This window comes from Pomacea canaliculata, linkage group LG1, assembly GCF_003073045.1.
Source record: "Pomacea canaliculata isolate SZHN2017 linkage group LG1, ASM307304v1, whole genome shotgun sequence".
Lineage (NCBI taxonomy): Eukaryota > Metazoa > Mollusca > Gastropoda > Architaenioglossa > Ampullariidae > Pomacea > Pomacea canaliculata.
The window spans coordinates 11045180-11333537 of NC_037590.1; the positions used below are offsets into that span (position 1 = coordinate 11045180).

Sequence of the window (288358 nt, forward strand, 5' to 3'; positions counted from 1 at the left end):
ACAGTTCTAACGCATATGAAATGGGCTGGACAGCCACATATCAGTATTTTCACAAAGTACATGCGCATGGGAAACTTGTGCTCTGCTTGCCGAATTGGGACGGTGAATCCAGGCATTCAGAAACAAGTGACTAATCAAATACACACACGGGAAACTATCTTAGAATCGTCGACTATGACACATCCAGCATACCTAATACTAAACGCTTTTCGAAAACAGCAATACCCCCACAACACACGACTGCCATGTTTACGCCAATCGCACGCGCCGAAAATCATTATTTATAACGCAGGTAATAATGAAAATATCCTAGAACTTGTTATGAAACTAATAAAACACTTTGAAAGGGAATTAAAACTCATATAATGCATTTTCTCAAAATGTTATGAAGTAGCTACAAAAATATACAAAATAAAACAGATTTTGCTTGCTGAGAACTAAGAATCCTCCCGTTGACGTCAATCATGACATAATTTATACACTGTCTCTGCCTACGCTACGCTTTCATTCACAGCTGTATTAGTTCAAAGGTGGGATCGCTTGGCATCGTCTAGGCAGCAAAAATAATTTTCTCTCTGCGATCTCAAAATAGCTGTTAACAAGAATGCGAGACCATCATAGAATTATGTTTCAGTCAGTGATAGGCTTGTTCTTTGTAGCTTTGGTTAGTTTAACAGAAGGAGCTGTCGAGAAGGACGATTTCAACTATGTCCACCACGACTATGATTCAACAATCCGACTGCTTCAAGAAGTCAACTCGAAATGTCCCGAAATCACCAGACTCTACAACCTTTCAGAGCCTTCAGTCCAAAATCGTTCTCTCATTGTAATCGAGATCACAGAACATCCAGGCACCCACGTCGTTGGTAAGTTATTTTGATCATTTTCACCATTTTGCTAAAACGTCCGTAGCATTAACAGTTTTTACAGCTCTAAATGCAATCTCTGTGGGCATATTCATCATAAACTTTATAGTCATAGCAGTGGGACTAAGTTCTGCCGATCTTCTCTTCAAATGTTTGCGACGCCTGGGGAGAAGCTGGGCAGGGGAACGACTGATGTTTGCAATAGCAAGTATATAAACAGATGCCATGTGCAGGAAAAAGAACAGCGTGTCAGACAAGACCTAAATCCAGGAAAGCTAATGCATGGTACTTATTAATGACAGGCGCTAACCACTGCGCCACAGGACTAAGGAAAGTAATTATTTGCCCAACATCATGCATACTATGACCCACAATTTATCATTGGAATCTACATTATTCTGTTTTCTTATTTGGTTAGTCACTGATACATTTGATATAGAACAAAAATTGAAGACAAACTTGTCAAGAATGTTTCAGTTCTGCTTCAGTCTTATTTTATTTGAAGGACTGGAGATAAATGAGGCTTTTTGAACTTGCTTGGGGACACTTTCAGATAGATCAGCAGATAACACACACGTCTGTTTTCATTCATTGGGTCTATAATAATTGTCATAATAATAGTCTTCATAATAGACTGAGAAATTGTTGATTCACTTGTACAGAAAATAAACACACGGTGAAAATTCTACATCCCTTCCTTATTTTGACGTTCAGATTATTTCCCTTTAGGTATGTCAGGTTACTTGTTATTCTGCACCTTTTCAGTTTTTATTACAGTTGCTTCTTTTTCACCCTTAATATTTATATTAGTCTTATATTATTATTGTGTTATGTTTTGTAAATTTTATCATTTAGTTGCTCAGTTAAACATTTTCAAGTTATTTTTAGATTGACATTTTGAATCCGGTCTTGTTTTTTCTGGTTTTTAGATCAAACCCAAACCAGGCATTCAGTAATTATACTGTGTTTGGTTTCCAGGAAAACCTGAGTTCAAGTATGTGGGTAATATGCATGGAAATGAGGTAGTGGGCAAGGAACTTCTGCTGCGGCTTGTGGTTTACCTCTGCGATGAATATCTGAAGAATAATGAGCTAATCAGGTTTTTGCTTCAAAACACCCGTCTGCACATTATCCCAACCATGAACCCTGATGGCTGGGAAAGGGCCTCTGAGGATTTCAAGGTTTTTTGATATATTTGTGTTAATTTTTTCTTTTGCTGACTAAGAATTCACCTCTGAGCAACATCTTGATAATTATCATTTCTATCTTTGGTGACATTTGATTTTTAACTTTGGGCCAGAAAGGTATTGTTTCATGGCATTTTCATATGTAATATGGCAAACTCGCTGAACATTGATTTATTGATGTTTTTTATGCTTATTACTCTGACATTAAATGCATTATTCTGTTGTGTCAAGAACTGATCACATGCTCCTTTATACAGAATTCTGTACTATAAGTTGCATATTAATTAATTCTATTTCTATTAATTATTTATATTCTGTAACAATTTGAAGGTGTATTGGAATTATTATTTGTTCGATTGGTGCTTTTTACAGACAAATGGGACTGTTGGATGGCTGACTGGTCGATCAAACTACAATAATGTAGACCTCAACCGTAATTTCCCAGACTTGAACAAGGTGATATATGAACATGAGCGCACAGGAAAAGGTCCAAACAATCACCTTTCGAAGCTTCAGAAAGCCCTGGAACTTGACAAAGATGTGAGCCTCTTTCTGTTTTGGATTAAGACTTGACATTGTTCATAGGCGTTGGGAAAAAAGTTACAAAAATGTTCAGTTAGTTCAAGTGTAATTTACTTTAAAATTTGTACTTGTTACATTTTATTTTCTCATTTTGTAAAAGATGTGCACTTGAACATACATCAATTAATAAGATCACTAATGAAAGATGAGCATTTAGCATCGCTATATAGCTGATTGAAATCCTTAGGTTTAATCAGGGTTTCCGCATCCATAAAATGCAAAGATTTCTTTGAAACATTAACTAAAATTGCTGGGAGTTTTAGAACCTTCACCCTAATAATAAATCTTAGGTCTTATCAATCATTAGCAGAAAACACTACACTGCAGTGTTCACTTGTTGATATAATCTTGGTTTTTATATATGTTGTCACATTATTACAAACTTAAAAGTTTTAACTTATGTTTGATAACAATAATGAAAGATCACTTTTTATGTGTAGTTAAAAAAAGATGTTTTTAACAATGAGACCACCAATCTAAACTCTTATACCCTTTAGATTTCCAGTACCAAATCATTTGCATCTTCAGACCTCCTTGCAAAATTTTTGTACAAGATAAATAGTTAAGCATATTACTACATGATGGGAAACCCCATTTTTAATCTAGAAGATTTTGTAGCCTGCTTTGTTTTAGTCCACAAATATCACTGAGATTGGTATAAGCAATTCCATTGATGAATAAAGAGCCAGTTTTTAGTCAGTGTATATTTCATTGAGAAAAATTGAAATTGTTCTAAAAAGATCAGTATAAGATGATTAGTGCACAATCACCAGCTTGCAACATCTTACTTGTGATGCTTGGTGAGACTTGTGGTTCACTTTCATTTCAACTATTTTTGACAGCTTCAGCCTGAGACCCGTGCTGTGATGAAATGGTTGTCAGACATTGGCTTTGTCTTGTCTGCAAATCTTCATGGAGGTGACCTTGTAGCTAACTATCCTTATGATGAAACACGCACTGGTGATTCAAAGAGATATACAGCCTGCCCTGATGATGGTACCTTTCAGTAAGTAGACATACAAAAATGAAAAAAAGGAAAAATTTACCTCTCACTAGATTTTGAAACTACCTGACAAGTGGTAGCTATTATTTCCAACTCTTTCTCCTATTGCACAGAGAAAACTCTTGTGCTATATTTTTAAAGAAGGATTGTTAAATGCTATAAAATGTTAGCATGTTATCTAGTACTAAATGGTTACTAATTACTTTATAACTGGAGATGAATCACGAATCCTTTTTTTTTCAGGTACTTAGCTGAGTCTTATTCCTTCTTACACAAAAAAATGGCTGATCCTAATCGCAAGCCTTGTGACAGAATGGGAGGTGATAACTTTGGCAAGCAGGATGGTATTACAAATGGGGGTGCCTGGTATTCAGTTGGCCGAGGTAGGCGAATGTTTATCTGTTTATATTAGGTGTCTGATCACAAGCTGTCTCTCTTTGCACAGCTATGAAAGCTCTTCCCCATTGTAGAAGAAATTGCTTATAAAATATATACATAAAACAGTGACTTAATCACAAAATCAAACATAAAATAAACACATCATAGCTTTAGTTTAAGCCATAAGTTTGACAAAAAAATAATGTCAGTAATTTAAAAACAATGAGAAGTTCAAACCATTGTTAGGAATCACTCAGTTGTAAAAAATTGTATGGATGCTCTTTTTCATTATACTAATTTGCCTGTTGTTAACCACCCTGCTAAAACTGTACAGTAACATTTAGATGGGAGGGTATGCTTTTGTTTAGGAGTGAAAATTTTTTACTTTTTTAACCTTATTGGTCTGCAAATGATGTGGGACTGCATTTTGACTAATGAATGATGTAAGCCCAAAACAAATCTGTAAAAGTTTTTTTCATCCTGAAAATTGGGTTGTTCAAAACTAAATCTCTCCAATTAAATCTTATAGGCATGCAAGACTACAACTACCTGGAGACCAACTGTTTTGAGATTACTCTGGAGCTTGGCTGTGACAAGTTCCCTCCAGCTGATCAGCTGAAAAGCTTGTGGGAGGACAACATGGAGCATTGCTAAACTTTATGCTTCAGGTATCTATAACTATACATGTTCTGTCCATGCACTGGCTGACCTGCTGTCCTCTCTGACACAAACAGGGAGCTGCTGGATTTTTAAAATCTGGTATTTGTAAAGAAATATGGTTGATGTAATGATATATTATTCATAATCAGATTGATATATATACAGTGGTACCTCGACATGCGAGTGCCCTAACATACGAGTGTTTTGAGATACGAGCTGCCGAGCGAGCGATATTTTGCTTCGAGATGAGAGCAAGATTTGAGATACGAGGACTCGCACACTACACCGCTGCACACAACCCCAGCATGCGGAGCGGATGTTGGGGTCGTGTGCAGCGTCCAACAGTTTCTCCCACCTCAGACTAGACCTTAGTCTGTGTGCTTGTTTCCCTCGTTTTCGAAGCATTTTTGATAAGTTGGGTTCGCGTTTTTTGCTTTTTGTACATTTACAAAAGATTAACACATTTATTGTTATAACCATGGGTCCGAAGAAGAAGATGATGTCTATTGAATTAAACCGTGAAATCATAGAAAAACATGAGCAATGTGTGCAAGTAATTGACTTGGCGAGGATGTACGGGCGTAACACATCAGTGATATGTACTGTGCTTAAACAGAAGGAGTTGATAAAGGGTATAACGCCAGCTAGGGCGTTACAATAATTTCTAAGCTCCGGACCTCTCTCCATGAAAAGATGGACAGTTTTTTTAAACGATCTGCAGGTGAAAATGAGCAAAGAGTGACGAAAAAAGCGAAGACCAGTGACGAAAATTAAGCGCTCCGTAAACACTTCACTTTAATTTTCTTTTATTATGTTTTTATAGAATATGTATTTGTTATTTATAAATAAATGTTTCTTCTTGTAAATACATTTTTTTTATTCAAAAGCACTTAACAAAAACAACTGAGGTGGTGTTTTGGGAGCTGGAATGAATTAGTGGCATTTCAATTAATTTCAATGGGGAAAATTGCTTTGAGATACGAGCAATTTGACATACGAGCAAGGTTACGGAACGAATTAAACTCGTATGTCGAGGTACCACTGTATATATATATAAGGACTGAGAATTTAAATATTTACAGATTTTGTGGTCATGTGTTTATTAACTGAACAGACCCATATTGGAATTAAAGGAGTTGTGACAGACACATCTAACAAGGTGATCTCAGGTGCTGAAATCAAAGTAACAGATCTGCAGACTGGAAAGCCTATTGATCATGACATACTCTCTTGTAAGTACTGCCTCAGTAAGAATGATCACAACATTCTTTTATTGTAATTGCAGTATCTCTTGGTAAAATACCATGCATATTTTCATTTGTCTTAAAAAATTAGTAATTTATGTGCTTGCACACACACATATATACCTCTTCTCTCTTTCTCTTATATATTTGTTGTGCATGTTTCTTTTTTATAGTAGCTGTCAAGTTCATGCCCATTTTTTGAGTGTGCTAGTGAAATGCAAAACTATTGTACTATACTGCTGTGCAGGGATACATGGTGCACACATGCAGAGCTCATGCATACCAAATTTTTGTCTTAGTCTTATTGTTTGAGAATTTGATATGTGTTCTGTTGAGTACATTCATGTGTCATGTTAAATAATTTTTAAAATTATTTTTAAGGTTGTCAAGTACCATAGTTTTAGTCCAGATCAAAAGATGAGTCAATTTTTGTTTCATGCTGACAGTGACAGATGGAGACTACTACCGTTTGTTGAAGAATGGTGACTACATGGTGACTGTAAAAGCCACTGGATACCACCCAGCCATAAAATGTGTGACTGTGAAAAATGTCATGTTTGTTGGCTCTGGCATTCTGAAAGAGGCTCAAAAGCTAGATTTCCAGCTTACTCCTAGCAGTGAACCCAATCCAGAAGATATTACTGCTGTGTCTTACTGCCGCAATCTTGCCAGCAAGCAGAAAACGGTATGGACAGAATATGCTGCCTAAAAGGCTTCTTGCAGCCAAGAATGTAACATAACAAAATTCAACCAAGTAATATTTTGCTGGATACCTGTGGTCTAACATAAACTGTTTTTTTTTTTTTTTTAAGTGGTTGGAGAGGGTCTTTTCAGGTTCTGGTTCACATGGTGTAAGTTTCTTTTTTGGAAAAATAAATTAGAGTAGCATGAGAATGCAGATTATGATTTGTCTTCCTTTAAAGTAATGTTTAGCTGTTTAATCCCCTCCTCCGACTTCACCCAGACATAGATACAAGCTGACTGTATGCCATGTCATTGATTAACAAAACCTAGGTCTAGGACAATCACGATTCATGGTAAATAAAGGTATTTTTTCAAATATGAAACATTTCTTAAAAATTTGACATTCACTTCATTTTATTGCAAAAGATTGATATGAATACTGATATGATTGATATGAATATGATATGAACACTGGTGCTGAAGAGTTGGAAAAAACTGAGATACAGAACAATCAATAAAAGTATAGTAATATTTCATTACAGTTGATATGTGTATCTTCAATATATTTAAGGTCAGGCTATTCCTATTAATTTTTGTCTTTGCAGTAGCAAAACATGGTGATTAAGCTTGTCATTTTTGCTTTGTATTGTGAAGGTCTGTAAATAAGTCTCAAATCAAGAAAAACTTCTCCAAGGGTTTGCAGCACAGGCTGCAATGCATTCCCCTCTCCCCCTTTATTTTAAACCAACTAATCCCAAATTTAATTCAAAGGGAGATAATGTATCAAAAAGTCTTAAAATGGTTAGGTATCATTATCTTTCTTTAACTGTTAATTTCAATCTGTGCAATTGCACAAATAGTGCTATATTTTCAAACTCTCTAGTGAGTCTAGTCTAATGTAGTCTTTCAATTCTAAAAATTGAGAAGCTTTAAAGTTTATTTAAAATTCATGACTGGTCAGCTTGTAAGCTTTGCCTTCTCTCCCCACCATAGAAGGGAGGGGTAGATTTAGATTACATGTGACATTTTATCTTATTATGACCAGATTGAGTTTCACATTTCTCAATTATTAAAAAAAACCCTCTTTTATTCTCAACAGGAGCAGGAGGAGGAAGAGGAATTGCAGGATGTTGCAGAGGATAGTCGAGAGAGAGAGATTCTGCTGGAGCTGCTTATGTACCTGGACAGCCGAGTGGACTGGCTTCACCTTGGTCATCTGTTTTCAACTGCTGACCTTTACAGTGCACTTACCCTTGAGCTGGACCAGCTGGAGCCAAAAGAGAGGAGTGTCCTCATGCAGCAAATACAAGCAGCACTGAAAAAGGATACAAAAGTTTAAAGGGAACATGTGTCCTGTGATTATATTGTCACCTAGAAATTACATGGTTTCTGACTCTGTTATCTTAAAACAAGGAGGAGGAAAGCAAATGATAAGGGGAGGGGGGTAAAATGAAAAATGATGGAGAGTGACATTTATGGATTAAATGGTTGTAAAGAATGAATAAAACGTGAATAATGGGCATGAGAATAATAATATAAAAAAGGAAGTTAAAGAATCAAGCTGGAAAAGAAGCAGTAACTAGGAATGACAAAACAGCATAAAAACATGTCCTTGAATAAGCCTGTCAACACCAAATCTAGCATAAATTAAAAAATGTTTTAAATGTAGATTTGTTTCAGATTTTTTATTTTCTGTACAAGAAACTATATCTTCATTTCTTTTCAAAGAGAAATTTGTGCTTAAAGAACAAATTTACATGTGGGTATAGGAGTACTTGAAGTAAGCATTCGGTAACACTCTTAGAACAAAAAATCAGGGATGTAAAAGATGAGGAGAAAATATTTTTGAAAATTCCATGGGCCATGTATTTATCCTGCTGTGTTAAAATTTAGTCTCTCATTATTATGAATTGTGGATGGAGTTTATCTAGTCTGTGTTTGTTTGTAGCAGTCTTATATATTTATGTAAAGATTAAAAGGAAGCAGTTTTCATCTTTACTGGCTTGGGCAAAAGATTGGGAAAGCATTGGTATAGTGGAAGAATTGACCAAGCTGAGATAGACAATCCAGGACAGATTGAAATTTATGTTTTTGTAGAATGCATTTTCATTAAAAAGAAAGTTACTTTCTTTTATGAAGATTTATAATTATATTTAATAACCATACAATTTTAAGAATATATTTTAGACAATTTTATCAATAAAAACTTCAGTTGAAAGGAATTTTGACTATGATCATGGGAAAGTAACATTTATTAGAAATCAGATAAATAAAATAAAATCTTTATTCCAGATACAGAAGACAATGTTGGAAAAAATGTGATAATATCTTGGTTCTAGATTAGTCATAGAAAGCATGACATTTAGAATTTTAAAAAGCCAAAGACTATAAAATACATGCTCACTATTCATTTGTAAGTGTAATTTTACTTTTGTACTTCAAGCTTGCACAGAATTCCTGCATAGTTGGTGGACATTTTTTTCTTTCTTGCATTCCATAATGAAGGGCCTTCTGAGCTAACTAGTAATACTAGCCTTAATATTTTGCAGTATTGAATCTATTGCCAACAGTATTTACTTTTTTCTGTTAGTGGTATAAAACCATTTTGCTTTAGCTTGATGCTTGTAGTTTTTCAAAAGTCACATTCCAAATACAACTCAAATGTAATTTAAGGTAGAATGCAGTGCAGATGTTTTCCTGTTACTTTAGAGTTGGAGAAGAGTTGCTTTTTTTGTTGTTCTTTTTTAAATCTGTTAAGACTTTTCATATTTGTTTCAAGTAATCAAATACTGAAACTCCACTTGCATGTTTGCATGTGTTTGAGTTCATGCTACGAATGTGTGTGCATGCATATGTTGGGGATAAGCCATATCCACTCAAACACACATATTTAATTTACTTTAAAAAGACAGCAGAATGTTTCTATATTTTTTAAAGGAAAAATAGAAATCAGGGATTGTTTGCTTATCATTCTTGATCTTGTTAAATATTAAGAAAAATAATATTTAGTTTTCATTATTCTCATTATTCTTTTTTTTATGCAGACAATTGAGATATTTTAGATTTTTACACTTTGTAGCTTTTTCTCAAGGCCTTCTGCTAGGCAGTGTCTTATTCGAAAGTTTTTTAATTATTCCAAACTGTTATATACATTCCCTGGAATCAGTCTAGTGTTGTGTCCAAACTTTTAACCTTTATTTAAAAATATATATATATATGAAATGGTCCTCAATCACATTCCTATTACTGTTTTTTCCTATTTATTGATAGGGTATTTGTGTACAAAATCACCTTGGATGTTGACAGTACATCAGGTAGTCCCCGATCTTGCCTGTACATTTCTCTGTTTTTATTTTTTTTCTGTTAATATCAATTTTATTCTATGCTAATGTGTCTGTCAAACAAATCAATGTCCCTACAGACACCATCATTCCTTTCTTGTTTGCTGCACTGGTGTCAAAAAAATATTTTTTCTTTTTTAGTATGAGAATATGTTACATGATATACTGATCTTCACAAAATTCGCTATACAGAGATTAATACTTTCAAATGTTATGTTGCAGCAATATTGGCAAATCCTGATTGTCTCAGGTGAACTTGGATGGTTTCAGAATCCAAATCCAAAAATTGTACAGTTTTAATTATTAAATGAACTTACATTATTTCTTTTGTTGATATCAGATTACTAAATAATTTAAAAGTACAATCTGATGAACATGATTATAACAATCTATTGTTTAAAAAGAAACATTTACCCAGTTGGTTGCAAAAAACAAAAACATAGCTGTTCTGGGAAAATACATTTATACATTCAAATATTTAAGGGCTGGTTTGGGGGGGATCAGGAAATTAATAAGTGCAATATTAAGTTGAGAAATCCACAATCTTTATTTTTGTGTATTATGTGCTACATTTGTTATTATATATTGGGTTGCCGGAAAAGACATGACATATTTTTCTATATTTTTTTTATAGGGACATTTATTTATGTAAAGAACAATGATTAATTAATGATATATTGCCCGTTTTGTTCAATACCTTTTTGCCATCTTTCAGTGAGCTTAATAATTCCTTAGAGTATAAGGACCTGTCTTGATCGACAGAAAACTGAACAAGGTGTTGATTTACAGCCTTATCTGAATTGAACGTTATACCACACAAGGAATTTTGAAGAGAGCGAAACAAGTCGAAGTCTGACGGCACAAAGTCAGGCGGGTTTGGTGGGTGTGGCAACATCCCATCTAACTTTTGACTTGTGTGTGGTCTTACGAGCATCACTCCTTTACGATTTCTGGATGATGGAGTCGTTCGAACTGTCCAATTGCTGACAGTACATATTTGAATTGATTGTTTGGTTCCCTCATAGGAGCTCGAAAAAACTGTGCACCATATTCCACCGCAGAGATATTCCATATTCCACCTTTCTCGGAGGAGTGTCTGCTTTCGATATCGTTTGAGGCGAATCATCTTGTCGGGACCAAGACCGTTTGTGCACCACTTTGTTGTAAACAATCCACTTCTCATCACCAGTTATCAGTCTCTTCAAAAAAGAGCAAAATTTTTTACGTTTATTGAGAATATCGCAGATGTTTACACGCGCCGTGAAATGAGCGTCTTTCAGTTCACGAGGAACCCATATATCGAGCTTGTTTACGTATCCCAGCTTATTCAGGTGGTCGTAAACGTTTGAATAATAAATGCCTTTACCATGACTTCATCATCCTCGCTGCACCTCATTGTTTCATTTAGAATGAAGCTAGAACAGTCAGCTGTCACATGACATACAATAACTTATAGATGTGAATAACCCTGGTACTTCCAAAAATGAACTAGCGCCATCTATTGCAAAAATACGTCATGACTTTTCCGAAAACTCGGCATATACAAATTTTATTTATTACAAATGTTGAAGTGTAAGTGTTAAAAAAATGACCTGATATTCCATGTTGTAAGTTTTGTGCAAATTCTTAAGTACCTTTGTGCATATGTCTTTAAAATTATTGTTGTTGTTTTGTTTTGTTTACGCAACGGTTAGCGCCTGTCACCAATGCAGTGAAGATTGGCTGTTCAGGGTTCAGCTCTTGTCTCAGGCACGCTGTTCTTTCTCTGCATGTGACATCTATTTACTGGCAGACTTGCCGTGATATAACTTTAGTTACTGTCTTGGAGTAAAAAAAAAATACCCTCTCCCCCTTGCTTAAAAACATGCAGTATACAAAGTTTTATTCTTCGTTAAGACATAGGTTTTGACTGGCTTTGCTCCAGTGGCTGTTGAGGTATCCACTGAAAATCAATATCAAAATCAAAAGTGATAATTTAGACAGCTTTTGGATTAATCATGTCAGCTATGAAGTCAATCTTTTTGAGGCAGCAAGGAATTGAAAATAAACCAAGTAAAGATTACATTTCATTAAGAATTGTTAGACAATCATGGAATTAATACTGGAATTCCATTTAGCATCCACTTATGATCACAGCTGAACTATACATTGTCAGATCAAATGTTATTTGCTTTTTAGCATTACTGTGATCACAGATTGTTTGTGTATGCATCCATTGTGCTAAAGTACACAGGATAGATGAGAAAGGTAATGAAGGCAGGCTCCCAAAGACATAGCAGCTTATATTATGTTTGTATCCTGTGTACTTTGCACTATATGATATCTTGTTAGATGGCATGTAGCCTCTGTATAAAAATACCTGTACAATCAAGTAGTAGATTGTGACTATTTTGATACATTTTGTTTTATTTTGACAGAATTTTCCATTTAAAACAGGAAGTAGGTGTAGACAGTGAAGGCCTTGGATTTTCTGCAGGATTGTGAATATGATTGTCAAGTATATGAGGAACAAAAATCTCAATGGCGTTAGGATCTCACTTGTTTTCTTGTTCTTGTTCTTTTGATAGACCTGTATTATAATATGAACTAATGTAAACCTTTGAGCTTCTTATTGACATCTTTCTATTAAAGTAAAACATTTTTGCCATGTCCATCTGTCCACAGGAAAATGTTTGTAAACACTTTGAAAGGGAAACGAACAGGTATGTTGTTCTGGAAAGATGGTACATGTATAGCACATTCCAGTCACAATACAATGCCCCCTGACCACTGTTGTTTTGTGAAATAAAATAATCTTTGAGAACCTTTTGTATTTCTTTTGACAGTTTATCACCAACGCTTCCACACTGCAAGTGAAAGCTTATTTGAACGTAAAAAGCCATTCAGTGTTATCTGACAACAGATTTTTTAAAAAGCAAATGTTTCTTATACTGTATACTTAATGCCTGATGTTAGAATTCACCAGGACAGGCGGCGAGGATGCCTGCCAACACCTGAGGCCGAGGGAAGAAGCTTTTGGAGACACACATTTCCTTTTCATCAGAGAAGAATGGATATCTATATGTAGCCCTTACGTGAGCAGAAAGAAAAAAAGTGAAAATTAACCATCATTTGACAGTAGAGACATAACGTCTTAATCTTCATTGCTGTCATCATCGTCATCTAGTTAAAATTGCCATTGAAATAAGGTAAACTTCGTTGATTTTGTTCTGATGGACTAGTTTCACAACTGTTTCCTCCAAATGCCCTTTTGCTGACTCAGATGTTTGGAGAAGATATTTACTCTTTCAGTAACTCGAGATAATTTTCGTGTCCTGCTCTCCAACATAGTCACCAGGAAGCTGTAGTTGATGTATGGCAGTTTTCTACTTGTTGAGGAAATGGATATGTTACAGCTGTCAACAGGCAGAGCTTAAGACAGTGTACTTGTTACCTGGTTTTCAACACGCCTCACGGACACGATATACACCTACAGTCTGGCTGTCTTCACCTGTTGTTTGACCTAGATGCCTTCTCACCTTCACATCTCCCGCTGAGTGGTCGTAATCGACAAGAATATTGAGAGTGTGTGTGCCTGCCCACCCTGCTTCCTACTTCCCACAAAAGGGAGAAAGGGCATTAGTACGTGTTTCTAAACTAGATAATTTTTATTTTAGAACAGCACACAATATACCTTTATATTTCAGCGGAAACACCAAAATATGACTAATAAAATTAGTGGGGTCAGCCTCAAATACTCAATCATGTTATTAAAGGTCGCTATGTCAAATTTTGGATGGCAGTCAAGAAAAGTCATAATGATATGATAAAAGTAATTTGTGTGTAAAAAGAAAATCCTTAAGGACTAGTGAGGTGCAATATATTTTTTGAATGGGTAAAGCTCAATGATACTAAAGTGGAACCTCGATTGTCCGGGCTAATGACCGACACCCGCCGTCCGAATGTTAAAAAAAAATCACAGATAATCAAAAATATTTTTTTAAAATTTGATATATGTTGCTGTAGGCACTGAACAATGAAGTTCGTATTTTTGGGGTTGTTGTTTAAAGAGTTTTCTTGAAAAAAAAAAACCCCGACAGGTACGCTGGCATGCGTTGTTTCAGCTTCTTCAATTTTATTGACATGCAAAATTTGCGCAGTAAATGACTGTCCCCAATAAATTTTGAATCCATTTAAGTCCAACGTATACTTCTTTTCACGTTTGGCTGTCACTTGAGAGATTTGTCAACCAGTTACAGATACGCTTCCAACTCTGCCTTTTTTTTGCAAATTCTCAGACACCAATCAAAGGTTAAACAAAAATAAACCAAAAAAAAAAAAAAAAACAAAACAAAAAAAAACAACAACAACAAAAAAAAAAAAACCCAACAAAAAACAACAAAAAGAAACAAAACAAAAACAAACCCCAACCCCCTCAAACTAAGACACACATGTACATTCCTGTCTTCCGAGTTCTTTGCGGCTCTGTCGATAAATACCACAGTCCGCGAACATGAAACTCCTTCTTTCTTTTGCTAAAGACCCCGATGAAGCATGGCAGTGTAAAACAGCGTTTTCTTTCTTTCTTTTTTTTTTTTTGGCTTTCCCGTTGTTTTGTTTTGCTTTTTTTTTTTTTGTGGGGTGGGTGGGAGGGAGGAAAATAGGAATAAGAGAACCTACAAGTGTGAACCCAAGAGAAGTGAACCGCTCGAGCAATGCAAGCAACAGGTTGTCTAAACAAGAACGACGAGCAAACCAGCGAAAACAACAAAGGTATGCAATCCCATGAGACAGAATGAGAGACGACGCAGGGCATGGCCATCAAAAATCGCCCCCCCCCCCCTCAAAAAAAAAACAACAACAAACAAACAAAAACAAACAACTGAACACGAGAGAAATATGATCTCTAACACTCCCTCTCCAAACCCATCACCTAACCAGATACGACCTACAAAAAAAGTCAGGGATACTATCTTTACCTTTTCACCTTAAATAAATCGAAGTAAATTGCTCTGAGGTTACAAATAGTTTGGAGACCGACCCACACTTGACCTTTGCGGGATAAGACACGCGCTCGAGGCACGTCAACAACTGTGTGCTGCTGACGTCCACGATTCAACTGCTGCAGCATGGCTTACACCTTTGATCCTCAGTCGCTTACATAGCCAATGACCCCCTACCCTAACTTCCAGGGTCTGACAATCTCGCAGACACATGCATGCTTGCATACAACTCTCTCCCTACTCACCCACCCCTCCACACACACACCCCCCTACACAAACAAAGAAAATGGAGGCGTGCACACATACTGCCAAACACTTTCTTTTCACCTGAATAAGGTAAAACATTCAAAGCCAAAAAGATGCATTTATGCAGGTACAAAAATGTATAACGTGCCCACAAAGGAGCAACAAATCAAAACAAAGAATGAGGTGCGCGGTGCAGCAAGAAGCCGTTGCAGACGCAGTCGGTGTTTTTGTCGCAGAGTTCTGGCCAACGAGACAAAAGAAGGCGAAGACGAAAATCACTGAATCCATCCTATGCGACCAGACTCCCGACTTTTGGGATGCCAGCTAGGAAACATCAACAAGTTGGCTGTCCCTTGCTGAAGTGGGATATGTCAGGGTGGTCTACATGGCAGCGCGACCTCGCGCGTGACGTCAAGACCTTGCACGAGATGTACTCACCCGACAGAAAGGTTGCTCAGGTTATTTATCATTTTACTCCACATTTTAAAGTCATAGTGTCTGTCGGCTAGAAGCAGCACCTGGATCTCGTGTCTGGCACTGATAATGATAATAAAGACTAAAACTAGATAAACGTGAAAAAAAGGTGAGAACGGAGGTATTGACCTCTTTCTCATAGACATCTGAGTGTTATGCGATGTTATGACTAAAAATATTCCCCCGGCTTATAGATAATAAAATAAATGAAAATGAAATGAGAATTCAAAGTGTTGAAAGGGTTGTCTTCTACTTGGTAGAGCCTGTCTTGGTGTGGGGTTTGTACTCCCCAGTGACCCCAGATGAATTAAGCTGATTAAGTTCTCATGGTAGGATCATCCATGTCAGACAGGGCCACGAAAAATAATAAAAAGGTCTTCCAACCAAAGAGGTTGAGCTCATAGGTAACAACCTGATTTGTAAAGGCTGTGTTACGGAAACAGCAATAAAGAATTCTCTCGTGAAATGTGTGCAGAGACAACCGAATAGATCAACCCGTAAAGGAAATCTCAAACAGACAATATCTTTATCTTCCGTAACATTAAAGAACAGTCCACACAATGCCACAACAATTTGTATATCAACTTTGTTGTCTTCGAAAATGGCTTTCAATGGCATCTTTAAAAGTAGCGTTAGGTGTTTCTTGGGGGATTATGACATTTTAGTAATGGTGCAAATTAAGTTTATTTGCCAACATTAATGTATATCTGCAGGATACAGTGAGCTCTGAGACACGTTTGGGCTTCGGCAGGGCTGTGTGGCGTAGGAAATGTTCTTTAATACAACCATCGTGTGTGTGTGTTTGGGGTATATATGTGTGTGTGTGTGTAATGTGTATGTGTGTGTTTGTTTTACTGAAGCAGACTACCCCCATATAAATCCCAAGATGCATGACATCTGACATCAACATACATCAACCTGGAGTTGCGTAGACGATCTTGTGTTGCTGTTTTATACCCTACACCATACACAGGGAGGACAAAGCAACAAATCATCTGGGAATAATGCCAGTCAAGCAGAGCTCACAGTCATTAAAATAAAATGAAAAACCCAAAGTTTCAAAGAAGTTAAAAAGATGGGCATGGATTATCATATATATATATCTTAGCAGGGGGCTGTCTAGGCAGAGTTTTATTTTAAAATTTTCGTTAAAAGCTGTCTACACTTCTCAGTTACTTTACATACTTTAAATAAACAATATTTGAGTAAGAATTTGGGTCCAAAGAAAGCTCTGTGGGGCTTAACTGGAGAACACTGAGTCATTCGTCCTGAAGGTTGGCATGGAAGTGTAGTACAGCAATCGCAAAAAAAGAATAAAAGAATAAGAATAATGGATGCAGCTTAACCTTGTCTCAGCTCATATACACTCACATCCGCGAGCACAAGAAATATTTCTCACATGTGAGTGTGCGTGAGGCCCTCAGGTTACAGATAAATGCACGCCTCGTGTAGACTTTGTCAAGTTTGCATTTACACAAATATGATTTCTGGATTTCATACCGCGAACGATCCGGTGTGTATAAAAAGAAACAGGCGCAGAAAGGGGGAATGAACAAACATGCGAGAGCAGATTTCATTGTCGAGATGACGAGCTGGGGATGTTGCCGGTACACCCACGGACACCCTCTTCCTCCCGTCTTTTGGCTGACCTTGCCGATGTCAGAACATACAGCGCTAAACAAACAATTTTTTCCCTCGTATTCTTTCCACAAGATAGCGATCTCCCTTCTTTCTTGCCTCGCTTTTCTAACTCACATTTTCACTCACACGTAGCTAGCAAAAAAAAAAAAAAAAAACCTCTTCCTGTCTGTATAAATTCAGAATGATGTCACCATGAACAGATGAGCGGCTCACTAACGTTCTAGACCAGGGGTGGGCACATTTTTTTTTTGGGCCGGTCTCAAAATTGTAAGCTATATACCCCAAACCCACGCCACATGACTATACAACAAACCTAGTGGAAATGGGATGAAAACATGTTCACATTATCATTCGCAGGTCGGAACATCATCCCCATTAATTTCTCTGTCAAATTCTTTTAAGTTCGGAAACGTGTTCTTACTTAGCGATTTGAAGACGTAGACAAAGTTTTGTGGATTAAAAGAATCCTTCACCACTATGTTGCACTGTAAATCAGTCAGCTCCAGTTGCAGACTTTCTGGCGCACATTCCACATCCACGGTAAACGGATTTGACAATATGTTCAACTAATGGCATCGAGCAGACAAGCACTGTTATATCTGTGCATGATGCGCATTTGTCTTTCGCAAAGCATTTGACTTCGAGATCCATTTCCATGAATATTGCCTATTCTTCATCTCCTGCCTTCAGTTGTAAATGCATAATGAATACCAGTCAAACTGCTTACACTTATCTATCAGACGTTCCAGCAAATCATGTTCCATGTGCTCTAATCGTTGTTCTTCTGGATAAGCTAATATTCTCAAACTCTTTGTTGTCTGCATACACGATTTCCACCACATCAAGCATGCACTTCTTGAGGAACTCGCTGTCTGTGAACATCCTGTTCTTTTGCACCCATTATTACACGCCGCAATAAAACTCGCTTTTGTTGCCGCCTGCTGGGGTTTGCTCTGTTTGATAAAAATATTTTGTTGCTTCTTCATCTGTTCAGCCAATTGGTCTGATTTTTTCTGCTCATGCTTCTTCGGAAAGTTCACTGCAATACCCTGAATGTTTTGTGCTAAGATGGCTTTTCAGATTGTGCTCTTTGAAAACTGCGATGCCTTCTCGGCAAATTAAGCTCACAGATTTATCTCCAACCGGAAAGCATGTAGGGCAACGGTTCTCAACCTTTTACTTGTGACGCCCCCTGACGAACAAAGGTAGGTCCACGCCCCCCCCCCTTAGCCAGCAATGTAAGCTAAATTTACTAATACCGGTTTAAGAAACTTTAAAAAAAATTCACCACCTTCGCACCCCCGTTGTAAGCAAGTCGCGGCCCCCCAGGGGGGCGCGCCCCACCGTTTGAGAACCGCGGATGTAGGATCTCCGATGTACGGAGACACAGAGGAGGGCATCGGTGAGGGCAGAGCGAAGTCACCTGCCATGCTGGTAGGACAACACAAGACAGATTGGAGCGAGACCATGAACAACATGATAGCAAAGTACGGCCATCTTGATTTCTGACAGTATACCTACGACTTCATGACATGCTGAGTGTCGGTCTGGTGTGCAAGGTGTTCATTTGCAATATTGGAGAAGTACACTGAGGGAATGCTAGAACCCTTTTGTCTGACTGAAGCTTGGTATTTGTGACACGTTAGTAAGCAGATATTAGAAAACAGTCTCAATACTCACTCACTTGTAATTAACAAAACAACTCGCATTGCTAACCCCGCTTCTCACCCAAAACCTTTTTATGGAGGAGTAAAAAGAGCATCCTAGAAATGGTATGAACTTTTTTTTGAAAGGAAAACACGATAGATCATTTTGACCGAGTGAGTCTATGTTTAGATATCTGAACACCCACACCAGGCCCTTTGCCAGGATTCAGAATGAGTAGACTTGAAACTATGAAAACCTCTCAAAATAAAATAAAATAAAATAAAATAAAATAGCCAGGCACAATGACGACCCACAAGACTTTAATTCTGAAGACATTACACCCTTATATTTAAAAAAAAATTTCCGAAACCCCTGCTACTGCAATAGGTATTCGTTTCAACCTAGAAACACTCCCACACGATCCTGACAGCAAGGTTGTGAGCAGGTGAAGGTGGAGGAGGAGAAAGCTTTATCTCTCCCACTTTTGGATTTCGTCACAGTGACCGTTTTTAAAGGCACATGATTACTAAAAAACTTCACGAGGCAAACTTTAAAACAAGGGGCCACGATGGATTCAGTGAAGGTTTTGGGCGTTTGATGAAGTGTGGGCTGGCTGTTTTGGTAGACTTCATTTTTGTTTGTCAGTTAACAGCAAAATATGCGTCTCAGAGGAAGATGTACTCTTAATGTGTGTTATGTGTATAGGTCTCCTCTTGACCTTTCCCTCAGCCTCCTCTTTCGTCTTCTTCCTCTTGCTGTAGTTGTTGCTGATGGCACAATCATGACATCCGACAGCATCCACAGCATTCCCTGCTGAGTGACATGGCAGAACACCCGGTTCTAAAGTGCTCTTTATAGACATGAACATCCTATCCTATATTCAGACAAAAATAATTGCAACTGAGTTAAATAACAAATATTGAGACAATTTTACCACGTGATTTTTTTCTCGAACTACGCTTTCTGTTAGAGTATGTGCCTAAGATTTGCTACTGAACTGTCCCTAGTCAAGAGACGATGGAGATTTTGCTTTTATCTTGTCTAGAAATTTCTACAAAATTGGATAAAGGTCTCCCGAAAGACAATGCGAATTTGTTTTGTCTGCACTCGACTGTAAGGTTGTTTAGTAAAATATAGAGGTCGTAGTCAGTCGTTTCCCCAGGGTGAAAATGGGGAACTCAAGAAGAATCTTCTTGTTTCCGATGTATAAAACAATGTCGAGACCTCGCGAGCACTGCCTCATGTTTCTGGACCCAGGGCACCTTTACCACCACTTTATAACTACGGCTCCAGAGGTAAAACAACATCTGCGGAATCTGGACACCGCTTTATAACATCGGAAACCAGCCGCTAAGCCTTCAATTCTCCACATTTCCCCATGGCAAACATTTACCCACACTTCATAACTATGGCCCCTGGAGAGTGCAAACGGAGACAGAAGACTTGCGCATTGCACCCGGTGATAGCATCCTCGACCCACGACATTTCTATGAAGACTTCTGTACACTTGGTTTCTACTGTAAAATCCAGTCGGGTACAGCTTCTGTTTCTCTTGAGTCGAATGGTTTAAGGGCAAAACCATACACAAACTGATAAACGGTGTGTGTGTGTGTGTGAACACTTATAATAATGTAAACACTTCAGTCTGGTATCGTCGAGCCTCTCGTAAATGTCGACCCCCGACCCCACTCTCCTACAGACTAGAACTCTAGAAGAAGACTGGAGCCCGAGAAGTGTTCCATGCGACTACTAATTATTTCTTGGACTCAGCACAGAAAAAAATCACATCTTTGCCGGTCCTTGACGAATCCATGCTACCCACAGTCAAAACTGTTCTCTCAAGGTACAGTCAGGAACCAGGCCACAATTTCTGTCCTTAAAGGCACACTGGGAAGGAAACATAAAAAGGAGAATAAACGAAGACGATGGTCTGAAGAAAGGAAAGATCTACATACACAAGAGATGGTAGATAGAATTAAAAAATAATTGATGTAAATATTGGTCACCAGGTTTGCAGTTTTTACGTGCCTGCCATTTCTTTTCCGCCATGTGTGTTCAGTCTACAAGTGCATGTTGTGTATGTTGTGTATGGCTCTGACCAATGAGAACAAGTAGCTGCTGCCGGCGTTTAGCAGACTAGGAACAGAGTAAACAGAGCCATGCTAACATTCTCTTCAATACACATTATGTTTGCATGGCACCCAGGGGCCAGGACCGCTAATTCTCCTTCTCGCCTGTGGTGTTCAGAAAGGTGCAGAGTTACCGTTCTTTACTCCCTGTTCTTCAGAGCATGCAACCATTGCTTACCTCCCCCGTCTACATCGCTTCAGCTTCACACAGACGAGTAGTCAAGAAGATGAAAAGAGTGATACGAAACTATCGAAGAATTGTGACAGTCTAATACTACCTGATCTCCCTGAATGCCAGAAACGTAAGAAATGTTGATGCACGATATCTTGGCAGTTGGCTGCCAGACTTCCTTGAGCATTCCGACAATCGTCACTTCCGCTGGCAGCAGATAAAAACGTTTACAGAAGGAATGCCGAAAGGAAAATTTCATTCCTAAAATTTGAAAAAGTACCCTCATTATCCTGCGTCCTATATACTGAAGCTGAAACGATTCAGAAAGCTGGGAGAAAGAATTTATGAAGACCTGTGTAGAAAGATATATATATATAGCTTCCGCCTGCCATGCAGTGATTAGCGAATACTTAAGTGTCAAAAGACAACAGTAAACGTCTGGTTTAGAGTTCTGGGGATGAGTGTGGCTTCTAATTGTTGTTGCCGTGAAAAATGTCAGGTACGAGTGGTAGTGATAGGAAACTGAACTTGCGTGGAAACACAGCCAAGAGTTTTACTGCTTTGTTTAATATTTTTTTTTAAAAAAGCAACCTTGTCGTGATTGCTTGTTGGTATGAAGGTGTGTTTGTGTGTGAGTGAGCAGTCAGTGGGTGTGTGAGAGCATGGGATTAAATATTTTTTGAAAGGCAGTGGAGGCGCAACAGGCCGCTGACCGCATGAGACAGTAATGGCAACTGCGCGCAACTCAACATTGTCGAGCATGAAACACATTCTGAGCATCGAGATATATAGCCATTCACAGCACAGCATCGGTCGAGTCGTTCAATGGAGGGTCGTCAGCCTGCTCGCACTTAAGAAATGTTCTAGTCATTCACTTGGTTCCAGAGAGTATTTTTTTCTTTAGGAACAATCGTCTTCTCGGCCTGTCTATCTCCTGAAATATGGACCCCATGGAAGCCTCTTGTCTAGTTTGATGCCGAGGTAGGCGGGTGTTCCTTCCTGAGGTAACCATTAAGTTTCGTATTTGTGAGGCAGAAGAGGGTGGAAGCTGTGTTCAAGCTGTTGATAGTGACACAACAGTCCATCGCCCATCTGGAAGATTTGTTGTGCCTCCTGTATTTTGATTGAAATATCAGTGGATTCAGAGGCATCCTCACACGCAAAATCGTCTTCCTGAAGCGAAACATCCAGCACCTGATCACTCTTTCAGTTCATAAAGGTGCGCGTCCAGTCAATCCTTACACACTTCAGCCTGCTAGGAAACGAAAGGGAAGACAGACTTGTCAGGTCTAACAGACGTCTGAGCAGCTAAACCAGGCAGTGTCCTTAGTGAAGCCAAAGCCCTACTCAAGCGTCACTTCAAAAGTCGGTGGGTAAACAAACATACCGGCCATCAGGGAGCCACACTGGCAGAGAAACTCTGAGGCATCAAAGTAAACATGGAAAAGACCGCTTCATAATTATAACAAAACTAAAAGTCTGAAGTTCATTTCTCTTGGAATGGAGAAGTTCTAGTAAACATCGGAGAAGTAAAGGGGAGAGTTTATTCTTCTTGGGCTCTTGTACAACACCTGCATGATTCGGATCGGGCTCTATGTATAATCTTCTTATGAGATGCCGCAGTCATTCACTTTAAAGACTCTATCAAATGCCTTCTTAAAGTCAGAAAACTTTTTGGAGAGGGGAAGGGTTGGTGTTTTATGGCGGAGCCAAGAACTAAGGTTATGCGCACGGCAAGGCAGCCAGCCCTGTAAACAGATGCCACATGCAGAGAAAGAACAGCGTGCCTGAGACGAGAGCTGAGCCCAGGATAGCCAACCCTCACTGTGTTGGTGACAGGTGCTAACCGTTGCGCCACCGGGCCGCCCAAGTTTTGGAAGAGATCCTGATGGAGGTTATAGGTCATGGCGGAATCTCTCTAAGTGCGTTGTAACGGTCGCGGCTGTACTTTTGTTTCTGTAAAGCAGGTGGAGCTGACCAAAGAATGAACCTTGACCTGACCTACACTAGAAATGTCTTGTGGCCTAAAAATTTCTTCTTTTTCCATGAAACTCAAATAGACAAGCACAGGACAAAAGGTCTTTATTTTGCCTTCCTCCATAAATGATACAGCTCAGAATGATATGCAGAAAACCGCCGCAGCCCAGGCACGCCATCGCACGATACACCAGCCACACAAAAGGGTCTTTTTAACGGATTATTTAGGGATGCTATTTTCTTTCATGCATTTTTGGCAAATATGATTTCCTCGGTGACTTTTATACGGTCTCCATGCCATAACTTTTTTTTTTTTTTGGTACAGAAAAGTTTCTGTGACGATGCCAAAGAATGAAAAACCCTCTCAGAAAACGGCTAGAATGTTGATGCAAGACACAATACCCCCACAAAACCTCTGTGCGACCCCTCTTTCCTTCTTACAAAAGGAACTGGCCATGCATGTGTCTGAAAGCCTGCCTGGAAAGCGCATCCCTGTGCCAGCCATCCTCTCTCGCCAAAATGCGCTTGTCAAGAGGTAATTGCGTCTATGTCTCCATATTAACAGTCCGCGGCGAGAATAACTAGCGACCCACCCATTCACCGAGGGCGCGTGCTTTTGTAAATCACGTGACCAACTCTATGCAATATCATACACGCCAAGTGATGCTTTCTTGTACCTTAAATACCTCGGGGTATTTAAATGTTATCTTATAAAACAACATAAAAAGGGAGAGCAAATAGCAGGTGTTAACATCTCATGCAAGGCAAAGTGACTGTTATCTGACAGCATCTCGCACAATTTGAAGTAAGCACGTGTTAACGACTCACGCAAACAGAGGTAAATGTTATCTGATAGGTTATCATGCAATCATAATTAAATGGTATCTGACAGCATCTCATGTAAAGCGAGGTAAACAACATGTAATATGCCATACCAACAGAGGTTAATGATAACAAGAGGGAGAGTGTGTCAACTTTGATATCTCGCATGAACAGACAGAATTCTTTCTTCAACGAACGTTTCTCGCACGCAAGGATATCGAGACAGCTGGCAGGATCACCCGTAGACAGATCATCTCTACTCACAGTGGACTACATGGTCCAGCAGGTGCCTACTCCATGGAAGTGACCACCGACACAAGATGTACAACCAAACCGCAGCCACGCGCCTGCTAGTCATTGTGAGTGTGTTTGTAGGTGTGTTCGGGAAAGGTTAGCCCCCCTCCCCCAATTAACTTGCTAGGTACAGAGACAAATGTCCCTACCCGCTTGCATAAACAAGGGCAAGATAGAGGAGTGGAAGAGATGACGATCCAGTGAATGAGGTCCACGTAGGACAGAGCCCAACATAAGAGAACATAACAGCCTGAAGATAGCGGGCTCACACGGTGTATGGCGATGCTACAGCCACCAACGGAAAATTTCCAGGGTTTTGCAGACAGACTTACAGCTTTGATAAATGTACCTTCGTCTGGCTTCTCGAATGTCCGACCAACAGCTTTCCTCCTGAGTCGACATTTTTATGCAGCGGGGGTTGAGAGATCTTTGTTTGAATAAAAAATATGTCGTCATCAAAGCTGCTCGTTTAGTAAACATTTGATCGTGAGACGGAGCGAAAACCTTGTAAAAAGATTATTTCTTACCGTGTTAAAGCAATTTTCTAGACACATCAAGAAATTCACCGAGAGTTACGGAGAGTCGTAAGCAGACTCAACCCTGGGAGCCCTTCCTGGCGTCGGAACTCAGGGAAAAACTAAGTCTATATATCATTATTAAGTTTGAAAAATATCTCTTGATTTTTTTACTGTGTGTGTGGGTGAGACGATGTTTGCCTGTGAGCGTTTACGAGACGCAAAAGTTTGTAAAAGAAAGAGAATGGTGCATAGAACCACTCCACGAACTGAGCAAGTGAGTTTTTAACATGTGTCATGTGCCAAGTGCGTGGAAAAGTTTATTGTGCGTGGTTTATTGTTTCAGTTTTGAACCTTCACCAGTGTCCAGTGTACCTACATGGATAGTCCTTGGTCACACACCATCCCATAGGGTCCAGCCTGCGCAGCTCTCCAGTCTCCAGTGGACTGAGTTAGACCAAATACCTGTAGCACCTGCGATGATGAAATGCACTTCTTCAGGGGAGAGCCGTCCTTCCCTCTCATAAATAACTAGTCCTTAAAGGAGGCGACTTCGCAGGCTTATATTTTACACCGTGACCATCATGATCGCCAACATGTCCTCTTTGCCTTTACCTGACAAAGAGCAGGGATTTAAAAAATATTGAGGTTTTGTGTGTAACTTTCTAATTAGCTTGGTGGTCTCGGATGTTTTATTTCTACGAACTCCATAATGTCCGGGAGCCGCATTCCCCACCAGGGATTATGAAGATGTGGTTTGGTGAGAAATAATGATCGCCTGCTCAGAGGACGGTTTCCTTGTCTTTCTTTCTTCACCACCTCTTGACGGCTCGCAGTCTGGCGTTGAGATTTTGTGTATTTTTAAAGTTCCCATTGGCAATAATCACAATTTGGATAAGACAAATTTGGTGAGACACTGAGCAGACACTGTCGATGCCAAGAAGCGATTAGAGTTAAGTTATTCATCCAATGTTACTGCATGAGGCACCTGGCACTAAGTCTAATGGCATAGATAATAACAAAATAAGCACGGTGTCAGTGCTGAACCCTGACTAGAAAGCTTTATCACCCTCTCTCTCTCTCACTGACATACAGTTTGTCCAAGATATAAAGAGAGGGAGATAAAAAGAGGACTGCTATTCCCCACGTTACTGCTTCTTTTTATTTTCTGAGTTGAAAAGCACTGTACTTTTGAAGCAAGGTTATCCTTCCTTCGTGCAACCATGGCTTCTTGCCACGCAACCACCAGATGGTCGTTCGTGCGACAGGAATCCGAAAACTTTTGCTTAGTTTGCGTTTGTTTGTCAGTCTGTTTTTTTGCTTTTTTTCCTTTGACGTGTAAAAATAGGCTTCTGTACAAAGAGCTTAATCCCAGCAGCAGTCCCACACGAATCGCATTCACAGAGGAAAAAAGAAAATAGAACGTCAGCCCTCGGATGTTTATGTAAGTCTGTGACGAGTGCGTTAGCAGGTAACCGCGCATCCCTGATGCTTTGGTGAGGAGCCGCGACGGACAGTCCATGACTAATGTACTACTCATGCAGAGAAATGCTTTCAATAGTCACGAGCGACATCGGTAGCAAGCATTAATATACATCATCAAAGTCAAAACATAGGAAACCCGGTCGGGGTCACGTGATAGTCTCGCGGGCATGCGCACTGTTGATCTTGATAAAGTCGGCTCTGGCACGATGGCTTCACCTCTGATCCTGTACTTTATGATGAAATAAATCAAATGCAGCCTCTCTTTTTGGACTGAAGCCCTTGAAAGCAGCCTAGTGTGAAATGCTTTCTGCGTGCATTGCCTGGCATCTGGCAGAAGAGATCGACTTCGCTCGCAGAGTGGCCGCCCTTGCATTCCGTAAAAGTTTATCAACTTTATTTTTACCTCGCTCTTTCCCCGAAGAATTCCGTGTTAGATGCGAGAAGAACTTATGGGAAGTTTCCGTACTGCAACTGTTATAAGAGGAAAAGATGTCGGAGAGCTTCAATCCAGGTAATAATTACAGGTAGGTAAGAATGGTTTGGGAAATTATTCTCCTTTCTCTCTCTTAGTGTCTCTGTCTCTGTCTCTCTCATCAGCCGAAGCTCACAACCGAACAAAGAAAGTAAACTTGGATGTAAACCTGAGTTCCCAGCTTTGCTTCTAAACTTTGAGAAGTAAAGCCAGGTAGCCTCCACTCTCACAACATACAGATAAAGCTTTCCTTTTATTGCCTGACATTTTTTGACCGGGCTTTCTTTTGTAGATTTTACCGACCATCTTTGACTGCTTTGTGCCGACTATTTTCTATTTTTTGCTGCTGACCTGTTTACTTCTGACTATTTACCACTAACTGGCGCTGATATTTAAATGACAACGAGTGACATACGGACTAAGTCCAGGATTCGCCGTCCACTCATCACCACTAGGAGAAACATGTCTGAAGGAATGTTTCGACCGAACTTTGAACTTTTCTGTGCAGGTAGACAGCTCGACTTGCTCTCAAACTCCATGACGCTTATTGGAATTGCCTAAAGCTGGATTTAGACTGAGGCAGGATGCTGCTTGGTCAATTAACCCTCTTCCCTTTTAATTATTTTCTTCAATCTAAGGAGAAAATAATCATCTTCCGTTTAAAAGACACAATTCTTAAAATATCTCCAAGCGTAGAAGTCAGATCATGACACCACTGTGGTGCTTAGATAGGAACAGGTCATCGTGTACAGCCAACGGGCTAGCTGCAACGTTATTCCGCAAGTTGATAGTTGGATGAAGCGGCGAGAATTTCTGATGGAGCAGAGGTCGAGAAATCTTGGCAATAAGCACAAGTGAATAAAAGCAACGAGACCCTCATCACCGCCATCAAAATCACGTGACAGAACAACCTCTGGTAGTGACCCTGCATCGTAATACACACAACACAGCGGTCCTTACACTAGACTGCTCGTACCCGTCTAGAGATACTCTTTATCTTCACTTCTGATATTCCCCTCACCTTTAAAGGTCAGGACAATGGAGAAGAAATAACAGCTTCGTAGAGGATGAAGAGGACTACGGTGCTAAGGTTCTGTGTCATCCGGGGAGAAAGGTTGTTGAAAATGGACTGTGACAACTGAATGGGGCATGAAAATGAAAACTTGAAGACTTCACTACAGTATTTTAAGGAGGTGAAGATACGGTTCGACATTTTGTGGATTACCATAGAGGGGAAAATGGCAGTCTGACGCCACAGACCACTTCACCTGTCGAGTTGGAAGGCCGGCTGGATGGTCACAAATACCTGCGGTACAGGATGTCTTTTCTCAAAACATCTGCACCCTGGAAGCTCTCAACAAACACCTGCACTATAAAAAAAAAAAGAAACTCTGCAAGCAATTATACTTCACGATATCTTTGCTACAAACACTTCTAATACAAAATATCTTCATATTATCTACAGGAAATCTCTACAAAATCCTGCGCAGTTAGGATGTCCTTGGCACAAATTTCTGCTTTACGGAATCTTCCTATCAAACACCTTCAACTTTTTACAGAACATGATCGTACAAATGCCTGCACTTAGTAATTTATAAAAGCAACTGTATTACATGATATAATCAATGTAAACACCATGTCAATCCCCCATTGACGAAACTCAGTTATTTCACTCACGTCCTCACTCACTTCCTCACGCATATGCAAACACACAATGTTGCAGAGCGAAAGAGGAGAAGCGCCCCCAGCAGTGTTTACCACTCAGACTGCAATTAAAATGTTTCTCGTCAACGTCCAAGTCGTACAGACGCGCCAGTCTACAAGGCGGGCGGCCCGGATGCCGCACAGGTAGCGAAGGAAGCCGGGTATACCCCTGGCAATGAAAGGATAACATGCTGTCCATTTACCCACCCCTCTTCCACCCCCTCCTCCATCAACTGATTGAGCCTTCAGATAAAGCAGCGGTTTCAAAACCGTTCATCATACTTTGTGGCCGACAACGTTGATCTGATGAAAGCAAAAATTATCTATTTCACTCTGAATTCGATGTATCTGAAGGACCTGCATACCAAGTGTGTTATCGAGGGTAGCTGTGGCTTAAGGCCCTTCTTAACTGGGCAAAGTGCTGAGCGTTGAATCTCCGAAGAAAATATTAATTCATTTCTTGACAGGCACTAACTGAAGAACGGCCATGCTAGTCCTCCGGAACTGGTCGTCGGGGTGAAGAGCTGGACAGATGCTTTGGGGCAGTGGACGTTTTCAGATGAAGTTCTTCTTCTTCACCTCGATCCCAAGAGTGTCCTTGCCAACAAAAGCGTTCTTGATTGGTGTCGGTGAACCATAGTTTCTGTCCATGATGTTCTTCCAAGAAGATGATGAGACAAGTGACAGTCTGTACTGGTAGCAAGGAGACAAAGCGATGAACACAAATTTGTCTGAAAAAAATCTCCAGTTCGTTGTTAAGTATTGCGCTCATTAATATTCACCTCCAATGCCTTGGCCTCTTCAAATGCCTTTTTAATTGATGAAGTTGTGAAGAGGTCGTGCTGATGTAGCTGTCTTTCTATCAGAATGCAACAGACAGGTGAAAATATGCTGAACTGGCCTGAAGCCAGCCTGCTCTTCTGCTAACAGCTCCTTACTGGTGTTGATGGGATCCTGGATTACTTTCTGCATCACTTTGCTTGGATGGCTGATTAAGCTTATGGTTCTGTAGTTTTGGCACTGTTAAAGCTTCCTTTCTTTGGAAGGCGTGTGATTAGTGCTTGCGTTCATTCTTTGAACCATTAACTGCTTTCCCAGATTCTTTGGCTCAATGCAATAAGAACCTGTATATTTTTTCTTTTCCACGCTGCTTCAGCAGCTTAGCTAGAATATTACAATACCAGGTGACTTTCCTCACTTCTGACTGCACTCACTGCATGCACCTCTCTCGACTTCCTCCCGTAGTACTGGTAGGTCATGGCTGTCTGGTTGTAGCATGTTTGCTGTGGAGGAATTCGGCGTCTGTCCTCAACTGGAAGTTGTACAGGTCGTTGCAACATTCAGGCCATCGGCTTAGTACAGCAGTTTTTTTCTGTTTTCATTGCTGTCTTCGATGACTGAAGTCTTCTGTTGGTCTGTCTTGGTAACGGTCTTTTTTCTGTCCCCTTTTGCCATTCTCCCTTCTATTATCGGCACTGGTTCTCGATCCAGTTCTCCTTTCCTGATGTTGCACTTACTTTATACTTGAAAACTGCTGCGGGCTGTTCCTTTGTTTCTTTATAGCCTTCTTTGGTCACAGCCACCTGAGATACTATTTGTGACCCAGGGTTGTTTCTTCTTTTTCTTCCCCTCCACGTCTTTGGCTCCTGAAAGTAGTGCTCTGTAGGACCTGATATTTTCGTTGATGTGATATACATCGCAGTACATAGGTTAAGGGCAAAAAAATTAGCCTTCTCCAAGGCAAAGAAAGCGAATTTGGAGGTTGGTTGAGCTTTTTCTTGAGGCTTGTTTAGACCAGGTCATGTTGTTGATTATGTAGACTCCCGGATATGACTTTGTTTTGGTCTTGTTGATGCCGGATTTGAAACGCCTTGGCAGCAGGATGAAGTACATTTGGTCATGGACCAAACCTCCAGCTAGTGCCAAGATATTATCCTCCAATACTTGCAGGCGTGGAGGATATTGGCTGTGGTTTGTTTAAGGCTCTGCGCAAGTCTCAGACGTCTTAGGCCCATGTCCTTGGTTTCATATAGCATGATTTATTTACCTATCATTCCTGCTCGTTGTTAGTAAGAATCTTGGTCGATCTTGGATTCCAATCACCGTGCGGATACGATGTCCTTCAGTTTCATTACCCTTTCCAGCGGATCCAACTCCTCTACTTCGTCGCATTCGTGTGTGGAAGTCAGATCATAAACTTGGACAATTGTAACAGAGGCCTCCCAGAGGTGCGAATAAAGATCAGGTTACCGGAAGTAGGTGTACAGCTGATGACAGAGTGCCTCAAAGTGTCATTGTGATGGAAAATGGATTGAGAAACATAATAATAAAAGCTGCAGCATTCCAAACAGCCACGTTTTGCAAGGGTGAGAAACAGAAACACCCACACACACATTATAACACTTTTGTAAGAAATAATCACACCTGTAGTGTTATCAGTGATGCCTTGAGAATGACAATCACGACTTGCTTACTTTACTGCCAGCACCCGCTAAGTTTCTATGATATCCCTCAAAAATAAACAATTTCTACAGAGTGTTTCATCTGAACTACCAGGCGTGGTTTTATGTGGTGTATATCTGAGATAAGCAAGAATTACTGAGAAATGTGATGTTTTTACTTGCCTGGACCTTTTATTACAGTGTGCTACAGGATAGGCTGCTTGTAATGAACAAACATTTTTATTGTGATATCACATCCTGCATGGAGACAAAAACACGAGCGTGCAGTCACATAGACTTTGCGAGTTTTTGTGAATTCAATGAAAGGTTCCAGGTACCATAGGGCATGTGGCGAGAAGACAAATTGTAAATGACATTTTTATCACCGTGCAGCTTGAACTGTTCTTTCGCTTGAGACCCGACCATCTGTACACCTGTACACAACAACTAGTACACTAAAGCTGTTTAGTGTGTGGATTCCATGATGTCTGGAACAGACGTTAGCGGGCTGGTGTAGTAAGTATGGTGTATGAACAACACCGGACTCGAAAAATATGTCTGTTTACCAGACTGAGTTATAGCAATAATCCAAAATCCATGTGTAGGTATAACAACAATATTCTCGGTTTCTTTCATTGGCACACACACACACACATGCATACTCGCACAGCCACGCACACACCGTCACCGCCTGCTCTTTAAATAAAGAATTACTTTTTCGACGGCATCTGCTGTCTCGCTTTTTTTTCTTTTTTTTTAAAGAAAGAAAGAAAGACAAAAAAGAAGAGGAAAACAGAAACTGGGAGGCAGGCCAAGCGATGTTGGTTTGGTGTGTTGGCAGACACCTGACATCAGGTAGCCACAGGTAACACGTCATGGAGGCTCGCCCAGCCAGAGAAAACAAAGTCTCGGCAACTAACGAGCACTCAGTTTGTGAGAGTTAGTTGATTTTCTCTGAAAAATTAGTTTTGAACTCTCTGAGCATCTGTTTAAAGTTTGTATAAAAATTCTTCAAACGATTTTTGCGTGTGCTACATAGATGAATGATCATTTCTCGGTGATGGTGATGGTTGCGGTGACTGACATGAGCTATATACAAGTGAAATAGGTTTTAGTTTGTCTTGTTTTCAGACTTTTTAAATTTTATTTTTTAAGTTATTAATATTATTTATTTATTGCAAGTTATTTATCATTACTATAAAAATTAACTGTACCTCGTATATACAGTTAACGAAGAAAAAAAACGGTCAATTAGATATTTGTTATTGTGACAGGAATAATTACATGTAAGAAATTGAATACAATAGCAAACAGCTGTGTAAAAAGCAGTAAACAAAACTATTAGGACATAAGAAAAACTACGGTATAACTACAATTACACAGTCATTTTTAATGTAAATCTTTTCATTAGAGCAAAATAGAGCAGGAATTTATACAAGAGTTAGCTTAAATGTTTTCCTATAAAAAGCTCGATTGTTGGATTAGATCACATGACATAACTAAAGTTTCAGATCGGGTAAACCAATCAGGTACAAAGCCAGGCTGACCGAGGCTTCTTTATTTCAACATCCCGCCCCTTCCTTACCCACCACGTGGGCTGGAAAACCAAACCCAGGTAGTCATGAAGTTTGTAGCCTGCGTACACAGGGTGACGGGGGATCGCCAAGGCACGTGACCATATGTACCATCACGTGGCCATCGTGTCCACTGCAGCATTAGAAGGGGTCATGACATCAGGTCCACACTCCACCTATCTGTATTCCACATTGTGACATCTGTTCACAGGAATGTCATTTCCCTCTATACTCTAGTTTCTTTTTGATCCACCATCCCTTCTCCCTGTAGTAACAGAATCTTTAGATGGAGGAACTTCCACCCCTGTAACAGAGCCAACCATCTTTCATCCAGCATCCAACACTCCGACTTTTTGAGTTGTTTCCCTTTAGACGCTCTCCGCCTCGCGCTGTCTCCACTCAGGAGTAGTTGTGATGATAGAAGGACATTTCCACCTGCACTGAATTCTCAGCATGTTAAGGAGATAAACTATGTCTGTAATGATGCTATCGAGCCTGAACTATTTTTGGACATAATTGAAAGTAGCCATGACTACTTCAACACTGAGATGTCTGAGAGGCTGCCAATGGATTGACTGATTAAAACACTAAATGAAACAAGACTTGGAAATGATAATGTAAAAACTGAATTTTTTTAAATTCTCACCATCAAAGACTGAATCTTTTCCCAACTTCTCTTTAACCTCATTTTAGCAAAAGGTCATATCATATTTACATATATATCCAGTGAATTATATATGATTTGACCGAAAATACCTGAATATAGACAGACAGAAAGAAAGAAAGAATAAAGGGTGAATGTATTAATATGAATTACTCGGTGGATGTGTGTGCGTGCATACACATACAGATATATAAGTATGTTTGTGTATATATACACAATATCATAGAAATTAGGATGTGCGTATTATTTAATATAGGTTTAACATTGTTATGCGGATGATTGACTTTTGAACGTCTGAATACTGCTGAGAGTGGGAAAGAATAAAGTATCTCGCATCAACCTACTTTTCCCTCTTTCTGCCCTCGTTCATTAGATCCCAGGAGTCCGACTGGAGCTGGCATCTACTCAGAGCTGCAAGGTGAAGAAAAACAGCTCACTGTAATTCAAACAAGGGGGGAATTCTTTCTATCTCATCTGTTTACAGTCAGGGGGCAGGACATCAGAGAAACTAGTATATCGCATTACACTTCGGTACAATCGTAAAAAATCAGCGAATAATATCTTTGTAAGATGGTTAATTAAAAGAGCATAAACTTGAGAGAGGTTGGAGAGAGATGTCGAGAGTGCAGACTGAAGTATGGGACGAGGAGAGAGAGAGCGGGAGAGAGAGAAAATGAGAAACAGTGAGCGAGGTTTTACACCTCCACCTGGTTTCCTTTACCACAGATTGCAGACGTTAACCGTCCTCCTTTCTCCGACTTCAGAGCTGGATGTGCAGGCATCAGAGCAATTGACAGATTATTGTCTGTGGTAACCTGATCCAGGATGCTGCTCTCGTCTGTGGCAAAACAACGGAGGCCAGAGTGCAGTGAATGTTCTTGTGCCAACCGACTCCTCCACGAAAATCCACAAAGCCGCAGAAATCCGCAGAATCTCGGAAGAACTGGGTTTAGGGGTAGCTCGTTCGTTCATGCGGGTGCGCATGTGAGAGAGAGAGAGAGAGAAAGAAAGAAAGAAAGAAACAAACAAAAAAAAAAAAAGAAAGAAAGAAAGAAAGAGGAACCATTCTATAACCCTATTTACTTCTTAACGTTTTTCATAAACGTTTCCACTCCAGTTTATGTGTTTTTTAAGATTCTTCATTTAACTGTCTTGTTAAGATGACTTATCTTTCAAGGAGCGTACCTCTCTCTTCACAAAATTCCGCTTTGTGATGGCTCGCATGTCTCTACCCAGAAGCTACAAAAATTAAACATTTTGAGGGTGCGAACAAGTTAATTTGTTTGACAGTAGTATGTCTCCATCGAGAGGAAATAAATGTCAGTGAATTATTCTCTTCCCTACTTCAGTTTTTTCCACAATCATGGTTTTCTGCTTTATCAAAGACAAAGGACAACTCACAGAAACCAAGGGCGAGGATCTAGAATAGAGACAGTGTGACGGCAAGGTGTGCTAGACACAGGTACACAGGTAAAAATGTTGTACTTTGTGTTACTCTGTTTTCTGTTTCAAAAGCCACACAAAAGGGAAATTGATAGTCACACGCGCCCGTGTGAGAGAGAGAGACCACAAGACAAAAAGAAAAGCACACAAAATAGCATACTTACATAATAAACAGATATACAGACAGACAAGCCAATTCTTGTAATTGGATTTGAAACTAATAGAACTAAAAAATGTAAGTTAACAATCAAGGAAGGAAGCTTTTAAAGAAGCTGTAAACAGATTTTTTAAAACCTTTTTTGGGGGGTAATATGTGTTCTTTGCCGCTTTGGCACATATTTCAAACAGAAATTTAGCAAGAGGTTTGGTGGTTACACTTTGAAAGGTTTTTGGCAAACGTTTCTAACAAATTTTAGCCATGCGGAGGTTGCAAAGATAATGTAGAAAACATCAAATAAAGAATGGGCAACAAAAATCACTCACCAAAGCCAGAGCACGAGCAGCTGCTAGAAATATTAGAAAATGCGCGGCTGTAGGTTAATTATGAAAGTTTTATGATTTTTTCGGTTTTTGTTGCGTGGGCTACCCCAGAGCTGGGTGAGTCTGTTAGTCACACAGACATACCCGTCCACGACCGACAGACTCGGGTGGTGTCCCTGGCAGATGACCGCGCATCAGGTAGACGGTTAAAGTACTTGGCAGGTCAGATGTGTGTGAACATGGCCTCTGAGCAGGCACTTTCTAGAGTGAACACTAGACTGTAGTTAATGAACTATAAGGACAGTGTCATGGCCTCCAGTTATAAAAGCTGGAGATGCTCGAGAGTTTATCTCATTACCATACATGAAACTGTTCATACATTTTCAGAAGGTAACGGTGCGCTAGGACCACCTCTTTAGACCAAGAAAAACGAAGGTTCATGCAACCAAGTCGAAACTCGTTGGCGTAAAATACTGTTTTTTGGGGGGAGGATGAAGAAAACTGCACGATGATGCTGAAGAAGCTCAACTTCAGTTTCTTAGAGAACGGCGAGACTGCGGTAAAGGTGTAATGAGGGTGGAACAGTTTAGAGAAAACGCGGCTGGGTTTCCAAACACATCCCCTTCCTCCTTAAATAGTGCGACCCGTAACTTGTCGACTTTTCAGTTCAGTACACCCAGCGTTTCGAAATTTCCAGAAAGCAGGTCAGACGCGCCATGACTTTTTGCTTCCGGGATTACACGTGAGCTTGGCTGCGTGCTGCTGATGCCAAGACTTTGTTTTCGGAGGAAATAAGCTTTTGCGCCGGCGAGACTCAATCACCTAAAAGCTGCAACCTTTGATATTTTATTGGCCTTTCATTTGAATGCAGGTACCCGTATCCATGTCCATTTGCTGACGTCAGCGTTGTATTAAACGGCAGACAGTTCGTCGGACCGTCCGTCCATTCAGTCAAAATCACTCTGGCGCCAGTCACAGACACTTGCAGGTCTCTGACTCTATCCTGCTGTTTTGTTTGAGACTGAAGGAAATTCATAACCTCGATTGCCTCGAACAACTTGCACCAATATATATAGAAAACGGTTATGTATGGCTACAGATGCTTATCAGACTACGTAAAGAGTTTTTATTTTAAAAAGAAGTGGGTGGCGCAGACCGACTCTGCTAGTGTTATTTTGGGTGTCTGCTCTCTAGAGACGCATTCCACTACAGGTGGCCATTTACCTGATGAATGCCGATAGTGCAAAAGCATCCGAAAATAGAGATTTTGGTTAAGGTCAGAAATGAGAAATAACACAATTCAGAGAAGACTTCTGGAAGCTGCATCCAGCAGCAGCCAGCATGCAACTCTGCTATTAGCTGAGAAAAGAAAGATAATTAAATTTTTTTCATATGAAATTTTGAATACATATGGTGGTTGAGTTGGTTGATCTCTGTGTGTGCATGTGCCGACACTGTACTCAGTTGGTGGGTCCGTCAGTGTGGTAGCGAGCACAAGAAACACAAAACATGAAAGACAGACTCCGCCATTTAGATGCATATCACAATTGCATCCGAAAACTATGCTGACAAAAGTCTGCCTTAAACAATTTTATCTTATTTGAAAAAAGTTTAATGAAAAAAGTTACAAAACTGTGTTGTGTACTGTGTTTCTATAAAAACTGATTACCTAAGCAGACTTCCAACCTAAAAGGGTTTAAAATTAGAAATGTGTTGTGCAACTAGCCACTTGATACTTCTTCTGTTAAAAAGTTTTTGCTTCCAGTTCGTTGCCCTCGTGTCCTCCTTTTTTTTTTTTTTTGTTACAGCAGGCTCGCCTTTGAAATCGCTTATCCAGGTAAAACGCCTCAGTGTATCAGGGTCGTACCTCACCTTTTAGCAGGAGGTGGCAGGTTGTGTATTTAGTTTTGCCGCTTGTCTCCAGTCCAGTCATAACACCAACATTGTTAAAGTAATATAGGACAGGAGTAATTAGCTATAACTATCTAACGCCCATTATATACAGGCGTTACTGATTAAGACTTGACATTAAAGGTGTTGTCATCTTATTACAAGTGTTTACCTGCACAGCCTCTAAGTGAAACACCTGGCGGCGGCATGGGTGCGTGAGTAAAGTGCCTCAGGTGAGCATGGTGGCTGTGAGGATTCAGCTCCAGTCCCTCTGGCACTGATTCGGTTTCCGGTCTCTAATGACACGCGGGTCCTGCCTCCGTAAGCTCATCACAAATCTTCTCGCCTCGGTCCTTGAAGTCTTCGGTAGTTTTCTGTAGAGGGTTTCTTGATTATTTCAGACTAGTTCTTTCTTTTTTGAAGATGGCGCTAAGGGGATCCAAAACTTGGCTTCGTTGTCTACATCTGACAAAGGGTTGATAAATATTTGTTTGCCCACAATCTTGTCTACTGTTAAGAGACTCTTTCTGTGTGCGTGTCTATGTGCATCACGAGGCCCAGCGTGTAAATCAACACATTTTCATTTTCTTTCCTTTTTTTAATGTGGAAAAAGAAAACTTGATAGCGAAATGAAAAAATGCTTGGGTGATAGAATCCGAAATAGTAAGACTTCAGTAGCAACTCGTTTTTATTATGCATTGATGTTCAAAAACCAAATAAAAAGCCCAACTTTTTTTTTTTAGGAAAGAAGCAACTCGATACCGTCAGAAAACGGGTTAAACAGCGCCAACATCGACAGTTTATTTCGTCTGAAGATGAAATTGCGGCGATAGCAATGATGAAACAGTGAGTCACGGTGTTGTGAAGCAGGCTCGTCTTACCTCTTCTTGTGAGGACTCTTATCGACAAACCAAGACTTATTTCGGGAACGAAACCGTTTGAAGGAAATAATGAAATAAGGTCTGAAGCAAGTGTAGCTAAACACAAATATTTTTCTGTAAACATCTTCTTGCTTGGTTTCGTAACTTTTGAAGAATGTTGACCACCATAGACAGAAAAACTTACACGTGAAGATGGCAAAAGTTGATTCGAAAACATAAAGTTCATATTGCGTTCACTTTGGTGCTCCTGCAGGCGGCGCTGTTTACCTTACTCGAGTGAGCCAGCGTTCACATTCGCTAGCGTATTCGTATACGTAATGAGGTTACGTGGTGACGCCGGTCAATCGTCAGAGGTCAGAGGTCAACGGTTTTTACTGAAAATAGTTTTACATGTATTTGGACATCACAATAAGTGATAAAAGTGAACAGTGATGGAAATTTGTACTCATGCAGCCATCTGACTCAATAATATTCTTGGTTTCTTTTTTTTTTGTTTTCCTAGAATCCTTTTCCAACTTTTAAAAATGTGCATTTACAACACTAGAAGGCGCCACATGTGAGTGAAATTACAAGCCTGCACATGAAAGTTTATTGAAGTCTCTTTCTTGGTATTTCTGTGTATTTCTTTCCTTCTTCTTTAACTCTGGTTGTGTATTTTCTTCATTTGTTTGCTTGCTTGTGTGTGTGTGTGCGCGCTTGTTTACATGACAAACGTAAGAGGGGGTCAGGTGGGTGGACATTCTTTCTCATCAAAGATGACATAAATCAAGCTGAAACATCCTACACACGGCAGAAGAATTTAAAGGCCCCTTTTAGTCCACCACATTCGTTTTTTTTTTAAATCTGGCATTTGTTGGCTATCAACATCGAGTTTGTTTTGATATCTGAGTTCGTTCGTTATGGCAGTTTCTGTGTTTGTTGGCCGTGCTTTTTGGCTATCTGTGCATCTGTGTCTGTTGCGGGTATCGGCGTTTCCTGGCTATCTCTGTGAATCTGCGTCTGCTGGCTATCTGTCTGGCGATCGGCCTTGAGAGCTCGGAGACCTGCTGGCACTACCGGAACCAAACTGATGTTACTAGACTACACCTCTAGCCCGAGTGTTGAATCCTGTTTTGAACGTGCCTGATGTCAAGAGAGCGCTTGAACCTGGAGGGTAGCATGGCAAGGGGTGGGTGGGTTGGAGGTTAAGAATTTAGAAGCTTGTTCCTTTTAGTTTTCGGAGTACAAGTAGGTTCACTGTTTTTGAAAACGTCCTGCTTGTTGTTCTTGTCATGAAATTAGTTCGAGATACTCCCTGCTTTTGAGTGCGCGCAAGCCCGTGATTGGAATCATGGAATGGTTTGTGTGTGTATACGTGTGTGTGTGTTCGCGTGTGTTGTTCACACAAACTATGCTGGTCACCGTGGAGAGTATCCGAGTTCGTCTGCACGGCAGCAACGGCGTGGGGAGCACGGAGCTCAGTTGTTGCGCGCGCTGGCAAGGCGCCCCGCCATCTCCATAGTCATGACGCCACCACGACTGCAGCCATTATCTCCCCTGCCTCGCGCGCTCTCTCAAGCAGAGAGCATAAAAAACCCAGCGCGTGCCGCCAACGCATCACAGATGGTTACCACCAACAATCCTCGCGTTCGTTAGCTGCCAGCGTCCGGGAACCTGTCTGCTCTTCCTTCCTTCGGCCCTTTGGCCGCCTCTGACAAGTGAACAAGGGTGGCGGGTGGAAGCTTGGTGAAGGGGTGTAGGTGGGAGTGGGGCACTGGGGATGAACAGCAAAACACGACGCAGACGTTGCAGCAGATGACACTTAGAACCGAGGTCGAGGCTATTCCTGTCCGTTCTGGGTCAAAGCGAGAGGTTTAATTAAGCACGAGAGCTTCGCAAGTTAGAAAGTTATTGTCAAGAATTTGTACAGTTTAAAAAATACCCGGATAGTTGTTTTTTTTTTAAAAATGTAGTAATGATGACAAATCTTTGCACTTTTATGAAAACAAGCCTAGGTAAAATAAACACAGTAGCTCGTGCTGGGTCACAGCAACTTGGTGCAACTGAAATGGGTCAATTATCGTAAAACTTTAATCACCTTCTAATCATCGCCCTGATTGGCTGTAGGGGCACCAACTACAAGGAACTGCTGTTGGGCACTGCTACAGGGCACAGTTAGGGGCACTGCTACAGGGCACAGTTAGGGGCACTGCTACCTGGCAGAAGGCAGCGTTGAGAAGCACTTTGTGACCGGGGCTGTAGCAGGGCACGAGGCCAGACAAACGACTAAAATGGCCGCCTGAGGATTCGAGCTTCGGTGTTGGTTTGTATGTTCTTCCTGCACCCTCCGGAAACCCTTGTCACGGTTGTACTTCAGATACCAGAAAAGCCACGGAAGTTAGCACGAAGAGCCCAGGTATAAAATACTTGTTCAGATCGTTCTCAAGTGGGCCCGGTCTCTGTTCTCTAGACGTGTAAACGCATGATGCAAGCGTTTGATCCTCCCTTCGCGTAAATTGTGGCTCTAGAAAAAGAAGGTAGAATTTTTTTTAAAGAAAAAGTGAGATTAGAAGGTGAAGTGTGGAAAGGATATCGAGGTTTTACAGTGGCTGCATGAGTGGAGTATACACGGAAATGCGTGGGATGAAACCCCGACTGAACAGCCAAGACTAACCCCACAGCTCTTTGCAAAAATGCCGGAAGGATTTCCCTTATTTTTAAACTGATTTGTTTACTTGCTTAGCCTGCAAACTATTTTTGATTCCCAACGAACTTCACGTCATTTGTCGAGACGCTCTCGAGTGTCAAAGCAAGCAGTAAATCAAATGTCTTTGAATGTATCTCAGTCTCAGGCCAAAGGAATTCCGCACCTGACTCAGTATGGTTATTTTAATCCCCAAAGGAATGGTGGCGCATTCTCCCAAAGCAATCGGGCAACGGATGAGGGAGACGAATCTCCTGGCAATAATTTATCTGTGTTTACCGATCCTTCGGAAAATGGCAGTGTGCGAGCTTGTGGGAGAACAGTCGGAATAAACACGCTTCTCAGAAGTTTTTTTTAAACACAGCACTTCTTAGCCAATTAATTTCCCTAAGAATTAGAATCATACAACTTTGAAAGTTAACACTTACCAGTTTGTCATTCCAAGATATTAATTGTTTGTTCAATAAAATATAAATCTTTCTGCCACTGGTTGGCAAGGAATGGGCCACTGGAGGGACGCGATTCTCTGCTCGTCGCCGACTCCTTTTGTTTTCAGTAGGTAATAAGAACTGGATGACTGTTTAGTCTGATATCAATGATTGTTTTTGTGGATGAACGGAACTTAGAATCACTGTGTGTATATGCTTTCCTTTCATTTATTCCTGTCACATTCTTCCGGAACTGACAACTTGCTGCGCCTCCTTTCTTCCAGTATTTGATTTTGAAAACTTTACACCACTCTCTGTATCACGAACACTTTGGAAGCAAGAGAAAGATTCTGTTGCTGTTTTATTTGACAATATTGCCATTGGCTGTTGATTTTGATGTGGAATACATACAAGGTGGTGGGATAAACATTGCCCTTTGCCAATATCAGATCACTAGCCCAACATTTGAGGACTACCCCCGACTTTGTCATTGTCTAGTTGCACACAGGCTTTCTCTACATCTCTCTTTCTCACACACTCTCTACCTCTCTCTCACTCTACCTTCTGTCTCTCTCACAAACACACACACACAACAAGTGGTACACTAGTAAAACAAACACGTTAATTTATCCTTTGCTGGGAGAAGCCCCTCTCAATGTGGTCTTGTATTTTTATATATTATTTTTTTAGTGTACACATGTTATTTACCTTCCCGAGCTGCATCTGATGAGTTCTGTCTAATTGCTCTGCCTGTTTATCCATGTTTCTCATAAGAAACGCTGAGCAGGACACTTAAGATCTCTGGGTGTACGCTAATGTGCTGATCAAACCTCAGGAAATAATGTCATAACCATCAGGAAATAATGTTGTAAACAGTAAATCATGTCATCAACAGTGCTGCAACACGAGACCCAGCCATGCATGTTGTTCTTCAAAGACATTTTTGTTTTGACCAGTAAAACCTCCTGAACTAGTGGGTTGCAATTTATTCTTCTATTTCTTGTGCATAACTCAATGTAAGATACCATTTGCCGAAATCTGTGTGAATTCACCGCTTTCATTCACGAGAATTACAATGTATACAAGAGTTTAAAATCGTGACCTCACATTTCTATCCAGATGTTCCTAATTAGCATATGGTCTCACGTTTTCCACTGGCTAAAGTCTTGACAAAGTAAACACATCCATCAACAACGGTTTCGTGCGCATGCGTGTATATACGAGCGTCTTCGAGGAGCCTGTCTACGTCAGCGTTGTACCAGCATGACGTAACGCTCCTTGCTGTCCTCAAGATCGAGTGTCTAAAGTATTGAGACGATGTTCGCAGGAGGACAGATGAAGACCCTGTTCACTTGTCTCTCACTACTGAACACTTTCTTACCTCCTGTCCCCACCCTACCCGCTTCAAGTTTCTGTACCCGTGTCGCTGACGGAAACTACGCAACCAGCAGTTTATTGCCAGCTCGCGAGTGCTCACCGCGTGTCATGACTTCTCTGCACGGACGAGTGTTTATGTGACGTCACAACGAGACGGTTTACGTGACGTCTTGACATTGCAGCTACTCGCTACTTTTATAAGAAACCCTGGGAGGTCGGGTAAAGATGTTTACTAAACAGAAGTAGAAATGGCAGTCATATCCGTGGGCACAGTTTAGAAGGAAGTAGATGTCATAGAACAGGGTCACACACACACACACGAATGTTTAACAGCGATGTCGCACGCACGCCTTTTGAATGATGTAAAGAAAAATGATTCGTCCCTACCTTAAACAAATAAACAGATCGAAGATATTCAGACATTAATTTGCGATCAATGCCCATCTCACAAGCTTCAAAAGTGAAGGAAAATGCACATACACGCATTCACAACTCAAAGTAGACAAGAACAGGGAGACAGGGGAGGAAAGCCATCACCGGCAATACAAGTGCAAGTGCTCACCCCAGCACTGGGATCCCCCCGAAATACACTTCGAAGACGAAAGATGCATTGGAACAGGAGACTAGGTATCAACGTGCAGGGGTTGGGAGGGAGGTAGAGGGGGAGAGGGAAGACAGAGAGAGGTGTAGGCTTCAGAAAAATAAGCAAAGTGCGGAGGCTGCAGTTGTCTACCAGTGACTGTATGTCTTACACCCACTGGCATCGTCCCCCTCCCCCATACAGGTTGTCTTGCCAAAATACCTTGACAATTAGGTAGCAGCCATGACCACAATTCTTTCCTTTGTTCTGCACACGAAAGTACAGACGAGCTACCGCTTCACCACTGGGCCGCGCGGTTCTGCCGCCTGCGGAGCATGACGAATGAACGGAAACACAAGATTTTGCCGCGCGGTATTGCCGCCTGTGGAGCTTAATTAGTTGATGGGAGCGCGAGACTATCACCTCAGAACTTGTTAGCGATAAAGTTGAAGCATCACCTGCACACAATCCGTTTGGTTTTTATCAAACAGCGGGTAACCAGATGATCACGAATTACTGTGTACTATACTTCTTATCTTTGTGAGTTACTTTTGACCCCTTGCCTCTAGCCCTGACAACCAGACTTTGGTGTAGTATTGTTGTGTTTGTTTTGTTGTTCTTTCTTTATTTAAAAAATTAAATAATTTAACGAGTCTCTCAAAACGTCTGCCATCAGATACCATGCCGTTGAGAAGATGTGCTACACTCGTCGTTTATTTATTCTAAGGATACTAAATATTGAAATCACGGGCCGGCAGAACAAACTGTCATATGTAGCCATGTCTTTACTCATAACAAAGTGCCAGGGGTGGCACTTGAGTGTCTAGGCGCTTTGAATAACTACGCGGTTGTTCAACGCTGCCAGCATTATTCTCTCTGCTGATTGATCATCAGCTGCAGGTTTGTTTGTTTGTTTTTGCTTTTTGTTTTTTGGCAGAACACATCTCGGTTGTTGCAACGCATCAGACGCTGGAAGGTGAATGTAACTGTCGAGGAACCCGCCGATGCAGAAAGGAGAAGCTGGTGACATGACAGAGGAGAATACTCGTGTGATTTGTTTACGACACCTGACCTCAAACCCGCGTGCAGGAGGTACTCGACCTCCCATTGGAGAGGACAGTGATGCCTACCTACGAGGTGCTCACTGCTATACTTACTGTCCTCGACGCCTGCTGCTTTTCCAGTGACTTTGCTGTCAATGTGCAACGCAGTTTCTATTCTTTATATCCTCTCCCGAATACTTTCCGAATGATGGTGGTTTTCTTTTCTGTTCCTCACCGAGCAATATTTCAAGGATCTCCGCAGCACAGGTGAGCAGCTGCCTCGTTTAGTCCCGGAAAGTGGGTCAGAGCACCTGGACCAACCTACATCTGCGATCAGGTGTTAGTTGAGAACAAAGCCTGTTGGTGAGAGTGAGGCTTGCACCAGGCCACGGCGGGGTGGGGTGTGGGGTATGGGGGTTGGGGGAGGAAAGCCTGGCGTTCGCTGGAATCTGCAGACATCTTGGCCGGTATTTGTGCTGCTGTTGCAAAATTCTCCATAGGATTGACTGTCTTTGTGTTTCCTGTGGGCCAAAAACTGAATGAGCACCGCTCACTTGTCAGAGGTTGCTAAGCTTATCCGCCGCATGGCTTACATGACAGGCACAACTCGCTGAAAGCCAAATCATAGAAGCAATTCTTTCGGTGCGTCTGTCTGTCTGTCTGTCTGTCTGTCTGTCTGTCTGCCATTTTCTCTGTACGCATGTTTGTACAGAAGTTTCGGGCAAATAGCTTGGCACCTTCTCTAACAAAATTTACTAGCATTTGTTTGCGGATGTGCAAATCTTCCGGACGTGAACTCGTATTCCAGCAATAAATAGAAACATTTTATTTCAATCAACAACTATTTTCAATTAAAAGTTTGTTGACAAAAGGTTTGTTCATTTTGTCAACGTTTATTCTCCATCACAAACAACGGTACTTATTATGTCTGGCCGTGCAATAGACCTCTGAACAATTTTTGAAAGGAAGAGGTATAGAGGAAGACGAACGGGTGAGTTATCTATTCATATTTGACTAATATACGAAAGCAACATAAATCTTAATTTTTGTTTGATGCGTATCGCCTTGGTAGTAGCTGAGAATAAGACTTCCTACCTACTGAAAGAATGAGCATGCAAAAACATCTCTCAGCAACCATATTGGCAAGTGACTAAAAGGACATCACACAAGAGACATTGTGAGAGAAGAAAGGTTACACAGATATGGAAAGTCTTTTGTGTTTTGAGTACACTTTTAATTCGGGGAGATGGTAAAGAAATGTTGGTATTTTGTGCTTTAATCAAATAAACAATAATTTCTATTCTGAGGCTGAAAATAAACTCAAAATCTGCTGGTGTTGAATGTCAAAATTCAGATATCCATGGAGTACTACAAAATCAGTCTACACAGACACCAGATGCAGCAGTGCATAACCAGCTTTTAACTGACCGGCTCGTGCTTGTCATCGAGCAATACACTGACTAATACAAGTCACACTAGGTGACTATGTCCCTCTGGTAGGATGTCTGTGCTGTCGTTCATCATGGACAGATACTGTTTGTGTGCGTCGGTGCACGTGCATGTCTGATTACATCCATGTGCGTGCATGCCTGCGTGTACAAAAAAATGTAGGCGTGCGCACTCGCAAATCAGCATACATACTCTCACTGGCATGTATGTTAGCATAAAAGATGCAAAGTCAGGCTCACAAAAATGACACACACACACACACAACAAACGCATACTTTCTTACTCTCTCTCTCTCCTTCTCGTTCAGTTCTCACAGCTCTGGCTACTCAGGTGAGTGGCTAGGCCAGCACGTGCTGGGTTATCACCACACAGCGGGCGCACACTACAACACTTCGCTAAAAATGCCGACGGTTATCCTGTCTTGACATCACCATGCAGAGTTTGCAGCTAACGGGTGAGCGGGTGGAACTTGCAGATTATCCATCATGCGAGGTGTGCCACTTGAGTACACACCAGCAACCCACAAAACTCGACATCCAGGTCATTCAGCTGTGTCTGCCTGTCTGGTATTCGCTTCTCCGTTTGTCTCTCTATCCGTCTGCTATTTCCGAGGAAGCTTAGAAAGTACAGTTTCTAACGGCAGTCTCTAGAGGACACTGATACTTGTTGTGATTGAAAACACAGCCATTCTCAAAGGATCAGGAATTGGAATTGGGTGAAACCGAGGAAATAAAGATAATAAAAAAAGGGTAAAAAAAAAAGGCTTGCAGATCTTTTTAAGCAAAAACAAGACTAGCCTTTTTTCTTTTTTTTTTTTAGAAAAAACATATTGGAATGCTGAGTTTTTCCTTAAATTCATCAGAATGGCAGTTTCCTGAAGTAGTGACACAAGTACATCCTGCCCGTCACGGTTGGTTGAGGACTTAGAGCCGTTACATCACGTCTGAAGCCTTAAATAGTAACCTAGCTACGTCACCTCAGACGGAAACAGTTTGAATCTTTTCTGAACGGAATGACTTCATATCTCCCAACGGACGGACAAACAAACAACAAACAAACAAACAAACAAACAAACAAACAAACAAACAAACAAACAAACAAACAAACAACAATAAATGAAGGTGTGCATGGGAAAACCGTGCCAAAGTCACCAGACGACGCGGAAATTTGGACTTCAGTCAGCTCCACACTATGGCCGCTCTCAGAAGACATCAGCTTTTGCCATCGAGTGAAGGCAAGAAGAATTACCAAGGCTATCATTGAAGCTAAGCCTAAATCTTTATTCGAAGACTGTCATGTTGTCCACCAATATATTTCCCTCTGATATCTCCACCCCACGCCCTAAAACTTTGAATACACTGTTAAAGCTTTTAAAATGCGACACAGTTTGGAATTTTAAGAATCAAATAAACATACGTGTTCGTTCGTTAGCTAGTTAATTATTTGTTGTATATAGGCTTAGCATTACAGTCTGAAGAGACTGTGGGCATATAATGAAGATATATATTGGCACACGTGCTATTCTCCTACCAGTCCATCACAGGGAGCTGTTGAGTGTCGCACGTGTCAGGAAGTTCTCATTTTTTCCTTGCTGGCATCATCCTTGTACACTCCCCCTCCCAAGCCTTCTACTTCTGTAAAACAGTGATGTGATATATATCAGCCAGTCATTTAATGCAGGAAAATAAAATAACACAAAGACATGGACACACCCTATACAAACCTCATTATTTTTATATTTTTTCCCCTTTGTTTTTTTAGTTAGGGGTTTGTTAGCTGAACAGAAAATCTAGATTCAAAGCCCCCTAACCTTTATCACATAAGTTTATAATAGTTACGTGGACTTATTAGTGCAAATGTTCCCACTTATGAGCAGGTGTCTGCTGACCTGAAAAGTTATCATTTAAATTATGTAAGAAGAACTGTGTTTGTTGACCTACTGTAAGCCTCGCTACCATTAACACGCAGGCTGTGTTTTGCGAGGAGGCCGACACTTTGCCGCCGTTTAACGCCTGTCTGGGGGAGCATTTCATTTAAGATTCCTCTGAAAAGCGACTAGATAATTATCTTGACAAGAGCAACGACTGAAGTCTCTCCCCCTCCCATCCATCACACCACCACCCTCGCCTTCTTTCTTCTTAGGTTGCAGGATCGTTTTCCTACAATCCACTGCAGCTGATGACGTGGCTAGGGAAGAAAAAAATGTCATGATTTTTTTTTCTCATCGTTTATTTTCTTTGAAAAGTTGCTGTCCTATGCTTTGCCTTCCTCTCATCTTCGTTTATGCGTTTTGTGTTGACGAAATTATGCGTCTATGTACGTGTCCGTGTGTGTGTGTGTGTTCGTGTGTGCGCGCGCTGACAATCGAAACTCCTTCATCACACTTTAAGAGACAGGACAAATAGGTGGAGGCTGCAAACGTTCGTTAACGGCATCACAACAGTTTTAAAAAGCAACCGTTGCTCTCGCCCCGCGTGCTGTGCACGTTGTGATGGCGCCAGTGCTTTCTGATCTTCACATTTTATCGTACCCTGCTGCCATTCACCCTGCATCGTCAGGGCCACTCCGTGCAACCTCTGATGTAAACCAGTAAAACTACTTTTATAGCGAAAAGTGCGATTCCTTCTTACTGCCATCATCACCACATACACAGAGCTAGAGACATTGTCTTGTTCCTGAGATTAAGGTTTTTGGAGGAAACAAATACATTTTCTTGAAGTAGCTTGTTATAAAGATCGGCCACGCATTTGCCGATTTTTTCACAATTTGTGACTGCTGATCAAATTTTCGACAAGCTTTGTCAATTCTCTCTCTCCCTCCACCCCATAAATTAAACCCTTTTTTCTTATCTTGTCGCTGGATTGTCCGTTCCTGATAAGTACAACCACTGAAGAAAAGTCAGTTTTTTACTAATGAAATTCAGAAACCACTTTAGTTTGAAAGATTTACCTTTTGCATTACTGGCTGATATGTGGAAGGGGTGGCTGTGTCAGGGTAGATTATAAAGGAATTCCCGTTCATTATGTCTTACAAGCTAGAGTTGCGTGTGTGACATGTGGGGAAGCTGTTGCGCAAAGCGTTTACTCTCTCACACACACAAACACAAATGAAAGCAACACGTGTGTACACGAATGTAAACATACACGCGAGCACACACACATTTATATATATATACACACAAAGACATGCCGAGAGAGAGAGAAGAGTGGGGGAGGGAGAGAGAGAAAGAGTGAAAGAGAGAAAGAATGAGGAATGGCGGAGTTACAGGGGTACATCAACAAACAGCGATTGTCCAGCACTACGTCACACCACTAACGACACGCGTGACGCATGCGGCAGCTGCAGCAGTCTGATAAGCACGCAGCTCCACAAACACAGTTGGTGCCTGCGTCTCCAGACTTCCAGAAGCCCGCGAGACATGTCTTGTTTCTGCTGATGTTGTTTTTGTTTTTTCGCTTGTTTTTTTTTAATTACAAGAGACTAGCTCCTCTTTTCTGTTTCTCTCCACACTGCTGACTATAATATTAAAACAGTCTTCCAAAGAAAAAAAAAGATGAATGAGCCCCACTGACTAGGACCTTAATCGTCATGTTTAAACATTTTCTTGCATCAACATATTTTACTATGACATCAACATTTCAGACATTTTTCTTTGAAAATAACTCCAATCTTCGCATTTACCTTAGACCTATGTATCGTTGAAATATAGTGGAACTGGAGGATATCTTTCATCTTCGTTTTGTCCCTCCTGCCCCTAAAACAAACCTGTGGGTTTCTAACTTCCCTCTCCTTTCCCAAAGGACAACACAGTCCATACACAGAATCGGAACAAAACATATTTAAACTGTCAACTCCTCTTTAACGGTAGTAACTTCATGAAATCAGTTACAACAATAACACATGTGATAATAATTCATAATAAAAAGGTCATCGCGTGGGTTCGAAACCTTCATCGCGCTTCTCAAGGAGCAGAATCCCAATTGCGTGGTGCAAAGAATGACATCGCAGCTCCAGATATCTTGGTGTGCAACAGAAAGTTTCTGCTACGCAATAAATCTGCGAGAAAGAATCAGTTCACGAGTAAATGGTGTCAGAGGTTAAACAAATTATTCTGTGAGATCGCCGAGCACATCGGAGTTTTTCCATATTGAGACGGTGGTAAGGCTGGCCTGCCTGTGGATGTAGTCGCTCTTGCCAAACCCTCACAAACCTCTGACCCCTGCCTCGTGACTTCTAGCCCTGCAGACAATCAGCAGTGGCGCAGTGGTGACGTGGACGACCACAGGCCAGGTGCAGCCAGCTGCAGGTCAACGTGACCTCTCTGCTAGAGGGCGTGCACTGGCCGAGAGGACGGTAACTGCCAGCAGAGGGCGCTTTCACATTCCAAGGGATGCTATGCCAGTTCTTTTTATCCTGCGCTGCCTTCTAGAACATTGAATTTACCTGCAACTTTCTGACTCAAGATTAGAGGGCTTATTCCGTCTATTGTCTGACTTTTTTTCTAAAACATAAAACCACCCAAAAAGTTACATCTTAACATGCAGCTTCTCAGTGAGATAGAAATTCTATATATTTTATCTCAAAATCTATCTTATTAATATTTTTGTCAGTGCATAATATTTCTCTTTAAAATAGACTAAATAATGGAGGAAAAGTTGAAAACGAGAAAGAAATTTTTCTCAGGTTGTTTGATATCCGCCCACCAATGTCCGACAGTGAATTCTGCGTTAGTTCCCTCACCCCTTAGTTACCGCATAGAAAGTAGACTGATAAATACAAACACATGATTATGGAAATTATTGGATACCAGCAAGTCTTGTACCTTTTGCCTTCTCGTCAGTCATTACCGACCAATTTTTGTTGGGTGGCATCTGGAGATGGAGGAGCGGTCCGCCTGCTCTCGCTGCGTCTCGTGTCGTGAGGGAGGCGGCTGCAGAATGTGCACTGTGATATTTTTAGCCATGTTTTCCTATTTATCCCACCAACCCCTCAAATAACCTCTCCTACCCCTTCAAACGCCTGTACAAAGTCCCACCCAGCTATGCAGCAATCATTGCACATAATGTCATAACTAGACCTACCCCCACACATAAATGTATTTTGGTCATCAGCTGAGCCAGGCCCTGGTGTGTGATAGAATCAATTAATCAATCAATCAAAAAAAAAAAAAAACTTCCTTCATCCTCCAGCCGGTAAATTGCTGTTATCGGTCGAGCCAAGGATCTCAGTTTGATCGCCTGTCTGAAGCAGAGAGGATCGTTACTTTGGACTGTACGGCAACATTTCTGGAGGATCCTTCCTCGCTTCTCTCTTTCTCTCCCACCCACACACATATCCTGCCCCCATCTCCAAGCCCTCCCCGTCATCACCACCGAAGTAGAAGCAGCGGCACGGCAGCCTGGCTCACACTGGAGCATTCTCTGAGCCAGCCTATCTCAACGTCCACGTGTATCTCGGGTCCGGGATGGGGTCGGGAAGGTAGGAAGGAGGAGAAAGGTGGGTGAAAGGAACGCGTGGTCTTCGATAAAGAAGACCTAATGAAAGATGACGCAAACACAATGCTCTAGCCCACTTCTGTAAACATCCCCACCATCCCTTTAACTGATGCCATGCACCGTGGCTCCACGCCAGATTCTCTTGAATCTCCAGTCGACGAGCACGAAACCCTTCACTCACCTGGCCACCCCTTTTAGAAGCGGAGAGGAGGGGGTAAGGGAACCATTCACATCTTCCCTCTTCATTAGCATCTATCAAAAGACAGGGGTTCCAGTTGTGGAGAGAGGCGGGTCGGTATTAATTCACGGTTCCCTCCCTGGTGAGAGCACGACCACAGTCACGCCTTGCAGTGGAACAGCACCGGGTGACTGCATGCTGCCATGATGTACCCGTGCATGCCTGGAATACGGGGTTGGCATAGCTCTGTCAGATGTAATCAGAATGCATGCAGGTTGTGTTGTTCTGTCGGCAGTGGCTGGCTTTTTACCACCAGTCGCTGTTTTGTCTTCTGTTCTGTCTGCAGGAGCTTGATTCACCTGTATTGAGCTTGTAGACTGCAGTAAGTACCAGGTGCCAGGGTGGACTGGTAACAGGTAGAGCTGTGGGCGTCCCTGTCATATCTTTAACATTTTGTCCCTTGTGACAGATTTTACTGTTGAGAGGAAGAGGTAGCGGGGTTAGGGGTGTGGTGTGATGTTGAACAGATCGAGAGATGGGAAGAGGGTGGAGTGGCTGGAAGTTTTCTTTTGTTAGAAAAAAAAACAACCCAGAGTGCTTAATTTGATAAGAGCTATTATCTCCACGTAGCTATTTTTATTAACAGAGAAGGCATATTTCTGTCGAGAACTTTTTATCAGGAGTAGGCCTTTTTTAAAGAAAACATCTCCGGTGTACCATGATATTCATTATTTTCATCTCGCACTTTTTGTGAGAGTTGTCCATCATCCATCCATGTCTGGGTACATGGTATTTCCTTGCCGTTCTTGGGCGAGGCGTCAGAGGCCAAAAGGCAGCACAAACATCAAAATACGAAATATATTCGCAAAGGTAGTCAAAGCCAAATCAGTGTGCTCAACACCTCAAAATATATATACCACACGGCGGTCCTGCTCCTCTCCAAAGGGCGCATTGTAGTGCATTGTGTGGCTCGCGGCTGGCGCCTGTGTATACCTGCATGAGGTAAGTCGAGAAAGATGTGCAGTGCAACCGATACCGGGATGGAGATGATGTGGAACAGGTGGAGATGGAAAGACGATGGATTATGTTGGAAAAGTCAAGGGTCATCTTGGGGCCAACGAATTGCATATGCTCTAGTTCAGGCTCGTAATGAAACTAGATGGATGAAATGAAATTAAATGCTGATTGCTTCTGTACAGAATGTCTGTACTTATAAATAAATGCTGGCAGAGGTGTGGAATACCAGTGGACATTCCAAGTGTGAGTGGGATACACACACACAGCCTCACACACGCTCGCTCGCACGTATACAAACATCAAGAACATCTGTGGGTTATTTATCGCATACTCAGATATTTCTCAGTGCACTTTATGAAGTGTAGACTTTGCCAGATTTTTTTATTTTCAAAGAGAAAAAAGCTACAAGTTGCTCAAAGTTATTTTTGAAACTTCGATGGCATGATTTTTTTTGTATAAAGCTTTTTCTTCTGCATCAAATCCCACATTTTAAAGAAAACCTTGATGTTTTTACTTAGGTAAGTAAAAAAAAAAATCTGGTCAAATCTTTAAAGAAGTAGCTTCAGCATTGCTTTGACAGAAAGATTGAATCTGCTCACAACATTCAAACTGAACAGTGAATGGTTAAATAAAGGAGCTAACTGCAATACACTTTTAAATTAAAGATATAAAGTATAACAATATAAACAAAAATATCGGAATTTTAAACTCTTGTACGTGTATCTAGTACAAAGCTAATAGTGAGTCTTGAGAAATATCCTTTCCCTCCTAGTATGACAGAGCACATGCACACACACACTGTCCACAGTCATCATACAGCATCTACTAAAGCAGAACAGTCAACAGGAGCTGTAGATGAACAAAGGTCGTCGGGGTGGTGGGCAAGTCACAGGAAAGTAAGCGAGAAAAATGTCGGAAAACACGAAGGAGAAAAAATATCTCCTTTGTCTGAAGAAAAAAAGGTAAATAAAAAAACCAAACCTGAGTTTCCGAGGTATCTACTGCAACCAGTAGACATAAGGACTTTCCACTTCTTTGAACCCATTCGCAGAATTGTTCAACTTGTTTTTTTTAAATCTTTCCCACCAAACTAACATCCTTTTTCAGTATTTCTCTTTGCATCTCTAGCTCACACCTCAACACACACATGGTTTGTTCAAAAACAAATAATCAAACAAACCAAACTAGGCAAGTGAAGCAAAAAGCTTTCCTATCTCTTTTTCGATGAAGGCAGCTGCATGTCTCTCTCATCCACATAGCAGTTCAATGTAATCTTAAAGTGCTGGGCAAGCACAATATTTTTACGATCAGTTGGCTAAACTCACAGCAGGATAATGTTTCATCAAGTCTGGGTAAATACCCTCTTTCTTTATCGAGATACTTACTTCAAACATCACCATGAATAAAAAGAGATACAGACATGAGGATTGTACATAGACAATAAAAAAAACTGAGAGGATATATCATTGAGACTTACCTGTGTATAAACGTTAGGACACGAGTTTAACATCATTCTGTGCATATATATGTGTGTGTATATATATGTGTGTGTGATTTGCTTTAATCTGGAAATGGAAAAAATTGGACCTCACTACGCCTTTAATGACCTTCACAATGCACCAAACCGCGACAAAAAAAAAAAAAAACCAAATAGAAAATTGATTCCGGGGGCATTGCATTGTTGGGAGGTGTGACGACCAGGCTCTCCACCTGTTTCTTGTGCAAGTGTGTCTTCTTTATTAGTCAGACGCACAGCGCCATCACAGTTGACAGGTGCTCGTTTTTAAGGGCAGACAAACAAACAAATATGCATGACGCGCAGAGTTACGGGAGGCTGAGTCACTGGGTTCAGTCCCGCTGGTAGCTAAGGGAGGTTATTAGACAACCGGGTAGAGGCAAGATGGGAAGTAACTGTAAACACAGACACAGACTGGGCCGGCTCATGCTATCGTGGGCGAAGGGATGTTCTCTGTTATTTATTTTATTATTAGTTTTTTTTTTTAGCTTAACAGGCGGGTGAAAAAGTAAAGCGAGCACAAAGGGGTACAGGGATATAAGCAAGACATATTAGACAGACATACAGGGGACGTATTAGCAAATTTACAGATACATGTCTTGCTGTCCCAAACAAAGGCATTATCACTGTCATCACTATGACTGGAAAAAACGACTTCTTCAAGAAAGAAGTGCTATCTCGGTTCAGGTTCATCGTTCACATGTTTATAAACAAATTACATTCTCATTTCTGCCACTTGCAACAAGTGATGATAGGTAGGCCCACCAGAAGAGAAGTTCTGCAGCCAACCGCTTTCCTTCAGATGTGCATGGCCAACAGCAGCTGGTAAAGTTCTACCCAAATATTATTAACGAGCCTGTACTTCTAATATGCTTGCTTCCCTCCCAAAGGGTAACTTAGTACTCGCTTGACGTGCGATCACGTGGTCGACAGGAACAAACAGTTTCCGAGGACCCAACTGAGATGGTCCGCTCTATAGCTTTAAGCACTAGGTCTGCACTTTGTGGTGTTGATGACAGGTATCCAGGACAGCTTGACAACAAGGAGTTAAGCAATCAAGATTGTCAGCTGCTGCTTCTAGCCAGGTCCTCCGACCAGCATGGAGGTTCAGCTTAACTGGTGATCAGCTGATGATGACGATGATGATGATGATGAAGTCGATACAGTAACAAAGACCATCTGTTTGTTAACTGTGAAATTTGATGTACAGACGGGTGTTAAACTACTCGAGGAGGAACTTGGGGCACAGTTTCCACAACAAAACGCTCTGCCCACCTTGACATTGACAGTTCAGTTTTCCCGTACACAAACAATGGCACAACAGACACACCACACACACTTACACCAGACAGATGCACCGAGCAACAGAAGCACTAATCATATTTGAAAGTACTGCGCATACAAATAAATTACAATGTGAAAAAATATAATTATCCACAAATTCACCAGTTCCGTTGTTAACCAGGCAACGTGCCCCAGAGTCCAATGGCAGACAGGTTAAACTTAGCAACACGCTGACCACAAGTTTCAATGTTTTCATCCTGTACTGATTGGTTTCCTGTGACCTTTACACACAACCTTTCTAGACTTGATGAGACGTTCGATGACATTTGTTGGGTGCTGATTGGCTTCTAGTCTACAACCTGTTTTTCTTACTCTTCGATGTCGCCTTGCTGCATCCCAGAAATAAAAGTTGTACTTGGGTGGTGCAACTAAGAAATCTGTATATGTGGGCACTGGAAACGTACATTGACAGTAGGTGTGACACAGTAAGCACACAAGGTGAGACTTGCTGTTCTACAGACCAAGCTGACTGTTTACCTGACTGGCCAGTCCTCAAGCACAACAGTCTGTAGCTCAAATTTCGCGGTCGACAGATGGTCTTTTAAAAAATTGGTTTTGCCATGGGTAGAGTGCTGGCGTTCGAACTGAGAGGCGAGGTGGTTCGATACTCGATGTGACCTAGCTGGTGGAAATGGTACCTGACTCCACAGAGGGTTGGGAAGGTAAGGAAGTGAGGGAGAAGAAATGGACGCCGCCCTCAAGTACAGTTGGCCCCGAGACAAGTGATGTCTCTAACACCTCTCTCTAAAGATCCTGATAAGGTTAGCGGACGACTTCTGCCTTAAGTGCCATGCAATAAGATTTTAAAAAGCCTGAATTTACATTTTCGTTCAAGTTCTGGTATGAAGTCTACCCTCAGGAGTTCTGGGAAAAAAACTTACAAATATTTCTGCTTTTTTGACCGACCATACTAAAGCAAGAACAAATCTTTAAATAATTAAAGGATAAACTGCCAACCATAATGTGTCGATTGCGCTTTCGTTTGCTGCAAAAATACTGATCAGTTAAAAATAAACAACTAAAAAAGCCTCCATGCCATACCTCACAAAGTGCAAAGTCATAGTACACACACATCGCAGCGCTTGGTTGATTTCGCGAGGTAAACACGATATAAAAAAACTCCTATTGTTTGCTTTGTTTTTTTCTTATTTTATCTGCGCATTATATTCTTCTTGTCTCCACCCCTACACATCCTCCCCCGAAATAAATGCAAGTTTACAATACCTGTTGCCGCAAGCTCATATCTGGAGGGGCGAATCAGAGTTTTACGAGGGCGAAACATCGTTTGTAGAGCGCTATTGTGGTTAAAAAATACTGCCAATAGCTTTTCTGACAAAAATATTGATTCCTGATATCTTTAAAGAGATATGCTATTTTTTTATTGGGATCTTAAATGAAAAAAAACATAGTATGATGGCGGCTTTAAAGTTGAAAGCAATCAGTTCTCGCGGCATTAGTGCACTTGGAGAAAACATTCGCCACAGTTTTTACTGACAAAAGGATTCTTCTGCTTGCAGCTTTGGCAACGAACCCTACAGAATACCTTCATACCTCGCCAATCTCTTATAACAAACAAACAAACAAACAAATAAATAAACAAACAAACAAGCAAATTAAAAACTACGCCATTGAGAGAATTAAAATTGTTACATGGCAGTTCCTTCCTGGGTGTCGAAACACGTTCTTATCTTATTTCATAACGAAGAAAGTTTACAAAACCTGAACTGTTGACCAAACTTCATCAGTTCCTTTATTGGCTGAACTTTACTGCCTTCAATGGGTTGTGTTATAAATGTCAAAAGGATTTCGAAAATCAGTCGTATACATGAGATTCAAGTCATTCTAACATTGCATACATGTATTACATGTAGTAATAAAATGCGAATTACTCTGCGGCATCATGCAGGTCTAGGAATGAGTTATTTGCTTTGTTTCGTTATTATTTTATCTAATTCATAAAGTAGGAATAGGTTTTCTTTCTTTCATTCACCAACCCCTACCATCTGTCCCCTCCCCCTGCATATGCACATTAAAGTTCCTGTAGAAAAATCCCATTTGCGCAGGTGAGAAACGTCTTCATATTTACTGACTCACAGTTGACCCCTGCAGTGTCAGTGTCTCAACTGCTGGTGTACACAGGTAAGAAATACTTGTGCACTTCTCAGTAGATGGATGTTTCTTTAGCAAGCTTGCTACAGCTGTTTGTCTTGGATGTTGCTGGCACAACATAAGTCACGACAATCCACTCGCAAGGCCACCCTTAAGCAGCAATCTGCTAGATAGCAATCTGCGATAGAAATCGGCAAAACGCTCGGTGCAAACTATGGAAGCACCCGTACCCCACTCTCCTTCCCCTCCTCCGCTGGGGGCAAGTGCGTATTATCTCCCTCTTATTGTTTCATCGTTGATGTCATTGCTTCGGCGCGAGTGAGGAGGAGGATCATGGTGGTCCAGATAAACACGGTGTTTATCCAATATTCTTAAATGATTAATATTGTCTGCTGCCTTCCTAACATGCGCAGGACGTGTCAGTGCTGCGGAAAGATAGACAAAAGGGTGTACACTGTCTACAGGAACCTACGCGGATTTTTGTCCCAGTAAATAAAGATTGCATGCACGAATGAATGGCCTACAAATATAGAAGGGATTGTTTGGAACGTGGAATAAGACCAAGCACCATAGCATTTTTTCCTGATGATTTGTTAAGTGTATTTGTGTGGGAGATTGTATGTTGTTCACATAGGAACAACAGAAAGTGAAAACGATGAAAATCGCTATACCAGTCACCGGATTATCATCTGTTAACAAATATTTTCCCCAAAATATCACTGTTTTCCTCCCACACCTGCTTCACCCTGCACTCCCAACTTGCACGGCTGTCTTCTGAATCACTGTAATGAGGTGCACAAAAATATGAAATGGATAATGAGACAACTATTTAGAGTCTGTAATTTAGCTTATTGTAAGAGAGTTCCCAGAGGAAACTGAATACATCGTAACAAAACCTTCTTTTCCTAATGCATAATTTTTTGTTTTCAGTAAAAGAACATTACTATTACTACTATTCATCATCATCCTCATCATCATCATGACTAGAACACACATACTTCCTCCTGATGAAGAAGTTCATAGCATTTACAGTGTCTACACGACACATGCTGCACAAACACACTTGACCAATACACTCATAAGCCCAAACTAATTTTTACAAGCTAAAGTTTTTTTTCATTCGCTTGTACTTTGGAAATCCATCAAAGGATAAGGTTGGAGGTTATAGGCGAACTATATGCTGTTTCACAGCAATGGCGACAATCACTTTGTTATTGTCTGAGACATGGTCGACAAACGCTACACGTACCAACAGCCGACATCAAACCAGAACCGGAACCGGTCTTCCCTTGACTTGGAAAGAAGGTGACAAGCATGCATAATTATCTAAAATCGTCCATATAGGCCGCGGGCATCCGACGAGAAGTATACCTGTCTGTCCCGTAATGAACCTTTCTTACTTGTCCCTCAAAATTTACTTTCTTCTTATAATAATAATATTGATAATAATAATGAAAAATGATGGCCAACGAACTCTCCCTCCCCTCCCCACCATCCCCTTAAACTCTATGTCCCCTCCGAGTCACTCTTGTCACATTCACTCAAGTTTGTTTCCTGTATACAGACTTTCATTTATCAATAGCAATTTCTCTTACAACTTAAAAAATTAAATTAGAGGTGTGCTGCACGTAAACAGCACGTGTAGTTTCAGAAGGCGCTGCATGAAGAGCACACACTTACAGGTGCCACGTGCGTAGATGCACGTTTGGAAACATTTCGACATTTCAGGCTGCTCGCTTTCTTGAGGTCATACAGGCCTTGGAACATGTTCAAATCTCGAAACCCGTCTGGATAATCTTTCCCAGGAAGACAGTTTTAGGAGCAAACATTTCCAGTTAAACGAGAGTTCATCCAATTTGCTGATCTTGCATTCAAAGTTGAGAGAGATAAAACGTAAAGAAAGACAATTACAACTAAACGACAAAGGGACAAATCAGAGGTATACTGGAATGTCATGAAATTTTATTTAATAGTAATGGTAAGAATGTGAGATTTGTTCTGGCTGTTTATTTTCTGCAAAAAGTAGGCTTTGCGTTGGAGGACGTTTGACTCCACCGCAGAGGAGGCGTCCTGAGACATTCTTTGACAGGTGCAGTGTCCTGACACCAGCAGCACTACCTGGCACTGGGGCGATGCAAGGATGAAGGCGATGTTTGCTCTGCCGAGACCGAAACAAACATGTTATGCTCTCATCATCTGGACGCCAAGGCCGTTCTCTGTCACTCTTTGAACAAAAGAAAAGAAAAAAGAAACACAAGAAAAGATTCACGATTGACAGAACGGTATTTCCCACCTCCGTTCGTCCCGAAGGAACAATTGTTTCCAACGCAAAGAACGAGAACCGTTGCCAGTTTTCTGCTTTCGGGATTCTGCGCCTTTAAGTTGCCTCCGAGAAAAGATAAGCCTGTGAAAACTGACTGTTTCTGTCATCATGCTGGGATATTTGCTCCCTAAGAAAAATACTTGGGGCCAGCATCGGGTGCAAGAAAGTCTCCGACAAAAATATTTCATCCCCACCACCTCGATGTTTTTCCACCGTTGGATGTTGTCGATAACTGTCGAACGGACTTATTTCGCCAGGCACAGCAATGTGTTAAGCGAGCCTTTTTCTTGTAAATAACAATTCAATATTAGCAACCATATCTAGTAAGCTCACCATCGATAACCTTATTCTTAAGTTATTCTGATGAAATTTTCTCCTGAAAAATATCGAGCACGCACGCACACGCACTGAGATTCCACACATTCATAGATTCCCAGAGAGTAACATGATGGCAAGGTATTTTTATGTATCTGTGATCTGTGTTTGTATATCCTTGACGGTACAAGGTACAGTATAGAACTTTTTGCGAAGCAAAACAAATTTCTGGCCAATTAACTTCCCCTGAACCAACTGTGTTCCTGCATTCCGTCAACATTTCAACACAGTGCCTACCTGAAACTTCTATTCTTACTAGTAACCATGTTTGTTTCTTTATGACACCTGTCGATGGCACATATCAGAGTTTTATATACATACAGGCAGAACACACGTTTGTAATCTGCATATTTTTGTTTATTTATTACATTCTTTACAGCAAAAAATTTCTAGAGGAAATATAGAGAACCCAATAAAGCTGTCTATAAATCCTACGTCTCGAGAGTATGACAAAAGCTGGACCACAACATCACAGCTTCTTTTAAAAGCTGCGTTTTGGTCAACCCTGATGACAAGGTTTCCCGAGATATAAAAACTGAATCCATCTTCAGAAACAAAGTATTGATGTGATTTTGTACTCGCGTAGCTCTTACCGGCATGGCCTTGAACTTAATGAACAAATGACCTCGACAGGGTCACATGAACCCTACCTTGACAATCCTCACCCTCCTGAATGAACGTCCAGTAACGGTACCAGGCGTTTTCCAGGAACAAATGCACCTCAGTTCGCCAACTGCTTCAAAATATAATTCGTGGCCTTGGCGGCGCGCGTGGTAAAGACATTTCTGCCTTTTTCTTCTTCTTTTTTTTTTTTTTTTGCCAGTGGATTTTTCGCCATGGAGAATGTGGGGTGCTGGAAACTGTGACTTGTGTCAACACGTGGACATGAATACAAATTCTCCATGGAACATAGTAGAAGCAGATTCCGTAACTCACAGACGAAATGCGTTGCAGTCAGCAATGGAGCGTATTAAAGGCTCACCCGAGTCAAAAATGAAACTGCGCTGACAGGTTAATGTGAAGCTAGCTCTATCATTCACCTGTCTCAGCAAAGTGGGATTTATATTTAGTTGGGGTTAAGGGAGTAGACAACAAGTATAACACACCTTTAACGACATTGTAGGCAACTAGAGAGCTTTGATAAACATGTTACAAGCTCCCTAGAGCCTAAAACAAACTTTAAAAATGTTAAAACTAAAACTTAACTTTTTCTATCTTATGAAAGTCTTTATCTCGCGAGCGTTCAAGTCCTGGGGATCGTACCTTGTAATGAACCACAGACAACGACTTGAAAATAATTTAGCTCTCGAATTACCATTAAAGCTCAGTTTGTAACCTTCTAGATTTCATTAAACTCACTTCTTTCATAACTGGAACTCATATTTGCTGAATTAGTCTTTGGGTAAACACACGATTTTCATGAGTCCAGTGGTATGTCATTTACGAATGGCTTATTAAAGCTGTGCCATTGGCATTGCCGTGACAATTGCACGTGAAAACACTATGATGCGCGTTCCTTATCATGGATAATTTATTTTGATAACATGTAAAGCCTCGAAATTATTTTTAAGCATGCACATCGACTTCAACATAGTTTTTTTCAATATTATTTCTGTTTTTTTGTTTTGGTTTTGTGTATTCGTTCAAGAATCTGAAGGAGTTTCTACATTGGTGAAGGAAAGAAACATGAAGCAAATCACTTGGGTTGATGAGTTGCCTCAAGTGTCGTAAAACTGTTGCGAGTACTGCCGCATAATAGCTTTGACTATAAAATAATTGAGCATTAGTCTTTATCCTCCAGTAACTTCCAGCTCCATTATCTCTCCCTACCCACTAAAACCTTCCCTCAGGCAAATGGAGACCACAGACCAACAGTCTGCTGCTGTCAAGTGGAGTTAACTTCAGGCGATACATCAACGACAGTAGGTGGCGACAGCTGTTAGTATGGGAGGACGAAACTTAGAGTTTGGTACTCTCATCTGGCTTACTTTTTACAGAATGTCTATCATACTTTAAAAACAGTCTTTCGGGAATTTTGGGGTTTTCTTTTTTAGTTGTCTACCTTTTCTGAATACTTTCAAAAATATCCTTTGAACTTTGTACATTCGTGTTATGTTACACAGTATATTTTGTATAATTCACAGATATACACTGTGAACACCTTAGACTTGTGTACTACAGAAGACTCACTATGTACAAGGTTTTCTCTGGAATAAAGCCAGAGCAGATTGCTTGTCTCCAGCAAGTACATGGGTGTAGGTGACATATGTGGGCAGTCGCTTGTGTAATTAGATTTTTATAAGCCTTGATGTTTGCCACCCAGGTTAGTCAGAAAGACGAAAGTATTTGTCAGACGCTCTCACGCAGTCGCCTGGAGTCGAGCGTTCTTTTAGTCGTGAACAAAACAACTAAATCTGCCTCTTTGAAGGTCCTGTATACATTTAATTGTATTAAAAATATACTTAATAAAATTATCGCTAACAGTTGAAGAAAAACTAATTCTTAGTACACATTGCGAAAGTTACTAATTAATTCATATCTAATTATCATCTAATCTAAAGAAAGCTTCTTTTTCTTAGTTTGTTAACAGTACTAGAGTTTGTAGTTCGGCACAAGGTCCCTTTTTACCTTTAACATTTGATAATGTTCTTTTACAATACTGTTAATTATAGTCACTGGAGCCTGATGTTGCACTGATTCAAGATATCTATATTCAAATGTCACTGGCCTTACTTTTCAACTAGTTTACAAATGATGTACGAGAATCAATGAACGCCGAATGTTCTTACCACAGCTTTGTGGAGTCAGATTTTACTGCATGAAGATTACTTAGACAAGAGACTCGCTAAATCAGGGAAACCCATTGCTGATGATGTGTTATCATGTAGTATAACCCGCCGAGGAACATTTAAAAAAAAACTGACTGCTTCTCGGATGGCTTATCACCTTGTTTGACATCCCTGTATCATGTTGCCATCCTACGCGAGCTCGAATGTTTTGAAGTGATACATGGTCCTTGTTTCCCAGGATGCTCTTCCTCTCCTTTGTTTTCGGTCCAAATAAACATCCTAGAAAGACGATGCCATCCACACACCCATGGATGGAGCTCACGCCTTACAGGACAACTGCCATCTGGTATCTGCACACAGCACGCTAAACAAGGGCAAATAATTCATTAATAGCTCTTGCCTTTATTATCTCCCTTTTAAGAATACCACTCATCACTTCAAAGGTTTTCATTTTCCGAAGCTGCATGCGAGTTATCTAGGTGCGCCAGTGCTGTGTGCACACAAATTGTTATTAAATCCGACCCCATGTAGAGTATAACTCGTCCTGTTGCCTCAACCACTTCCAGCAGCATTCACTATAGTCAGCAAATTCTGCAGATGACATCTATAAGTTAAACAAGTGCAGACCTCCGGATGTATACAGAAACTAAATCAGAAGAGCTGTAATTATGAAGCACACAGATGACTACCTCCATGCGTGTAAACAGTGAACATCATGAACAGGAAATGGCGGTGAACTGACCTAAAGAGTAACAGCTCGACACTCTACAGACACTTCTGTTGACGAATTGGATGGAGAAGATAAAGGCTACAAATATATTCACATAAAGACATTAATTTTTCAGTTCCTCAGTCGTATAACCAAGACACACACTCACACTTCAGTGGGAATCGAACGGTCAACAATGGACCTGAGATGTACAAACGGATGTTTTCAAACGGAGAAGTTGGCGAACACTGACAGTAAGTGGCACGAAGTCCACACACCAAGAGGATGTTTTATCACCAAAGAGATTCACCCTCATGGGTTGTGGAATGCAGAGACCCTCCGGTATTTACAGATGAAGAAAGGAGAGAAAGATTAGTCAACTCTTTGCTTGGATTTATCAAGCAGTCGTGTTACCTTCATTAGCTTTGATCATATCTCTTTTATTTATAGTCTGTAGAGAGAGCTGTTATCAGTTTTAACCTGAAAATTAGATATCATTGTAGTGGAAGATGTTATTCTTGTCTTCTCCTGTTTCACCCCAACTGCTATTTCTGTTCCCCCTGTTTCTTGTTTGTCTGTTTTTGTTATTTTTTTCTTTGGTGTTCGAAGCTTAAGTCTCTCTCTTTTTGCCTCAGTTTGTCATTCGCTAGCTCGACTGTTAACTGATAGCGATAATCGTCTGTATTTAAAATAACATGTAGCTGATACTCATTTGACAATCAAGGAGTGGACAGGACGCCCGCCAGATGGGAGGCTGCTGAAAGGGGAGGAGAATAGACCCCACTATTGCTGCCTCTCATCATGTACCCTCCTCCCCTCCTACGACTGGTCGCACTTAAGGGACAAGCATGAAATTACACCTGAACAACTAAGTTTGAACCAATATTCACCACAACAAAGTCATCAAGTAATAAATCCTACAAGAAAGGTTCAGCAGTTAAAAACAATGGAAGGCTGTGTAGTCATCAAGGATTGCAAGAATAAAGGGATTAGTTTTTATCTCCCGAGAAAAGTCTTGAGCTGAAGATTCCGATCTGCCGCAGTGTAAGCCCCAGGTAAAGTTTTATTTGTGGATGGTGAGGGCAAACTGGTTACTTTATTTATAGAATGGCTGCACGTTCAGCGCAGGAGCTGGAGAACAGCAGTTGCTGTAGCGACGTTGCAGTCTGGGAATGTTGTTCCGGTTTTCTCCCATCAGCTCAGGAATCAGCAAGACACGGTGGCCAGGTGCTAATGAAATATCCACGCAGAGTATCTGCTAAGTTCGGCGAAACTTGCAAGTCACTTGTGCTATCTTATCTTCGTCAGGGTGCAGCTGCCTGCCGAGCTTCTTGCCGTGGAGGAGCTGCACTGCTGCGCGAGGCGGCAACACGCAAACACCCACCAGCCTCCACGGCCCTGAGATGCAGCAATTTGTTTTTGTTCTCGCGAAAGACTTATGCCACAGGCAAACAAGAAAAAAACATTGCCTACCAGAGACGCAATGACATCGTCTGCTACCGTTTAGCTGGTGGGCGAAGTTTGGAGAAGTTTGTTTAAAAAAACAGCACTCGGTTTGATGGTGGAAAAATTGTTGCATGCGTGAAATAGACACGTAATTTCCCATCCCACCCCTCGTAAAAATTAATTAGCTCGTGCCGGCGAGAGCGAAGGAAGGTGGATGGTGTCACTCTCAGCGCTCTAGACTCTTTAAATTCTAGGAAGACTTGGCGGTTGCACTCGATACTTGCATCAGAATTTTCTGAACAAATTAGGCCGAACATTTGACCAAACTTGGCAAAAATGTGATAGCCCAACAGTCGTGTAAACACTGTACATAACTAGGTCAAACGTTCGACATTTTCTCGATAACTCAGGGGCTTCAAATGAGGGCAATTAACAGGGTTTCTCACAAAAATAAACGCAGTTTGACTTTCCTTCCCTTGCCAAAAGACCCATAAATCAATCCAACCGTCCGACGATTCATGATAGGCAAGTGGTGTTTCTGAGCATTGAAGCCTCGCAAAGGATCAGGCATATCTCAGTGAGTGGCAGATCGCCTGTTGCCAAGGTAACATGGCGGTGAGACAAGGTGAGACCAGGATCTGGCTTTGTCTAGAAGGGGCAGGGACCCTCACTGCAAGTGAGGCATTTAGTCCATTTGCTGGATCATCTTTACTGTAAAGTGTAAATTATTGTGTTTCTTATTCCCACATCGAGCAAATTTTCATTGTTCTAGCACACAATGTTTGTATTTACATAATAAGTCGTTTTCCTTTTCATCGTGAGGACATTGACAGCAACGGAATTCTTTCTTCAGCTATTATAATTTTAAAGACACCATACAAAATATTATTTTTGCTTACATCACTCCCTCCGTTCGGGTCGCGAACATTGACTGGCTTTTCGACAGATGATGACCTTTGACAGATGTTGATGTTGACAGATGTGGCAAGTCGCACAAATGACTGCGTGCTACCTGTTTTCAAAGGACTGAGAGGTGGGGCATTCTGGACCTCCAGGGTGATGTAGTTGCTTGAAGGAGGAGACTTGTACCGAGTGTTTAGGTAACAAACACTAAAACAGAGCGGCGTTGCTGTGATGTCTCACTTTAATGATCTCTAAATCTTCTGTTGATAACAGTAAACAGACAACCAGTCTGCCGTGGCGCCCAGCCTGCGTGACAGAAGAATCGTGCCGAGCTTTGTAGGACAAAGCACCTACAGGTAAGGGTTGTGATGGAACACGATACCAGGGATAAACAAGGAAGACGGTACAAGGCATAACACAAGAAACACGGTACCAGGGATAACAAAAGGAGGACTGGGTGAAAGTTTGTTTTTTCTTGGGGTTTCCAACACGACAGAGAAGAGAATGGGCAGAAATGGTAGGCGACGAGCTGAGAAGCGCTAGAACCTTATCGCGGGCTCAGCACGTGATGCCATGTTCATCAAATACATGGATCATCTGATTAGACCTTGCTGCTCGCCAGACGGCGGCGCATTATCCAGCAGCAAGAAGTGGAAAGAAGGTGTCAAGTTGTTTTCTACGCCTGTGTCAATAATAACTGACCCGAAAATCGCTTACCAAACTGCCCTAATAGCAAGATGGATGGTCAAGAAGACGGAAACGAAGGAAGGCAAGAGCCGGAAGGAGCGAATGACTCCTGAGGAAGAGCAAAAGGCTGAAGATGCTCAAAGCTGCTGACTCGGCACATAATCCGTCAACGTCTGAATGAAACAGTTTTACTTGCGAAGGTTTGTCGATGGGCGACACCGCACCAGCACCACCCGCGGAGGTTTCGCTGCTAAAGTGGTTGGCCAATGAAATTAATGTTCTTCTCGATGGAGGCTTCCTGAATCCAGCGCGCGAGAGGAGGTGGTTTAGGGGGTGAGGTAGGGTGGCAGGTGCAGGTGAAATGTCAACACGGTAATTTTAGACATCCACACCAACAGTCTTCAAACACTCGGCGTTGCCGGAGCTGGTGGGTGGCCATCGCATCCCGAAATGTGTCGGAAATGCCCTCAAATCGCCATTGTTGACGAGTTTTAGGTAACCTCTGAGGCGGTGGCACGACCTTACATTATAAACTGAGGAAGAACTAGGAATTACCACAGTTACTGGACCAACATTTTGGACTTTCTCTTTTGTATTCTTCTCTTTGTCTAATAAATAAATAATAAGGAAGGAATTGAGAAAAGTCACAAAAAACTGACTACAATAGATCACATACTAGTTCATACCACTAAAGTTTTAATATCACATGGAGCAATGAGAGAAAAAGTAAAGACTCGGGAAAGAAGACAAAGAACAAGGCCAACGAAGGCTGGGAGATGGCATTCTTTACAACTCTTATCGTAAAAACGTGTGTAGTTGAAATATGTACTATATCTATCCTCGTCTGTTTATAATGAAGTCTCCAAGCTAAAATACGGTTGCGAAATAGGTTTGAACGGAAGAATGGAGCACAAGTTCTGACTCTTGAGATATTTCAAGAGGGAGCTCCATCAACCGAGTTCTACATCACTTCGGCACCGTTCCACACCGTCAGCCCCACCTACCCTCCTCCCTGCCAGATCGTGTTTATCTTCAACACGCCTGATATCAACAGTTTTCTAGCAATATCAAGTAGCATTCTGCTCGCGACTGAATTTTCTTCCTCTGACAGAAAAGGGGTAATAGTGACAGTTTATCTAAGTAATTATAAATTTAATATTAATCGGAAATATTGAGTACAGTAAACAATTGTATCTATTATTAATCTGTTGTCTCAAATTTAGGGATTGTAGAGTAGAAATAAAGCACGAAGACCTTTCTCGGAACAACCAGCTCAGGCAGCGCCGAGTCTTTGACGAGTGTTCGTGCGGATGTTTACAACTACCGCGTTAAGACTTCTTCCCACCCCTACCCTCACTCAGTCATCGCCCCGAGGTATTCTGGCCAGCAGGATATGCAGAGTATCGGGTGTGGTTGGCCCTCGACGTGGACCATATACGATTATAATTCCGTTCACTTTCACTTACTCAAGGTTTTACCCATCTGAAATATTCTGCTCCCCAACTGGAATGAGCACGGGTTATCACTGCAACGGGTGTGAGATGATGTGATTCTGAACTCAACGAAATGATGACGAGGGCGAGCAGTGTGAACAGTTATCCCCCTTGACGCTATCAGATGCACGGTCAAGACAACTCGCTCTTCAGTTACATAATATTGTTTATGGAAGGCCCTTATCTGTGCCGTAGCTTCTCTTTAACTGTGCGATAAGCGTGAAAATTGTTTCTCTGAAGTCCTTTTGAAATAAACAGCACGATCTGGTTGAAACAGTCTGCTCTGGAAGCAGTCTGGCTGCAGGAAAGGGAGACAGCTACTTCGGGGATTTATTTCGGTGCTAAAAACTCTCAAAGATTTTTAAGTGAGAAGCTTAGAAGTCTTAAAGATGACGATAAGGTTGGGTATTGAATGATAACGGTGTAATCATGTGGATATCATCAGTATGTGTGATACTGCCCACGCTTGCTGCAAAGTTCTGTACAGCTCTGTCACAAATGTTTGTCTCAGTTTTTTTATACCATTTGAAAATTGCTTCTTACTTCGAGCGAAGGTAGTAATCAGGACACAAAACATCAGCAGGAGAAAGAAACATTCTCAGTCATAAAGTCTTCCTCTCTCTGCATGCAGATGATAATTTACTTATGAAACACATCTGGTAGTTATTGCACTTGTATTGTTAAAATATTGTTGGTGACGCAAGCAACTGTGATTGTGTCATGGCAAAGAAGAATAAAGGGATGGCAAAATGTTCGCACATTTTTAACGATTGCACAGGAATTAATTTTTGCTTGACTCGGATCTGAACTTTCCCATAGCGAGAGAGTGAGAGAGAGAGAGTGTGTGAGAGAGAGAGAGTGTGTGTGAGAGAGGAGAGAGCTAGCTGCTAATAAAGTTGCTAATTGTGGACGACATAAAAAAGCACACCGTGTAATTCTAGCTAAGACAAACCTTTAGGATATACCAGCATACGAGTGCGTGAAATTTAATGTTTCATCGCAGATCCTCTTCTTGGCGTCTTCTGATGCCGCCCCGGAGCTTCTCCCCTCTCCCCCCATATTGCCCTAAATACTGCCGAGGCAACGAAGGATGAAATATGCTATGTAATTACCTACCAGCCCCTCCACAAGCAGCAGGTATTTGGATTGACTAGCATGAAGCAGCAGACAGCAGCACAGTCGATTTGTGTAGAACTTTTTGTGGCACGAAGCACTCAGTAGTCAAATGCTTTCGTGGCACCTGATGCTTGACTTTTATCGGCTCCACGTGTGGCATTGCTTTGGCCCGTGTTTTTTCCTCCCTTTGTTTTCCTCTTGCCCTCAATTGTCTCTCGTTGTCAGGTTTGCTATCCATCTGTCTCAGCTCTTCGATTTGCTTCTTCCTATTAGACTTTCACCTGTTTTCGTTATTCGAGCTCGACCACGGTTAAGAGATAATGTTCAGTAGTGGACTAATGAGTGCTGAGTTTCCCAGAGGTTGGTCCTTCACCTTTTAAGTTAAGGTTAAGAATTGGGTGAGAGTGGACCATCTGTCATGTCAGTGTGAGCGTTAGACTCAAGAGCAAGGCATGATGACTATTCAGCAGCGACTTGTCTTCATAGAATCAAGTCCACATGTAGGTTCCAAACACGATTATTTGGGCGAAAAAAAGGCAATTTAACACACGGCTCAGAGTTACAGTACTGTTAAACAGTAATCAGCTTCAAAATTTAGAGCAATACAAAGGTGATGGATCAACTTGTGGCCTACAGAAATAAACGCTCATTTCATGGACTGAAACCTAGTGTAACAGTTAAAGAATTTGTTCTCAGTTAATAGCAATTTAATTAGAAATTCTTTGTACACAAGGTTTGACAAAAACTGGGAAAGAAAAGTCATCCAACAGGTGACAGAGAAGGATATTCCCCAAAAGATGTTGAATAGTACAGGTGCACCCTGGAGTACGCCTCGTATGTCGTGTGAAGGTAAGGTCCTCTCTGGTTGTCCAGCAGTACAACGCCCGTTAAGCAATCATACACCGCTCCTATCACTTGATGGAAGGCTTTTTGATGTTGAGTACAACAGTGCTTCTGTCAAAAACTGGCCATTGCTGTCTCCCATGACTGGTGGCTGTCTTGGATGGCTGAAGTATTGAGACATTTTTTTTCCGGTTAGTGCGTGTGTTCGTCCATTCATCTGTTTCTGCTTGTGTGAAAAAGGGGATGGAGTTTAGAGGGGGAATCTTCTGCGCATCTGCCTCTTCCCCTATTTCCTAATATTGGCTCGCCAGCGAACTTTTCACCTCTTTGTATCGTAGGCGGAGGTAGAGCAACCCATGTCACACACTCCCAGTCTCCTATCTGCTGTACGCACTTCATGTACTTCCTCCACGCCCGGACGCTCACCTCGCTCTGCTCGCCTTCTCAACTCACATCGCTACAGAGTCATCATCTACATTGGCTTACTTTTCACAAACACAAACTTCCTTGCAAAAGCACACACCACATGGGTTTACTTCTTTGTGTCAAAACATTTTTTTGGCGTTCCAGTGCATTCTCTCTCTCATCTTTTAAAAGCAAAATTAATAATAAGAGTTTAAAGGGCAACACGAGTGCAACATTTTCCCGTTATCGGGTTAAGTTCATTTGAAAACAATAATTAACAAAATGAATACACAATTAATGGTTAATTTTCAAGATATAACCCTTTAAACATCGGCATTCTCACCTGCTACTATAAAAGAAGGAGAAAATTACTTTCTTAAGCAGGAGAGTAGTATTTGTAACAGCGAGTGTGACTCTGTTCAACAACTCAAATAGATGCATGTCTTCGAATCAAATAAAGAAACATCTCTTAGGTTGTCATGTTCAAGAAGTGATTTTTTTTTTTTTTTGCCCAGAATATGAAACAACTGATTTGGAATACAGCTCTTCCGATTTTCACTTCATTTACAACCTTTGATTTAAGTCTAAAAAAATTAAAAAGGTCCAAACTGAACTCACTCGACATCCTGGGAAGTATTTTTTTTCCACATCAAAATTTATGAGGCAGCAATCACAGACATCGGCAGTCGACATTGAATTATTATTATTGATTCTATGTAAGAGGGCGCATTTGAGTTAATTTTCCATGTGTATTTTTGTTAATAAAATATAAGCACATTTCAAATGTGCGTTTGTTTCAGATAAACTGCTGTAGACCTGAAAGATGTCGATGTTGCATATCTGGTGCTTGATTGTCGCTGAAACTTTTACCAACAATTGTTGTTGGTTTTAACGGCTGGTGCTTTTGTATAGGTGGCACTGCGTTTGTCAGTGCTCGTGTTGACCTTTAGGTTGGTCACAGTCGGTGCAGTTGTCCTTTGTAATTACAGTAATTACACCTGCAATTACTTGAGCACCGAAAGTCGTGCTGGTTACTAACAATTACATTTGTTTGTACGCGGACTAAAGCACAAGTTTTACAGTGTTTCCCCGTTCTGCATAGTACATTTATTTTGCAGCTGTTATATAATATTATGGCCATGCACCTAGACATCAGATAAACTTAAAAGGCAGACAAATTTATTTAAAATGTGAGATTTATTACTTCGAACTCCAAACTTTTAGAATTTATCACCCTGCACTCAGAAACACCTTTCATAAAATTGAAAGGTAGGGGGAGTCAGAAGGCGGGGTGTAAAACAAGAGAAAATGTGATAAGAAAATTTGTGAAGTGTAGATCGTGGCGCCGCCTCCAGTCTATAAACTATTGGCCTGCACAACTGAAATAGCCGAGTAGTATTTTAATGAGATGATAATCCAGACTGATGCTGCCCGCCTGCGTCTTAGCTCGGGAATCTCTCAATGTTTTCGGCTAACTCCGAGTTACTCTTGAATCCGCAATTTTCTCAGTGATACACTCTCTGAGATGTTTTCTCCGATACATTCTCTGATGTTGTTTTATACTTTCTCTGAGATACACTGTCTGATATACTTTAGGATACTACATCTGAGAGATGCGCTCTGTGAGATACGATTTAAACCCAGCAAGTAGCAGGTCAGTAGTTCAACCCAACAATTTATTTTCTTTTTACCGGTCTTCAGGTAACCATGACAGCGGTACAGGCGAAGACTGCTCAAACGATTCCTGTCGCTCCTAAAGTGCAAAGATCCTCCTCACCTCGTTGGCTGGTAATTGACCCTGTACAGCGGTCTGAGGGAGCAAAACACATGAAAGGCGGAGAAAAGATATCGACCCCGACACTTTAAAGCTGACTTCCAGATACAAAAAGATCAAAATCTCTTCTCTAGAGTTCGTGTGTGTGATGGTTTTTGCTGTCCTAATGGGAAGTAACTTTTGATAAATCATTTCATAATTATTCAAACTAGAATGAGGTGGAGACAAATGTAACTCACTGCATCCAGCAGTGGAGGACTCATTTAACCAATGTCACACTAGACACAAATGACACCAGGAGGGCGGAGTTCTGGAAGTCATGTGACATATAACCTTATTAGTAACTACTGTACATGTACACACAGTCACACTACCCTATCCCGAACACATAGGTGTAACACAGTGCTCATAGTTATACTGTAATTATATATTGTAGTTATGAGTAAACCCTATTTTCTTTTTTTTCAACATGTTTATAATACAGGTAAGATGAAGTTTCAACCTCCGTGTTTTGGCCATCGCCGCATTCTCAGTTCTGTGCCACTGAACTGTTCAAATTTGGCTGCACCGTCTAATATTTTGATAAACAATATCTTTTAATTTGTCTCTATTTCCTCTATCGAAAATGATTACCTGTGTATGTGTTGAAAAGTGTTTCGCGATTCTATCTCAATTGCCAAAAACAGAAGAGCGAAGTTTTGAGTTTTTTCACCCTGTAAAGATAGATACTGTGTATTTTCTGCTTGATAACCCTATTTTTGTACAGTATTAGTTTTTATTAAAAGCACAGCTGCAATGCCGCGAGCACCAAAGCTGAGCGAGTTCAGCGCAAGGTTAGCCATGGCACTAGTGCCAAGTTTATTGCTGTTGCCACGGTGACCCATCAAATACACACGAGAACAGCGATGTTAATATCAAAGTAGTGTTAATACTTAAAAATACACACGTGCAAATGTCAGATAATCCTCAATTGTACCCTCCCTCCCTTTGCCCCTATTTGTCATTGCCATACCAAACAACGCCGATGATCTACCGGGTTTTTTGAATGACCTGCGGGTGTGTGTGTCAAGGACGGGTAGCATGACAGGCAGATGGTGAGAATGAGTCAGCAGAGCGCGGACAGGCCGAGCCGTTCAAGAACATGGGGTACCGGCCATTTTACACGTAGTTTGAATATTGTAGAAAGGCATCGTGGGATCGTATAACAAACCATCAGTGGCCAGCTATTCACTTCCCATCGATACATATACCCAGATACTACGTGTGAGAAGTCGAAGAATGTGCGGTAACTATTTTCCTTCATCCCAGTCTCGTATAGTTCATTCGGAATTTTATCTATGTAGACTCCGTCTAAATCCTTGTTATAAATTATCAATAGGCACAGCAATGAATCCTACAAAAACATATAAACCGAGAATGGTTAGTCAAACAAGCTCTGGCAGCTTCGAAACTGCTGGCCCACCACTGAGAAACGAGCTGGGACTAGACTATCCTCAGTCTGATAGCGGGGCTACCCCAAACCCCAGCGCATCTCCAGGTGGCTGATAGGAGAATGAAGTCCACCTTCAATGACTGTAGGTCCTTTCAACCCATCCTGTGGAGCAAGGAGATGGTAAAGGAGAGCAACTGGCCAACGCACCATCAAAGACAACCCAATACTACCATCATGCACCGGAATGCAGAAGGGGTTTTCAGTAAGAACACGGAACTAGAGCGATATCTGCACCAAAACAGCAGCAGCATTTGCTGCATCCAAGAAATTCATCTGCAAGAGGTAAATCAACAAAGACCAGGCTTTCCGGAGTGATGTATATGGCAGGAGGACAGGTGGAGCGATGACCTTAAATGGAAACAATCCGGATGTCCATGAAAACAGCAGACACATGAGCTACGCAGAATACATCGAAGTCAAGGTAACGATGCAAGCCATAGGGATTTTCTTTATGGTCTCTGTAGGTACTCGTAATTCTGTTGAACCACGATAACCCAGGTACCCGACGAGATAATCCCATGGTTGGATTAGCCCACCCGAATATATCTGAAGGGCGGTCTCGCTGCTATGCTGCGGCTTTTAGGAAATCTGGCACCTCTCCCATCTCAAACATCCAACACCACTTTAAATTTAACAGAACCAAAATACAACTCTCAACGGTGGGTGGCGGAAGAAGAAACAAGAGGTGAAGTTGCTCTTGTTATGACCACACTCTCAAGACACTTTGCGTTGGTTTACAATTTCTAGACACTTGGTGGGGCTGGACATTCTCTAGACAGTTGTCGTGGTTTTACCTTCTGTACTAGACACTTGGTGTGGTAGCCCCAATTCCTCCCCCGTATAGACCTTTATGACATTATAGTCACAACACTTGTGACCGTAAAATTAGATACTTGGGATGGGGTGGGGGACATAACAGCAGACACACACTGAGCCCCACACTAAACAAACTCGATGTGGCCCAACACTAGTCACAGATCTTCGCCCCTCATACCTCTCCCTGTCAAATGCAATTAAAATGGAGGGTTGATCAGTTGCAATGAAATAGCTGGCCAGAGCCTTCGGCTGGCTACTTCTCTTCAATTCCTATTTTAAGCCCATTTTTTTGGCGGTAAAACAAAGAAATGTGATTTGTGAACTGGATAAGCTCACAAGTATGAAAACTATCAATTTACGATAGAAACTGTGTAAAGATGCTGCCAGGTTAGTATGGATTATCTTCATGTCACAAGCTATCAAATGTTTCCATTTTAATGCACCGCACTCAGCAAAGAGCATTGCTCATGCTTGGAATGTCTGGCAGCAGCCTCGTCCTCATCTTAGAGTCAGATTTACCCGAATCCCACAATCAGCTCTTCGAAAACAGCAGGTGGTGAGAGGCAAGGCAGAAACCCACCTCCCTCTGCAAGAAGTTACGGATAGGTGTGCTGATTTCTGCTTCCACATCTCTACAATTATCTCTCTTTCATTTTAGTCTTTCGCGCGCTGCATGGGGGAAGGGAGGATCCTTCTTACGGGAGAAGGGCGTGAATAGGGGGCTCAAGAAACAAGTAAATTAACCGAGGAAAAAAACCACATGGAAAGAATTCTGTGTGAGTTCTATCTTTTGAACAGGCTGCTTGGAATAACGTGCATTCACGCACCAACACACACACATACAGGAGGGAGGGAAAGAAAAAAGAAGAGGAAAAGAAAGCACGTGTGTGTGCGTTATTGGCAGTGTGCGTGAAAAGAAAAATAAACATACTGAGCTAGTTTGAAGATAAGCTCTAAACCGTCTAAGATTGGTATGTCTGTGTGTTTGATATCACTCTTATGTTGTTGACTGTTTGCAGCACAGACAGACAAGAAGGCAGGCAGACACACAGAGAGACAGAGACCCTTTAAACTGTATGATTTATTACTAATTGAAAGCCGGAAACCTTTGAACTATTTAGGGAAGTAAACAGACCAGACAGACTAGCTAGGTGGCCAGCCGGCGCAGTCAGTAATAGAAAAAGTTCTCGAGTGTGAAGCTGGTGCTTCAGTCCCACGCCTGCTCCTGTAACCGCCGTGATGATCGTCTCACCTCGGCAAGCAAAACAACTCTTGCATGGAAACGAGTAAAAAAACAGAATTAGTTTCCATGAGTTTCAACAGACCAGTCTCAACGCTGTAACTATAGACAGTCTCAGTGAGGTTGCTATAGAGTGTCTCAGTGAGGTTGCTATAGAGTACAGACCAATAGCAATAATTCACGCTACGTATCGCAATGCGACATTTAACTCGGTCCTGAAATCACGCCAGAAACATATATTTCAATAATATAACCAGGGTAAATTACTTCTACAATTGAATGCATCAGTTTCTTCCCTAAAACGGTTGACACTCCTGTTAAAAGAAATATAAATTCATCCATTGGTCAGCAGCCAACGATTGCGCCCACTAGCATTGACATTTCAGTACATCAGGATTGAGTTTTGCATGTTTGGCATGAAACAGCTTACAGACATTATGCAAACTATGCTCGAACCTTTTACTAATTTTGGCAACATATGATCGCACAGTTACTTGTTCAGTAGAGTTCGTGACCAGTTGTGCTCTCTAATTGTTTCTGTGTAAACATATACCCTGATGTTTAGACCGAAGCCTATCGTCTACTTGTCTTAGACTGGGACTGCAAACATTCTTTGTGCCATTGAACACAAAAGTAATTTTTGTACAAGTATTTATCGAATTCTATTCGTGTTGACCAATGATTCTTTTACAGGTGGAAATAATTAAGGCGGCGAAGAGGAAAGAATTTAATCATTTACAAAACACTGTTTAATGTAGTAAAATATTAGTGCACGCTGAAGTTGCAGGGTGCAGTTCTAATAATGACAGGAAACTGCAATCATGTGGAAACATATCACTCCAAGAATAAAAATGGCTTCGAGGTGAGAATGAGCTGCTGCCACTCGCCAGTGCAGCTCCACCACTGTCAGCACACCTATAGGTGAAACTGTCGCCTCTGTCAGCTTGCAACACTCCACTGCCTGACTTCTTTGATTTTTATTAAGGAAGAATGAGTTGTTCTTGTCAGTGTTGAGTTAATGCTGACAGTTGAGTGCCTATTCCATCTTTTACTTTCTTCTTTTAGCCCCGAACTCGCTAAAACCTTCAAGAAACTTAATTCCCGTGAGCACCTTAGATGTTTCGTCAAGAATGTTTTGTTACAGGTGGTTTTCTAGGTTCTTCTTGTTTGTATTGTGCGGCTGATAAATACATATGTGTCTCTGTGTGTCTGTGTGTGTGTGTGTTGGTGCGTCCGTGCGCGATTGTGAGAGAGAGTACCTTGAGGAATGTGTGTGCTAGTGAGAGAGAGAGAGGGGGGTGGAGAGGGTGGAAATAGGTTTGTATATGAATTTAGGAATATTTGAACATTTTGTTATGTCCTGAAATATTTCCCTTTAACGGCAATGAAGCCGATGGACTTTAAGAAAAGTAGTGAGGCTTAATAATACAGATCGTCTGTAACAGGACAATTCCCCAAATCAAATGAAAACAAAATCAAAATAAAAAAAAGGAAATAAAAGGAAACCACCAAATCAGAACAAAAAACGCAAATGAGTAGTTTAGTTCAAAAACACAATATTTATAGTTTTTACCTGAAATCGGAGCTGGAATACAGGTGATTTGATATGTTCTCTTACACGACCTGTCAGTAGGTACTGGAACGCCTGGTGCAAGTAGTTTGATAGGTTGCTGTAAATCAGAAATGGCAAGCAGTATATAGTATTTCCATGCAATTGCTGTACAGAATTAATCATCATAAACTGCTTTGGGGTTGTGGTACACGACTAGCAACTCAAGCATAGTCTAACGAACTCCAGTCGAACCTACAACAAACATTCTCGAGCAAAACCCTTTACATCTCCTTAAACCTTTCGACCAGTGTAAAATACTGCATACCCGTCGATTAACACTGGAGTTGTGTGTGTTGTAAGCACATAATTGTTCAGTTCTGCGACCATGGTTAGACTGGCTACTTGACATTTATCCATCATTGTCTCCTAGGAACTGAGCAATCTGAAACCAAAAAAAAAAAAACAAACCCCAAGACAATAAACTTCAAGACGAAAATTGTGAGATACAAACTTCATCGTTAAAAATGATCTTGGTAAAAGTTGACACCAGTGCATTTAATTAAATTACATATTGAGCTCAGTGCAAAATGTGGGCAGATAATTACCTCGTTACGGAAACAAAAGCCTCCAAACTTCACCATACAAGAAGAGGTCCGACTGTAGCACCACACTCCCTAACACATAATCACATTTCTCCCACCGGATGTTGCCTAACAATCTAGACCTATCCATGTTTATTTATGACCAAGTTCTATGGTGCATACTGAGTTTATAATAGAGGGGGAAAGGTTTGTTTACAAAAATTTTAGCTGAGGTAGGTACCATCCCAGATCTTTGAAAAAATAAACAAACATGACATTGTTTAGATGTTTAACCATGAAGATGTCAAGGAGGGAATATATTTTGCAAGAGATGCAAACAGAATCAGTTAAGGTCAAGTATCGTGTGAGATATGGGCCTCCAGCAGTCAGCGGCCACCGGCACGGCGGGTAATGTACAGCACCTGATGACGTTGCTATGGTGTAACGGCTTTACCAGCGCCAGTCTGCCTCTGTATAATGGAGGCTTCAGCTTGTGCTTCTTCTTCCGCGCCCTGGAACGCGGCTAACGTCTGAAGGAGAGACAGAGATAAACGAAAGGATGCGTATAAGAAGGACGGAGAATGCGAAAGGGAAAGCAACGAGAGATTTTGAGAGAAGGAATGAGAGAAAGACTGACAATTGGGAAGCAAAAATGTTGACGCCGCTTTTACTGCCAGTGCAGTTACATAAAAAGCCTGACAATGAAACGAAGTCATAGTTAAAACCAAGCGCGAGACTAATAACGATAACGGGCAGATAGCCCTCCGCCATCAATCACCTGGCGAGAGGAGTTGTGTTCTGCCACGTGGAATCTTCACCTGTCAGTCACAGAGCTCGCTAGGTCCGCAACCTTTCGCAACACTTGTCTGTTATGAGCGCGTGGACCACATTCAAAACTCGTTAATTTTCTCTCTAACCGGCGTGACCGAGATGTTTGGAGCTCCCACAACCACTCACACGAGGAGGAACTCATCTGTTATCGCAAGGTTTGTGGAAAATAAGACCTTGAGAAGGGGGGGGGGACTATAGCTGCAGGCAAATTGTAAAACTCGGGCTCAACTTGATAGAGTTAAAAACAAACTCTTTAAACAAGTTAACGAGAGAAATGTCTGGAAAGATCTTTCCCGTCAACAGCTAATCTACCATCAAAGCTTAAGCTCAGTTCTACTGGCCGCGGAAGGGGGAGGATGGATGAATGTTTTGCTCACTAGCCCCACCCACAGAGGCAGACACTTGCTGCTTCCGTCTCTGGGTGATGGAGCGAACTTCACACAGTTTGAATGGATTTCTGAGTCACTACAGCAGGGGTGGGGAACATTTGATGCTTATGATACCATTCTCAGGTAGTACTAAATTACCTACTTAAAAATTAGCCTGCTCTTTTGGTCAAACTAGTTTCCCCAAAGTATGTTAAAACTTTTGCAATTGCACAATGACAGTCTGCCTGGCTGCTGTCCTGTGAGTCACTACAACCTGTCTATTGGTAATTAGGTGGGCGAAAAACTTTGCTCTGCCACTATGGAAATCATAGTAGAACTATTGTTTAGAATTTGTAAAAATGTTAATGATTAGAAAGTTTCTACGGGAGACAAAGTATAGTCACAAAACTGTTTCCCTAATGCAAATTTTCTATTTTTAGCTGTGCAGTAAAAGTACATCATAATAATGACTAGTTAGTACACAATTATCTATTTATTTACCAACTTAAAGAAAAAGTTACTGGTGAATTGGGAGATTTAAGATTCAAAAAACAAAAAGAAAGAGATGTGGGAAAGAAAGTCAGCACTCGAAGAAGCAGCCAAGGATGAGGTGATGATGGAAGGAAAGAGCAGATGTTGAAAAGATATTTTTCGCGATTTCTCGAAGTCCGTCTGAAGAAGTAATTTTTTCTTGCCAAACTACCTATACGGGGAGATGAGTAGTACTGCGGAAGTAGCGCGCGCCGCTCAGTTTGAAGTATACAAAGGTCGGGTACATAAACATTCAGACACAAGTGCGGAAAGGTCGTGCTGAAGGTGACTCCACCGTCCTTGCAGGTCGGGAGGTCGACTTGGGTCGTTGTACCTGCTGCTGCTGGCGGTGTAAAATGCTGACTTACGATGACGGAAGGAAAACAGCTTGCCTCGCCGGCATCGCGCTGAAAGCAGTTGATGCACACAGCACTTCTTCTGAAGCATCCTAGTCCATATGTGCGTGTGTGTGTGTGCGTGTGTGTGTGGACGGTTTTCGTGGAAGAGTAGAGGGTCGATGAATACAAAGAGAATAGTGAAGAAAAAAGATGAGTGCATTTCTTATTACAATTGTTCGTTTTTTATTCTGCATGAGCGTGTTTCCACACTCGTTCCTTCTGTCATGTATAGTGCGAAACTGCATGTTCTCTCTTAACGAGAACATGTATTAAACCTATATTTATTTTTTTATTAGGTTTATCTATTTGCTTCTCGTCCTCACAGCCTGCTTCTTTCTTTGATTATATGCTGTTGGATCTTTACATTCTAGGAAACAAGAACGTGCAGTCTTATCATTGTACTTAGTGTCATCGTGGACACCTTATCTCATTCTCACGTTTTATTTATCAGCATCGCTGTTATTTTTGCCAGTACTGTTTACATATATACGTCTTTTTTTGTTACCATGTGGCTGTTCCTAGTGTGAGTGTTTTATAGTATCTTCGTTATTTTCCCCTTCAACGGTGATAACCATGACGACTTTCAGCTATATATATTATTATATTTATTATTATTGTTGTTGTCTATGGTTATGCAGAGAACTAAAAGTTACTGGAACTGAGATCTACTGACAGTTCGCACTCACATTCCGCCATGCGCAACTCGCCTTCACCTCGAAATCGACAGACCGCCACAATCGATTTGAAAGAAGACATACACGCTTCTGATTGGATATCGCACAGATCAGCGATTGGATGACTGCCCATGCGGGCCTCAAAGAAGGACGTGTCCATCCGAAAGGTCGCTTTAGTTATTGTATTTTTATCCCGTTGGAGTAATTATATAATTACCAATGTGATCTAAAATTACTCATTCAAATAATTTTCGCTTCCTGCACCTGTGCGCATTATCCAAAAACGACTCGTCACTTCTTTGAAAGAAGATAAAATTGAAGAAAGGTCAAGGAATGTGATTTTTTTTTTTTAAAAAAGCTCGACTCAAAATAATGCGTCTCCAAATCTAAATAAACAACACCTGTCTATACAGGATTCCAAATATCACACCAAGCACACAAGAAGGGCAACACCTGTGAGGTAACAAATGTCCATGGATGCGCCTAATCCAAGCTCTCCCATTGGCTGCACTCTTGAGGGCGTAGACGTATCCTCGTACGTTTCCTACGTCTGTGCGTTTGACCTTTTTCTGTGCATGGTGATCCTTCTAGGTTTTTATCTCAGTGTGAAGGGATATGATTCCCTCCGATTTCGGGAAAGAGTATTTTATACCGAACTCAACCATGTCATTTGAAAATAAAATGCTAACCCATCAGATTTTTAACATAAAACAATCTTTAAATAAAACTCTTTTCTAGGAATAACGTTGTATTCGTATAAAAAAGATGAAATATGTACCTTGAGGTCAAGCCATCTTTTAATGTATCTTCCGATAATGCATCATCATGGTCCTCTGTAACCTATAATAGAAAAGTCCCCGGTACCTTCTATTGCTCAGGTGATATAACTGGTCGTAAAGAGAACAGGTAGTCACCGCTGTGGTTAGGGCAATGCCCTCCATACTTGTATTTTGGAGTAAACAAAGCTTTGTCTGTCGCTCTAAGAGTAATGGCAGTGTGAAAATGTATTCAGCTGATTGCTTTACCACCGGGGACGTAATTCTGGCCTACTGCAGACGGAATTATCCTCCGCTAGAGCAATTCCCAGCTGGCACGTAAGACAAGAACTCACGCGTTATACTGCACTTCGTGCTGTACTTCCTTCACAATCGATCTTCACCTGGGGAGGAGAAGAGGAACTTTCGTGCGCTTGGGTTAGAACTCTGTTAATCAGCAGCTTGATCTTCACGCATCTCTGAAAATATGGATGGTCATAAAAAAGTTACTGTAAATTTCGGGGTAGAAAGTCCATGGCAATGGTTGATATCACGTGCAAATACTTTTTTGAAAGACTGAGAGCAAGACATTTAGTGACTTAGCAGACAGGCCAGCTTCGTGCCTCACTGATGTCATGTGCGTTACGAGTAGTTGGACTTGCACCAATCACCACTCGTCAAACTCACACCTACCTAGGAGTCACTTTCAAAAAAGTCTACAAACGAGACACAGCTCTCTTCTCTCCCTGTAATATCTGTTTTTCCTTCTTTACTTTCGTGCTTGCATTCCTTTTTTATTCTGTTGCAACCTTTCTGGCTTGCATTTCTTTCCGCTTGACTTCTACATGCGCCTTCCAAATGATGCTCTTGATGATTATTATTATTGTTGTTGTTTTTGCTGCTGCTGTTATAGCTGTCCTTGCTGTCACATTAATCTCTTTTCTCAAGTTGATTTCGGAATGCTGTAGGAACCTCAAGGTGTGGGCAAGCCACGCCACCCTCTGTATACAAAACTGCAGGTCGTGAGCCAAGCATTTCTGCATTACTTCTGTTTCAGAAAGTTTTATTCCACTCCAGTGTAACAGGCCGTCATTTTGTCATCGTCTGTGACCGACAGCTTTCTCGAGCTGACACGTGGGCCCAAAGGAACGACTTGAGACCTAGATGTGGGGCTGCAACTTATTTGCGATATCCAAAGTCTTCCTCAGAAGTAAGTTACAGGACCTTCCTATCTGTGCTAAGCCCATTGTGCACACTCTAATCTAGGAGTACCATGGTCTATAACCACGTCCTTGACCCTCAGCCCAGACAGGGCCCTTCTTGCCAACCACCTTCGCCATGACTCGTGTAGGTTGGTGATGCACCCGTCTCACCTCATCTCCATTGGCGACAGAGGAGGGTTGGTGTTTTACGCCGAGCCAGCAACTAAGACTATATCACGGCAAGGCAGCCAGCCTTGTAAACAGATGCCCCATGCAGAGAAAGAACAGAATGCCTGAGACGAGAGCTGAACCCAGGACAGCCAACCCTCACTGTATTGGTGACCGATGGGCCACATGTCCGCCCTCTTTGGCGACGGCCGTGGCACAGAAGCTAATCTAACCCAAACTGCCGGAGGGGTTTCTGGGGGGTATGCAGCGAACCTTGACTGACATCGTCATGTCAGAACACTCGTTATGAGACTTGCCATCGACCACCATGCCAAGTCTGCATACCACAGGTTGCTGTAATCAAGGACCACGTGATTGATCGTAAGAGCCTGGAATTGGAATGAATTACATTATTACTGTGCTGAAGTAAGAAGAGATGTTATTATCATTTCTCCCTAATACTTATTCATAATTTAGTCACGTAACACATTACTAGCAGGCTGAAGTGTCAAGGAAAAAATATCACATCTCAAATACACTATTGTGCCCTTGAGGTTCCTTGGTTAAAAAAAAAATATAATAATGTTAGGCATGCACAGTTGATTGGGTGGAACTTGCTGCTCATTTTCGTGGTTTTGTTTGGAATGCTCTTCTTGACTCACTGTGCATTTACAGATGACTGCAGTCACTAGTTCTTATTGCTATTATTTTGCCTTCGTTTTCGGCCACCTGAGGAGTTTGTCCTCACCCACCGTGGAAGGGAGAAAGAAGGTCGTTGTAGTTAACAGCAATGATGAAATTGCTGACACCAGGCTTACTTGATGTCATCTTAACTTCCAGACGAGAGTCATTTGCAATAATAAATTAAACATTAAGGACCTCACCGACACAATCGCACTCAACTGACTCATTTCATATCACTTATTAATGTCTCGAGCATATTATTCCAAGGAGAAACGAGAGTCGCGGAAAATTAAATACAGACATTTTCTCCCCATTTTAACTCTTCCACAAAAGAGGATGGAAAGGCAGCTGATGAATAAAGCGGAAGAAAACAAAGGTATTTTTAATGTAAGTGGGAAAAACTTTGGTAATCTAGCCCCCCCCCCCAATTTTTGTAAAGTACAGTATGCAGCTCTGCAACAAGTTCTATCTAGAAAATACAAACAGGTAGGCTGGTCGTATGAATACACGTGGGCCGCATGGAATCAGAAATAAAACCAACAGGACTGGCAAGCGGCGCCCTTTAAAAAAAATTCATCCGGTGAACAAAGGTAAGCTGCACTTACTTCCTTGTGTCAGAAAGGCCATCCAGGGGTTCATTTTTACGCAGACTCCAGTTTGACGCATATATACAAGAAAGCACGGCGAAAGTCCAACGTCTATGGTGCATAGAGGTCTTACCTGTGCTTACCTGTGCCAGGTGAGATTACTCATGGTTGTTGACTTAGAAATCTATGTACAGATGGGGCTAAGACAGTTGTTAATTATGCCAGCCAACTGTTTGTAGATGTTGAAAAACAAACAGCAACAATAACAAAAAAACCTTTCCAAAGGGCATGCGCTAAGATACTTCCGAAGTCGTTGTTAAGATGGAAGTTGACATGATTTAATTGCTTTCAGAACATTAACTGGCAAGCGAATGTGCACGACAGTAGGCTCTTTTTTGTTTACAAAAATAGTTGCCTATTCATTGCACATGGCAACTACAATCTGTCACAGTCGCACCTCGAGCACTTAGCTCTTGGGTTCTGCTCCCGACGCCAGTCGTCGTATTAATCGCATGATCAGGTGTCTGGAACTTCCGGTAATCTTGTCCATTAACCTTCCGTTCTCCCATAGCCTTGCACCTGGGCATTTAAATCACTGCCTCTGGGAGTTATTAGTGGATTGATTGCCACGTCAGACAAACATTACGAATCTCATGTGTGAAACAAGAACGGAATGACACGAGAAGTGTTGTGTCTGACGAACAACCACAAACTACGGGTGTGATCACGTGAGTTCTACTTATGGACAGCAACAGGAACACTGGATACCGCCCGCTTTAGTGGGGCACTTCCTGTTAATATATTTATCAATAATATTTATAGCCTAAGTGGTGAGGTTGTGCCACACCCGCACACTAGCCATTGTCATGTTTCGTGCATTAGGCGCTAAAACTGATGAATAAGATGAATGTTTTACATTGACCTTTCATAATTCGAATGAATTCATTTGACAGATAGAGCCTGTTGTTTATATTCCAACTAAAGACAAGACTCCATCTAATCCTTAGACATATTTATTTACACATCATCGGCTTCTTGCACTGGGAAAGATACGATCGTCTCTCTGTGAAATCTCATGTTTCCTGTTATCCTTTAACAGAAGAGTTTGCTTATTGGCTATTAGCCTGGATTTTTACTGGCTGCTGTCATTAAATGGCAAAAAACAATGGGACAAAGTATGCTTTTTCAAACAAGTATTTTTTGAAAGAGTCAACACAAAATTGTTTGGCTGGGATCAAAAATTCTTTGTGCTGAGTGTGCATTTGGAAAATATATAAGGACTTGTGTAAAGTGTCTACTGCATTTATTATTTCACATTCCGCAGAAAATGGCTTAAAAATTTTGGTCGGTTTCTGAGTTGCCCATATTTTTTTCTCTAAATGTTCTTTTTCCTCATAATAAGGTGTTGATGTTTTAGAAGAGGCAGGTGAATGTGTTAATGCATTGCAATTTTGTGCCGGTGAATATTTTTTATCAAATTGCTGTCAATATAAAATTTTTATATTGTATGGATGTCAGTGGATTTTCTTATTTTTCTTTTCTTCGTTCTTTTCCCTTTTTTCTTTAGCTGGAAGGTATATGTTAATGTTGTATAATAATACTCATTATTTTTTTTAATGTTTGTTAATAAAGTTTTGCACATGTGTATAAATGTAATCACATTTGAATTTTTTTACTGTAAATGAAAGGTGTAATAATAATCAGACTCACTGATTAGTGGATAGATGCACATAATTAAAGGATAATGAATACACATGATAAACAAATAAATGAAACTGAACAACAAACAAACTCCGGAGCAAAAGATACAAACCAAAGAAAGCATACGATCTTCCAGTATAATTCTGTCAAATCCTTTTGAGAAGAGGACAAACGTGGATGTTTGAATACTCAACCAGAGCCACACTTTAGAGGCAAGGAGTAGGACAGATGGCTTTTTCATGAATCATGAAGCGGATATTTTATTGAGGCCATTGGACATAACACTACTCGGTCATTCCTGGCAATTAGAGCAAATTAACAACAAAACAAATAAATGGTTTAAAACACAAACAGTATTGCGCCTTTCTAGTGCAGATTTGTTCTTATAATAGAAATCCTCTCACACCTACATATCAGGCATGGTGTCATGCCACTTTAACAGGCATATGGAGTTGTTAAAAAGATTAGAACTGGGATTAAGGAATTGTGTGTGTTAAAGAGAGAGACAGAGTGTGTAAATATGTTCTCATTCAAATTGTTCTTCGTGTATTTCCATCTTTCATTTTCTATTTAGTGCTTTTTTTTCTTTACACCTTTTTAATACTGTGGAATAAGATTAAAAAAGTCAGTGCGACTATCACCTACTGCTGTCATCAAGCAGCCAAATCCGCCATTTGAAGCTTCAGTTTGTTTGGTTCGCCGACAGCAGACATGAGAAAAGAGATTGCTATACATTACTCACCATTACTGAATATTCTCTTGATGGCACAACATATTAAGGCTGCACATTTATTTAGGAATATATTCAGTATCTTCTGGGAGCAAAATATAGCTTATCTGTTCAAAAAATTAAAGTGCCTGCTCTTCTTTTAAATTGACTTGAGCACCAGACAGAAGAATATAACTGGCGAGCTTTCCACTCCCATCCAACACGCCAGTAGGATACCCTCTAGGTTTTTTTCTTTTCTTTTTTTTTTCTTGATAGTTTTTTCGCTCTACCTTCATATTACTGAATCTAAGCGTTTTCTTTATTCTTTCCATCTGATCACCCTTTCTTTCTTTCGCTCTTTTCTTTCTCCCAATGCAGTCTCGTTTTGTCCCAGTCCTAGCATGCATTGTTGCTTTTTTTGTTGTTGGTGGTGCTGTATTTGTGTGTGTGTGTGTTTTAGCACTCGAACAACAGATAACCGCTTCTGGTAATCTGCCAGGTGTAACAAAAAGTTGTTGTGACGAAACAGTAGCAGATATTCCTGTCAGCAACAGAATGACAGGTAAGTAAGAATTTATTCCTTAACACTGGCTGACACACAGGACCACGAGACTTCATTAAGAGGTGCCATTCTTTTGTCGACACCGCAGGGTACACAGGTATGCAGAACGGAGTCTTGATAAGCTTTCTTCTGGAAACTTCTTTCATCCATCTTCCCGCGAAGCGTAACTCTATTCCTCCAAAACAAAAGGTTCATTTACCTTTGCTCCTATTGTACCAGTTACGTAAGTGTAAAGTGTTCAAGGAAAATCGTCGCTATGAAGGTTTCTTAGCCTTCATTTGCAATGCCATCTGCGAGCCTCCCATGTGGAGCGACCTGCAGTTAACACGGCAAAGACAAAGTTTAGGCGAGGCTAGTAAGCGAGTGATCAGCTGACAGTTTCCTTGACCTCGGTAGGTTCACGTGTCTTTGATCCCGAAACTAGTGAAAATAATGCTCTTACGATGACAAGATGACCCGATGGTAAATAAAAGAGCAATAAGTCAAGCACTTCTGCTGTCATTAACCTCACCAGACATCATATCAGTCCTCCCTAGTACCCTAACCTGAATCCTCCATATCCACCCCCTTAAAAAAAGGAAACAGAGAAAAACAAAAGAAGATAATTGCTCCGTGCACCTATCGGGTTGGTACAGGGCAATGAACTGCAACAGAGCATCAAAGTAAACCACCAATGTGAGAACAACGACTTCAGCCCTTGCACTACACATAGTCTTAATGCTATTGTCAACCGAGTTCCTAAGTGCTTATTGTTTACGACTGCATAATATTTCCGCAGTCTATAAATAGGCGTAGCTGCTGAAATTGTATTATGCGAAATCCCTTTTTGAAGTCTGGATTCTTGGGTTTTGAATTTTACCTCGACCTTATACAGGTCTGACTATGCCCGTGTGAACTACCGGAGGAGCAGTTCATTTGGCTGGATGACACTGGTCTTCCACATATTAGACTTCCAACGTTTGGGCGGGTACAGCTCTTTATTTTGTTCACATTCCTTATCCTTTTATCTTCCAGTGTGGCTAGTGTTTCAGGAAGTCAAAGACACATTTCTGTAGATAACTTTCATAACTATTACTTCATTGTCAAACTTAACATAGTCTGTTTTGACTTTTCAGTCATGCCTACTTTGACTGTCCATAAAGAAACCTGAAGCTAATGCTGTCCTCTATGAGTTGCTGTTACTTAGTGATAAGTACACCTGACCCTTGTCTTTGCAGTTATATTCCCTCGCTGGCAGTGCCTTTGACGATAGATCGAGTTTGTATAGCCTCTGAAGTAGGTTGAAGAACACTGGTGTCAGGTCAGACCATTCTGCCCAAACGTAAGCCACCTTCCCTTCTTACCTTCATCTGTTTTCTCTTGGAAGAGCTCACTGCCTGACATTATTTCTCTAAATCTGGGTGCATAATCTTCCCTCCGTGTTGGAAATTGACTCCTACAAACATCATGAAAAGAAAGAGATCGTTACCACAGATATCAGGATAGGTTTAAGCTGTCAAAAGCTACCCATTGGAAGACCTAGGATCATATGTCAATGGGGATTATTAGTATACAAACGTGACGTCACGAGTTTGGTCTCTGTAGAAAAACAATTAGAATGCACACCACTAGACCTTTAAATGCTTTATGGTCTCACCGTCTCAAGAGAATGCATTAAGGGGAGCCACATGAACTAACATAACATCCTTTGAACGACTTCTCCTTCAAATGTTCAACAGTGGAAGAAGCGCAAACTTTTAGATCAACCTTGGGATCGGAAACACTTAAAATGGAGCAAGAGAAAGTGAACAACGCTCCTCTAAGAGCCCAAGGATAATGGAGTTTGTCTAAACAGCGCAGCCAGTGAACAAAGGATGAAAGAGCCTTTATGAAACATTCAATTGCATGTGAGAAACCCCATGAAGCTTTTTCCCCTCGAGACGCCACTGAAGTTTCATCGAACCGTGACAAACAGATGTAGCACTTCCAGCAAACTGCCGGGCTTGGCAGCCAAGAGGCAAGTTCCGAGCCAAGAGATGGGATATACGCGTTTCTCTGCTGTGACTGGACCGATGGCATCACAGCACTTCGCTTGAAGTTAGCTGCTGCATTTGCAAAATGTAGTAAAAGTGGTGCACGGTGGAAGCCGAGACACAGGGCATCCACTGATGCACATTCTTTTATCTTCTATTTCTGTCTGATGTACAAATGTACCCGCTTTCACACATACACCCGCACATTCTGACACCCATGCACGCGTAGACCATAGGGAGGTAAGACACTGTGCTCAACTGTTGAGATTTCAACCGTTTGGGTCACCTTGCTGGATTTTAACTATTTTTTTCAAGTCAATATTTTTTTTTTAGCTTGGACTTTGAGTGCACACAAAACACTTTCTGCCTTCAATCAGTGTTTTACTGAACTCTATCATGAGACTTCTTTGATAAGATTTTCTGTGTTGGGCTAGCTTCTTTGCGTTTAAAGCGATGTTTTATCAACTTCTTTTTTTCGGAGTTATCAATTGAAAGTCGATGTATCAGGTTTCGCACGGGTTGATTTCTGTCTCTGAGTCTTCCAACTATGATGTTATTGTCAATTTTTATTCTGTCGTTTCGTGTGAGCCAAGCTTGTTCAAGCGAGGCTTCAGGATAAGGAAATGGAGTGAAACACTTGTACTCTTGATGCTTCTTCTCTAAGGTGACCAGACGTCCCGCATTTGGCGGGACAGTCCCGCTTTTGACCTCGTGTCCCGCCTGAATATCGGGCGGGACGCCCAATGTCCCGCTTTCTGGCTTTCTGGCAAGTCCATCAAATGTCCCGGTTGTCTTTAAAAATCACTTTTTTCTGCGTTTTTTGACGGTGACGACACCATCATCGGCACGTGTCCCGCTTTCGCACCCGAAACGTCTGGTCACCTTATCTTCTCTAAGTTGACAGGTTGACAGCTAATAATAGCCAGCTGATGCACGACTTTTCGAGTGAAGCCACAACGAGAAGGTGTAGCTCACTCCCTTCCCCTCTGTCGCTCCCTTCTTGTCGTTGACTTTGACATCAGTACTCGGTTAAATGACAACTTTATGCCAATCTTCGACGCACAAATAGACACATCTCAATAATTTTTCTGAGTAACTTTTTTTTAAAATTTGGAGTGGTAAATTCTTAGAACTGAGGAAATATACATGAAAAATAAGCATGATATGGGGAAATATACTCACCCATAGACAAAAGGAACATCCATGCCAGGTTTGATGTGGATGAGAAAAAAAAAGGTGTGGGTTTGACAAGGTTTTAACCGCCGCCTGACAAACATTGCCACTCTCTGCTATATTTTGCCGAGAAACAAGAGCGGCTGATATATTTTATGAATCCTACATATATTTGAATAGTTTGAGGGGAAAAAAGACATCGATGATGTAATGAATTGAAAACAAAATGTATTGTGTGAGGGGAAATGATCAACAGACATTAAAGGGAATGGAAAACCAACATACGTACGATGTTGTGGGGAAAACTTCAAGATAGGGATAGTACAAGACAGTACGCAAAAAAAAAACAACAGCAACAACAACAAAGCAAAAAAAAACAGAACAGCAAATAAATTAATAAATAACCCACCTGAAAATGAGATTGCCAAAAATTCAGAAAGCTTTTACAAATATGAACTGTACAAAATGTGCGCAGCTGAAAGTAGTCCCATGTAGGGGGAATCTGCAAGTAACATTCATAGTTGTTTATTATTAATTTGGAGAGCGAATCTTGTTGTCTGGATGTGGGCTCAATGCACTGCACACAAAAGACTACAAACAAACCGACAGCCAACAATGATGACACCAGAGCATGGATAAAGATGAAGAATTGAGCGGAACAGCACGTTTGAGTATAAAATGCATTTTTTAACTCTGTGTGTTTTCGAGGGTGGACTTCAAAACTTACAACGTAAACATAGTTTGAGTAGAAAAGGACAGAAAATTCAGAACAGTGGAGAAGGAGAAGTGGTGTCTGCCGAATTTCTGAGTGAGGCAGTGAGGCCACACAAGCAGACTAACGGTGCAAATCTTCCGTAGTATTAAAGTATCTTTTTTCCAACTCCTTCAATCATCTTTTCCGCCTATTTTTCACCACATTTGTTGGCAGGTTCTTGAAATGAGTTCACTGGTCTCCCGCAGTCTCCCCCTATAAATATATTTCCCGACTTTTTCTACTGCGTTGTCCCTACTCCTTTGGATCCAGGAGTCGTCTATTCATTTTTTTTTTCTTTTAAACCATTCATCTACAGCATCCTAGTCCGTGCTCCATTCAGCTGCATATCGCGGATGTCTGACTCACAGACGAATGCTACTGTGTCTGACGGGCATGTTGTTAAAAGAGAGCAGGCAGAACAGTGAAAATTATTTTAATTTAAAAAGCAACAGGTTGGCTAGCTGCGCGCCTGCGAAGTAGATGTGGTACAGATACTGGGTGATACAGAGTGCAAGAATGCTGTGTGTTGACAGGCTTGCGAAACGATGAAGATTTATACATATTTATACTTCCTGTTTACTTACTGACAAACTAAATTGAGAATCTGTGATTGCTCCCTGGACGACTAATGACTTTCCGTTAAGCTTTTCTTAGTGGTCGGCTCGTGAGACTGGAGGAAAGATAAGAGCCTCGAAATGCACCATGGAAAAATAGCAAATGATATGATGTATGTTTATGTGTGTGTGTGATGTAGATTGTATGATGTGTATCGCATGCAGCATAATGCATGGTGTAAGCTTTATGATGTATGACACAGGCTACATGATGTTTCAAAATCGTCAATAGAACCTAGGCGTGAAGTAAATAAAAAAAAGAATCATACATAAATTTAAAGCAAAGAAAATAAAGTAAATTGACAGGACATATTCCAGCCACTTTGAGATGGGTGTGGGTAGAAACAACTGCGTGACAGAGGCAGGCGTGATGCTGCAAAATAAGAGATGAGAAACTCTGTAAATGTGCTGTAAAAGTGTTGACAAAAGAAACTGTACTTGCAGCTACCACACCCCATTTCACGCAAGTCGAGAAAAATCCCAACGATTTATTTTTCTGTTTCTAGTTCAAACTGAAACACGCAAATGCTTACCGACAGAAAAAAAACCCCACACTATTATCTTTAACGCACCGGACTTCATCTCAAGGACCCTCCACGCACGTCATTTGAAGCGCTCGTTGCTTTAGTGGAGTGTACAGTAGGCCGAGCTCCACCACAGCCACCACCGTACCACAGGCCACCTTTCGCACCGAGTATATTTCGACGAAAGAGGAGGCAAGCTTCGAGACGATGTTGATGATAAACCCTCACAAAACATACCCAATGCGGTTGCAGAAGCAAACGGAGAAATGTTTGCATTAAAAAAAGGACAAAAAGATGGATTGGTTTGCAGACTCAAGACGTTTGTGCAAATTCGTGAACTGCTTGTGTCCTTTGAACAGAGAAGAGAATACCACGAGGGGAATAACAGGTGTGTGTGAGCTCACACTCACCTCCAGCCACCGTATGCTCCCGCAGACCTATGACGCACAGAACAATTGCGCAACACCCGGTTCGCCGAGCGATTACAAAAATCAAACCCGAGACTAGCGAGGGCCATATGAATCATAGGACTTGCAACTCCAAACACCCTGTTTAGGAGAAGCTTGAGCGGGTATTACAACTGGGTAGATGGTAAATAGTAGATACGATTGAGCCGACGATAAAAGATAACTGATGACGACACAGGTCGACTAGGACAGGTGTGATTTCCGTGGGTGTCGGACGAACTGGTAAACAATTTGAGCAATGGAATCCTCTCTATTCCCGTGGGCTGATGGAAAGGAAGGCTTGAGCTGCATACCGACTTCGGAGAACAATTCGAAAAGGGTGTTTGTCAGGTTAGACGTGACTCAAGCTACAGGTGCTCTTGAGTCAACAAGTCAGATTCCTTGTATTATGGAGCAAGACAGAAAAAGACACAAAAGTGCATATATTTTTTTTTTCTTTGTATTAGGGTAGAACAAATATATATTCAATATATATTTTTTAAAGTTGAGTTCTAGTGAACAGACAGAATAAGAGATAAAGGAGGGGAGAGAGATGTGGAGTCAGCAAAGTAGTTAGGTACCTTAGCGTACTCCTTGTTGTCTTGTTTCAGACCTGATATTTATTTACGAACACTATACATCTACTTATAAGTTTGTTTTTTTTACTAGCCGTGCTTCTTTGGCACTGAATATATCCCACTTGTAAACAGATGCAAACTTGTTTGACAGGTGTATGATGGACGCCTAAATGACAAAAAACTCAATATTTTGCTATCAGCAGGAAAGGTATGGGAGGAAAGAACGGACAAATAATGGTAAAGGGTGATATGAAGAATGAGGTATGACATCTAGGTAATGGAGAAACACAGGTGTGCTGGCTGGTGCGCCTCTAGAATCATCTGAAATCTCCCAGAAGACTGCACGCATCACAAAACGACTTCCCGGCGCCCCTGCTCAGTGCTTATAGTGCTCACAAGCTGCACCGGCCTCCGTTGTAAACAGCTCTCAGTTAAAATAAAAAAAGGAGGGGGGATGGAACATGACACCGTTGTTCGTCCGCTGAGCACCTAAAGCTATCTATCTGTTACAAAATGAGAGATGGATAAAGGGATAAAGAGGAAAAGGAAGGAGGAAACAGTCGTGTGGGAGACGTGGCCCAATTTTTACCAGAGTAAATAAACAGGTGTTAAAAATCCTCTCTCCATGAAACCTTCAGACAGCCTATACAACACTGAGGGAGAGGGGTAGCTGGCGTTTTCGTTGCCAGGATACATCCGGTAGAGCAGGCTGCCTTGTAATCAGGCGCCGCATGCAGAGAAACAACTACCTGCCCGACACGAGATCTGAACCAGAATACCCGGTCTTCACTTAAACATTTTAAGCGTGACGTCACAAAACACAGAGAGAGAGAGACGGTGGGGTGGGGGAGTGTTATGACTAAGGAATCTTGGAAGAACAGCTGCTGCCCACAAACACAACTCCTACTTCCAGTCATGTCCAATATGAGGTGCGTGTCAGCATTGCCTGTAGACGAGGCTGGCGGCCATGACCAAACGAACAACTCGCATCTCAGGTGGTGGTGGAGGAGGAGGAGACGGGGAGGTAAAGCGAACCGAAGCACCGCCAGCTCACCGTCTCCCTCACCCCTCATCGCAACCATCTCTCGACGATCCGGAGGAAAAGCATGAGACTGGGTGCCTCAGAAGAAGCAATCAAAAGCGCCTTGTAATTACACCGTCATCGTCAGCATGCCGATGGCTCTTGCAGGTACAGAAAGAAAATAAACAAGTAAACTGTCTTTACACACGCTTGGCATTGGCGGTGGTACAGACACGAGAAAAACAAAACAGCTCATGTGTACTTACATGTGAATGGTTTCATATAATATAAATAACCATGTACGCATGCAATTCAGTGCACGAGAAGATGAAACATGTTTGCCTTATATAAATGTAAACAAAAATCTGAGTGGTTCAACGTGTCTATCGTAGGGCAAGCGAAGCTCATTTCTCTCCTCTTACCTTCTATGATAAATTAGGTACACTTTCTCCCAGGATGAACAAAGTATTCCTCTCACAGGACATAAATGCATAGAAACTGGTGCGAACAGACAAACGGTTATGCTAGTCCGTAAGTGATGGTTGTCAGGATACAAAGTGTTGAGAAGACAACAAAATCTTTCTTAAAATGTATCCTCCATTGTCTGATGCCAGTTTGTTGAGCATTTGGAATAGACAAAAAAAAAAAAAAAAAAACAAAAAAACAACACAGCTTCGGGAAACTGAAGCTAAAAGCTATTTCGTCGCCTGTAATTAATAAGTATGAAACTATACATTTTTTTATGCGAGTATAAAGAGCCTGCCCCCACCCTATCTCGGCAAGAACGCCGTGGCCGCAGACGAAGTCACGGCCCATTGGCTTTAATTTCTGTGCAGGCTGCCAGTCTTTGATTACAGTGGCGGCACCCTGATGGGTTATAACAGCAAGATAATCACAAGCATTACGAAAGACGGCGAGTGCTGCAGATGACTACATTACACTTTAATCTCTTTGCATGCTCACGAAGGATCTGCTATAAATAACATCTGAAGTGGCGGCCAAAAGGGTGTAGTCCCCCCTCATCATGGTAAGCAGATCCTTGGCGATGACAAATGGAAGTGAAGACACGTAAGGGCAGAAAAGAAAGAAGTCGAGACTACTGCTTCTGGTTAAAGAATCCCCTAAAAGCGGAGTTGGAATGACAACTAACTTGGAAGCTGTAGCAATTGTGAAGACATGTGGCTGTCTGCTACAGGGTTCTTTGACATTGGCTGATACATCAGCTCTCGCTACAGAAACTGCTGAAGCTTGTGACAAACTGTGAAATTCAGGTAATTACAGAGATAACAGAAAACGTGCTCCTCCTTCCTCTCCCTTTAATAAGAGAGAAAGAGAGATAAAGATATGTCATGATATTGTTTTGTTGATGTTAATAAAATGTTCTATTGATGGTCGTTGCGGATTCCAGAATCTATGGTATCAACTGCTCTCAATCAAGTGAGAAAGGCAATCATTGAAATTTAACTTTAACGCTCGAAGCGACTGCGTAGCGAAACAGGTTGAAGACCTAGTGGCGACCAATATCAAGACTTCGCAGTTTTAGTAGCTATAGACAAGTACCATGTCGAAATCGAAATTTTTGCTTAAAAAAAAAAAAAAAACAAAACAAAGGCTATTTGCACTGCAGCCCTCGCGTCTGTTCACACATACATATTTCACCTGTAGCAGCCTTGGCACGTTGTCAAGGACGCAGTGAGCTTGCAGTGGGGGCGTCGTCCTATCTATTATACCCTGGAAATTTATAACTGGTTCAATTTCTCTCGAGAAATCATCTTAAAAGACGAAAAAAGGTAACTGTTAATCTCTTAAAAGCATTCTATTTCTTCATCCCATCATCGCTATCTGCAAGCAGTGAAAAAGGCGGCTGTATACAAAGAACGACAACCCACTTTTGAAAGACTCACACACACACCAAGCAAAGAAAAAAAAAAAAAAAAAGGAAGGAATGGACGGCCATTTCCACAGGATGATACAGGCCCAAACCCTCAAGAATAACAAATTAGGTTTGAACTGTTAACTACAAGATTTGTAATTACACACTGAAAGCATTACTGTTAACTGAAGGCGTAGCCTATCTTTCACTTAAAAACAGAAACAACTTTAGGAATGTCTGGGTGCTTCGCGATTTGTTCTACCAACTTATTGTTGAACTGGGTCCGAACTGCAAACTCAGTAATGCAATGGAAGCACCAGTCCCGAAAATTGTGGCAGTCGAGAATGTAAGATGCTTCAGGAATGCAGACTTTCTCGTTGAAAAAAAAAGTCGCAGAATAGCTCAGTAAAAAAAGTTGAAGGCAAAACTGTTAAAGAAGAACAGAAGCCAGAATAGTTTAGTCGGACGACTGAGGTCTGTATTGCGGTCGATTCAGGCTGGCTTACCTGACGATTGACACAGGCCTTTTTTTCCCCACAGCGACTGATTTTGGGTGGTTTCCAACAGTTATATTACACTTGAATTTTCATGTCAAGCAGCTTTTTCTACACCTTAAAATGCTGCAAAGATGCTCATATCTTTCATCTTTATGGAGCATTTATCTGCTATCTCTAAAGCTACTTTTCAAGCTGGTGAGCGAATGTTACTGAAAGTCGAAGAAAGCTGGTCTCGATTATCACTGTGCAGGAATAACACTCTAACCTGACGCTTATTTTAGAGGTGTAGAAATTTTCATCTCCAAACACACTCAACTGAACAAGTACCGGGTTATCAGGCTGGATTTATGTTGCGCCTTCCAATGGCGCAAACCAGCAAGACAAAAGTAAAGGGAGTCGTACAGGAAGTGGGTAACAGGACAGGAACACCGGAAAGTGCATGCATTTCAAACATCAGCCATTGGAATTTCGACCTGTTGACTCGACAGCATCGCGGTCACCTAGAGCGAGAAACGAACTGTGTTCTCCAAAATTGTGGTACACCGTACAGTGATAGACTGCGTGGCTCGTATCCCTAACTTATTTATACCACTATGGTTATTCATCCTGCTGCATACGGGTATATGTTACCAAATGAACATCATTAATCTCTCAGCATTCATTCATTTATCCGACAACCGGTACCAGCTATCGATACTTTTGTTGTATCTACTTTTTTTTTTTTGCATCCGTTGTGCTTTGTGATGGTCATCTGTGTTATCGACTATACCTTTGTTTTGATGCGACAGGGGCCTTTCAAAACGTATGTGCCGATCTAGCATATTTTATCTGAATTGTAATGATACTTAGAAACAAAGCTATGAAGTACCAATACTGTCATTTTGCCTACTGACGACGGACGCTATATTTATGAGCTTTTCTCACAAACTTTTTCATTGTTTTGAGACACTTGCTCGTCACTCTCATCGACACTGATGTTGCTGCCTTGTCAAATGCTGTTTGCCAACATGAAAATCATGTAAACATAGCAAATAAAAAATACTTTACTTACCAAACAAACAAAATGCAGATTATCTCGGCAGGAGAAAAGCAAAACAATTAAATGTCCTTACATTGTTGAAAATCCGCGCTACGACATTTTGTGCTTTGCGCAGGCGCACGCGAGGATTTCCCAGGGCATTTCCGCCACTATTGGAGTGTCAAGGACGCTTATGCAAATGTCGACGGTTCTCGAGCTGCGCATGACGGCCGGCCTCCTCACGGGAGGTCAAAGGTTTAGCAATGCGTTAATTGCCTGCACGACGATACAACTTTTTGATCCTCAGGGGCAATTCAAGATAGTGCTCGTACTAGCAATATATATATGATAGAAAAGATATACTATAAATGTACGTGTTGAAATAGATCTCTCTCTCACACACAAAAACATTCCCAACAGCAGATACAGTTAGTGACCTCAGGTCAGCTTAGGCTAGTACAAGATGACGGCCAGTAGAGTTTATCAAGTGAATAGCATGTGGAATGAACGAGTTGCGGTGACGATTGGTTCTGCAGACAGGCATCGCGTACGTACAGCCAGACCGCAAGAGTGAGAACTCACAGACCAACACATGATCAGAAATAGAGAGGATGCATGATGCTTTCCTGAGGATTTATTGATGACAAAAGGCTGCCCAATCCCTCTGTCTGGTTCCGGTTATCTTTTAACAGTTAGTAGCAAGAGAGGCAAGGCTGTTGCTGTTCCCTAGGGAGAGGCTGTGGAACCAAGAGATGAAAGAAAAAGTGATGAGACTTTCAAAGAAGGACTGATAGAAACGAGTGAGACAGAGCTGACAGAGAAAGATCTGATTTTCCGTTGGAGGTACAGACGTTGTTGGCTTTTACGGAGGATCATGTCAGTGTTGATGCTCTATTTAATAAGCTTGTCATAAAAGATAGTACCTAGATATTTGTAATAGTCGACCACGTCGATGGCATCATTATGGATAATACTGATGACTGCCTCCGAAAGTCGAAAATCAAGTCTATAAATTCAAACTCTATAAATGCCACATATGGTTTACGGTTAAGAGAGAATTGTTTCGGAATCAACCCCATCAAGGTAAACATGTCATTCACAGTTGAGTATCCTTTCCTAAAACCAGCTTGATATTCCCAAACAATCTGCTTTTCATCCATTTCCTCCTGTAATCTACTGTTAATTATAAAACCACACCCCTTACTTGTCGCATCCCGAAGGGAAATACCTCTACAGTTAGGATTATTCCTATCACCTTTCTTGAATATGGTAATAATTATTGATTCGGTACATTTATCTGGAAATAAAACCTTGTTGAATAATTCATTTAAAAATTGATGAAGTAACTCTACTACAGTGGAAAATGAATGCTTTATTAATTCACCGATTATCATATCTGGACTTGCGGCTTTATTATCCTTAATTCTTCGCATAGCACGCAATACTTCTTCTTTTGAAATTGGTCTGTCAAAAAAGTTATCATAATTCTCAGGTGTATCCTTATTGGGCCCTTCTATAATGTACCTGTATGTGGATCTGAAAAGAGAATAAGGTCGAGGTGTGAGGTTGCATGAAACACTTTTCGTTTTGTAAACGCGTGTCTGTAAGCAGTGAGCCTGGCTTTGGCTGGGGTACACAGCTAGATAAGTTGTCTGATTCTCATTATTATTAGCCCGTCAGGATGGCGACGGTGCTTCTTATATATTCGTTGTTCCTGCTTTATATGTAGGAAACTCGGAGCATTTTCCTTGCGCACTTGGTCTCAAATACCTGGATTAGTATCTGTATTAGCTGAGTCCAGACTACAGCTGGACTAACTGGAGCTATTTCGTTCGAAAAGTATTTCCGAAGTAGTCTGCAACCAAAACATGTTTACTGTTGTCTATATTGGCTCAAACCTTTTGTTCAGCGCACAACTGCGCAACAGTCTCTTTAAGAGAAAAGTTAGCCAACACCTATTGCTGAAATAAATTGAATCTTTGTTGAAGACGGTCAGACCAGCTCTTGATCACCACTTTCATTCAACTTGGTCAAACAGCAAGACTGTCTTTAATCAAAACAAATAAAATGTTCATATCAAGCATTTATTCATTGAATGCTACATTTAAGTTTTCAAAAGCGGACAACTGCTGGGTAGGTGGGGGAATGGGAGAATTCATACAGAACATATTTACATTGTACAAAAAAAGAGACTGAATGGCGTAATGAGATGAAATGATACTGGACTAGGAAAGGTGTTAGTGGACACAAATGATCATGTATCTCTAATGGTACATAAACACACGTGAACCTAACGTGATACCTTCCTAAGACAGAGAGAATCTTGTCATGGAGATAAGATGCAGGAACAGAGTAAACCACCCTCAATCTTTGTCTATTGCGTTGACAACTGATGCAGTGCCTTCAGCACACTTATTTCACCACATCATTAAAGTAATTTACAGTAAGTACACAGAAACGTGCCTGAAGTTCTAGAACTTCAGCCACATACTGATCAGTTATGAAAGACAATTTGTGTCAACTTCAACGGGTTTTCTTCTCTTAACAACACTCTTAACCTTAACATGATTGAACTTTTGGGACAGTGGAACGGACCCATGCTTCAACACAATGTAACAATGCCAAGCTGTAACAGTAGTTACCAAATAATGCACATTTAGGGTAGGAACGCATGAAAAACTCTCCACGTCTCGTTCCTGTAACTCGGCCCTTATATGTACTTTAAGACATCTCTTCCGAGTTCAAATTGAACCCATCCACACCAAGCAAGGTGTAATGGGAGTCAATGGAGGCCAGAACAAAACTTGTGACAGAACATGGGATAACTCGGTGCTCAGCCATCGACATTAAGAACGAACCCTTACCCGCTCCTGATGAAAATAAGTGTTCAACTTTGAAGCACCCCAATAACATGCACCCAGCGTGCCGCGTGATAGATGGCATACAGCTTCTGTTTCAAGCTGATTAAACAAATGTTTGAGTGCAAAAGACAAGTTAGGGATGACTGGATGAGTGGATCAGCTTTAATGCTGTTCTTGCCATGAATATGCGTTTGTGAAAGCGCTCATGGCCCTCTTGTGTACATAAGGGAAAACGTGCTTTCATCAATTTTTAAACTTTAAAAAAATGCACACTACTGATAAGCATTGCGTCACACACACAAAAAAATGTGCGGAACCAAATGAATGTTTTTAAATAGAGAAAGAAATAAGTAAAAACAAATTTTTCTGTTTTGAGATTTGGTGTTGGAGACAGATTAGGAACAGCATCACCTAAGAGTAAAAACTATGCTGACAAGCTTGGGACATTCATTTATAATGGTTTCGTAATTGTGCCTGAAGTAGCTATGTCTATATTATATAATTTCCTACATAGCACTATCAGCATAGTTTTATCAACACAAAAAAAAAAAAAAAAAAATGTTTGTATGTACATCTGCCCAAACAAGGCTCTACTTTATAAACACTTTTTTTGAATAAATTCTGGAAATGGTTGCTGGCGACAAAGTCTATCAACAAAATTCTGAGGAACTAAAAATTTTGCAGAAGCACATTGAGAGAGGTATGCCATCGTAACACAAGTGCTGACTACCCACACACTCTACAGATTCAGAATGTACCCAGAGTACAAAACATAACTACAATCTATTCATAATGCAGAACCACAGATGAAAACAGCATGCATTATTGTTGGGAAAAACCTTATTTCTTAAACTCAATAATGTAATCAGCCTTTAGGCTTTTTTGATTTTTTTTGTTGTTTGTTTTGTTTTAAAGCATGATAACACAGCTTCAATAACTAAATTTTGAGCTTTCAATGTAAAAGGCATTACTCTGGATTTTTGTATTTATGAGGTGCAAAGTAAATCCTCTTTTGGCACATAGTTCTTTACAAACATGATCTCAAGGAATCCAACAACTGCTTCAAGCTCTGTCAAAAGGATGTTACTGTAGGTGTTGAAGATTAAAATATTTTCTCTCATAAAGTACTGCATCATTATGGATTAAGTCTTGGTTTATAAGCATGGAGCTAATGGTATGGAATGTACACAATACACAAACATAATCCAGTGCTGAATCAGGTGCAAGCATTTAGTCCATGTGCTTGCATGCTTGGAATCAAATGCAAACAACCGGCAACCAAACCAGCCACTCAGATAAGATACTGCGATGAGTATTATTTAAGTCTGGTTTTTCAGTAAACTGTTATCTTTTGGCTTCTCTCCTCCAGTCTGTCCTGGCATTATTCTAGGTAGTTATCTAATGAAAATTACTTTAATATATTATTTATCTGCTTTAACATGCAGATTTGTGAAGCTTGCAAAGCTTGTGCTAATGTTCTCTACAATTACAAATTTACACTGATATCAATCTAATGTGAAATGGTTTCTTTTTTATATTTGTCCTCCAGCATTTCCTATCACAACACAAGAATTACCTTGCAAGCCACCATTATAGTCTTGTGTAAAACCCTTGATCTAATGATTTCCTGTGCAGATACCACACAGGACATAGTACTAAAACAGACCAGGGATACTCTACTACAGATATAAAGGCCACTGTACAAGGAAATAAACATGCACGCACACACACACTGATACATAAAAACAGTATAAATAACACTGGTGTATGAAATACTACATCTTGGTGTAAGAGAATAATGGTAAGACACAAGATCAATATACACCTTTTTCTCACAACACAAGGCTAATGGTGGTGCTAATTGATGAACAACTGAAATAAGCATCAACTCAACAAAACCATGGCCAGATCCTATTCGAAGGCAATCTGAAAACCACTCTAATCAACCCAACTTTGAAATACAACAGAAACAAAAGACTGTAGACAATTGGGTAAACACACACCAACAGAAAACTGGTAAACCTATAGCTTGCACCATAGGTTTAAAGATAAAGACTAAAAATCCCAAAGTCAGAACAGTCAAGATGGAAGAAGCAAGAAAACAAGCAAGATGCTGGGTCTCTTAAGATCTGTTTTCTACCAGAAAAAAAAGTAACTTTTCAGGACGAGGAATCACATCTGCAAGACTGTTCCACCGTCCAGCATTCACCCACTGGTTTCGTAGCAGCTTAAAAGCTATAAGGATCCTTTACTTCAAACAACTGTAAATATATTCTCAAAAATGAAACACAGGATTATGACACTACTTCTCTACTGACTTACTTCAATAGGAAAATGGACACAATTGTCACAGCACGCTCACTGAACAACATATATATACTTCATATTCTTAAGATTATGCTCTCATTGAAGCAGTCAGTAATGGTCCACAATCACAATGAAATTCATGAGGCAATGACACAAAGATCCAGAATCAACCAGTTTCTATATCATTTTCAGAACCTTTTGCATGCAGTATGAGTATGCATTTTCGTAATGAATTTGACATTCTCCTTCAAATTTCAAAGGCATTAATTTCATCCATGCGCATGTGGGCTTGCCAGTGAAAAACCCAGAAATATACAGACTGCTGGTAATGTGTGCTAACTCTTTGAGCCTTATTAGAGTTTAGCCTACCTTTGCTCTTTGATGAACACCCCTGAACAAGAAGATGGGCTAGTGATATGTGTGAAATGTGAACACACGGCTAGTGAGAGGTCAGTCACTGAAACACCATGCATCACTGCAAGTCTTCACAGTTAGTTTCATAAATGGGTAAGGCAACACAAGAGGTTCCAAAAAACCCCAGAAAACAACACTTACACACTGCACACACCTACATGATAAATCCAGTGACACAGACTCAATACACTAATAAAAATATAAATAAATGCATGCACAAGCAATGGAAGAATGGTAATATGATTGGCAAGAAACTTTTGTTGGCAATGGGGATGGTTGAAAAACTTTTAAGTATTCACACCCTTTTATGCATTCAAGCAAAATGAAAATGAGCATAATTTTCCTCCTATTTTCATAACATGCATGTGTTTGCAAAGCTGTTTGGTCACAATCTTCTAGGAAGTGTACACAATAGTTGATTCATCTGTAAATGAACAGTACTCAACAGAATAAATAAACTTGACATAGTTACATCTTAAGTCTTGTGGTTCTAAAGTCTGCATAACAAAACCAAACCCCCGAAATGCCTGGTCAGCCATGTCATGCCAGCCTCATATTCTTATTACTGTAATATCAGAGAACAGCTGTAGGCATTGGTAGTTTGAACACAAAGAGATTAAGGGATGAAAAGACGGTGGAAGACAGAAGTCTTTTGTGTATTCCATTACATTTAAAAGGTGAAAGTGGGGAAGGGAGCTGTTGGGAGGGGGGGGGAGATTACAGTTAGAAGAGTGCAGACCTGGGGATGGGGGTGGTGGATACAAACCCACTACATAAATAATTCCTTAAGCTTTGTTTTTTGGCCTAGTTAAGCAAAGACCTTACAACAAAGAAGGAGCAACAGAGGAATGATAATCCATCAGACAGGGAACACAAGCGGAATGCAAAACCAGTTTTAAATTTATTTGCTAGATAAGTAAATGGCAAGAAAAACTTACTCTTATTTATTCCGATTAAGATGCTGAAAAACATGGAATGTTTGTCAGACCACATTGGTCACTCCTGCAGGCAAATGATCCTTAGTTTTCCATTTTTAGAATGCCCTTTTTGCAGAGAAGAATTCTTTCATGACTTTTAGTATATCTTGATAGATGCAGAATGGCTTTTGTCTGCTGTGGTTATGGGTTTAACATGGATAATGCAGGATTTGTGAGTAAACGGCATTAGGAAATGGATTTCATTCATTACATATTGTACACAGTCTTTAAAAATTAGCTGATTTCAATAACTATACTTGATGCTACTTCGCTGCTGATGTAGCTTAGTATGATGGAAAACGCCTGAGGAGACCTCTTTAACTTCTAAGGCCACGCCATCATTAACAACCCCCCTCCTTCCCACAGCCCCGCTACCAAGAAAAAACATCTACACTTTTAAAGAAATAAGTCAAACTTAGAAAAGCAAAAGGGAAGGTCATTTTGTAGCGATAAATTATTTACACATTCTATGGAAAGTACTACTGCACTAAGAAAATGTTGTCTTTGAAGCTGTAATTACCGGCTTCCTTTTTTCTTCCGTTTTTTTCTTTCTCACTATACCTTCAGCTTTATATTCCTTCATTTTTGATCTAGACTGTCAATAAATTTTGCAAAAAGTGCTGCACATTATTTTAACATATTGTGTCTGAACTATGCTCTAACTAGATTCTGCCATATTGCTACCTTTGCTCTTGAGAAATAGGGAGAAGAATTGTAATAATGCATGAATGTGTTTTGGATTTTTAAAAACAATGTCTGTACAAGCTAAACAAAACTTTCACATAACATTTTAATAACATAATGTTGCATTTAACCAATCACTTAAAAAATATATTTTAAACTAAAATTTATACTTTGTCTTCTCTTCATGAAACAAAAATCTTTCTCAAGAATGGATGCCTCATAAACAAAGAAAGTTTGCTCAAGGAAGACAAGGTACTTCAGTCTGTTGCATAAACCCTATTTGGAAAGTCACAGTATGAAACGAAAGTCTTGTTGCAACTTTAATTTTTATGCAGCTACCCATAATTTTATATAGCATGCGTTGTACTTTACCACGTCAAGTATGAAGGTCAAGTTCAAAAATTTATATCACATACTTTTATTAGCAAACTTACTATTCAGACAATCTTTTTCCCTCCAACTTTGTACTTTGTTTTAGGAAAACTAAAAAAGGAAAATGGTGAAGGGGGAAGAGAGTATGCTAGAATGTTTGAAAACCAAAAATTGAGTACCAGCTTACTGCAGTTACTGAAGAATATTGTAATCAGCACATTTCAACACAAGAATCTCTTTTATATTTGTTTCACTTATAGAAGGGTGGAACTGCTTTAACACTTGGTGGATAGCAATAAAAAATTATGATATAATAAAATGCGCAGAAAGGAAATAAACTCAAATCCACATCATCATGTGCCTTTAGTTTAATGTTTAATAAAATTGAACTATTATAGAGACGTTTATTTCCCAAGAAATGTTACTCCACATAGTTTTATCCTATGAACTGCAGAAAGAACACTGGAAATAAGTTGGGGAAAGATAAATGATAAAAGAAAACCCAAGTAACAGTTGTCTTTTTATGATATTTGGAACAATGCTTATGTCATTCTGTAAGAGAAGATATGGAAGACAGAAAATAAATGATGAAACATTTGTGAAGGTATTTGCCATTTACTTTTCTTGAGCATACAGGTGGACATTGAAATAAAAAAAGACCTTAACCTTGTTTATCTTTGGCACCTGGTGTATAAATGATTAATATGAATTCAAAGAAATCTAGCAGGATGAGAAAGAAGAAAAGGAGGAGAGAAATGAAAAGTAAGAGAATGAGCTATGGAAAGTCTTAACCCTCCTGCTGTCATCTTTTTACTTAGTGTCAATCCTCAATTCCTTATTTTTTAAATACCAGCTTGCTTTAATTTGTGAAGCCAGTATCTTTCTAGAAATACTCAAATTTCTAAAAAATGAGGGTATTTTCTTTCACGCAACTTAGATTATGCCAGTATGACTTAAAAAGGACTTTTACATTAACTTTAACATGGAACCACAATAAAAAGAACATGATGCTCTGTGTACAAATGCATGCAGTAATATGAGTAAGATACACTGAATCTCTGAACTATGTTTTGACAGCAAAATTATCAAGCCATTCATTCTTGTCATTTCAATACCATGATCTTGAAGTGAACCTAAAGTGACATAACTAAATTAAATTTAATGAGACTTTCAAAATGATGGAGGGCACCCTATCAAGAAAAACATGACTGATGCTTTTCAATGAAATGTGGTCCTTTGTAGCTGCAGATTTCATGCCAGTTAAAAAAAAAAAAACCAACTAAAACTCAAAAAGTAGGGGAGAGAGACAAATCTCAAACAGAAACTGAAAATTGAAGAGGCACAGTTCACATGCATTACCAATCTGTTAAAATAGCCTGCCAGACTCATGCTCAAGTGAAAACTCTCCACCACTGGTGCACAACAGCAAACAGATTAATATCATCACACCACAACACACTTTGCTATTAAAGAGGTCTTGACTGCCTGGTGACAGCCAGAAGGGCAATGTCCAGTATGGGAGTCGCCATATCTTAGTAACTGAGACTTTTCATGTCGGTATGGCTGGCTCTGTTTCAAAATCTCTAATAAGGAAGGTCAGTATGACTAAGACTTTAGCATACAGTAAAGAAACTCTATAATGGCTAGGATCTACATCAGTAGCAACTGTTACCAAGGCTTTAAGGAATAAGAGGAAAGACACTTCATCAGCTACATTACAGCTGCACAGTCCTTATTTTGCTGATATCATCATTCTTCAGCCATCATCTTTTTTTTTATACTTTGGTGGAAAAGTGCTGCATGTTTACATGACCCCCTTCTACATTTAACACATAAAACGAAGATTTTTGAACCTGAGAACCATTCTAACACTAATGCAACCTTTATGTAAAGTATAATTAAGTTTATAACTTTATTTTCAAACTTTAAGGATATTTGTAATTATTAGCTCTATGCAGTACTGGAAAATCTGCAAGTTATGTTCCAAGAATAGATGACACTTTTGACCCAACAGATTTATTGACCACTATGACCGTTACTTAAAGCATAGTATTAATTTAGCAAAAGTATAGAGAACTATTTTATGATCTATTAGAATGCTTAAGTCCAAAACAAGAAATTACTTGTACTTTTTGCAATTTTGAAAATTTATCTACATTTGGGAAGCACATGAGAGCAGGAATAGGTGTGTCTGCATGAGTGATGTGTGTACTTGCACACATACACACACTAGCTATATTAATACAGTTTTGTTAGTTATCTCTTACATTATATACTACCAAAACAATAGAAGCATTCTGATACTAGTAATAAAGATGGCATATGAGTTCTATGCACTGTGAAATGCCACAAGCAAGGAGGATCCACTTCTAGATCCATCTTTACTAGTCACAGGCTTCACAAAGGTCAGCAGCTGGTAGAACACTGAAGCATTCACCCTTTAAACAAATCTACCAAAAGAAAAATGAAAAAGCAAAATGGAGAATGATAGATGGAGAGAATGGAGGTGAGAAAGGGTGAAAATGGGGATGGGTCAAAAAGACAGGAAACAAATACAGCTGTTGGCAATACTTAGCAACTGATTCTTCCAGTGCAAATTGTTTCCTTAAAGAGTTCACTGTGATGTCTTAATGATAAATTTTGATTTATTTTGTTAATGAGACCATTAAGAAGAATAATATGAGCTTTTGAGGCAGAAAATATTTACTGTGACATTAGGTCTGCTCACTCAAAGCAGAGAAAAAAAAATTTAATCATGCAAATTTATTTTCTAATGTGAAGCTAAACATTTGTGTACTTCTTAAGGATATTTTCCTCTTACCACTTAAGACGCAACTATTTATTTAAAAATTACATAAAATGAGATGAAAATTCTGGATAAGAGGTGAACAATGTGCAAAGTAAATAGCAATGTATCTAAGGCCTGATAGAACAGAAAAACTATGTAGAAGCCAATGGTTTAAACCAGTCCTACAAGAAACAATTTTTGAATACCCATTATTTTAAGCATGTTTTGGAAAGTCTTATAACAGAAATCTAGGCTATAACCCAGTTCAATTAGAACTGCCTGACTGAATATCTCACTTGATTTTACTGGACAACTTAATGTGCTTAGCAGTAGAAAACTGTTTGTGCACAGGAAAAAACCCAACTAAAACATATCTGTGGAAAATAACAATAAACCTCCACAGCTGTTTCTTTCTATCTTGGTCCTCATGATAAACTCTGAACTACATTAAAAAACTCAAATTGGTGTGGCTCTTCTAAGTTAGCTTAGATATTTGCTGCTGCATTATCTTCCACTCACCTCCAGCAGGGAATTAGTAAAGCTGTTAAAATAGGAATGAAGGAAGAAAAAAATTATGATTGCATGATGTCAAAGAAATATTGACAGAGCTACCGAAAGATTGCTGAAAACATGACTACAGATTCACAGAATGCCAACAGAGGAATTTTCTGTGAAAATAATCTGTGGTCCACAAAAAAATGTCCTTCCTAAAACATAACCAGAAAGGAAATGTGCACTGATCAAACCAGACATGTAGCTCTACATGTCTGAGAAATGTTGCTGATTCCTTCTCAACTGCAGTCACATGAACAGAAAGACCTGAAGCTGTTGCTGGTCTAAAGGTCAAGCTTTCAAAAAAGTATTTCATGGGACTGTTTCAAAGTCTTAAAATGGAGGGTAAAATCAGTGGTGGAACATAGCATATATAAGCAATATTGGAAAGATATGGTCCCCAGTAGCATCTGGACTGTCACCAGGCAGTTAGTGTGAAAAGCAAAAATATATGCCAAGCAAACAAGCATTTTTTTTTAAAGACATACATCTTAGTTTTAATGAATTTTTTAATATCTTAGCCAAGACTTGGCTTGGAAGGGACACTGGTCTTAAGAATGACACAAAAAAGAAACAGAGACAGGAAAACTTGGGAGGTGGGCAATGGAGGTCAGTATCAAAACAGCCAACTTGGTGCTGACCACTGTTCATACCATGCTTCTTACTTATGTGAGTGAAATATACTTGTTGGGTTTTTTCTTTACTGTCTTGTTCATCTCTCAAAACAAGAAAAAATATAACAATAAAAAAATATCAAGCTCTGTGTATTGAAACCCTCCAAAACCCTTATCTTATTTAAAAATAAAAGAGGGATGGGGCAAGATGAAACAAGGAGATTTGACCAGTTTCATAAAGTAGCAACTCTAGAAGCATCAGACAACTTAAAAGCCTCTAGGGTTAATAGTCTGCTGCACGTATGCAGTAATTTTCCATATAAAGACTTTTGTTAATTAAATTAATGCATAAAATATGGAATGCATAGTCAGACAAACTAATGGAGACTGAAATCCACAAAGGAGCACAGCAACCCCTTTGTTATGTGGAAAACCAGACCAGTGATGCTGAGGCATAGTAACAAAATATCTTTAAACAGATCAAACCAAGCAAACAATCCGTAAGTATGGACCCAAAAAAGCACAGACCACAATGCTGTGAACAGCTGTCAACTAAGTGGGGTGGGAAATCATGGAGAAGGAACACAAGCTGTTCAATATCACATCCAGAATCAACTACTTAAAACAAAGGCACACACAAATAATATAAATACACAAACTAAAACAAAGGTGTTGAAGTGTGATGCATATCATGTTGAAACAGCATGACTAGTAACCCCCATCATCCTCCCAAAAAATTAAGACAACTTACTAGCTGGGCATCAAGGCCTGCACTTAAATATCCAAATTGTCTGAAGAGCTCCAATCCTGTGGAAAGGCCCCTTTCCTTTCTTCCTGAATCAAAATATTTTGGTGACACCAACATCATGCACTTCTGTACACAGCACAGATCATCTGATTCCTATCAAATCATCTATACACATTTCTAAAAACAAATTTAAGCAAAAGTATCAAATTTAAATTTACAAAAAATGTATTGCCTTTCTAGAAGGTTGATAAAAAGCAAAACAAAGCAACATGAGAAGCTGGAGGAAAACAATACACATTTAATTAAAAAAAAAAAAAATCCTTCATGCACTTACTATTCACACTTTTTTCAAGGTATGATCTTTCTATTATATATCGCAAACACACAGGGGTCACATCTTGATAAGGGAAAAACCTGCAAGGCCAATGTGCAATCAAACAATGATTTATCTCAGCTTGCTAACACTTGTTTCACAGACCAGCAATAGGTTTTATAGGCACTTGGTCCAAAAGGATCACATGACATACAACATCCATTCAAGCACATTCTGGCATCTATATTCTCAAAACAAGACATTAACAAGCAGGATGTGACTGCAAGAACAGTCATATTACCCTGACAGGGCATTCCAAGTAATTATTTCCAGTGCTAGTGAAAAAGCTAGCAGACCGAAATAGGTTATGACATAGAAATGGAGATGCTTAATATAACTCCCCAGTTTTCTTTTTAAATAAGTGCAGTCTCATTTTGATTTCTGCAAGATCATCTGATATCATTTTGTATTTGCCTTCTTTTTCAGCAAAAAAAAAGGTTAAGGAAGAAAGAAAAATTGTACGAATTTTCTGTCAAAGCCTTGAGGCTACACTGCACACCACATCATCAAGGTAGTCATTGCTTAAAAAAAAAAATCATAAAGATGCTTGTGATGAAGGCCCCATTACTTTTAGCACTTGCATGCTGTTGATGAATAATTTATTAAGCTGACACACCCATGCATAACCTGCAGTGTAGGTGTAATTCTTGAAATGTAAATCACGTTCAACTGCACATTTGTGTTAATGTCTGGTCATGTTGCTTCTATTTGGTTGGGTTTTTTTTTTTTGCTCTGTTTTAGCCTACTACCAACCTGTTCACAGTTTTTCACTGATAGGCGATCACAGTCTCTCTAATGTCTAAACAATAGCTCTGTTCCGGTAAGTTGCAAGCTGAAATTAACTGTACTCCTTTTAAGCTATTTTCACTTTGTAACAGAAGATGGTGGAGAATCAACTGCAACACACATCCTCCAAAAGAAGTACAGGATTCTGGAAATGATTCTTATAGCACACATAGATGTAGACTCTTGACTAGCTGGAGCTGGTGCTGGGCTCAGCCAATTTGTCCCACAGAAATGTGCTCCCTGGCTCTGATGGTGTGGTGAACTCTCCATCATCAAAGTTGAACAAGTCCAGAACTTCTTGCTGAGTCTTAGGAGTAAGGATGGGATCAGCAGAAAAGGAAACAGGGGCATTGGTACTCAGTGGGGTTAGCCCTGTGCTTGGCATGATCACATCTAACCAGTCCGACACATCAATCTGCATGCCTGTCCCATCCCCATCCTGGTCACCATCGTTCAAGCCTAGCGATGCCAGGTCTGGTTCTGAGCCATTAGTGCTGCTGCAGCCCCCTAAGCTACCACTGCTGTCCCTCATGCTGCGTTTTTGGCCTGCAACAGGCACAACCAGACTATGCTCTCCAGAACATGTCTGACTTGTATCTGCTAGTCCAAAGCCAACAGTATTGCTGCTACCAAGGTGCATGCTGGCTTCATTAAGATCTAGTCCCACAAAACCAGAATCAGATGTCCACTCCATGGCATTCAAGTCTCCAGACAACATCTCTGTTAGATCCAACAGTTCACTGCTGAGGTTGATGCGCTGATCAGGGACTGATGGCAGCACTGTCACAAGAGGGGAACTAGTGTCTGAGGCAAAGGTTTTGGTGTTGAGCTGGTGGGCACTGTCCACTAGAGTTTCACTGACAGTCATACTAACAGATGTAGGAGAAGATGGGGTAACCTGCAGCTGTTGTGAAATGCTGCCACTACTTGGGCTGCTAACTGGGGCTGAAGGCAGTGAAGATACAGGTACAGAAAATGTACCAGGTGCCAACGACATTGCTACAGACAAAGAAATGGGTGTTCCTTGACTGACTGTAGAAGTTGGTAAAGATGGTAGAGGTTGCGCTTCTGTTGTCTTTGGTGTGGGCAATGGTTCCTCAGCAGCACTTGGGGGAAGGTCTGTTAATGAAAATGGCAATCAAAAACTTTTCAGTTAGGTAAAAACTAAAGCCTACTTGAGATAAGTTTTAGTTTAAGTAATTTTAAATTACATATGAATGTTCATTTAAAAATAAATGGAATATATTTAAAAATCACCTACATTCATAAGATATAACCAGTAAAATTTTAGTAGCAGGATATTAATGCTATCATCACAAGACTATTAGTATTAACCTCCATTGCGTATCAGGATCTCAAGTACGTCATCCATGGCCTGACACTTGAGGCTTGTTAGATGGCTCTGGACTGGTGCAGACCCTGTCACAATGCTGCTACCACTACCATCACTACCTGTGCTGACTGCATTATTCAGAATCACTGGGCTCTGTGTCAAAATAAAAAAAAGTGTTAGAAAAAAAAAAATCTATATAAAAAAAAAGACATGCACATATATCCACAAGTATACCCCCACTTCCCCCACACATAACCATATAAAAAAGAGGCAAAAAACTGCCTGCAAAGCCATTGTTACTTCAGCAACAACTACACATCAGAAAAAAATGCAGCTATTAAACTATCTGAAATTGGTTTTCCTGGTGTTTCAGATCAGAAAGAGTTCCCACCTTTCAATTTATGCAATTTATAAAAGCAGAAATGTGTCTATAAGTACATACAAACTGATCATATGTTGCCTGAATACTTTTTAAACTCACATGCTGCTGCTGCTTGCTTCGGACAGCTTCATCATACTTTGGTGGCTCTTTGAGAGGAATGCTAAAAAATGGGTTTGGAACTGTTCGAGAGACTTGCAGCTTTTGGTCTTCAGATGGTGCTCCAGGCATAGATACTGTCCTACTACAAAGCAAACAAAAAGTGTTCTCTTAATAGTTCAAAGCTATTGATTGCTCTCAATGTAGACATAGCACTGATTAGAGCTAAGACTTCTCATAAAGCCTGCCAAGTTTACCAACCCAATAACATGTAATGGCAAACATGTCACCCATTTAATGATTTGAAATGAAGTAGACTTAATCATTTATACAATGTGTTGTACACTATCATGGAAAAAAATGTCAAATAAACAATTGTTTGAAATTGTTAGTATTCTGAGAGAACACAACTTTTCTATGGTATTCAGATCAGGGACTGGTGAGAAACTACACTTCATCTCGGAAATAAAATGAACTTTAAAAAACAAAACAGAGGAAAAAAAGTGTAATCTGCTACACTTACCCTGGCTGGTTGATACCATTCATTGATGCTGCCAGCTTTGCTGGCCCAGCTGTGAAGATGAAGGGCATGTTGGCATTATTAGCAGTGGCTAGGGATGTAGCAGGGTAAGACAAAGACTTGTGCAGCCCCTGATTCAAAACCTGGTTCTTTAAAAACTCATTCAAACTGGGTTTACCAGTAAGCTTATTTGAGCTCTCACCAATGGCAGAAGTTATAATAACTGGAGAAGTACTCTGCCCTCCTTGTTGTTGATGCTGCTGTTGTTGCTGTTGTGGTGTCTGTTGAAGAAAGTTAGTTGGGATCTGTATCTTCTTCATTGTTGAAGGATTGGACCCCTGTGCCAGGCACACTGAATTGATAACACTTGGTGTAGTCCCTGTTGCAGATGTCAATGTCTGCATTTTGACATCTTTGCTGCCAGTAGCCGGAACATTCAAAGCAGAATTGGCCAAGTTAATCTGCATGGTGTTTAACAATGTTGTTGAAGTTTGGGCTGAAGCTGCCTGTTGCTGTGTGGTCTGCTGTTGCTGCAATGCTGTTGACAGCTCCACCTGTGGCTGTGGTGAGAGTTGTGGCTGTGCTATGATAGGATGACCAGCAGGTGATACCAGTTGTCGCTGTTTTTATGTATTTAAAAAAAAAAAAAAATCAAATATCTATATGTTAATTTAAGGCATGGCAAGAAACATGAAAAAAAAAAACTTGTCCTGAAGCTTCCATTTCATTAAAAAAAAAACAAAACCTACACAAACACACTCACATGCATGCATATGTGTAATTATCTTTAATATAACTTAAAAATAAACAAAAGCATCATATTAAATAATCTGATTAAAACCTTTCATTCAACATCCCCCTTCATTAAAAGCACAAAACAAACAAAAAAGTAAACCAAGGCAAGAGAAGCACTTAAAATACCTGTGCAATTAATGATGGTGGAGAAGACTGAGTTGAAGTCTGAGGCAAATGCACTTGCAGCAATGGTTGCCCTTGAAGCTGCTGCTGTTGCTGCAAAAGATACTGCTGTTGCTGCTGCTGCAGAATGTGCATCTGCAGCTTTATTTGGGATTCCTGCAACTGCCGCTGAAGTTCCTCAATCTGCTTTGCCTGGGCCTTGACCACATCGTCACTCTCAACTGCATGTGGCGTGAAATTCATGGAGCCGCTTGTGCTCATGCCCGAGCTAGTGCCACTGGCAGAAGTACCCAAGTTGATGCCCAGACTCTGAAGAGTTGCTGTGGTCAGCTGAGATTGCAGGGATGGTGCCACTGAAGCCAGGCTAACTGTTGCAGCAGGAATCTGTACCTGAGGCTGTGATATGAGAGACTGGGGCTGAGCTTGTGACTGAGCATGGACCTGCAGCACTTGTGGCTGGCCATTGAGCTGAGCCTGGACTTGCACTGAAAGGGCCTGTGGTTGCTGCTGGACATGAACCTGCTTCTGTGCTTGCTGCATGTGAGCCTGCACCTGTGCTTGTTGCATTTGTAGCTGAGCTTGCAACTGCTGCAGCTGCTCTAATTGTAGAAGAGCTGTAGATGCAGTGATCTATAAATAAAAAAAAAATGTAAGTCAATAACTTGCTATTCCATACGCATATATAGTCTTAAAATGTGATTAACTGCCAAAGGAATGCACCCACAACCACAACAACAAAAAAAATCAAACCACCTCCATTTCTTTCAGGATCTCAAGAATGTCATCTATGGCCTAACACATGATGAGTGTAAGACATCTCTGGATTGGGGCAGACAAATGCATACAAAATAAAAGAAAAAGAAAATCTATTTCAACATTTCAACTTACCTGCTGCTGTTGTTGCTGAGCTGGTGTGAGCTGTGGCTTATGCAAATTGGCATTAAGCTGGGAAATAGGCAAAGCAATGGTTTTGAAGTCAGACAAGCTTGAGCCTAGATCCACAGGCTCCACATCCATGGGTCCTAGGCCTTCCAAGGTATCTGAAGTTCTGGTTGAAGGAGGCCGCGATTGGTCCAAGACCATTGGCTGAGCTGTGGACCCAATGGTAGTGTTGACTGCAGTCATTGTGCTGCTGGCAGTGCATAGCTGGGGACTGCCCAGCAGCGAACTACTAAAGGTGAGTGCTGGGGGCGATGCCATATCATAAATGTCAGGAGACATTGGAGTTGTGCTACTTTCAACCATGGGTGGTGATTCCGGTGGTGAATTTCCACCTGTTGCCATTGGCTCCTCCTTCACAGCTGTCCTTATTAAAGATGCAAAGGATGTACTTATTGCTGGTGGGGAAATAGTGCAGGTCTGCATGGCACACTCGCTACCAGGTTCTTTTTTAATATGCAGCAATGCAGGTGGGGGAGTAGGAGTTGGGGTTGGTACTGGAGGACTTGGAGATGGGTTCTTAGAGCCTGAAGGTGACAGGGCTAGAATGTTCATATTACTATTTGGGGTTCCTCCTGCTGAAACTTCTGTGTAAGGTTTCAGCCGCTCAATCAGCTGTGGCTTTGAACCTGACACTGGCAAGTTGCGCTTCTTCAGTTCTGCCTTTAGATCTGCAACTTTAAGATCTTCAAGGTTGACAGTAATTTTTGGCATGGATAAGGCCGCCACAGACACAGGGTTAGCTTTTGTTCCCTGATTAGGAACAGGACGTAAGGGTGTGGATGTTACTGGTACTGTATTCACAGGTTGTGGCTGCTGTGAAGATGGAAGTGGGGGTGGAGGGGGTGGTGGGGGTGGTGGAGGTGGGGCTGGTAAAGAAACAGAAGAATGCATGACAGTAGGATGAGACTGAATAGACTGTAGGGGTGCAACCAAGGGTTGGGAAGATATGGTCTGAGTAGTGGACATGACTGGTGATGTAACCATCATGGTAGTGGCTGTGCCCACTGAGCCACTCTGTGATGATGCAGCCATGACAACAGCCTGAGTACCAGATGCAGGCTTAGAGTTGCTGGAAGAAACAACAAAGGGCATGTTCTTTTGCTTGAACTCTAGTTGCCACTGTAAAAATAGCTGCTGCTGCTGCAGCAATATGTGGTAAGGAGTTTCTGAGTCTTTGCTACTTTGGCTGCTGGACTGGCTTTTGACAACATTTGGCGGCCCCTTGTACTCATGGAACTTTATCACCTTTGCTTTTGATGTTGGTTTGTGCTTCTGTTTCTTAGGTCTGGTCTTGCTCCCATTGGAGCTGCTGCTGAGACCCAGCACACCAGAACCTTTAGGTGAGCTGACCTGCTGGCCTGATGTTGAAGCACATGTATGATCCTGGCTGGAATTTCCAGGGGACAAGCTAGCCAGGACAGCATGAGGAGGTGACATCAGCTGTAACCCTTTCCCACTAAAAGCTGACATGAAATTAAGTGGACTTTTCTGCAAAGCAGACAAGTCTGGTAACGAAGGCAGTGAGTTTGGGCTGCTGATGTCTGACAGGCTGGAGTCATCCAAAGAAGGAGAGGGAATGCCGTCGCTGCTGGCACTTTCCTCATCAAAAGTAAAGCGACGCATTCTGTTGTTGGGATCCTCACCTTCACAAGTTTTGTTAAACTGCACTTTTCCATCTGTACAGACATATAGTACTGATCTAAATTTTTCTGTAAATGTTTCTAATATGTAAATAAAGTACTTCTTATACTTCTCATAATGAGAGAAAAACCTCACACTCATTATCATATTGTCTAAAGAAAACTAAATAGTCAAAATGCATTTCATTCAAAAATACCTTTGATTGCCTCTGAAAGTTCTTCAGAAGAAAGCAATATATTGCCCTGCACAAGTTCCAGTGGACCTGGCCTATGAGCAAGCTTGTCATTCAACCCATCCACTAAGCGTGCTCGCTTCAAAAGGCGCTGTCTCTCCACAAGTGAGGGATCCAAGGAACCAGTGTCTGATTATTCATAAAAGGATATTTGTATTATCTCATTTTAATTATCTTTGTGGTTGCAATTTAAATTGTTTTGAAAAAAATCTCAAAGGAAAGAAGCACAATATTAACTTGCTCAAGACAATATCAGTCTCTAACATTCATAAGCATAAAAGAAAGTAGGTATTTGTTCAAAATTAGGAGTGAGCTGAAAATGACCTGCTATCCATATTATCAAACTATTAAATGACTAGCAATTATATTTTGAATACAACATGTACCTTCAAGAATGTGCTGCTGCACCAGTTCGCTTCTGTCTGGTCTCTGCTGAATCTTATGTCTAAGAAGGTCTCCTGTCTGCACAAAACAAGCAATACATGACAAGAATTAAACTACTTCATAAATTTTTAACTTCTCTGAGATTCAGCCCAAATCCTGAAGCAATGCTAACACTCAACGAAATGTTATGTTACACGCAATTTTTACCTTTAATTGAATCAAATGGATTTAAATCTCTCAAATATTAATCTCAGAACTAAAAACTCAGACAGAACTATGCAACAGTTCTTCTAACAAAGGCTTCTTGCAACTTTATGCAACATTGCTAAACTGAAGCTTTCAAATTAGAATGAGAGAGTGTATGAGAGAATGTTATTGCAGATGTGTGTATACAAAATTATCAGCCAGATTTTTCACACAGAAAGAAGGATGAAAGCCAATATTTAGAATATCTTTTAAATTGTCAATGATTTGTCAAATGAGACAAAATGTAGTGTTATTGTGGATTGCTGTCTTTAGAACTGATTCACCCAATATAATCAAATGCTTTATGAACACAGCCATTTGCCAAGTTTCCTAAGTTGATAATGTTATCCAATACCAAGATAATGATTTATACTGCTTTAGGAACAATCTCCTTCTCTAGTTTTTTTTATATATAAGGTAACATGAGAGACAAAATGTAGAAAGTAAAGAACAGTCTGGAACACTGAAGAGTCTGTTAAATTAGCATTTATTAGTTACTGCTTCTAGACAGGAAACAAAGATTCTCTTATGTGAGGATCATATGGATGACACAAAATGGGTAAAAAAAATATAAATACTGAAAGACAAGTTTTCAAAACAAAAAGTTTTCAAAATGTACTGTGTATCAAGCCTGTAATCACATTTTCAAATTCAAATACAACAGTATTACTACTAGTAATCCATTCAGGAAGGCATAATTTATATCAGTTATATATTCTAACCTTTGCCCTTTCAAGCTGCTTTTGTTGTCCTGCAAATGCTGGGGGTGTCTTTAAAGCTGGGAAGAAGAAGAAAGAACAGAGTATTACAATTTCAATGACTAGTTCAATACTTCATTTATCATAGAAAGGTTTTAGGAAGCACCTCACAGTTATAACTAATAATAATTAAAAACTGCTGAGCACAAATGCAAGTAATGTTAGCAAGGAAGTGAAATAAGCAACAAAAAAAAAAAAAAACAATATCAGCTGAATGTTTTAATGACCATGCCCTCAATATTTAAAAATCTTAATGACAATGCATTTTGAGAGTAACTGTCAGTTACACTTGATATTTGTATTTGCAATATTTATAGTCAAGTTTATGCATCTGGTGTTTGCTTTCTAGGGTTCCCAAAAATGTTTAAAATAGATCTAATTTACAATAAAATCCATCTTAACTTCAAATAAATGGAGAAGTTATACTTAGAACAACTATTCTGTCACAATTCCCATTCTTCCTCTTATCCAAGTATATCAATTCTAATTGGGATCTGTGCAGCAGACACACAGGATGTACAGAACTGATGGAATCTTAAAAAATGCTTTGTGCCACATATAAGCATACTGCAGCAGCTTGAACACATTACTTCTGTGATCCATGCACTGTTGTTTGATAATGGAAAACACATCTCAACTGTTTATTCCTTCAACACGTAACTGTTGTGATAGGAAGATCCTTCTGGTTCAAGTATATTTTGTTGTTGACAAAATGGGTAAGCTTAAGTTTTGCCTGTTTGTTTCAATTTCTTCTTTCTTCGGAGGCAATCTCAAAAAGAGTCTGTGCACTGCATGACAACTGGACCAGCAAATTCTAGAATAAACTCTAAAGAATTTTAATTACTGGCTGAAGTATTACAAATTCTTATTTGTTTAGGATTTCTCTTTGAGGGGTTGAAGTTGGTGCTGGAAGCAGCTTCCCAATTACAAGCAATGCGAATACAATGCAAGCAAAAAATAAAAGGTAAATATGTACACACACACACCACACACGCGCAAAGAACATCTTGACAAGGATAGCATATACTTACAAGGATAGATGCCTCTCTCCACTAGCTCATTTACTGACCGCCTTAACATCAACTTTCTTTTCAGAGCTAAGAGAAAAAAAACACAATTGAAATACATCAGTTTATCATTCCCCCAAAATGCCTTTCGTAAATCTGATTTTGTGTTTTTGAGTTATAAAATGCTTTTGATGTCCATCTCTTTGACAATTTCAATAAACATACCTTACAAAGGAGGACATGTATATCTCCATTAACACAAAAGATTACAAACACACATTGTTCAATAAAAAAAAAAAAAAAGGGGGGGGAAGAAACAGAGTAAAAATGAACCATCTAATGGAATGCAATGCTGCAATAACATCCTCAGGAATACTCAGGAGAATTGTTGTGTTTGAACTGCTCTGTCTTAATATTCATAGCATACTATCTCTTATAAAAACTCTAACACAATTTAGCAGCAATGAAGCAATGAAAATGTTCAGCCTATCTGAAAAAGGAAGTTTAAAACAAACACTTCTAACTCTACTGAAACTAAGTGAAAGTAGTTCAATGGTATCATGTTAACCATAGGCCTTGAGAGATTCCTTTTGGTTTTTTATTTCTTTGGCTACGTGAGAAACACATACTTTTTCCTCCTACTCGTTCGTTCACGGACACCTCTGCTGACTAACCTGATGATTTTTGTTTGAGACTGCACCTCCTACACTGTCTGCCACTGCTTAATGCTATAGCTGCTGTGGCCGCTGCAGCATCCAGCACAGCAGTGGTAATAGCCTCCAGCACCCCGAAGTGCCTAGCGCTAACTTGAGTGAATCTGTTAACCAGAGCTCCCAAGACAACAGCTGACTCAGCCAGAGAGCATCTCCCCCAATTCCAATGCCCACCTACTGATTCTGCCTTCCAACACTGGTGACCTAGCCAGCATGATGTAACGTCAGATCATACTTCAACAGAATAACACTACATACACTGTTTGTCTGTTAAACTTCTGGTGAGATATTTTAAATAAGCAGACAGGTCTTACAATGTTTAATGCAAAAAGTGATCTCAAACTGCCAAGCACTAAGTGCCAAAGTTGCTGGTGCTGATTTAAAGTTCTGTTTGTAATTGTACTGGAAAGGAAGATAAGTAAAAATGCATCAAGAATGCTTGCACTAAAGGTTTGGAAAAGTTAATATAGCATTTTTTTAAAAATCTGGCATGTCAGAATATAAAAAGTGACAGTAAGATAAGACTACTGTATATATTTCACTGCTTTTAAAAGTAGTTTTACTTTAGTAGCCTATGATATCTATAGTGAACATATTCTAAATGTAGTAAAAAAAAATTTTCCCTCATGATGCACACTGTATTCCTTCACAAGACTGGGATTGACAGTAAAACAGTTCTACACTTTCCTTCCTTTTTTTGTTAAAAATATTCTCTAAATTAAAAACACATGAAAAAGAAAGTCAGCAAATTTGGCTAATTGCATTCATTACGCTACTTAGAGCATATAACTTCTTAGATATCTAACATATCTTCATAGCAAATGATACTTCACTTTCAATGTGTAATGTCATTTACTATGCTGTAAGAGATGGGTTGCTAATGGAGATGTTCGTTTATCAATCCTTCTGAGTGTGCTTATTTCCCATTATCTCTCTTACTTGACTTCAGCAAGAACCGATTACATTTTGAAAATATTGCTTGGAACAGATGCAACTCTGGACTGATTACACAAGTGCAGGAAGCCATGTGCATGCTGTATTCACATATGTGTTGATCTTTCTATAACCCTCTGCAGAATAATAAACTGGCGCTGACAGTTTCTTACACACTATCTTAATCATTAGCATAGTTTCAGCTTGATACTGGGTAATTTACTGACTTAATATTTTTCAACTAAAATATAATATTACACTAGAAAACTTAATGTTCTACTAAGCAGATATGACAATGAAGCAAGTTATTTAAACTATAGTGACATTCACTCACATAATAGTGGAACTTGCCTCAATGCTACCTACTATCCCTACTTCTTCTTACAACAGTTTCTCTTTTATTATTAAAGTAGCAAAAGTTACCACTGGGTGGAAGAAAAAAGAAGATACCAGTCCTAATCATATATGATAATTAAAATAAGTGAAATGAAAGAAACCAAAATAAAAAACTCAAAGCGGGAACAAATCTTCATGGCTGGATCTGATATATCTGTGTTCTACATTAGTGTGTATGAAATTTAAACAGAAACATATGTGGCTAGAGGAACAAAGTGCAGACATGCAGGCACTTTGTAGAACAAAGTGAAAACGCTTGCAAGATATGGTAAATGCATACAGCTAATGTTTTCTTGGCTCCATGCCATATTTATCACCTGATTTGTCTGTTCCCTCTCTCCTGCTCCTATAAAATTATTAAATAAAAGATCCTACTTACTTATGTTGAATAAAGATGCATAATAGCTAAAAAATTTGCCTTCCCCAGCTACAACAAACTACATTTATACAGTAGTAACAGATGCAGTAGATGTAGTAATCAATCACACCTTTACAAATATTTGCATAAAATCTTTCTAATTTGTTTCTCCCTTTCCCCAAAAAACAATTTTTATAGTAAATTTCACTTTCACTTTCCTAAAAGAAAGTGGTAACATTCAAATGGTATATTAAAATGAACAAAACCAAACACTACTTTCACTCAACGTATATAAAATAAACACATATCTGTTTAATACTTCAGGACTATATATGCTTATTTACCAAATATGAGTTTAAGACCAGCAACTTTGCTATTAGCCCCGATGTGTCTTAATCTCCTCAGCATAACTGGGCAAAAAAGAAAAAAAAAAGTGGAATAAAATTCTTTCAATCTTTTACTGAAGACTTGAATGCTTAATGCAATGAACTATCAGCCAGACTTGATTTTTGAAGATGGATGTTTGAGATTACCAAAAATTTAAGAAATCAAGTTCATTATGCCAGCTTTCTTTTGATGCAAAAACCCCACAAGAATAGGTGCATAAATAAACCCTTTGTTAACCTAACACTGAGGTTTAGGTGGCTATGAAATTTGATCTGGGCAGTAAAGGGCTGTTTTACTTCTTCTGTGATATACAGAAGCATCAGACCTGAAAATTGATTATGTGATATTTCACTAACATTAAAAAGAAGCATGGGTATTTAACAAAAATAAGTGAAAGACTAACTTTCTTTGTTTTTGTCCATGGTATGTTGTATGGATCCTTGGTCAAGGGAGACCTGAGGACTGGTTGGTGGGACTGGTTCTGGGGTGTCTCCAGAGGCACCTGAGAAGTCAGCAGAAATGGCATGACCAGCTTGAGCTGCAGCACGAGCCTGTTCTGCTGCTAGCTTCTCCATGCGACAGTCCTTGCAGTAGATGCAATGGATGATCTTGATGGCGTCAGAATCAAGCTTGGCCTTGTTCCCACCCCCATACAAGGGCGACCAGCTGCTACTCCCAGTGCTGGAATCTGAATAAAAAATTGCGAATTCAAGATCTAAGTAGAAAATATACTAACAAGAAAATCCAGTTATATCTAAAAAATATAATTTTAAATTGTAGACAATCACTTGCTGCAAATGTTGGACTGGTAACAGAATGTGGTGGTACCTTTTGGTATTTACCTTATATGAACATCATATCTACTTTGTTAAGAAGTGTTATAAACTGTCTGAAAATGAGTGAAGGAGGAGTGGAGAGAAGTGGGAGTGAAAGAAACCATTGGAAACTGGTCTGCAATCACTGACAACAGTTTCATTATCATGTACATCAGCTTTCCATGATACATGTAGCACTACATTTCACATAGTATCAGACATTTTAAATGCCAGTGGAATTCTGGAGATGGAATATACCGATCAACATAATTGATTACAAGAAAAACATACATGGAGCTGGCATCTGCTTACTTAAGCTTTTCTATTCTAAGGCCTGTTAGTTCTTCTTTAAGTTGGATGTTCGTTTCAGAATTATTGCTACTCAGGTAGTTATTTAACCATCTTGCCATGTCGTGAACTTGCATTTGCTGTGGCGTGAAAGATTTTCGTCCTTATGCAATCGGTCAACTGGCTACCCATGACCCCCACATGACTGTCAAAATAAAGTCTCAACTGTAGCCAGCATCAAGTTCCCAGAGTACATTTGTCACCTTGATTGCCCAGACCTGTCTTCAGAGGATGGGAATGGTTTACAATAAACACAGCGTGACTATAAATTAGTGATAATAATGTGAATCTATATAGCAAATTTCAACTTTTTTTTTGAAGTGGGTTTCACAACTGACGACAGTGGTGTTGGTGCTTTACTGTAGTATGATGTGCTTCAAGCTAAATGAGTGCCCGATCAGTGAAATCTGTGCATATAATAATAAGCAGCAAAAAAGAAAGTCAAATACAAGTTCACAATAAAATGATGACAAAATCTTTAATTTAAAAGACTGCTTAAAGAGAAAAAAAATCACGTTTATTTGCCACCATAAGACATGTTCTCTGCATGCATATTGCCAAGCAGCCATTTTGTGTAGTAAAATGGTGGCTAAACTTATTCATGTGGTTCTGCTTAACCCTCTTAGCACGGCATAAAAATATAATTATGTAATAAAACAATGGTGTATAACTTAATATGTCAAAGACATCAGTAGATGATGTTTGTTTTTATGCTTTCCTGCTCTCAGGTAAACATTAGACCAAGAAACAAACTTTTGGAAAGGAGAAAACTTGAACTTAATAAATAAAAGTAAAATTGCCTACATTCATTATGTTGACAACAATAATCCAAGAAAATTGACAGTTTACAATTCTTGGATCATATGAGCAGAGACACAGTCATGACTCATCTTACTCTGCCTGCAAAGCCACGATTGTTGCCCATCATGCTAAGAGGGTTAAAATAGGCAGCGGAGCTTCTGTATCTATATTGTTCGAAATAACATATGGCTCTTTTGGTAGTATTTGATGATAATAGCTATTTGTTTCATCGGTGATCGATTCGTTTTTTCGGCTTAGGATGTTTTGACTTTTTGGTCCTACCAGGGATTCAATGGAACAAGCTGGGACAAACTGACTTTTGTTGTGGGTCGAAATGGTCTTGGGGCAAAATGACCGGCCCCACGTTGCATACAGTAATGGCTCTTTTCATCAGCACGCTCTGCTGACTTTAAAATAATCACATTAAGTGCTTTGTACTGGGTCTAAGGCATGAAACATAAACGTACATAATGCCCACTGCATGAATCCCATTCACTTTCTACTGAAAAAAGATCCCTACTCTTTAAAAAAAAAGGGGGGGGGAGAAAAAGCACCCTTCGTAAATAACAGATGGAGCATCGACGTGCCCGGAAGAGATTAGCGAGACAGGGCTAACTGGCCGGCGCACCTACTGGGCGGTCGTGCATGGGTGTTTGCGAGACCTAACGCCGTCTGCAGGCCTAAGGGAAGCCGGCGAGCAGACAAACAGGGGGGAAAAAAAACAGGGAAGGTCGCAATCGTGGCAGAAGTGATAAAGCTACTTCAAGTTCAACCGTGCCTTAAGTTCGAGCTCTGACAGCTTGGCAGTGGCAGCACGGTATGCTCTGCACTTGGCTCGCTAGATGCCACCTTGTTTGCCGCTAATTGCCAAATGTATTTTTTTTTGAAAGAATCACCAATTTCGCGGGCAATAAAATTCTAAAGCTCCACCTTTCTTGCCGCTAGATGCAAATGTTAACGATTTTAACTACAAGACCAGTGAAAAGAAACGGGGTGAAAATATGCTTTATATCTTTCAAAAGAGTATGCCAGGACATGTCACTGTCAACTGCTAGTTGTTGCCAAACGGACTGGAGTGACACAAAGCCTCTATTTTCCTATTATGAACACGGCGTAGTGTGAGGTCACAATTTGGGACAAAATAGAACCAACTACATACAAGACTGACTCACTAGTGTGAGTAGAGTCAGTCCAGGCGCGCTTTTCTTTAAAGATGGATAACAACAAAAAGTATATCAACAATATTTGCATGTAAACTTATGTGTTCGCCACAGGTAAGCCTTTTATACAGCATTCTTACTATAAGCCACCCAGCGATGCAGTGAGCATTCTGGGTTTTGCAATATTTCTTACATTTCTTCGCGTTACATTTCGCACCCGTGGGTAGAGTGGGGTAGGATACATGTAAAAATGTTGCGGCTAGACGGTTACACAACTCTGCCCGGAACGATATTCGGGCTTAGCACTGCATCTGGAGTCAAGTCAGGTGATGCCGAGTAAGGCTCGGGGTGGACCGTTTTTTCATAAAATTCCAAGCCCAAGTAATGCTTAGGGTATACGCCAAAGCCAAGTTGAAACTACAACCACAGAATTTTTCGTTCGCAAATCTCGTTCTCGTTATAAAAACATGCACACAGAGTACATTTAAATACCAAAAGGCACGCGTCATACTTTAAACACATAAAATAATGAACACAAAATGATCAATATTAGTTTAAAGAAAGTTTTTTTTTATACATTTACTTTTCTCATCGTCGTCTTTGTCACAAGTCTTAAAGTAGCCGTTCCATAGCTTCGAGTGAATGTGCAAACGAAGGGCGGCACCTTCTGAGCTCTACTTTCCTAAACTCCAGTAAATCTTCGCTCAAAGCATAACTTACACTTATTGTAACTGCACGTCCCGCTCAACTGCATTCTATCTTTTAAACACCTCATCGAGACTAAAGCAATGTCTAGTAAGTGATAGCAACTCGAGGTAGGATGCACTGAACTCGTTTAACCCAGATAACGGTTGGTGTATCTTTAAATGGAGCACATCTTGGCAAGCTGCATGCGGAACTAATGCAGGCATTCTGTGATGGCCAAGAAGTTCATTATGATGAAAGTGTCTGGCCTGGAGAAAAGGAGGGCTGAGCGCCCAGACCACACCACGAAGACGCCGCAGTCTAAAAGTACGACCTTCGTTGTCAGGCGACGTACACAAGCATTTCCAGGCAACACAACTGCCAAAACACTGTGATAACCATGTTTACACTCGCACACATTGTTAAAAAAGTCTAGTGATTACGATTTACACTTTATCATTTTCCCTTTTACGAGTATCTACATCTTCATAACTACTCTTTCTAGTTTAGGAAATTATTTTTTTTTATGATACGAAAATTAATGCATAAGAAGGCCAGCCCAATTAAATTTCATTCCATTAAACAATCTCACCAGGCGCAGGACGGTCTGCAAAACAAAATCTGATAAAACAAAAACATATCTTTGAATTCTAAATTAAATTCCATTTAAATTGAAGATAACATCTGCCAGAGGATCGTCTCGTACTTCTTCGCACCGAGAGCATCTACTAGCCATTTATGTGCTAACACACACATACTCAGACCTAAAACACGTTCGCACTGATGGTGGGCGGAGGGGAGAAGAGTAAGCGAATGTCTGAAATGTTGGAAGCTGTTGCCTATACACGACTTGCCATAACATTTCCACACTAAGCTGAGCGACATTACGAGAATGCGCACATTTATACACCGTTATTCAGAGAGAAAGAAGGAGAGGCTGCTTTTCACCTTAAGTTCGCCCACCTACAATCCCAGGTAAGGAAGACGATATTTGCCCTGTGCATAACAAATGCCAACGGCACTGATGTTGACCAGGCAGCGTCATATGGATTGCTCATAGGCCAAAACATCAAGACAGCTAGCTAGGCCATGCAGATGGCAACAACACAAGGCAGAGAGTATGAAAATGGCACACGTGTCCACAAAGGAAGAGGAAGCCGACAGGACTACTAAAAGACCCGTGTCAATACGGTAGGTAGCCTACTTTTTGCCTTCGGAGTTTGCCACTACTGACCTGAAGCAGCTGAGTTCCATGTGAGGGACTGTTGTGTTTTTTCTCCTCCCCGCCACCTTCGTGTCTTACTGCCATGTTGAACATTTGGCTTCAGTTAAGTGCGAAGTCCGCTGCTCTGACCTATTTGCGGTTGTCTATATGCACACATCTTTCCCCCACCTAGGCGCATACCGCACGTCATATGGCCTTTGATTTCAAGAGAATGCCGACGTCTTGACTCTGTACCTCGTACGTGGCGGCAGGAAACGACTGAAGGTAGAAACACGACTTACACCCGTCCGGAGTCTTACAAGCTTTCCTCTGAAAGCTGTTATATTTTTCCAGTACTTTCTTCCTAAAAAATCTAAGTACCCTCGTATGTAGGCTGTGCTGATTCCATGACAGTTTAATGTCAGGTAAATGGCGCTCACTTAACATTGATTTAGCCACGAAAATGTTGGCTGAAATGATCACCAACATGGCTGATGTTTTTGACTGTTCACGTACAACATATCGAAATAAAACAAGTACTTTTTATTAATTACAAAACTGCATAACAATAACCACAGTTACAATTCTTAAATGTGTTTTTACTTCAATATTAATAAACAATGCCAACCTGATTTTCAAAATACACTTTTTAAGTAAAGATGATCGTGTGTGTGTGTGTGTTTTTTTTTTTTTTTGGGGGGGGGAGGGGGCTGAAATATCTTAACATTTTAGTAGGAAAATAGTTCACTATTCTGCTTAAGTTACGAGGTGTCAAGTATGATAGAGGCTTTAGTTTATACATCATAAACAAATCTTGATGCTTAGTCACGAAGCTGAAAAGTTACATTTAATGTAACCTGTACGGATTTGCGCCCAGATATGTTCATCTCCGAATGAATTATTAATGGAGCCCCGGCTTCAGTTGGTCTCAAGCGTTCTGTAGAATTCTTCTACCCAAATTATTCATACTGCACTTTCACACTTCGTTTTGGGCACACACACACACAAAATTTTACCTTTACACAAATTTCAAGCTATGTACGAGACACACTAGCACGCCTGTTCTCAGACTGTCGCCGTAGCTACTGTGCCGGATGTAAAAGGTATGTGTTTTTTTCCGTGTTTTTCAGAATATTTTACCCTTTTGTGACTCACGAAATAAAAGTGTATGTTGAATGTATGAAAACATTAGATAGGCAAGGATTAACTGTCACAGAAATAGTTTAGTAAACACAGTTCACTAGTAGGTTTTGGCGGGAAGGAGTTGTGGAAATTTTACTCAGGCCCGGGACAGCGAAAAAAGAAGACATGTCCGAGTCACGAGTTGTAAATATCCCGAGTTGAGATTGGTGTACAGTAAGGGTAGTGTCCGTCCACGCTGGATGCGGCGCGGTACTTACCCGTTTCTGGAGTAACCTCGCGTAGACGAGGTATGACATCTTTTTCTGTTATTTCTTCTGAAATTGTACTAGAACTCATGTAGGTTTCGAAGTTGTAATCATATGAGAGAAAGATGTGTGAACTGGAGAACATAGTTTAGAATTGTAGTATAGTGTAACCTCGAGTTACAGGTTTTAATTGTATGGGCTGAGGAAGAATAGGAAGAATCGCCTCCAGGACCATTCCTTGATCCCCTCTGGTCCAGCATCCAGCAGCACGTGGGCTAGGAGCACCGTTAGCTCCGTGACATCACCGCGGATTGCTCCTTCGTGACCCCGGACTAACTCAGTTTATAAGCCAGAAGATCAGCTTTTAAAAAGCATTGACATTTCAAAGACATGACATAAAAAAGGACAAGACAAGCAAATAAAAGTTAATCCACTATTGGGCGTGCCAACGACATGCCACCCCTGCCAATAATCTAAACCTTACCAGAAAAAAACCCCCAGAAAAAAAAACCAAAAACCTGACACCTTGTCCAAGCCACGGACCAGACATACTATCCACTGTCTCAAGCCTCCGATCAAACGGAACAAACCATTGCGGGGCACCGCAGAAAACTTACATACACACCAGGTATGTTTACGTAACACTGAGGAGCTCGCTGTATACATCGTCGTCTGGGTTTGCAGTTTTTGTCTGAAAGTAATTCGTTGAAAAAAAAAAAAGGTACTGCAGAAGAACCATCTGCGAAGAGATGCTAGCAAGGATACAATGACATATCTGAAGACAATACCACAACAGTAAGCTGTGGTACAACTAGAGAAATTCCTTTCCCTGGACTTCCAACGGCAACGGAAGAGGCTAGATAAATACAAAGAACTGCAGTTTCACCTGCACCGGGTCGAAGGCTGCTGGTTTGATAGGAAAGTGCCTCCACCGAGGGATGATGACGAGATGCTACATCCTTATGTCCAAAGACAAGACCTCTAAACCTAGCACATTACAATTCTCAGTGTCTGTAACAAGCACGAAATGATTCTTTGTGGGGAGAATCTTAAGATCTGAGTGAATAATACACACCCCTTCCACTACCCAACACACACAGCCCCACAAATCTCAGAAGCCTATAGATAGTAGTATTGCGTTGTCAAGGTTACAGCCAATGATCGTCGTTGAAACCACTGGGCGTGTATCCGTGATTCCTATACCTTGATATCACGGTACCTGACCCTCTATTTATGTCAACTTTGTAGGCTATATCACCACAACGAAAAGGTAAAACCAGACCGGCGAAATAACCGAGGTTAAACCAATAACTTGGCACTAAGTGTTTCACTCTTCAGTAAATTCACATCCTGAAGCTGGCTGTATACCCAAGGCAGTCTTTTAAACATGAAGTATTCGCACACTGCGTGCTTTCATATCATGCCCTTTGATATGCCTGTTGTGTAGAAAATAAGCTAGTAGAGGGAAGTGCCAAGAAGACAAAGATATAGTCACAAAAGGACAAGGGTAATTACTCCTCAAGTGTCTGACAGAAAGTAATCAAGCTCATAAGGCGTAGCTTGTCGGAGGTTTCGTTCTGTGCGACACAAACATCCTGTTACACCCACCTGAGAAACGGCTGAGGGACACAGTTTCGCCTGAACAAGGGAATGTAAGGTCAGCGCTATAACTCGTCGGATGCCTCGTCGCGTTTTATCACTGAGCAAGACTTCGCCGGGCTCCATATTGTTTACATTAGACTGAAAACTTTTCAAAAACTTCAAAGACTTAAAACTCCTAACATTAGATCAAAAGTATATTTTCACCTACTTCTCGTTTACACAACTATTAGCAACAGGGCTTAGTTGCACGTAAGATTGTAAGGTCTTGAAAAAGTCTTAAGCCGTCGTAAGCTGCCGATTTCAAGTTCAAGTCGTTTTTGCTGTTTGGTCTAAATGGTCGGCTTGAGCAAAGCAGCTAACGGTGACTGTTGGAAGGTACGTCCAGAAAACCTGGGCTTAACATCCTCGCATGCAGCTCAGCCTTGTCCTTGTGCCGTCTGGACAAGGAATGGGAGGGGTAGGCTTGGCTGGCTCATTTAATCTTGAATACTTGAATATATAAGTGTAAGCGCAGTGCACGGTATAGAATGCAAAATATGATGGCAGTAGTGAGAAATTAATGCCTCTAGAGCATGCATTTCTGCAGTACACAAGTGCTCATGTATCACTTCGACTTCCCTTTCCTTCCAACCACAGGATCGGGTAGGACCTGTTAAAAAAAAAAAGTGGAGGGGGGGGAACATTCTCGATGCCAGTTGCATATGTGCGAAGTTAAACACGCTTACGCCGAAGACTAGCCCACTACGGCACAATAACAGTCTCTTGAAAGAATATGTTCACCTGTGGCTGACACCTGTAAGCTTTTCCATTCGGGTAGTCAAGTACAAGTCTAAGCATACACTTGTGCCCTCCCGTGACCCAGTCCTCTCCCCCCTCCGTATTTTGACCCTACCCCGCCAGCTACCCTGTGTGCTAGTTCTTTACTTCCGCCTTAAGTCTACCTCCTAAAGTTAAAAAAATTCCTCTTCGTCTGCTTGGCTCCGGAAGATCATCTTTTAGTTTCCGTTCGTCTTCAGCTGTTGTCGAGCAAACACTGACTCACACTGTTTACCTGCCAGGAATCCCGAACACGTACAGCAGCTCATAATATGATGCAGACACTAGTTTTTTAACTACATGTATGTCTTTACATTATAAAGTATATTACGCAGATAATCTTCTCAATGGTTACTTCTCACAGGTGCTTACGCTTCGTGGTTGATATGTGAAGAGGAGTATCTCCATTTCTTTAAGACCAAGTTTTTGAGATAAACAAGACCTGCTTTAAATCATTTATTGCCCCTCCCGCCCCAGCTTAGGGGTGTGTTCAAAAGGGTTGCGTGGGTAGGGGTGAGGGTCACGCTTTGTGATTATGATTCTGAGCGTTTGGTCGATTTTAACAGCACAACAAAATTATGTTGCTTTAGTTTTTTTCCTCCTGTTTGATTCTGACAAGAAAGCACGCAGAAACTGGAGACATAACATCATTTTACCATACTTTTCCTGCCCTTAAATTTCTACCTTTTTGTCTACTACGCTCAATCAACTTTTCCCATTCTCATCAATCGAGTCGACATCGTCATCTGGTTAACTCGTCTTCACACCATCGAGCTTTAAAAAAAAAAACTAGAAAAAATGCTTTTGCCTACGCACCGGTATCAGGTGTTGACGTTAACTCCCTCAAAACTGTAAGGCATGAAGTTAAGGGAAGAGAGAGAAAGAAAGAGGGAGAAGATGCCACAAAAAGATGTTACATGCTCTTTCGTTCATGTCTCCACCTCCTCCAAACCATCTACATCAGGGGTGGGGAACCTTTTACCCTTGAGGGGCCCTTTTGATATATTAAAAACATCATTCTCAGGCCGTAAAAAATCATCTACTTAAAAGTTAGCTCGCTCTATTTATTTAGCTATAGTCTGTTAACGCTTTTGCACTGTCTACAATCCCAGCCTGCCTAGCACTGCTGTTCTCTGAGTCACTACAATCCCGCCTTTTCGTAATTAGGTGTGTAAAGCTATGCTCTGCCACCATGAAAATCATAGCAAAAAAAAAAAAAAAAAATAAAAAAAATAAAATAAACTGTTTAAAGTGAGTAAAATATATATTTATAATTAAAAGTTCCTCTAGGATACCGAGTATTTAATAACAAAAAACGTTTTCTCTAACGTACAATTTTCTGCTCGTAGCTTTCCACTGAAAGTGCATTAATAATAACAATAATGACTATTTAGTACACACATACTTCCTCCTTGTGGAGAAGTTTTGGCATTTATAAAGTATCTCCACACATACTAAGCACATAGAATTGCACATGCACAAATACACTTATAAACCCGAGCTAGTTTTTACCAGCCAAAGCTTTCTCATTTGTTCATCCTTCGGAAATCCATAAATGGATACTGTTGGATATGTGTGTAGGCCTGAATTGTACACTAAGGTACACCGCGGGCATCAATCGAGAAGCTCACGTGTCTGTCATACACTCGTACGTGTACCCCCCTGGTCTACATGCACAAGATTCCTGGTCATGTGGAAATCAGCAAATACAAAAATCCCATGTAATGTAATAATTCGTGCAGATTTATCAGCTATCTAAATAACAAAATCTGGCCCTAACTGCTGTTCTTGAATCGACAGTGCCCACCACTGCTCTTTAAAGGATATTTCTCCGATCTGACTTATTGGTGTCGACTCCTGTCAAAACTATTCTGGAGCACACAGTGTCATTACGCTGACCCAACTCCGCGGCCAGTGGCGTTATTCGTCTTGCATCAAAGCCTGTAAGACACCATGAAGCCTTAAAATGTAGGGTTTGTGCAAGTGCACAAGGGCAACAAGGATGAAACACCGAAGAAAGATCTAGCGATGTGCGGGAAACGTCACCAGGGTGCAGCACCCGAGCAGCCGAGTGTTGATGGCTACAGGACGCTACGCGCAGGCGCACGCAGGCTGCCGACAAAAAGCACTCGCACGACGGGAGAGGGAGAGGTAGTCGCTGCAAGGCCCACGATGGCTATCCTGGTGGGCGAGCGACTCGCAGTACGTCTGATACATCTGATGACGCTGGAGTAGTATAAATTAACGCTGGTGACTCCATCTGCTGTCACTCCTCCCACACATTCGGGAGTTACCGCTACAATGATGAGATGATAATGCCGCCTTTCAATTCTCATTATTGCGACACGCCAACAAGAATGGCGTTTAAGCAAATTAAAAAATGGCTTAGGTTTTCATTTTTCCGTGAGATGTCTCACGCACTATTTTGTCGCGAACTATTTTGCTGCTTACAAGGAAATACCCTCTGGCGTTCTCCGCGGCAGTCTGGTGAATTCTTTTTTTAATCTCTTACCACGTTTGCTGACTACTTAATTCCCACCCCCACCACCTCTCATAAATCCTATCCCACGTGCCTTGGAACCTCTCTCACCTGAGCAAATGCACACGCTCTATGACATAGGACTCGGTGACACGCTCACTGCTCCCCACGTGATACAAGACAGGTGCCTCGTATTCTTATGTCGGCAGCAGCATTGCCTGAACGAGCGGTGCTGTGGGCTAGGTGTGGGGTGGGCGAAGTATCCACGTGCACTTCAGCTCGACTCTTGCAGCATGCGAAGATGGCAAGAAGCAACTGGCGAGGATTAACAGAATCTTGGCACGCGTCATCGACGATTACTTCTCTACTTTCTCCAGTCGCTAAGTCAAATTATTCTCATATTTCTGATGGTCCCTTCTCATTCCCTCAGACGGGGTGAATGTCCAACAACTGCAACGTCCAACCCTGACTCAGATACAAAAGGCCTTCCCGGAGACGTAGTGAGCACCATTCCCTCCGTGAAATGTCACGTCTTGCGCAGCTGTCAACGGCGCGCTCCTTGAGTACGCGAGTTTATCGCGATAGTGGCCTGACTATAACCAGCACTAAGCACGTCCACACATAGTAGCTACTGTCTACGGTCCCACTGCAAGTCGGAAGAAAGCGCTTCAGGAGAGTGTGAAAGGAAAAAAAAACATTACGCGATGACAAGCCGAGCCTTTAAAAAAACAGCTGTCGTACTAAATTATTTCCGGTAAAACATGCAATACTTGCCGATTATCTTGCTCCGCAATGATCGCAGGATGTTCCTGCGTGTGAACTTCAGCGCCAGCGGGGATGTAGGCCACTCAGCTACGAACTCGAAACTGGCCTGATATTCGCCGCAAGACACAAAACACGTGTTACTATAGTAGCCTGCATCATTCATTTCATGAACCTTAAGCGTCAAGGTAACCGAAAAAAAAAGGTATGCGGTCACCGGCAGCCCTCAAATTGCAGGATGCCCTCGCCTATAGGACCGCGTGCGTTGGAATGCCGGGGCTGCAGGATTGGCAGTACCAGGAAGCGTAAAAGCATGCTGCTTCCTTGACCAAATGTCTAAACAGCTAGGCTGGAATCGTCGTCTGAAAGATAGCAGAGGCTATCGGACGCGGAGAATGTGGCACTGGGAGAAACCTAGGCCAGACATGACAGCTGCTTGGCCAGCGAGGAAAGAATGCGCCGGCGCACGCCACGCTGTGCATGCAAACCAATCAGACTGAAAACACTGGAGACTTTCTACACCAGACATCTCTTCACGATCAGCCTTTAACTCCATGCATGAAGCCCCCACTGACAGCCCCCACTTCCACACACAACAAAAACAGTCGCACGAATTTCAGTCACATAAATATTCATCAAAGAAGGATCTGAAGTGGTCACTCTTTTCTCTCTCACACACACAAATATCCATTTTTTGTTTTCTTTTGCAAATGCACTGGAGTAACCGGAACAGGGGAACCCCTGTTCAAAGAACCTTATTTTACGCCAAACGAGCGTACAGTCTGATTAAGCGAAACAACATATTCATCTGACTTATGAGACAGCCTGTCGTAAGCATGTCAAAATATGACGGCAGTTTGTTTTCTAAAGCAAGCACAAACCAAACTGTTCTTTCCGGTGGTTACAGGATGTTTCACCGGAGTAAGCAACGGATGGTCGAATCAAGCACTACTAGTTTTTATTTCTGCTGAGCAAGTTATATGAACCCACAGTTGTAATGATAAATGGAGCGTGAGGTTTTCACGTAGCCAGCACTAAACAAAACAAGTACGTGGATAGTTTAGCTCAGCAACCAATGAAATGTATAGTTTTTGTCAAATTACCATACTCACTCGTAACATTCCTTCAGATAAAAGATAGGGTAGAGCCTCTAGCCTCCTCCACCCTCCTGTGCGCATAGCGCGTGCCACAAGGTAGATGCTGGCCTATCAGCTGTGCTGTCAGCTGTTCAGCAGCACTCACCGGGTAGCGCGCTGTTCTGTAGCCAGCTGGGTCAAAAACAGATGTCGACCGCTTCTAGCAAACAGTTCTCTGCTTGTACTGTCAGCAGAAAAGGACCCGCAATACCTTTCTCTAGTGCCTCCGATAGATTGGTTTCTCTCTTATTTTTCTCTGGTTCTTCATAAGCAACCTCTCTCTCCGGTCACAGATGTTGGACCTCCTTTCAGTTTTCTCCCGGATCTGCTCTAAACCCTTCGGCTTCAGACCTACAACAGCGCAATCTTTTTTAAAAAGTGGTCAAGGATGTCGAAAACTTGACACCACGACATACCTGGAGTGTTTGGTAAATATGTTTGCGCTAACATGTATAGGCGCAAGTATCTTAGGTTACTCTCTCTGTGTAGGTGAGAAAGTGTGAGTGTTGGCGAGAGGATAAAAAGCGACAGCATCATGCTCCTAAAATGATAAGCACAAACAAAAAAGGCCGCTACATTAGTTTTCTGCCAGTTTTCTTACGACTGCCCCACAGACACCAACGCCATTTTGAGGACACGAAACCACAATTAAATTCAGCCACCATTTATTTTAAAGCATTGAGCTTCGAACTGCGTTTTTCTTTATACTTAATTAAACCTATTTGTTTTTCTTTCGTCATCCCCACCCCGCCTCCTTGACACCTCGGGTGGCTGCAGGGAGGGTAAGCGGCGTCGGGAGGAAGGGGACAACGTCATGTATTACCGTCTGAAAAAACAACATCATGTATCATCGTCATAAAAAACAACATAATTTCTAAATCTCGACTTACCTAGCACTGAGCTGCTTTGAACGAGGCACGCCATGCTTCTCTTGGCAGATACAAACACAGTCGTCCTCGCCAGACTGGTGGTTGGGGGGTATTATAGGCTCCACCCGCACCCCACTACAAACACAGGTTGAAAAAGAAGCGCACCATCATGGCACCTCCACCAGCGCTGAAGCCATCACATGGAATATTCATGCCACTCGTGCGACTCCCATTTCTCGTTACTTGAGCACTGACCCGATATCGTCCAAGCAACAAGAAGTGAAAATGTTTGCGAAAAATGGGGGCCATCTACCACTCAGTAGTCTAGTGAGGTCTCACCGGAAGAAGCTACTACATGGCAAGAGCTCATCTACTCCCTCTAGGGGACCAAAGGCAAATGCTCCCCAAAACATCCAGTAGCCGGTAAGTAAAGCCGGTAAACAAATGCCGGTGGATCCAGTCGGCCCCCCTCCCCTCACGCGCTTTCTCCCTGCCCCTTATCTCCCAGTCTCTGCCAGGCGCTGACCTCCCTGCAGCTCTGGCTGCGCCCGCAGGATGAGGCAGGCAGACAGGTGCTGCTTCAGCTGCATATGACAGTCAGCTGATCTGCCAGCTGTGCCAGTGCTACAGCTCACAGACCCTTCCAGTCGGCTTCGACTCCCTGTAGGTCTTGCCTGGTCTGCCTCGGGTTCATTCACGGTCAGCGTACACATAGCTGACGTTTTCACGCATGCACATGGAGTTCCAGCTAGCTTCGAGGAAGCTGCCGGGGGACCTTAATCCCCTACACTCTAATGGTCACTGTCCAGCTGGGAAGCGACTTCTTCGACACGCCACATTAACAAAGGTAGGTCTCTCAAAAGTTTCTCTTGTACTTGTGTATGTGTGTGCGCGCGCGCGCCTTACTGCTAGCAAGTTAACTTTACACGCGTGTTCTGCGTCAACGCCCACTTCACGTTGTATGGGGTTTACCAAAACCCTTCTCTTTTGATGTCAGGTGTAGTGCTCCGCAGATCCTAATTCAGTTTCCCTGTAGCTTCAAAACACATTTTTTTCTTACAACCGTGGAGCAGCGTTTGCATCGCCTATCTATGGTTTCACTTCAAAAGCTAGGCATGGCTGTGTCACCATCACCTTGTGCCGAAAATACTGCGTCTAGCATCTTCTACGTCCACGGTGCTTGAAGGGAGAAAATAAACGTGCTGATTTTTCCCCTGTAAATAAAAATGTCATTTGTGCGCAGCTCTGGTGTTAGAACTCTCGGGCTAACGTTTAAAACTGTCTTCTGCGCCCAAACTCAACCGGTATGAAATCGGGAAGAATTACTACAGAGGACAGCCGAGGGAGATGCACCTAAATTCTACCTGGCAGCCCCTGGGCAGCTGCTGACTACGAAGACAACCCGTCTTTCCCCTTTCCCCTGCCAGCTGACTCTGACATAAGCCGGTTGCTTCTGACCAATGGGGAGGGGATGCGGAGGCGGAGGCGCGTGCAGGCAGAAGGCAAGCAGGTAGGTACCGGTGCTCCTGCCGCTGGATCATACCTATCGGAGCTCGCCACTTGTGTTTTCGCTCATTGTGTATATCTCTGTGTAGGTGGCGTAGTCTCTTTGCCGGCTTCTGGCTACCGACTGACATGAGGACACCGCTGCTCCTACACACAGCCGCAAGACCCTACAAACTCTGCTACACCTGGCAAAGCGGCGCTAAGACAAAGTGTGGAGAAAGCGGGCAGCGCTGTCTGTGAGGATGGCAGAGCGGCCGTGAGAGAGAGAAAGACAGAGTCAAACCTTCTCTCAGCCCTCCTGCACTCTCCTTGCATATGGCGCCCATTAATCAGTTGCCCCACTCTAAAAATAAAACATTGCTCTCTCGTGCTTACCGGCAGGCTTGTCGAAAGACAGAAAGATGGGAGTGGGGGTGATATAGATAAAACAGATAAAACTTAAGAGAAGGAAGGACGAGTAAAGGGACAAAACTGCAAAACGTCCCGCGGTGACCAGCAGCACTTCTTCCATGTGTAAGTGAACAGGTGAGAAAAACGGTGGCCGTCCCTTACAGCTGTGTAGATACATGTATAGATGTAGATTACAGAAAACGAACACACAACATGCAGCATCTACATCAGGGGTGGGGAAACTACAGACACTTCTTAGAACCGGTCTGCCAAAATCTGAAATGCACTTGCTTTCATTTTTTTGTATTCAGCCTACATTAATTTGATTGAAGTTCATCAAGTACAACTGCGATATAAATCGGCAGTCCGCAACACTTCTAACACTAAGTAAAAAGATAACAAATAACACGGCTGACATGTCTGATGGAGTCTTTAGAAGCACTGGGACAGGCTGACTTCAAGGGAAAAGCTGGTTTTAAAGTTATATTGTGAGCGAATTCAAACAGCTTCACTTTACGCAATAAATTCGGTAAGTGAACGCCTTCATGTCAATTCCATTATGACTAGGTTTGTTGTGTATTCACCTGGCCTGGGATTTTGGTATTTTACCGGCCCACCGTATAGCTTAGAATTATGAGACCGACTAAAACGAAACTTAGTCCACCCCTTGCAAATTTGTGGTTCACAACCTAAAGGAAACACTGCTTTACATATTGAAAAAGATAGTAATGAGGTCAAGAAATCGAAAAACTGTTAATCTCTAACCCTCTCCCCAACAAATCTACCTGCAAACCCAGACTAAAAGGTCCCAATGAATGCAGGTCAAAAAACTAGTGATGGAAAGTCAGCGTTAAAAAAGAGAGAGAGAAAACATGGATGTGTCGAAGGCCGTTGGGAACTGACGGCATAACGACCAGCAATATCTCGAAATAAGTGTTGAACGCGCACTCACTCCTGCCTCCTCATCGGAACCGAGCTTTCTGTTTAAACAGCTGAAGACCTCGAATTTTCTAAGGCTGCTGGGCATAGACTACACGAACACTCGATGACCACTCAGCCGCCTTTGATCAAAAGGTGAAGAGCACTTTAGCACAAAGTTCGTGGTAAGCGATGACGGAGTCGCGCTACTATCGGCCCTACTCCTCCAGGTGATATTTATCTCATCTCCACCCATTGCCCTTCCCCCCTACTATCCACCCCCGCCTAGGCCGACATCTACAAAAGGCAATGAACCAAGCATCTTCAAGCTTGTTGTCGCAACTCTCGGCAATTAACACGTGCAACAAGACGGAGGGGACGATAACAACCAGCCGATTGCTGCTAATAACCCTCCACCATTCCCACCGACATAGTTCACCACTCTCACTAAAGTAGCACTAGGAAGGAAAAAAAAAATTAACTAGATTTTGATAACGAACCCTCAAGCAACATCACGCCAAGCGAGTGTTAATTTAGTGTGCTGATGTTTTAACTAAATTTAACTGGAATGAATATCATTATCATCCTTGATTATGAAATAAATACAGTAAAGATCGTAAACGTCAACTGTAATATCTTGTCATCTGGGTAGTCCCGTCATTCTTCGTGGGTCACGTGACTCCCAATCATTACTGAACGTGATAATCAGCTTACTCAAATTTGCCTTCACAGTCATTTATCATTGACTTAATTGATATCAGTGTGCAGAAACTCTTCCCTGTGGCGTCTTAACAAAGTCAAGTTGAAGTCTGTTCATCTCATCGGTAAGCCAGCGGCCTGTTATCTAACAGCGACATAACCAGGTATGCTTTAGAAGACCGAGGACATTGTCAACGCGAACAGTCCCTGGTGCCAGGAGAACAGAACCCAGTAAGGTAACGCCATAGAGCCCTCTATCGAAAACAGACCCGCTCACAATAAAGTGATAATCCGCACAGAATGAGAATGTCAAGAACCTAACAAAGTCTAGGCTTACTGAGCAGAACAATAAAAGAACCTATTCCATTAGGAGTATCCCCTACATCCTCATTTAAAACTTACACGTCCACATACGTTCACCCCAAAACTGCATTCTACTATTAAAAGTTGGACTGGCTTTCACAAGAGTCTAGCACATCTCATTTAAGCCATTTTAGCCGAAAAAAGTGCTAACAGCTGGAGCAGGCAGTGGAGGTGAGAGCAGAAACAGCTAGAGAGGCCAACAAAGCTGCGCAATAGTCTGACATCTTTATAAGGGACTTGGGGATCCGGGTCTAGCAGATGGTCCCATCACCGACGCTACCAGGAAAGTACGACAAGACGACGCCAATTCCTAGACTTTGGCAAGATAAGTCTCTGTTCATTTCCGGAAGTATGTAAAGATTTATTACTATACTTAGTGTTTCACTGGTTGTTTTTAACTATTTTACACTTAATGTGGCTCCGACGTCTTCAATGTATGTGCAGCAACATAGAATGGGTTATGAAGGACAGACAACCATGGAAGATAATATCAAATTACCGAGATTATTAAATCGGATTGTGACAATCACTAAGTGATATTTGGCAGTACGACAGGACTGGTAATGGTACGAGGAGAGAAGCATCAGCAGGTCGTTTGTCTATGCGTGAAACAGATCCGCGTATTTTGACACAAGTCCAGAAAACGCTGCGCCGCCATTATTCCTGACGAATACCACTTGACAAGAAACACATGGCGCTTACACTCACGGGCGTCTGTCTAAAGAGGTTCTAAGAACTAAAACACAAAATTGTTGCGCTTCATGTTACTCATGTTGCTCGCAAAACGCGGCACCAAAAAAAATTTTTTAAAACATAAAGTGGGTATAAATTCGCATACAGTAATCCATACTGCACAACAAAGCATATAAACAAGTTAGAAATAAGCATGTGTGTGTGTGAAGGGGAGGTTGCAAACGGAGGATAAAATTGCTACAATTTTAAATGATTTTTCCCCCTGCTCTCGAAGCAATGTAGATATTTATTAAGTATTCTACAGGAAGTAAATATTGAAAAAAGTCTAAACATGGTTGTAAAGCATTACCAGCTTCTGAGTTTTTACACAAACACACGGAATCAACAGCGGACGAGAAAACGAAACACTACAAATCGAGCGGTGTTATGAGACTACTTTATGGTCATTGTCCACAGCGATCAACCAGCCGTTTCAGATGGCTGAATATGAGTGACTCCTGCAAACAGTTTTTCACACACCTGATCATCGCACAGCACAAGCACCTGCCGCCCGCTTCTACAACTCGCTAACCGGCCAAACGAACGAGCATCATGACAATACTGGTCACGGTTTGACTGTGAAGCAACCGTTTATCCGCATATTTCTAACCGCGGTCTCTTCTTCGGGAAGCGAGGGCGGGGTTTGAACTTTTCCTCTCTTTCGCATTCAGGACCATGGGGTTTTCTGATAAACAGACAACACAGGGATCGATCTAAGTTGCTGTGTAACGGCATCTTGACGGGGTTTCATGACACGAAGCCCCCTTCCTCTCAAAAATGCAGGGACTTGTTGGCACGGTTCGCCCTGCACATAGCGGCACCAGCGCGACCAGGCGTGACGAATCGAGATGCTTCTTGCCAGTCAAGTTCCTTGCGGAGCTCCAGAGTGAAGACTGCAGCAGTTCCGCAACATGTGCGCCTGATCCTCAGCTGAAGTTTTTTTTCCCCTTCAAACAGCGGCCGAGTGTATCATTAGCAAAGACCAGGCACGAAAAGAGTACACATACCTTTTTACCAAAGCTTCAAATAATGTGTCATCTTTCCCCTTTGAGGATGATCTGCATCAGTATTTTAGACTATATGCAAACGTATTAAAACATCTGTTCTTGATATTTATCATCTGCACACTACTATTAATTTCTGAGATAAGATAAAAGTCACTTTATTGTCCATAAACTTCGTATGATAGTAATGCAATATCGTTCAAGCTCTGTTTTCTTAATAGATGAAACTGTGTGAAATCGTGACTTTCTTAAAAATTACTTATTTTAGCATATCTCTCTCTCACACACACAAAAGTGAAATTTGAAAAGTCTAACAAAAGTTGGCAGTGACGTTGATGCCTCTAAGGATTTGGAGCGGTTAATAATTGGCTGACCACTTTTGTCATGAATTCATTTTTGTCCCCCAACACCAGCTTTCACCTTTAAAAGATTTTAAAAAATAATAAAAATGAGAGGAGAAAAGCGATGTCTTTAAATGCAATTGTGTCTTCTAATGAACGCGTGGAATGTACTTTATCTGCTTCAGGAGCGATGATGTGAATGTAGGGCAGGCTGGCACAGACCATCAAGAAAAATCAGGTAAACAAATCAAGCAGACTTAATACTGAAGTGAGATTAATCTTAAGCTACACGTGCGTGCAATTAGCTGCAACATGTCCGACGTCCCGTGGGCTTTTGCCACTCAGGGAAAACCCAGCAAATCATTTTCAAGAACTTTGAGTCACCTCAACTCCTCTCCAAATTACTGAAGAAACATTTTTCACACTGATTAAATGGTAGGAAAAAGCGTTGTTTACTTCAGTGAACATAAATGTTTTCGTATGTGAACAAATCAGTTAAACACGCTGAATTTTCAATCAAAAAAACCCAAACAAACAAAACAAAACAAAAAACAACAACAGCCAAAAAAACAACAACAACAACAACAAAAAACAAAACACACACACACAAAAAGAAAAAAACAAACAACAACAACAACAACAACAAAAGCCACCAACGGTAAAAGAATTGTAAATTCTCGCCCAATCCTATAAACACACACCAAATAGCGAACGTCATACTCATTCTCCTTTATCTGCAGTTAATAATGCTCATCGGCTCTGAATCCGTGGATCTGACTTCCATAGCACTACTACCAGCACATCTGAACTTTATTAACCAACAATTTGAATGAATCCCTAAAGACATAACGTAATCAGCATCAATACCTCTGGTTCAAATCGAACTAGTTTCGTCAAAACTTTAAATACACTTCTTTAATATGTATTTAGCCGGAAGAATTTACCGACACATAGATTTACTTACTTGAACAACTTTCACTCACATTTCTTCTACAATCTACACTCATAGCGATTTTCTGAGTTAGAACACACACACACATATAAAACCGGTAAACCCATGACGTCACGAATGTCCAATGATATGCCTACCTAAAGAACGATCATAGTTCTTCAAAAAGCTGCATTTTGACAATGGAAAACTTGTCCATATACATTCCTGATGGCATCATTTGTTTTAGGACTACTTGCAAATGAACGAAGGGAAAACGTTATTCACCCATTCTGCGAAATTTTGTAAAAGACACGTTGTGTATGTACTACTGTACGCTGCACAGTATTTAAAAGTCACTCTTAAAAACCTTTAAGCTTGAAAACTATCACCAATTTGTAATTTTTATTTACAGAGTCCACAAAAAAGGTCAAAGAACCATCGTTTAAATAGTTTACCATACTGAAAAAAAAATTATTAAACCTTGAGACGAGTGACTGAGCGCGTCTTGTTTCTACAATGAGATGAGGTGTTTCAAGCACACAGACCCACGATTTCGAACATACAACACAACACCTTCACCTAAAGACTACTTCGTTTGACAAACATTCTGACAATGGTTACGTCTTCAACGCGTGCACAAAAAAGCAAAACAAAGAAAGGTTTGCCGCTGTGCTCTTCTCCATCGACCACGAGAGCATGTCTTTTATACTGCGCATGACATCGTGTCACAGGAGGCTGCAAACAACTTGGACTTGTTTCAAAACTCCGAGCTAGATTCATTCCAACAGAAATTTCGTTTCGATAACACAGCTATATGAAGGCAGGTCCCTACCCTTTCCCTGGGCTGCACACTTTACTCAAATACGTTGCACCTGTCCTACTTTTTAAACCTGCAAAAGCAATAGGTCCTGCAAATCCCTTTGTTATCGTTGCCTCTTGGCTCTTGGCACTGCATCACCAAACACGGTTTAGCTTCTGTCATCGTCGGTTATAGCAGATCCCGCTATAACGGTACATGTAATGCGAACATGCAGCGCAGTCCTGTCACTACAGGCACGTGGCAGGACTTGTAGATCATGCGCACGTGCACACACAGTTTCAATTGTCATCGCTGACCGAAGAAATAATTTTGAAAACTTTCAACGAAATTAATAGTTGTCAACAAAGCAAACTGGAGAAATGATGAAATAATACAACTTGTACGAGGTCACAAAGTGTTGCATTTTTACTTTAACTATTTCCAAGTCTATATTGAGGAGCTTTGTTCTTTTTTACAGATTCTTATCTAATGACCTCGTAGAAATGGACTATAAAATCTGTGAACAGCCATTCATTTACCATTTGTGACTCCAAAAACCCAACCAAACAAAAAAAACAAAACAAAAAAAAAAAAAAAAAGAATTAAAATCAAGACAAAACACAAAAACGTTAGTAATCTACCTTCTGTGATATTATTTTTCTCTGCGGAAGCTTCTAGCACTGTCTGACAATTCATAAAGCATCAGCAAGCAATATCTGAATACATTTGTGACTCATTATAGATGCTGATAATTTGAACGTATTTTGTAGCTATTGTATCGGTGGATTTGCACTGCTTTCCTGGCTTGTGAGCTCACTGGATATTATGGTTTTCCGAGAAGCATTTAGCAAGTTACTACTCAACGAGCGGGAGAAACAATAACTACTCGTCTGTTTGGTCCGTCCTAAGACGGAAACTGTATTGTGCCTCGCTGACAGTTTTACAACGGGACTAAACTAGCACCGGCTACTGGTTTCATCTTTCATCATCCCATTCGTCATGCTGTCGACATAAGAGTTTGCATGTTGTGTGCTTGCGTCCGTGTATGTGTTCTTATTATTTTGTTTTGTTCATGTGTCTGTTGGTATAATAATAATGGGTATTTATAGCAGCAACGCGACCAAAATAGATCGCACTCACTGCGTCGACCAGTCATGATAAATGAAAGAACAGACAGTGGACTGGGAGGTACGTACACTGAAAAACATAAAGATGAGGTACAAGGGTAGAACGTAAAGCAATGAAGTTTTGAAGGGATGTAGGTACTGTAAACAGTGTAAAGATGGAGTCGTTACATGATGGTTAGCATGACAAACAGTACAGCAAGGGAGTTAAGAATAGTAATTCAGGGATAGTACTTTGATAACAATTGTTTGTAGAAAGAGCTTGAATGTAGCCTTCGAGTCAGTGGCGAATGTGATGTACAAAAGAGTTCCACTGCTCAGCTGCACAGAGGGAGAACATCCGTGATATATCTCTGTACAATTGTTTGCGGACATGTTTTTGTCTGTCTGTCTGTTGTGTGAGTTTGTGTCTTTGTATTTCTGCATTTCTTTTGTAAAGCACACTGAGCCTTTTGAAAGGCAAGGAAACGCGCTATATACATGTCTGCTATTATTTTACGTGTGTACTACTATTTGTATCATAATCACTTTAAAGCCCGGCAAAGGGCGTGTAGCTATTATGACATTCATAACCACCGCGTTCGCGAAGACTACACATCTTTCATTCAATAAAAGCTGAAAACGACTCGCCAATGTCAGATGGCGCTGACAAAACAATGAAGCACAAATGCACATTTGTTTCTTTCGAGTGTGATAGGTGTCTTCCGCTGTGCCAAACACGCTGCCAAAAGATGAGATGCATTGCTGCTATGATGCTGCAGAGTGGTCGACGACCGCAACAGGGAAAAAATCTACCTACATGCTTTTCGTAGTCAGCTTAAGTAACACCAGAAGTAACCAAGAAACAAACTAAATGATGCTACCTGAAACCCTGGAATCCATAATAATACTGACTCAAAATTTGATATTCACAAAATAGCATGCGTCAAGCAAAATAATAATACTGAATATTATGACATAGAGTAAGTTTACGCCAACTACTGATGTTTTAAATCTCTTTTTTTAATAAATGGGAGGAAACCATATTCTCGGAGTGGTACTGTATTTCCAAAAACAAAACAAACAAAAATGAGAAGGGGTGGGGAAAACGAGAGAGAGAAAAAAAAAAAAAAGGGGGGGGGGAAAATGAAGGGGAAGGAAGTGAGAAGAAGTCTAGCAGCACGAGGTTGGTGCAGACAGCAATCGATGAATAAACTTTCACCTAAGCACCTTAACATGGTTTCTTGCTGACAAGCGAAATTCCACGCGTCTATCGTGAAACTCATCTACCAAAGACCGATGCCAATATCCAGAAAATGTATTTCTTTACGCCATGAAAAATGCTACAGGGATAAAAATGATTCTGAAAAGTCAGGTACAACGCCACATGTAAATGTAAGCGTCACGAGATAAATTTTATTTAATCTTACTTCACACATAGAACAGCAAGGATAACGTCGGGAAATAAAGCGCAAGACCGATAGAAATGGCACCAACCGGATCATGGTCTATAGTCAGAAGAAAATTAGCAATTTACTAAAGCCTCAACATACCTATATCATGTACTATGTCTCCAAAGGAGTGGGGTAAAAGGACAAAAGGAATGCACGACAGCTGACCTGCCACTTTCCAATTCTTTAGGGAAAGATAAACAAGCTGCTTCATTACGAATCCTTTACCCCTGCAAAAGATATACTTCCAAAGTTTCGGCTATGAAAGAAAACATGCCTTTTGTTCAATGAGATTTCAAGCAAATATTTTTACCATTAAGAAAACGTCCTTCAAAAAATATTGAAAAAAAGAAGACACGAAACACTTCGGTGGACACACAACCACATCTTATTCCGGAAAAGAACTTTTCATTTCTCCTCTCAAATGACACTTTATTACTTGGAAGCGCACATTTCTAATATATTAATTTTATGAACTGTCTCTCTACATTCAGCAGAAGAAATACTTAACATTTGATTTTTTTTTTTCGCTTCGCGTTCACTTTGAGCTTAGTCTTTGAACCTGGAACAACGGATCTGTCACAATGAATTACCAAGTCAAAATAAAATAGAAATGCGAAAGTCATTTAAAACGATGAAAAGTAAAATAAACATAGCAGAACTCATGAGATAAATGCAAATATACTACTGCTATAGCTTCATACATACACATTCGTGGTGGGGTGGTCTATCCGCCTATAAAAACTCATGAAGCACATTTCTGAATACAGAGCGAAGACGGATACGGTCATGCGAGATGCCAAACGATTCAAAGTGATTGTTTGTACGCAGATAAGATCACGGTTTTCATGTCGATGGCAGTTACGGCAACTTCCGCTTGTTCAATCGAAAAGCACTAATCGACAGTTTTCTGTTCCTCGTCACCATCCGAACAGAGAAGTCAAGACAGCTTTTCCTTGTTGCCTGATTGCAGTATCCGGATTCGATGTCGTCAGCTTAATAAACCGCTAGTAACTCCGCCTCTCGCTCCGCCCCAAGGTTCGACCTTAGACAAACACCTCTTTTTGTCGAACAAGTCTCTTGTTCCTGCTAAGCAAATTCGGCAATTATTTCTTATTCGTTGACGCCGATTGTCTTCTGGTCAAAAAAGAAAAAAAAACCAAAAACAATACTGCCACCGAAATGGAAGAAGGCATCACATCCAGTGACAGGAACGATCCTCAAAACACAAAAAACAAAGTCTGACAGGAGAAGACATCAGGCAAGACAAAAAGATAAAGATCAATCACCTCAAACTATTACTCTTCCGTTCTTAATTCTTTTAAGGAATTGCACAATCGCAGTCGCGTGAACCCCAAAGTCATCTTTTTTCCATGATTGGTTCGTTGTAGATTAACGCATTGCTACTAAACTCGGGGTTTGTTATCGGTGCAGTCAGGCGAAGTGACTTTTCCTTTTTGCCCACAGTCTGCTCAAAGTCATGTCACTATAGAAGGTCGAGGGGAGGGGGAAACATCTAATTAATAAACACACAGCAGTAAGAGGCCTGAGTACCGCTCACTGAACGCGTCTCGATCCACGAAGACGAAGTTGCATCAGTAGATGAAGTCCAAATCAAGATCCATTCTGCAACTCTGTCCATGGCCGCCTTTTGATGGAATGCAATGTATCTGTCATATCCCCGCTAGACACTTCCACAGTTTTTGGCTATGAAAGAAAGCATGCTTTTGTTCAATGAGATTTCAAGCAAATATTTTTACCATTAAGAAAACGTCCTTCAAAAAATATTGAAAGAAAGAAGACACGAAACACTGCGGTGGACACAAAACCACATCTTATTCCGGAAAAGAACTTTTCATTTCTCCTCTCAAATGACACTTTTTTATTTGGAAGCGCACTTTCTAATATATTAATTTTATGAACTGTCTCTCTACATTCAGCAGAAGAAATACTTAACATTTGATTTTTTTTTCGCTTCACGTTCACTCTAGATACACTGCACGCCAGACACAGGTTGTCAGTCCCATCATTCCGCCACAACGAACTGGACTTCAAGATCCTCTCACCTCGCCTCTTTTGAGCACTTATGGGGTGACCGCGGGGACATTACACTAGCATGTCTTGGAGAAGAATTCTCTCTCAAACCTCACTACTCCATATAGCAAAAGGCCATCTTGCACACACGGGGCCTTCATAATCGAACGCACAGCAGAATACTTTGTGTGTGTGTGAGATGGTCATGTAAAAACCAGCTGGGTTTCGATTTAAAAGAAAATGTGAACTGTTAAATGAAAAGCAAAGACAATACAAAAGACAAAGTTTCACGAACTCCCTAGCAATAAGGGGGAAAAAAACATTCGCGAAGGAAAAAATGATTATCTCTTTGCACTACTAGCTTTATTTCTTTAAACTTGATTTAATTCACTATGATAGCAATGAATATTGACCTGATTTCATAAACAAGAACTGAGCAAATTGGTATGAGCTAAATAGGTGCTCATTACCATCAGCGTGCATGTAAGTGACAGACCAACTGTGTTCGGGCATTCCACTTCAGTGCATTCGGTTCTTTCATCTGCACATCGTTCCGTTCAAAGGGATTCCTGCTTAAACTCATTAACCTATGTATAACATTGCAAAATATTTCCCCAAATAAAACAATACATATATGTAACAAAAAATTATATGTAAAGCATCCCTGACCCCTACGTGGTTGAGTGCAACTACACGGCTGCCGTTAACGCCGGAATTAATCCTTCGTGTGGTGGTATAAACAAAAAGAGACATAAAACCACGACAACTGTCACATCTAATATTATCCCAAAACCCAACACAACAAAAGGTGCAGCGGTATGTATAAAGCTATGAATGTTTCTACTGACTGTCGCGATGACTGACAGATGTTTCACGCTTTAACCAAAGGTTTCTACTTACGAAGGCATTTCTCCCCCCGTGTATCAGACCCTCGGTTCTATGGCACAGATAGCGAGCAGGGCCATTGACGTAACAAGCGCAATGGAAACGAGAGGCGGATGGCTTCAGCCTTTTGCTGCTGAAGTCTGGACACAAGTCCCGGTGTCTGTCGATGTTTCAGACTTTGATCGACTACCCCCGCCTCTGTGTCGGGTCTCATCTAACAAAAAAAGCGGACTGTTTCATCGATCCTGTCTGGAACTACAGTCTCTCTTGTGAGTACATATAGTCCTTCAGTGTAAAAATGGCCGAAATTCCCGCCGAGCCCGTAACTTACAGGTGGATCAAACCGAGAACCACTGTCCTGCGTAATGTACCCGTCGTAGTCCGTGATAGGTTATACGCATCGCAACCGTTACAAGCCAGTGATGGACGTACCCCTACTGTCAGTTTCATCGATAAAGTGAAAATCATAATCAGATTAAGCATATTAATAAATTAACATATAAATGGCAGCTCAATACTACAATGTCTTTAAAGCAAAACCATAGATGCTTCACAGATAGATCGATGTATATGAACTGAAGTCCAAATGAACAGTCGTACCTCGTTAGTTAGTCGAGTGCCCAAGTTGCTCTTCGTTTCTATCAAAATATATCCCAGCTGAATCAAGCAGCAGTGAAGCACAAGATGGTAACTCAAAAGACACAAGGAAGCGATATCATTTCTCTTCCTGGTCGTAAATTTGGCATGACGGTTTGTGAGGGTGGGGGCAAGGAGGAGACAAGGGATTGATGGTGCGAGGGGTAGGGGACTGCAAAAGGTAGGGTGTATTCATATGGGACTGAGCATCAAACAAAGTAACAAGATCAGATGTACGTAATGAGACAGAAACAAAACATATCCTCCTGGCCGTAAAACACAATCAAGGGATGGGGGAAGGGGAAGAATATGCAATGATCATTTCAAAAGAACACATCTAATATGAACATCCCGATTCCTGCCTTGTCATCTGCAGCAAGTGGAGAGGTGGGCACAAATCCTACATGTGTAAGTCATTTTTTTCCAAATCTCTGGGCTAAGCTAAATGCAAAATACTTGTTTCGCCAAAATTAGTGAAACATATCTTCTTTCTCAAACAGAAGGGGGTCATTCATTTGGAGAAATACTATTTTGTGCCAAGCTCAATCATCTGGAAAAACTGCACTCTTTGACACTTTATACATTTACTGGCTACATTAAGTTTTCTTTTTTAGATTGATGTGTGAGAAAAAAACCAAAGACTACACAGTTCAGTGGAAGTTAGAGGTGTTTTAAAATAAAAATATTAATATTACACAATAGCAGCACAAAATTTGAAGAAAAAAAAAAAAGAAGAAAACTGTTTCGTTTTTCAACAGTGCTTGTGTGCTATGCCTTTTAGCCTGGAGGTTTTGAAGAAAGATCTAAGTTTCAGTGCTGCAAACCAATGTTTCCTACTGCACTGAAATACCTGTAAATCTAAAGAAAATTTGCCATTTGAGCTGAGGAAGTAAATAACTTGGCATTGAAAGCTGGAAAATGGTTAGGTATAAGAGGTTGTATTGTGTAATAAACCACACATCAAAGCTGATATTTTGTCCTTACTTGCTATCAGGTCTGTGATATCCACATACAATAAAAATGGATAAATGTCTTGGTAATAATACAAAATACATTAATATACAGTGATGTTCAATCCCCCCCCCCCCCCCTTACTGCAAATGTTCATTGAAACTGCCAATATTTTTTATTAGGTAGGTAACCCCCCTCCCCAACATTTTATGGTGGGAAATCCTGAAAATACAGTCATGATAAAATAATAAACAAAAACTTGCTTCACAGAATCTGACAGAATGTAGAATGAACTTGAATACTGTCTTTGTCTCACTACATTTTAATGCCTTTCCCTTTCCCCAAGTAAATGATAGTGCATCTCACTGAGAAATGTAAAAGCATATTATTTTGGAGACTAGTGACTTCTTTTCCTATTTGTTTGTAACTGTGACATGCATCAACAACAGTGGTCTATAATTTTACCTTCTGAGCCAAAAGAGATCAATGGCATGGAATGTGACTGATCTATTTATGAGCCTGAAGTATACATCAGTGGTCTAATTAAACATGTTTAAATGTAACGTGGCCACTTGCATCTCTGGCAGAAGCCCTTGGTACATCTCCAAACTCAGCCCCATCTATACACCCACTTCAACCTCTTCGCTCATCTTTTGACATCAAGCTTCTGTGAGTCCCACTAAGACGCATGGACAGAGGTTGTTTTCCTACCAAGCCCCATCAACTTGGAATGGATTACCCATCAGCATTCGCCACTCTGATTCTCTTACCACCTTTAAGTCCAAACTTAAGACACATCTTTTCAGAACAACTTCACTGTGACCCTGTCCTGACCCTGAGCATGCATGATGTATGACTGTATTTACTTTGTGTATGAGTAGTATCTGTAGTATATATGCTAATATGGGTGCATGGTTGTTTATGATCTAGTAATCTAGTTGATTATGATTTATGTAAAGAGCTCTGAGCAAAACAATTTTTGGAAATGTGCTATATAAATCGTCCTGATTACTATTATTATCATCTAAGCCTTTCCATTTATTTACTTTTTTTATCTTTTCCAATTCCACAATGTGATCCTATGACTTTGCTTCAGAAATCAAACATAGACAAGCACAAGATTACTTTTTACAATGAAAATTATAAGGTATCTTTTTGAACACACATTTTGAGGAAAATTTCAAGAGCAAGAATGCCTTAGATTGGAGTGTTCTAGTGCCCTTGCTGCATGAAACAGCTGACAAACCAATTTCCAACAGGTAAGAGAAAACAGAGGGGACTGTGCTCCAGAACATTCTCCCCTAGAATAAAGCATTCTTCTCTAATTTCACTACATTGCAAAGGTTAGACAACTTATACTGATAAACAAACATTTTTGTCATAAATGTAACTTTGTTAAATGTTAAAAAATAGTAAATCATTTCACTTTGTGACTTCTCTGCCTTGCTTGTTTATATTTATTAATAACTACATTTCTCAAGATCAACTTATTGAATTTCTAAAAATCAAAGTATTACTAAATAAAAATAATGGTTTCCTCCAATACAAAAAATGAATTTCATTAATAATAAATAAGATAATAAATAAATGTTTGATTTCAGGACAAAGGCACCAATATCAGCAAAAAAAAAATTTAAGATTATTCATGTTATGCAATTTCTTTAAAATTTAAAAGATTACTGAACAAATGTGAGCAGTGTGGACATAATGTTACTGAAAAAAGGGAGAGAACCCAGAAGACAGCGCTAATTATAACATTTTTCAAGATTTTCCAGGATCCTATATAACAAATTTTGTGAAACAGCTTATGCATTCTACTGCAAGGTGATTGGAGGACTTTCTATCTTCTTCTAATTCATCTGTATATTGCATAAAAGCCATCTTTCAGTCCATCTAGTAATGTTAGTCTTTCTCATTTAATGAAACAGTGCAAAATTCTATCAAAAATATTAAATAAAAAAAGATCAAAATTAATTGCATATTCTTCATGCTAAGAGATAAATTATTCCATAAAGAACCATAATTTATTAGGAAAAAGACTGTTAATGTAACTGTTATGAATTTAATGCAACATATGTTTGTGATAAAGATGTGTTAGCAGAGCTAAGTTTGTGGTACAAAAAGCTTTAAGAAATTTACAATTTAATACAGCATCTGAAAATGATCTAGGTTTATGTAAATCCTCAAGTAAATTTAAGTAGACTGCAAGTAATGTTTTCTTGTATTTACAACATACTGGACCATTATTTTTTAATGTTAAATTTTAAAGTATATTCTTTGATGTTAAATGATGAAATAATGCATTTCATTTCAACACTAAATAACTTTCTACAACGTCTAAGCTGTGAATTACAGTATATCAAGTATGATCTACACTGTAGAAGTCCCCCCACCCACCCGAAGCTATTCCCTTCAAACACCACCGATTAACATGGCATTAAATTTATGTATTCTTAAACCTTCTAAACAGCTATAACAAATATAATATGGCTTATCACAGATCAAAGTAAAAATGCCCTTGCTATGGCTGTGGCTTAGAGTAAGAATGAATGAAGGGAAATAACTCTTACTTTTAATCATTTGAATCAGCAACCACTGCAAAGATTTCAACAGCCTCTGTATAATTTATTAATAACAACGTGAAGTTTCACTGGGCATGTTCTTATAATATCCCAGGACTTACACAATTTTGTCAATCCACTTATATAATTTTTTCATCTGACTTATTACTGTTCATTAAAGTTGTTTTGAGTTTTAAACAAGAAAAGGCGATTTTAACACAAATCCCTCAAAGATACAAAAAGGGAAAAATCAGCAAGAGCTTTAGTCACATCTGTTAGTCAGCAATGCAATCTATAGCTAGCAATCTTCATTGTGAACAGGCAAAAGTTGCTTATCATTCACAAAAAAATAACAGTAGCCCTCTAGCCTTCTGGTCATTGCGAAGTGACACATTAGTGACAGTATATATCTTATGAAATATTTTTGTGAGGACGGTGTCCATCTACTTTCCCCAACTACTTTTCCTCCCCCAGCTGTCTGTGGGTTAGATATTCATTCAATAGCTGGGTCAGCTGGGGGAAGTATGATGTGCCATATCATTATCAACCAATTAGTATGCACATCTACAACCTTGGACACAGGCGACCTAACTTTTGATCTATTCACTCCTTAAAGATTTGATACAAATGCAGGAAAACATTTGTGTTGGTGACCCTTTAGGTGCTGGAAAAAGCACTACTTGGCAAATATGTTTTGCTAAGAGAGTAGATTGTGGCATAAAAGCATGAAAAAATTTATGCGGGTAAACATTAACAAAAGAAGCGGCACTATGTTTAGTTTATAATCACTAGATTATAAAAGGCAATTACAGACTGTTTTGCTATGCAGTTCAGTCAAAAAAGAACTGCCAGCTTTATTTAGTCTAGCAGAAAGAATTATGATTTTAACCTTAAACAGAGAGCAATGCCCTGTTTATGCCACTTCATCTCTTTCAAAAATGCATGCAAGATGGATGTGGTATGTATCTGTAGATCTAAAATTTTTATAATAGACTAACATCTCACTTTAAAAGGGATCCCCTTACTACAATATCCTTATGGAAATATTTTTGATAAAAGATCATTGGCAGCTCAAAGACTACATATGGAGCTACGAGGAACTGGCAAAGCTTGGAAATGAAAAAAAAAAAAGCAATTGTAATTGAAGATTAAAAATACAATTTTGGGAATATTTATCATGTCAAGCGATGTAGATGCCCCATGTTAGCTTTTACCATTTAATGGTAGCAAGAAGTGATTCCTGATGGCTCACCAGGGTGGTAACTGCGCAAGGGACAAATTTCTTTAATGGCTACTTAAAAGATATATTGTTCATTTTGCTCAGTTGCATGACATTTCTAATGCTGAATATTTCAAAAAAACTCATGAAGATCACTTTTATTATATTAATTAACCAATGACTAAAACTAGAGAGTAATTTAAAGTGAAAAAGAAGCTTATAACTTCAGACATTTTTCTTTAATAATGTATTAAACAGAGAAACCAAGGCAAGCAAGGCCTCATTCTCTCCCCATCTCCAACAGAATAAAATTATAGAAAACACCAAATGCAGTTGCTGAAACCGAGATAGTGATAGTATGTACATTGTAAATGTTCAATGGAATCTCCCCATGTCTTATCGAAAGCACATTACAGAAAAATATCTTAATAAGAGATAAGACAAATAAGACAAAAAGGAATATCTACTTGGCCGAGTCGATAATTCTGTGAAACTGAAAATAACCAATTAAGAAGAAAGTGTGAAGTGTGCCTTGTCTCATTTTCCTGCTTTCAATTACACAACAGCTAACAATGCAAACTACTTAATTGGCAGCTCATCCCCTGGGTTCTCTTTGCAGTAAGCTTTATGCCATTTTACCCCTCTAGATTTTAACTTGTTGATTTCAACTCTTATCAAAGTTTCTAAAATCCTTTAAAATAAATTAAAGGTCTCAATGGGACCTGATTAACAATAGGGGCAAAGATGTGGTTCAACACGTCTAGAACATGGGATGAGGAGGGGGGGGAATGGGGTTGTATGCTATGCCAGCAACTAAGGCTATATCACCGCAAGGCAGCCAGCCCTGTAAACAGATGTCACGTGCAGAGAAAGAACAGCGTGCCTGAGACGAGAGTTGAACCCAGGACAGCCAACCTTCACTGTATTGGTGACAGGTGCTAATTGTTGCGCCACCGCAGCGCCTATGGGATGAGGAATGGATAGCTTCATTTTCATCTGCTGCTTTTACATCTCCAAATAAATCAAATAATCCTTGCTGCTAGGAGGCAACGTGAACTTTCCCACTCCCACAAGTCTTGAACTGACCTGTTTTGAAGCTGAAGACACTACCAAGATTTGTTATTATTAAACATACCAAGATTCATCACCCCTCTTGCAGTTCATATTCATTTCATATAAATTTTGCAATGATTATAAAAGTGATGAGTCAATAATAAGTGAATGATCCCCAACATTTTCATCCCTATCCTCAACCTATGACAATCCACAGTCTGAAATAAAGTAGATGAAAGCGCAAACATCAACTATAAGCTAAGTAACATCGATGGTCTTGTCCATTATTATGAAATATAAGATTTACAATGCTATATAAAATTAATAATTAGTGTTAAAAAGCCATTACTTTATATGTGCACTTTGAAATAGTATTGCTGTTAGTACTGTTTGCTTTTTTTGTGTGCCTAAGTTACACACCACAGACAAAGAAAGATACCAAGCTAGGATCAAAAACAACTGCTGCATTATGGATACATACCCTTCTAAAGATCTAGATGTTTCCACTGACAAACAGCACCTTAAGATCTGGCTGATTTATGCCATCTTCCCACAGGGACATCTGTAATGCAATTTAAATTGACAGATAAAAATAACAAAGAGGTGATTACAACAACTAGCTTAAAAATATGAATGAAGTAAAGAAAAATGAGTATTTGAAGTCTGAAAACATAAATCGTATAAACAATAAAATTATTGAAATAAGATGATATTTAACCCAGACAAAGAAATTCCTGCACAATTCTGTTTGAACATGACTGCACTTCAGTACGAAAACAGTGCTAAAAATCTAATTTACTTTATTCTTATAATTTGTTTCTCTTTTATGTCATAAATAAACACTGTTATACGAATGAAATAAATTATGTTTTCTTTACAACTAATGCTAAAGGAAAATGTTAAACTTACTTCAAGAACAGTTAGATATGTCATATATTTTAAAAAGTAGACAAATACTCATTACAGAATTTTCAGAAAAACTAGATCCTAAAGATTCCTTGTATATATATATAAGGAAATTATCGCAATTATATTTAAGCTCAGTGCTAACATGTGTTGTGCAACTCAGAGGCCAATTCAAAACAGTAGTCTGAGGACCAGCCCTAGTGAAATTGTTCATCCTTAACCCTATCTCTGACAGTAGAAAAGCAACAATGCCTCTCAGACAGAAATAAAATACGTTTTTTTTTTTAGAGCTGTAATGTGTCACATAATAAAACGATACACAAGGAAAAAGAAAACATGCAGTTAATTTATGCATAAAAGGAGGAAGTCAGGTCGTGAACTCGTAGTTGTAGACTGATAGATAACATGCAATTATTTTTTATTGCAATAATTTCTTAAAGTAGAAGCTTTTGCATTCAGGTATTAACTAAGCTCTTTAAAACAGTTTAATGGAATAATCGTGAATATGCACTATGGACTTCTGCTCTCTCTCAAATCTGTGGTTTTAAAATGTATATATATATGTATGCAAGAAACAGGAAGTGCAGACGAGATCTTTGGGTTCTTCAATTGTGAATGTACCGAGACTTCAAACCACATTAGTTCTTATATTTTCCGTTGTTTTCATGTTACGACATTTAAGAAAATACGAACCCATAACTTTCAGGATGCGAAAACCCTTTCACAAATCGTTATGCACACGCATATCATCCTGACAAACGCCGTCTTTAACCATGTAAATAGGGCGCCATATTGCGGTACCCCGGATGACAGCAGTATGACGTCAGTCCTGGATTTCGCAGGCTTTAGAAAAGTAGGTTACAGGCTAAGCCAATCATCATTCCAGAAAATTCTTATATGCGTTAAACGTCAGTAGAAAGGCTACAATAGAGAAACGTGTTTCTCTACGTGTAATCGTCATTTCCGGTAGCGTAAATGGCCGCTTCCTACTATCGAAAAACTGTGAACTTGCTACAAACTCTCGGAAAGACATGAACGTGTGCATTAGTTTTTCATTTTTTGTGAGTATGGTTACAAACACCAAAACCCTACTCCGTGCAAAATTTATAGTAGATATACATTTCAGTTTAGCAATCCTTTAGTTTGAATTTTGCGTTTGCTATCCACTTAAACAGAGTTCCGATTGTATACTTCAGTGTAGTGGCAGCTCAACTTATTTGTCTCACTGCGTTTGTTTTTCTCTCTTACACATATCCCGAACATTGACAGATTTGTCTCACGTGCGAAACAGCCGACGTATATAAGATGTCCTAAGTCCTTTAGGATGCAGCAGATCTTATGTCAATGAATATTAATTTGTACCGCCTGTAGATGATTTTTCTAAAATGCAAAATAAAGGAATCTGGCGTTTGCATTTGAATGAAACTGTTAGTAAAATAAAGTTATCTTGTACAGCAGTTTACATGTTACCCTTGTCACTTTATTGTCAAATTCATGTATGTTCAGAGGATACTGAAAGGAAGACATGTAAAGGTTGACTTTTGTCCTCCTTCAACGAACGCTCTCATGTCGTCTGCTTTTCTTCTTGTCGATTTTTTTGCTGCTCCTTACTAGATGCAATTGACTTTGTGATCTCTTTCTCTCTTTCTGAATGTGAGGTAGTACTAGTAGGTCATCACTATGCAGTGCTGGTGTTAGTAACAGTATATATATATAGAAACACATCATACTCCACATTATATACAGGCTGTCTATTTATGGCCTCATAAAGAGCAGAGCAGTATGCCTCCAAATAATGTGCAGTGATTAGTGCTATCTTTTTCTTTCAGCACCAACAAAGTATGAACACACAAATACACATGTTAATATCAGGGCTTCTGCTAAGGCAAAATTCTTTGGGGTCCCAGGGACCCCATCTTCAGATTTTTAAGGGGTCCCTGTTCTTCGCCCAAATTTAAAGGGGACCCCATTGACGAAAATTGAAGGGGTCCTCCGAACTTTTAATGCGTACTGTACACAATTTTTTGCATAAGCAGAAGCCCTGAATATAATGAATGACTTTCATTCATCTCAAATTCTAAAGTAGTATATTTTATATTTTAAAAAAACCTTTCAATTATTCAGGTCATGGAATTTTGAAGACACATCATTTGGAATAGAGAGGGTGCTGGAAGATCTTTGATAATGGCTGAGGCAAAACAAGGAACGGAAAAGAAGATAGTAAAGAAGACACCTCATGATTTTATCTTTGGAAAATTCCTTGGAGAAGGCTCATTTTCAACAGTATGTATACTTCCTTTTGTTCTTAATCATGCTTTAAAGGAATATGTTTTAGTTTTTATGTTTTTTAATTTTTTTTTAATGACACTCGTGATTTTCTTATTTGTTGTTGTCTTTTGATTTTACTTCAAAAATCACTTTCACAATTTTATAAACTAGTTAATACAGAATTTCTCCTCTATCTCTCTTATTTCTAAATGCTTCTTTTTGATGACAAGGTGGCATAACATTCTTCTAGGTGTGTCTTGTCTTTTCACACAAAACAGTAAGAATAAAAATGTAGCTGCAGCATAATTATGAAATATTTCTTTCAGGTTACATTGGCTAAAGAAGTGAGCACAGGCAAAGAATTTGCAAGTGAGAAACGAGACTTTGTCACTTGTTTAGTAATAGGAATGTATATAATCTATTGTGTCATAAAAAGAACACATTGAATGAGACATCCTTACAGATTACAACGGGGAAAAGACACTCACACAGATGTTTGTGAGCATGGAAGGGGTTGTCAGAGGCATACACACACAGTAAAGAATAATAAATGCTTTGCTTTATTACCTTTCTATGGATTTATGCAGATTAAACAAAGCTGATCTAATTAGTGAGGAGACCTTGCACACTGTAAAAAGAAACAAAATGGAAAAAATAGAAAATGAAACAAAACCTAGACTGGAAAACAAAACCTAAGTTTTGAACTTCCATTGTGATTTAACTCATTTACTAGCTGCCTACAAGATTGCAGCTAATATTACATGGGGATCAGGGAGGTCTTTCTTTTATGACTGCTAGATTTCATTATCAGTCTTGATTAGCTGTAGGAGTACCTGGCAGTATTACTAACTCTTGCTAGGTTTTTCAGTTCTCAGGAACATGTTACATGTTCACAAAAATACAGAAGGCATCTCTGATTTGTGATCACATATGACAAAGGGCAGAAACTGAAAGCTTATATGTGTATTTATAATAGTCATTTCTATCAACACAGTAAAAGTCTGTAACAAGCAGCACCTCATCAGGGAAAGGAAGAGTGAATATGCCATGCGAGAGAAAGCTGTCCTTACCATGGTTAATCATCCATTCATCATAAAGCTCTTCTACACATTCCAGGATGTTGAACGTTTATGTATCCTTTTGCCTATACAAAACTCTTTTAATGAATTCTTATTTCTCTTTTTGGCTGTTTTTTTTATGTTTGCACATTTTCTTCGATCTGTATTAATAGTACCTTGACAAGCAATAATAGATTTTGTTTTAGAGTATACCAGCAAAAAAGACTTGTCTCATTATTTAAAGAAACTGTCATCCTTTGATCTTCCTTGTTCCCGTTTCTACGCAGCAGAAATAGTAGAGGCATTGGATTACTTACAAAATGTTGGCATTATCCACAGGTTTGTATATAAAAATAATGGGATAGTATTATAAGCTACACAACAATAGAGCACTGGTATTTTCCATGTCTTGAGCATAAAAATCAGAAGCATAGTATTAATATCTACAACCGTTTGATATTTGTTAATGTCACTTTTGTTAAAGTTATACAAAGATAAAGAGAGTACCTTTCTTTTTCTGATGCTTCAGAACAAATGAACAATAATTTCTCATAAACAGGTTTTTCTTTTGCTTGAAAATGATAGCTAAAGCTTCTGTTAAAAGACCTAAAATTTAGCCTACATACTAACCATAATAACCAAAATTATGTTGAATCTTACAGTGATCAAGTTTTTCTCACAGGAACCTCATAAAATGTCCAAAATATACCAAATCATTAAATGATAAGATTGATTTTTTAAAAATACATTTTTCTTAATTCTCATGCAGGGATCTGAAACCTGAAAACATTCTTTTGAGAGAAAGTATGCACATCATGATAACTGATTTTGGGTCTGCCAAAATCCTCAAGAATGATGTTGTTGATGGAGAAGGCGGAGGTTTGTGCCCTTTTGTTGTTGTTACACTATGTTTTGATATATTTATCTGGGTTTGACAGACTTGTTTCAAATAAGCAACAACCGATATAAATGTCATTCTACTAGTTTGCAATGAGAACCAAACCACCGTGAGATGATAATAGATAATACTTAAAGGTATAGTGTGCAATAAGGTTAGGTCTGTTTTTGACTTTCTTGCCTTGTAGAAAATCCCAAGGGGAATGGAGATGGTGGAAGACGAAAATCATTTGTTGGAACAGCACAGTATGTAACACCTGAAGTCCTTGCGAGCAATAAAGTCTATTTTAGGTAAGTTAACTTTGATCATGTGGTGTAAGCATTTCAAGGGGTGAAATCTATTTTGGATGTACAGTTCTTGGTTTTCTAACAAATACAACATGGGCATTAGTTTTGGTTTTTTTTTCAATTCATGAACAATAAAGACTTAAAATGATGGTATACTTGCTAAAGCTTTTGCCAATCTATTTTGAGTAAATCAGAAATAGATACAGAGCTTTTACCTATTGGTCAGTTATGCAAGTATTGTTTAGATTTTTTTTTATTTGTTGTGGAACATAACTTATATTTTATGATACCTCTTGGCCTCTACCCCTTCTCTATTCATTACAACTAATGCATATGCTTATTGGTTTTCTCTACAGCTCTGATCTTTGGGCCTTAGGATGCATCATTTATGAGTTCTTGGCAGGAAAACCACCCTTTTATGAAAAGTTAGTTGATTTCAGTAGATTATTAACATTTTTTGCTTCTATTTATTTACTATTTTAAATGTTTTCTTAATGAATAGGATTTGTACATGTACAAAGAAAGAAAAAAAGAGAAAGAATTATTATACATAATTATCCTAAAAATTAGGATTTATATATAATAGTGCATTTTCCCACATGGATGCAAACTCAGTGCATTTTACAATAAATAAGGGGAAGTAGATTATGATGCTGTATGAAAGAGATAGGCATCATAATTAGGCCTACATCTTTTTGTTGATTTTTCGAGAGCATCAACAGTATTGATAGATCCAAATTGCTATACATCCTTTTAAAAAAGGGTGTCCATGGAAGAATGTTTTAAGCACTACATAATATGTATAAAAATGTGATAGCGGCTGTTAAGGTTGGATCTCAAATAACTGACTACTTTGATTGTATATCCAGTGTCAAACAAGGGTGTGTATTAAGCCCTTTACTTTTTTCTATATTTCTATCTGAGCTTTGGTCAGACCTAACATTATGTGGTGTACATGGTATTGATGTCCTGGCATTCCACTTGGGATCTCTCTTTTGATGTATGCTGATGACATTGCTATTGTTGCTGATTCCAATTGCAATTCATGAGATCCAACTTTGTGTGTGTGTGTATAGGTAATGCAGATGCACACATATTTGGGACATGAGAGAAAATAGTAAATATATCAGTTAAACAAAAACCAAAGATATGAATCTGAAAAAAAAAAATTAGAAAAAAGTAACTGCAGATCAGCTCTGTTCTGCATGTTGAGTCTTTTCAGTTTTGCATTTGTGCTCTATAATTTATAATATGTTTGTTTAAGGCTTATGAATTGTACTGATTTTCAGAAGCGAATACAAGACATTTAAAAGAATCTGCAGCCTTCAGTATGATATACCAGCTTGTCTCAACACAACAGCACAAGATCTTGTCTCAAAACTATTGGTATTAAAATTTTCAGCACTGATTATTAGATTTTACTTTTTTTGAATTACAAAATTGTTTTCAAATAGCAAGGTAGAGTTCACTGCATGCTATTGACTGACTGTTCTGTGCTAGCATTGATGCATGAAATAGTATTTTTCTTCACTGAACTGCCAACATTATCATTGATACCACTTAATAATGCTAATAATAACAATGAATTCTATAGCACCCTTCCCCATCATCAAGGCAGGCTCAAAGCGCTCTAGAAAAAAAAACCCCGATAATATTTACTTCTAGAAGTATTTGTCAGTTCTGGAACCAAAGTATGAGTTATCACCAAGCAGACAAGAAAATCTGCGGAGCAATAAACCCATTTCTCATCAGGGGTATAGTCAATGTCCTTGCACACTTGCAAATTCGAGGGCAGTCCGGTGGTGTAACGTTTAGCACCTGTCACCAATACAGTGAAGATTTCTGTCCTGGGTTCAGCTCTCATCTTGGGAATGCTGTTTTTTCTCTGCATGTGACATCTGTTTCCAGGGCTGGCTGCCTTGCCACAATATAGCCTTAGTTGCTGGCTTGCCATAAAACTCCAATTCATCCCCTCTTCCTTGCAATTTCTAAAAAATAATAGTAATAATCATCAGTGTGCTTGCATAGTCTGGCTCCCCAGCTAAAACCAGGCTCACACTTAAGAAAATTATGACTAAATTCAGTGTTCATAGGGAAGCAACCACTTCTTTAATAACTTTAATAAATGTTTTAAAATACTGTTCACTGAATCTTTTTATTTAATGTCCATTATAATAGCATCAGTTTATTTAATCTCCTTGTGCACTCACAAATTTCACTTTACAGAGTAATGGAATTTTATTTGTCTGATCCTTACCAGGTTCTGGAGCCTGAGGAACGTTTAGGCTCTAAAGACATGGGAGAATTACGGGCTCATCCATTTTTTGAGGGCATTGTGTGGGAGGGTCTTCCTGAGCAGCAAGCACCCCAGTTGCTGCCTTATCTTCCAGCCACTGAAACGAACCCAGAGATGTGGAGCAGTCAATCCAGAGTAGGCTTTGCTAGTAGACACTAAAAAGAAAAGCTGGACGTGAAAGTTTCATGATAGATATGCCTGTAATACAAATCAAAAATTACTTGAGCCTTTATGAGAAAGAAGTTTGTTAAAATACAAAATATGTGTTGATGAAAAATGCTGTTGTACTAACACAGCAATTTTAAGTTATGATCTTATCATTGTGTACTATTAAATTTCAGTAAGAACTTTAGGAGGGTTAATTATCTCATGCAGTAAGACGGTGTATAGTGTTAGTCTGATGGTGCTGTTGATGTGTCTTTGTGTGTGTGAACAAAGGAGAAAGAGCACATGTTCTTTACGCTGCAGAGGAGACCATTACCTGTAAAAATATTTTATCTGGCTTTATTTCAGACAGGCCTTGATGATCAGCGTTTGGCAGAGATAATTATTGGCAATGATAACATACATGAAAAAGTAATCCCACAAGAACAAAAGTGAGAGTTACCAAAGTCTTTTGTCTCATTTTTCTCCCAACTTGGTGCTTAGTTCTTATTACACATTATTACTACTTTTACACAGTAAGTTGCACTATTGCAGGCAACAAAATGAAAGCAATCAATTTGTAAATCATTTTGCACATTTTCATTAAAAAAAATTTTTTTTTTTTTTGCATCAAAGCCAAGATTAAACTCATAAAAGGATGTATAAACTGTTCATTGTTCATTATCAATCAGAACCAAAAAAGAAAAAAAATGTGTTAAAATTATTGTCACAAATATCCAGTGCACCCTGAGGCTGAAAAGTTTTTAAGAAGTTTCAGACTGAGTTTTTATCTTCACACAAGTGTGATTACATATTTTGCAACTCAGTAAAGTGTAGCTGTGTTTTCCGCTATAAATACTGCACACACACACACAAAAATAAATAAATATCTTGTTTGTAAAATCAAGAGTGTTTTTTTTTTTTATATCTCGCATTTTGACATAAGTTGACAGCAGCATTAGTTTTGTTAAATATGCAAGTTTATGACATTTGGACAAAGTGATTTTAACTGGAGGTCACATATCTGTGTAATTAACTCTTGTAGCACACAATACTTTTAACATTGAGCTTATTTTCTTAATTTGGCTGCCTTGTTCTATAGATTGAATAATTGACTTTACACTTTTTGAAAAAATGTCAGGTTTTACAATTAGTTTGTTTTTTTTTAATTTGCAGGCATACATATTTTTATCATTGTTGGTTCACTGGACTTAAATAGTTTTTGTTATTTTTGTTTCTGTCAAAGAGTAAACCTCAACAGTAGTTGGAAAACTAGAAAAATAGAATTTGATTTTCTTTTGAAAAATTAATTTTAATCAGTTGTTTTAAGCATTTGCATTTATGTAATGCCTCATATACTTCCTATCAGTTGAAGCTTAACATCATTTTTTTTAATTTTACTTAAATAAATTTGAGCAGTGAAACAATTTTAAGAAAAGACAATGCTTTTAATTTGGAATTTGTGTAAAACTGGAAAGAACAAACAGTGATTGAATAAGAGTCCTGAAAAATATTAAAGCATGCTCTGTGTATTTTAATCGGAAAGTTGATAATTATTTTTAATTAATAATTTAGTCAGAAAATTGATGAATAGATAATTTGTCAAGCAATTGGGAATAATGATTAGCTGGTACAATGATGGTTACAGGCATTTGGAATAGATTTGTTATAGAAGTTAAAAGGAAAATAAAGTGATGTAATGAAGTTACAGAGATAATCATTGATATTTTATTCTGAGCCGAATAAGAGAAAGAAAAAACTGATATTGAATACCATTAACATTCTGGAAAAATATCTAATGATCTGACAGATTCAGAAATATTTGGGGGGATTAAGACATTGATGAACTGTGATATAAATGTTTTGCAGTGATGAGGTGAATAATGAAGATCATCAAAGGCGGTTGCAAGAGCAGGCAGTCAACAATGAGTTCCATGAATTTGTGCAGGGCAACCTCATTATCAAGCAAGGCAAAGTGTTGAAGAGAAGAGTGTGTATATTTTGCTTTTAAAATAGAGTGTGTTTATACATGTATGCATGTTCAGATGAGGATTCTTGCACATGTGTATGCCTTTAGCCATCTAAAAATATTCAGATTTAAGCAGAACAGTGATGAGAAGTGTACTGTGCATAGCAACATTGTTGACCATTTAAATTTTAATGTTTCACACTTTTTATTTCCTTGGATTTCTTTGTATTTAGCTCATGAATTTCTAAACGCTGCACAAAGAACAAAAACACAAAGTGAAAAGCAGTAATTGTTGTTGGTTAGCAAATGACCCAGCCAGACTGTTTTCTTATTATTTATGAATTTGTCGATTTTTCTGGAATAGCATGATGGTTTGGTAACATGAAAACTGCTTTAAATGATGAAAAATATGGTTGAAAGACATGACTGCTTAATTCTCTCCCTTTATTTTAAATATTGCTATTGCCAGCTCATCAACGTTTACTTAAATACATGAGAGGTATCATTGTGATCTTAATGTATAGTTATGTACTTGAACTGCTTGTGAAAAGATGCTAAGGTGGTTTGGTTAAATAATAGCATTGTCTTTCACTGCATTTAATGACATAATATATATAGCTGTTTTGTAAAATACTCTTGTTTGTTTTTCAGGGTTTGTTTGCTCGAAAAAGAATGCTGTTGCTGACAGAGGGGCCACACCTGTATTATGTGGACTACGCCAATAAAGTGCTTAAAGGAGAAATTCCTTGGTGAGAATAAGATCATTTTAGCATTAAAATTTAATTATGCCTCCAAGGTAGTAACACTCTGTAGTGTTAGTTTCTTTCTGATGTAGAGTATAAATATCTCTAAGAAGAACAAAGGTCACCCAAATCTGCCGGCATTGGCAACACATCATAAATGAACCAGAATATGCATAGGATGATTGCATTCCATCAAAATGCTATGCTATTTATGCTAAGGCCCCTGCTGAAACAGTGCCTGGCATTTTTTTTTGTCTGATATTTCAGGGTTTCAGGGAGTTAAAATGGTGGTAGTTACACTTTCTTCAGCTGTGGCTCATATTTGGTTATACCTGCCATCTTGCTTCCAGTTTACTTTGCCTAATGGAACCTAGAAGGACATGTGAAGTTGTCTTTGGATAACAGTAATGGCGGAGTGCATGACATGATCACCATAAATGCGAACCTTCTTATAAGAGGGCCATGACCAGGAAAGGCAAGGTAGGAAGTGGTAGGAAAATCTCCTGCATTATTACATCTAATGTCTCTGGAGACCACAACTGACCGTTCCATTTTTGCAACCAGCATTTTGATTCTGTAAATGACATCAAGCTTGAATGCGAACAGTGCAGATCAGACTGAGACCAATTATAGATAACAGGAGTGGCAATATGCTTCACTGGTATGGTAACAACTGTAATACAGCAGCAATGTCAATAATACTAATAGGTGGAGTGCTTGTGCGAATTTTGGGGATGAATTTCAGTTTGCTGGGTGCTGTTTACAGTCATCTGGAGATTGGAGGATGGTGAACTCCCTGACTGCATGAGGAAGTCAGCTGAAAGTATTGTTAAACTGCTCACAGCACAGCTCTACGTATAGAAGCTTGTTGCAGTTGACAAAGTACTCAGAGCTAATGCTGAAATTGAGTAGCTGAGATCTTAAGAAATGCTGGAGAAATGAAAGAATGGGACGAAAAATCCGACATTATGCTGCTCAACAGTCTAAATTGCAGGACTATAAGATTTTTAGCCACAGTGTCCTGTCAACTGACAGGAAAATCAGTCTTTACATTAGGTCATCACTTTGTAACCCCGGTGGAAGTTGTGTCTCACCATGCTGCTGCTGCCAAAGCAGTGTGGTCATAAATCCAATTGCATAGCCCAAATCACTTGTGTCCATATTGTGATTCACAAGCAGTTCTGTTTACATCAACGACCAGTTAACATGCTTCTGAGGTCTACAATCACAAAAGGGTATTTCCATATTTTGCCTATGTTTGACTTCAGTGGAACAGATGATTAGAATTGCTTTCTGAACAGCCCTATTTGTACATTTCTGGAAGCCGTCAGAAATTCTTTTTTTTTGTGTGTGCTCAAAATAGAGGTAACTAGGACAACAATTTGGATTTTCACAAATGAGCAAGAAGTGATCCAGGATTCTCCCTGGCTCTTTTTTGGTAGTAGTCAATACAGCATGTTTCACTTCCTGTATAGATGTTGTCAAATATATGTAACACATATTCTTTCAGATCAAAACTAACCTCACTCTCCCACACATACTAAGTAACAGTGACTCCTGCCAAGGTAATTAAAAATTATAAATTCACACTACTAAAGGTGCAAAAAGAAAGTCACTTATTGCAGTTACAGTGATAAGGAATAAAAAGTTTCAGTTTATTTTTTTAGGATAAACAGTGAGAGCTCAAGGACAGAAAACATTTGTGAATGTGTGCATTCATGTAGTGACTGCAGTTCAAGCATGAAGCTTTACTTACTACAGTTAGGATAATTGCTAATAACTTTGGATCAGGCGTATACAATATGATGCAAGCTGCTTTTGTCCTTCACTGATAAACTGTTGTAAAAACAGATAACAGAACACTCTCTGTATGGGATCTATAAAATAGCTGAAGAAAAATCTATGGGACACAGAGAAAGACTTCAGCTTCTGAAGAAGGAAGAGGCATTGTTGAGCTTTCTTTGTGACAACCTGAGTATTGGTATGCCAGTGAAATCAGTGCCCAGGTATTAAAATGTATTGACAATTTTCACTTCCTCTTCATGGGTGATAGTTATGGGTTGGGAGAATTCCAACGGAAATTTAAACAATCTATTTGGTCTTACATAAGTTCTAAGAATTTGTCATCGCACCAGGCAATAAATCATTCAAGGCTACATAATGGGTCTCGACTGGTCTACTAATAAGAGAGAGTAGGGCAGTGTCATGAGAGAATGTGATGAGATGTGGTTACTGTGACAGCTGTTGGTATGCAGAATAAAAATTTGGATAAAAAAAACAGCCTTGGGGTGAGCCAGTGTTTGTTATGTTGGAGTCAGAAAATAGTGCCATGGACAAGTACTCGCTGCAGCCTGTTAACCAGACAGTGACTGATTCATGACATTAGCTGATGGTCAAGGGAAAACTTAGAAATAAATCTTCTAGCTAGAAGGTATTGTTGGATGGTGTTGAAAACCAATGAGAAATTAGTAAACAGCAGCCTTGCATGGGCATGTGGTTTCTTCAGGTGTTTGTTAAGAGTATAAAGGCTAAAGAGTTTGGCATCATCAACATTTCTTTTGGACTGGTATGCAGATTGCAGTGGGTGAAGACATCAGTGGCATTTGATGATTCTTGCTGAAACAACTCTGCAACTTTTTTTAAAAAAGCAATTTCAACCTTCTTGATGGAATAAGGAGAATTGAGCACATCTTTAATCTTTGCAGATAAGTTATGTGTCTTGAACAGAGTAAAGAAAGCTTTAAAAGCATTAGGCAGGGCCAGACTGTCAGTGCCTGATGCAGATTTTAGCTTCCAAGCCTTAATCCGATCTTCAACACTAGCCATATTCTTGAGCCCTGCCAAGCTGCACGAATGTTATCTGTACCAAACTAAGGCTCTATTCTTATACTGCACCTTGGCTAGATGAATAGCATTGCAGACATCTCTGTTTACCAGCTTCTTGCTGTGGGCAGAACATGTGAAGAACAGACTTTATTCGGCACTGCTTTTAAGCTCTTGATTACCCAGTGTTTGTTGTTCGGGTAAAGCACAAACTGTTTTGATGGAATGTTATAATCTACACTAAAGAGACAAATGAAGAGGTGGTGTCATTTGTCAGCATCCTTCTTAGATTGCTCACATAGCTGCAGGGATATGGAACCAGAGGCAACAGACGGCTGGGTTACAGACTTGCAAGTCAAAGACAGCACATCCTGGCTAAAAGCACTGAGTCAAGTTGGAAGGCTATTCGTAGTGGGACTTCACAGGGAAGTGTTCTAGGTCTTGCTTTGTAACATGTTGAAAGTAGTAAAAGGCTAATCTATATGTTTTTGGACGATACAAAGGTCTTTGTCAAGGTTAACTCAGTAAAGGATGCTTCAGGTGGACTGCATATCCTTCAGGGGTCATCTGAGGTTTGGCAGCTTCCATTTAATCCCATCAAATGTAAGAGTATGGCACATAACATCATTTCGGACCTGAAACACCCTCTCCACACTAGCTTCCAGCTGTTGCCCTCAGGCAGGCGCTATAAGGTACCACGCATAAGGAAAGCTGCCTACCAGAGGTCCTTCGTGCCAGCAGCCATCACCATCCTAAATAAAGGCACAAGGACTCAGGAGGAATCAAACAGAGACTGAAGAAGAGTGAGTGCTGACATCTATTGTCAGCCATCACCTCGTGTGTCATTCTTGTCAATGACATTTTCTGGACGCAGCCGCTAAAGTTGAAGAAAAAATGAACAAATAGCAAAATAAACAACTGATCAATGCGTACATCTACGGTGTCACCGATCACCGCAACTAAAAAATATATCCATGGTATTCATATTGCCATGGCATAGCGTCGCACGAACTGTTTCATCCTACACTTTGTGCGAGTTTGTTGCCTGTCTCGCGGTAAGTCGCTGCGATCTGCGCGGTTTCGGACACGATAGGGACTGTCATTCTGGTACTGTCATCTGACACCACAGACACTGTTACTTCTGGCACCACAGGCATTGTCACAAGAGTTCTGTGTGAGGTTTGGAAGAGTAGCATACCACCCTGGCGTTTCCTCTTCACTGTCGTCATCCTGAAGGTATGGCGCCTCCCGCAGTTGAATGTCCTTTATCTTGGAGTATACCAAATGATCGTCTAGGTACACAAGAAGGACTGAAATTAAACAGTTCGGCATGGTGTCTGCATTAACCTCTGGAAAGTGGCTGGTGTGGACGTCAGACCCATTGGCATCCTGGAACGGGCGTGTTGCCAGCGGCCCTAGCCAGTCCTTGTTGACAATGTCTTCTCAAGATGAGCTTCATGCACGGCTGCCTGTACTGCTGCGCCACATCTGCGGTATCCATTATCCGATCAAGGACGTTCTTCCCTAGTAGAAGCGACACGCGCCTCCTGCGCTCACTTGTGACCACATCGACCAGGTCCTTGACCACCAGGATAGAACGTCCTCAGACGCTGCCGTAAACATGTCCACCACCGCCACTCCTGAGTTGTTTTAGCTGTAAGTCCTGTATGTGCCCTCGTGCCCACTCGTCAGTGACCGTCGTTACCTCACTGCCGGTGTCGAGCAACGCCATCACTCAACTGCCATAAATGACAACCTCCGCCGTCGACACTTTCCAGTCAGGCCAGCTACACTTTATTTCCCTGTCATCCTGTTACGGACGACGGGGCAGTCACTTTCCCTGACCGGTCGGGCTGCAGTCCTCCGAGATGGTGTCAATCGCCGCACTTCGACGCTCTGCGCCGCCTTCTACCTCGCCTGCTTAAATTCTGGAGCTTCGCGGCGTATTCGTCGACCACCTCATCACGTTGCTGTGGCACTGATGTCGACATCTTTCCGTTCGCCGTACGCCTCCACTAGGACACCCAAGATCTTTCTCGGCGTATCTCTTGCGTCATGCGGAAGCATCATAACTCGACGTCTGGCAGGTCCCTCCAGCGAGCTCAAGATGTAACCACGAGCCGCATTCTGACACATCGGGTTTATGGCGAGAGCTAACTCGACCTCTGTTTCAATCTCGTCGACACTCGTTGGTCCACCGGCAAACTACTGAAAGCGGACTAACTAGTATGCTCGTAGAGCCTCTGCCCACCCAACGGATAGCATCATGGTCCTCTCTATGTACTAATCTTCTGTCGTGGGCTTCTGCCCGTGATGAACAAATGTTTCTTTTTGTTCAGCAGTGCTTTTAGGCCCTTGGTCACCCAAAGTTTGTTGTTAGGATAAACATACACTGCCTTGATGGACTGGTGCAATCAACACTATTTTACTCCTCACTTTTACTCCTAACTGTTTGTTAAATGTCTGTATGGGTATGTGAGCAAAGACAAATTTCTGTCCTCCTGGGCAGACAATAAAGTCTGTTTTGATTTTTTGATTTGATTTGATTAAGCCACTGTAATAACCAGTTCTTTTACCACATAAGAAGCAGTCAGTGTGGGATTACTATTGAAGAAACTACATGCAAGAAGGCTTAAGAATCTACATATTCTTATCACTGAATTTCTCAAAACACTGTAAAAATGAACAAATCTAACCAGCTGATTGGTCTCATTGAGCACTGTTGACTATGCTGACAAATAGTTGTTCTGTCCCTTTATATGCTGCTTGAGAATGTGCGGAGTAGAGCTACAAAGTACCAGAGGCTTCAGGTCATCAGTCTCTGCCTGCCAAAGCCCATCATTGAAGAACAGCTTGGACTATTTGCTTTTGATTGATGGTCCCACTTTTCTTGCTCATTTCTGAATAAGATCTCAATGGTAGGGAAGTGTTTCTTCTTTCTTCTTCTTCTATTCACTCCCAATGGAGCATAGAGCCGAAAGTACACCACTCCATCGGATCCGGTTCTGGGCATCCCTGTCCAGTAAGGACCATGTCACACCAGCTGACTCTACCTTGCTGTGGACTGATCTCCATGTTTGTCTGGGTCCCCCAACCCTGCGCCCCCCCTCTGGGTGCCAGCCCAGAGCTTGTCTCGTTAAGGAAGTGTTTGCTGTCAGCATATAACCTTAACATGCCCTAGACTTTCTGCAAGTGCATACTTGTAACCTAACCTAAACTTTACTGCATTTCAGGTCAAGTGATCTTCGACCAGAGGCACAGAACTTCAGAATTTTCTTTGTACACACAGTAAGTAGACAGTGTTGAGGTTCAGGAAATTGAAAGAGAAATGGCTGAGGATGTTTTCAGTTAGAAATAATATTTTAAAGTGTGATTTATTAAAATATGAAAATAGGATTTATTTTGTAACTGGCAATCTTTCATCCAGTCTGCATGTACTTGTTTAAAAAGGCATTTTTTTTTTTAGGCTTCTGGATTGTAGTCTAAGTGCATAGTCATGATGAATATGTGATTAGTTTGTATGGAATTATGCTTTTCCATAGAATGATTGGACTTGCATTTTGTTGTTAGTGAGAGTGTCTGTATCAGAGGATGTAATTACTACTTTAAAGCTTGAGCATGCAGGCTTTTTCTTTCCCCCCACCCATCATTCATGCTGGCAAATAAATGATCAGCGTTTTAGTTGCCCAGCATGTTCTTTATTTTCGAAAGGGGTTAGTTTTTCCTTTGCACAACTGTAAAGTCACCTTCTTTACCATCATTTCTTTTACGCAGCCCAACAGAACATACTACTTGGAGAGTCGCGAGTCTGATGCACATGACTGGGTTAAAAAAATAAATGAGGTGTGGCAACATTACTTTGGCAACAGTCAGTAATGGTTCTGGCTTGTCTTCCTCTTCTCTACCGTCCATGCATATTTGTGGTCTGAGGAGAAAAAGACAGTGAAAACCACTAATCCTTCATTACAGTGTCACTTTAGACTGTTACCATGTTCTTTAAGCGTATGTGTCTGCATGTGTGCATGCCTGTATGGGTGCAGGTGTTCACATTTATGCCTACATGTGTAATTGCAAAGGTGATCAAGTGAATAATTAATGCCCAGATAACCACAGGGCATACAAAAGTAGAAATATTTATACTACACTGTTTTTTCCCTTTTGATTTGGTACTTTAAGTATCGTTTGTAAATGCATGAAGTATTTGCAAATCTAGATGCATGAGATGTTTATTTGGAAGTTCTGTACAGGTTTATACTGTTTAAAATATTGGAAAGTTTAGCTGTTTCTGTATATTTATAGACAAGCTCATTAAGGCTCAGAAGTTATTCTATCTCTATGTTTGTTTCTTGTTTACCAGTTGCATGTCCCTCAAACTGTGATCATCTTTATGGATAATAAACAGTAGAACAAGGATGTTTGGACACAATGGGCGTTAAAACCCTTGTTTGTGTGTTTGTATGCAATTGTTTAATTATGGCTATCTTGTGCTGCCTTTTTTGCTGCTCATTTTTCTATCTCCGTTTTTGAACACTTCCATTTGAGAAGTAAACATTAGTGTTTAAGAAAAATCGTCATGTTTTATTTTCAAAGTTCTTTATAAATGTCTGCACTACAATATTGCAGGTGAAAAGTGAATTATATGGTGAATTAGAAATTATTACTCCATAAATTGCATTGTAGACCATACAAGCATGTCTTAACTTTGTTTTGATAAAGGAGGATGAGTATTTGGTCATGCTTTAAGCCTTCTTTTTCCACACTGTGCTGCTTATTATTAAGGTTCTGCACTGTTTAAGGCATTATAAATGCATGTACATTTAAAGGGATCAACAGGTACCACTTGAAAACAATAGGTACTCTCACCACATTGGATAGCTAAAAAGCCTTAAATCAGTGTCCCTACCACCAGAGTTCTTCAAGGAGAACTGGTTTGATAAAGCAAAAAATGTTTTATGGATGCTACACAATAAAAGTACTACTTTACGCCTCATTCTCTCCCAGCCTGAAAATTCCTTCAACATGAGTATGCTGAGTATTATATTTCTCCCCTAACCCCCTTTTTGCAATTTATGTTGCAGTAATAATGCTATTTTTTAGTTTTACATCACCTTGATGGGGAAGAGATGCAGTTGATAATGCTCTGTTCTTAAGATTTTGGGGAGCTAAGGTTTGTATCCTGCTGCATATGCATTCAACTTTCTGTCAGCTCCATATTTTATTATGGTGATCTGCAAATCTACCATTTCACACTTTAGAACTAAAGTATTTTAGCTTGTTGTGTCTCCTTTGTTAAATGCCGCTTCTGGCAAAGGCAAACATTATGCAAAGAGTCATTTATTTTTCTGTGGGCGTGGGTGGATGTATTTGAAAGAGTGAGCTTGCGTATGTAGAGATTGTTGTATATATGTTCATACTTTTGTGATTGTTATCTTTTTATCATAACTTATGCCTTCCAAGTAAATTTGATTGAAGAAGACCTGTTTTAACAGAAAAAGGAGGTTGCTCAGTGGCCTATCCATTTTATATACTGTTTGATTTCATTTTATAGCTGTTGAGGTGGCGGATTGACACTTTTTTTGTAATTACTTTTATCGCTTTCTGACAGCCTAAGTGAAGATTAGAAGGGATAATAGTAATCATTGTCATGAAGACGTTCCACTCTAGTGCTGCATTTTTTCTGATATTTTAAGTTGGCATGTACATTTGAAAATTAATCTCTTCTGTGACTATCATAAGTCATGGGAAAAGTCCCAGCTGATTATGGCATTTTTAAAATTTAGCAGTTACTTTAGAGTAAAATTGCCTGTCTTTGTTGTTTCTGTAAAGGTTAGTGTTTTGTACACTTTACACTTTAAATACAAGATCACTTTCATTGAGGTCATTGATTAAAAATGTGTCCTTTGTTACTTTTTTGCCAAAGACCTTTCAGTTGAGTTTGTCTCCATTTACAGTTTTAAACAATACCACCACAGAATTATTCCATTTGTCAAATTGAAATAAATAGTGCAGCACTTATTTCATAGACCAACTATACCATCGATAACCTTCCTGTTAACACTGCTTTCATTAACCTGTTGGCATCATCTTTACTGACAAGGATGCCTGTGTTTTGTTTTGTTAATAAATGTTGACATAAATTTTGCTTGCAAGTTGCTTTTTTTAAACTCTCTTTTAATGGGCTACTCTTTAACTGATTTTTTAACTTGTTGCAGTAAACACTAAACACATCTTTGTTAACAGTTACATTTTTTTAATTTCTTCAAACAGGAGACTTCTTTAATAAAGGTGGACAAAAGATTTAGTTCACAGCTGGAATTAGAATGTACAAATTATACACTCCTAAGCAGTTTTCAGATATCAAATGTCGAGGGTCAGACCGACCTGCTATCAGCCTATTCCCTCTATATAAGTAAGATTCCTTTACTGCCACCATGTAAAAATGTGTGCTCTGTGGTTAAGAGTGCTTTAGTCATACTATATATACAAGGACCTGCAATGTAGAATATTTTATTCGGTTATAATTTAAGAAAAGAATGCATGAAGGAATGAATCCAATAAATTTGTATTTAAATATTTTATGCGTGTACTAAGACTAATTTTGAACCAGAATTATTTCTAATCATTGAGGTATTAGATTTATTTGGACAGAAAGTTTTCTTTTATTCCTTTGTGTCGTAAAGCAGTTTGGTTTTAAAGATTATATGAAATGAATAAAAGAACTTGAACATGCATTTGAAAGCTACAATTAAAAATCATTATATTCAGATATGTTGAATAACTTCTGCATCTGCATGATTAGTGTTAAAAAAAAGTTATCAGCAAAAATGGCCTGAATTTATTGTACTAGATTAAGTTTAAGAGAAGCAGCAGTTATTTATGAATAATATTCTCTTGAACATGTGTTGTAGTTAAGCTGCTCTTATTCAGCTAAAGTTTGTCTCATGGCTTATGTAACATGATATTGATTTTGTTACAGTGTTTGTTTTTTCTGTTGTTTATGACAAACTAATTGAGTCTTATCAGACGTAGTCTACCTTAAGGTTACTAAACAATAGACTACAAGTGTGATACATAATTGCAGTTAAAGCTGCATATATGAGTTGGGGTCAACATTAGTAATAATTTATACTAAGCAATTTGTGAAAAAAAGTTTTTGTAAGAAGGGACAATTTGAATTTGTAGCATGCATTATAAAAGACCTGTTTAAAAGCTGGTCATGTAGATTATTGCATGCACTAGCAAAAGATATCCCATAAAGTGACAAGATTATAGTAAAAAATAGTACATTTCCGTGGCTGTTGATCTAAAGTATCAAAGTCAAAGCACTTGTTATGCAAGCAGTGTAAGCTATGAATAAATGTAAACATGTCATATAAACTAAAGATGTGGGACCATTTGGAGAAGGGTATATGCTTTTCAACCCCGTGTAGTGTTCTTTGAAAAGATGGATAACTTTTTTTTTTAATGTGTTAGTAGGTAATTGTTTTGTTTACTGAAATATGAAAATCCTTCCCAAATAAAAAAAAAGGACCTGCTTGGTAGTCTTTTCATAGAGTAATAAATGTCAGATATAAAAATATTATTTGATAATTGTCACTATTATAACAATTACTATTATAACCAAAGGTCATCAGCTAAAGTCACCATTTAGAGCTAGTGTAAGTGCATTAACAGGATCTACCTAAGTTAGTAAAGCACTAGTCAGAAACATATGATAATGTCAATAACAGTAAATAATGGATTAAAAATGTATTCAATATTAAGAGTTTTCATTTTATAGATCTTAAATGCAGCAGGTTTGGCTACCCTTATTAAAATATTACAAGAACATACAAAATTACAAAACACTTTTTTTAAACAGTTATATATTTCACACAAGAAACATTGGAATACAGATGAAAACGTTTTTTTCATTGGTATAATCTTAAGAAAATTTGCTCTTAGGCATCAAGTTTCAAAACATATGCACAGTACTACTACTGAAGAACAAATCTGAAGCATGGAACAATTCATAAGCACATCCAAACAAGAAGAGAACAGTGGACAAGTCTTGCATGTTGTCAAGATCCTTATATGTTGCATAGCCCTCAGCAAGTGAATGACAGCATTGTCAGTGGTGTAATGCCATTCCCTAGGTTTACTGACCATCTACAGATCAAGGGATAAATCAGAAAGGTCCCAAGACAGTCCTATCCACTCATGCACACTGTGACTGCTGTGGTTCTTGATAAAATGATAAGCTGCCTCTGACCTGCAGATGCTGCTCCATGAAGAGCAATTATCAGTTTCATCATATACATTGCAAGAGACTAAGTGTAGACTCGAGATGAAGGCACACACTTCCCATTTTGCTTGCGCCAGTTTTTCACCATTTATTTTTAAAAGCTATATGCTGAGAAATTGAGTCTTAAAACCAACCCATGTATCAGATAACTTCGTTTTACCTGCATGATTTTTACTTACGGTAGAATTGTAATATCTACCAGTTTGTTTTTTTATAGCCTTTAGAAAACTCAAACGAGACCATTCTATGTTTGATGTGTATACTGCATGGCCTTTGCATAGGCATGCACATGCGTGGTAGTGTATATTGCACAGGCATTCAATGGCTGTATGCTGTGTAAGAGGTCCTAACTTTCAAGAAATAATTTTATTACAAAACAGAACAGCATATTAGGGTAATGCATATCCACTTTCCCAAGAAAAAGATGGAATTGACGGGGGAAAAAGAGAGAAGTCTCAAATGTGATAAACCAAAAAATTCAAACCAAGAAATTACAAAGCCTAAAAATGTCCTGTCATGTATCACTCACAAATGCAAATTGAATGAAGCATCTTCAAACTTTTCTTTTCTTCCAACAACTTAAGTTATTAGGAAAAAGTCATTTTAATATTTGAATTTGCTGTTCTGATTTGTATACAGGCAGTTGACTACTGAAATTCACAAAAGCCTTTTTGTAAACACTTCTCTCTTTGCACGTACACTCTCTCTCTCTCTCTCGCAGAGTATGCTATAAGTGAAAATTGTTACTATCTACCATAAAGGGGTTGAAACTGTGCAGACAACATGAACTACATGAATTTACACCAACACTGATAGAGATTAACTCCAATGGTCTATAACATCTCCATATTTGTGTAGTTTACAATAAAATCAATATAATCAAAGATGAATCATAAGCTTTCATCAGTCAACAGTGCTAAATCTTTTGATGGAGGTTAACAAGCTAAAGCATACATTCTCTTCCTTCCCTCTCCTAAACCATGCCCTTAAATTTTAAAGCACCCACAAAACAGTAGTTCAAGTAATTTGTTTTTAACTTACACATTCTAATAAAACAAGATGGAAGGGGGCAATATGACAACCATAAAAAAGTAAAGCATAACTATCTGCTCTCCCTGCACAAAATGTCAGTCTGAGGCCACGGCTAACATTAAAACAAAAATTCTTGCATGACTGAATACTTCAAAATTAAGTTAAAATATATTTATAAAATGTAAAAATAAAATAGGGGTAGTAGAATTTTCTGTTAAGCATGTGTTGCGATAAATTATTCACAAAAGAACACATTACAGTCTGGTGGTAACAGCAAACATTTTATACAAACATGTATTGGATAAACAACACTTACAGCCTCAATGTTACCTGCAGCAGAGAAATTTACAATTTACACACTGTTTTGAAAGTAAATGCACACATTACACAACTCGTCTATCTGAAGCATAAACTAAAGAAAAAAATTCACAACTCCAATATTCCCTCTTTAAACACCAACATTTGTTTTTCTCTTGTAAAAGAGGTGAAGGTGGGGTGATAGGTGGGAACAATTACACAGTCTGTTTTTTACACTGTATGATTTAAAATGAAAGCTGAACAAGAGGAAAATAAACGACAAGTTACTATGGAAAGGATCTCTTCCAGCCACCTTAAACAGGTGGAGACAACTGCAGTTTCACTTTTAAGGTGCGTTAGTTTCAAGTCCATTACTATTCCATAACAATAGGTATTAAAATAGGGTATTTTCCCCACTATAAGAAAGGTTTAAATAAAAAGTGATGCTTTCATTTTTTTCCTTTATTATCAGATGGCACCTTAAAAAAAAGCCCAGGTCCAAATTTATTTTGAAAGAAATGTAAATCACGGCTTGAACAAAAAATCAAATTATCTGGAAACCATAAAGCAAAGGCTTATTTCAAAAACCCAATAACTGGGTCAGTCGTTGACGATGTGAGATTTCTCTCTCCTTTCTCTCACATGCGTGAACCTTTCAGCTGCAAAACCTGCAAAGAATAAAGAAAGTCCTGAAAACACTCTATTACTACATATGTTTTCTCTCTTTTAATGCTAATAAAAAGGTGCTTTTACCCTGGTGCAACAATACAAACATACTGCCCAGACTGCAATGAAACAGATGTCATTGAAGATTAAGTTCTCAATACTCCTGAAGCTTACAAAAATATTCATGAAAAATGTAGTTTCGATAAATGAGTGAATAAAGACCACAATTATCTCTGTAGGAAAATAAATATCTGAAACTAGTCAAATTAGGACCAAAACAATTCTAGTGTTCCCAAGTTGTATGCTTCAAGTAAGTGCATGATGGATTATATATCTGCATTCTTAAGAACAGAAGAGTAAAAGTGCTTTGCCTGATGGTCACAGATGTATTTCTGGATTGGAACAGATTGAAAATGTTTATTTTTACCTGGTTTCTGCATTCTTCTTTGCTTTGTTAATATCATGCTATGCTATATGTGATTATATTAATAGTCACTATGTCATAATGATGAAGTGGTAACATTAAAGGTATCAAGCTTTTCTCTCTCACAAGAATGTATAGAAATCAAATGTACAGGTACATAAATAGGCAAAAAGGGGAAAAAACCTGCTATACATACCCATGATAAAGTGCCAGTTACAGAAAACCTTTTAAAAAAAGTCTTTCAAAGCATATAAAGTATGAAACTCATTAGCGGACATGATGCTCACCTTAGCTCTATCTGAATGTTCGTTGTCAGGGCCGTTGACTAAGCTGGGACACTCTTTGGACACCACACACAAAAACTCTGCATGGTCCTCAGAACCATAGTTGTATTGTGAACCAATGTTCACCAGCTAGCAAAATCAAGAATAATATGGCTATAGATGAAACTGATGATAATGGAGCATTTCTGCCTCATGCACTATGGTGTTTCACACAGAACTCTAATGAAAGCTTCTGACTTCCTTTCACCAAGTTAAACTTGTAGTTTTCTCTTAATCATCATTTATTTCATTATGTAAACAGAAAAAAACTCCGCCTGGAAACCACTCATGTAACCTGCTGGTCCCAAGCCTGAATGAAGGAGGAGGGTTGGGCGTGGGGCTAGCAACCCCACCCTGTAAAAAAATAAAACGCTACAGAAACCGCAAACACATTAACTGTACTTTTGTGGTGTGTGGTTGCGGCCTTATGCTCCACTGGGGGTGAATAGGAACAAAAAGAAGAAAAAAACACAAAAAACTGAACAACCTTGACAGCTTACTGATTAACCAAAGATACACATTATTACACATTAAACAATGGTTGATAAATGTCCTTCCTGACTTCATCTCAAACTATCACCCAAAATGACATGATTTAAGGATGACAATACCAATAAAAATCAAAGAATAAGTTCTCTGTCACCCCAAACACAGTCAACTTTGAATTCTTTTAAACATTTTATGATGATAACTTTATAAGCAAATCTATGACGGCTACCAAAAGAACTCAATGAAGACAGAAAACATTTTATTTTGTAATAAAATATTTTTAGTTTTAAAACTATATAAATGAACTTAGATGCCATGTTTTTAAAATCACTTTTTCAAGGCTGGTTTGAATACAATTAAAAAATGCAAACAAATGCATGATTACCTGCTCAAATTTCCAGCCATCTGACATGGTTGACACCATCTGTGTAAGTTCCTCTTCTGAGCACTGCAGAACTCTATATACATTCTTCATGTATGTCTGAGAAAATGACGAAAAAGCCATTATAATAAACTGTATTATAGCATTGTTTTCCAGTTTAGGACAATACAAAAAAATGAAAGTCCCTGAAAAGAAAAAAGACCAAGAAACAAATAAAATTAATAATAAACAATTACAAAATTAGTTATCTCTTTGCAAAACATTTTATTTGTACTTTGGAAATGACTGCCATTTTGGGTACACCTTCAAAATGTCCCATCACATGCAGAAAAAAAGAAGATATTGAAAAATGTATAAAACACTATTTCTGGGCACACATTAATGCTCATATACAAATATCCATGTATCCTCTCTCCCCCTCTCTCTCAGAGTAAAAGATATATCAGCTGACTATTACCTGGTTCTGCTTTGCGTCACGTTCTTTGATGCGGTCTTTAACAAGTTTGATGAGTTCTGTAATGTTGTAAAATTCTGCTTCTTCTAAAATACCTGACAAACACACAATTAAAATATTGAAGATAGTTTGAAATTATGTTATCTATTGGAAAATGGAAAAATTCAAATCAGTTTGTAACCAACCATGTTATTCTCTTGTAACATGTTGGTTGCCAGTAGATGAAATACAAATAAAGTCTCACCTTCTTCTGCCAAGTCTTTGTTGATTACCAGTTTGCCATGTCGTAAGTAGTTGAGCACTGGCCCAAAATATGTTGGATCTCTGTCAATTAGATATGCACCTCCTCCATCCTAATGATTTCAGTATAAAGCGATATCAAATGAGAAACACAAGTAATCAAATAGAGTAAAATCAAACTACTAACAATTTAATAGGAATTAAACATCAAATTCAGTGTTAGAAATATGCTAAACTCACAGCACAAATTTACATAATACTGATGAAATTGGTAAGCTATGGCTACCTACATTGTATTTAAAAGGTTTTGAAAAACGTATCAATTATGAACAGTCTTTATGTGCTTGATAAGAATGCTGCGCAATCACCTAACATTATCTCTATTCAATACATTCAACCAACCCTACATCATTATTATCCCTTGCACTTGCCTCATGGTTTAAGCTCATTCCATTGCGTGTAGTCACGCAAATGCATTGCATGTTTGGTTAAGTAGTCGGTTCAATATAAATAAAAGAGACTACTGGTTTTCTCCTCCTTTCATATATGGTTATTTACGTCTGTTAACTGTGAACAATGATTATCCAACTTTTCCAAACAGAAACCGTGATTAATTTTAAAAGAAGACGAAAGTGTTACTCGACTGTAACGGATAGGACGAAACTGTGTTAGTAATATACTTACTCTATCTGTGTTAAGATCTGGACCTTCTTGGATGAGCCTGAATAAAAATGATTTGGGATCTCTTCCAAGAGTTGTACGAGTTGTCAAGAACGTTGTTCCTCCGACGTTCAATTTCACCCATTCATTTTTGGCTTTTCGTTCGCTCGTCATTTCGTCACAAGTTGCACTGTTCACTTCCATATTTTCTGAATCATTTTCACATACCCCGTTCCTCTTTGCCATTGATTGAAAAACGAATAAAATATAGACTTATATACAGACGTCTTTCACGCAGTGAAACGTGAATAATGATAACAGGACAATGTTGAAAGCTATGCACAACTTTCAAGTCAATGTATGTTCAAGTTGGCATCTTCGAAGCTTAGTTACTCTCGAGAGTTATCGTTTCATGTGAACGAGATTGCTCGCGATCTTGCAGACCTTGAGGTGAAGGTCAAATAAAAAGTTTTGGCATCATGGCGGCTCGAAGGCTTGCAGTGTCAGCTGTGGACTGGACTGCTTTTAAGCAGCGTGTTCCTCCAAGACAGCAAGAATTTTTCAAGGCATTTAAATCTAAGAATGATAATTTTGTCAATAGGTAATTTTTTTTAAGTTATTTGTTTTCTGCTTTTACCAATTCCGTGTTTGCCTGTCAATGTCACTAGCCGAAACCTAGGACGGCAGGTGTAAATGATTTTCTAGTTATTTGCTGTTTCGTCTCTTCACCTTTGAAATTTTATACTTATGTTTTTCGTTTGATGATCTTCAATGTTTTTATACATTGGCATGCTTTAATAGATTTTTCTAAGTGTATAATAGCGTCTGTATTTATTTTATTAATTTTTTAAGATAAGCATGGTCGAGCGTCTCTACATTTCAGGGTCGTATTACTTGTATTAGTCTCTTATCTACTAGGTAGGGCTTAACAAAGTGTCGGAATATGAGACAGCCTTTGCTGCTGAGGGAGAGGGGTGAACGGGGAGGAAAATCTATATTGATATTAACACTTACACCAGTCCACATTAATGCAGATAAAATTAATAATTATTGAACAGTTTTTAAAATTGATGAATGGACAGGATGTGAGGATAAAGATACAACACTATCCAGGTTTTTACCTTACTTTGACCTGAAAGGTATTTACCACCAACTCTGCAAGCTGGGATTTTATTGTCAAGTTGCAATCTGTTACATCATTTAAGTCGAGCTTGTTCATGTGAGGTATAGCAAAATAGTAAAACACTTGTCCCCTTGATGTTCCTTCTACATTGATTTTTGGAAATGGGGAGATGACATTTTCAGTGAAAGGGGAAATTGTGTTGGTGCCACTCGCTCTTTTGTTTACCATCAAAATTGACAGTGCATAGGATTCTGGACTAGCAAGGTTTGCATGTCTCTACTCTGTTTTGAATAGATCACTGGGTTCCAGGATCTCTGAGGAAATCAGGGCAGCCAAACAAAAGTGGCATCAAGTGGAAGTCTGATACTTGATACATTGCTAGATGTTTAAAGAGAACAAAAAGCTAATCAAGAGTGTCATCACTAAATATTATCAACATTGCAGTTTGCAGGCATTTTCTACCACAGAACATTTTTCTTGGCTCCACCTGTTCTTCCCCATGACCCCAACGTCCTGTCTGAAATTTTTCTTTTACAATATCAGCTGCATGTAGTCAGGGTCAGACAGTGGTTATTTTATAACTTCTTTGGATCAGCCTTGATATGCTTTCAGCCAGTCTCTATTGATCAGGTGCAGTGATTTATTACTAATGTCACCATCAAAGCATAGGCTAGATCCACTGCCAGTGGTTCTTCTTGCTGGGTTCCTATTAAGCTTTTGCCAACCATTACTGACATCAACATTTCTATGTCCAACGGAATTGTCCCAAACTGCTTCGGTGCAGCTACTTGTACCCACTTCTTAAGTTTGACCTTGATACTAAGGAGCTTAACCACTGTCCCATTTCTAATCTTACCTTTTTGTCCAAGCTGCTAGAATGTGTAATCCAGCAATACCCACCACTGGCTGTACTGCCTACCATCCCCCATCACAGTACATATACAACTCTCCTCCGACTACTATCTTTTGCACTGCTGAAAACAGTCTAGTTTTGGCGTTTATCATCCATGACTTGTTTGATATGTATGATCGTCACATTCTGGTTAGTCAACTGTTTTTTTGTTTTTCATTCAGCATGCAGGTGTTTCATGGTTCCAGAACAACCCCCATGATTGATCTTAGACCAATAGATGGTGCAGATTTGATCGAGTTTTAGCTGCTGCCATCATAATAATAATAAAGTTTATTTATAGAGCGCTTTAGCCCACCATCAAAAGTTAGCTCAAAATGCTTGATGAAAATATACAGAATAATAACAGTACATACATGGATGCACACAACAGAACATGCAAACATTTCTACAGAATGCCATATGGGAGGATGAAAGATATGTAGTCTGTATTTGCTCCCAGCTTGCTCAAACCAGTTGAAAAACTGTAAGCAAGGCTACAAATGCTCTTATCCACACATTTCCATTAAAGTCAAAGGTGCGTTATCCCAGCCTGTTGGGTAAGCTCAAGGTGTTTTATAGTAGGTTGTGTGAATAACAATAACACTACTCTTTTTCTGTATATAATTTGTGTGTGAGAGAGAGCAGGACAAAGTCCCTGGCATAGATGGTATCAGAAAAGCACTAAATTTATAATTACAAGAAATATTACCAGTGCATTTAAAATAATTGATGCATATTGCTGGTTATGGAATTCGCATACTCTTGTGCTCAAGTGTTTAAAACTATATACAAGATAGTTATAGATATGTAATAGTACTGCCATGTCCTTTTAATAATTTTTGCTGGATATCCATAGTTAAAATTTATCCATCACTTTACAGAGTTCACCAGTATCCAGCAGACCTGCCCAAAATTGACTTCAGTTATTATAAAGGCAAACTTCCTTTCCCAGCACTTGTTGATGAGTTTCAGAAGGGAGTAAGTAAATGAAATAACAAACTCAAGTATTTTTAACTGTAAATTTTATTTGCATGTTAATTTATGTATGATGCTGAAAGGAACAAAATAAATTTCTTGAGTGATCTGTCAGTTTACCAGACGTACAATACTGGTTGTCTAATTGTAGATTAAAATATTAGATTGCGAAGACTTATTACAGTGTGCATTATTGAATAAACAGCAAATTGTATTTTCGAATCAAGTGTCAGTCACCACTGCTTTATTTCATGCATGTGTGTGATGAGAAAAGTGGATTATCACAAACTGTCCCAACTATTTACACAAAATCAGAATACTTCAAGTAAAGCTGAAGTGAATCTATGTGAATGTATGCATATGGTTAAGATTGTTTTATAGTTTTATATACTTATTAATCCTTTGGTAGCATTGGAGTTTCTTTGTATGATTAGAATACTTTTTTCTAACCAGGATCTTTACAATTAGTAAGTTTTATTACATGTATTTCAAAGAGAGCTTTCTGTAGTCCAGTAAATGCCTTGAGTGCCACGAAGCTAGCTCAGGTATGATGTGGCAAAAATAGAATAAAGGCATTTTCTTGCCTGAGTTGTCTTGTCATTATCATCTGACATTTGAGTTCACTGTTCTTAAGGATGGAAATAGCATTGTAAAATACTTTGCTTTTATCAGGATGACACATATTTCATTACAGTTATTTAGGGTATAAAGGATCATCTAACTTTGATTAAAAGCAGGTGTGTGACACAAATACTCTTCAACTTCAGTGTTAAAACTACAGTGTGTTTAGCATATTTCCTCCCCCCACCATTACCACCACCTCCAACTTCCCTTTTTGCATTAGACACCATGCACTACAAGGGCTTGAGACATCTGTCAGAATTTAATTCACATTTAGTTGATCTTTTATGTTTTTAACCCCATTTTCATACTTTGCTAGCCATCAGTTTAAGAAAGGTAGGTCATAATAAGTGGTCTACTGTTCCAAATGTATACAGCTGCCATGCTGCTCTGATTTGAGTCTGTTAATGTATGCAATTTTTGTGTAGAAATGTTGAAGGATTGTTTGAATAAATCAGTCCTAAACATGTATGCTGTGCAATCTGTTGGTTATTTAGATGTTAAATGAAAATACCTGTATTTTGCAGTATGAAAATGTGAGCATACCCTACCCTACTGACAAAAGTAACACAGTTCGAGAGATTGAAAACCAGGAAAAAGAGGCTGTAAGTTGACATTGTGTGTCTTTATTTTGGTAAATTCTATAATAACCCTTAACAAAGTGTTTTTTAAACGTAATATAATAACAGAAAAACACAATGGTCATGTGAGAAAAGGGTGCATTGTTCATATATTCTAAATTGCAAGTTCAATAGAAACTTATAAATTTTATACACTTGCAGTATGGATTTGTCTTGCAATTTTTCAGCTTGAAGTTAGCAAGAAGTTCAGAGCTGAGAGACAGCAGGAAATTGATGATGCTAAGCTGGTGGTAAGTAATGTTCAAGACAAGTAGATGGGCCAAAACATTGCTAGAAAATGATTTTTTACTTCATTTATCCTACATTGAGAGTCTCATCACATTTTCTTTCATCTCTTGGTTCTAGAACCAAGCAGAGGGACTTAGCAGTCTTAAAGGTCAACATGAGCGCTCAGTGAAAATTGTTGGAAAATCCTCTATCACAAAAATGTTTTTCTCTGGATTTGTCATGAAATATGATGAAAGGGTAGTATTTCTAAAAGTAATGTAGTATGCATGAGCTGAATTTGAAGAGGAAATAGGCAATCCTTGGTAAGAGAAAACAGATCAGGACACAATGTGCTGTTGCTGAATGTCTTCAACACTCAGATGGAGGGAGTTGTACTCATTGTCATTTCCTACAGATACTGGCTAAAACAGCAGTGGATTAACGTTGATCAGACATTTTAAGTACAGATCTCTGCTTTGTTCAGACATGCCGTGTGAACTTCTTCCCCACACTATACTCAATAATTTGCTCAAAAAATTTCAAAAGCAATATAAGTACAGGCAAGTATTGGGATTTAGTAAATAAAATCAAGAGATCTTCTTCCTTTAGCAGTGCCAACTATACTAAACCATAAGCTGTTAAAACCAACCAAGATTGCTGGTAAAAATTCTTAAAGATCAGATGTGTCTCACCACATAGGCAATATTAACACTTTCTGCACCGTTCTGGTCATCCTATTGTCAAATAGAAGTGACCAGACTTGACATAATAACAAAAATCTGCCATTTCATTTTCCTGGCCAAAAGGGAAAAAAAATCTTTTTGAACACGATAACTTGAGTGATGCTTCTTCATTTGGCTTGAAGACATGCAGAGATTTACTGAACTAGCCACCTTTGCTGTTACAAATGCTATTTGTATAAAAGAGAGCTCTCCAATGGAGAAGAGTAATTTTCTTCCACGTTCCTAGTAACAGGTGAGAATGCAAATGTTTAAAGGCTTATATCTTGAAAATTAAGCATAATTATGTTTTGGGAATTATTATTTGAAAACGAACTTAACCCAATTATAAAGAAAAAAAATGTTGCACTTGTGTTGGCAAGTAATCAGCAAAGCCTTTGGAAGACATCCTTGCTATTCCTGAACATGTGTTGTCATGAGTTCTCCCTCTGTCTGGCTGCAGATATGCGGTGCCTGCTTGTGTATGTATTGTCACAACTCAGTTCATTCCATGTGCCATACTCCTGATAAATTCTATATTCTATGATGTGTTAGCAATAGATGAAGTGAACCCTAATGCAGTGTACCATCTGTTGCTCTGTATGTGTGTAATAATTACCCACTGTAATTAGCATGTAAAATTAGCAAGAGCATGAGCACCAATAAATCTTACCTGTGATAGCCCTTATGGATTAATAAAATTGTATTTAATGAGACACTGAAACATCTGTCTTATTTTACAATTTTTGTGATTCAGCTCTTAACAGCAAAAAGTCTGCAATTGTTGCTTAAACCATTTTGTGTGCAAGTGTTATAAATAATATTTGTGGTCTGCCAGTCACCGGATTTTCAGAGATTGGAAAAGGCAGCAGGATGGTTGGACAATCCCTTCTATATGCTACTCTCGTCAACCAGTTTAACAGTTCATCAAATAAGGGCCGTGGGACTTTATGATAATTACGAAAGTGATCAAGTCTTTAATTAATATTTGTGGCATGACATCTATGTTTTTGTGGTCTGTGGATGCACGTAGTAGAACTAGATCATAAAGAACTTGGCTTGGCAAAGAAAACGTGTGTATTAAAAACAGGGCAGGAGGGAAGAATTATGAGTATTTTATTGTGTCTATTGTTTCAGTTGTCAAAGATTGACAGCCTGCCCAAGCCAGATGAGATGACAATGGAAATGTATGCCTACTACTTTCCGGAAAAAGCTATCAATCCTCAGCGCCCAACTTTCTGGCCACACATTCCCAAGATGCAACCTGGCCACCCAGACAGCCACCTCATATAATGCAACTTGTTTCGTGATGGCATGACTGCTAGACTTGTGTTTCAGAAAAAAGTGTATTTGCAAAGCTGATTTTGTTCTTTGTGAAGCTGATAGACATGTCAAAAGAACTGTAGCTCAATATCTCCATTTTCTGTTGAATAAAATAGCCTTGGTTGACATCTGCACTGTACAAGAGAAAAATTATGGAGATAGTGAAATAAAGACTGATAAACAATTGAGTCCATTTTCATGTTTCAAAAATGTATCTTGAGGCAAAATTAAGTAAACTGTATTTTATTTTTTAAAGCCCACATAACATACAAACTGGCTAGCATGTGCATGCATTATTGGCACTTTCATCTCAAAAAGATTTCTGACCACAAAAATTATGCTACAACCACACCTCAGATACACATCCACAGACAAGCCAAGCAGCAATTTGTATCACAGAATGTCATAATCATGCCCACAGTGTACCTGGAATATACACAGTATAAATGCTATTAAGGCAACTAAACTACTGGTGAAAATTGTCCTTTCATCAGCAATAGATTTCATGTGGGAACCCACTGCCAGAGACCTCCCAAAAACAGTTCTCACAAGGTTTAAAAGGCTGTATTAAGAAATTAATTGTAAAGGAAGAAAGTGGTGGGGGATGTAAGCATTTATCAACTCTAATGGATGATGATTTTTTTTTTTTCCTGTCATGGACTGAAAATCCATGCAGAGCTGAACTACAACCCCCAACAAAAAAAAAGAGAAAATACTGATCTAACTAGAGGCTGTTGATCTTGCTAACCCTTTACTGGGTAAGGTGATAAAACAAGGTTGGTCAGAGAAGCAAAAAATGGGTGCAACGTCTGGTGTTAACTAATGAAGATTTTTGTATGGAACCCCTTATTTATCCAACTAGATCTTGTTCTTCTGGTATAACTTGTGCCCACTAAGAACAGATACAGTCAGCTTCTTCCCAAGCATGTTAGTGGGAGTAAAAACTATGTGCACAAACAGGATGCATATTAACCCAACCCTAACTGGTCCCTTAAAACCTGGAAGCTATAATTCACAATCATGTCAATTCTTATCACCCACTACATTCAGTTAATGACTAATGTTGGCCACCTCCACTGCCAAGTGGTGGGTGATGATATATATCACCTGAACAAGTTTCCCTCAAAAGGCAAAATTAATTGTGCAACCATGTTCTTTTCTATTTACAGCAGTTCTTGTCTTTTGCCCTACAAATTTGTGGTATTTTGATGTGCAAAACGAAAATATTACACCATTATAAAAATATAACACCACCATGTTGGTTGATTTTCCTTCAACAAGTAGCCAGAAGCTAAAATACCCTCTGCTGAGCATAATGTTGCTTTCTCGTATCGAAGTTCGCCATGCTGACAAGAATCACAAACCACTTGAAAGACTTTATTTTGGCATCAGAGCATTAATCTGAAAGTTTAAAATGATCATTAAATGTAAAAGGTATCCTCTCTGCATCATTACTTTCAAATAAAGAACATTAAAATTTAGTAAATTGTATCATAGTACTGTGAACACCAGATGTATTCATCTCATCAACTAAAAACTATGCCAAATCCTCTGTCCTGGCTTCTCCTGTACATTTCCACCCAAAATATTAGCTGCTTGATTAGAATCTCAAGTGCTACTTATGCCGCATCTTTATACAAAAGGAATGTACAGTTTGTGCTATTAGATTGTGAGAAAAATATTCTTACACAACAGGCAAATCATGTTTTATCTTCACACAGCCTTGTAACAAAAGGCAAGGACTGAAATAATTTGCTACATTGATGATCAGGACTACTGTGAATACCTCTGAAAAATATCCCTCAAATTGTACTACATCCATCATTGTGAACCATAGACAAGACAACAGAAGCAGGAAAGAAACACAGCACCTGAGACTTGTACATATCTTTGACATCTTGGAGATCCAACTTCAGTTCTTGTACCTGCTCTTCCTTCTCTCCATACATTTGCAATAGTGCATTATACCGTGCATCCAGTTCCTGGGAGAGAATTGGCACAGACTAATAATATTCCCAACAATAGGAGGTGACTTAACCCTTATCCCCTTCTTTATTTATTTATACACATGAACTTTTTTTTTTATTTATAAAAATTTTATTTCTGTACTCTAATGCCACTTAAAAAGTAGTGTTTCACCCTGGGAAAAGATATACTAAAATCTATTACCTTGTATTTGTTCTCCAATATAGGCAACTCTAGCACATGTTCTTGCAATTCCTCATTTCGATTGGTCAAGCTGACAAGTTCCCGGGCCATAGATTCACGGGTGCGCTCTAACTGCTGGATATCTGCCTACACATCAGCAAAAGACTTACTGACATATGTTTCAAGTTGTTGGTTCAAATAAAAATCATAATGCAATTACAATGTCATTTTTTCAGGTCATAAATGTTTTTATACTTTATTCATTTGCTGCTTGACTGGTACTAGTCATTAAGAAGATCATTTTGATAGAAATGGCAGCTGACAAGGCCTGTCTTAAGCATTAGTAAGCAGATCTTGCATAGGACAACCAGTTCACTCCATATGCCAGTTCTTTCTCTGGCTACCATAGCGTTGACCCCTTCCAATGTACCTTCATGAACAGTCTTCAACTAATCACATGACTAAACCAGACCAGCTCACCCTGCTTGACTGTTTTGAGTAGAGGTTCCTAATGTTTTACAAATGTAACCATGGTTTGTAAAAGTCATTGGTTTTGTCTTCCTTGTACAAGATCCAGAGAAACCTCCTCAGGCATTTGTTCTTGAATGCCTGGATTCTCCTCTCCATATTGGCAAGCAGAATCCATTTCACATCCACAAAGCAAGATCAGTACTACTAGAGACTTGTACATATTGTGCTTCATAGTAAATATAAATTGATGGCTGTGCCAGACTATGTCCATCTTAGCCATTGCTGGTGCTGCTGTTGTGTTCCTGTTGTGGAGCCAGAGCAGGCATCTTTGGAGATGCCAGAAACCAGGAACTTAAAAGCTGTTTACCTTTTCAAGCTTGATATTTTATGGTGGTGCTGAACCAGAAGATAGCCATGCACAGAAGTGATGGGTTAGAAAAAATGGAAGTAGAAAGATGCATTAATACACTCATTTACAAAATAAAATGATGACATCAAAAGAACAAAAGGGAACCACCACCATTTTAGTGTTTATGACCTTGTCACACTGTACATTACCTGGAGCTGAGCAATTTCCCCCTCTCGTAATTTTAACTGTGCTTGCAAATTTTCCATAATGGCAGCTGCTCCAGACTGCCTCAGGCTCTCGTACACACTGACTTTGGGGCCAGGTGGTGTTGTAAGATTTGTCTCAAACTCATCCTGCATCTGCAATTTATAAACAAGCAAATATATTTATCACCAACTCATTTTTTAGATTATCAAACAACCCAATGTTAATCAATTTAACCAAGACTATCGATTTCATTCTCATGACATAAAGACAGTCACTGACAAGATTAAACTGACCACTACCATGACCAAATCAACTATTTCAAGAACAAATTGACCGTCGCAGTAGCCACGTCTTTGTCATTGTTAAATCATTCTGAGCGATGGTGAAATTGTCTTGCCACATTATTCATATATTTATTTTGGCTTTAGTGGATTTGTTGCATTAATGCTGGGTGCATAAGGTGTGAGAGAAAGACACAAAAACACTTACTGATCTTTGCAAAGACCAAATGGGAGTTGATGTATGCTCACTGAAACTGTTGTTCATGCTTTCCTGTCGTGACACAGATACAGGAGAGGGTGAACCTCTAGAACGTGGTCTCTCCCTTTCCTGTAAAAGACACATCACTAGTTAATTAGCAATCCAACAGCCATATACAAAAATCACTGCCACCATCAGACAGTTTGATGGACATTTTTAAGTTTCTTTCATTCATTGAAGATGAATCTGCCAATTAAGGATGATTCACTTTTTATTTGAGCCTGATGTGGGCAAACTGACCGATATTAGATATGCCTTACTAGCATGCGTATCTGTTCTTCAGCCACAGCAACTCTCTGGCGCTCTGCTTCTAAGCGGCTGCGCTCGATTTCCAGCTGAGACTCTAGGAACACCTGCAAAAGTACAGGAAGAATGTCCACACACACAAAGACAAACAAAAACTATACCCTAAAAAACAACAACACTCTTGAAAACATTAGACAGAAAGATTCAGGACAAAACCTTAGACATTTTTACATTGTTATTTTTGGAAGAATGATCTTAAATTTTAAATCTTTTCCCCTCCCAAAAATTTTTGTTACAGCAGCTAGGTAAACCAAAAATATCACCTGATCTTTCTTTAATGCAGCAACTTCTTCAAAAAGCTTCTGCTTTGCAAGTTCCAGCTGTGCTATATCACTTGAAGGGGAAAAAAGGTTAAATGATAATAGCCTTGACAATCATGCAAGGGATGACGATCAAACTTAAGGTACGAAAATTTACAAGTTATCTAGTTTATGTCACTCTGCAACTCAGCTGTTAATATTTACACTCATACTAATAAACTGCATGCACGTCTTTTTTCTCGGAAACAAAAGCCACGTGGTAAGTCTTTCAAAAATAAATTCCTTTTCCAGAGGTAAATAATATATTAATCAATCAAGAAAAGTAGAGAAAATTATTAACAAGTGAACAGAAATGAAACAAGCAAACTTCATACCTGGCTTTCCGCTCCTCAAGTGTGTCAATGCGTCGCCGATCACTTTCCTGATGAGTAAGCAGCTGAGCTTTATCATGTCGAAGTTGTGCATTTGTTGCCTCCAGTGCCACACAACGGCTAGTCATTTCTGCCAGCTTTTCAGTCGCTGCCCTTTCTCTCTCCTGTGCCAAAGCCAACAATGTCTGAGCTTCACCTGGAAAACAAGAGGCGAATGCTGCGTATAGCACATAATAAAATGCATTTTGTAAAAAGTTCCTTTAACGATAATCACAAACAATGTACACTTTTTTCCCCGGAATGTATTGAAAATGTAAAAAAGAACATAAAAAGTTATCTAACTGATTTTAAGGTTAGGTCATGTAAAAAACAGTACCTGTGCCAAAGAAAATAAATTATCAGTTGCCTACCAGAAAATTATCCAGCAAAATTGTTTCATCTAATACATAATTAAACAAGCAAAATAGGAAACAAATATAAGCGGAACATTTAATTTCTTAATGAGCTCACTGAGTCTGTCCGTAAGATTTTTCTCCACCATTTCCCACGATGATGCTTGTATACTATGGGTTGCCCGCAGATTTTCAATCTGACGTAGAAGGGGGCGAGTGGCAGATGTGACACTCTGAGTCAAATCCTGGTTTCGACTCTCATCCTCTTGTAAACGCTGTCAAAAAAGACAATTTGTCTTACAAGCTGCTAATGCTTGGCTATACTTGCTATTCCCTAGCCTTCCTGGTAAAGACACATACAAAAAGACCATGGCTATTTATTTGTGGCACAAATTTATTTATGAAAAGAAATAGGTAGTAGTTACTACACTGGTTTGAAATTCTGACAGTGTATAGATAATTGAGACATTACACACAATAATTAAGTCCCCATTCGCAAACAATGCATCTCATAGTTAGGAAACCCCCTGCAAATGTTTAGTCTTTCACTTTAAAAAACCAGACATCCTTACTCACCATCTGCAGGTCAGCAATCTCTTGTTTGAGCAGTTCTTCCCTTCTATTATGCTCCTTTTCCATACGTGTCATGGACAACTGTAAATCCTCAATCTGCAAGAAGACATGTATACATGCTGAAACTTTTTCCCCAAAACTATATGGTATACTCTTTGTAGAAAATCTATTTTCTACTTTTAGTGTGTTTAGTGTGTTTAGTTACTTTGTTAGGGCAAAGTTTTGATTAGAGCCGTAGGATAGGGACAATACGTCGTGAACTGGTCAAGCTGGCTGCACATAAGCCCGACAGATGCGACAAACGTCTGGCTGCCCATTCAGCACTGGTGGCCAGTCGGGGCTAGCGAAAACATCTTACGTGAGCGGCCACGATTCAATTATGGCCAGGGGAGGTAACTGGATAACAGCCCTACCCCTTATTGTCCAGCTGAAGGCCGGGTATCGCCCAAGGCGACCAACGCCCCTTAAATATTGTCTTTAGACCCTTTCTACATGTCCAAGGTCACCGTGAGGAAGATACACCCACCGGAAGGGAGAAATGAACAAAGTCGGGTGCAGGGCCAGAAACGTCACTTTTCCGGGCGGCTGGCTAGTGAGTGGCCGACAGAAGGTCATAAAAAGACGTAAAAGGGTCCGAGGGACTTGGAATATTATTGTATATGAAGTAGGGAAGGCTGAACATTGGAAGTAACAGTGAATTGTGAACTTCAGTGAACTAGTTAACGTTGGAATTAATAGTGAATTGTTATCTTAGTGATCTGCTGAACATTGGAATTTGTGAGTTTATCAAACTTGTGAACTTTGGTGAGCTTATGCACTGTGGAATTATCCCCAGGAGAACAGTAACATGAAGAGACACCTGAGAGATAAGTGTCATGATTTATGTAATAACCTTATGTATGGCCTTTATATATATATATTCATGTATTGTTTAATTACATTCTTTTAATTGTTATTAAGATGTGTATTGAATGTGTTGCAATTAGGTGTGTGGGCACATGCTGGATGAGTGTATGCTAGCACAGTTAGCCATTGCGCTCAGGACCCACATTCTGTCCGTTACACTCTTACAAGCAACACTTTCAACATGGCTCAGACTGAGCAGCCCTAGCCCATGAGAAGACATCTTGCCCCTTGCTCATACAGTGAGGAAGAAGGTCTGATGTTACCTGCATGATGAGTGTATCTCGCTGGTGCTTGAAGCGCTGCTGCTCTTGCTCCATGGCCATCTTGAGTTCCTCCCGTACCTGCATCTCTGCACTCAATGCAGCTGCCTGTGCCTTGCTGTCCTGTGCTGCATTACTCTTATGCAGCTCTGCGATCTCCCTGGTGAAAGAAAGAGAAAGCTTGTATGGTAAAAGTTAGTTGTGCTGTCTCCTTTTTTAAATTCAACTTTATTATTATTTACCTGCTTTATGGTAGAATTCCTTTTTCAAAGAAACATTTATGCCATCTTCCTAGTATATCATTTAGTAGGTCTAAATATCAACTCTTTGAAGTTCACAAAGTAAATGAGATTTTTCTAACAATAAACAACTGACAGAACTGTAAATTTTAAAAATTAATGTCGGGTCTGCTATTTCCCAAGCACAGGACTGGAAAATCTTGATTATTACAGGACAGCTTATGCAACAATCCCTGTTAATATCCTTTCTCCCTCTCCCATCCTCCATACTAATCTTTTTTAAATTGGTAATAAATTAAAAAAGAATGTGCCCATAATAAAAGACTATACGATAAAATAGTGCAAGATTATTCAAGATTTGTGGACTGATCAACTCATTGTTCAAGTTTCAAGTTTCCTAAACGTGAAAGAACATAACTTACTTGTAGGAATTGTCCAAAGTTGCCTGAAATCCCCTTATTTTCTCATTTGCTGATTCTATCTCTGCCTGAAAGTACATTTTTAGAGCAAATTTGTCACCATGTGTGCAGTAGAAGTTTAACACAAGTCATTCTTTGCTGGCATATCTTTTTCAGAGGTAACATAAAATACATAAATGTAAGATGCTAGTAGAAACACTTTTGCCAAATCCAAGAGATTATAGATGATAAGTAATCTTGATAAGATCAAAACCACAATGCCTAGCAGAGACTAAGCCCAACTTACAGAGAGTTTTGCCTTTTCCTTTTCTAGCATCTGCACTGCAGAATTAAGCAGTTTGATAGCATCTGTGGAAATCAAAATTAAACATTAGCTCTTCCAGCAAATTAGAAATACTAGCAGTTAGAATATACACAATGTTGTAACTTACAAATTATCCTTTATAGAGTCTTTCATCGTAATGTTACAAGATTTTACTTTCTTGGATATACCCACAAAGCCATTACCAGGAGCATGTTAAATAGCCTGTTAACTGTTAAACAATTCTAGAAATGTTTCTGTGCACAACACCAGTAGAATGCTCAGATCATATTAGGTCCGGAAGTATGATGAGTATGTTCACAATATTGTTTCAAATGTATACTGTTGGAGAACAGCTTCAGAATCTTGTCTGTACAAAAGCTTTACCATTTTTTTTGAAGTGCCAAGACTTCATGCATCTGGCCGAAATTTGTATGGGTGCAATGACTGTGACTAAGTGAAACAACATTTCACATGCAGAATTTATTTTTCTTGCTTCTTGTAAATATGGACATAATGTCAGTAACAAAAGCAAACAACAGTAAGACTAAAGACCTGTCTGCTTCTTTTCCATTTCATCCTTTGAGTCCAAAACATTCTTCAAGTGCTCCAGTTCATCAGCTTGTTGATCTATCTTCTTTCTATCAGACATTACATATTACCATGAACCAATTTATTTTTGTACATCTTTAATCGGTTAACAATAACAGAATAGTTTGTGAATTTCATGTTAATGATGCATAAATAAAACTTTAGGGGGAAATATGCCGTAAAGTGGTAAGCCCCAGCATCTGAGGCAGGAGGATCATGCATTATCTGGTTCAATCCCACATGCACAGCATACTTCCTCTATTGACCTAGCCGTTGAATAAGTACCTGATCCCTCAGAGGGCTGGGGAAGAGAAGGGTAGTTAGGGAGATGAGACAACCATTGTTCTCACTAAAATGCTGGTTGGAGACAAGTGCAGACTCTAATACTCCCCCTTACCACCATCACTGAAAGCTCACAAGACTCTTTACCTTTTTTTTATTTTTAGAAGAAAGACAAGTCAAATTTTAAAATAAATATCTTAAACTTATATGCAACCCAACTGCTGAGCTAGCTCATAAGAATATATGTAAATAATAACAATAAATACAAAATTTATATGGCGCATACTAACACTCCTATGGGGCATGCTCTTAGCACTTAAGAACAAGAACAAGACATGGCCAATATACGAGGGACAGAAGAACAAGCAAACAACACATGAACGACGGAAAGATAAACAACAGCACTGATGACCAATAAAAGACAAATAAAAAAAATATAAAGTGGATCCAAGTATCAAGGAATGAGTATCAATAATTTGCAAAAGAAAGACAAGCAGGAAAGTAGCAATAAGCAGAAAAGGGAGGAAGGGTGTGAAAAAAAGTCTAACATCAATGACAACAATCACATTTACATACTTCTGTGTTGCAATGGTAGTTTCATTTTCCTTTTCTTTCACTCGAAGCTTTTTGATAATGTTGCTATTCTGTAGTTGCTGCTTGGACAATTTTTCTCCTGGCAACATATAAGTTAATGAAAACAAAACAATTCAATAAGCATACTACAAAACTTTGTTGACTTTCAAGAAACCACTTTCTCCTTTGCTTTGAAACAGATTTCCATGCAAGAACTGTACAGTTCTGAGGATTGGTTCATAGCCTGACACAAGTGTGCTAAAGTCATAAAGACATCACACAGACCTTCCTCCATGAGACCAGCTATCTGTTCATCTTTCTCCACAAGTATGTCTTGAAGTTTGACATCTCCAGCCCTGCACACACAAATGAGATTGTGACATTGCTTTTACAAGATTTTTTCTATCATAAATTGTCACAGACTGAAAAGGTAAGAACACAACACTTCCCATTTTCCCTGTGACACACACTGTTGATAAAGATCTTTATGTGAATAAACAGAAATTTCTCTTGCTTGATACTTCAAGTCTCTTAATCATTTTGCTTATGATCACAACCTGAACAACACATTTTTGACAGTCAATTCATGTAGGCTGATCACCCATTACTGCTATCAAAGACTAAAAGAAATTCTCAGGCGCCCATAGCAGCTTCAAGACGCTGTATATACATATATATTTGTGGAAATACTACTAAATGTTGTCAGTTCTAGACAAAACATCTTAGTCTATGCTTGTTAATCAAGCCACCTGTCATCCCCAATGTAAAGAATATAACAAATTAAATGCAATAAGGACATTTTTTTATTTCAACTACAGCTTTGAGCAAGATCCAAAATGTTTGTCTCCACACCCTTTCACTACCACCCACCCCAGCTCTGCCAGCCAGTCTGCTTGTTATTAAGTAGTAGTAATAATAATAACGAGATGTGATGAGCGCAACACTTCAGTAAGTGCTAGATGTAGTGTGCTTTGCAAAAGGACAAATTTGAAACTAGGTAAATATTTAAAAGCAAGTAGCAATGGAAAAAATCTACAATACACACATGCGATATAAGAACATTGGTCAATCCTGACCAAAACACAGTGATGTATGTACATAGATCAATCCCAACCAACACACACATGCACACACACATCATGATAGATGTATAGAGGTCAATCCCTACCATAACACACATGCATGTGTAAGCGCATACACACACATATGAAGAGTTAGGCAATCAAACACCATTAAGAAAAGCTTTAGTGAAGCAAGTAAGAAACAAAGATGTAAAAAGAAAGTAAGTTGAAAATCTTTCAAGAATAATATGACTTAAAAGCATTTCTGAAGTAGAGTCAATATGATGAAAATTATGTGAAAGGGAAATCCACAGTTTCAAAGCAGCACAGAAAAAGGTCTGTTCATGAAAACAGTACATATTTTGGGGATGCTGAAAATGTGACAATCGCAGGAACAGTGAGGCTGTTAAAGAAGTGTATATACTGCCAGACTATCAGAGATTTACACAGGAGAAATTTCCCCAAAAATTGTGACAGGTCAACACCTCCTAAATTTTCCATTAATTCCAATGGAAACTCATTTCCAGCCCATTTTATCTGCACAACTTATTTTTACCTACTTGACATTCAGTGCCCTCAAAGGTTGCAAAAGAAAAAAATTTATATTTTGAGCCTTTAATGTCTTTACTCTCTTTGAAACTTCTAACTACTGATACCACGGAAGTATATTTTTTCCACATGAGTAAAATCCCTAAATTATACAGGTACCAAGATAGCTAGAACTGTCTGAAAGTTCATCATGGGCAAATAAAGTGTTTTGAAATTGACTAGGGATTCTAGACTGCTACACTTTAGATTTTACAAACATTTAAATTTGAAGCAAAAAGAAAAAAACTAGGAGGGACAATTAAATGCTTGACAATGTACCTTTTTGCCAGCTGTTGTTCTGCCACCTGCAGCTGCTGTTTCAATATTTCTTTTTCCTGCACAAGGAGTTTTAGTATTAAATTTTATTATGAGCAGCATAATTGTATAGTTCCCAATATCTTCAGTGAAAGGCATCTGGTTTTGTTATATTAAAAAGACCCAACTAAATATAGACTTGCTTTGAGCAGGCGACTTTCCACCCTCAATCCTTCCAGTTGCGGGAGCCATTATGTTATAGATTTAATGGGATGTTTTTTGATCCACCAAGGCATATCAAACGAGCTTAACTACTTCATATGTGAGGTGATGAGGATGGGTGTGCACATGTGAATAATTTCAAATGTTAACTGAAATATCAATAAACTAAGACAGTCCAACAAATCACCTTTATTATTTTATACAAGAGCTATTATTATTATACATAAAAAAAGAGTGTGGATGGTAATGTGAACGCTTCAATATCTAGACCATACTTCAGTCAGGCACTTGGTGATAATTCATATCTGCAACAGAATAGGCTAAATAACAGATCTCAAATGTCTCTATACAACAACCACCCTACTTTTAGGACATTCTGTAGCCTGCGCTCTGCGTCCCCCATCCTGCGTGAAAATTCCTCAGTTAGTGTGTGAAGGTCTGTCATTTCTGCCTCTCTTGCTTCTTCAAGCTGTTGCAGCTGACTGTAAAAAGAAATTGTCTTATGAGAATAAAGAGAAACATAATATTTAATCTACCAAATAATGTTTTTATTTTTTTAAAAATCATCACGAGCAAATAAAGAGTAGTGACCACTCTCTATCATTACTGACTCCACAGGGAAAGAACAATTTAGTCTCAAAACCAGAAGGAAAATATTTTCATAATATTTTCAGCGTAGGCAATGGTAGAGTATTTGCTGAAGAAACTCAGTAGCTGAAGAGACTGTTGACTCTTATATAAAACAGAAGTTTTCAACAAGTAAAATAATCTATGCAGACCTGCGCAGAATGCTATTCGTCTCCAATAGATCATTATTGTCCCTGCTGAGCTGGACCAACTTGGTCTCTCGTGCCTGTAAAATCTCAGCCATTTCTGCCAACTTCTGCAACCAAGCAAGACTGAATTCAGCTAACAAGTGACTAGAGATGCAAAGCAATGGACTGGAAAATTGTAATGACAACTGAAAACATCTTGCTTTCTGCTGTGTTTTTAAGAAAAAACCTCTGATGAAACTTCCTTCACTGAGGTGTACTTGAGTCATGATTGCTGTGCCAGGTCCAATATTGTCATGTGATGGTTACAGAATCAAGAAAAAAACTGTGCAGCTTCAACATAACAGAAACGGAAACCTCCTCCATAAAGGACTTAGAGGACAACCCTAGTACCTCTTTCTGTTTTTTACTATCATTGATGAAACATGTTTTGTCTAGAAGCTAGTGGATTTAATAATAAATAACCAGTATAAGAAAATAAGTTTCAGCCCTAAGATATGCACAAAATTCACATAAATGTACAGATAAAAGGAACAACTATTGTTAATTACTATAGTGTTACAATGGGACAAATAGACTGAGAATAATAAACAATCTTCCATATAAATTTGGCATACATCAGCGCTTCAGCCACACTTTTCATTCAGACATTGCAATGAGTTAAAAATATGTCTATATTACACAAATGAAATTTAGAAAAAAAGATGGTAAATATAGGGTGTTTTTTGGTTTTTTTTTAAAAAGAAAGCTGTAGATTCAACACTTTCTCTTTAATGAGATAACTATTTCTGGGCCAATTAGATAACTATTTCTGGGGCCAAAGAGATAACTATTTCTGGGACCAAAGAGATAAGTATTTCTAAACAAAGCTGTCTGAAAAAAGTACCTTTTTAACTTTCATCATTTGAAAGAAAAACTAACACAACAAAAAAGAAAAAAAAAGGAAAACAATTTTTAAAGATGATATATAACAGCAACAAAAATGCAAACCTTATTCAAACATTTGACAATTTGTAATATGGCAGGATAAAAACATTATTTTACCTTCACAATATCTTTCTCCTGTTGATTTATACAGGTCTGCAATTTTATGGAATGTATATCAAAATTCATTTTTCTTAGTTTTCTAGAAAATGCTGCTGTGAAAATGTACCTCTCATAATATTATTATACACTTTCAAGTGACAAAAACAAGTTACCTTTAAATTTTAATCAGAAAAGAAATTAATAATAGTTTTTGAACAAAAAGTTATCTGACAAACACTATTTGCCAAAACAATCTAAACAAAAATATCCCAATATAATATAAAGTTTCACACAGAAAAAAAATTAGGACTCCTATATGACTATAGACATGGTGCTTACGAAAAAAAGTGTAATATAACTATAAAAGAGAGGACAAATACATACATAAAGATAAAATAGAAATTGAATAAACAAATAAACAAAGTAAAAGATCCTTTGGGCAGCCCTACAAGATTCTAATAAGCTTATCATTTTATACTGTGCTAAAAAGGCTACTCTTAGGTATAGTTCTCAAATGACAATATAACAACATATTATTGCATTTCTTTTGTTGTTGTTGTTTTGCACTTAAGACAAAGAAGAATACTAATAAAGTAAAACTAGCATAAAATAAACTTTCTTTCAGCAAGATTATTTTTCAATCTTTAAATCTGATTGTGAACTCCTATAAAGAACACCTACATACTGATAGACCTTAATGTAAATAATATGAATTAGTTAAAACAAAAGGAACACTGGTTTCATACATATGCACTTCAATGTACATTGAAGCATCTCTGTTCCCTATTGATTTCTCATTAGTTTTGTTTAAAGCAACAGTTATAAACAAGTAAAAACACAAGAAAATAAGTATATAAGTAGAAGATATGCATGTCAAACATATGCATGTACATTCACAAATCAAAAAATGCTTATTCTAAATCATAAATCATATAAACAATCGTGTATTATGAATAAAATATAAAGAATCCCCTTCACCACAAACTGAAGCTAGTCTTAAAAATGTATTTCTTCAAACTGTATTTCTAGGAAGTTTAGACATGACAAAATTTAACAGTGTATTGTTGAAACAACCCTAAATATAGGCAGGCCTATATTGCTAATATTGGCAGGCATCCATAAGTTATGCATGGCACTAAAAAAAAAATCAGCTATGATAAAAGTATATAAATAACAGGATTAGGACTACCTGAAAAAAAAGACAGGTTTAATAGCTTTAGTATCTATCAAATAAATTTATAACCATGTCTGACATAATAACGCTTACTGTTATCTTTCTTGAAGTATCATGAGCAAAACAAGAAATAAGCCTTATGCAAAGTACGGCAAAAAAAAAAAAAAGAGGGAGAGCGCCTGGAACTGTTAATTCTTGTCTCATCGAGAGCTTCTGACTTCCTTATCTGCATGTTAGCTAAGCTAGTGGGTATTTGCTAAAGATGCCCGCTTGGGTCATGTTCAACAGCAGACAAGGTTTTCTTTCTGCAATGTGATACCTTTGTTGCAATGACAAGGTAAATGGGACTGCTAGTAATTGGGTTTTTCAAAATGAATTACCAAAGTCACACAAATATACATTAGTGCAAACATTCTCATGATAACCTTCATTCTTAAAATGTGCATGTACACACACACGCAGAGTATGCTGTCACTTCTCTGCCCCTGAACCTGACATCGCAATCTACATGATACTTGCAGACATAAGCTGATAAAGGCTTTTCTTCAGTAGTAATTTCCACCTACATACTAGCATTATCAAAACATTGACCACCAAATCCATCTTCCACAGCATGAAATATTTGAAATGATTGTTGTGCCAAGTCCAATACTGTCATATGATGGTTAAAGAAAACAGACAAAATGTGCACTTCAACATAACAGAAAAGAAACAAAACTCCTCCATGAATATCCATCATATTATGAGATTAAAAGAAAGTGTACGAGAACAAAATATCTGAGAAAAGCTAAAAAAAAACACTTTAAAAAATCCCAATGAGTGCTTCATTTGGAGAACATGAAAAATTATATCTTGTCCACACTTTACAAAAATATTTTTAAAGAAATATTACTACTAATTAGTTCTGATCAAATATATGCGATGAAAATGATGATGGCTTTGTCTAACTTACCAGCCCCAAACTGCAACTTATAAATGACTATTACATTTATTGAACAAGACTTAATGAACATGATAAATTCTTACAATGCTTGAAATATGAATAATTTATCTACACAGAATTTTACTGTAGTTTTTGAATGTGCTATTAAAAGGACAACACAAAAGGGACCCTTTTCCCTTCTAAATTTTCAAATAGAAGCTGCTTGCAATTATTTATTTGCAAAACACTTTTGGTCCCACAATATCCCACAGTGTAGCAGTGATTAAGCAGAAGCCATAAAAAGTAAGTGATATACACTCAGAAGCATACACATCATACTGTGCTGTCCCACCTCTTACCTTAAGCAGTCGCTGCGGGTGTTGTGGATTATCTAGGTCATCGTCTGCAACAAAAGTTTAGAACATTTACTTGGCAAAAAAGTATTTTTACTTAAAACAGTAGAGCTACTTATTGTAAAATAAATTAATACTTTAATTATTATTAATAAACATGAACACTCATTTACCAGAAAAATTTATATCTATGCATGTGCATTTTTAAAAAAAAATTTCAAGACACCTATTATTTCCATTGCTGCTTTACATTCATAAAATATGTGATATCAAAACCAATTACCACAAAAAAAATCTTACATTTTTATAGATGTGCATGACTATTTGCACCAGTGTGAACATGTGTCAAGGTAAGATTTTAAGCATGACTATTTGCACCAGTGTGAACATGTGTCAAGGTGAGATTTTAAGCAAAAGAGCCAGCACTCCAACACCTTTTATACATAAATTTTTATCTTCACAAAGCAGATATTATCTTTAAAATATGAATCTTTAAAAGTTACCAACAGCTTTATTTCACCCAACCACATGAAGGTTTTCAAAATTTAAAACCCTTAAAAGAAAAGTGATTAAAATGAAAGTATTGCTTCTGCATATGATTAATTAAAAACAGTATCTAATATAATAACTGGTCATCTCCTCAAAAAAAGAAATAACTAAGTAAAAATAAATATAAACTGATTCGCAATCAATTAAAATTTACAATGAAACATTTCAGCATACTGAAAGTCTGACAGTTTGCATACTTAATTACAAGAGAGGACTTGGCTCTGCCTTTGACAGGCTTTAAACACAGAGGACCACACATCTCATGTTCCCGACATCCACTAGAAAATAAAACAGCTTTACCTTACCACCACAGTAAAATGTTAGTTCTCATGGCAAGCAATTGCCTTGCCACTTTCAAAACTCCAGTAGGATAAGAGAGAATGAATGTTCAACAATTTCTAAACCATCCATGCAGTATGACTATACAAATGCAGCAGTGCTGCTCATGCATAAAATAAGCTGGTACCAGCCATATCTCTCCAAAAATATAAAAAAAAAATAATAATAAAAGGACAAAATGAGCAAATGCTTTAAAGATTTTTTGGGCGCAGTCACTTTAAAGAGTATCCATTACCATTCCTTCCAGCACCACAATGCTGCAACATTTTTGTCTCCAGTAAATAACATTTGTCAGACTTCTTGTGCCCTACAATATCTCACTGGTGGGCAGGTGGAGTGGGAATGGACGCTGCAGTTGCAACAATAAAGTGTGGCGCCCTGCACCACTGCACCACTTTAACTCAATAAGACTCCGTGCAAGAGTTATGGAAATGTACTCACTGCCAGTGGCAGCACCAGTGTGATGCTGGGTCTTACCCTCTCGCTGCCAGACATGTCTCTCTTGATCAGAATCACGCTCAGGAGACAATTGATCATCTCCTTTACTGTGCGTGCTGGAGCTTGACTGACTGTCAGATCGCTGATGACCCAGAACATGACTCCTGCTACTTGCAGCTTTCTACATATATAAAGCATCAGCATGGCAAAAGCTGAGAAGAGATCTGGAAAGTTCTTTCTAAATTTTTTTTATATCCATTTCATTTATGAGAGTCAATTAAAAAATAATACCAGACTGATTTGGGCTTGTATTTATGATCACCGACAGTAACAAGTTTCTCAGTAGGATCTCTTGAGCAATGCTGTTTAAAAAAAGAAGTTATCAATAACCTATTTCTTACTGCAACTACAAAGAAATAATGGATACAAATTCATGTTAATATTCCTTTTAATACAATAAAGGCAGTGTGATACATAGACTTCATCCATTGTCACCAAAACATCAGCAATTCTTAAAACATACTTTAATCAAATATTACCTGTAAGGAGAACTTTAAAGGTGACAGATCCACAATGTTTTTCTCTCCATTGGGAGTAGGAGTTGAGATAATCTCAATATCTGAAGATGTAGTGGTCTCTATTTCATCACTTGATTCAAGGCCACTGTGAGTACTTTTTTCCAGCTCAGAATCAATTTTGGAGCTCTCTGATTTCTCTTCAGAGTGATTGTCACTGCTTGAATCCTCCACTCTAGCACCTTCTTCCATCGCTTCCTCAATGAGGCACTTAACAAATGATGCACTTGGAGATGAAGAATCTGCGTCAGCCAGCAATCCACTGACTGGATGTTCTACCCCTAGCCACTGTTCACTATCAGCCTCATCACATATTTCTTCTTCAAATTCTGTCTGCAGCTGCCCCTTATCCACCACCGTGTCCATGCTACTGTCTAGTCGACTAGCCTCGGAAGAGTCATTGCTGCTGACTGTAGTTGTCGAGTCTACCTGAGGACCCCCAGCAGGGAGCTTCTCAAGGACAACAGATGAATCAAAAGGAGGACTTTTCTCTTCATCCTCCTCTTGCACAAGTGAACTCTGGCTTGAGGGGCTGAAAACATCAAAAAGTGGACTCTTCTCTTCTCCCTCTTCTTGCACAAGTGAACTGTGGCTTTGGGGGCTGAAAACATCCACATCTGGAAAATTATATTCAGCCTGTGTAAGACTTGCTTCTTCTGAGGACAGGGACAAAAGGACTGCTTCTGAAGATGAACTTGTGATGGATGTCGCCACAGCCTTCATGTCCTCAACAAGTGCTACATTAGAGCAGCTGCTTTCACCACACACTTCAGGTGCACAGTCTGATAAAGGGATCATCATGTCAAAACTCTCCAAAGCATCTTTACTAGAGTCTCTGCTGATTATTAACATAGTTTCTTCTGTTTCTTCTCGAGATTTGGCAACCACACTGACATCTGTCTGTGGCTCATGATTGCTGTCTAAGATACGAGTTTCTGCAGATGTTTGAAGGGCATCAACTTCTAGCATGGTACTGGACACAACTTCTATAACAGAGGTTTCTACTTTTATATTCTGTTCTTGTGATTCTTCCTGACTGACAGGTTTTCTGTTCTCAGCATCTTGCCTTTCTACATCCATTTCACGATTTATTGGCACTTCATTTAGAACTAATGTTTCTTTCCAATGGACATTATTGGACTGTTCCAATTGAACTCCTTTCTCATCCTGGCCTTCTCGAATGCCTGATTCTAAAAAGGATTCCTCAGAAAACTGAGGGCTAGCTTTCTTATCCCAATTTACTCCAATGCTTGTTCCTGAAAAATCTTCAATATTCTGAGTTGGAGTTTCCATTATATGAGTCTCTAAGAGAGCCTGACTTTGATGATCTGTACTGTCATGGACAGTTAAAGATGCAGTCTCATATTTATTTTTATATTCATGAATGTTTGAAAGAGCATCAGCTGCCGCCCTTTCCACTTCACATTTCTTCCCATGCTGTTCATCAGATTTTGAGCTATTTGCTTCTTGAAGCATTAAGTCTGAAGGAACAGATGATGATTCAGCAGATTCATTCACAGAATCTTCTATAGTGCTCTTTAATGGAAGAGTATCAGTGTCCACTCTGAATTCCTTAACAGACAGTTGCTCTGCATCTTCAACAGTCTTATCTTTTGATGCTGAATCTGCCTTCTTTCTTTTAGGCACAGATTTCCTTGGTGCACTTACAGACTTGAAAGGAAGCGTGGAGAGAACACTTGAGTTTCCAAGTACCCCATCCATTTTTGCACTGACTGAGGCAGACTGAGACTTTTTCAAAGACAACTGTGGCTCCTGAGTGTCCCATGGTGTACTCCATGATGAAGCTTCAGTGCTCTCAGCTGCATCTTCTTTAACCTCAACCTTCTCATCACCAGATGATGATCTGTATGGTAACCATGAATTCCATGAGTTCCAAGAATTACTCCCCTCTTCCTTTAGTGGTACAGATTCTTTGCTTTCATTTTTTGTAGCTGAAAATATTTTAAGAAAAGAGACATGAGTATGTATAAACATTTTATTAAAGCATTGGTATGCATGATTTTATAAAGGTATAAGTAAAAATAAATATAAAGGTCAGTAATTTTTCGGAAAAACAAAATTAGTGACAGAAAACTAGAATAAACTGACCGCAAAAAAAGATTGAAAGATGGATCAAAATTAATTCTGCAGATAACAGCAATGCTATCAAGCCATTATTGACATGGGTTAGCTGCACAGTTAAAACAACGGAATTCTGTAATACGTAATCCTGAAAGTAAGAGTAAATATCCTTAACCTAAAACAAAGTCTTTGGAGATTGTGCAATGTACAGTTTATAAAGAAAATTCTTGATCATTTTTTACCTTTGTCTTCTTCTATATCTAATACCTTGTCAATTTTTTTCTGTGCTGTTTTGAGGGCCTGCAAAAACAAAACATTTTTCATTAAAATCAGCATCAAAATGCCACAAGAAGTCGAATTTGTCTCTCTCTCTCTCACACACATACACACACAAACATAATAATTATGTGAATAGACACCTGAGCGTTTGCATAAATAAGTCATGGATGTTCTGTGCCTTATTAACTGGAGAAATCTGTGCATACCTGTGAGGCCAGTGATGTAAAGCCCTTGGCATCCCACCAGCTCATGATGCTAGACAGCTACACTTTGAGCATGGAGTGTAGTATCTACTAATGAAACAGAACAAGTGAGGAACTTCCTATTCATTCGGTCTTTTATCTTCTTTTCTAATGAGATGTACTACTAATTAAAAAGACACTACTACGCACTATACGAGGCAGCAGATTGTGCGGCAAATATATCAGAGTGGAGAAGTAGGAAAGAGTGTGAATTTCCTTAAGCCGTAATACCAACAAGTAAAAATACAGTCTATTTCTTAGATAATGAAGTGGGAATGTAAAAGAACATTTCAATCACCCTTCAATTTGGAAGGCTGAAAATTTTTAGCTTTGTGGTCATGAGATCGGCTCTTTAAAAATTGTCATGGGTTTGGCCACAGATTACATGTATGTTGTCACAAGCGGCCATTTTTGTTGACGTTATGATATCTCGCGCTGACAAGACTTTCCGTTAATAATATACTTAATACATACAATACAACAAAGCTGGCTGCTTTTAAACTACAGATACTGTCTATTCTGCCAAAAATAAATGACGTACAGAAGTTTGAAGAACAGTTCTAGAAGGTCATGGCTGTTTCTTTAGTATTATTTCCATTGCAATGACGCGTTATGCACAGGCGCCCCGGTGGCACAATCGGTTAGCGCGCCGTACTTATAGACAGTACCTCCATCGCACAAGATGCGATGTGGAGCTATGCGGAGGTTGTGAGTTCGATCCTCACCCGGGGCAGCCATTTTTTTTATTAAATACTGGATCAAAGTATCGCTGATACCTTTTGCCGATAAGAAGATAGGTAAAGATCTTTGGGATAAATTATTTTCGGTATAAACTATTTAGTTGTTAAATCTTATACGCGATCTAAGAAGCGTCGCTGCGACGACGATCTGAAAGTAGCTGTGGAGCACCAGACCCAGCCTGCAAAACTACAGTCTGTAGTGAGGCCCACTACTACCCCACTAGTTTTGCAGGCTGGGGAGTCAGCATTACAGGTTTAATTTAGTCAAGAAGAGCTGATACAATAATTATTGTGATGGGAGATAACAGCTCCTTCAAATTATATCAAGATCGAGTGATGCCCCTTATACCAGGCGAAAAATTTCTGTTTCGTATACTGACAAAAATTACATCGACATAAGGATTTTGATTCCAACAAATCGATCGATTTTTGGCGAATCTTGATGCCCCTTTAAAAAAATGTTAAATGTAGCGTTTCTTGTTAAAGAAAAATATGCTAGAGACTACATCCATTATCAAACTGTCAAGAGTTTGCACTTTTCGAGGGTACGTAAGTAGAGGTTGAGCGAGGGAGAGGTGGTGATGACAGGCATGTCGATCTGTTTGAGGACGTTTTGGGACCTTCATGGGGCGTTAAAATGTTTGTTTGTTTTTTTTTTGGTAGGTTCGAGAATGTTCTACGTGCGAACACTTCCTGCATGCCATAGCCTTGGCTTCCTTCCGCTTTTACACCTATCCCTTATAATTTCCACATTATGTTCGCAGAATTATAATGCATGCGCACAGCGAGAAAAAATATGCTATAAGCATGAGATAACGTTTACAATTCTATAATGTATAAATCTTCACAAATAGGAGTGAAAACACAGAATGCAAAGTCAATGCAAAGACATTCGAACTCGAGAACTAAAATATTTGTACAAGATATTCACTTGGGCTCTAAGGGCTGCCTTGAATGTTCAGGCATTTGTGTACCCTGTGCTTCCACAGGCATATGCACAGGCAGGTGAACAAGCGTGCACACATTTCACTGTAATAAATCTTCCCTTTCGCACGCATGGTGTTGTTCAGTCTTCACATCTCACCACTCTCGCTACCTCTATAGTCTAGCCTCTTGATGAAGTGACCTGAGATGATGACAGGAATACTAACAATGGATATTCTGAGATAGGAAGAAGGGAAAGGAAGCATGCGGTGTGGCTAATCTTGTCCTCTGTTTGTTTATGTTTCTGCGTCTTCTAGACGATCTTGAAAATATTTTAAAGAAGTTTGAGTTCGAGAAGACAGGAACCAAACACATGTTAAGTTATGTTACGAGAAGTATGGCTGCTATTTCACTTCCAGATTTTTTTCACCTTGAAATTTAGAACGTTGTTAAGAGAACATTCACCCACATCTATCTAAAGTTAGTTATTGTGCGATGACGGTGTGTGTGTGTGTGCGCGCGCGCGTTCGTGCTTGGGATGATGGTGGCTGTAGTGGTGACCGAGGAAGCTATCAGAAAGAAAGAAACAAACAAAAAAGAAAGAAAGAAACCCATCTATTCACATACATGCGCGTTTTCAGACTACACATTGTCACATTGTACCTTATCTCAATTCTCTAATACGTCTCTGATACGCAAATTATTATTTATCGAAATGTGTCAGCCGTTTTCTTAATTAGAAATTTGGTCGTGTCTTGCGCTCTCTCTCTCTGAGAGAAAGAGAATAAGTGACAGTTAAAGAGGTATTTATATTTCTTTCCTACTTTTTTGTTAGTATATACAGAAAGTAAATAATAATAAAAATGTTTATGTTTGCAAAGCTGCTGCTTTATTGTTTGCCACAAGACCTTAAGACAAAAAAGAAGAAAGAGTGGAGAGAAAAACCACGAAGAAGGCTTTTGTGATTGAAGACGTGTACCTTAATGCTATGAATGACACCAAAGAGATAAAAGCCAAATACTTTGTTCAGTTTACTTACAATCAAATGAGGCGTTTAAAGCGCGATTTAAAAAAATCTATTTCTTAAATAATAATTATCACTTCGTTCTGCTAAGCGTCCCATATGCTCACATCTATCGTATTACGACCACACATGCGTGGCTATATTCAAGGGTTCAAGCCCTGTCGCACTTTCCACGCATGTTACTGAACTGGATTAGAAATGGTAAATGTAAAGTGAACAATAAAATCACAGCTGATTGGAGAAGAAGGATGAAAGCGAAAGTGGCACTGGGAACAAACACTTCGCAAGCCTTCCTTCGTATCCCTACACCAGCGGTTCTCAACCTTTTACATGTGACGACCCCCCTGACGAACACCGGTACGTCCGCGACCCCCTTAGCCAGCTAGGTCGGTGGAAGAGCGGGGGGGGGGGGGGGAGCCTTAGCTAACCTCGAACGCCGCGTCGAGGAAATCAACAACGGAAGAACAAAGTTCGTATCTGCAAGAAGTATAACTGTTAATGAAATTTTACTAAAGCAAACTCTGCGGTGCTAATAAATATTATTTTATTGGACACTCACTTTGATTAATGAGAAGGTTGAGCCTGCTTGCTGTTGCATAAAGAAGCGAACCTGTGTGCGATGTTCGTACCCACTGATATTCGCAGCTCAGCCTCTGCGTCCACACGATTTCTGTATTTCGACTTCAGTGCTGCCAATGCTGAAAATCCTTGCTCACACACATACGAAGTTGAAAATGGCGGCAGAACTTTCATTGCTTTCTCAGAAAGCACAGTTGATGCTAATCCATAATTTTGGCACTGGTGTTGTTTGGAAGACCATTTTCAGGGATTGGTCACTCGAAAGGTCGATGAGCTGCTCTTCTTCTTCCGTGGACAACCCGCTTGTGCTAGGATCAGCCAGAAATGGATTACGAATCCAATCGTATTTAGTCACATCAATTTCAGCGAAATAATGCTGAAACCTTTCTTGCAGTCCGTTTAGATGGGCAATAATTACATTCTTCACCTGATCAAGATTCAAGTTGTCAGCCTTGCACTTACACAAGCACGGAAACATATCAAAAATATTTTCTTGGCGTATCTTTTGCGTCCACAACGACATTTTTCGGACGAAAGCATTCATCTTGTCAGTTGTTTGTAATATGGTGGTGTCCTTCCCTTGTCTGGTCATGGCCTTCTGTCAGGGACCTATAGAGTACTAGGACTGAGCACGTGTGAATGAAAGGGTGTGAATGATGGACGTTTCCTGAATGCGTGCTTTAGATGTTAAAAAAAAAAAGAGAGGTGTGACTGGAGAGGGAGAGGGGAGTCAGCGATGAGAGATTGGGGAAGAGAGAGGGCAAAAGGTGAGAGGAGGGAGATTGGAGGTTTAATTGTTGAGAGGGGGATTGTGTTTTGAGTTTTGGAAGTGAGAAGTCACTTCATGCCGAGACAGTGTACTTGAATAGGGAGAAGAGATTTGGAGTTTGATCGCCCTCACCACTCGGTTACACAATGTAAACTAATTTCACTAATACTGGTATAAGAAACATTTTAAAAAAATGACCACCTTCGCGACCCCCTTGTAGGCACGTCGCGACCCCCTGGGGGGTCGCGCCCCACAGGTTGAGAACCGCTGCCCTACACACATCAAAGTTAAAGAAACTGGTAATGACCGAGAAGACTTGGATATTGTGCAATAGTTCAGCTAGCGCAAGTTGCTCGAACTTCACAGTTGCTGGCTTCGATCGCTTGCATAACGGAATCCCGCACTCCACGCCACACCGACAGGGGGAGCTCCGGGTCTGCCGCAATAATCACGTGCAGTCTGCGGCCGCCATGTGCTGCATGACACTGATGTCTTGTTTTCATTATGCTAGTAATCTAAGAGTTAAGCCACTGGGAGGATTCCGCAAAACTGAGCACCACGACCATGTTTCACTTAGTGTGGCTTATGTCAGGCGGTCTCCACCTCAAACAAGTGACGGCTGGCAGCTTATTACTTCTTTGAAGATGAAATGCTGTCTTTATATTTCCTCTTTTTCGCCCACAGTCTCTCTTTTTCTTTAACCAGAATATATAGCAGATGTTCTCACACCGATGTTCAGTTTGCAGGTGATGTCTTGCATTAATCCCAGTGTAAAACTTTCAAAGGTTAAAGCTATTGGGACGAGCACAAACCATGATTTATGTTGTAAATAATGTGAAATGTTACTATTGTGTTGGCAAAATAGAATACAAAACATCTAGAAAGTTTATTCTTGTCACCTAATTGTAAATTATGAATCAGTATGGAAAGTAAACTTAGCTTATAAGGGACGTTCATGTTGACATACTTGAATAGTCCTGTATAACCGGTACTGTATAGCTATCCTCTAACTGCGAACCTGTGTGTACTTTTTTCAGAAATTACCGCAATATATGGACAGGTTGTATTGATACTTCAAAGAATAATAAAGGTCAGTGTACACCTAAGATCGACGGACAAATCAGAGATATTCTACCCTAAAAAACCGAGGGATAGCTCATTTCACTCTTTCACAGTTTAATGATATAGGTAGAAAGAACTTTGCTGTTGGTCGTGTCCCACGCTCGCATAATAACATCTGACAAATTTTTGCTTGCTTTTGTTCAGACTCTGGAGCAAAAATAAAGCTTTGAGAGAATTTTAAAATAAAACGTTAAGGGAATTCCAGTGAGGAACAGTTATGTGCTGAGAACGCATAAAACGCTTGTCACAAAGCCACGTAAGACAGGAAGAAAATGAAGCATGCATTTTCAGGATTCTTACGATGAAAGAGTATTTTTTATACTAGCAGTTTTTTAAAACCGACTGAACTTAAACCGTGTTCTAAGTTTTGCTCTTAGTGGACAAGAACTTTTTTTTTCTCTTAATAACAAGAGGCACTGAGCCTCACTTGTGACACATAAACTCACACTAAAGAAGAAATGCATTTTAAGCCTTAAGCAAGACGAAGAAAAACATGTTTGAACTATAACCTAGAGACATAGAAAAGGTCAAAGATGTGATAAGAGTAACACAAACCTAGAAACATCAACCACATCTACATTCCACAGACCGACACTTGTCGACTCACACAGACACAAAGACGGGCTACAAATCTGAATTCAACACATCATTGCCCTCCATCATCATGATCTTCTGTTAGCAGTTTCTTCTGATGTTTGTTTCGACTTCCTCCACTTAACACACCAGATCCCACCCACAAACCTTTTTGGCAGAACAAGCGTCTCAAGAATACTCTTCGGTCTTACTTTTAGTTGTTCCGAGAAATTCGCCATTTTTCAGAGTTTGCAGTACGTCTGCTCTCATTTTAGCTTCGTAGCAAACAAGAATCTTCTGCTTTAAAAATGCAGAAAATGAGGAAACATTGTAACAATTTTCCCACTTTACAGGATTTTGTTAAAAAAAAGTTAATCTTTAGTTTTGTGCAAATAAACAAAAATAGCCGCAAGCCGGTTAGTTAGTGTTGCTACAGGTAACAGAATAATGGACAATACGATGTGCCCTAAGTGCCCTCCAGCACCATGAGCAGGGTTGGTACTGGCCATAACGGAAACTGGTGAAATCCGCTTTACTGTAACTGTTTGGCCACTTACATCTGGCACAGTTGGGAGACGGGGTCAGAAGTTCCAGTCATGATGAAATGCTGGTATTATCGGTTTGTGCGATGTCTTGAAAGTTTAAAGCCAAAATCATAAATTTATCTCTACTCGCATCACAAACAAACAGGATGCTTTACTTTCTCCTTGGTGGTGTTGTTGGGATCTCGAAGGTACAGGGGAAAGCTTGACGGTATACGATACCATCGGCTGAGCGCCACTTTCGATGAGTGTTATCGGTGCAGTAAAATAAACAGATGTAGTTTCTATCGAAATCTATTAGACATCAGAAGAATGCAGCTTAAAGCTCTGACAGTTCGCGGCTGCACTTGAAAGAAGAGGCCATAGTTTTTATGTAAAATACCCGAGTTCATTCTTTTTTTTTAGACGACAAACTGACATCAGACATCACAATAAACGTCAGTGTTTTTACTAAGAGCTGTACATTTGCGACTAGCTGGAAACGACCGGTAAGGACGGGTGAAATTCCTCCTCATTGAATCTCCAACCTGCTCTTTTGTTTTCCTCCTCCTCCTCCTCCTCCTGCTCTGGCGGCCTGTGTGGTGAACGTGGTCCAGCAGTTTTGATCTCTGAAGTGCAAGGAACTGGATGCTGGAGAGATGGGTGTGGCCTTTCCACAATTGTTTGTTGCATACCTGCAAATGTACTTACAGAAGTAAGCTGCGCCATAGAGTGCGTAACGGCTGAAACACTTTACAAGCAAAATCTCTAATTTCTGTGTGAACTAAGGGTTAGGTGGCAACACCTGAGCCTGATCATCAAGTACATGCGTTCTTTACAGCAAAGAAAACTGGAAGAAATCCCGACAGGAAATTTTCATTACCTTTTTGAAATGTAATCATAATTAGGGGAATGTGTCAAACAAAATTTCAAAAGCGGTTTTCAGGACAGAATTTGGCCTTCTTCTGTGGCCTTGACCCCTGATAGACGGCAGTTTGTTTACAGGCTGATGGTATTGTCCAGGTAAGCCTATTTTATTTTCGTTTTCATCATGAGTACCAATTTTTCTCTCTTGAATAAGAGGAAAGGAGAATTGATGTTTTATGCCGAGCCAGCAATTAAAGTTATATCACGGCAAAGCAGCCAGCCATGTAAACAGATCCAACATGCAGAGAAAGAACAAAGAGCCCGACGAGATCTGAACCTTTGGGTTAGCCAATCCTCACGACATGAGTAACCGATGCGCCACCGGGCCGAGTTCTCTTGGATAAAAGAAAGTTTTTTTCCACCTTAAGTTTGCTTTCTCTGAAATCGGTGACCTCAGTCTTTCCTTTCCATGTTTCATGATCCCGATAACAACAAAGTGGTTTCGGAATAAACATTACGATAATCATTTATCTGACATGATAATGATAGGCACACAATGCTTCTCAAATACCACAGTGGCCGATGAACATGGTCTGTATTGTTTCAACAGTAAACAACTTAAGAGATACTTTTGCATGCTAGATAAATCCTGCAGGTTTTTGGAACAAAATATGAGAATTGAGATTAATGCAATGAAAATAATAAGAACTCCTCATCGTGAACCTTATTTATAAATATTTTAAAGTTCCACTATGAACTTCTACCCAGATATCTAAGTCTGCAGTTCAAGATTGTGTCGTCTCGTTATGACCATAGTTTGAAGATTTTGTGTGATGCTAGTTTTGCTTTTCATTTTAAATCTTCAAATTTCCAAAACAGTTTTTTTTATACACGTACAAACGTAACAGAAGGTGTTATAAATGGTTCCCATCCACTCCCTCTGCGCTTTCTTTTGTCCCTCTAAAGGTTGATGTTCGTTCCAAAATGTCATCGCAGCAGGCAGGGTGTCTCGACAGGTGTGAGCAGAAATGTTTTCAGGTGTGACACCCGCATACTCCAGTGTCGAGTTTCATTTTCTCGTAAGGGGGAGACCAAAATACCGCTGATTGCAGCACAACGAAATGACTAGATTAATGTATGACTGGACATACAAAAAATATATTGACGAGAAACTGTGTGCGTCTACCACTTCTTCGAGTTCTGCATCTTTGTTTTAACTTTACCCTTGCCCCCCAAAACCGTGCTCAAAAACGGTGTTGTGGAAACAAACGGGTTGTCTTTTGCAATTAAAATTGCAATGTCTGGAAACAAGTTTCTTACGACGATGATTACGATGATGAGGAGAAGAAGAAGAAGGAGGAAGAGAGAGGGGGGAAAGAAGGGGGAAAAAAAGGATTGCAACTGGAGAATACCGCCGTCAGTATACAGAATCTCTTGTTTCACGTGGCGCTGTGTGTTGGCGCAGCAGGCAGAAGCATTTAACGACAAGTGTATGGAGTCGTCTGTCTTGGCCGCACCACACAGTGGCCTATGTTCTAGCAGGTCACTTGGTATAAAAACTCTTATCGCGGCATCTCCTCCACTCAAATGGTCCGGAAGACCACGTCACACTGCGTGCCGTCGTCGCGTGTGCGGGTGTTGTGGCGACCGGAAGCTCATGGCGCCCAGGAGCTCTCCGGAAAGGACAGGACTTGCCTCCCTTTTAAGAACGTGCCAATGCCTGATTATACATACTTGCGATAGGTGCAGTTCTTGTCAGTCGTAAGTGATGACGCGAGCTCTAATTAAGTGTATTGGTTTATATGGAGTTACTGCGGTGGGAGTGGTGGTGGCGAAGGAGGAATAATAATTCTAGAACTGAGAGAGAATATTGCATATAATGTAATAAAAATTACTATTCCACAATCAGCGTAGAAGTGTGTTAAAGAGGAGCACATAAACTTATAAATATATATGTGAGTTTAAAGTGTGAGAGTGGCGCACACGTTTTCACAAATATTTTTTAAAAAAAAGCAAGGAGGACAACTTGCCGCCTCGCGAGCAAGGCTGAAGAGGACGAACACAAGTGGCCCGCAGCAATCAGGTCACGTGACACAGCTTTTTAGGTAATTAGTGGTGCTTGGAGGCCAGTGTGTGCTACATCGCGTTAGTGCACGTGGCGATCTGATTGCAGCAATGAGGACACGGAGTCAACTTACGACAGGGCGACAACCGCCATTGCCAGCGGAGCCGCATGGACACCCGGTCAGCAACATGCTGTCAACACTCTATGGTGTTAAACAACAGACTTATCAGATATTGATGTCACCATTTCTCCTACCTAGATATTGTTCCTTTATGAGTGTATCTGTAAAGAATTGATTGATTGATTGTATGATACAAGAGCTTTCAGCTCCAGAAAGAGCGTATCTGATCAAATTCAAGTCATTAATAGAACCAAGTAATCCAGAAATAAACAATACCAGGTAGAATCAACTGCTGTATACACAAGTACAGAAAGCTATACACGTAAACATGCATGCACCACTTATACAAGCACAGAACCTAAAAGTACAGTACACTTGCACTTCCACCTATCCTTTGTCACACACGAACTCCACTCAAAAACCATCACACACACACAGAGGGAGAAAGAAATTACATTTTAGAAGCACTCAGGGCCGTTGACCAGGAAAGTACAGCTAGCCACTTAGTGCCCATCATGCAACAAAAATGGAAAAAATCTGCATGGATTCGTGCTGCAAAATGGTCTTTTCAGAACATGGTTTCCCTTACTTGGTGCCACACCATATTTACTCGTCTGCTAGTGGCTTTAAAGTGGGAGGGGGGCAGAAAAACAAAACAATGCATGCACTTCATTCTCCTAAGTAGCCGGGAAAGGACAATGGCGAGCTGCTTGAGACTGTGGAAACCAGTTTCTACGACAATTTATTTCTAGAATATCAACTCAAAAATGATCATAACGGTTTCTTATGCTACTCTTGCTTAGAGTATTCATATACATTCCCATCTGAAGACAAATTTTGGAACTGTTATAACATCAGAGCAGGAATTGTTTTCCAGGTTTCTTTACCATTCATGGCAGAAGACATCACTTTCTCTAAACTTCTTTTAAGAAACATTTCCATTTCCACACCTGCTGGAACTTCCACAAGACCCAAATCCCACGGACAACACCACCCTAAGTAATTTATTTTCTATTCCACGTTTCATGAACTTTGGAAAGCCAATAGGCATAAGCATGTCGTGTGGTTTCTCTGAATACTGTGTGGCCGGAACTTCAACAAACGTACTCAGTATTTAATACACCAATCGGCTGAGATAATAAATAAGATAAACCTCCCATGTATTAGTTTGTTCGATGCTGTCGTGGGAACTGCCATGAACCTTGTGCAGCCAATAGTGAAGATCTCTGCCCTGGCCACGTGGTTGAAGCCCCATATTTCACCGAATTATAACATGGCTACAATACTTATATCAAGCAGTTTGAGACATACTCTTTCAGAGTTACATTCAGACTAGATATATATGTATAAATAAAAGAAACGCCAATAGAAAACAGACAAACTCACTCATCCAATCACAGGTTGAAACAGATAATTATATTCATCAGTGCAACTTTGAAACAGTGAACTTACTTTTAATATAACTGGTCATACGTAACAGTACCAAGCAATAATTAAATCCGCATGTTCTGTAAACCAGTTATAAAACAAATGGAGCAGATTGTTGCACTTTGTCCATCCTCCGCCACCAATAAGTGAAAAACAACACGGAGGCGTCAGTTCAATCAGAGAACAGTTTCAAATGCAAAGACCCTTACTGCACAGATGGATGGTCTTTAAAGTTTATTTGGTGCACCGCCGGTGATGGGGGGTAGGTCGGAGGCAAGGAAAGTTATTACTGGGCTTACAATTATCTAAACAAGAAATTAAAAACATGGGATAGCACCTGACGTGTTCGTGCATATCAAAGTTTACAAACGACTGAAGAGGCGGTTTGTATGTTGCACATGCAAGAAGGAAGGCTGAAGAGAGAGAGATGAGGGCTGGAGAGGGACGGTGCAGCAGAGAGAGCTGCGATGAGTGCTTAGTTAGGTAAATAAGCAATCTCCCCCCCCCCAGTTCATTTGATTTCTCTCAGAAGTGGCCGTAGTGTAGATAGAGTTACACACAGAGGCCTGCAGCAAGCGATGGCAAGTCATTAAGTACAAGCCTTTCCTTCATGACTGTCTGGCCGAGCCAAAGATATCGACAGAAAATCGCATGTGATAAGAATATTGAAGTCTCACATCACACATGAATGCACATGTTTCCTGGAGACATGAGGTTCAAGTCTGCCATCGCCTGAACTCTATTCAGCCTTCTGCCGAGCACGGATGATGAAGCAGGCAGCGAGGTCTAAGTCAAACATATCGGCGACTATGATTGGTTGTGTGGTCTGATCACGTGACACAACATCAGTCACCTAGAGGAGGGAGTCTTCCTTCGTGGTAACAGTTTATGCCTGCTGGATTATAAGGGGCAATACCTCATTAATACTTCAAGACACGAGCCTGATATTTCACATAAAAATCGGTGTTTGTTGTCAGTGTGTTATGCTTGCTCTGACAATAAAGTGGTGAAACTAAGGGTTACGCAGTTACCGGAATAATTTTTTTACCCGTTAGCACTTGCTTTGGAATAATAATAATAATAAATAATAAATAAATCCGTAAAATTTGTTGTGTATTACTTAGGGCACACCTGAAAGTACATAGATGCAAATATGGTGGTGTTGGTGGGAGGGGGAATTATTTTGGCACGAACTTGTATTATTGGACTGCTGGCAGACAATTTTTTTCCAGTTAACTACTAAAATGAGGCATGAGACTGCAAAGCTTCCGGTTTAGTCTTTGTTTAGGCTCGCCGAGACTAACAGCGGAGAACTGCTAAAGAGGCTAAGCGTTGGTCTTGGCAGACAGACAGCAATACACCTATACTCATCCATGGTTTTGGTTTCACAATTGGTTTTACTCCGAGCCAACAACTAAGGTCATATCACGGCAAGGCATCCAGCTTTGTAAACACATTCCACATGCACAGAAAGAACGGCGTGGACGAGACAAGAGCTGAACCCAGGACAGTCAACCCTCACTGTATGCTGCACATATCGTTGCGTATACCTATACTACTAACCTATTATTGAAAGCTGCTTTGAAAAGCGTTTTTTTTTTTTTTTAGAAGTATACGCTTATTTAGTGTTTGCATTTTTATTAAAATACTGTAATGCATGGCTATTATATCCAATCACTTAGATTTCTACTTGTAAAATTGTATAACGAGTAACAACTTTTAACCCTAATTATTGTGAATGTCTTCCAATAAAATAACTCGATTCTGCTGGCTGTGATGCAGGATCCTGGGAAGAAGTGAAGAGAAGGAAATTTCCATCGCACTAAGCGACCCCAGCGTTCAGCAACAGTTAGCAATTCTACCCAGACACAGATCCCGCGCCATCACTTTATTTATATATCTCACTAAAAGGCAATTCACAGATTTCACGGATGCAAATCTTGCCACGGTGTGATTGGGGGATTGCATTTTTGCTGTTGACATAAGTAGGAGTGGTCTCAGACAGCGCATTCATCGCACAGCCAAACGGTTCCAGTTTTCCGTCAACGTCACAGCCGTTGCAGTATTCCAGACTACCCGGATGCTGAGGGACAAACCCCCTAGCGGGAATGATTACATACGTGAGATCATGAGATGTTGAGCGGATCATGGTGGCCGGGATGATGTTGCTATATGTTACACGCAGAAAAAGATGTTTATTTCATGTAGCGTTCACTTTTCACTGTTTATTGTTCACTCCACTGCATCCTCGACGGGTTTCACTGCGAACGAGTGCTAGTGAGCGTCACAGTCGTCACTTGTGGACACTTTTACTTCTGCGTTTCTCTACAAGATATATATATATTCTCTACAAGATATATATATAGATTTATCACACCATTTATGTAAACAGGTTTTGCTATATATATATTTTTTAGATTTTTAAAAACTGTGTTGTTTCTGTAACGGAGTTTAAAGACAAGCCCATTTCAACAGTTTTAGTCTGTGTCAGCCTCTGGAAATATCCAATAATTTCTTGAAGTAAAGTACAGTGCTTTCTTTTCTACAGAAGGGGGGCATCTGACGAAATGAACCAGGAACAAAACAGCTTCGTGGATAAACACTCACAGGGATTGGTCCCCGAACACCCCCGGTTCCAAATTTCTAGTTCAAAACTTTTGGTTTGGAAGAGGAAGTCCGTATGTTCCTAGATGATCCCGAACGCCCTCACCTTGCTGCGTCATCTTGATGTAATGTACATTGGCAAGCATAATTTGCTTCTATGTTTGTGCACTTGCCTCCCCTGGCTGTCATTTCCTCTAGCTTACGTCCCTTGATCGCTTAGCCTTTCACGCTGTTGGAAAGCTCGTTTCTGTCGGTGTTTGCAACCACATGCAGTAAATAAGCAAAATTTAAACAAGTGACATTGGAATTCGTTAATTATTGCCTCATGCGAATCAGGGGCTGCCGGAGCGTGCATGCAGGGAAAAGTTGGAAGTTTTTATTGGACTGAGCTTTGTCTTCATCGTCAATTATCTGTGTTGCTCTGTCGATATTTTTCCTTCCGTACCTATTGCTATAATAAAGTGGCGAAACCATATGGCATTCTGAGTAGCTACAATGGCCTTAATCCTCTTAGATGACCTCTTGAGATTTATTGCAGACGTGACAGTCACCTCCACTGTTGCCGGAGCTACAGGCTGTTTCATCGGCTTCCAGAGTGGCTGTGACAATGGCGAGTGAAAGTGCTTTGTAAACACGATATCATCGATGGAAAAGAGAGGTCCGATAAGTCGATGGAATGCCTGGAAACGGACTTTATTTTTAAGCTTGCGAGTGGAGCTACACTTTACACCAGGGGGCGCAACCTTTCTGTAGCTAGACCACAATGACTCAACAAACATGTCGCTTAGCCGCAATACAATGTAACTATTAAATGTCGTGAAGCCCTTTGGAAGGGTTTGAACTTGAGGATCAAGACCGAATTTATTTACCGTCGGTAGTAAAACAAAATATACAACAAACAAAATGCGCGCGCACACACATACACAACACGAAACATGTATCGATACACATTGATACGTGTATAATCATAATATCATCATCAGTAATATGGAACAGCTGAAGGTGTAGGATCAAAGCACGGTAAAGTCTAAAAAATTAGTACATCTTAAAGCCAGGCAGCATGCAAACGGATTTTATTGTTGTCAATACGACTTTTCTCACACTTAATTGTAGTTGACGCATGTTTCCTGGGCAACTCATGTATCTTGAGACACAGCAACACTCCTTCATTCACCGATACAGCTGTCGCTAATATAACGTCAATGTAAATACAGCACAGATACGAAATTTATTTCTTTATACTTTCCAGAACCTGTTTTATGCCAACGGTAAAATGAGAACACCACTTTAATTAGATCATAAACAGAATTTATAAGGAAAAAAGAAGATAACTGACTACATCATCGGGGCCAGCTTTGTGCGAAGGCTGACAGTTCCCATCTCCTCCTTTGCTGCCCTAACTTCCAAAAGACTCCTTAGATTCAGGTGCATATTTCTGTCAGCGGAGTCGACTGGAGAAAGTTTGCTGCGCCACACGGGTATCGAACCAGCGTGCCTATACGTTTGGACGCCAGCGCTCTGGTCACTCGCTATCCGCTCCTACAACGTGCAGGTAGACTTTGGCGGATACACAAATATTCTCTTTATTTGTGCATCTGTTTTGTGGACATACCCGAATTTCATTAACGATTTGCATTTTATCTAAATGTCGTTTCTGTTGCACCACGATACTAGCTTTGGGCGTGACTTGATCTTCATGCCTGCGTGACACACGGGTGAGCACGTCCACCAGATCCTCAAGGTGAACACAGAAACCTAGAAAAGTGTGACATCAGATATACAGCAACACTGCTGACACTCAAGTTTTGTGGATATTTTCAGGTGCTTTTAGGACTCATGGGGAGTTCGTGAATGAAGAGTTTAACTTTTATTTCAGCAGAGCTAATGCAAATCACTCGATAACTAGTTTTATCTTCGCGCATTAAGACTGATAACTGAAAAAAAGAGGACAAGAAAGATAATAAAAATGACGCAATGGAGATTCCAAGGAAAGCTAGAATAGAGTACAAGAAATGTAGTGGAACCTAAACTGTCTTTATTGTCGACTTATCGTTGCACAATCTCAAAGCCCTGCTTCGTATTTTTCATTCAATCTCTAGGTGCTTGGAAGATAATTCTCTTATCTGTCATAATGACTAAATGTCGCAACATTAAAAAGTTGTAGACAAAACACTCAGTGGGTTTAAAAATACTCTATCTCAGCAGGTAGACCGACTCACGTTTTAGTGGAGACGTTCGTATTATGCGTGTACGCACTAGGGAACCTTCTGCTCGCATTCACATGCATTCACACTCGCGAACGCAGAGACAGAGAACAAGAGGGTGTGAGAATAGACTGGAGTAGCAGGTGTTGTTTGTCGCAGTGGTTTATAGAGACTGCAGGATACAGCGCCATGAGTCGACTTTAAATCACACACATCGCACGTACAGTGATTCATCGTCTGCAAGATCCTGGATGGTTGCTGCCATGATGTTTTCAACTGAAAAAATGGTCCGGCGGCAAAAGATGAAGGAAGCCAACGCTCACTTCCTCATTAGTGTGCTGTCCGACCAAGTTTATGAGGGGATAATTGCATGTCTGTAAAAGCCACATCCTGATAGACGACGAGGCTGCAGGTACCATCCGGGTCCCTCTGTCTCTCCCAGCAACGGGAGAGTCTGGCAGAATCAATGACGCATTCGCTAAGAAGCGATGAAACCTTTGGCTCTCAGCGAGTTCTCGGATGTCACGAACGCCGTGTAGAAAATTACTGCAATGTGGAAATTGTTGGCCTTCAGTGTCTTCCAGTACACTTAGGATATGTTCATTGTTTTGGGAGTGTTTGTTACACAGATGCTCAATTTCCATGCAGTGTAAATAAATAGTTGTATGGAAAACACTTTATGGTGAAGCAAACATTGTAAATCTCAGAGTTAATTAGCTCGCTCCAGTCTTGACTATAGAACTCGAGAGAAGGGGATTTTTTTTATTTGTTTTTGCGCAGAGAGTATACCACTTTCTCCAGACAGTGCCTCTAGTGAACACTCGCGGAAGTTACTTCGTAAAAGAGCCTCTCGACGAGAGGCGGAAGTGAGCAGAATGCATAAAATTTCATGCCACAAATTTATCTCGCATTTTTCCCTCTATTGCGCCTTCATTAATTGCCAAGGTACACGTCACATATTTATTCTTTCAGCCTTCTTAAACATTCCGGCTTGGCTCGTAAGTCAGCCGTTGTCTAAGTAGGAAAAAAAGAAAGGGGACAAAAAAAAAAAAAAAAAAAAAAACCACCTCACAAACCACAAACACAGAGGAAAACAAAAATACCTCTGACAGTTCTGAGTGACAACAGCTTGCATAGTGTCAGAAATTCAACTCTGTTTTGGTAGCACTGAACTAAAAAGAAAACAAAAAAAGATAAAAACTTAACCAAAATTTTCTCCTTGTTGATCTCGCGACTGGAATGAAAGTCGACAGCAGCCTCTCAATCAGCACATCACGCTCCACGTGCAAGCATGCTGTACACAACGTCCTCAGCCAAACACTGGTCCGTGCTGGATGCCCCCGGCACCGACAGCGTGGGTTCGATTTATGGCGAAGCGGTCCTGTGTCAGCTGTTTATATGTTTTTATTAATACCGACAAAATACATGCTTGCATGAAATGAAGATTATAAATACATAGATTGTCATCTTGGTATTAAAAAGTTAGTCAGAAACGATGTTATCTCCTAGAAAAGGATAAATCTCGTATGGTAAGCAAAGAAACTACGGGAGAAAAAAAATGTGTGTTAACTTTGTCCCCTACATCTTAAATAAAATCTTAAAATCTTTTAGGAAGAAATCCGGAATGGGAATGCAAAGATCTGACACATTGGGAGGAAGAAGGCATGAAGTGGTGTCTTTGTAATCAAGAACAGATAAAGGCGGGTACAACGGACATTGATCAGCACTGTTACTTTATAATGACGAGCAGCGTGACTGTTACCATGGTAGTGCTGATCAACAAGACTGCTATCATGATAATTACAAGCAGAACGATTGTTACAACAGTTACTGTTATGATGACAATTGGCACGACTGTTATTGCGATAAGAGCACGATTGTTAAAACTGTTACTATTCTAATGACGAGCAGACCATCATTGTAATTACAATCTACATCAGATATTGACGGTCATGAAGACGGTTATCAAGATAATACTGCTCAACGTCACCATTGTCATTATAATAACGAGCATCACTGTGGTCATGATAATGACGATCAGCAAGACTATTTCAACTATTACCACGATGAGAAACACTACTGTTATCATGATACTGGCGCGCAGTACAAACGTGACGTCACGAGTGATCGTTTTTTTTATGCAAAGAAATGTTTGTAGAGTGTCTTGACAATGGAAGGAGACTTTTTGCCCAGATTTGAAGAAAAAGTATCTTGCACTCTCGATTAGAGAAAACAATCTCACACCACACTAGACCTTTAAGAATCAGACGACAGTCACGTCCAACTCCAGTCCTCAGTGACCTGTTTTCCTCCGATCATCGTCCTCTAGCTGACAATGACTTTTAAGAAAAGCCTTTCTTTTTGGCGCGTGATAGTACAGGGTGCAAAGTGCGGGGACACAGTGTACAATGGTCAACTTTATTCTATTGTTCTACAGTGAATTAGTTCCCACCATGGCCAGTACATCTGAAGAAACAATTTAAGATGCGAAAACAGCCAAATCGCCATGTTAAAGCAGTATACGAGGGGTCATTAAGGACAGTGAGACAGAACTGGAAGAAAGGAGGGAGAGAAGAATGAATGAAGAAAGAAGGGATAAACGTGTTGGGTCTGAGAAGGTAGATGCAGTATAGAGAAGGTTGGCATATTATAATCGGATAAAGTTTGATACAATACAATCAGACAAGTACGATAGAATACCACGAGAGAAGGTTAGAAGAGTGCTGTCACAGAAGCCGATACAATATCAGAGAAGGTTGACACAGTATTACCAGAGAAGACTTCAGGACTCTGAGTCAGTGTGGACATCACATGATAAGTCGATTACTAGACTCAGCGCGCGAGTGTGTGGGTGTCGCGCGCGTGTGTGGTGTGCATTATATATGTATGTGTGTGTCGATTGCTCCAGTGTGCGTAAGCGAGTGAGTGAATGAAGGAGTAAAGTCTGGTTGGTGCATATTCTGAATACAATTAGCCAGAATTAGTCTCAGAGTCTAGGAGTTTCAGTTCTACAACACGTTTTCCAGCTTTCACAGACATTTTATGCCAGTTGGTCGCACGTGGGCGCTGTATACAGATGCAGCGTGTATATCTGTGCAACTTGATGTTTTTACCTACCTGCCACTTTGCAAACTGAATGCATCTCTACAGTCACTGGTGTAGGTCGGAATACCACAGGCATACGACTCAACTCATCTCTTCTGTTGTGCCGGCAGTATGGTTCAAATCTTTGAGCATTTCACCTGGGCACAGACCGCCACCATCCCGTTGTTTGTGTTTGTGAGAGTGAGCAAGTGCGAGGGCGTGCGTGTGTGTTTGTGAGTTATTTCGAACAGGAGAGAATGCTTGTCCTTGAGAACCACAGATAAAAGAGAAAGCAAAGAGAAATAGAGAAAGCTAAGACGGGAAGAAATAGAAAGAAAGAAGTAGTGGAGCTGACATTTATGTAAATCACAGTTTTGTCGTGTCTCCCCAAGCTCACCATGGTTACAGCGATGTGGCGCTCTTGTTTAGCCACTTCCCCTGAAAAACATTTCAAGGTCGTGGATGGCAAACATACAAACATCCTGTTTTCAGACCAATGTCTTCTTGTTCGTACTGTGTGTCAGAGGAGGTATGTGCTCTCTGTTCATCACAGACCTCACCCAAACCTGCCAAAGTCATGCGCGTCGGGCTTTTTTGAACACATTTTCTTTCTTTGTGTTTTGTTTCGGGTTCTTTTTTATTTTGGGGTGAAAAAAAATAAGCTATTTTCCCTTCTCTCTCTCTTCCCCTGCTGTTGAGGAACTTGTCACTAAAGCCCAAATCAGAAAATGTCAGATATTAAAATGCCTATAGAAAATTGGAGAAACAAGCAAGACAGTTATTTTTTTAAATGTTTGACTCAAATCATCCCGATATGGTTTTGCTATGAGGGGCTTCCAAAATATGAAACTCCAAAAAAATACCAAAGTTATTTGGATAATAAACGCTGAAAGAAAGAAATGAAACCAAAATTGAGGTATCACAAAGAGTCGACCACTTTTATGTTAAGAAATCGAAAGCAATTTGATCAAAATATATTTCTTGGTAGTTTCTTATGAAATAATTTTTGTACTTTTATTGCCCATTTTTTATTAGAAACAAATATGTAGTCACATCCTTCGCCAAAGATGATTGTTGTAAATATTTCCTGTAAATAAAAGAGAAGATAATTGCTAGAAAATCTTCATGAAACATTAATCTTTTCCTGTGCTGTTTCTAAATTGTTGAATTACTTTCCACATGATCTTCGTCATAAAAAAGTATTGATTCTACCGCACATTTCTAAAAACTATTTTGAGGACGTACATCTTCAAGAAAGACCTTCACTAGCTCTTTGAAAACTTTACTTATTTGCTGCGCAAGAAGTTTTCTAGATGATGTTAGAAGCGCCTTGGTTGAAGAAGTCCTGAGCTCCGTCAGTCCATCTCGGCAACACTTGATGCTAAACCATGAAGGTCCAAACACTTCAGTAGGTGAAACTATGTCCTCACTTGCCCTCTTCATTCTGCTTTCTTTTATCTTCTCTTTCTTTCATACAATCTTCCCTAACTTGTTTTCTTTTCATAATTGCTGTCACCTTCCTATCAATTGTACCAATTTGCATTTTTCGCCGGGTTCTCTGGTTCATTAAAAGCTGACTCTCTCTCTCTCTCTGGTACTTTCATGTAATATTTGCATGCACCAAGGTCCTCACATTTGCAGGCAGCAATGTCTAACAGTTGATGTAGAATTTCCATGAGATTTAGTCTTTACAGCCTCCTTGCCATGCTTTGATGTTCGTGCTGCTTCGTCCATTAATCGGGACACTGTGAGCTTGAAGTCCTTGAGTGGTTGGGAGGGAATTCCAGCAACGAGTCCACAGGTGCATCAGTGTCTGAGAAACTTAGGGAAGAATGTCCTTGTTGCTGGTGCTCTTGCTGTCCTTCACAGACAGAAAATAACATCTATTAAAATTCTGACTGAAGGACATTTCTTACGGAAATAGGGAGGTGTTCTCCTTAACGCCTAACAAAATCATTTTTATATTTGAAATCCGGGTTAATGAATTGTACAACAATTACTCAACTGGTTTTCACGATGATTATGATGATGATGATTACTGACGACAGACGAGGAAATTTTTTTTGGGGGGAATAACTAAGTGGATCGACCTAAAAAGTAAAGTGGTTTATTTAAAAATCTTGGGTGGCTTGGTAGTGATAAAATCACCACTTATTTTCTGGCAGCCGCTCAGACTTCGGAATGAGGACGAGGCGAAGTGTTTGACTGGAAGAACAGGTAAAGCGGGTCTGCGCTCCCGCCAGGTAAAATCTGAAATAAGCAGTAGTCACTGAAACGTCTGCGAAGCAAGGCTTATTAGGTGTACAGTGGAAAGAAGACAGGTGGAGAGATCAAGGGCCGATTGCCCTCTACCTACGCAAGGTCCAGGCATATATTTACTTTTTTGGGCAATCTTGAGAAGCTTGCATCACTGACAGGTGGTGGGTCCTGGACTTGAAGACGTTTCAAGGACAAGGTGTGGTATTTTTGCCAGTGAGCCTCATCCTGCTTTCAGAAGTGGTTTAGTCGTAGTCTTTCTTTCTCTCTGATCTCTCAGTCTCCCTCTTTCTCTCTCACTCATACAGACACGCACGCATGCACGGACTCTTTGTTTATGTGTGTGAGTGTGTGTGTGAGATGACTTTAACGAAGCATTGACCACGTGATCTGTGTCCTCTTTCCCTGGCGCGTATTGAACTTTCATCCACGTGACCAACGTTTAACCAGACGTCTTGTGTCACGCTGTGCATGATTTTTTTTTCTTCTACTTCCATCGTTACTTCCGACATCTTCTTAACACAGGGAAGCCATTAAACCGCTCAGCACCATTGAGTCCGCCTCAATATCACCTAATGTCTCTTCTTAAGGCCTCAGAACTGGAAACAGCTGCAGCACACTTTCTGTAAACTCACCTGGAAGCTTGGAACTGCAGCTGCAGCACTCCTTACCCAGACTCACCTTACAGCTGGCAATTACAAGCCTGCGTCATCGACAATCCATAAAAATAATAAGCACCAGGCACGAACTGTAGTCAAGGACTCGCCGTGTACTTACCCTGTATATGGTTACATGCTAATGAGTGTACCAATTATGTACCAATTCCATGTCAGCTGGGAAAGATGCAGAAAAGTTGGCAGCTGTATTTCATCTTGATCATTTTGCTTTTACCCCTCTTGAGACTTTCACTCTCTTTCTGTGAGAGAAGAGGGAAGGGAAAAGATGGCATTGAGAACATGGCCTGGTCGTTTCTTCTGGGTATCAGTTGCTCACGAATTACGAAAGCTGCAGACTTGATGGTGGGTTTGCAGAAAGTGTGCCGCAGTTATCTCAAGTACAAGTTCTGATGCCAAGGTTGCACAATAGTAGGGGGGAGGTTTGTTATTCCAGTTGTCCATCCCCTTCCCCCTTGATTGTGAATGCGTTGCCGACCTCGTCTCTAACCAGCCTGGGAATTAACAAGGGGTTAATCTGATGCTGGGATAAATAAAATACTTTAAGGGAAAATATCTTCATCGCGGTACTTAGAGAAATAAACTGGATTCAGGATGGAGGTCAGGCAGAGCAGGACGTCAGAGTTCTGATAAGAATGTTTTTCCCAAGCATGGAAATACACTTGTAGTTGTCTGTATTTTGGTTGATGCCAATGACACTTTGGTGCTTTCCTAGTAAACTTCATACCTTCTAACCCCTCCAGGATTGTTAGACTACAAAGCAAACGATAACTATTTTACAGTCTTTCAGCAACTCTTCTAGGTTAGTTTTTTTCCCCTTCTTTTTCCCATTTATCACCTTCCTTTTCATTTGTTTCTTCTTTCCGTTGTTTGTTGTCTCTTTCTTCTGTTTTTCACCTCACCGTCACAACTTCAATCTAAAACAAGTTGTTATCTGTAAAGTCGGAATTCCCCAATCTCCCGGAAGCCACCAATCGCTTGGCTGGAGCAGAAATCTGACGTCCCTCCTACATGACGCAGATTGATAGAAATGACACGGCGTCTTCAGGTTAACTGACTGCCGAGAGTGTCGAGGGAGAATTGAGGAAACGTGCGATTAGATGAACTGACTTGCTTCTGGCCTGTATCATGTACACCATGGTCGTTTGAAGCCCCACCTCTCCCTGGACCAAACTTTGCCGCGTTTCTTCCAGTTTATCTAGTCTGGCGTTTGTGGGAGGGTTAATAGTCAGTAAGGACAAATATGACAAAAGTAGGAGTAAGTTTGGCAAAGTTTTCATGTGGAAACTACTTCCTAAGCTGGTCAAGTGTGTGCTCGTGTTAAGGTAAAGAACGACCTTTAGTGTAGAGGTCTTGGTTTGCATAACAAAGTATTTTGACATTTACAGTGCGTCAACTATTACAATACATTAAGAAGACACTGAGAGAAGTTCTGTTCAAAGCTCAAAGGGCTAACACAGTACCAACAGCACTATTGAAAAATCACAACCTTTTAGAATTTTATGATGCAAAGGGAAAAAACCCAGCTTGTACTGTTAATGTAATTTTCTTGAACTTTTGATCACGCTAATGTTCAACTATTTGAGAGTTCTGAGAAGTTGGTAAACTAGTTTCCTGAAATAGAAACTGGTGATTAATGAGTCTGTCGAGAGAACCAGTCGAAATCGCAGGTCTGCCTTTTCCTGATCTTTGGTGCTGTCAAATTAGAGCTACACGTCTGCAAAAACTGCCGTCTGCTCGGCCTTGACAGACTAGCAGTAGCATGCATCTTGTGCTCAGTGACTGCATCTGCTGAGTTCCAGCTGAACTACATGATATTATTAAACACAAAATAACGACAAAACTAGGTAAAAATAGCCTATTGACTCGTATTGTGAATATTTAGTCTTTCGATCTGGATGGACAACATTTGCTTTTCGCGAAACTGTTGCAACACAAATTTTATTTCTCTCTCCTTCTTTCTCGCTCATTCGCTCGCTGTCTTGGATGTGTGTCTGCCAGATGACAAGGAAATTAATGGTTTGCAGAGTCCTTCACCGCTTCCACACCATCTACTATTTTCTTTCCCAACCCAGACGTTACTTACTTTTTCTCGACCTTCCTGCTTCCTCCTGACCTCAACTCTCTTTCTCTTGCTTTCTTTTCTCTGCTCTCCCCCTTCACCTTCTTACCTTTGTTCTCTTTCTTTCACTTTTCTGTTCTTTTTCTTTGTCTCCCTCTTTTTTTCTCTTTTGACCTCCCCCACCCAGACATTTCTTGTAAACGAGTTTTTCGAAAGTAAATTCTGCTGCCTGTTGAATCAAGCCTCAAAGCGCACGTTTCTTTTCTCCGTGCGTACTTTATCAACGTCGCTGCCCCGTGGAGCGAGTGAAGACGTGGAATGGCAATTAATGGGCGAAAACAGGAGGTCTCGTTTGACGAACAAATAAATGGTGTCCATGCTTCATACAGACAGGTGAGGTGCAAAGCACCTTCCGACGTAGAAGGATCTGACTGATGACATGCGCTTCCGTTGCAGTCATTTCTCTTTACAGTCTTCTTTGCTTCTTCTTCTTGTTCTTATGGCAAGATACGAGTAGAGTGATCCCGGCAACTTGAAGCAGAGGATGCAGATGAAAAGAGATATACGCAGACAGGTATAAGACGGACAGGTAAGAAGGCAAACGGTCAGACAGACAACAGAGAAACAGACACGCAGAAAGAGAGAGAAAAGGTATAAAGGTACGGCGGGAGAAAAAAACCTGGCCTACCCCGAAAGTGCAGGTAGAACACTGTAATGGACTGCAATGTGGGTTATCAATACATCAATACATCCAATCTATCGATTGTCTAATGACAGACTTGACAACCGTTGATCGAAACAGCATATAATTTTGTGCTCCATAATAAACATCGTATGAATATGTACGCGCATAGAATACAAAAGTTTTAGAACAACATCAAGGGTCTGTAGCTTGAGAAACATCAAACTTTTCACGAGACTATGTAGACGTGGAGATTGATCAATCGCAACCACACACGCGTTCGTAGGACATGTTTGTTGACGTCCCCAAGTCGATGGCACTACAAAGGAACGGAAGCACGAACCGGAGCCAGAGAGTAGGACAGGGAGACAGAAGAAAGTTTGTGGATCGACCGAAGAAGATGGAATACAGTGCTTCGTCTTTTGGTGAATCGATCATCGACTGTCAGACGGTCGAGCGTTTGTGCTCGGAGAGTTGAATACAAAACTGAAAACTTCAAAAACAAATGAAATACTGCATGTGCACACAAACACTCGCACGTACAACACAGGCAAGCAGGAATATAGCGAAGAACTGTGAACGTTCGTTCAATGACGTCATCGTGAGACAATGAAAAGCCGTTAATAAACAAAAGTTTGAACACCAGCCATAGTTTGTACGAACGTTTATTCCTTGATAAATACTTTCCACTGAGGACTTTATTGTTTTTGTTTCATGTTACTTTGCGGAGTTGACTGCAGGTAGAGGTCGCTGTCAGCCCCAGGCAAAGGTCAGACAGTACTAATATGACTTCACATGTCTGCCGTTGTGACATGCGCAGTGCATTGATATTAGTCGCCTCTCTTGTTGGAGCCAGGATGTGTTCGATGCTGCCAGACATTTCCACTGTTCTCCTGTAATTAGCTGGGAGACCATGTGAGCGCGTGCATCTTGTAACACTGACACCAAGACACAGACAACCGTGTAGTTACACTCAATAAATTAGCATATTGAGTAATAACAACTGACTGCTTTAATTAACTCTTCTTCATTTCGCAGTCCTCTTATTCTCCAGATACTTTATTGTAGGCTTCTTGTAACTGAGAAAGGTATCATGGTTAGATAAGTATTTTTTCAGAGATTGATTGGGCTGCTGTTTCATTAAATCTTGCTAGAACAGTCAGTCATTAATTTAATTATTATAGCCGTTCTCACTGGAGATGAGTATAACGATTATATGTATCTCAGACATCATAAATCCCACTTTTTGTCCATTGCCAGACCGTGATGTGTGCTTTTATGTACAAAAAAATCAGAACTGCTGTAATCACAACAAACAGGTCTGTTCTCCAATAACAGGCGCGAGTTTTCTCACGTTTGAGCAATTATAATAATAATAAACATCTTGGTCACAAAACCAAGACTCATTTACGTTTTCAGGTAAGGATAATGGATGGAAGAGCAGATACGGTACGGCACATTGCCAGCATATATCATTAAATATGTTTCTTGCACATGAAGACAGAGTGAGGTTGAGGTTCCACACCACTCACTTCCGTCACGTAACTATGGGAGATATCCCTGGGATGTAAATATAACATGATAAAGGTAACAACTACCACACTAAAATAAATTATATGATGGATTGGTAGACCAGTACAAGAAGACGAAGATGCAAATAATGGGGATAATGATAAAAAAAAAAAAAAAATAGAGGTGTGGTGTGGAAAGAAGGAAGAGCGGAATAGAGATGGAGACGTGGAAGAGAAGAGGGGTTGCAGAGAGAGGAGAGAGAGAGGGAGCCCAGACATTCATCATTTTCAGAAACGGTCGAAAAGAAGAAAAAAAATTGGCCGCGTGTCAGACGACAGAGATTAATACACGTCAGGGTTGCCCAAGAGTCCTGGGGACGTGGAGCTGGGGAAGGAGAGAGAAAGAGCGGCACGTGACGATGAAGGCAAGCAGAGCCAGAAGCGATGTCTGGTTGGCTCTCCAGGTTCAATACGGTCACGAGGAGGACAGGTAGCTTGATCAATTCCACTCAACAGTCGCTCTGTTCCACCTCCAGCCCACCCACCCCCTCTTTTCTCCTTCTCGCCCACTCCTGCTTTTCAAACACATCATCCTGTCCACCTGCCTCTATTTCTAAGCAAACAAAAATTCTTTGGATCATCGACTCGCATTTGTAGCCAAGCTATCCGCCAATGGAAAAAGCTCAAAAGAACTGCTTATTGTCTGCAGTATCACAAGTGTAACCAAGGTACCGACAGTTTTGTAGAAGGAAATCGATGATCAAAAGCCCCCTCACTACAGGCACCACCTGGCCCTGCCTCTCATCCTCCCAACCACTACCACCACCACCACCACCACCACCACCACCACCACCACCACCACCACCACCACCACCACCACCACCAACCTGCCTGGAACAAACGTGACAGAAGGTCCAGTAAACCGACAGGAGCCCAGCAGGCCTCGCCAGGGTGAGGTCGCATGCTACCCAGCGCCAGGTTCCTGACAGGTACGCCATCAGCAGCAAAGAGGAACAAAGCGACTGCATCGAGTTCATCATTCTTTGACTTTTCTGTAAAGCTCCGAGAAAATTACTGGTTGTGGTCAAATATATATTGGAGCTCGTCCTGAACTCACGGTTTGACCATCTGACCACTTTTGTTCTCGCTTTGTCTTGGCTTCAGCACGTCCATTCTAGGCCAGAAGACTTACAGCGATGACTGAAACTACAGGTGAGAATATTTTTAATCTTTTTGTGGTCTTTATATTATTTACATGAATTTCAACAGAAAAAATCTTTTGCAATATGTAATTGCTTGCAATATTTCATCACTAAAAATCTGAACGCTCGTAACTTTGATTTACAAATTTTACAAATTTTTAATTTAATTTTATTCCAGCAAAGAATACGCATTTTGTTTTTACAAATATGTTATTGTGATAATAATGTTCACGTTCTTTGCTCAATTTATTATAATCCTCATGATAATGTAAACTGTGTTTTAGATATATATATATGTGTGTGTGACTTTCCTTGGTTAGTAGTTTGGTTGGCCGGATTGGTTTGTTGGTTTTTTTTCACTTTCGTTTGGTTATAAAGAAAAAAAAATGGACATAGATATAAATGGAAGCATTAGTATCGTTTGCCATGTCCAATGTATCTCTGTCACACGTTTAGGTGAGCGCTGGGCATAAGAAGTAATTTTTACCGTTTGATACAAAAAGAAACTTGACTTGAAACACAGAAAGAAACTTGCTTTTCTCCTGCATTTATCGATTAGATGACCTTTATTCAATCTGCTTGAAAGAAGGGAAAGAGACAAAAAAGGCAACATCGACGAGCCGGTGCTAATTGTCCAGACTGTCGTTACTGCCTCCATAAAGTTTGAGACTGAGTCGAACATCGATGCCACGAATTTGCAAGAAGGTTGACTGTTCGAAACTTTAATTGTGACTGTGAAAACCCGACAGCCTGAATCTCTTAGTAATTTATCTCTGTAGGAACGAGCTTAACTCTTTGTTCTTCTGATCTGTTGCCAGCTTTTTTTTCTGTTTCAGCAGGCAGCGATTGTCATGTTATATAAAACCTGTCGTCTGCGCCTAGCAAGCAGCTACATAGTACTCAGTGTTCAATTGTTCAGAGAGCTCAGTGGCATCGTGATAATCTTAGACTGTGTTGTTTCTGAAACATTTTGTTTCCTTTTCATATTATATACGGTCCATCAATCCTTTCTGGTCACCTTTAAGTATTGAAAGATTGAAAGGAGAAGCAATCTACCAGCCCACCATGACTAAAGAAATTTCTCAAAATCATTTTACAAAGCAAACAGATTCACTGAGCTTGCTAGCAGCGAAGAGAGGTATCCCCTTTTTATTTTACCTCTTTCTGTGCATTGTTGGTTGTATCTAGAGAATGCAAGAGAGGAATTTCCAGATTTATGGAAATAGTATCCTGCAGCACTGAAAAAAAAACACATGAACCCCATTATTCTTGAAAAAGCAAAGACCATAGAAACGACTATTTTTATCAATTTTTATTTCCGTTAATGAAAAATAGAATCACTGTGGAATAGAAGACCATGAGCGCTACAGCAATTTTCAAAAGCACCCATAAAGAGTATACAGCTGGATCGAATGCTTTTAACGCAGCTGGTGACACAGCTGCAAATGTTTGTGTGGGTGCATGCGTGCGTGCATGCGTGTGTCTATGTATCGTGCAACTATTTATGCACATACGTGAACATCATCATACTTTTTGTGTGCGCAAGGAATAGCTAAATGCACGGTTTACCGGAGTTTTGCTGCAAACGCACGCGCTGGTGTCCGCCATGATGGCAGGCGTGCGTGCACGAAGTGTATTTACGCCGAAAAGCCGAGAGTTTGTGTCACATCCAACATCTTGCATCTCTCCTGGTGGTCGCCGGTGTGGAAGTAAATCCCGCTGGGGTTTTTGTTCTTTTTGCAAAAGCTGCCGAGACACGAGGGAAACAAATGACATGCTCGATCCTTTAGATAAATACTGTTGATGTCAGCTTCGCAACAGTGTGTAAACCAAAGATTTCTTTTACATAAACACCATCTGTGTTAGTTTTGCTCAAAATGAAACAGTAAAAGCGAGCCTGATAATGGGACACGGTGAAAGATAAGTGACATGTTTTCGGAACATATTCATACAGTTTGTTAACAAAAAGGAAAAAGCCGGTTTCAAAGTAGCGAAAAAAAAATTAAACCATTTTAGTCACCTACTTATCTGGTCAGGTGCAAAGAAAAGAACCGAAGTCTTGGTAATCATTATTACGATACAATGATGAAAGGTGGTTGTGCAGATTTCCCGTCATCCCTTGACGACGATCACAAGCCGGAAGAGATGGAGTTGGAGGCGGAAGTGGGACGTCCCTACCCATGGCTGCCTCTCAGCATCTATATGAACCTCACCAACATCATCAGTGACTGGACAAGTAAGTCCATTTTTTTTCAAAACCATAACTCCTATATTAGCATCAAATAACTATTTCCTTTTTTAGCAAAGCCTAGTCGAAGAAAACAAAATGTTTATTCCGAAGGGTTTAGTTTTTGTTCTATTGATGTTTTCCTTTGGCTGGTCATACTTACTAAACAGGTCTGTAGGCGAAGTTATCTCTTTAAAATGCTGTCCAAAGAATTTACGAATGTTGTCAGGGACAATTCTTTTCAGGCAACAAAAGGATTTGATGTTCAACAAGTCAGCCTAAGGTAAAAAGGCTTTCTGAGCTGGTTATGTATTCCACTTTCTCGCATGTTGCCTGTAAACGGGATTTTGAGACAGTCACATACACTTTGACAAGTCACGTGGTTGATAATATATGTGCGCTGAACACGACTCTCCAGGAAAGGAATCATGGAATTTAACAAGTGACATCACAATTAAACTAAGGAAGTATTTACTAAAACATATTAAGACATTCAGTCATATCGAAACATCCAGAAAGACATGAGAGTCGAAAAGAAATCCATGGAGAAGTAAGGATATGTATGTCAAATGCCGTAAGCATGAGTGTTCTACATAACCGCACTTTGTTTTCATTAGAAGATAAGGATTTTTCCCCCCATCGCACGGTTCCAGATGGGGTTTGAAACTGTCACAAGCTGTAAAGATTGAGCGGTTGTTACAGGTGAATGGGCGAGTGTGGAAAAACAGCGCGGGATGCATGCAATTCTCTTGTATAGACAGGTGCGCGATAAACTTGTGTGAGAGAAAGAACGGAGTGAACCTAAAATTATTTACGAGTAGAAATCCGGGGAGGTACAGAGAGGGATGTGCAGCAAATGAGCAAGAACCTTACAAGCGGGTAGCTAGCCAGGAACAGGGTAGGGGGTAGGTGCGAGAGGGAAATGGCGTTGTTCCTACACGGAGACTGCATAAGACACCAATAAAGAGTTTAGTCGAGACTACACAAGATACCAATAAATACTTCAAGTTCGAGGCCAGAAACTCTGTAAACAAACTATTGTAAAGTAGGTGCTTAAAGGTCGCCGGTTGCTGCCGCTTGTTTCATTTTCTCACCTGTCCTCCCCTCAGCCTCCCATATCATTCCATCATCGATGGTCCCTCCAACGAAGATTGTTTTTATTAGTAGAAATCCTTACAGTGCACGATGGAGTAAGCTGCAGCCGCAACATTAATAGAAAACAGTTTTATTATCAATACCGAATTTCTTGTCATTTCGTCTTCGTCCATTCCAGTTCCTTCGTCGTGTCCGTCCTAAGAATGGCGGACGGTCTACGTGCGGATTTGCTGATTGTGATTCGTCCAGCGAAAGACAGAGCAGCTGAGGCAAGTAGCAAATGCGAAATGGTCGACAGGAATCAGTCGCTACTAACTAATCGAGAATAACCATAAATCTGCCAGAGAACAAGCAGTAAATCAGAGAACTAAAGTTAAGAACAGACAGTTGCAGCCAAGCCACTGCCAAAATTCGACGACCAACCAATTATAAAAACAGTTGAGAACAGCCAGAAAAACGTGCTACCAACAGTCGAGAACAGCTAAGCATTACAAACAGTCGAAAATAAACAGCCTCCCTCGGAAAAAAAAAAGTCGAGAAGAGCTAAAGACATCGTTCCGTCCTCACACAATATGGCTGCGCGCTGTTCTTCGTCGTTACTTTCCAACAGCTGCGCGATGACACTTGTAAGAGACGATGTTTGTGGTAATGAATCCAAACAGGTGACGATAAGTGGATTCTGACGAGGAGAGACCACTCTGGCGAAATAATGTTTCTCATTTCTATCACAACACAAGCCTGACTGTTGTGCGTCGCTGAGGAGAAAATCACTTTACAGCCACCCTGGTGGCGAGACCGTTGCCCCTCCGATGATAAAGGAGCTCGGTATCTGATGACCCGGCGGAGCTCGCCCGACGTTGGCCGTTGAAGTTCCAGGAAGAGTGCCCGACATCCTGCCAGTCTCCGCATCAAGACAATGAAGTTGACATCTAATTTCACGGCTCACTGAGAATGTCGCCGGAATAGAGGTTGTTCATCGCCAGGGATTTCTTTACGAGTCGTCGCGAGACAAATAGCCAGCGTTTCCTTTCATGTCCACCCAGCGATGTCTTTGATCATCGGAGGAGGTACGTATGACGCCCTGCGGGCACGCTTTTGACAAGAACCAGAGCTACCTGTGGCAAAAAAAAAAAAACTGACCAAAAAAAACAAACATCCCCAATTTCTTTGCACAGAAAGCAGTTCGCGCTTGTCGTCGGCTTTCGCCTCATAAAACAAAAACATTAAAACATTATGTGCAACCTCGGTGTCTGGGGCATCTCCTTGATACACGAGTAGATGACAAGTGTAGACTTCAAGAAGAAGATAGATTTCCCTTCCCCAACCTCCATCACCTTTTTTCCACCCTCACCGTGTTGAGACTAGGGCATGCATGAAGGTGTCGTAGACCTTCTAGGGCCGTCTCCTTGTTAGTGGCACCGCCACAAGTGAGGCTTGGCAAGCTGTGTCATGTGACCTATCCTGTCCCCGTAAATAAGTCTGGAAACTACACAAGCACCGAGTCCTGTAATGAGCACAATGTTGCCAGCAGCCTCTCTTCTCTCCAAAAACAGAGATTTCGCAGATCGTAAACAGCTCGTTCATAACGATGAAAATGCAATCTGAAATGACGTGTGTGTGGGCAGGAAGGATCGTTTGGACTGTCGGAGCCAGCTCGTCAAAACACCCCTGGGCCACTGCCGGCTCCTGACTGCACTGCGTAACATTGTCTTACCCAGGGTGTTCATACTGTCGGCACTCCATGCAGCGGCTCCTCCGAGCAGCATCATGAAGAGAAAGTTTTTTTTAAAATGCACGTCACTTCCCTGTCTCATCACCATCCGATTAGACATACGTTTGTTTTTCAGGGCTGGCTCAGTGCCAGCAACGGTGATTGAGTTCTCCGAAAGTTCTACCACCGCTGATCATCACCATCACCAATGTTCTATCCCCCTTCTAGACGAAAACAGAGAAAAAAGAAGCCCTTTCCCCAGAGGAACAATGTCTCTAAACAAACATCATTACCACGTATTAAAAGTCAAGGAAAGATGTGAGAAATTATGTTTGTATAATGGAAGACCTGTTTGTGTCCATTAGCACATGATGCATCAAGAGTATTTACTAAGCTGGAGTAGAGGCAGCAGCGGCCCAGACATACATGGCACAAGACAAACAAGAAAGGAAATCACGTGCAGCTTCCAAACGTGAGGACCGATCGGTTGTACACAGGCAACAGCCTCCGGCGCCGACAGTCAGTGACGAGAGGAGTTTCTTAGCGCGCGCCGTGAAAGTGGAGTCACGAAGGTGCGTGTGTGATGGTGGGTTGGGGTTGGGGTTGGGGTGGAACCGTGTTTTTGTGCACGACTGACGAGCGAGGAGGTCATAACGGCACGGTCTTCGACCGACACACTAGAGAAGAACCTTTCCAGCCCAAAGATGATCTTTGTCGTTGAAGCCAGAGGTAGACCTTCTGGCCGAGTAGAAGCTTCGTGTCCTGGGACCGTAGTTATAAAATGAGAGTAAGTCGTTGCCCCAAGGAAAAAATAGGGGATTGAAGGATAAAAGTCTTATTTTCACAGTAACAAGACCACTGTGGACACTACTTCGATATTTTACCTCAGGCACCGCTTTATAACTGCATAGGTTTAAAAAAAAAGTGTCTGCATGGTATGGACACTGATTTATAACTTCTGAAACAAAACACGTGTCCTTGAATTCTCCACGTTGCCCAAGGGCAATGACTTGAATCAAGGGGATGCAGTTTTTGTCATGGGTACAGTTCAGTCGAGATACTGCTTCCACAAATTTTAGATACATGTAATACCTTAATCCTTACCTTCTCACCAAGCACAGAAAGAGGTCATTTGTGACTCCATGTTTGTCTACAGACACACCTAAAAACATATGGTCCCAACTCTCCTAATGGTTGTAGCCTTGATAAGCATGTCTATGTACAATCCTGATATATATTTCTTTGACATCTTTCTGTGCATTTTAGTGTTTGTAAGCCTGCATCGAGAGAATAGAAAGTAAGATTTAAAAAAACAACAACACTGATTTAAGAAAATGGTATCTAGTACCTTGCACTGAGCATTATCAAGTTATTAGGAACAATTGCACTTTTAAAACTGAGTAAATCATACCACTGGATGCGCCCTTTCTCCGACTTTCTGAATGGTCTGGTGTATCAACAGAATTCAGGGCCCAGAGACTAAACGCGAAATTTTACATGTTTTCTGGATGTTGTCCTCAACACATGCCATGGTTCAAATGAAAGAAGCCCACAGCGTGATTTGGGGCAAGAAGAGAACACAAATGTGTGCTTATATTTGTTTCTTCACATTTTGTTTCGGTTTTTTTTTTCTCAGTCAATGTTCGCGATTGTGGCGCTTTGTACACGTTACGAAGTTCATCGCAGTTGCTGTCTCTACTAGAAAATCCAGTCTTTATAGACTCTTTTGTTTTGAAATAAAGTTTAAAAGTCTTTTGCTCCGTGAGATGTGTTGTTGCAGGAGTTTACTAGAGTCAGTGTTTGGAATACAAAACAAACGATTAGGCAGAGAAAATATTTTTTTTAATTAGCAGCAGAACATCACACGTGATTCGGTCTCTTGAGACCTGGATTCGTGCTAAAAACAATAATCCACCCCAGCTTTTCACAAGGACCGTTTAGCAAAGCTGGGACCTATTTGGTTACATCGAGAGTTTGTTTGGTGTCGGTTTAAGTGTACGGCCTGTGAAGAAAGCCATTGAGCCTGGTGTCGGGGGAAGGACGGTGAAGAAGCTGGTGTCGTGTCTGTACCTTGGGTCAACCAGCGGTCATGTCAGAGCGTCTCGAACTCTCGGCTCTTGGTGAGCGTGTAGTGCCAGCTGAACCTTGGGTGTGATGCACGAGGTCTGACAGTTGTGCTCGTGTCGTTTAGCTTTATCTACTTCACTAGTCTACATCATCCCAGTGATGTCGGTAACTCCTAACAAAGTCCTCCTCCTCTGGAGTTAACAATGGCATTCATTGGATGGTGTCAGCACACGGCCAATGTCCTCGGCACTTCTTAGCGACAAACCAGGTGAATGTTGATTTTAAACGGCTTTACTGCAGTTTTCAGTGTTCTTCTCGAGGGCTAATTTGCGTAAACGTTTTCTTTGGTAAAAGAGAAAATCTTTCGTATGTGTTTATTGTCCTGCACACAGGAAAAGCCAGTCATTTTGCAAGAAAGAAGTAGAAGAGAAAGAAAATAACGTTTACAGCAAGAAAGGGTTCCGGCAAAGAAAATTTGGCCGTCTGTTTGCTTCATGTGACTGCTCGCGTGCTTTGACTTTTTGTTGTTTTTTTCTTCCCTCCCTGCGAGAGCAGACATCCAAAGCCGACTTTCGCCTGTGTGCCCTGCATGTAAACACGAGTGCACGCGTACTCGCGGCATCAGACGATTCAGGGAATAGAGAGTGAGTGGGAGATGGAGGGAGCTGCCACCTACAGGAGAAGGGTAAGTTTGAGTAGAAAAGAAACTTTCATACCGTCCGCTGTCAGAAGAGAATAAACATACACACGATCTGCTCAACAAGAACAAAATATTAATCTACTTGTATGAGTAATGGAAAGAACAATTTAGTTAGTTCTATCTGTGCATCGCAATTTTCAATTTGGAAGAGGACACAAATTAATGTGCTCGGACCATTTTCTGGAAAGTTTTTTATGTGGAGGCAGGGAATGAAAATTCTAGTGATTCTCGGTTTCTCCTCCGTCCTGAGTCAAGAAGGTTTTTTTTTTTTAAAGAAATCTTAGGTGTGCCCTCCGGAACCTTTGGGTGCAAAGTAATCCCAAAGCCGGTGACTCGAAGAAGCCAGGCAGCAATGACCTAAATGCACGTTCCATCAGAAGAGTGTTCCGGGAGGTAGCTTCCCCACCCGACGAGATCGCTCTTCACGCCGCTCGACTGGCAGACTTCTGCTAGATTGCGCTCCCCTCCCACCCCTCCCCTCCCATCCCACCCCACACACACTCCCAGAGTTCGGTGAGCAGACTACGTTGTTCGGCGCTCCTACCTGCCGGAGTTCTAAGTGCACAAAGTGCGAAGTATTTGCTTTGACATGTGTACCCTGTCATAGGGCTGCTCCAGGCAATTCTCTTATCCCGCTAGATACTCGAGAAGATGACAAAACAAATGGAGGATTGTACACTGGCTGCTGTCCAATGCACGGCTTACTGTCGATTAGAGGGGCGAATGACGGGTGTACAGTAACACGAACGTTAACATTACGGTTACAAGGTCGTTACATCAGTGACTAAACATGATCGGGTATCTCTACTTGGTTTTTCCACCAAACATTCTTAGTGTCGTTTGTAAACCGAATGGAGACTTAAGAACAGTCAGCCGCTAAACTATGTGAAGGAGATAGGAGTGAGAGATGAAAAGAAAAATAGAATTGTTGGTTAAATATTGAAGAATAATTTTGATGCAAAAAAGAAATCCCACATATAGTACGTATACATGTCTGTTAAAGATATATATATATAAAAGGATGAAAACATTGGCATCGTTACCGAGTAAACATTTAATTTCACGAGCATTTTACCATTACTGTCAACAAGTCTAAATGCTGCGAATGTCTGCCGGAGTGCAAAGGAAGCATTGTTGTTGTTGTTGAAGTGTCTATCCAGGCTCAGTACAACATACAATTTCTAAGTGAATAATCTCTTCTGTTCTCCAAATGCAGCTTTCAAGACCTGTCCGGAGACGCCTAATGAACAAACGGTCCCACGTGGTCCGCTGGTGTTCATGACGAGACCGTTACCCTGTACATTCGTGACGTCACGGTTTTGACTTCGTTCTGGTCACGGGGATGTTGGCCTTTTAACTCGGGACAGGAAAGGGAAGGTTGTTTATTTAGATTTTAGGAAACGGTGTCGTGTACAAAGTTCAACCTAATTGTTAGATAAAAAAATTATTATTAATATTATTCAAAAGAGATGTCAGTTGCCAGTTCACCCTGCTGGAAGGTCAGGGTCGCCATATGCTCTGGGTAGAGGGCTAACAGGTTCTGGGGGAGGTGGTGGGGTGATGTGTGTGAGACGGAGAAGACCTTGTACTTCATCCATGTCCCTGGATGTAAAGTCGTGACTGTGTAATCAGGCCACAGCCATGTGGGATCACTGGTCTCGTCCCACTCTGGCACACCACCAAGGTTTATACCCATCGTTAGGAAGTGCGGGACGGGACCGTAACACAGACCCATTTAGCCACCAAATGAACTCGGATCCATCTTGTTCGTAAAATAGTGAGTTTAGAAAAGGAAACTAGGGAAAGAACAGAGGCTGAGGATGTTGAACGATAAACAGAGCCCGGTGCACACCTACACACTTTGATTTATCGGATGCAGACTTTTTTTTTCTAGTGAGGAGGCGAATTTTTAAAACTTTTTTCTGGCGCCTGCTCTCTTCCTGGTAGAGAGGATTCCTGGCCACCGGCACACAGGCTTGTTTAAGGTCTGGCGTTCATGCTCTTTGCGTTCTGTGACCCTCTACAGTATGTGTAAACTATTGTATGTCAAATATCTTCACCCACAAAACGCACGCGCGAGTATGCATACGCGGCATGCGCACTTTTCTTTCACTCTTTCTGCTCCGTTAGTGTCAGAAGAACTAAATGAAACTAATATTGCTAAATATACTTACTTTACTCTAATTATATTTAACTCCTAATACCCTCCCTTTCATCATCTGTTCTTGTGCACCAAGAGCCCGTGTGACAAAAATCAAGTTCATTTAGCTCTTTTGGGAGATTTTTTGATACCACTCCTGGCAGATAAAAGATCATCTGACATAAATAATATGTGAGGAAAGGATGGAACGAAAGTGATATAGAAAAAAAGGTAAAACGAAAAAAAAAAAAGAAAGATACTGTTTACCTTTTACAATAAAAAGGCGAAGAGTCACTGGGAGAAAAAGAGCAAAGATAGGAGAGGACAGTAATCTACCAACCAGTGTATTTTATGAAGGAAATTAATTGCCCGCCAGCCCAGGCTCTCGCTAGTTTCTCGGACCAAGTCTCGCGCCGTCCAAGCTGCGAGATGCGGCCCCGTGTCTATGAGGCTACGAGTGATGGTAGTGCTCTGCTCCCGTCCGTCCTGCCATCCATACACTTCTGTAGCTATTACATAACTCATCCTGCATTTATTTCAATGTTGCATGTATTCTGTGCTTCTTTGTTTGTGGGGTGATGTGTGGGGTGGGGTGGATGGTCTTTGTGTGCGCACGTGCGTATATGTGTGTGTGTGAGAGAGAGAGAGAGAGTGTGAACATCGTATCGACCGACTCACATAAAAATTGCGAAAAAATTTACTAAGCTTGCAATCTTCCTACTGTACCTGCAGCGGAATGTACTCAAAGACGGAAGTCTGTCATCGGAAATTTATATTCATGGCTTCTTCTTCTCTCCTCCCCTTCTTCCTTCTTTTTTTTTTTTTATTTTTCTTGTTGTTCTTGTAGCAGTGTTAAATTACAGCGAGGCGTGCAAGTCATAAAGTTGCTGACTTGGCATCAAACAGTAGCAACTATAATTTCTTCATCGTCGTTTCTCCGCCGTTTTTTTGGTTTTTTTTTTTCTCAGTCTTAAAAAAAATCTCTTTCTCTTAAAGTCTTCTTTTTGCAGGTCCACAAACTGTGTTCTTCCGTCTCTCTTTATACCCTACTGAATCCACCCATGCTCGCTCCTACAGTCGTAAGTCTTTCCCTTTTTCTTCATGGGAAGATCATCAGTGAAGATGGATGCATCGTAAAGACGGAGGTTCCCTTTAAACCCTGTTACTGTGTTTTTCTCTTTTTTTGACATGCGCATGGAGGGCAAGTCTTGAAAAATGTCTCGTGTTGTGTTACGCATTTGTTGAACAAGTCCAGGTGATCTATTACAGAGCTTTTTCTTCTCTGTAACTGTGTCTAAAGCTTCACCTGTGAGGAGGAAACGAGGCAAACTTTATTGCTTCACATCATCAACGTTGTCTGCAGGTCGACCAAAAAGTGAGATTGTCTTCACGAAATATTGTTCACGAAGAGTTCAAGAAAAGAGGAGAAAAAGAAGACAGACAAAAACATTCTCACTAAATGGTACTTTCGACGGAAATACAATTGTAATTTTTTCTTTCGGGACTTTCTTTAGTATTCTCACTTGTCTTTATTTTACCAATGTTATCTCGGTTATTCCCTTTTGGTAACTTTGCTCATCGGTGTTGAACACGAATTTCTATTAGTATTTTTTTTTGGGGGGAAGGAGGAGGAGGGAAGCGCGAGGCTGTCAGACTTCCTTCTCCAGACCAGACATCTCTCCATCCTGTCTGAATTATCGGCGGAGGTACAAGCAGCAGAAAAGTGTCATGCTCCCTCTTTCACAGTCCATAGCCTAGATACGCTGAACCACTCGTGTTTACTGCCCTTACGGCTTCTAGACTATGACATTCTTTTAATTGGTATGTTTTTTAATTCAATCAGAGTCAGTATGAAATTATACTATCATCAACAACAACAACAACGATGTTTGCATACAAATATAAAATACATGTACATAGTTATTCCAAAATACTCGAACTAAAAATTCCAGTCATCACACTCTTGTACCCCGGGTATCTCCGAATCACCTTTAACTCTGGTCACGCTGAGTTTTGGCCTGACCGCGATTGTTCTAGAAGCAAAGCTATTTCTCTTTTCGGTCGACTACCATTATGGCCCTTGGAAGAGAAGGTAATAAAACACAAGAATTTTCCATTAAAGAGGTATAATATTCCCTCCTTCTCTCTGTGAGGTGCGGACCAGCAGAAGTGGTAGGTTTACAATACATTATCACATCGTCAGTCAGGGGTAGGGTGCCACCTTTACTAGTCTTGGGTGGTGAGAAAAAGAAAGAAAACAAAGAGCATCCCTCATGTAGCCGACTTCCCAAATTGCAGTAAGGAGTTACAAAACGCACTCCATACTCAGCAAGCATTCAATCAACAGCAACAACAAAAAAAAACCAAAACATGTTCGTTAGACGAACTCCCAGTGGGACAGGAATAAAAAAAGGATAAAACAGACGAATCTGTTGAGTACTCTCAGTTGTCCTGGTCTCTATTTATGCTTTCTCTTATATGCATAGTAGGGTGCAAACATTTGTTTCTAATGTTAGAATAAAGCCTAGAGCAAGATATTTCCTCAAATCTGGGTGAATATCTTCCTCTTCGGTTCTCGAAATACACTCGTGCAACACCAGCATGCACTAAAAGAGTTCAAATAAATCGTGACGTCACATTTGTACACGAGGGTACGCCTAATTACAAATGATCCTAGCTTTTCTATTAGCTGAGACCGTCGCAAAACCCAGATTTTGAGAACTTGCATCTTGCACTGAGTTTTACCCAAATATTATAAACAGAAAGTTGCACCCCACTATACCTTTAGCGATGCCTGAGCAGAACAGATAAATTGAAGTAAATAGAAATAACCGCCAACTGTTTTGTCTTCTTGCTTGACTTCTCTGTATCAGGGACATTCATCGTTCTGCCTTTAGCAGCGCCCCACTGAGTGACAAAGGAAACTGGAATACTGTTTTTTTTAACCAGTGGACAGTAAGTATGGAAGAAATATACTCCCAGTTGTAATCGTTCCGTCTCGAGGCACGAGGTTGAGGTACACCGTACACGAGTCTAGATAGCGACAGGTGCATTCAAAAACACCCCAGAGCTACATAAAAAAACAAACACGCACACTAAACATAAACGCAAACGCAGGTGTGCACAAATATGAAAATCCTTGATCCTGCTGACAACAACGGAAAATCTTACAGAGAGAATATTAAAAACATATTGCAGTGTTGCAGTCTTGGTTTTACTTATCTAACCAGCAGCAAAAGTTTTATTCATCGTCAGCCTTATCGCTGGACAGATTGTGGGCGGCTTGTTTTTGTCGGGTGTTGAGCCAGTACCCGACAGTTGCATGCAGCTGACACTGTTTCTAACCCCGAGTTGTACACATCGACTTGCGTACCTCCGTGATGTCGTCTTTACTACGCATCGGCTGCTGCAGCAAAGCAACGGTTCTTGCTCTCCTCAGCTGTCGATAAAAGTTAACCAGGTTTAAAAACACGTTCTTAACGATCGCGCCTGCTCGCAGACCTGCGCACTGCACACTTCCATGCATCTGCGCACTTGTTCACGCAAGGACCAGACTTTGAAAAGTTCGCCAGCACTACCGTTGGCGGTCGTCTTCAACTGGACGGCGCAGACGGCATCACTCTATCGACTGCCTATAACCCGCTAGCAGCTTGCCTAACCTTCATGTCTTCAGCTCGCAAGGTGGCAGCACATCCCCATCCCTCCCCTCCAACCCCATCCCTGAATCCCCATCCTCCCTTTTCGCCTCGTCTAGACTAGATATGGCCGTGGTGCACTCTGCTGTTGCTGCTGTAGTGATGCTTAGAGTTGTTTCCCCCTAACGTGGCCTACGTGCGAGTTGTCTATACATAACAGGGCCCATAATCTCCAGATGGCGAGTTATGGCCTTTTGAGCTTTTTCTTGCGAGGAACACGAGAAACTATATTCCAGCCACCCAACCTTATAGTGCAGGCAGTGGTCTGAAGGTGTCCCACTTTGAGACACGAGAAGGCGAGATCAAATCCCTCCACTCTTTTTTTTAATTAGAGCTCATTTATATATCTGCGACATACAGAGTTCTTCGAGTCTTTTTTAAGCAGACACTTTAATTCAATTAGACGTTTTAAAAAATATTATTAGATAAATTGGGAAGACAGTTGATATTTTTTGTTTACCAACGGGCAGGCGTTATTTATTTAGGTGCTTGTAGATAGCCTCTCGTCTCTACAGCTCGAAGCTTCATCACATTGCCAGTAAGTTTGCCCTATAGCCTTAAATATCCAGGGCGTGGCTGCGGTGTAAAGAAAATCGGGCAACGTGTCACATAAGTTTGCTTTTTTCCTTTTCTAACCTTCAGAGGAGAAAGCTATATTTTGAACCATTTTCTATCCAACCTATTCGATTGCCATGGCAACAGCTTCTTGCCTTTACTTTGTCTCTGCTTCCCTATATCCTTTACCTTCACCCTTTTCCCCATTCGAAAAAGATGCGTACAAAGTTGAAATATAACAGGGACAAAAATGTTGACAAGTTTCTTTTGTCACTCTGAATGCCGTGTCTGGCATGCTTTGATGCTGCAGGTAAAGTGACTGGAGGTGCTGACGCCTCTCATGTCAGTGTCTAGATGATGCCAGATTCTCTTGATGCGATCTTCTCCTGCCGGCTGCGAGCACTACATTGACGGATCTGACCTTTGACCTTACGGACACGAACTATCTGCTGAAGGTTTCGGTGGGTTCGCAACACCGGTGGGCACACAATATTTCAGGAGTTCAGAGAAATTTTAGACGAGCTTGATAAGTTCCGGCACGCGAAGCGACGCGATATTTGTTTTTTCTGTCACAAAGAGATAGAGGATAACGTAAATATTGACTATGTGACAAAGAGTGATTACTTGATGTAACGAGCTGAGCGCGAGAGCAATAGATTTTCCCGGTCTGTTTACACTGACGTCATACCATGCTCGCCTGACTGAGGACGTAGTAAAGCTCTTCGCTTCGTTTGCTGCGTTTCCACTTCCCCCGCGTGAAAAGCAGGTCACGCAAAGTCGGACGCGACCTACAAAGATAAAGAGAAGGAAGCGACGATAGATAGACCTTGCCCTTACAGAAACTCCCATTAAACACCAATAAGGGAAACGCACACGATGAAACCAAGGTCTCCGTCCAGTACAAAAGGGTACTGGACAAGAAAAAAAAAAAGTTTCTTTGGTAGGTTTTGGTAGAGCAGTTACTAAAGATCCCGGTTACACCTGAAAAATCGAAAGATTAATCAAGCCGCTCTTCTTGGACGTGTGTCCCCTTTACTACTAGCCCCATGTGGAGAGTGCATAAAAAAAATCCCAATAAAGAGGGTATACTATACCGAAGCAGGTAGAAGCTCCACCCAAAGTGTGGCGGTAGACGGTTCTGGCGAGATAACGAGTGCATCTGAGCGAATGGCACTGCTAAATATAGCGATTACTGTTCAGAACCAAAGTAATCTTTAAACTTGTCGATACTATTAATTACTGCGGGTTTAAAAATCTACTTTGGCATTTTCTCACCGTCTCTCTTGATGAAGGCAACCCTTGGACTGACTTTTTAACCCTGATTAAGTACAGGAGCACGGAGAGATGTTGGCTGTGTGAAGACACCCACGGAACAGAGGCTGCCTCCACCTCACGTCCCTGCCCCGAGCTCACTACAGGAAGCAAAAGCTTAGGGAACTTCTGAGTCAGATGATTGAGTTGATGACTGAAGCAAAGCGAGAGAAAACGCGAGGCGACAACTGTCAAAACAACATCCAGCGAAACAAAGTGATGGAAATAGTGGAGCACTGCATGACCTTGTGGGTCTTCCTGTCTCCAGATGTCGGTCAGCCATGTGATTACGAGCTAGAAAGATATAGTAATTATACTGAAATACTTTATAGAGACGTGTGGGGGGAGGGAGAGAGAGAAGGCGAAGAGCAAAATAGAGGGACAGAAGAAAAGACAGGAAGAGCAAATTTTTCGGTTTTGTGTCCTGATATTCCGTGGCATGGGCCTGCTATCTTCCTCGGCGACCCCAGAAGCTTGGAGATTGAGTCTCCCCCACTGCGACCTTGTACAACATGAAAACGACCCTTAACCTTGACCTGTAACCCTGTGGTCACGTGAGTTTCATGCGGCTTCTTTGCCATTCAAACCGTCAGACATCTAAGTGCATAAATTCAGACTCACGTCTGCCTTTTTGTACCTCAGACACCCCCTTGAGTGCTAATTTGTTTTCTGTAAATGTGAAAACATGCAGACGAGGCTACTAAAAAGAAAAAAATGAAAGAAAATGCTGGAGTCTTCAATTTTCAAAGGAACAACATTTTTGTCGTCTTGCGTGATGAACATGTTCTGTTTTCCAGCTGCTTCTCTCAAGAAATGTCCTAATACCCGGAAACCTTACCCTAACATGAGGGTTTGTGGAGTTGTGGCAAGCAAACACTTTGCCCGTTGAGCCCCGTTCTCCTCTGTTTCTTGCCAGCATCACCCCGACTACTGGAGGGTGAAGCTGTTGCCCATCATTTAAGACACTGCGAGCAAAACATGTAGTAAGATCCTGTTTGTGGTGGTGATGGTGGTGGTGGTGGTTGTAGAGGTGATGGTGAAGAAGCTTCAATTTTGTAAGGATTTTTTTTTGTGCAGCGAGAGTAATGTCTGTGTTTACTATCTCGCAGACACTGGTAATCTTCTAACTTTCAAATCTCCTTATCGCGGGAGACACTCAGTGAGCATTAATTTTGAGAGTCTACGAGGTGTGGATATACGACCTCGCACACACCCTTTGTGTGGCTCACTCCAATTAGTCGAGAGAGATTCCCGCTATCGGCATGGTAACCTGGAAACGTTCCAGGCACAATAAAAGTCCTCGGCGGAGATTGGAAAAGATCCATCCACCCCCTTCATTGTTTGATCACAGATTTGCAGCCCCTGCTGCTTCCTTATGTTATCACTCTAAAAACAAATAATACCGGCGTCAAGAACATTAGAAATTTATTACAAGATGGCGATCAGACTGCACACTACTTGTCTATGACTCTTTCTCTCCCTCTCTTTCTTTCTCTCTTACTTCAGAGTCTGCATCTATCTCTCTCTCTCTTGGCGTTTAATTCGCGTTTCAAGCATTGGAAAGACAGAGGTTCTACTCTCAATTTAAAGTCTTGAATTTTTTTTATGGAATAGATTGACGAATAGAGAGAAGAAAAAAGAGGGCAGCAGGTTTGAGATTAGAATTATTAGCATATCAGGTCACACAAACTTTTTCTACACTTGTGGTTTGTGGGGATGGCAGTGTATGTTTGCTATTTCGTATTCTTCTTCTTTCCATTTCTGTCATTCTGTTTCTCGCATACTCAAGGATTTGCGGAGATAGAATACTTTTATTTGTCGATTTTTGTTTAGAAGTCAGTCTTTATTCTTCCTTTCATCTATCCTTCCGAGTTCTGTAAACGCAATGTTAAAGTGCAACCCACAGCCATTTTAAAACGCAGCTCAAAGAAAAAAGTCAGGACATTCCTGCCACGAATGGCAAGGACAGCTGTACTTCTTTAATGCTGTTTTAACTTTTTTTTAGCCAAACCATATAAATTCCAATAAGTTTTTGCTGGAACATACTGCGATCACTAGCGTGTGAAGGTGCGTATCTGGAATGCGATCCCGGCCCCCGCAGCACTAAAAGCTCGTGATGCTCTCTACACGAGGTCTTGCCGCAGGCCACAAACCTCCTCCTCATCGGACTCCGTATCGACGATTGCAGTTTATTTCAGTCAGGGATGAAAGGCTGTTATCACTAGCAAACGACCATACTTACCACAGGATTACTCTGGCACCGGACATGCGGACTCCGCCGTTACGATAAAGAAAGTGAAGTCGTCGTCAGATTGAAGACACAACCCTCGGCAATCTTAAAGTGCAACCTACAGCAATTTGAAAACACAGAAAATAGCACAAGAAAGTCAGGATATTTCGTTTTTTTCTCCATCTTTTAAGAATGTTATTCTGCAATCATTATTCTGTGTAATTCTCTGTCGTCCTGCGAGACTTACTGTAGGCTTCCTGCCACAGACTAAGTAAATATCTTCGACAACTATCTGTGTGTGGTTTGGTATGTAGGCAATATGTGTATATGTTTAACTGTGTAGAGACCTAAATGTGACATGTGCAATATTTATTTCAATATATATACTTTGAATATATGTATTTCGCGATTGTACTCTATTTATATATCTATAGAAAGAGGGGTGAGAGGGAGAGTGGAAGAGAGGGAGGAGTGAATTTAAAGATCAAATACTAATGATATTTATTTCGCTCTGGGACTTACATATGACCTGCTCCCACCGTGAACATGTCAAAGATTTGGTGACAAATTACAGACCCCTAGTTCATAAGCTGTTACTACATACACTGGTGTACAAGGAACAGATAAGTGTGTTTTGACTGTGGATTACAGGTGTAAACTGGCGATAGATAGCACACATATTTATCTCGTTGCTATGACAACGGCTTTGTGAAAGTACTGGCAATAGACTTTTGTTGGGCAAGCTTTACAAAACAGCAGGAGGCAAATAAAAGACTGTGTCTTGCTACGTTACGAACATGACTAAGGGAACAGGACATTGATTTCTCTCAACGTGTTCGAGCCCAGCAAGAACTGCAACAGCTGTCCGACCCTGCTTTGTCCCGGTCAAAGTAGCCTCCCTTAAACTACCTAGTGCTTCGAGTGCATGCGGGGTGGCTTTGGCAATAGAACTCATTCTGTTAAGTTTTATGCCAATTTTAGTAAGGCACCTGTTATGAAGATTTGATAAGACTGTGACAGAGAGAGAGGGACAGAGAGAGATCGCCATCTTGCGAAATGAAGACGCTTTTGATCTTCAATGTCCACGCACCTGGGTGTGTTTAAGAGAGTGAGAATAGTGTCCATTAAATAAAGAATTCGTTGCAAGTTTTTCTTTAAATTCTTACATTCCTACTGTAACGATGATTTATTCAATATTTAATCAGTTGCAAACAATATACGACATGTCAGCATTGTACAAGTTCTTGTCATTCTGGCTGACAAGAGTGTTTAAATAAAACGCATTTACGAGATTTCATCTTTGCTAAAACAAGTTGAGGGAATACCGTCTGAAAGATTTCCCCTTTCTACCAGAGTCGATCATGTGATGTCAATCTTGACCTGGTCGCTGGACTTTGACCGACTCAGATTGATAAGTTGATAGTTGATAAGTTCTTCTCTGACGGTCTTATAAGAACCAATAAGAAAAGCAAACACGTCCTGCAAGTTCAGTCCAGTCCTTTACTTTCGCCATCCAGTTCATCTGTCGACCTCAGTGTCGGCTTGTGGATGCCCTGAAGGATTGTCTTTGATATGTCAGGTCACACAGACAAACCAGCTTTCACCGCTTTATTGTTGCCAATAGAGAGGTTTGGTTCCGTGTTGCAAGTATGAAGCAAGTAGAAGTTCCACTGGTGAAATCTCGATTGCCTGCATCCTTTTTATTAAACGTGTCAGCAAACATGTCTTTCGCCCATAGAGCACAAATAAAACTACAAGAAAAAGGTGGCAGTCGGAAGCAAAGCTGAAGATGCTAATGTGTCAGACTTCTGCTGGCCTGACAATTGTTGCTGCTGTTAATGCGGATATTTGCATCTTTGAAAAAAAGTGACCCCCAGGTATTTTGAAACTGTGGCCTCATCAAGCTCTTGTTTATTTATTTAGAATTCTTTTTTGCTGTCAACATTGGCGTTTACGCAGATTCTACTCTCACCAGTACCGATCTTCATTCCCTGTACACCTGCTTCTGTCTATCACAAAGGCAACTGATGTCGAGGTCTGTAGAGTCTGATGGTCAGAGTTTCTCATGATGTTCACACGGAAATGCTGAACACCGCAGAGCTCAGCTTCTCGCAAGAGTTGAAAAGAAACAGGATGACGATCACATTCACTTTAAGGACTTTTTAACTGGAATGAAACATCATGAACAAGTTCCCATGAACTCTACCTGTCTTTATCTGTTAATGTCAGTAATCGCTTCAGTTCGAGCATCTCTCTCCTGCTTGAAACACCTTTTCAGTCCGCTGGTGGTTGACTTAATCAGCCGGCATCAAAGTCAAACTGCAATTATGAATGCAAATTTTTATCAGCCAATGAAGTACTTACTTGCTCGTTAATGAAATAGAGTCTTTACGATCACAGATCGGCTTTGGCCAGCCTGATGATACAGGATAAGTTGCTTTGGATGTAACTGTTCATCAGGAGAGTGTTTAGAGCCGCAACTCTGCCTTTCATGAAAGCTAAGGGTTCCTAAAATGTTAGCTGGCCAGAGAGTTACCATCAAATGCCACTTCTTTTAAAGCAAAGATGTCACATAGGAACAGGTTTTAAACTTCACCTCTTTTTCCTTCCCTTCTTCCTTTGTTCATTTTCTTTCCATCTCTCTTTCTTTTTTATTTTTCTCTTTTCCTCTCTCACTCACCCTACCCTTTCCCAAGGCCTTTTTTTAATCCACCCTTGACTTGTTTTATTACTCGTGCGAGAACTGCATCAGGTGTGGCTGTAAAAGTACTTCTGGTAAAAGTACTCCACACCGAGTGCTGTCCCTCCCACTGTTCTGGCTCTCTGGCCTCCTGGTTACATTCCCAAACTCGAATCCCATGGCGTCCACTCGGAGCGGGGGCGTGCACTCACACTATTAGCTGACCCCAGTAAAGGACGCCTGTGAGGTCAGCAAGGGTCAGTGGTGTCCACTATCAATATTGCATGCCCTCCATCGCCATCATATGGTCTGGTGCAGTGGGACTTGTCTCCATAAAAAAGCCCTCTCTAGTTTTCTTTCTCTCGGCTGGAAAATGATGGCTGTTTGTCCATGACCTTAAATGGTCATCAAGTGTAAAATGAAGTGTAATTTTTCAGATTCTGGTTTTGTGATATTCTACATTGATATGTCGTAGAGAAAAGGTACTGAGAACTGCATGATACTGCACCCTCTCATACAGATATGACTGCAGCTACATCTTTTCAAATTTCTCCCGGGAAGGTCTGCATCGACTGGCACCTGTTCTGTTTGTGCAGTTTTGTCAATATCCTACACCTTTGTCAAGCTAAGTAGGAAAATTCGATTGTTTTACGTTTTACGAGGTTTTTCATCCAGCATCGAAATGTTACCTTGTGAAAAAAACTGCTGGAAACAAGCAGCAGACAAAACACTGTAGTTTTTTAAAGGCGCTCGTTCAGTTTTTATTCTTAGATGATAATAGACGAAACTATTATGAAACGTGTGTAAGGATGTGGCGAGTGGGGTGAAAAGTAAGTCTGTCCCTCCTTTGCTTTTGTTTTAAAATCTTTCTGTCTCAAGTTATTGTCGAAAACGTTTTCAGTTTATTTGCTTGCAGCATGTGCTCCTTAACAAGCATGATTAAACACAGTTCGACACGAGCGCCAGGTAGGTTCTTACCTGGCGCCGCTAAGTTGTGTACTTTGTCTAGGGAGGCGCCGATCGAAGCTGAAGGTGTCGGAAGTATGCTGGAGAACTTCAAAAGCCAGGGTACCGACAATCGATTGAGCAGGTGTTGATGTACCCGAGAGGCGAAGATAATGTGGTGTGAGTCGGCTGTAACACTGCTACAGTGTGCCTCTGTGCCGTGCTCATGGTCCTGTAACAAGACCAGTATTTCCCATCATGAACACCGCTCACACAGAGAAATGTTTGTAAAGCTCCCACAGGATGCCCAGGTACAGCCAGTAGACGATGTGCAGGGCAGCCAGGTGATGACAGGTGACAATACTTGCAGGACATACAACCCTGCACGTGTAATGCCTGTAGGACTGACATTAAAGCCTGCATTGCTGCTTTCAGGCTCATTGCACTCCTGTCATCTGCTGTCCCAAATGACAGTGTTAAGCTAATTAATAAGAGGACATTTAAAAAACAAGGCTGACAGCCTGACAATACGGATTTGCATTATTACATGGCGGCCCCTCCCCTGTGCACGCGAATGAAATAAAAGAAAAGAAGAAAAAAAAAAAAACTCCACGTTTTTATCGACTGACCCCCGGAGAGATCGCTGGCTTTTATTATTCCGTAGTCTGGGTCACTCGCAGGTTGATTGCTCTTTCTTAAGACAGGTAGAAATAGAAGAAGGTGGGGTGGGGTGCGGAGAAACAGAAAGAGGAGAAAGAAAAAAGAAATGCTCTTTAAATGGCGCAGTGGAGCAGTAAACTTGAATGGATCTCCTCAAAGCTGAGTGGTGGAGGATAGCGGTGCTCCAAAAAGGAGATAACGAGAGAAGAACACATACAAAGTCACGAGACGACTGCGAGGCAAGACAGAAATAAAAAGTCCAAAATCGCTTTGCATTCCTGCCTCCCTGGTGTGTTCACGTGGGTTACTTATACTGGAACAGGTACACGAACAATTGAAAAAAAAAAACTTTGGGGAAAATGTTAAATAACTCATCTTCAAGGTCGTTCACTTCTGGAAGAGTTCACCTAGCAACATTCTTGAAAAACAATTTTACACTCAGGTGTGCGACACTAGTTGTGAGGAAGTAAGTGTTTACTCAAATAGTAGACTTTGCCGCATACCTCTCTTGTGCACTCTCGAAGAAACGATGAAAACATGTCAAGAGAGGGACTCAAAAGCTTAAATCAATGAATTTATAGAATATATTTAGTTACACTCAGGTGAGGTCACCGGCCAAAAATAGCAATGCACTAACTTCCGGACTTGTGCGGGGGAGGATGTAAGTGTGCATGTATGCTTTAGTGTTTGTTTGTGTGTGTGAAACGAAGGTACGCGCAGACAATAAAATTAAGAGACTAATGTAATACAAAGAGTTCAAGTAGACCAGAACACGTACACAATATACTTGAAGTAGCAATCTTGAGTACAGCTATGCTAATAACAGATGTAGATAACAAATAGGAGCTTTCTCATTATTTTTCCGCCAAATGTCTACTGTTGTTTTATTGAACACGGAGTTGTAGCATCGCACACAAGTCTGATTATGCTTTACATGAAACTTCTTTACTTTTATTTTAAGTGTTAGTTTTGTCCTTTTTATTGAGGGAATCAGTTTAATAAATAACAAACAAAGCACAACTTTGTGGTAGCGGGTGCACAACATAATACATATTTTTGTTTTCTTTTGTTGGTCCTGTTATTGTTCAGTCATATCCAGCACTCAATTAACTGCAGGGCTGCTCCACATAACTACATTATACAACATCAAGAAGAACAAGAAGTTTAAATTATAGAAGGAATGCCCTGTTGGCAATTAGGAAAATAAAACAGTCACTGGTTGAATGTTTGATAAAAGAGGATTTAACATCGGCGTTGCATTCAGTAAACAGTTGTAAACACGACCAGAGAAAACAACATGGCGATCATGTCCATGATTAAACTATTGCCGGCCACTGCACGATCCCTCCACTCCTCATGCTTCATTTCTTCCTCATCTTCTCTGTTCTCAAAGCCCGGGGCTGTCCTACTCACCACTTGGCTGTCTGGAAGTTCCGTCTGGAAACGGTGCCTCAAGGGCGTTAAGCAAGTGGATGGGGGAAAAAAGTAAACACCTAAGGAAGGCTGAAATAGCCTAATAACAAACACATTTCCTCGGCTGGTGCAGAAGGAGGCCACCAGGTTATCGTTCCTCAATTCAGGTAGTCAGCTCGCACCAGGCAACTGCGCAGTCCCGCTCCATGCGCTCACTTTATTACCGGCATTACAGTCTTCTCTTCCTTATTCCACTGAAAATTTTACTTACAACATGGCTTGGTGATGGGCCAAGATGATAACTGTGTGCATGTGTTTCTGTGTGTGTTGAGCTGTTTGTCTAATGTCTGTCTATAATCCTTCTACATCACGATTTCAACGTGATGAGTTACAAATAAAAATATTTTATCGCCTTTTTCATCACAGTCGTCGTCCTTCCGACATGTCCTGCTTATAAAGATGTCGACAACTTTAGTTCGCGTGCAAAACTCATTCAGTGAAGCTAATCCGACTTCCACGATACCAAGGGTGTGTCCTCACTTTTTGGAAGAGGGAAAGTATCCAAAATGGATCATATTTTCATGTCGGTCATCAGCTTGTCGTCCCGAGACTGGTGCCGGTCGTTAGGGGCAGCACGTGGATAGACGAGTGAACTGACCGGACCCACCATATCTGTCTAGTGGTAGTGAGTAGGTCCTGTACATGAAGACCACTCCACTTCTTACTTCATTAACCAGTCTTCCTCTGGTCATCGCGTCGACGACCATCCTCCACGATTTGAAGCGTGTAGGCAGCAGGAGGAAGTCGATGTGGTTATGGACCAACCGACCTGGCGAATGCAAAGTTGCCGTCCTCGATTTCTTGTGGGAATGTAGAGTTTTTTAAGTAGAGTCAATGGATCTTCACAATCTCTAGAAGTCTGAGGATTTTGCTGCCCTGCCAACGCACCCACCGTCCCACCTGTCCATTGCTGGTGGGCGTCTGGGCTGATCTTGGGTTTTCAATCACCGAGTACAACGAAGATATTCCGTTTTGGTATTGCCTTCATATTCTTGTATAGCAGTTGTTAGAACTACACTTCGTTGTGTTTGTGCGTGGAAGTAGGGACCTATACTTGGGCAATGATGGCATTGTGAGGCATGACAGAGAGCCTGGTGGATACGGGTGAAATGTATAGCTGATGACGGCTTTGACGACTTCCCCATGTAGGAGGAAGCAACTGCAATCTGTAACTTTCTGGTTGCAGAGAATTCATTGCCGGTCACAGTTGTGTGCGTCTTTGCCGTCGCCAACTGTCGCCTCTTCGAATCTTCAATATGGTATGTGAACAGCTATCCGCTCTCTAATGACAACTGTTCTGTTACTGAGTGGAGTGAATCATGAAGTATACTCGGAGTCTCTAGTGACGATTGATATGTAAGGATTCCAGGGAGTTACTAAGCGCTCCCAAAGATGACTGTCCTTGTAACTGGGGTTAGTCAAGGAGTATACTAAATACTTTTGCAGCCTTTTCCAACGGGCTTCTCAGAATTGCCACTATTTTCGACATTTTCTTCTTTTCTTTCCAAATCAAACGGAGTTACCGCATACAATTTTTAATGTTAATTTTGATGTTTTATTAACTAAAATCCCTTACCACAAGAGTGAGGTTTGAGTATTTCCGATTGTTTACCCGTTTTAGTACATGTCCTGCTGAGGCATCCGTCATTCGTGTTTAAGCTGACTGGTGCCAGGCATGCAGGTGGTTCTCACCTTTTACCTTCTCTTCCTCCCCCACAGCATTATGATTCTGTGGCCATATGGCTGTTTATGGGCCAGAGCCAAACGCGGGGAATAACCTGGTTCCGTCTGGACCTGGCAAATGTAGGTAAGACTAGGTCGGCCTTCGTGGGTAATCTTCCCGGAACACATCTTTAGGTCAGTGTGCTTTGAATGTGAATCACCTGCCAGATTCTCAAAACGTGGAAGCCACATCTCAAAGAAAATAGCAGACAGGATCCTGAGCCTGACACCTTTTAGGGTGTTCCCATCCTTCAAAGGCCTTCGCCGTGCATACCTGTGACGGTGGTAGACATCAACGAGACAAAAATCTTGGAAGCGCGAGCTGTTCCCGGACAATTTCCATCGTGCGAAACAGGCGAGGAGGCCATGTCCACATGGGGTCTGGTCCAGAACACATCTTTGCATGTCGGGTCGCTCCTAGTGTGAAAAACCGAGGACATATCGTCCGCCGAAGTGTTGTTCTACATGTTATCTGGTCCCAGTTCATCATCTGTCCTCCATGCTCCTCAAAGTTCAGCATAGCTGTGACCTGTGGACTGCGCTAGTCTGCGAACCCATCTTAGTGAAGAGTTGAGAAGTACGCAATGGTAGTGTTAATAATAAATAGTTGTATCCCTTCGTTAATCTGAACACGAAAATGGCACGAGGTTTAATCTGCAATATTTGTTCGTTCGTTCGTGCGCGCAATATTTTATTGTATCTGCGTCTGCTTCTTTGTGGGAGGTGTGTGTGTGTGCGGCTGCTTGCTGAACGCGCGGAAGGCCACACCACGAACTTGTTCAAAGGTCATTCAGTTCGTCTTTTGAGTTTGCTGTCTTTGTGAACCACCTGCTGTTGGTAAGAAGTGCTCTATCTGCTAAGCGATAACACATGTTCAGACTCGCTTGAACGAAGGCGAAGGGCAGCCTCATCATTCACGCTTCATTTAAGACTCCTCCTACCTCGTGTAACGCCATCCATCTCCATCGTACGCACACCTTCCGAGTCAGAGGGGGCGGCGAGCAGATGGAAGATGGTGCAACAGGGGTCAGGGTGGAGCATTTTCCGAATGACAGATCCAGGCTAGTGTGTGTGTGTAATATAGGCTACACAGGTCGGGTTACATAGCGCCTCCTCTCAAGATTTCAATGAAATGCTTTGAAGTTTTTCTTTGTCTTGTTTGTTTGTTTTTTGCGTGAAAACATAGGTATTGATAGAATAATGTCTTGACAACAACAAAAATTCTAAAATATAATGTTTTTATATGAAATTCATATACGTGTAGCTAAGTTGTGACGACGCATTTTTTAAACAGTAAACACGTGACTTCAGTCACGAAGATAGAGACTTCCAACAAGTCTGACTCCTTTCTTGAACAGCAATGCTTGGGTGATGGCTGCCAAAACGATCTGTTCTTGCTTTCAAAATGATAAAACACGAAGCTCAGTCAGATGGTCGGTGGATAAGAAAAGTATGACGTAATCATGTAATAAACAGAAGTATTTTTGGAGCGATCGTCTTAGAAGATGCAAAGAATGGGATGAAGGATGCTAGTCAAAAGTTTCTAAAACGTACCTGACAATCCTTTCTAGCTTATCTTTGACCTTTGAGAAGAATGACCCCATAAAACCGCGACGAAGGAGATATTTTCAATGGCTGCATGCTTGAACTGCTTCAGCAAGGTATGGTTCGTCCTAACAACTTGAACCGAAAGAAAAAGGCATTTTGTGAGTCTGAACTTTAATGGTAATTTTGTGTATGGAGAGCAGATTCCACGAAAACCTATTCAGCCAGCCCCCAAGAGTTCAGTTTATGTACACAGATAAGAGAAAGTCGTGTTGCCACGCTGAGTAGTCAAGTTCTCTTTATCGTCTAATTCATCAAGAAATTCTAGCAATTCTATTTTGCCTCTAGGACAAAAATGATGACAAGCCAAGTGTTCTTTCTGTTATTTTGTCAACACATTTTAAAGCAATTCATGCAGGTTCCAGATTCTCGCCCTCGGAAGAGAGGAAAAATGATGGAGGACAAGGGTCGGGTGAGCTTGTGCATGCTCAGTGACTGACTTATGTTGATCACAGCTTGTGAAAGCTTGCTTGGTGAGCTACACAAATAAAGCAGCCTTGAGGCAAAGCGGCTGTACATCCACCCGACACCTACCCTCTTGTCGGCACCACACAGCATCTGCAGCCTCAGATGCACTCGAGGAACCGTTGCTGCTAGAAACGCCGCACGATTCCTACTCCAGGGAACTTATTAGTTGCGAGTGAAAAGGAGAAGCTGCGGGCCTGATCTGGAAATAAGTGAGTGCAGAGATAACATTTATGCAATTTGCTTTACCACAGTTCCTCTATCAAGAGATTCGTTATACAAGCGATAGGTGCCGACATTCTTCTGCCCTCGATCAAAGAAAAGTTGACGAGGAAGCAGAGATGAGGAAGCGACCTTCGTGCGCATCTGATGCCGAGAGGTGTATTTGGGGAAACAACTCTGCTGCGAAGAAATTATGCCCACAGCTTGTCATTCTACCCAGAATGTTTCATGTCTGATGACTCTTGGCGAAGATGGTGTCTTTGATTTGCTGTAAGCACAGGAACGATGACTGGGATTTTTTTCAAGTTCCATGTCAGTGCAAATGTTTTCCTTTTTTCTGCTGTACGATCGTGATTATCTCTGACGTACTTCCGGTCAGTTCGAAATTTGAAAGTGATTTTAAAAATTGAATGTCCATCTCCTCACGTCTTTTTTCAGATAATGTCCATTCGAATGCAGGACTATGACCATGGACATGGATATTTTTCATTCGACAATCAGTTTATCACATTCTGAATACTAATTGTTACAGAAAATATGTAGAAACTCCACAGCAGAAATCTGGTCATTGATGTTACTTAGGTGATAGTCACAGCAAGGATTGAATTGTTGTTTCTTGAAAATCCTTTTGACAAGAGAGTAGATATGGCTGCTGTGACATGAAGACAAACAGCAGGACAGAAGGTTCAGTGCTTTTGTTGCCGGTACAAACAACAGAGTGAAATCTATTGTTTTATTCTCAAAATCGAATTTGATTTTCTAAAAAGTTTGCTGTCGTATTTTTCTAAAATTTGTTTTATGAAATAAATAGTTCTTGCTTACTGGTAATCAACTGAGGTACCTGTAAATGCATAAACCTACAACTTATGTCATGAAAGGGTGCTCTTTGGCACTGAAACAAACATGATATAAAAAGATGAAAAAAGAATACATATTTTTTGAATGATCATTTTCTGTAGTCCGTTGTACAGACAACCCAAATGAAAAAAAATATTTATAAAATTACGATTCTCAGACTGATTTACCGGCAAAAAAAAAAAAAATGTTTCTTCTGACCTTGTGACAGACATCGTCAGTCTGTGTGTGTTTCGCATTCTAAGATACCAAAGATAGAGATAAAGAGAGAATGTTCGCTCTACCCTGTCAAACATCCTGGGTCTCTTTATCTAAGCTTTTGACACAAGCACCTGCTTCGGTTCGTCAGATATCTCGAAGCTTTCAAGCTGTGTTCATCCTCCCGGTGTTCAATACCTCGTCGGGCACTTTAATCTCCCGACAGGGAGGAGAGCACACGAGCTGACCCCGGGTCACTCTCGCCGCCTGGCGGAGTTGGGCAGACGATGAAATGCAATGTTTTTCCTTTCGTCTACGCTGGCAGGCCTGGCGACGATCCTCGCATTTACTTTGCATCTTTCTACATTGGGACATGGTGCTAACACGATCTGCGAGCAGCCTGGGCGTCAGCACTTCCAGCACGCGACGTAGGCGTCAGCACTTTCTTCGCACATACTCAGCATCAGACCCTTTGTGCACGCCATGCAGGCGTCAAAACTTCCCAGCAGCGTTCGCTCCGCGCCGCCATTGGGTCTGACGTTCGCGAGCGCCATGAAGGCATGAAGGGAGAAGAGCGTGGAGAGGACTGGAACAAGTGAGCTCCGGTCAGCGGCACTAACCTTCACAAAATTTAAGATAGTTTAGTCTGTTACCCTCTTGGGGTATAGAAATTTTTGTATACACGTAGATGTTGGAGAGAAAAGTATTGTGACAACTCGGGACTGCGGGGTGCTCGTGACGAGAGTCTGCATGCACGTGCTTGGTCCGGGGCTGCGAGGCCTGACGCTGAACCTGACGGATTCACATATCATATTATTGTCATCATCATCATCATCATCATCATCATCATCATCATCATCATCATCATCATCATCATCATCATCATCATCATCATCATCATCATCTCATCTATCAACATTTTCTTGCTTCTAGAAAACTCAAGAAGTGCTTCGCGAAGTAAATAATACATCGTGAATATATAAACCCGACGTGTTGTCAGACAATGAAAGTACAGCAAGAGATTGTATTATTATATAAAATCCAGATGTTTCCCGATGGCTCCAACCTTCGCCACAAACATTTCTAGTTACAAGGGGCAAACATTCGTTTAAATCGCTGTAAATGTCCTGTTTAGACAGACCTAAATGATGTAACATAACTTACAAACGGCGTAAATCCGTCAAGAAACAAATGAAACAGCAAATATTTGGCAACTTTATTGCAAAAAGGGGGATCAAAAAAGAGAAAAAAAAAAACGCTCTCATATACAGAAGAGACAAAACAATTGACAAAAAGGAGAAAGCTGTAGTAATAAGAAACTCTGATGATGCTGGGTAATGCGATGCATTATTCTCCAGGTGTTTTTTGTATAAAATTCCTGCATATGGCACAGAGTATTGCCGACAAAACAAACCAGTCATTGACTGCCACGTGACTGACAATGAAATCATAACTGCAGGCTGTTCTTAGACAAAGCTTTAAGTTCTACATTTATGCTTTTTTCACGCAGAGAAAGAAAATGATTTATCCAATACTTCATGTGGACGATTTAAAACACGGCAGCTAGTTGTATTTAATGTCTCCCTCATCTCTATCTCTGCCCGATTCCTCTTTTGTGATGAAGTATTCTTTTTTTTCTTTTTGCTTTTTTTCTTACATTTTTGATTACGTAATATGACACTGAACATATATTTAATTCTCACTTTCAAATAGCACTAAAGTAATTTGACCGTCGTCTGTATCGAAGATAACCAATATAAATCCATCGTCTGATGAGAATTTATTTCGTTGAAATGGGTTTCCCCCTTTTTCTGTTACTTATTTTTTTTTAAAATTTATCATCTACTTTTTTTTTTACCATCGCTACGTTCTCAAGAAGACGGTAAATAAGGGAGGGGGAGAGATTAGAAACTCGTCTTTCATGCAAGGACCACTGGGTTGTAGCAGCGAGCGGTGCTCGCCCTGATGACGCTCCTCAGACGAGGGTTTAAAGGTTTTCATCACAGTAAACCTGTCATCGGTTCCACTGGAGCGTAAACAGAGCAAGCGTGGAGAGCGAGAAAACAAGATGGCAGGTTGCCGGTGGGATATCCATAAAGCAGACTATCATAAGTCTTAACGTTGCTTCCCCGCCGGCCCATTTCTTTCATGCTCGCAGCTCCAGCCGAGAAAATGCATAGGGTTTCATCTGGTGGGCATATTATTGGTCAACCTTGCCGGAAGCCGTATGGGAGTTCTCTCCCGTGAAGGAACTTTTCATTTTCTACCCTCTCTACCTTTTTCTACGCGAGCAGTAACCATTCGTCTTTTCCGCTCGAAGTCATTCTCGGGTATTTTCGCACGCGATCTTCATGTAGTGGGTGCGTGTGTGGTCAATTTGGGTGAGGTGCACAGAGTTTGTGGTTTGTTGGTTTGAACTGTGACCATGAAGTGTTGTATGAAGTTGTGTTCGACAACATCAAAAGCAGTTAGCTCTCAAACTTGAAGTGCAGCGCGATCATACTCAAAAAATAGCAAGAACTTCGTATTTTCAAACTGGACAGCATGATGTCCAGTGAGTGGCCACATGAGGTGTAATGTTTGATCAAACTGCACGATTCATTAAACAAGTGATACTGTGCGCTGTCTGGACTATTGGATTTAATCGTAATAACCGAAACACTCTTCAGGTTCAAAAAGTAAAAGCTTTAAAAAATAAAAAACGAAACGCATCAGAGCTCTAATGCACGAATCCTCAAGGTTATAAAAAAGCAAGAAAAAAAAAACAAAACTGGAGCCGCGATCCGTGGATTTGATAGAAGGTGTTAATCACCTGTACGAGATGCAAGACCTCTAATGCGCATGCTCGGGAGCTGCATTAACACGCGCCGCAGACAGACAAGGGAGAACGAGGGCAGATGAGGGAGGGAAGGGGGTAGCGAGACGGGTGGGGTGGCTGAGGAGCAAGGACCGGGTAGTTACTCTTGTATCTGCAGCAACGATGATCTCCTTTATCGCTGAGTCACCCACCTTGACTCCACTGGCCGGTGCACGCGAGGTTGTAGTCGTTAAGGTGTAGAAAGGTGTTTACCTGCTCGCGACAACCGTTACATGGACGGGTAGGTTCCAGTCGAAGACGGGAGAATTTCTTTGATCCGTCGTTAACAGGAGAGTAACCTTTTTATAGACAGGATAATGTCTCTGATTTTCTGTCTGTATACAGTCAGGTGAGTCTGCTGGGCAACTTCAACCCATCTCGACCAATCCGACAGGTCTCCATCTCGCCCTGGTAGACGTTGGAGAGAAAAGTATTGTGACAAGGGTTGTGTTGAAATACCATACAACAGTACATGCGCACGAGTAACGAGTCACAGCCATGAACCTCTGATTATACCTGGAGTGTGTTTGTTGAAGTTGGGGTGGGCAGTAGAGGGTGGAAATATTGCTGAAGGAAGGTGGTATAAATCAAATCACGCCAGGCAGCAATAGTCTGTGACATTTACTGCCTCTAGTGCAAGACACGCTGCATGCACGCGGTTATAGGGCTACCGTGAGTCGACAGGTCTGCACCAGGTGCTCTGGCACCCTTTGCATCTCTTACGTCATGTCGTTCATTAGTTGACGTAGGTTGTCTCGTCTGCACCGCCCGGAGACGGTTATCACCAAGTCCGCGATGTGGTCGAGATTTTGCGAGAGATGTTGCCAACGTGCGGCAATTGAGTGCCAAGGTTATTTGCTCGGTCCTCTTTGATATTTTCATTCCGCGTTCTTTATGCGATGAACGGAGTTTCATCAAGGGCCTTGGAAACTTGCCTTTGTGCAACCACCCTGTAAGGCCTTGGTGACGTAGGCTAGACCCCAGTACGTCACCAGCCCCAGCACCTTGCAGCCTACCAGCGTTTGGGGGGAAAAGGTTACGGGCTTCCTCGTGCTGCAACGGGAGGAGAAGATTCTGCAAAGAAGGCGAGAGGCAAATAAACAGCAGCATTCATGGCAGGTCAGACCCATGAATGAGTGGCGATTACTAGATAATGTTTCTCTGTGCACTCTCACCTTACCTCGCCTCCGATCTGTCCCTCCCTCTTCCTATTTATTCTCTTTTTTCCGGTCTCTGTCGCGCCTCCCTTTTCCCCCTTTCTCTCTTTCTCTATAAATATAATAAGTTATAACAAGTGTCCTATACCCTTTCACTCCTAGAACTTATCAAGACCTGGTATTGCATGTTTAAATGGCATCTCACCAATGGCAGGGAACTAACCATGAAAATAAATTCCATGTCAACACAGATATTCGTATTCGGTTAAAATTATTGTTCGATATTGTACACACTCAGATCTCCCATTCAGTGCAAAAACTGATCAATACGGCAATAGATCGATTCTGTTACGGAACTGTTATCGGGACTTGTGATCGAGGTCAACATAAACAGATGGTAGATGCGATCCTCACGATGAAATGTCAGGTTGGTGGATTTGATTTTTTTTCCCGCAGGATAGAAACTTTTCTCGTTTCAGTAGGTAGCAGCAAGTTGATGCACATGAAAGTGGAGTTGGTTATAAATACAGTTTAATTTCTGCTTCATCAAAGAACGAATAAAACTGCAACATTTCGCGACATAGTTGCAGGTAAGTGTAACGCCCAATCGTAGCAGTACAAGGGTGACGTCACGAAATATTCTGCAAACTGGTCTTTGCAGGTGTTTTGATGTAGAGGTGCAAGAAATTTAATAAGAAACTGCATTGCACAATGACAAGTGACGGAAGTGTGACGGGTCGAAAGTATTTGAAATCCACATGGACATTTTCTAAAAGTTTCTAAAAATCGGCATGTGAACAGTCTGAAAGCACTACTCCGAAATCAAGATGGACATCCTTGTGTGTCAGGCCTCGTGACTGTCTCACATTTTCTCATAGTTTTTAGGAAGTGTATTTAGACACAGGTCACATCACGTAAGTTAATACAGGTGTCACGGGTGGCGTCTAGTGGTAATACTTGAGAAGTGAATTAAACTCTGTGGTTATGTCTGCACACGCCCACCCCAGGTAGGTATGTGGCAATACCCTTACATGACGTCAGCGTACCTGCTCGCTGCTGGTGGTCTCCTGCTCGCCAGAAGCCAATAAAGACTGGAGGGGAAGTGAATCAGACATCTTTTAACTGTAAAGTCCAAGTGACCCTCGTCGCGTCGTTAACCCCTCCAGCCATGCTACCCTCTCATTTCCGTGGTAATGGCTGATGCACGTGCCGCAGCAAATTACTTCTTTTAATGACAGCTTGCGCCGTACGTCATCATCAACACTCGGGCACTGCTCGTACTAATAGATCTCAGCTATGTACTGTGTGATGCTTCTTCCTGCTATGAACCCGGGTAGGGCTACCTCGTAGGTAGATGTTGACCGGAGACTGAGAGACAGAAGCGTCCATGCTTCCACCCGACAGACGTCGTTAATATGCAAGCATGCTCAACAAGAGGTCAAGGGTGGCCTCAGCATCTTAGCTTCTAACTTCTACAAAAATTAACTATAATTTCAGTAGGGCATGGGTGAGTGGATAAGGGCTCGAACTTATTTTGAAGGCATCAGTGGAGGCGTCACGGTGACGAATGATCGGGTGGTGTCTGTGGACAACGGGGTGGAGACCACGCGAGAGAACGCGATTTCCACTGGGTTAACAGGGTGGTCCTTCGCTAGATGTAATAGTGCAGTTTGTGGTTATGGACCCAACACAGGACCTAACAACGACTGACTGCTGGGATGAAAACGTTGATCCGCTGTCCACGGTATACATTCTCTTACCGCCCACCATCCTCACCACACCACGAGCTCACGTGTGGTCGCTGCACACAATCCGACTGAAATAATTTGCCATTATTTATTTAGTGCTTCGCTATTTATTTGATTGCCGTCATTGTTGACTTGGGGCGATCAGTAAGCAGCATAATATCAAATACGGGAACATGGAGTGAGTGAGGACCTCGTTGCCCAGAGTTACATAAGCAGACAGAGTGTAGAAGAATTATCTGTTGGTGTTCGATGAAATCATTAATGGAGTTGGCTTTTCTGTGGTAATAATGCTGTTTGAATATCTTTACTCCTTGTTGTTGTGTTGTTTATGTCTCTGAGGCTGATCGCGAGTAAAACATCATTAGACAGTGGTTTAATTTGACATTAAGCTAAAAAGTGTAGCTGGCCATGAATGTCTACCCAAGTGTACAACTGGCATTTAGATGTCTCTCGCCAAATGTCGAGCTGCTTCGTGTGTGTGTGTAGACAAATAACTTGTAGTCGTTGGCTGTACAGTCAGACACACCCACTGTGAAGATTCTAGTCACCTGTATTACTTGTCAGCTTTCCTAAATGTCTCCACCCGACCTTTAGACCTCGTCTGGCTTCCGTGTGAGAGACTGGAGGTCGCAGACAGGAGAGAAGCAGTTACAGGAGAGGAGACAATGCCAGAATCAAACTGTCAAGCGCTTTAATTGCGTGCTCGGAGGCCAGGGGGAAGTTAAAAGCTGGTATTGTACAAGTGTGAATGTCCCCCGTGGTTACCCATGCTTGTAAACTACAGGTAGCTGTATTCATGACCCTGCTGAGGCCTACTCACGCCGCTTTTGATGCATGTGGTTCACTATATCTAGACAATGTGAACTCTCTTCTTCTTCCTGATGAGTCAAGTGCACATTTCTGCTAAACATTTGGTGGGTGGACGAGGGGTGTTAGCTAACCACAGTCTAGAGCACTCACCCCTGGAATAGGAAGCTTCTGTTACTAAATCCCTTTCCCAGAAACGACTGAGAAGCCAGGCGACCGTGCAGACCATCGGTGTGACACTAATGACAGGAGTGGTCTGTCTGCCCATCGTTTGAGTGAACATTTCGCTAATAAAAGGAATTCGAGGCATGCTCGCCTGGATGTGCAGTCCACACGCAATATTAGACCATTAAAAAAATTTGCATACTCGTAGCCAAAATTGATTCAGGGTGGTTGTTTCCCCACCCAGTAAATCTTTCCCTACTGATGATTATGGGATTCACCAACTGATGATCATGAGGTCGCCGGAAAATAATCGCTCGGTCATGCTTTTTCAAGACTCGCACATCCATCCATCCTGCCTAAAGTGTTGTCCATCACTTGTTTCATGAATGATCCCATTCAACTTTTCAATGCAACTGTGTTAAATACAATTATATCCTGGGAGTGGGCTTGGCTATGTCTCAACCATCTCTAAGGTAAACACTGTCCATCTGTCAGCCAGCTACGAGGTAGACACCCGTACACTTCAGTAACTTGAGGGCCGACTGTCCTTCCTCCACCCTTTTCTGTTTATCAGGCGGCTAACAACCACTTTGTCTGTCTGTCTGCCTGTCTTATTAAGCACAGGAAAGAAGAAAGGTATTCAAAACAAATGTAAGTACTAGCCAGCCCATACAGTTGCTGTTGTTACGGGGGTAACGGTGCATTTGACTACCGGGTGGAACTGTTAGCCGACAAAGAACGTGGAGGCGGAGCGAGTGTGACTGACGACCCAGGGAGACTGTAGTCTGGGTGGAGAAAGGGGGACGGGGTGCCGCACATGTGAATCAAAAGCTGTAAAAGGCGGGTGGGAGACCAGGTGACTTGGAGGCGACCTTCTGTCAACAGCAGGGCCATCCCCCGACGTAACAAAACACCTGGGTGTGGAATGCTGCGGAATGTTGAGATGCACAGGTATTTTTGTCGCCACCCTTCCTACTCAACAATTTGTTTTCCAGTTGCTTGTGTCTATAAATACATATAACTACAGTATTAACGGTATTCACTAGCTGGGGTGGGGTAGAATTCCACCTGAAATGTCACCACACACAGTGTCAAACCCCAGATTCCAAACCTGAGCTGTGGTCGTGCTTTGTAATTTTGTGGCTTATAATCGAGGGTTTGTCCGTTTACTTTAGTTGTCTTGATCGTTTTACCGGGTATACTGGGTATTTCTTCTCCTTCCTGCATGTTTTTTTTCCCTTGCAATCCTGCTGAAAGCGATCTAAATTCCCCCGCCGCTTTCTGTGAGTTCTTGTTTGTTAGAGCTGTTTGAAGCTGCGAGCACCAATCATTTAAATTTTTAAATTAGTTTTTCGAATGAGTGAGACAGTGTAGACGTTCGCGCATACCTGATCACACATAAGCTGAGGTATATCTCCCTCCTCTCTCTCTCTCACAGAGGTCAAAGTGTGATCCCGCTGTCTGTCTATGCCACGCTAGACAAGTGCACGTGATCAATAGCCACCTATAGGTAACCCGGAAAAGTAAAAATAAAATCTCTCTCAAACACACACTCACACTTACTTTTAAGGAAGCCTAGTTATGGTTGTGACCTTTCTTCCTGGAATAAACATCGATTGCTCCACAAATGACAGACGTAACCATTTTTGTGACGAAGCCACCCGGGAAATGGCATTTTGCAGTCGCTGTTTACCTGCTGCACACGTGTACACACGGTCTTGGCTGATCAGTGACACTGAACTGTAATGACAGCTCTTTCCCGCCACCCGAGGATGAACAGTTGTAAGCTGGCAAACTAGATGCACATTAATGACGACCCTCGTTGCCTTTGAGAGCAAGCACTAGCTTCTGTCTGAACACAGTCTCGCTCATCTCGACACAAACTAAATCATCTCGACCATCCTTGCACAACAACAAGGCTCAAAACAATATCACTTCCAACTTCAGAATCTTTCGCTTGTTACCATGAAGATGAGGAAGCCACGGTTATCACTACAATCCGGGAAGTTTTTGTTATTAATACTATAAAAGCAGGTGGAACTATTTTATTTATTGTTATGAAAAGTTCATCATCTCTCTCTCTCCTCAAGATACATTTTGGAGATGTAGAATGGAAAGACATCAAGATTCTGAGCAGGCTGGGGGACATATTTATTATATTTACTCTACTAATAATTGTTTTCATTATTACCACTAAATCGACATTTTTGTTGTCAGGAACCATGCGATATGCGATGTTAGTAACGTCTGTTTTCTGATGGGGATGGTCACGTGTCATGTACTAGAGCTCGGGGAATGGATGCTTGCTGTAAGATGTTCACCTTGTAAACTACTGGCGTTCACCTTGTTTACAGGTCTGCAAGTTCCACAGCCACGAAATAATAAAATTTTATATCTTAGCACGGTGAGCAGGTCTGTCTGCAGCTCTCAAGCTGTCAGACTTAATGACACGTCATCTTACAAGCTCGCAAGAAACAGATGCACCGCTAATGTCGCGATCACGTGACACATGCCGGCATCCTGCGGCATGTTTAGTTTCACGCGAAATGTTTACCTGGTCCCTCACCACCACCCCACCACCACACCACCACCACCACCAAACTCTTCCTCTGGAAGGAAGTTTTAGTAGGTTTAGACTACCTGCACAACAGTCTACAAGTCGAGGACGTGGCCGTGACTGCGCTTCCCGTACACATGTAGCCCCGCGACATGCCAGTGCTTACATAAGCTTGCGACCTTTGACATTTCCCGACTTTTTCCGAGCCCTCCGAATGTTTCCGAGTCGATGCAAATGTCTGCTGCCTTCCCGGTGCACGGGGCTGGGGACGAGGGAAGGGGAAGTGCCCAGCGAGCACAACGACGGATCTCGGTCGCCGCAGTCTGATGATGCACCTGTCTCCATGGGAGACACCCTGACCTTCCAAACAGGCGCAACACCTGTAACATGCTAATTTTACATCTGATATGTGTTTTCCTTAAAAGGGCATAACTCTTTCGCTCTCTCTACCTGTGGCCTGTGAGCTTATATATGTGTGTTTCTCTTCCGTAAGCCAGAACAGGATCAAAGGAAAGGACCTGTTGATAAATGTTGAAGACCCTGGAAAGGTGAAAAACTACTGCTGGGATTTACATGCTGATGTGTGTGTGTGAAAGACTGAGAGACTTTGATTCGTAACCACAGCAATGAGCAACAACCAGAAACAGCTCCTTTCAACCCAGACACCTGTCCAAAAAAAAAAGTGGTGAAGAGGTTAGCAACAAAGATAAGGAGGACCAGGTGTCAGACGCGTGAGCAGCGTTCACCCGGGTTATCAGTCGGCCATGGACTGGAGTGCATCTTATAACTTCATCTGTCCTTAGCGAGATACCATGAAATGGATCCTCACCCCCTCACCCCAATCCCATCCTGCACCCGTCACCCCAGCGCCGTTATATAGTCGAGACGAGAGACAGAGAGGGGGGAATAGAAGGGGTAGAGAGGGATACAGAAAGAGAAAAGAGAAAGCGATAACACAGCGAGGAGAGAAAGAAAAGTAGTGAAAGAAAACAAAATGAAATAGAGTGTAGGGGGAGAGAGGGAATGGATGGCAAAAAAAGAGAAAATGACTGGGGTGAGAGAGAGGTAGAACTGCCAGACAAGCGGGAAGAAGGAAAGGCAGTGCGTCTGTAGTTTTAATCTCAGAGTGTTTTAAACTAGCTGTTTCCAAACTATCAAGAGAATGTTCATCATAAAAAAAGTAAGAAACCTGTATGTTTCTTCATTCCGAATCCCTAAAAATTAATTAATTAGTTAAAGCTTACACACATATTTCTGAAAAATTAGCATTGAATGTACAATTATATGAACAAAGAAAAGCAAGATCTGCAGGTACACGTCATCAGTCCTGCAACAAAGACCAGGAACAGTACCGGAATGTTTTTTACCGGGTTCCCCACCACCACCACACCACCACCACCACCACCACCACCACCATCACCACCACCTTCCAATACTTCGTGGGCGTCTGTGAGGCTGGTGGTGACGAGGCTGTGGCCAGATATAGCCGCTCAAGGGTCCTGTCGCAGGAGGAACAGCCAGAAACAGCCGAGCTCCGAGTACGAAATCCGGGAAACAACATGTCTCTGATGTATAGTTGATGGCCGCTTTCCTTAAGACATCCTTCTCCGAGGAGGCTGCAACATTTCCCACCCAGCACTTGAAGGATAGGAAATTAGCTTTTTCTATTTCTGTGTGTCTGTGTGTCTGTGTGTGAGGATCGATGCGAAGGAGGCAGGATGTCCTGTAACAAACGCTGACTGATGTTGTGATCGACGACCGATGCGCCGTGGCCAACATCTTCACGGAAATAAATGCACTAGAATAGTTAATTACCCGCGTTACCCGACGATGTGGTGGGGTGGACTGTTCACCAAGCCTCCAGCTCTCACCACGGCCCTGAACTACTTCTTGTAGACATAATAAACTAATTGAAACAAGCAGTGACACGTTGAGACTGAAGTATTCAAGTGGCATGTTGAGCACTGGTGTAGCTAAGTGGTATGTTGAGTATACATGTCAATGACATATTGAGCAGTAGTGTAGCTAAATGGTATGTTGAGTATAGAAGTAAGTGTCATGTCGGATTGTTGAGCATTGGCGTGTGTGTGTTATGACCGAGTGGTTAATTAAAACGAGCAATATGGCGGGCTGAACATAACCACAGTTACCTTGAGATGAGGCTGTGGACCTCATTACTGATGCTCGAACAGTCTCAAAAGAAAAACATTTAGTTAGCTGTTATTTTGTACTCCCAAAACAAGCTTGAAAAGTTGTTAGTGTGCGTGGGTGGGTGAGAGAGAGGGAAAGAAAATGAGAGAGAAGGGTGGGTTAATGATTTTTTTCAAGTTCTCCATCTGGGCATCAAACTTTTCTGCTCGGTGCAGTGATGACATCAGTGGTACATATATTGAAAAACTTCAACTTTTACTGCAAGAGATCGTGTTTTCATTAACTCTGTAGTTTACGAGCATAAAGCAAGTACAATATTGAGCAAACATTTCAAAAACTAAAAGCACCAAGAAAAGGAAAGCTGCCGTGAGTCACCGCAGAAAAAGTCTTCACTCCTTCCGTACCATTTTGCAATGGCTTTTCCAGAAGTTTCTAAACAGCTAAAAACTTTTGCTTTGCCAGAAAATAACGCCTGAATACCTTGGAAAAGACTCTCCTTGCCAAAACCGTTTTGGTGCGTTTAGCATCTGTAGCCTTTGGATGACATCCAAGCGAAAATGTCACCCCACAAGCCATCATCGCCTACGCATGACGGAAGTCTGCAGCGGAAGCACAGGTGAGGGCTCAATGCGCAGTCGTCCGAGAGGGAAGGTCCAATCGTCGGGCGAGATGCTGGTGGTTGTGGCAAAGGTGTCGTCAGACCGAAGAACTGTGTTAATAATGGTCCTATCAGGGTGTGAACCACTAGCACTAGAGTTTCATCTTGAATATTTGTTGTTTAATACTGACTGCCATTGCATCGACAGAAAGATGTCAAAGGTCATTTGTCGACTTCAGTGGATACCCGATAGCGGGTTCATTTTCGCGGACACGCTCACAAAACACAAACACAAATACATACAAACAGAACCAGCTCTTATTTACATATATTAGCAGACATAACGGTTGATGATCACGTGCTTTACATCATGTCATTGACGAAAGCACGAAAAATTCAAACAGTCCATGAAGTAATAACCGACAAAAGCTTATTCCTTCGGCCAGCAAACTCTAATTAGTTTGAAGAGGTCACCCACCGAGGGCTGTTTATGTCGAGCTGTCCGGATGAAAACAGATTGCGTTTAAAAATTTATTTCTGTTTTGAAATGAATCATGCCGAGCAGCAGAAGGTCTGAAACTCTGCAAAGAGGAAAACTTGCTGCCAGCTCGATTAGACGATGTTAACAAACCCTGGGTTAATTTGCAGGCCTCCTGCTCCGCCGTGGTTGAACAGTGAACGAGATTGTAATAGCCGTTACGTGGAAATGGTCTTAGAAACCCGGGTAGCAGCACTATTACAAAGCAGACATGTTTGTTGCCTTTCCAACGATTTATTGTGCACAGTTCTATTTATTTTGGCGCGTGACATGTAAAGAAGTTTATCTGAATCCCCCTGCAACTGGCAGCCAGGGAGACAAGCCGAGGCGTGAGGCTGATTCACTGGTCCTCACTGCGTGGGCGGTAGTCGCGCGTAAATCCCACGCCTCAAGACGTCATGGAACTTGCTGCCCAGCACTCAGCGTCCTTCCATCACCATGGCAACCAGATCGATCCTCGTGCTGCTGGCCCCATAAGGGTTTATCGCCATTGATGAGTTAATGCACGAACAGGGTCTGCACACACGAGAACGGATGTGCACCTGACAGCCCTCACCCGCGTCACCCCTCGCCTACCCACCCCAACATCCCACCTGCTCATGCCCTATCCTCCCCCTCCCATGGCAGCCATTTTTCGTCGTTCTTGATTCTGCCCGCTGGCAAACGGCCCGCTAGCCTGCACGTGCCCGCCTTTTTACGCAAGAATCTTGTCTGCGCATGCGCTGACCCGAGACGGTGAGTGCGAAGTGAACTCCCTATGAGATCGACGTGCAGTCTGATTCATGAAGAACCGAGGACGCTAATCACTCGCCATGTTGCGGGGTGGAGCGACAGGGTCCAGCTGGACTGAAAAGCCGTGTAAGAGCTCGACAAAGAAGCTGAGGCTTCTCTAAAAACGTTTTCACACTCGTGAGATTCCCAGATCATCTTAAAGAAGTGTCCAAGTGTCTGGCGCGAGAGAAAGAGAGAAAAAAAAAGGGAAAAGTGGTTTGATTGAAAAAGTTTGTGATGTTGAAGAGAAGCTGAACTTTACTGCGGACCTTTTAGTGCTGGACAAAAACCAGATTCAACTAAAAAAGTGTTTGGTGCGAGAGGAGAGTAGCAGACTTGCTGGTGTTATGTTATATACAAGTCAAACTCAACACACAATTGTTGGTGCTAGAGAAAAGTTGAACTCAGCTGAAAACATTGAAAGTATGCAAGTGGACAGAAAAGTGGAGAAATTGAAAAAGCTTGTTGAAATTAGAAAGTTCATCAATAGATTGAATACAACGTGTACTGCAACTAGAATTCAAGCTCAGTTTACATATTTCTTCGTGACTAATAAAATGAAAAATGAATGATTGAACTTCTTTGTTTGTTGCACACATTAAAATATTTCCTTAAGTACCGCCATAAACTCATTTATAATTGTATTAGTGTATGCAAGAACTAAGAATTCAGACGGTGCTTTACAGAAGTGCCATAAGAAGTTTTCGTCTTCGTTTCTCGCGTCTTTACATACCGCCAGTACATTTAGTACACACTGAACTAAAAATGAAAAAGTGTCTAAACAGGACATTGGTGTGAATAATCTTTCATCCTTGTGTCTTTCTCTCTCCCTCTCTTTCACACACACACAGAGAAAGGCTAACATTTTGTTAATGTTTTTTGTCTACAGTCGCGATCCTTTGATCTGGTGATAAACTGACTGGACGTTTTTACCGGCAATAAATCTGAGTGTAGATGCGATGATATTAGCAAAGAAAAACTCTTTTTGCAGTTATCTTATCTTCTATTCTTTTTCTGCATAGCATATAATTTCGGGCTGTGCAGCGGTCACGGAGACCTTTGCTTGTTGCTGCCAGCATCCCCCCTACCCATCCATCCTCCCTCCCTAGTCACTGTCAGGAGAAGTAGCCACTGACCATGATGGAGCACCAGGCGGCTTTGGATGTCCTGCTGACCTCCGCCAGACGCATTACGCAGGTGATGACAGACTGGTGGTCGATGACTGGTGGTCGATGACTGGTGGTCGATGACTGCTGGGATGTCCAGGCGCAAGTCTGCACTCTGGTATCGTCTGCACACCCGGCTGGGTGGTACAACTGTTTACAGAAAGATGCGGCAGATTGTCTCAAAAATCACAGCTTCCCCCCCATTACCTCCTTTCCCTTATTTCATTTCTCTCCCGAGACACAACATTGACCTGAGAGTGTGTTTAGTGGCCTTACACTCAAACTTTCTATGACATTTTATTAAACACATCAACACCACTTGCAAATGTTTGATTTTGTGGGGGTTGGTTGGGGGATATGCACGCATACATCGTTTGAGGAGTTTGAGTAGGTGGACGAATGCGTGAGATAGACATACATATATTCTAAGTGTTCCTCTCAGGGTTTTTTTAAAAGTATGATTGCTCTGTATGTGAGAATCTGAAAGCTTGTAGTCGGGTGCAAGCGCGCGAGAGGTCAAGACAGACTGGAGATACAAGGAATGTGTGTCCTGCAATATGATAACCAGTTGCTTCCTGACATACTTGGCTGCTGTCCCTTCAGTGTTTATCTCAATGTTGATGGAAAATCTGGAAAAGTTTACGCAACATCGTACATTCTGGGAACATTTTCATTGGACCAAAATTGGACTTGGACAGGTCTGTTTCCTGTTTACATTTGAGGAACGAACATGTTGCCATCACTGGCATTGCTCCTGGAGCATCTTCTGCATACACACGATGCAGATGGCGACCCTGAGGATCTGAACAGCCTTGTGAGGATCAAGATTTCCTCTCAGTTTCCTTCATAACAAAGTTTTTCTCTCTTCTCTCTCTCCATAGCCCCCTCTGTGTCCTCTCTATTCGCCTGTATTTCTCTATCAGGAGTCTATGTATTTCTTAGTTATCACATTAGTTATTCTGCATACGCTCTTCGGTCACCTTAAGAACAAATGGCATAAATTGTCTGGAAATGATTATATCGCTTAAGTTCTATCTAAATAGAGAAACTCGAATGCCAAGATGTTGTTTTTTCTCATGTAAATCTTGTTTATATTGTTTTTGTTGATAATTTTATTGCACAGCCCATGTTTGTGTACCTAAGCCACCGGCTTCGATGGCAGGCCGAATTGCTATTATATTATCAAATGATCTGCTCGTGTGATTTTTCAATTTTAAATATTTCTTTATTAAATACAATATTTAATATTTATATTATTGTATTAAATATAAAGGTGAAATATAAATATATATCTGAGTTCTGGGCATTGAACTGTATGTGGTTCACTATTTGTCGAGCACGTCACGTGACAGAGGACCCATCCTTTTACCTTACCTGGTGGTGGGTGGATCGGGTACCACCTTCGCAGTGGGCGGACAAAAGTAGGTTTCTTAGCTTAGTAAGCTCACCACTACACACAGGATGCCCTCGAGGCATCGCTAAATCGTTTAGAAAAACAAAATCGACACCTTGTATATTTGTCAATTGCAGTGAAACATTAACAAATGGTTTGGATTTTATTAACCCGGTCTGCTTCCTGTCTACCTGCTTGTCCTGTTCGTGTATGTGTGTTTTCATGTACGGGTGGGCGGAAGGCGGTGTAAGTACGGGAGGAACTTCATCAAGTGTCATCAAGCAGTCCCATCAAAAACATCAAGGCGACCCGCGGTTTTAACAGGTCACTTCAACGACAATATTCGCGTAGACTTTGCCCTGAGATTCCACCCCACACACATCCACCCACTCACTCCCATGTCTGTCTCGGTATAAGGGCAATATCCGGTCCTGCCCGCTTCCTGTCACGTACCCATCGAAATGTGCACTCCCTGACGTGCACCTCGCTAGGGGACAAGGGTCCCAAGGAAGAGCGGGTGGTGGGTGGCGGGTGGCGGTGGCTGAAGTGCGCTTAGGTAGGAATTAGGCCGATGGACATGGGAAATCACTTGAATGGTGTTACGAGCGGCACGAGGCGTTTCGTCGAGTCCTCGGTGAAGTCACAGCCTTGATCGTCGTGTCCAACATCTAACACAACTCCGTCTGCCGGCACAGAGCTTTCAGGATGTTGAGCAGCTGTGGAGGAAATTAAGAGATGTCTGAATGAAACAGCGGACGTGTAGGCCGCCGTTAATACTCAGCTATTTCTAGTCAAACACGAGCTTCCGTTCTCAAGTTGTCCATCCTACCGTTTAAAAAAAGACTCAACATTTTAAAAGTAACCCGTGAGCTTATTAACTCTGAACTGTCCCTCGCAGTCTCCACCGGTCAAAACAGACCTAAGTCTCATGTTGACCACGGGGTCTGTCCAGTTGTTCTTCCGGATGACCAGAGCCGGCGGACCAGCATACCCGTATGTCATCTGATGTCAGTGGATGAACCAATCTAGTCCCGTTCCTTGAGATATCTTATCTGTCTCCCCTCTTACCTGTCCAAATAAACACATTTTGTGGTATTTCATGTCAGTGTCTTCCATAGGAACTCTCTACACGAAGAATGTGAGATGGTCTTCACACCTCCCCCATGTTGTGTAATGTGGCGGCGCCACGTTGAGGAAGTCTGTTCTCAAAAGGCGTTTCCACAAGCTGTCAGGACTCTTGTTGCTTTTCTGCAACTGCTCTCGGCTGCAAACTGGAGTTTCGAAAGCAGGTGTGCCTGGCATTTTTCCTCCAATTTTGTTTTTTCAGAATTTTCGCTGCTGTTCCTAAGTTATGTGAAGTCAGACGTCTTCAGCACATCAGTCTAACACCCCGGAAGTCGATCTTGGCCAAGAAAAGAGAAGCAATATGTGGAGAGGAATCTTTTCTCAGATTAAATGCGGAGCCCACAAGGAGAAATATTAGAGCACAGGGATTACAGTCGTGTGGGGTATATGTGATCTTTGCTGTTTGTTTGATACAATGTACTTCACAAACATCCGTCCTCCCGCCTGCACGCACGTACTCACCATGTACATGCACGCCTGCGTCTGTTGTTATGTAGATGAAAATGATACATTCAAATTTTATAACTGATACTTTTACAAACTAAAGATAGGTCAGCAAACAGCTTTGTAATGTCAAACTTTCGAGAAAGATCGGTCGTATAGACATGCTACCTTGAGCATGGAAGGCTCCAGATTGAAGTAAAACTTTGCAATAATTGAATAACACATTCAGTGTTTCCGGCTTACAAAAAAAAAGATAAAGCTCCTCTTTCCTTTAAAATCTTTGTCTTACTCAGACTTTCATTGAAAATTTATTCCACTCAGGCACGCACACACACACACACGCTGTGATAGAGCCAGGATAGTTGTTTTAAAACATATTCGTTATTAACCGAACACAATATTGCCCAGTATAATACCACGACAGTTTTTTTCATGGCCGTCTTCTAAAACATGTTACTATTTATACATTTCAGTTATATAAACGTGTAAATATGACATGATCATGTGAAACATGCTATGATGGTAATTTTTCACGAGTCACATAGAACTTTAACACAGTGGAGCATTCGGCAGTCTGTTATTTCTTCAGCCTAACGGGATCATGTGCGCTCCCAAAGTGTCAGCATGAATCTTCAGAACACGGGTGGAGACTGCTGTAAGAGGGAATCTTTTAAATTATCCATAACTTCTGCAGCTTCTCAGTCCCTATATCAGTCCTTCCTCATCTCTCTCTCTCACTTGTATTCATAACAACTCGACCATCGATAGCTTGGAATTACTGCAAGGACCTCGACTGGTGTAACCCTACAGTTCGCTTATCCTTTCCAAGAAATCAGCTTCCTTTATTCCTATTCTTTCTTTCTTCTATTCTATTCCTTTTTTAATTTTTTTCCCATTTCCCTTTTTTTCTCTCTCTTCCTTCCCCACCCTCCTGTAGGCTGCCGCAGCTCTCGTTTGCTGCTCGTCTTTATTTTCTCATTTTGTCACGCCTGTGTTTAAAGGTCATTCAACGGGACTGTAGCGATGAGGATGTTTGTGAGTTTGGAGATGAAGTGTGAAAGCACAAGCATAAAAACTATAAAACAAATGTCTCCACAGACTAGCGCCTTCCTGCCTCTCTTCCCATCGCTCTTTTATCTTTTTTACCGTTATTCCCCGGAACTCACTTCTGCCTCGTTCGGAGATTTGTTTTACCGTTTCCTGAAGGCTTCCGTACTTTGTTAGACGCAAGAAAATTGTGTATGCTTCGTATATAGAGAGGCAGTGAAAGTCGCAAACCGGATGGTTAGCTGTGTGGAGGAGGGGAAGTGAGAAGGTTTGCGTGGTAATCAGACGATGCTTCGTCTGGGATTGTGGGTCGACCTGACTCTGAATGTTGAAGCTTCATCCTAGACATGCACTGACGTGTCTCCCCGCCATCTTGTTGCCTTTAGTTTTGATAATCTAATTATTTGTCTGCAGCTCACAAGCACATTCTTCCGAACTGAAGGGAATAAAGAATTATTTTTCTTCAATGACACCTGACTTATAATTACAAGCTCTTGTTGCTGTCATTTGATGATGGTGGTGGTGGTGCCACTGCCAATATGCCCCCCCCCACCTCTTTATCCGCCATCACCTCCTCTTTTCTCTGCTTTCTCTCGTTGTCAGTCACGTGGTCTTCGGCGCCTCAGACGCCATTTTGTCTCCAGCCCTGGCTGCAGTTCTTGTGGAGACAAACGCCAGGCATCAGAGTTTTCAGCATCAGACCCTGTTTCCCTCAATGGCTTTTTTTCACAGTTATTTCTGTTGCCTCTGGAAAAATCTTGTTCTACTTGGCAGCGCACAGCAACAGACAAAGTATGGCCATTTTTTCCCGTATAACTATTTACACGGACCTGTCTGCAAATCTGTCGACTTGATTGCCATCTTTTAAGGCAAGTATGCAGAGAGATGGGAAGCAGCGCGAGGGAAGTGACTGTAAGTTGGCTGTTACAAGAACACGATGAGACAAACAGTCTGCAACCCGTTGGAAGAATGCTGCAAAAATTAATGACATACGAAGCTTGGCCCAATGAACAATCATTGTTAATGGACTGAATACAGCATGGTGAGGATGATGATAATTGATGATTGATGATGATGATGTCTCAAGAAACGAAGTGTTTTCGAGAACATGTTGTTCTAAAACGTTTCTTTGACTAAGACAAGCGTTTTGATTGGACTTTCCGTTTTCGGTGGGTGGTCCATTGGTCAAGTCTCTTCCTTTTGTCCATCAGGTGACTACAATACGTAAAGTCAAAAGCTCAGATTTTTCGGTGCGGATCCTTCGGTTCTTCTTTGTTTTAGTTCTTTCCTTTTATCCTCCATCGTCGAGGTTCACATCTGAATGTCGCAAACTGTTCTCCTGCTTTTCTTTAAATGAACATCCATCATCATCAGGACGTTGCAAGACGACGCCTATGATGTGATTCCACAGTTTATACATGTAATGTGGTGTGCAGCAAAGTAGCTTGCGGGAGTCGAGTCGCAAAGTGCTATTCAGATGTCGTAAAGTGCTATTCAGATGTCGTAAAGTGGCATGCATGAGTCGCAAAGTGGCATTCAGATGTCGTAAAGTGCTATTCAGATGTCGTAAAGTGGCATGCATGAGTCGTATGGAGGAGTCGAAAAGAACCATGCATGAGTCGAACCGGACGCCTTTCCTTGTTGAGGTACGAGGCCTAAGATGTGCGGAAAACGTCAGCACTCGCTGTTGAGTGTCAGGTCAGCATGATAGGTCACACTTCCAAAACATGTTGAAAATGAAATGACACTAAAACCTGGCTCTGGGTGACCTAAAGTTTTTGTTTGCTCGGCTTAGTCCTCAAACAGACAGGAAACAACGGAAATGAAGTGAGTGCCGTTATGTGTGTCGGCGATGGTCAGCAGACAAGCTCGCCAGGGAAGAAAGGTCAAGGTGACACGAGCGAACGTGAGGCAACTGGCTGGACGACGAACTGTAGATGGTTCTACCGCTTCTACGTATCTCTGTCCAGGGGGCACAGTAAGTGGTAAGTGGTTAATTGTGTCCACGTGAGACAGTAAGCCGTAAGTGGTTCCGTGTGTCTCTGTCCGCGGGTGGACAGTAAGCCACAAGAGCTTCTGTGTGTCTCTGGCATATGGAAGACCTAGAATCCGCGCCCTTCAGCTTCGACCCCGGGTGCACTAACCACGCGGTTACGCAGCCTCCCCAAGAGGCAGGATAATAAACAGTATATGAAGATAAATATACGTCAGCAAGTCTCGAGCCAACGAGCACATGTTCTCAGCTGCATTACCCAAAGATGCCGCGGGGTATTGTGTTGTTACCAATGCTAGCCACCCAATAACTAATGTCTCCGTCTACGCTTGCCGTTAAGAATTTGTTGTCCACGGACGGGATCATGTCTGCGATCAGTTTGTACAAACATACTGTGATATGTTCTTTAATGAGCAGTGTGATTGTGTGTCTGGACTTTGAAGACTATACAGAAAAGAGAGCCGAAAAATATTCTTTGCTGTGAGAGAGAGAGACAGACAAGTAAAAACAGAGTAATGACAGTTTTTTTATTTTTATGCATTCTCTCCCCTCGTGTAAAGGAATTTAAAGAACGTTAAAATCTATTTCTAGTGACAATTGACATTGTTTCCTGACATTACAGCCCTCCTCGTGCTGCTCTAGAAGAGCAATTAGAAGACATACATATTTTTTGAGGAGGTGATGAGCGTTCTGGGTGTCCTTGACGTCAGCAAGCCGACAGTTCTCAGGAGGCTCGTCCTCCCGTTGAGTGCGCCAGGAAGTCCGTCCATCGACATCCATCACTGGCGACGTCTGGGAGGACCGGGGAGATGCCTTGCACCATCAGAACCGTCTGTACTCAAATGTGTCTACTCACCAACGTCTTCAACTGTGTATGACTAATGTATTAGTCAGCTTGCCATCATCTTCTCTTGTCTACATCTCAAACGGGACTTGGTCTGTCTATGCTCGTGAAGTGGTCCACTGACTATACTTCACATCTTTGTATAGTTCTCTTCGTCTACTCCTGTCTATCACTCACACATTTATCGCTTAGCCCGTGTCTTCAGTTGAAGTCTGTCATTGTAAAGAAAGTAAAGAGGGAAAATGGAAGTGTAATGAGAAAGTTCAAACCTGTCTTGTTGCCAGCCTCAGACCTCTGTCATTGTAACAATTAACAGTCTCGTCGTCATTTTAGTCATTAGCAAGGTCGTCGAATGTCTCTACCTCAGCTTCTCGTCTGCTTAGCAACGTCACCTTTCTGTACCTCAAAACTTAGTTCATTCATCTCCTGATGTACTTGAAAAGCTCCAATCAAATCCTGTTTCTAGCTGTCACGTGACGGTTGCTGAAGAGGAAGTAAAATAGTCACGAAAGGAGGGTTGGGTAGGACTTTCGCAAAAACAAAAAAAAAACTTTTTAAGTTCTCTTAACTTCTCTCAACCGCAAAGAGGACAACACCAACAGACATTTCATCTTGCTGACAAACATTGCTGACGTCACACGGGCAGTTTGTTTTTATGTTCCATTTCCAGTTGGTGCAAAGGTCATTCCGTTATTTGTGGGAAAACATGACAAGATGATTGTGCAATATCACATGATGCAATCTGTAGATTATTCTTATTCCCTGTTGGTATGAGGCAGGCTCACCGATGGGACGATCTTTGCCACGAACAGACTTGCAAGCAGACGGGTGACGGAGACAAGCTGCATCCGAAGTCATTATGAATTTGAGTCACTGGAAAATAATCACGTGATTACTGTGTAATTTGGAATTATCCATTCCATAACATGCGACTTGAATATTGGATTTCATTGATAGAGATCTGAGAGAGTTTTCTTCAAATTTTGAAATTTCGTTTTTGTGCACTCATTTAACATCCTCCCTCGCTCTCTTTTTCTCCCTCTCCATCTTAAAGTATGCATATTCACTTGCGTACAACATATATCTTCCTTACTTTGTTTATGTCCTAAATACGTTCACAAGAGAGAGAAAGAGAAGAAAAGATCATAATGTCAACAAATTGAGATAATGTGTGTGTGTGTTCGTTCATTCGTTCGTTCTTTTCGTTCGTTCTTGTTCGTTCGTTCGTTCCTTCGTTCGTTCGTTCCTTCGTTCGTTCCTTCGTTCGTTCCTTCGTTCCTTCGTATTGGAGGACGGGAGGGATGACACAGCCAAGTGCACCTATCTTGAGTTGTGTCAGATGAGGCTCTACGCCGAGGCGAGAAGGTTTACTTATTCACAGTTCGCCACTTCCCCATCCCTATCTCACGTCCAAATTAAAGGTCTGCGCGAGCCATCTGTTAAAATTAAGAGGTATGAATGGAAGACGAAGAGGATGAAGGTGATGTGGGGAAGTGGTATGTGGAAGGGGTGGAGGTAGAAGTAAAAATAAAGCTCGGAAAATGCTCGGAACTTCAAGGAGGCGCTTATTTTGGCTGCCGCTCGCGTCGTTAACAATCAGGGCGACGAACAGTCGCAGTCGTAGTCCTCGCCACACGGCGCTGGATGACCAGCCGAGCGTGGGTCCCATCGGGTTGGACAGGTGTTTAGGCTTACGTCACATCGGTTGCAGGTTGAGCACCGGCCATGTGTGCGCTTTCCTGACGTTTGTTTATGTTACGTTTTAAGTGCAAGTCACAGCTTGTCTTGTTTCTTGCAAGATTGCTTCCAAGTGGGGAAATCGGGAAAGGGGAGAATGTGCTTCACATCTAGAAGCCCAAGGTAAGTCGTTGCCCTAGACTTCCTAGAGCAATATGGAGGAAATCAAGGATAAGCTGTTTGTCTCCATAGTATCCAGACCAAAGGGGCGTCATCCCTTGGGGTGTAGTTACAAAGCAGTGACAAAGATGGTCTTGAGTAGACTAGCATCATACAATATCGGATAGTCCAGTTTCTTCTGACTCAAGGAGTCTTTAAACTGTCTTCATCAACTAACGTGTTTGTCGACATCCGACTGACGCATGGCCCCAGTGCTGACCCTTGCAAACGATGTTGGGTCAAGGACAAGACCTATTGCTCTTGAAGCTTGGATACAGGCATCGGAATTTCTGAGTAAAAGTGGGATGGGAGTAAATGGAGAAAGTTTTAGTTTTCACAGTTAATACAGACAACTGTCAAAGTTCACGATGTACGTTCAAAGGAATTTATGTTCTCAAAAGTGTAGTGTCTTCGTGTCCAGAGCTTGCGCTCCTCAGTCTGGCTTCTCTCAAGGCCGTTCAGGTGCAGTCGGCAGCCCGGGAACATCTCGCAGCTTGAACACCACCTGACGAGGGCCTGCATCGGCCAAGCGACGGCAAGACAAATATACAGCGACCGGTATCAAGTTGTTGCCATAGCGATAGTTCTCTAATGATTAAGTTTGTCAGTCTTGCTTTCCTGGGGGGGTTTAATAACAGTA

The 288358-nt window shown here is 40.5% G+C and overlaps 7 protein-coding genes and 1 non-coding gene across 21 annotated transcripts; 4 read left to right on the top strand and 4 right to left on the bottom strand.

Moving 5' to 3' along the window:
- Window positions 1-441: 441 nt before the first annotated feature.
- On the top strand, window positions 442-12752 carry LOC112557565 (carboxypeptidase E-like). The gene is given in 10 exon segments (XM_025227513.1): window positions 442-866; window positions 1845-2047; window positions 2426-2593; window positions 3478-3641; window positions 3882-4021; window positions 4546-4653; window positions 4656-4684; window positions 5791-5908; window positions 6367-6605; window positions 7704-12752. Coding segments are annotated over 10 exon segments (1671 nt in total). The 5' UTR covers window positions 442-604; the 3' UTR covers window positions 7944-12752.
- A 46311-nt stretch (window positions 12753-59063) lies between these two features.
- Window positions 59064-78022, bottom strand: LOC112558597. Its single transcript, XM_025229180.1, has 4 exons — window positions 77666-78022; window positions 77386-77502; window positions 77082-77178; window positions 59064-59321 (listed from the first exon to the last, which is right to left on the bottom strand). Exons 2-4 carry the CDS (start codon window positions 77478-77480, stop codon window positions 59064-59066), a joined length of 450 nt encoding a protein of 149 aa, XP_025084965.1. The 5' UTR covers window positions 77481-77502; window positions 77666-78022.
- A 21367-nt stretch (window positions 78023-99389) lies between these two features.
- Window positions 99390-157390, bottom strand: LOC112556899 (MKL/myocardin-like protein 2). 5 transcript variants are annotated; one of them, XM_025226364.1, is made up of 13 exons: window positions 157283-157390; window positions 156165-156245; window positions 122447-122731; window positions 119281-119346; window positions 118214-118269; window positions 117248-117323; window positions 116826-116990; window positions 114935-116664; window positions 114050-114676; window positions 113132-113748; window positions 112612-112753; window positions 112133-112283; window positions 99390-111916 (listed from the first exon to the last, which is right to left on the bottom strand). In XM_025226364.1, exons 3-13 carry the CDS (start codon window positions 122616-122618, stop codon window positions 110985-110987), a joined length of 4734 nt encoding a protein of 1577 aa, XP_025082149.1. In that variant the 5' UTR covers window positions 122619-122731; window positions 156165-156245; window positions 157283-157390; the 3' UTR covers window positions 99390-110984. The 5 variants fall into 5 exon arrangements, with proteins under 5 accessions (XP_025082149.1, XP_025082160.1, XP_025082139.1 ...); XM_025226375.1 differs by lacking the exons at window positions 156165-156245; window positions 157283-157390 and adding an exon at window positions 149864-149886; XM_025226354.1 differs by lacking the exons at window positions 156165-156245; window positions 157283-157390 and adding an exon at window positions 136129-136303 and having other exon boundaries at window positions 112612-112750.
- Window positions 157391-157514: 124 nt separating this feature from the next.
- Window positions 157515-176053, top strand: LOC112575444 (3-phosphoinositide-dependent protein kinase 1-like). Of its 2 annotated transcripts, XR_003101647.1 has the most exons (16): window positions 157515-157650; window positions 158714-158872; window positions 159184-159226; window positions 159852-159989; window positions 160110-160254; window positions 160685-160794; window positions 161001-161103; window positions 161457-161525; window positions 162390-162486; window positions 163361-163531; window positions 163910-163992; window positions 165410-165530; window positions 166161-166258; window positions 166520-166732; window positions 172309-172363; window positions 172850-172931. XR_003101647.1 is itself a non-coding variant. In XM_025257322.1 (15 exons), the coding sequence occupies exons 2-15, from the start codon at window positions 158774-158776 to the stop codon at window positions 172949-172951; spliced, it is 1434 nt and encodes a 477-aa protein (XP_025113107.1). In that variant the 5' UTR covers window positions 157515-157650; window positions 158714-158773; the 3' UTR covers window positions 172952-176053. The 2 variants fall into 2 exon arrangements, 1 of the variants encoding a protein (XP_025113107.1); XM_025257322.1 differs by lacking the exon at window positions 166520-166732 and having other exon boundaries at window positions 172850-176053.
- An 870-nt stretch (window positions 176054-176923) lies between these two features.
- On the bottom strand, window positions 176924-182733 carry LOC112575455 (BTB/POZ domain-containing protein KCTD5-like). Its single transcript, XM_025257335.1, has 6 exons — window positions 182351-182733; window positions 181671-181779; window positions 181430-181521; window positions 180976-181071; window positions 180066-180191; window positions 176924-179356 (listed from the first exon to the last, which is right to left on the bottom strand). The coding sequence occupies exons 1-6, from the start codon at window positions 182570-182572 to the stop codon at window positions 179327-179329; spliced, it is 675 nt and encodes a 224-aa protein (XP_025113120.1). The 5' UTR covers window positions 182573-182733; the 3' UTR covers window positions 176924-179326.
- A 36-nt stretch (window positions 182734-182769) lies between these two features.
- Window positions 182770-189012, top strand: LOC112575463 (ATP synthase subunit d, mitochondrial-like). The gene is made up of 5 exons (XM_025257348.1): window positions 182770-182927; window positions 185223-185319; window positions 186465-186542; window positions 186746-186808; window positions 188642-189012. The coding sequence occupies exons 1-5, from the start codon at window positions 182806-182808 to the stop codon at window positions 188795-188797; spliced, it is 516 nt and encodes a 171-aa protein (XP_025113133.1). The 5' UTR covers window positions 182770-182805; the 3' UTR covers window positions 188798-189012.
- A 42-nt stretch (window positions 189013-189054) lies between these two features.
- LOC112575397 (TATA element modulatory factor-like) lies at window positions 189055-209553 on the bottom strand. 9 transcript variants are annotated; one of them, XM_025257268.1, is made up of 26 exons: window positions 209435-209553; window positions 208858-208944; window positions 208615-208672; window positions 206255-208242; window positions 205719-205896; window positions 204396-204439; window positions 201959-201994; window positions 200921-201024; window positions 200506-200623; window positions 199944-199999; window positions 198301-198371; window positions 198019-198115; window positions 197125-197210; window positions 196555-196616; window positions 196272-196336; window positions 195614-195770; window positions 194448-194540; window positions 193990-194146; window positions 193483-193675; window positions 193112-193181; window positions 192803-192895; window positions 192492-192611; window positions 192005-192154; window positions 190997-191122; window positions 190699-190809; window positions 189055-190228 (listed from the first exon to the last, which is right to left on the bottom strand). In XM_025257268.1, exons 2-26 carry the CDS (start codon window positions 208900-208902, stop codon window positions 190205-190207), a joined length of 4302 nt encoding a protein of 1433 aa, XP_025113053.1. In that variant the 5' UTR covers window positions 208903-208944; window positions 209435-209553; the 3' UTR covers window positions 189055-190204. The 9 variants fall into 9 exon arrangements, with proteins under 9 accessions (XP_025113053.1, XP_025113061.1, XP_025113097.1 ...); XM_025257276.1 differs by having other exon boundaries at window positions 208858-208941; window positions 209435-209551; XM_025257312.1 differs by lacking the exon at window positions 209435-209553 and adding an exon at window positions 209192-209333 and having other exon boundaries at window positions 205755-205857.
- Trnai-uau lies at window positions 209516-209626 on the top strand. The gene is made up of 2 exons: window positions 209516-209553; window positions 209591-209626. It is a non-coding gene; the product is annotated as a tRNA-Ile (tRNA).
- The last annotated feature ends 78732 nt before the right edge of the window (window positions 209627-288358 follow it).

Excerpts from the sequence above, each read along its gene's own strand:
- LOC112558597 (XM_025229180.1), bottom strand. The coding sequence starts at position 77,480 with ATGATGGATAAATGTCAAGTAGCCAGTCTAACCATGGTCGCAGAACTG. Across the intron at positions 77,179-77,385 it reads ACTCCAGTGTTAATCGACGG|CAACCTATCAAACTACTTGC; the intron begins GTATGCAGTATT and ends TCTGATTTACAG. Across the intron at positions 59,322-77,081 it reads TATTCCAGCTCCGATTTCAG|AGTGACAGAGAACGGCCTTG; the intron begins GTAAAAACTATA and ends TTTTGTTCAAAG.
- LOC112556899 (XM_025226346.1), bottom strand. The coding sequence starts at position 136,162 with ATGGCGTGCCTCGTTCAAAGCAGCTCAGTGCTAG. Across the intron at positions 116,665-116,825 it reads ACTTTCAGAGGCAATCAAAG|ATGGAAAAGTGCAGTTTAAC; the intron begins GTATTTTTGAAT and ends ATGTCTGTACAG. Across the intron at positions 111,917-112,132 it reads GATCCTGATACGCAATGGAG|ACCTTCCCCCAAGTGCTGCT; the intron begins GTTAATACTAAT and ends TTTCATTAACAG.
- LOC112575444 (XM_025257322.1), top strand. The coding sequence starts at position 158,774 with ATGGCTGAGGCAAAACAAGGAACGGAAAAGAAGATAGTAAAGAAGACA. Across the intron at positions 160,795-161,000 it reads TGTTGATGGAGAAGGCGGAG|AAAATCCCAAGGGGAATGGA; the intron begins GTTTGTGCCCTT and ends CTTGCCTTGTAG. Across the intron at positions 162,487-163,360 it reads ATCTTGTCTCAAAACTATTG|GTTCTGGAGCCTGAGGAACG; the intron begins GTATTAAAATTT and ends GATCCTTACCAG.
- LOC112575455 (XM_025257335.1), bottom strand. The coding sequence starts at position 182,572 with ATGGCAAAGAGGAACGGGGTATGTGAAAATGATTCAGAAAATATGGAA. Across the intron at positions 181,780-182,350 it reads CAGATCTTAACACAGATAGA|GATGGAGGAGGTGCATATCT; the intron begins GTAAGTATATTA and ends TGAAATCATTAG. Across the intron at positions 181,072-181,429 it reads GTGACGCAAAGCAGAACCAG|ACATACATGAAGAATGTATA; the intron begins GTAATAGTCAGC and ends TCATTTTCTCAG.
- LOC112575463 (XM_025257348.1), top strand. The coding sequence starts at position 182,806 with ATGGCGGCTCGAAGGCTTGCAGTGTCAGCTGTGGACTGGACTGCTTTT. Across the intron at positions 186,543-186,745 it reads AAAACCAGGAAAAAGAGGCT|CTTGAAGTTAGCAAGAAGTT; the intron begins GTAAGTTGACAT and ends GCAATTTTTCAG. Across the intron at positions 186,809-188,641 it reads TTGATGATGCTAAGCTGGTG|TTGTCAAAGATTGACAGCCT; the intron begins GTAAGTAATGTT and ends CTATTGTTTCAG.
- LOC112575397 (XM_025257268.1), bottom strand. The coding sequence starts at position 208,902 with ATGAGCTGGTGGGATGCCAAGGGCTTTACATCACTGGCCTCACAG. Across the intron at positions 193,182-193,482 it reads CTTGAGGAGCGGAAAGCCAG|TGATATAGCACAGCTGGAAC; the intron begins GTATGAAGTTTG and ends TTCCCCTTCAAG. Across the intron at positions 192,155-192,491 it reads TTTGGTCTTTGCAAAGATCA|ATGCAGGATGAGTTTGAGAC; the intron begins GTAAGTGTTTTT and ends TATAAATTGCAG.